The 288,358-nt window shown below is 39.8% G+C and overlaps 2 protein-coding genes across 2 annotated transcripts; one reads left to right on the top strand and one right to left on the bottom strand.

The window, feature by feature from the left end:
* Positions 1-16,164: 16,164 nt before the first annotated feature.
* KCNS2 (potassium voltage-gated channel modifier subfamily S member 2) lies at positions 16,165-21,028 on the top strand. Its single transcript, XM_084865113.1, has one exon. It carries the CDS (start codon positions 16,251-16,253, stop codon positions 17,688-17,690), a length of 1,440 nt encoding a protein of 479 aa, XP_084721239.1. The 5' UTR covers positions 16,165-16,250; the 3' UTR covers positions 17,691-21,028.
* Positions 21,029-36,080: 15,052 nt separating this feature from the next.
* STK3 (serine/threonine kinase 3) lies at positions 36,081-228,891 on the bottom strand. Its single transcript, XM_084864579.1, has 11 exons — positions 228,685-228,891; positions 212,944-213,024; positions 209,653-209,781; positions 204,020-204,134; positions 179,753-179,917; positions 179,099-179,266; positions 126,154-126,291; positions 121,635-121,760; positions 100,610-100,802; positions 87,634-87,809; positions 36,081-37,445 (listed from the first exon to the last, which is right to left on the bottom strand). Exons 1-11 carry the CDS (start codon positions 228,708-228,710, stop codon positions 37,287-37,289), a joined length of 1,476 nt encoding a protein of 491 aa, XP_084720705.1. The 5' UTR covers positions 228,711-228,891; the 3' UTR covers positions 36,081-37,286.
* Between the last annotated feature and the right edge of the window lie 59,467 nt (positions 228,892-288,358).

Raw genomic sequence — 288,358 nt, forward strand, 5'->3', positions numbered from 1 at the left:
CATTCTGCTGAGATGGTAGGCTGGCTTAAAAAGCACACTCCCCCAGAGTTTAGGGATCTAATCAAATGAAGCCTTCACTCAAGTTCATCTGATACTGCTTTGGCAAGTTTTCTGGATAAGTCTATCCTATTATCCTAATAGGATTGTCTATCCTGTTATCCAACTGTGTCTCCCACCATATGACCCAAGTTTGAGTTTGGAAGTAAATGCCCCCTCTTGCTTTGTGCCTTCCCCTTGTTTCTGTAATGCAGCTTGCCTTCTTTAAACCTCAGAAGCATCAATGACCGAGAGTTCCTCTGCCTGCCCCTGTCATCTCACTCAGGACCTCCTATCCCTAAATTGTCTACTAATCCCTGAGCTCCCATCCGTTCAGCTGAAGCTTTGAGGGCTCCATAGCTGATGGTGCCTGCAGGAGAACAGTGACTATTTTGGGTGAGAAGAGGAGCCATCTTTTGAGGCATCTAAAGTTACCGGCCCATGAGATGCTAGAAGCCATCAGAAGTCCCTACAGAGTGTGGAGAATGGCATTTCTCATGTGTTGAACTTGAACCTCAAAGCAGCTCTGCTTGAACCCAGCATGTCCTCCACTTCCCTGTTGGTTTTTGTTCTAAGCCTTCTGCCTGCATGGGCAGCTCATGAGGAACTGAGCTTCTGCCACTCCCTGCACCTTTCAGTCATCCCCTTCCCAAGGCCTCTCTGCTACCGACTCTCCCCAGGCCCTCTAGCCAGCAAAGGCCCCATGCGTGTCACTCTGTAATAGGTGCCTGAGGTTGGACCGATGGACAATCTGTTCCATTAATAGCAATCCTCCGAATTCCATTTTGGACTCAGCTACCACATCCAGCAATGGGAATGTTCTAATTCCAGATTTTTCTGTCCTATTGTAATCCATGTGTCAAACCATGTGTTTCAATTTTAAGGCTTAAAAAAAATATGGTCAGCATGGTTCTGAGGCCTTGTCCTGGCCTTAAGTCCATTCTGACTCATTCACAGCTGTTTTCAAGCTCGGGACAATCTACACCTTCTCTGCCAAATGCCTTTTAGGCCAGACTGGGTAATGGAGGAAAAGCCCATGTTTCTCACACACCCTCAGTGGTCCCCTTCTGGCCCCAAGAAGGCCACGTGTCCAGGGAGAAAGAACTGACCCAAGTCAAAGGCCAACAAATCAGATTCTGTTTAGGATCTAAGGCCATTGAATCAGTCTCATTTCCCCTGCACTTGTGTTTCCTAAATTTTTCCACATCATTTCTAATTTAGGCTGTTAGAAAAGGGAAAAAATTAAAAACCATTGACCTAGAGATAATGGAATATCTTGGTGGTTATTGCATTAAAAACCAACCAGCTAAAATGGGTTTGGAAGATCTTAGAAGGCGACCTCTGACTCAGAGTCAAGGCTGGGAGAGTCCAAAGCCAAGGAGCAGCTGGTGCTGGGGGGTCGGCCTCCCTCCCTCGGGAAAACACATTTGGAGACATGTGAGTGCCGTTCTCTCACGCCCACGTCCTAGAAATAACGGGACAGAGAGATGAGAATTACTTTCTGGATGGGGGACCCCCAGGCATCCCTAACATGTGAACTGTCTCTACAGAGTGACCTGAGGGCCCTTTACTTGTCTTTCTTCCTCACCGCTACATTTTCATAAGCACATGAGCCTCAATGGATACTTGTTGAATAAATGAAGAAAAGAGAAGTGGAGCTGAAACTAGTTTGGCTCAGTGGATAGAGCGTCAGCCTGCGGACTGAAAGGTCTCAGGTCCGATTCCTGTCAAGGGCATGTACCTTGGTTGCGGGCACATCCCCAGTAGGGGGTGTGCAAGAGGCAGCTGATCAATGATTCTCTCTCATTGATGTTTCTAACTCTCTATCCCTCTCTCTTCCTCTCTGTAAAAAAATCAATAAAATATATTTTAAGTTAAAAAAAAAGAAAAGAAAAGTGGAATAGGAGATATAGGAGATATTTTGGCTGTCTCAAATGCTTTTTCGGGGAGAATTAGGTATGCATGTATGAACAGGTGGATATATGGGAAAATAAATAAATGAACAATCATTGTCACTCATTGGGAGATATGGTTGATGGGAACAGCCACACTGCCTCTCTCTCTCTCTCTCTCTCTCTCTCTCTCTCTCTCTCTCTCTCTCGCTCTCTCTCTCTCTCTCCTGATAATCTATAACTTAATTAACGGTATTAAAGGTGTCTCCATATGATTCTTACATCTTGCTTTACCTCCTCCACATATGCACACATTCTCACATGGACTATAACAGAACCATTCACAAATGGTACAGTTTCTAGGAGGAGGAAGAAAGGTAGGGAGCAAATTCTAAGTGTGCCTTTTCAGTTCATAATTTGCACTCAGGTTAATACAAGCTTCGGTCATCTAGAGGTCCTATGGCTGGGAACATTGTTTCCAGCAGCACAGTCTTCACAATGACGTTTCATTATGACACCGGTTTCCAAATAGCCATATCCATTGTTATGCTCCTTTTCAGTGTAACCCACATACATTTGAAGTCCTCATGGCCCTTTTAGTTCTACCACAATCAAAAGAAGTAAGCATTCAACCCTTAAAGCCTGAGGAAGGCCGGAGATTTGAGGAAAGGTTTTCTGGGAGAAGGTGGCACAAGGATTTTGCATTGTTCTAGCTGCTCTTGCCATGAGAAGCCACCAACCTAGCTCCCCCGGCAGTTGAAGGTAGTGCAACAACATCCTTCATCTTGTTACAACTTTCCCAGAACCAACAAATAAATTGCATAACTCCCTTTCAGCAGTACATGGTCACGGTCAGAATATAATATTGACTTGTGGCCAACGAGTCCCCTCCCACACTCAGCACATGCTCCCATTCAGCCCAGATTCTCCTTTCTTCTCCTTTTCCTACGCAGCTTGGGGACACGAGGCAGGGGTTTGAGGTAGTGGGCATGCCTCCTCGCCAGGCTGCCCCTGACCCCATTTATTGCACCGTTAATATCTGAGCCCACCCACCAGCCCCTCCGCCAGAGAGCTCTGCCCCTTGGCGGTCTCCACCGACCACATTTCCTCACAGTCGCAAGCTCAAATGTTGTTTCTTGCCACAAATAAAACACATATGTCACTTACGCCTACATTCAGGGCAGTCTGAGGGTGACAGTGTCTCACTCATGCTGGGGTCTGAGAAGTGCCTTTTACGTCACCAGCCTTCCACCTGTGGGAGCAAACTTAGTGGTACTCTCTGCAACCTAAGTCCTGCGCTACACCTCGGGTGCCTCCTGGACGGGATCAAGGAAGCTGCTCTCCCATCCATCTTGCTTCTCCGATGGGTCCACACTGGCCCCTACACCACCCCGGCTGCTTCGTTCATTTCCATTATTCCAGCTTTCTCCCGGGAGCTGCCACCTTACCTCCCTTTATTCCTCAGGCTTGATGATCTATTCCAACTCAGGAAGTTCAGGAAGGCCTCCCGAGTTTAAGACCCAATCTCAGATTGCTCGGCCGGTCTATGTTAAAAGTTGCTGATCTTTTCCCCACAAGGGTTGATCTAAGTGCTTCTCATTATCCAAGCCAGCTTCTACGGCTCCCCGGGGCAGCCCTGCTCTAGCAGCTCCTTCTGCTGCGGCAGCACAGGGAGACATTTGTGCTGGTGGTGAGGTCCTAACGATGAACTCAACATATAAATCTGAGCTTCCTCCACCCTGCCCTCTACTCCCATGAGGGCAATGAGGTGGTCAGCCACAAAAGCAGACAGACGCCTCGTGGCTGGAGAGCTGCAAATAATCTCTGCTGTTCGCTAGTTCATCGAAAAATGCCTCTTCTTCCTTCGGAGCGTGCCATCCCTGAGACCTTCCAGAAGCGCACCCACAGCTCAAAGTCCCTTCTTCTGGGTCCTCGCATGGAACTCCCTGTGACTTTCTGCCAGTAATCAGCTCGTATGAGTAGTTCAAAGCCAACTTGACCGCCAGCCCCGCGGTAGCAGTGGTGCTCCAGTAGAGTAGTCCCAGCGAGGGCAAGGCAACAACTTTGAACTTGTCCAAGTGTGCTCGTCGTTGGCCTCCTCACTCTTGCATAAAGAGCTCTTATGTCTTAAAAACAGAGTTGAGTGTCTATAAGGATTGGATTGAATGCTAGTGTCCAATTTGTGATTCCAAGAGAGAATTCTTGTAAACACCCTCCAATTAACCAATTCACAAGGGCCTGCATTCATTTAATTTCCTGGGTGGCACAACCTGTCCTTCTCCAAAATCGTAAATTTTTTTTATTGCACATGTCCCCCATTTTTCTCCACTGTGCCTACCTCTACCCAGCTCCTGGTCCCTTCCCCTTGACCCTCACTACACTATCGTCTGTGTCCATAGGATATGCATAGACACTGAATGGCCAGACTATTATTATCTCTGAACGCATACTAATCTGGCCACTCGGTGTGTGTGTGTGTATCTATTAATTTAGAGGCCGGTTGCATGAATTCGTGCATGGGTGGGGTCCAGCCAGCCTGGCCAGGGGGAGGGGACATGGGCGATTGGCTGGCCTGCCTGCTGGTCGAACTCCTGGTCGAGGGGACAATTTTCATATTAGCCTTTTATTATATAGCATATACACTGAGTGGCCAGATTATTGTGCATTCAGAGATCATAATAATCTGGCCACTCAGTGTATGCTCTTTAGCTAATTCCTTTACCTTCCTTTATCCAGTTCCTTCCTCTAACCTTTCCTCTGAAATTTATCAATCTTTCCCATGTACCCATGCCTCTGGTTCGAATTTGTCAGTTTAATTTGTTGACTAGATTCCACAGATTAGTGATATCATATGATATTTGTCTTTCTCAACTGGCTTATTTCACTTCACATAATAATCTCCAGATCCATCCATGTAGTCCTGAAGGGTAAAATTTGCTTCTTTGTCACAGATTAGTATTCCACTGTGTAAACATACCACAGCTAAATATTTTAATCCACTCATCTCCTGAGGGTCTGCTTCCAGATCTTGGCTATGGTAAACAATGCTGCTATGAACATAGGGGCGCATATATTCTTTCTGACTGGTGTTTCAGGATTCTTAGGATATATACCTAAGGTTGGATCACTGGGTCAAAAGGCAGTTCCATTTCTAATGTTTTTGAAAAAACTCCATACTGTTTTTCACAGTGGCTGCACCAGTCTGCATTCCCACCAGCAGTGCATCAGGGTTCCCTTTTCTCCACATCCTCACCAGCACTTATTGATTTATTGGTAGTAGCCATTCTGACAGGTGTGAGGTGATACCTCATTGTAGTTTTAAATTGTATCTCCCTGAAGACTAGTGATCTTGAGAATCTTTTCACATATCTATTGGCCTTCTGTATGTCCTTTTTGGAGAAGTGTCTATTCAGGTTCTTTGCCCATTGTTTAATTTGATTGTTTGTCTTCCCTGTGTTGAGTTGTATCAGTTCTTTATATATATTTTTTAGATTAATCCCTTATTAGATGAATCATTGGGGAATATGTTCTTCCATAAGGTGGATTCCCTTTTTGTTTTGTTGGTGGTTTATTTTGCTGTGCAGAAGCTTTTCATTGTGATGTAGTCCCATTTGTTCATTTTCTCCTTTGTTCACTGATTGATTCTTGAATGTGCTCCCCTGAGGACTGAACCTGAAACCTTGGCATATGAAGATGAGCTGAAGAGGAGACTTTTAAATAAGAAAGGGCAGGAACCACCTCAAGGCTGGTGGGAAGGGTGGGACCATGAGAGAGGTTGGCTCAGCTCCCAGAGGCAGGAGGCTGAGGGTGCTGCAGGGTGGGGTGGTGGTGGTGATCCCTGAGAGGAATCATCTCACTGTGAGTTTCCATGACAGGGCAGAAAACACTGCAGCCTCTTGCACTGGCAGTTAAATCCTTGACCCACATGTGACACATGTCCCCCAGACACAACTCACAGGCTGGTACAAGTCACATGGTTTCTCCAAACTTGGAAAGAGTTGTAAAATGTCACCCTTTTATGTGCCCAGAGGGAGAGGAGAACTGACAAGGGTGAGCAGTATGTACTAGGAGACTCTACCTTTGAAACTTTTGATTATGGCTCCTTAATAATGACACCAGGATCTCTGGCAAGTCCAATTTTTTTTCTAAAAAATAATCCTGCAATTGAAAACCCTCTCCCTACCCTCTCTTGAGAACTCTACTGCTTTCAACCTAGCAGAAAACTGTTAGGGAAAGATTCCACCCCCCCCCCCCCCTTTTTTTTTTTTTTTTTTTTTTTTTTAAAGAGAGAGAGAGTAACATTGATGTGAGAGTCACATTGCTTGGTTGCCTCCTGCAGGTATGTCTTGGCCTAACACCCACGTGTTAATCACTTTGAGGTTCAGCCACGCCTTGCAGCTTTAAGCCCATGCAGTCCCTTTCTTTCTTTCTTTCTTTTTTTTTTAAATATATTTTATTGATTTTATACAGAGAGGAAGGGAGAGAGATAGAGAGTTAGAAACATCGATGAGAGAGTCATCGATCAGCTGCCTCTTGCACACCCCCTACCGGGGATATGCCCGCAACAAAGGTACATGCCCTTGACCGGAATCGAACCCGGGACCCTTCAGTCCCCAAGCCGACGCTCTATCCATTGAGCCAAACCGGTCCCGGCTCCCTCCCTTTTTTTATTTTTGCTAAGTAATTTGGATTTTCCAACTCTGGTTAGTTAGTATGAGTACAATGTAAGGAAATTGGTTTTCTTTAATAAAAACAAGAGCAAAGGAAACAAGAATCCCAGGAGGATTGTATCTTTTCTTAGGAGACACACTTAACGGGGAAGGCCATGGGGGCCAGGCCAGGGTGAGAGGTAGCCAGGAGCAGAATCGCCGTGTTCCCCACCTTTCCTATTCCCAAATCACATAGCTTTCCACTGGGATAAAAATATCCAGAGCCTTCATCATTTTAGCAAGATTTCATTAGAACAGCCCTAAATTAAGAAGACCTAGTCATTGTTTGCATTCCTAGATGCCTATGTTTAGTTGGGTTGCACGTAAGCAGAGAAATGAAAAATTAGCTTAATTTCTTGGCTGCAGGGAAGAGTGTGAATTGGTTTTCTGTCACTTGTGGAGAACATCTTGTGTCTCCCCTCAGCTGGGTTTCTCTGATGAGATTGCTTCTGCCTACTCCCCACCTCTCGAAGGCCTCTGAGGACAAGTTGCAGCTTGGCTGAGACCCAAGGAAACCTCCAGAGCCCGCAGATAGACCAGCTCAGGGCGGGTAGGGTCGGGCCTCCTGAGAACAACAATGGCTGGCCTGGCTTCTGAGCAACTTTAAGCGTCTGGCTAGAATAGAAAAGGGATTCTCCCCTGTGGGCACTTGTTGCCCCCAAAGAGGAGCTGAGTGCTGCAGAGGGGTTCAGAAACCTACCTCCTGTCTTAAAAAAAAAAATGATCAGGGGATTTTCCAGGATCCTGAGGTGGGGAGGAAGGGCTGTAGCGAGGCCAGGAATGCAGGCAGAACAAATCTCAGGGTCTGCCTGACTGACTGATTCCAGCTCTGTCCTTAGTTAGCTCTGTAACCTTGAACATGTTACTCAACCATTCTCTGCCTATTTCTTCTCAGATAATGGTAATAACCCACAGAGTTATTGCGATGATTAACCCGGTCCACAGTCATGAAATCCCTAGAACAGTGCCAAGTAAGTGGCTGTATTGCTATTATTAAAAAGGGCACCACCTACCTCTGGGAACTCCCACCTGGTCCCTGGGGCAGATTCCCAGACATTCTGCTTCCAGGAGCATCTCTCTGTTCCAGGACTGAAGAGCTTGTTTTTTATTTTAAATTTCAAATCCAGGAAGCTGATCACCTGAATGGACCAAAGCACAAGCAGTACATGACCTTTGAGATGGGATTGCTGTGAGAAGGCTGGGACCCCAGGAATCGAGTCCGGCAGTAAGGCTGCTGTGGAAAGAGCCTACAGTGGAGACTCTCTCTGCAAACCCGGAGCAGACTCAGGCCCTGGAGTAACCATGGAAACAGGAGCCCACAGAGCTATCCAGGGTGTGGGATGGGTAAGTGGGTGGAAGGACCAATCGATGGGAGATGGATGGGTAATTGGGTGGGTGGGTGTCACTTTCACAGAAGAGTGCTGGCCTGGGGCCAGAATCTATGAGCGCCTCTGAGCTGGGGGAGGCCCGGAGGGCTGGGAATGTGTCTGAGGGTAGACAGTTGGGCATAATAAAGAACAAGCAGGCCACGTCTGAAAGGAAATCTTTCCCTAAGAGTTTTCTGCTACCCTGTTTCCCCGAAAATAAGACAGTGTCTTATATTAATTTTAGGGTTAGGTCTTATTTTCAGGGGATGTCTTATTTTTCCATGAAGAAGAATACGGTACACATTTATTGTTAAATGAAAATAAAGGAAATTTATTATCTGTATATGGTACAGTAGTACGGTAGTTGTCAACACAAACCAGACAAACTGAATCCTACAGTATCAAGAATTTACTCATTTATTCAATGACAATCATGTCATCATCTTCTGGAACATCATCATAACAATCCAATTCCTGAATTTCCTGGTGAATTTCTTGTGAATCCATTTCTTTCAGAATCAGTGGACCAAATCTCTCATGTTTAGCCTGGGTGGGGCCTTATTTTCGGGGGATGCCTTATATTTCACTCAGAAGGAAACCTGTAAGTAGGTCTTATTTTCGGAGGATGTCTTATTTTCGGGGAAACACTGTAGGTTAGAAGCAATAGAGTTCTCAGGAGAGGGTGTGGGGAGAGAGTTTTCAATTTCTGTAGCATCAAGTCTGATTTCAGGCTAAAGAGTCTGACCTACCTAATAGCCTTTATTCCAAGTTTGTGACCAAGAACCCAGACTGACACCGTTCTTCAGATATGTGTGGCGTGGCTAAGCTCAGGGTGGAAACATCATTCTGAGAAAAGGGAAACAAGCCTTGTGTCAGCTCAGGACGCCCGGGGCCTGCATCCCACACAAAGTCCTTCTGATGGGAGAAGCCTTCAGCCGCCGGAGAGCAGTGACTGGGGACCGTTCTGTGCTTCCTCTTCCCACCTCGGGGGAGATGGACACAGGATGTCTACCAGCTTCTACTTGTCCGTCAATAACAGAAAATGCTGGTGCCCCAATTTCTCTTCTTCCTACATCCTCCTCCGTTTCTCCCAGTTACAGGGGGCCTTATGGTTGAGTTCTGGCCGAAGGACGTAAAGCCTGCCACTTCCAGACATGGCCTTGGGAACCTCTGGTGCCATCCTCCACGCTGCCTTCCCTCACCTCCCATCTCAATGCAGAGGATGCCGGGGAGGGATTTCAAGGCCTAGGAGGCTGGAAGGAGCTTGGGTTCTGGAAATACCAGGGGAAGCTGCTCACAAGCATCCCGTTAGACTGTAACGTGAGCGAGAAACGATCCTTTTATGATGTTAGGCCATCGGGCCGGAGCATTTTACAACAATTAGTCTGTACTAATTAATCCTGCACCTACTTGAGATCATTACGAGGGGCAGATTTTGGGATCAGAGAGCCATGTTTGAGTCTATAAACACCCCACTTAATGGTCATCAGAGGTTAATTATCAGAGATTAATAATAGTACCCAAGAGAGAGCTGGGGGTGAGCAGAGCATAGCACAGGGCTGATCACATCATAAGCATTCAATAATTGGTACTAGTCATGAGTAACATTTGAAGGACTTGCTACATACCGGGCCTTGCTATAGCTCTGTAATGCTTCCTTTAATTCTGATAAGAACCTCACACGTTAGGGACTATCTTAGACTTTAAAGATAGGGGCCACAAGGCGTGAAGGGGGTAAATATTTTCTCTAAGGATACGTGGGTAGGGCACATACCTCACTCAGCCAGTGGCTTCCTTCTGTTCCCACTCTCATCCTTCATCACTCTCAGCTTCGTCTTCTCCACTCTCTTCATCTTCATCAGCTGACTGCTGTACTCCTGAGCTCAGGTGAAGGCCTCAGAGGGAGCTGCTCTGATCTGGCTTCCCACTGGGCCCCCAGAGTAGGGCCAGAGGGAGGCTGGGGGCTTCAGTCCACTGTCAGTCACACAGAGGAGGGCCAGGAGTTGAGGGCCAGCAGACGTCAGCAGACCTGCCTCAGGAGGATGGAGAGAGAGCCTCGGAGTCTCTGGGGCTCAGTCCCCCCACTATGGGCTCTCAGGAAAGCCTGGGATGGAAGGGAAAGATGGTCAGACCCTAGAAGAAGGTGAGACCGACACTGAGAGGGTGTCCTCTTGTTAATTTCCCTTCCGATGACTTTAAGTCTAAATTTAATCAAGTTTATCTTAATTATCCCAGCCCTGTTCCAGGATGTTCTGGGGGATGGAGTGAAAAGCCCCAATGGGGCGGTACTCAGGGGGCTTATAGAAAAAAGGGACTTGGAGCAGGAGGTGCAAGAGGCAGGACCTCAGGCCCTGCCCCTGAGGAGCAGGACTGTGCATGCCAGCACGATGGGCACCTGGTCCCCTTTTCATAAAAGACTCAGAAAGGCCACCTGCAGAAACAGCTTCCTCTCCTTTGTCCACTGACCTGCAGGGGCGCCTAGGGAGGGGGCTGCAGGAGGAGAGGAGGGTGGCCTCTGGGGATGAATCCAAGTGGCCTAGGCACAGACTCGCACGTAATAAATTCAGCCTGGCATCCAGAAAGAATGCACAGCTATGTAACATTCCCTGTTGCCTCTTGAGAAAACACTTAATGAGGAATTGTATTCATAATGCAGCAAAACTTCTTAAAACCCTTTGCTCCCCAACATTCCTCTCATCTACTGCACCAGTCTGTTCCTCCCTTCCCACACACCTCCTCCCTAAGGCTGAAAACCGTCTCTTCCCATTCCCCCCCTGCTTTCCCCACACGGCTCAGGGTCCCCCTGCCTGCTTCTCTCTTCTCTTCTGGTCTGCCTCTGCCACTGGCAGAGTCTCTGTGCCTGTCCACCCAGACAGGCCTGCCAGCAACCTTGTTGCTGGTCCCCATTACCAGGGGCAGCAAAACACAGGCCCAGGAACAGGTACCTCCCCAGGAGGGGGAGAAACTGGGGCTCTTCCTAATCCCAAGCTGCCTCCAAGGAAAATGGCTCTGAGTGAGAGGCCCAGGCTCGGGCAGAGCTGCAGGAATTGGGGACTGAGGGGAAGCAGTGACAAGGGCACCCGGCCTTTACAGTGTTCCCTCCAGGCAGGCACCGACCCAGGGTGGGGGTGGGGTGGGTGTGCACTGAGCTAAGACACAGCCCCTGCCCTTGGTGCTGACTCAGGCACACAGCTCAGGCTCTCAGCCTCCACTACATGTTACCATAACTGTGGGGGTCTTAGAAAACACAGGTTCCCAGCAGCACAGGATTACGCATGTACACACACACACACACACACACACACACACACACCAGGGATCTGATCTGATTGGTTTGGGGCAAGCCCAAGACATCCAGGGGCAGTGGCCAGTGTAAAAGCTCCCCAAGTGATTCAAATGTGCAGCCAGGGGTGAGATCCATTAGGCTAATTAATTGTTCTGGCGAACACCCTGGGGGCTGGGGCTCCAAGCCACAGCCCGGGGCACAGTCCCCCTCCCCCCTCTAGCTGCCAGGAGGAAGAGGAGGCAGGCCTGGGCTGGCTGGCACAGACGGACGGACTAAGGTAAGAGTCGGAGCCTCCTTCACGCATCACCGAGTCCCATACCCAATAACTTGAATAGAAGTGTTTGTGGGAAACGTGATGGCAACTCACGGAGGGACCCGGTTCCTGGGCAGCCAGGCCTTTCTGAGGAGGGGACATGTATGTCATTTAAATCAAGCCCCAGGTGTGAAGCTGCCATGACAGGCGGAGATAGCAGCAGGTGCACGGGCTGGGGGTGAGGGAGGGGGGAGCAGGCGGCGGGCGGCTGGAGAGAACGGAGAGGAAGACACCCCGGGGGGAAGTCTTCGAGCTGGGCAGGGGCGCACAGGAGGGGTCCTGGGACTGGGGTAAGGGCCGTCCTCAGTTTGACAGGAAGCCCCCCCGAAGCTTTCCAAGAGGGAATGACATGACTGGCTGGTGTTTTTAGGAGACACTCTGGCTGCGATGGGGAGCCTGGCTTGTAGGGAGCAGGATGGACACCGGTGACGGTGCCCCCGGCAGGGCGGTGGGTGCCCCGAGCTCACCCTCCAGGGAGAGGCTGAGTGCTCGGCGCCTCGGGGCAGGAATGTAGGTCAGGCAGCCTGGCTCCCTCTGCCGCCGTCGCCAGCGCAGCCCCCTCGCCTGTCAGAGAGACAGCCGGCTCTGCCATGTGTGGGCTCCACTGAGAGATCCGTGTTGGCGGGGAAGGCAGAGATGATCGTCTTCCAGGTGCCAGGATGTGGGCCATTGCCTGGGGATCTCCGTGTCTCCCTTCCCAGGATGCCTCTCCTCCGGCCCCTCCTACCCTATCAGGACCCCCCCTGGTAGCCCAGCCCGGGCCCAGGCAGCTGTCGCCGGGAGCAGGCAGCTGCATTTTAAGACCGGGGCTCAGACCTCTAAATAAACCATACACACGGCCAGCTTCCCTGGTTCAGAAGGAGGGAGGCAGCTCCATTTCTCTTCAGCGCGGTGGCTGGGAAATACATGAGTGGCTCTGCCTGTCACATGCACTTAACCCTCTGCAGAGGCATCTATCAGGCCCATGGAGCGCCTGCCTCCGCCTTCCCAAGACACAACGGCTGGGCTCCAAGCCCAGGCCTCTCCTTTGGCCGCCAAGTTCACCAACCTGTTCAAGGAAAGGTAGGCATGGGGGCTTGTCCTTGACCTCCAGAACGCAAGCGAACAGCAGGCATGAACACGGGGCCCTGCGTGGCTGGGGCATGTTGGCACAGCTCTGTTGGCTGTGGAAGGGGAGGAGGGAGGGAGGAGATGAGAGGGGGCAGAGTGACCCCATTAGAAGGGGGAGACAGCCCTGGTGTCTGCTGATAGATGGCCATGAGGGTGGGAGGGACAAGGGGAATCAGAGGGCAGAGGGCTTCCCGCACGCCAAACCTCCCACAGCCACAGAGGAAGGAAGGAGGAGCAAGAACAAATCCAGACAGGAACAGAAGGGGCAGGCAGAGAAATAAAGCAGGAGAGGGAAGGCAACCACAGAGTCATCAAACACAAGACTTTGGGGGGTAGGGACCCTCCAAATGCAGCAGGAAAGGTGGCTTATGCACTGCGCCAGGGCAGGTGAAGCCTAAGTGAGGCCAGGGCTGGGAGAGGCTGGGAATGGTGGCCCTGCAGCAGAAGCCCTGACAGGTGGCGGTGAAGCAGGGGGCGGGGGTGAGCCTTGGGGTGGCAGGAGCCAGGCAGTGAGAGGGTGGCGAAGGGCTGGAGCAAGTCGCTGGGCCTAGGGAGCCTGCCTGCCTGCCCCACAGATGCTCTGCAAAGGGAGACCTCAGCCAACACCGCCCTGAGGTGTATGTAGTTGGGATTGAAAAGTAGGGAGAGAGGCAGCAGCACAGGATTACACATGTATTCACACACAAGCGTGCGTGCACACACACACACACACACACACACAGCAGCAGCAGCAGCAGCAAGCGTGGCACACTCTCAGCTGCACTCCCATGGGGATAAAAGAGACCCAGGGGCCGCCTGACTCTAGGAAAAACAAGCAGAGGGCAGGCACAGACACTGGGCCCCAAGCAGGTATGGGAGAGCCACAGACTTAAAACGATAGGGCCAGCAGACCTTGGTATGGAATGAGACAAACATACTTCAAACACAGACCTTGAAAAAAATAGAGAAGACAATGACAACAAATACTGGCGCCACCCCCCTCCCCCTCACATACACAAAACACACACACATACACACACTTCTCTAAAAGCACTAGACACAAAAGGAAACATGTATGGCCCTCCCCACCTTATCCTCCCCTCCCACATGCACTTGCAGGGATGTGGGTGTGGAGCCCTGTCCCTGGCTTTATTTAAAGCAAACCTGTCCCTGCCCAGCCACACAGTCCCCCACACAGCAGAGGCAGGTGGCTGGGCAGTGACAGGTTTGCTCTAAATGAAGTCAGGCTTCCCAGGAAGTCCCACATGAAGCCAGAACAGCGGCCCCGGGCCCCCCGAGGATTCCCTCAGCACCCAAGCTGCACAGAGCATCGGACTAGTTACGACGGCATTGGCCGGGCCACCTCAGAAGAGATGTGCTTTCCATGGCGGCTCTGATGGCTGCCTGTGAGTCCAGAGCCATGCTACATCTGACCAAGACCTGGGGCCCACCAGCTCTCTGCCAGGCTCACAGGATGTGCTTAGTCCTTGCAAGTCAAGATCATGCAGAAGGACGGAGAAACCAAGGGGAGGAGACTGTGGGTCCATTTCTGAGCGTGGGCCCACCTTTGGGAGCACACTACGGAGGTCAGAGCTCAGATCTGGGCCATAATCTCCCGGAGAATGGGGGACACAGTACTGAGGACCCTGAACTGGACTCACACCCCTCAGTCTCCACTGTGTCAGCACGCACACCCTGTCATTGTCCGCTGAATGCTGCACCGCATGCAGCACCCTGTACACACAGCTAGCTCTCAGCCTCCCATGTGTACATGCACTGCACACATCTCCCCAACCCTCAGAGGTCCCATTCTTATCGAGGCTGCACACAGACCCTGAAAAGTCCTACTATCCTCAGACCACACACACACACACACACACACACAGCTCTGTGCATTCCTTGAAAGCCCACACAGCACACATGCCTATGCACACACACAGTGCCCACACAGAGCTCCCCAACAGAACTCGGTGACTCCTGCCCACGCAGAAGGGGCCTGTGCAAGCTCAGCTGGGCTCGCCCTCAAGCTTCCCTGCCCCCTCTTCTGCCCTTCCGCTGCCTGCCCCAACACCCCTCCGCCCCTCAGCTTCAGGAAACTTTCATCAGGTCGCTAAAGGGGGAACCCCACTTTCATCAGGTCCCTAAAGGGGGAACCCCACAGTTCCTCCGGTTTCTGCCCTCCCGGCTCCCGCCTGAGACCCAGTGGGGAAAGGTCAACGCAGGCGATCCCCTGCTTGAGCTCCGGGAGGAGGGAGGGTGGCTGTAACAGCTGTCACCAGGAGGTGTGTGTGTGTGTGGGGGGGGCATGGGGAAGGTGTCGGCCCTGAGTGGAGCCGGGGGCGCTAAGGGGTGGCCATGACATGCTGGTGGAGAGCAGAGAAGCTGTGGCTGCGGGGGCATCTTTGGCGGCCGCGCCTGGGACCGGGCGCGCGGAGCTGTCCGTTCAGCACCACCGCGAGGGCGCCCGCTCGGCTCCCGCTCCGGCTCCCGCTGGCGCCTGCGGCTCGGCTGTTGTTGCTGTTGGGGATGAAGGGCGCTCCGATCCAGAGAGGTGGCTCTGCGAGCATCGGGGCCAGCAGCCACCTGTGAGCCTTCTGCAACTGCAGGCGGCGGTGGCATCTCCGGCTGGAGACAGGAGGAGCCGCTCGGCGGACCCCGCCCGCCTGCCCGCCGGGCGCACACACAGGCGCGCACACACTCGCATCCGCGCTGCGCACACGCACAGCCACTCGCAGCGGCAGCCGCAGCGATGCCCGCCAGCAGGTTGGGGAAGTTTCCCGCCGCCGGCCCTGGCCACGGGCCCCGGTGCTCGCAGGTAAGCGCTTCCAGAAGGCTCAGGGCGAGCCCTGGAGCCCTGGCCGCTCTGCTGGGTGAGGCTCAGCGCGCGCAGCGCACGCGGCTCGGGGGGCACCGCGACCGGCGGGCAGGGAGGCCCGGGGCGGGGGGCGAGGGGCCTCCAGTCGTGGGGGCTGGACACAGGGGATGCCAGGCCGGCCCCTTACCCCCCAGTCCCCGTTCACAGACTCGCGCAGTGCATTCCCCAGCCTCCCTCCTGAAGCTACGCGCCCCCATCTCGGCCCAGCCCTGCCAGTGCGCATCCCAGCTCCGGTCCCGCCTGTCTGCGGCGAGCGGGCGGGGACGTCTCCTCGGCCCGCCCACGGGCAAGGTCAGCTCGCAGCCCCCTTTGCTCGCAGAGCGGTGGGGGCGCGACTCATGCAGGCGTAAAGGGACCCACAGGACCCCCTGGATGGGGGGCCAGGGAGGGGGGAAGGCCCAGCCATGCTAGTGGAAACATACCCCGCCTCCAGCCTTTCCATGGGAGGGGGCAAAGCCACCCAGAACCACTCCTCCCATCCCATCCCAGTGCCCTTCAGCACCCAGACACCCACCTGGAGGGGACCCTGGAAACTGACGCCAGGGATGGGTGGGGAAGAAGAGAGGGGCACCCAGATTCTGAGCACCCCAAGCTCATCCGATGCGGTTCCCTCCGCTTCCAGGTGTAGCACTCGGGTTCGGGTTCGTGTTCGGGTTCGGTGCCCGAGGCCGGGCGTCTCCAACATGACCCGCCGGAGCCTGTGGGATGTGTCAGAGGAGGCCAACGTGGAGGACGGAGACGTCCGCATCAACGTCGGGGGCTTCAAGAGGCGGCTGCGCTCGCACACGCTGCTGCGCTTCCCGGAGACGCGCCTGGGCCGCCTGCTGCTCTGCCACTCCCGGGAGGCCATCCTGGAGCTCTGCGACGACTACGACGACGCCCAGCGCGAGTTCTACTTCGACCGCAACCCCGAGCTCTTCCCCTACGTGCTGCACTTCTACCGCACCGGCCGGCTGCACGTCATGGCCGAGCTGTGCGTCTTCTCCTTCAGCCAGGAGATCGAGTACTGGGGCATCAACGAGTTCTTCATCGACGCCTGCTGCAGCTACAGCTACCACGGCCGCAAAGTGGAGCCGGCGCAGGACAAGTGGGAGGAGGAGCAGAGCGACCAGGAGAGCACCTCGTCCTCCTTCGACGAGATCCTGGCCTTCTACAACGACGCCGCCAAGTTCGAGGGGCAGCGCCTGGGCCGCGTCCGGCGGCGGCTGTGGCTGGCGCTGGACAACCCCGGCTACTCGGTGCTGAGCCGGGTCTTCAGCATCCTGTCCATCCTGGTGGTGCTGGGCTCCATCATCACCATGTGCCTCAACAGCCTGCCCGACTTCCAGATCCCCGACGGCCAGGGCAACCCGGGCGAGGACCCCCGCTTCGAAATCGTGGAGCACTTCGGCATCGCCTGGTTCACCCTGGAGCTGCTGGCCAGGTTCGCCGTGGCCCCCGACTTCCTCAAGTTCTTCAGGAACGCCCTCAACCTCATCGACCTCATGTCCATCGTCCCCTTCTACGTCACGCTGGTGGTGAACCTGGTGGTGGAGAGCACGCCCACCTTGGCCAACCTGGGCCGGGTGGCCCAGGTGCTGAGGCTGATGCGGATTTTCCGCATCTTAAAGCTGGCCAGGCACTCCACCGGCCTCCGCTCGCTGGGGGCCACCCTCAAATACAGCTACAAGGAAGTAGGGCTGCTTCTGCTCTACCTCTCGGTGGGGATTTCCATCTTCTCCGTGGTGGCCTACACCATCGAGAAGGAGGAGAACGAGGGCCTGGCCACCATCCCCGCCTGCTGGTGGTGGGCCACCGTCAGCATGACCACGGTGGGGTATGGGGACGTGGTCCCCGGGACCATGGCGGGGAAACTGACCGCCTCCGCCTGCATCCTGGCGGGGATCCTCGTGGTGGTCCTGCCCATCACCCTGATCTTCAACAAGTTCTCCCACTTCTACCGGCGCCAGAAGCAGCTGGAGAGCGCGATGCGCAGCTGTGACTTCGGAGACGGGATGAAGGAGGTCCCGTCCGTCAACTTGAGGGACTACTACGCCCATAAGGTTAAGTCCCTCATGGCGAGCCTGACAAACATGAGCAGGAGCTCGCCGAGCGAATTAAGTTTAAATGATTCCCTACAGTAGCAAGGGAGGAGGATGTGTCCTCAAACCCACAATGTTGAGCTGCCCCCCGTGCCTCTGACACAGTCCAGGCACCTTAGGGTGATGGCAGAAGGAGGCGGCCAGCCCCGAAGGGGAGAGATGCATGGGCTACGCAGCCAGGTTGCTTCCACAGTAGTTAGAGTCCTTTCCAGAGGGCGGTGTGTCTGGCACCGTGCCTTCGCGCCTTTCGACGAAATGACACCTCACGGGTGTTTTGCATCACGGGCAATAGAACGTTTTTGCCTTTCTGCTGGATGAATACCCCCCACACAAGAATGCTAACTTTTCTGTTCTCCGTGTTCTCTAGTGCTCGTGGCCCCCAGTACTGTCTGTGAGGTTTCCGTGCTCTTTTTCTAAGGTTGTCGTTGTGAGATCTGTACACAAAGCCCCTTACCTGTCTGTCCAGTGGAAACACGTCTGTGGGGTCAGCAAGGATATGCTGGGATTTTGCTCACGTCACGTGAGAACAGAATCTCAGTGGGGTTTTTTGTTGTTGTTTTTTTGTTCTGTTTTTTAATTCATGGCCTTCATTCGTTTTAATACCAAAACAAGAGAATGTGAAGTTAAGCACACGCCCAACACAAGTCTGTGAGTTGGGTTAGGAATGATAGTAGCTCTGTGATTTGCATGGTCACCTATAGAACACTGTGTGTTGACGTTTATCTCGTAAATGTTGCTCTGTTAACCACGTAGCGAAGATCGAAATTTTTCCCCTAGAACAGCTGCTTTAGGGACAGGGGCTTCCATTAAACATAGGCCAATCAGACTTTTCAAAGGTGGGCCTCTGTCTTTCCTGGGCTGACCGTGCAGGCGTCTGTTTCTGGCTGAGGTTCCCGGTCTAGCTCATTTGACCAAACTTTGCTGTGTCTTAGGGATTAGCATGTTTTTGAAATGTTTGTTCTTTAAAAATGTTTAGAAATAAGGTCGTATCGTCTTTTTCAACTAAAAAGAGGTTTACTGCTGTGTTTTTTCCCTGAGGAACACTGTTGGGTTGCCGGCAAGGCCAGTAATTTAGAAATCTTGTTGCCTATTCTGCAAGCTTGTAAAACGAGAGCCCTTTTATTTCCAAGCAGAAGTTCCTCAGGTAGCTTTGCGTCTAGGATAGAGTATGCTACCTGCAATGCTATGATTCCCTTGGTGTGACGTGGGGATCTGGTGGTGTGGAAGTGTGCACTCAAAATACAGACATGCATGAAAGCTGTGCTGCTTACCCAGGATGGAAACACCACAATTCCCATTTCCATTTCAACTGCCATTTGTTGGAGGAGGGTGGGTAGAGGACGGAAAAAAGGAAAGAGCTGTAAAACAAAGCATCGCTAGTCTCATAAACAATTGTAAACTTCCAGAAAAGCTCAACGCTATTTAAACGGCCTTTAAACTTCTAAATTTGTGTTGAAGGTTGAGAGCTCTCTTCTTCTCCAAAATGCCTCCCCCTCCCCCCTCCTCCTCCTCCTCCTTCTATTGGCACATAACATTGTGAAGGGGAACCTGGGCCCCTTTGTAAGATAGTTCTCCATTATCTTCTAGGTAACCAGATAGCTTTACAGTTGGCTTTCATTATGGTTCGGTCTCTGGAAAGGCTGCAAAATCCAGGAGCCTAAGCATGGAGCTAGGCAGGTGTTTTATCCACAGCTTGGGCCTTCCCTAAACAGGTCCATTTTGTGTCTTGGTTGAGAGTAATGAATACCTCATGGGAGTGTGGTGAGGATCTTGTCAGAAGACTTTGTGTACTTGTAGTTGCCATGGATACCACGGCCCAGGTAATTTGCTGGATGAATGCACTAGTTACATGTGCCCTTGAGTTCCCAGTTCAAATCCTTCCACCAGATGAGCCTGGTGGAGGGTAGGGAGGTGACCTGTCCTGGTGCCTGATGGTCTAACATCTCCATCTGTTTCTCAGAAGCAGGAAAGGGTGAGATGACTTAGGGGCAACGGGCCACCCCGTTCGAAGAGCAGGGTTATTTTTTCAGAATCGACACACGGAGTACTTGGCTTTGGCTGGTGTTTTGGCACTGGAAGGCAGAGAATTTGCAACATCAGCCTTAGCTGCACTGAAGGAAATGATGCCACAAACTTGTGAGGACTCTTCCGTTTGCCCAAACGCGTGGTATCAGGTCACTGAGTGTGGCCACTAGGTCGCTGACCATAGAGTCTGTGAAAAGTGGGGGTAGGGGAGCTCAGTCACTCTCATGAGTATTTTTCTAAATAGGCGGGTTTTACCACCAAAAAAAGGAGACAGCCGTCGTGGTCACTCTTAGCAAACGTGAATGCTGGAATACTTGACTTTTCAATTTGGTAATGACTTGCATTTATCTGGTGCCTTTCACTAGGGTAATCCCAAAGTGCTTTAGAGACTGTCTTTTCACCTCTTGTACATAGACATACTTGTAGGACATTTACTTTGCCCTTCCTGGAAACTTGTCACTTCTGAGCGGGAGGAGACTGTCCTGATTGCATTGAGTTCTCCAGGGGATGGTTTCAGATAAGAGGGAGAGGGAACAGCTCAGCTGGCTTGGACAAGAATCGATTCCCACTAAGGAAGGAGACGGAACAGTGACCCTGGAATGAGTAACCTTCCTCTCGCCTACGGTCCCACCACAGTGTGAAGGTCCCAGGTGCTCCCCACTGGACTTTAATGGGTCTTGCTAGATAACATCTTACATTCTCGTCCCCGGAGCTGATCTGGGAGGGTCAGCGTGACTCTCTGTTCCTGGAGTTAAGGATATGGCTATGAAATGACGTCATTGGCCACCAGGCTGTCAGACTGACCCACACACCTCCTTCGGGGTCACAGCAGAAGCTTCCGACCACTTATCCCAGCTGCTGGCTTGAGAGCAGCTTCCCTCCCAACATCTGGAGGTTGTTTTTCTCAATGCTGTGGGGGCGAATGCACGCACAGGGCTTTTCTCACAGTGGATGGGATGAGCCTTTGGAAAGCGCCGTTTGGGAAGAGATAACTGTGTCTTTGTTGTATAGACACGTATTCCTTATAGGTTTGTGTTTCTGCCAACTTCTCACATTTCCTGGGTTTGCTACCGAAGAGGGGCATGTTGTAATGCCAAGCCGATTTGTAGCTCCCGGGTAGTGATTGGTGTTTAATATTTGGATTTGTTATTTTTACTTATCTTTGTTTCCCAAATAATTGAATGACCTGCTAATTCTTGCCTCATTTCAGAGAAAACGATCTGTTCTGCACTTGGGATAGCAGTGATCTGTACAGGCTGTGTGTTATATCTCCGTGAAGGCTAACTGGTATTTCTTGTGTGTGTTAACAGCATGACTTGTCACAGAATTGTCATTTAAAAACTGAGAGCACTGCCTTTGCCATGTCAGTGTGAACGCTCATTAACGTACCACCGTGCGCACCCTGACACGGCCGCCGCTCCGTCTATCTGATGACTCACTTTAGGCCCCGTGCCTCAACTCCGTGAGGAGGGACACACACTCAGGACTCCGCCTCTGAGCATGTAGATTAAATAGAAAAAGTGATGTATGCTTCCTTAGGCACTTCACTGACACATGGGATGGCAAACACAAGAACGTCCAACGCAGGAGCCTGGCTCCCTGAGAAAGCCTGGGCCTTGTGAGCACAGGGTGGGGAGGAGCAGCTGTTCTTTGTTCTTTGCAGGCACAGGGGAGCGGGGACCCCATTTTTGCCAGGATCTAGAGCCACCATCCCACTTTGTAGAAGGAACAGTCACTTATTCTTAGAGCCGTGCTCAGCACTGGTGAGGGGCCTGCCAGGGACAGCCCTGCCCATCTTAGTGCCATTCCCCCTGCTGGCCTGGTAACCTTCCTGACAGTAATGTGGGTACTGGGTGACTTCAGTGTCCTGGCTGGTTGGTGTGGGTAATGTTGGGGGACACTCAGAACCAGCCCTCAGCACCTACTTAACCCACTAGCGACTTGGGCTCTGAGCCATTCCAAAGGCCACAGTGAATCTGTGAAAAGGTCGCTGGCTAACTGGCTCTGCTCCCATGTAGGCCTTCAATTCTGTGACCTTAGGGTATCACTTGGCCTCTCCAGCAATATGCCATTGCTGCCAAGTGAGAAGCTCAGATGAGCTCATCCTTAAAGGGGCTTAAGCTCCTCCAGGTCATATCTCTGTGTAAAACAGAGTTTCTGCATGCCTCTACATCCTCATTACAGACAGCACACAGATCCGCAATCCACAGTGTGTCTGTAAGCAGAGCAGAGGCTCACACACAGCCTGCGGCTTCCATTTCTCCCTTCAATAGCCAACCACACAGACACCAGTTTCAGGGACAACGACACCAGAGAAAGGCCAGTGTCTGCAGGTGACAAGCTGATGCTCTTAGAAAAAAGCCGTAAACCCTCAAAGACAGGGTCAAGGGGAAAGAGGTACAACAAGGAGGAAAGAGGGAAGCTGTGCCCAGAGCTGGTGCGAGTTCCTCCAGAAGTTAAAGAGAGAAGGAAGAAGCCAGGAAAAACAAAAGAGAAAAGAGGGTGCAGAAGGAGAGCATGAATAAAAGAAAAGGCAGAGAGCAATGAAGGGAGATGAGACAGTAACGTCGGGAGAATAAGAGAGAGTATGCTTAGCCACGTTATTTTAGGCCTTTTGTTGGATTCATTTTATTTTCAGTAACACCCACCAGAGGCCTCCTGAGAGGTAGCTACTGCTACAGTCAACTTCCACCCTCTCTACCTGCCACCTCAACTCCCTCCCCAGAGAAGGACGCACAGTCTGGTAGAACAGGCATATGGGCACCACTAAAAGCCTTTTGGGGGAAGAGGGCAGAGAAAGACATACGAAAAGGAAGGGAAAAATTCTTCCTCAAGAAGATGAGACTTCTGGGTTATACACAGAAAGAGGACCAGGTGTTGGCCAGGCATGGGGGGTGTTACTTAGGGCTGGGAACAGAGAGATGGAGGGAAGTGAAAGGGAAGACTCCTTCACAAACAGGGACCTACACAGGCCAAGACCAGGAGGCCCAGGCCGGCCCGCATGTGTGAGGCACATGTGAGGCAGCGTGGCTGAAAAGAAGCAGGGCCCACACCGTCCAGAGAACAGCCAGGGGCAGGGCTTGGCTTCTTTCTTTGTCACTGGGTGCTAATGCCTGTGGAACGTGACTCTGGCAGCAGCCTGGAGGCGAAGGAGAGGCCAGCAGACCTATCTGAGATCATTGCCGTAGTGCAGGTTGCACAGAAGGGAGTGGGCTGAGGAGGAAGGGGCAGAGCCAGTTGCCAAGGAGATAGACTCTACAGGCTCCATCACCAACCAACCAGATGTGGGGATGAGGAAGAGGGAGTCCTGGGATGCCCTCTGGGTTTCTGACTTAACTGGTGACTGGGTGGAGGGGTGGAGGGTGGTGCTGCGAAGAGAGACGGGGAACACGTGGTTGGTTCCCCTTCCAGAGACTGAGCAGTGCTGCCTACGTGCCTGGGGGACACAGATAGAGGTGTGTGGAGGGCAGAGGGAAGTGTGAGACCAGATCATCAACTGAGCAATGAAGATGAGACCATGAGCGAGGTGGCCCAGCACGGTACAGAGAGAGAAACAGAAGAGACATGGGCCCCAGCAGAGCACTGGTGGGAGAGGGGCAGCTGGAGAAAGCAGTGAGGTCCAAGGCTGGGCTTTTCTCTGTTGGCCCAATATCTTATTTCTCACTTTCCCCAAGAAATGAGTGATCTCTGCTGGTAACCTCAGCTTTCCTCTTTCCTCATTTCCTTATTTTACCCATGTGGCCACTGCTCCCACCACGCTTTCCACACTACTCTCTTGAAGGTCACCGGTGCTTACCTAACTCCTAAAAGCAAATCCAGTGGCCCTTTCCCAGTTCTCAGGTTCCCCCAAACTCTTTGACCCGACAGACCAATCTCTAAACTCTTTGTATTCCCTCCTCTCTGATCTCGGGACACTGCACAGTGCTGGTTCTCCAATGGGCTCTGCTTCCCTTCTCCCATCCCCACTGGGTCTTCATCCTCCCAACCCTCTTCATCATACCTTTTCCCTAAACTTCTGTCCTTAGCAGCCTGCGGCACCCTTCACCCGAGTCATGGCCTCAACTGGTCTGCAAATGACGCATGTGTCTCCTTGTCTGACCCCACGTCCCTCCCGAGCCCCACACACATTACCCACGTGCGTTTGGAAGTCGCCATGTCTAAGAACAGACTCACCTTCACTCCAGACTTGCTCTTCTCCAGCCTTCTCCATCGCCTCTGAGAACGGGACCGCAGTGCTCCAGCCACTCAGGCTGAAATGCCAGTCATCGTTGAATCCTCTCCTTTTACTTGCCATAGCAATCATTTCTTGACAGCTGACTAATTGCCAAGAACCATGTCAGACATAGGGAAAATAAGGGAAAATAAATTAAAAGGTGTTGCTTAGAGCCCTTACGCAGTATAGGCTTCGCAGCCACTTTACTGTGCATTGGAATCATCTGGGGAGATTAAAGTGTAGATTTCTGGGCACCAGTCCATTAACAAAGCCGGACTCTCGGGGTGGCCCCAGGAATCCGCCCTCGGGAAGCTCCCCGGTGATTCGGATGCAAGAGGTTTTCAGGGCCTCACCAAGAAACCGTATCAAGGACATCCGGACAGTCCTCCCCCTCTCCTCATTCCCGCACCCAGTAGGACAGCAGGTTTTATCAATGCTTCCTTCCCAAGATGCACACATCGGTCCCTTTGTGTGGATTCTCAAGGCTCCCAGTGCACTTCAGTCCTTGTTAACTCACTTGTTGTTCATTTCCCACAGAGTCATGCCCAGGCTCCCCATCCAACCCATCCTCTCAGCCCCTTCCAGGCTGTTCTCTCCCCTTCCTGTGCCCCAGGCTTCCTTCGCTCCTGTGGGGCTATGGTGACTACACTGCAGGCAGGACGGTCACAGCTGAGGAGGCGAGAAGTCTGCATGGGCCCATGGAGGCTGAGGACAGAGAACAGGGCTCCTTTAGGAAGGAGTTGCCTGTCCATGGGGTTTCCAGGGACAGGCCTGAGGGACCTCAGAGAATTCTAAGCAGGGACACACAGAGTTGACAGCACCAAGGGCCGGAAATGCGGGGTGACCAGGGACACTATCTGTCTCCTAAAGAGACCCGTGGCCTGCCCAGCACTTTGTTACCTCTGGGCACGGGGGCTGTGCTGTGAGGCTGGCACTTGGGGGAATATGGTAGCAACAGAATTGGGGGACCTCAGGGAGGTTTTTTTCCACTCAAAACGCCGCCTACATCTCCAGACATTTAAAGAACTCCGAGCTATTTTCAGACCTCCTAGGAAAAGAACCGAGGTGTTAGCAGTCAGACACCCATCCAACCGTTTCCTACGGGGAGAGCTGCCACGACTCACTTTTGATCTGAGGGCTTTGTAGGGATTTTCCTGACAGACGCTGCAGGCCAGCGGGGGCTGACTGCCGGAGGGCTGCCCCCTGGTCCCGGGCTCAGGGTCAGCGATGACAAAGGCCGCCAGCGCCACGGGGTCGCAGCCTGTATTCCTTTTTGTGGAACACGAGGGGGCCAGGAGGGTGCCCGCAGTGCACAGACCCCAGGGGCACCTGGGGCTTTCTTCCTGCCGCTCAGGTCTGAGAGGTGAGGGCTGCCTCTGCAGGGAGAGATGTGGGGAACGGATGCAGCCCCAGAAGTGTCCTGGGCTCCTCCTCATGGCGCCGACGTGCCTTCACTCTGCCTGGAACCTGGGGACAAACGATTTAAGACATTTCAATGTGTTGCTATGTAATCTGGCCAATTTTAAAACATGAGATCACGGATTGTCCAGTAACCTTCTCATTTTCAAAAAAATCCTTCCCATGCTAAAAAGTAAAATAAACATCCCAGCCAGACCGAGGTGTCCTCCTGACCTTGGCATTTATCTGACCTTTTCACCCCTTCCCCCGGAATATGCAAATGTAGTGAAGCTCTCCTCCAGCAGGGCCCTCTGAGCCTGAGCTCTGAGCCTGCGCCCAAGGACTGGCTTGTGTTGATCTTTCAGGGATGAGCTTGATGCCTGGAAAGTGGGATGTGCAGATGTCACGCATTTGGAGAGACTAGAGAGCCAGCCTCTGCAAACAGGGCAGGAAAGGAACCAAGAGGCAGACATCAACAGAGAGTCACTGTTAGGCAGGGCTCTGTGCTGAGTGGAAGGACCTCCCTGTGTGCCCTAAGCCCCCAGGTCTTCCACATGTGTCACTGGGTGGCCCTTCAGGGAGCAGGTGTGTGTCTGGGTGTGTATATATGTGTGTGTGTGTGTGTGCGCGCGCGCGCGCGCCTGTGCATGTGTCTATCTTGTTCTTTTATAACCACCTCAATATATAAGGAAATGAATCTGCTTTACATTGTACAGAGTAAGAGTAGCCTTTTTCTCTCCCAGAAGAAGCTGTTGTTGCCTTTCAGCCAAATTGGCAATAGCTACTCTAGCCAAATATTGTATACATGGAGTGGCCAGATTATGATGATCTCTGGACGCATAATCATCTGGCCACTCAGTGTATTTGTATCTCAGATGGTTACCAAAAGTATTCTAGACTTTTGCTGGAGATGAACCACCTATTTGCCCTGAGCTTTCTATCAGCCAGGGCAAAGGGGAAAACTGAGCAGGTGCATGATTTACAGTATCTTTGACATCAAATAAATGAGGTACTCAAGAGAAGTAACACTGAATGGCCAATTATGCGTTCAGGGATCATAATAATCTGCCACTCAGTGTATATTTGTATATACTGTGTATACTTGTATATATTTGTATGTATTATATATATTTGCTGTCATTGCTTTGGATAAATGTCAAGGAACCCAGCAAGACTTCAGGATTCATTGAACAAGAATAAGAACTATCAACTCATTGGATTTATGTGAAATTGAAATAAATTTGTATTAAGTACTTGAAAAGCATTGTTTGGACTTAAGTGACTGCCTGTCAGGTACAAAATCTGAACCAGCCCAACTGGTGTGACTCAGTGGTTGAGCATTGACCCAGGAACCAAAAGGTTGCTGGTTTGACTCCTGGTCAGGGCTGCGGACTCCATCACCAGTAGGGGACATGCAGGAGACAGCTGATCAATGATATTTCTCCCTGTCCCTCTCTCTTCCCCTCCTTCCCTCCCACCTTTCTCTCTCTCTCTCAAAAAAAAAATTTTTTTTTTAAAAAAACCCAAATGTGAATCATATCCCAAGTTACTCCTGAACTTGTTAATGCAATTAATTTAACCTGAAAATCAAAAAGCCTTGCTGAAACTTGTCAAGGCCCAGGCTCACTAGTCCATTGATATCAGGTATTCATTTTCAAAGACCACATTCTAAGCGTGTCAACAGATTTACAGTCATCAGCTGGTGTGCCTTTAAAACAAACTTCCCTCCCCATTACCAAAGGTCAGCAGAGAACGAACCCATGACTTTGCACAGACTCATGAATAATGAACAGTTCTCCACTTCAGAGTCCTCGGTGCAGCTTGCTTCTTAACATCAAAGGCTTGGGTGGCAAGTGCTGTTCTGTCTTCTCATTTGCATGTTTTTGCTTAGAATCGTCCCTCCTTAAGCAGGAACGAAAGCTGTCATGGGAAAGACGGGAAGGAACACAGCTGCGGCGCTGCCCCCACCAGCACACTCGCCTTCATGGGAACATTCGAGGGAGAGTGTTTGGAAGCGGAGCGCTTTAGCATCAGGTTTTATTTAGCTTCCACTCACATTAATTAGTTCACCTTGGAAAATTCTCTAAAAATCTAAAACACAACTGGTTGCAGGCACTGCATTCTCTACCAGAAAACATTTAAAACTCATTAGCGCTTAGTGCTTTCTCATCCAACGGAAGGAAATTGTTTTTCTATCGAGGAAATGTCGGGTATGGCACTGTTTTGTAACTTTTGGTTACAATCGTGACGGCTATCATGCCAAGAAAGCCCATTTCTCTTTGCTGCCCTCCACTTATTCCCTTCATATCCCTTCCTTTGCGTTCAGACTCCGAAGTGCTCATGAATAGAACAATGAAAGTGGGGGGGGGGAAACGAGAGGTCAACAGGCTCGTTGAGGGATTCTGACCTGTTGGCTGACCTGGGGCTGGAGGAGGCCTGGCCAGCCTGAATCAGTGTCCGTGTAGCTGTGATTGGAACCGGTGGCTGAGGGCCAGGGGCATCCTGGTGTTCCCTGCCTTAGCTCGTTCCCAGCAGGAAGGACAGGGGTGACCTCAGTCTCAGGAGCCTCCTACCCCGGAGCCCCCTCTCCTCCTGGTGGTGACACTCACATGGGGAAGATTCCAGCAGGGTTCTAGGTTCGGGACCAGAACAACAAATCCCCTTGACACATACATACCCGTGTTTCCCCGAAAATAAGACCTAGCGCATGGAAAGATAATACAATACATCCCCTGAAAATAAGACCTAGCACAATTTTGGGAGAAAAAAAATAATATAAGACACTGTCTTATTTTCGGGGAAACAGGGTATTAGCTCATGTGACAGACATAAGAGCCCTAGTCTTCTAGGGCTATGTATGATGGGAGAATCATACATGACAAGGGGCCAGATCCTTTAAACCAGGGTGGGGAGCACCGGGCCCGCAGGCCATGGAAGACTCACAAAACCATTTGGAATGGCCCTGCCAAGGCAACTGCAGGTGGGACTCAGAATTCAATGAATCCAGGAGCTTTTCTCACAGCCACGTAGTTTGTTAAGTGAACTAGATGAAGCGAATGATGTTATAAATACCCAAATGGCCCTTGGCAGGAGGAAGGCACCCCACCCCTGCAGTGCAAGGACTTACGCCTCCAGATATTTACCTTCTATTTGAAAATCTTTTCAGATTTTATACAGGATCAGGGGAATGTACACATGCGGACATGGAGAAAAGGTACAGATCTGCTAATGGTCCTCTCCTAAATTTAAAATACCAGCAGGTGGGCTTAGCAACACTAACATCCTAAAGCCAGACCTCCTGTGTTTACCAGGCCTTTGGTCCAGCGGAAAAGGCAACAGTTTTGGAAACATTCAAACTGGGAGCTGAGAGTTCACGCTGGTATTGATTAGTTTTGTAACCTCATTTAATCTCTCTGATCCTTTCTTCTCTGAGGAAAAAGACTGCATCTTGTTGTGAAGATCTGAGATACTCTATCAAAAGCGCATGGCTTAGATGACAGCATCCTAGTTGATATTATTACTGTTGCTATTGTGATTATCTGGATGTAAGGAGACAGATTAGCTTGGATGACTAACGATGACAATTTTGCTGTTTGAGCTAATCTCATTCAATGAAACTTTATTTACTACCAATTAAATTTAATATCCTGGTCGGCACTGTGGAGAAACAAGATGGATAAACACCAAGGCTCTGCTTTGCAAAAGTCTTATAACCCAGAAATCAGATACATAATGGTAAGAGTTTGGAAGCAGTTAAGCTGGCGGAAGAAGGGACAATAATAAGGCAATAATGTGAGATTAGTTATGTCAGTTGGGTCTGGAATGCCAGGAGGCAGAGTTCAGGCTGAACGTGGTGGGTGAAGTTCAGTGAGTAGAAGAGTGACCCCAAAGTCAGAATTTTAATTTAAGGAGCTTCATTGAGAGGGAAGAATGGAGGCAGGGGGCCTGGACAATGATGGTCCAGTGTGAGAACAGGTGGCACTGCTCTTCCAGGCTGGTGGGAGACTGAGTTGGTCATTAGCTTTCTCCCGTGGGGTCTGTGACTCAGGGGAGTGGTGGCCTGAGGCTGAAGGTGTTTTCTGTGGGTGTGACATAGCGAGAAGGGGACAGACTCCCTGGAGGACAGGCCACCAGTCATTGGCATCGACTATCCAACTAAAGTACACAAGCACCCTGCATCCAGATCTGATCACATTGCCAAACAGGGGGGGAAAAAAAATGGTTCTCTAATTAGACCCCAGATTTCTGCGGTTTGGGGTCAAAAAAAGAGAGCATCTAGTACTCCAAAACAGCATTTCAATGAAATGCCTCATTAACACCTGTGCCTAACAACAGCTTTGTAATACAATATAACTCCAATTTTTTTAAATTGATGTTCTATTTAGAATGTAGTAGCATTAGTGTTATCAGGATTTATTTTAGTCATCCATCTTTAACATACAGGCTAGGAAAGTAATGTAGCATTCTTATTGAATGCTAAGGTGTCAGTAATTGGGAAAGATTTCCTCTAAGTCAAAAACATCTTATTAATATATTATACTAGAGGCCCGAAGCACAAAGATTTGTGCAAGAATGGGCCTTCCTTCCCCTGGCTGCGGGCACCACCTTCACTGCAGCTGGAGCTGCCTTTTCGCTCTGGCCTGCAGATGCTTTTCTGCCTTCCCACGCTGCCCAGGGGCTCAGAGCAGCTGGGGTGGTGCAAAACGCCTATTGCCATGGCAATGACACAAGCATCCTGCCCTGCCTCGGCCACTCAGCGATTGCATATGCAAATTAACCCAACACCTTTGTTGGGTTAATTTGCATACTCACTCCTGATTGGCTGCTGGGTGTCACGAAGGTATAGTCAGTTTGCATCTTACTCTTTTCTTAGTGAGGTAATTTCCATTAGAGAACCTACATATCCTTCAGGGAGTAGAGAGTAATTTTAAACCTTGGGCATGTGATTCCATAAATAAGCAGAGGAAAGAAATACAAAAACATGTAAATAATATATGCGTCTGACACATAGTAAGTGTCCCAAATAACACATATTATTCTCTGGTATATATGGCAAAATTAGCTCATTTTTTGAACACACAACTATTTAAGCCAAAATAAGCTAAGTATATTGTAAGTCTGTAGAAACATGTAATCAAAATTCATTAAATCAAAGGAAAAAAAACTTTCTCATTTACAGAACAACATATTCAACCACGCTGGTTTTTCAGCAAGACGAAACCCCCACTCATTAGCTCCAGTCACAGTTACAACACTATATTTATTAAAGAATGAGGGTGTGCAGAAAGTACATGCCTATTTTTGGAACATTCTCAGCAACCAAGGTTAAAATAATGAGGCTTCTTCATCTTCAATTTAGCTTGAATTTATTTATTTTATTAAACTTATTCGAGTGTCATTGGTTCATGAGATCATACAGGATTCAAGTGTACATTTCGATGACACATGATCTGTATATTGCATTGTGTGCCCATCACTCACAGTCAAATCATCTTCTGTCACATATATTTGGCCCCCTCTGCCCTTTAGTCCCCTCCATCCTGCTTCCCTCTGGTGACAACCATATTGTTGTCTGTGTCCAGAAGTTTAGGTTTTATAGCCCACGAATGAGTGAGATCAGATGGTTCTTAGCTTTTTCTGACCAACTGATTTCGCTTAGCTTAATAGTCTCAAGGTCCATCCATATTGTCACAAATAGCAGTACTTCATCTTTTTTTTATGGCTGAGTAGTATTTCATAATATATATGTATCACCTCTTCTTTATCCAATGGAAACACTGGCTGTTTCCATATCTTGGCTATGGTGAATAATGCTGCAAAGAACATAGTGTGTATATATCTTTGCAAATAAATGTTTTCAATTTTTTGGGGGGGTAGATACCCAAAGAGGGGTTGCTGGATCCTATAGTAACTGTACTCTTAATTTTTTGAGGGACCTCCATACTGTTTGCCGTAGAAGCTGTAACAGTTTACATTCTCACCAATAGTGAGTGAGCATTCCTTTTTCTCCACAACCTCCCCAACTCTTATTGTCTTGTTGATTATAGCCATCCTAACAGGCGTGAGGTGGTATCTCATTGTAATTTTGACTTGCAACCACTAGTGAGGTTGAACACCTTTTCATGTACCTGTCACCTATTTGTATGTTTTCTTAGGAGAGCATCTACTCCGGTCTTCTGTCCATTTTTAAAGTTGGGTGGTTTGGTGTTGAGTTGTATGAGTTTTTTATATATTTTGGATATTAACCCCCTACTGGAGCTGTTGTTTACGAATATCTTCTCCCATCCAGTTGGTTGCCTTTGTTGTTGTTAATTCTCACCTGAGGATATTTTCCCATTGATATTTAGAGAGAGAGAGAAAAGGAGAGAGAGAAAGAAACACTGATGTGAGAAACGTTCCTCTGCTGCCTTCCATATGCTTCCCGACTGGGATCAAACCTACAACCCAGGTATGTATCCTGACCAGGAATCAAACTAGCAATCTCTCAGTGCATGAAGCAACACTCAACCAACTGAGCCATTCTGGTCAGGCACATTGATTTATTTTTGGCTTTACTTCCCTTGCTTTTGGGGTCAAATTTACAAAATCTTCTCTAAGACCAAGGTCCATAACTTTAGTAACTATGTTTTCTTCTATGTAACTTATTGTTTTAGATATTATAGTTAGGTCTTTGATCCATTTTGAATTAATTTTTGTACATGGGTACAAACTGTAATCTGGATTCACTTTTTTTTTTTTTGCATGCAGCTTTACAATTTCCCAGCACCTTTTATCGAATAGGTTTTTCCCCATTGTATGTTTTTGGCTCCTTTGTCAAAAATTAGTTTCCCATACACATATGGTTTTATTTCTGGGCTCTCAATTCTGTTCCATTGGTCTGTGTATCTGTTCTTCTGTCTACACCCATGCTGTTTTGATTATTGTAGCTCTGTAGTATAATTTGAAGTCAATGAGTGTGACTCGTCTGGCTTCATTCTTTTTCCTCAGGTTTGTTTTGGCTATTCTAGTCTTTTGTGGTCCCATACAAATCTGATGGTTTTTTATTCTATTTCTTAAAAAAAAAGTCATTGGGATTTTGATGGGGATTGCATTAAATCCCCATATTTCTTTGGGTAATATGGACATTATAACTATGTTGATTCTTCCAACCCATCAACATGGAATATCTTTCCATTTCAATGTGATTTTTCACTCTCTTTTAATAAAGCTTTGTAGTTTCCAGTACTGTATATAGGTTCTTCACATCCTTTGTTAACTTTATTCCTAGGTATTTTATTTTGTTTTTTCGGTTGCAATTGCAAAAGGATATTTTTTTCATTTCCTTTTCTGAAATTTTTTTTGATAGTATAGAAATGCAGTGAATTTTTGTATATTGATTTTGTATCCTGAACTTTATTATATTTGTTTATTGTTTCTAATAGTTTTTTTGGTGGAGTCTTTAGGGTTTTCTATATACAGAATCATGTCATCTGCAAAAAGTGAGTTTTACTTCTTTCTTCCCAGTTTGGATGCCTTTATTTCTTTATCTTGCTTGATTGTTCTGGCCAGGACTTCCAAGCACTATGCTGAATTAGAGTGGTGAGAGGAAGAGCTTTCAGTTTTTCAGTGTAGAGCATGATATTAGCTGAGGGTTTGTTAAATATGGTTTTTATTATGTTGAGGAACTTTCCTTCCATACCGATTTGAATGTTTTAATCATAAATGGATGTTGTATTATGAAATGCTTTTTCTGCATTTAATGTTAAGATCATATGACTTTTGTCCTTTCTTTTGTTAATGTGGTGTATTACATTGATTGATTTGCAGGTGTTGCCCCTGAATAAACTCCACTTAATTGTGACGTTTTGTTTTGTTTTTTAAATGTCTTGTGTATTCGATTTCCTAGTATTTTGTTTAGGATTTCTGCATCTGTATTCCTCAGAAATACTGGTCTACAGTTTGCTTTTTTGTGTGTGTAATCCTTGCCTGGTTTTAGTATCAGGGTTATGTTAGCTATATAAAATTTGTTAGGAACTATCACCTCTTCTTCAATTTTTTGGAAGAGTTTGAGAAGCATAGGTATCCAGTTTTTGAATGTTTAGTATAATTTCCTAATGATGCCATCTTGTCTTGGACTTCTATTTTGATGGTTGTTTCAATTTTTCCACTGTTGATCAGTCTATTTAGATTTTCTAATTCTTTATGATTCAGTCAAGGAAGGTTATATATTTCTAGGAACTAATCCATTTCTTCTAGGTTATTGAATTTGGTGGCATATAATCTTTCATAGTATTTTAGTATGATCCTTTCTATTTGTGATGTCTATGGTACCTTCTCTTTCATTTCTAATTTTGTTTATATGAGTCTTTTGTCTTTTTTCCTTAGTGAGTCTAGCCAGGACTTTGTCAATATTAATATTTTCCAAGAACCAGCTCTTTGTTCTATTCATTTTTTGAATTAATTTTTTGTTTTGTTTTCTATTTCATTTAGTTTTGCTCTAAATTTTATGATTTCCTTTCTTTTTCTGACTTGGGGCTGCTTTGCTCTTCTTTTTCTAGTTCGATAAGATGTAATGTTAGACTGTTCGGATTTTTCTTGGTTCTTGAGACAGATTTGTAATGATATAGACTTCCCTTTTATTACTGCTTTCACTGCATCCCAAAGGTTTTGGTATGTCGTACTGTCATTCTTATTTGTCTCTATATATTTTAATCTCACCTTTTCTTTCTTCTTTGATGCAGTCTTTTTTTAGTAGTAGGTTGTTTAATCTCTACATATTTGTGAGTATTTTAAAAGCTTATTTTTTGCAGTTGATTTCTAATTCCAAAGCATTGTGGTCAAAGAATAGGCTTGATATGATTTCAACCTCCTTGAATTTGTTGAGGCTACTTTTGTGACCAACATATGGTCTATCCTTGAGAATGTTCTATGTGCGCTGGAGAAATATGTAACATCTGACGCTCTGGGATGAAAGGCTCTGTGTCAATTATATCCATTTGGTCAAACGTGTCATTGAAGTCTATTTCTTTATTGATTTTCTGTTTGGGTGAGCTATCTTGAGCCGACAGTGGAATATGTAGGTGCCTTTGTTGCTTTGCCTTCCCAGCAATGGCGACCAGCAGACCTCCATGGTCCTGGGATTAGTTGAAGAGTGAGCCCTTCGCTCTGGGAAAGTGTTTCTTTAGGACCAGTTCTCAGGTTTGCAGACGATGTGCTCTGCAACCCGACACAAAGGGAGGAGCGCTCTGGGAGATGAAGGAAGGCACCAGGCAGGCTCCCTGGCTTGGTTTCTGTCTGGAATGTTGATTTCCAGGCACCGTGGCTGTGCTCACTGGGCTCAGCAGCAGCTTGTTCCTGCCCACTCCTGCAGGAATGCTCACTAACTCCCATGGCTCTTCCCAGCTGCCACAACCCGATTCCTCCCCTCTCCCTGCTGAGCCCCACAGTAAGCTCTGGGCTGCATCTGTGGCTCCTCTGAATTCTCCCTCCTTGAAGAGGCTGCTTCTCAAACTCATTAAAATTAATTGAAAACTCTCTTTCCTAAACATCACAATTAATCAAGGCTTACCTACACTCGAGGGTTTCTTTCATGGTTTTTGGCTCCTCAAAACTTAATGTTAAGTTCCATTTTTTTTCCTGATTGGTGGGGACAGAGGGTGAGAAGATAGGAAAAAAATTTAAAACAGATTATCTATCCTAAACTGTTCTACAGCTTCCTAAGGCTCTAAAATTAAACAATGCCCATTGTGCTTAATTCTCTAAAATGTGTATTTTAAAGAAGAACATAAATATAACGTCTATTTACGTAAAAATCTTAATGTGATTGTAACATTTGATATTTACTATTAACAGGAGGATTTTTATTGAGACTGAATTAGTAAGAGCGGTTAACAGGCCTTATTGAGTGAATTTGCATAAATTTTCTTTTTTTATTGGGGTTACACTGATGAACAAAATCGTTGGGGTTTAAGGTGCACAATTCCACATCCTCTGTGCACTGTATTGTGTGTTTACTACCCCAAGTCAAGTCTCCTTGCATACATTTTCTAATTTAGTAAAATTTAGTAAAATTTTCATTTCAGAAGGTGATTTTACTTTGGTGATAGCCAATTAGTTATTTGATTCCATCAAATTAGGCAAGGTATTATCAATTAAAAAAGGGGGGGGGGGGAATCCTGAACAGATTCCAATAAAGATGTAGCTGAAGCTACATGTAGTTCCATTCTTACAAACCTTTATAAAATTTTCAATACTTAGCCACTATTTTAAAATCTTGTAATTTATACCCAATTATACATATAATTTTAAGAGCTCAAAAGAGCAATATACTCCAAGGCATTCCCTAGGGTGCAAATGCCACTTTTAAAAGGAGTAGATGCTTTTCAGAGGTGAAATACCTTCTGTGGCTGTCACTAGTGAACTCGCCAGCATTTCCCGTCTCTCGCCCGCAAAGCACAAGGTAAGGCTGCATTTCCTTGCTCCTAGGGAATTAGGAGTGGCCATGAGTCACTGCTGGGGGGAGCTAGTGTGAGACTTGTCAGTGCTTCCCTTGCTGCGGTTGTAGAGGAGGGTGCTCCATCAGCAGCTCCTGGGGCGTGACAGGAGAGGGCGCCTGGCCAACCTGGGATGGGCAGGGAGCACAAAAGAGAAATGACCTGTGTTATATTAAATGACTGAAGTCTCAGGGTTATTATCACTGAGCAATCTTGCCTATCCTGACTAATAATATATCTTCCTTCTCTGGAAAAGAGAATCCCAGTGATGACTTAAAAAACAAAACAAAACAAAACAACAAAAAAACATACAGAGATGAAATGTGCTGGGTGTCACAGTAAAATTTATTTGTCTTCATGACTTACACATAGTAGTTAAAAACACACACACACAAAAGCTGTCAAGATGGCCAGATGTAGCTTTGGAAATGACTGGTCCCAGTTCAATCACGAAAATGTTCATTGAGCTTAGAATGAGTTTCTTTTTCATGGTTTTATTCTTTTTTCACTCCCCAAGGCTTGCACAGTTCAGTGCAAATGTTTTTGCTATTTTGTTATCGTCAGGCACATGATGTTTATCAATTCCCAGGAAATAAATGAAATCAACAAAAAGGTCCTGTGACAATTGAGTGTATTTTCACAGAAATAAATTTGATGAGCTTATTACAGTTTGACACAGTTCAGCTATCAGACCTACACATGACACGTAAAACAATATTAAGAAATTACATTTGACTTAAGGATTTCTTTTAAAATATTTACCACACTTTTTCTGTGCATTGATTTCTTTGGTTTTAAACATTATAACTCTGTCTGACCTAAATATATATAGTTCTATTTGTACCAAATATTAAGAATTAAAAAGTTAAAAATTTCAGGAGGTAAAAATGGAATTATTGCTTCAGTATAAAAAATGCCTGGCCCATTTAGGTACTATTGCTATTATTGCTTTGCTTCTATTGAAAAACTATCCTGGAAATCAAGAAATGTACCCCATAGCTCCCTGCTTAGAGTATAATTTGGTTGAATATTATTATCTATTAATACTTTCCTACCTTCACCAAAGCTATCCTGATCGTGTCTTTAGAAAAACAAAACAAAGTGAAATGGCATAAATAAATAAGTTTACCTAAAAGGATATAATAAATAGGCTACTAAATAAGAATAAAGACTGTTGTAACATAAAGCCCTTCAGTGCTGTATAATTAAACAATAGCTTTGGATTTTCAAGGTCTCTAAACCCAGCCTTCATTTTCATAACAGTTTTAGTGCTGGTATGCAGCTGACGGATACAGAGAAGACTACATGTCTGCTGTTTTCATTGTTTACAAATGAAAACAGAACGGGTACAGTTGTAGACTGTACCTTTTGGAACTTTACCTGGGTAATAGGTACTAATCAGTTTTTGACCATTGCCTAGCTGTAGAGCACAGATCTTAGGAATTAAAAAGAAATCATACTATTCCTTCAATTCTTAGTGGTTTCTTGGTCTCCAGAATAGTTATAGAAACAAAGAGAGAGGAAACGAGATCAGAAGTTTTGCTGCCTTCTTTTCTTTGCATCCATGGCGTCCAGGATGGGCTGCCGTTTCGCTGTGTACCTCTGGCGGAGCTCTTCGATTTCCCGCTCCATCATGGGGTCTAGGGCTTTCAACCGCGTCTGCAGTTCTTCCAAACTCAGGTTTTTTAACTGGACAAAGGAGACAATGAAGAGATGAATATAGTAAGACTGTCTACAATATATTAAAACCTAATGAGTCTCAGCATAACTATTTCAGCAAACTCTTTACATTATCTTTGAAATATGGCTCAATAATCACAATAGGAATGTCTTCCATGAAGAATCAAGGAGCCACATCTTGTAGGAATCTCAAGGAAGTTGCAACAGAATAATAAAAAACAAAAACAAAAAAACCACTGTTTTTAAAAAAGAGCAAGTGAGAAAAATAAGCTGGGGAATATATCTGTTTTAAAAAAGGCAGAAAGAAAAATTCACTATTGCCAACAAATAGACCTTCAGGTCATGCTCCATAGAAATGCACTCTAATGGCTCACACCCCGGCCAGTATGGAGTGCCAAGACGATCATGAACACGTGTAGACACCACCCAAGATTGTGACCAAACTGAATACAAGTTAAATTAACTGTCTATCCTCCATTTTACCAAATGCTTAACATTTATACACTCTGAAAGTTAATTTTAAAAAATTAAATTACTGATAATTTTATCCTGAGCATTTTCATAAAATAGGATTTTTAATTTATGATTCAAAATATCCCAAATCTGCCCTTGCCGGATAACTCAGTTGGTTAGAGTGTCATCCTGATAAGCCAAGATTGCGGGTTTGATCCCTGATCAGGGCACATACAAGAATCAACCAATGAACATGAATAAGTGGAACAACAAAACAAATTGATGTTTCTCTTTCTCTTTCCCCCCTCCCCTCTAAAATGAAAATTAAAAAAAATATATTCCAAACCTGCTAAGTGTCATGTAAGATCTGACATGGGCATGGCCAATTTGACAATGAAGTGCCTGTAAGGTTTTCACTGTATATTTTATAGTTTGACAATAATAATATTTGATTAAATTAGTGATTTTCAACCTTTTTCATCTCATGGCACATATAAACTCATTACTAAAATTCAGCACACCAAAAAATATACTTTTTGCTAAACTGATAAAAAAAAAAATAGGTATTGCCAAAACTGGTTTAGCTCAGTGGATAGAGCGTCGGTCTGCGGCCTGAAAGGTCCCAGGTTCGATTCCGGTCAAGGGCATGTACATTGGTTGTAGGCACATCCCCAGTAGGGGGTGTGCAAGAGGCAGCTGGTCGATGTTTCTCTCTCATCGATGTTTTTAGCTCTCTGTCCCTCTCCCTTCCTCTCTGTAAAAAATCAATAAAATATATATTTTTAAAAATAGGTATAATTTTGATTCATTCACACTGAACAGCTATTGTTGTATTGGCTGTTGTCTTTTTTTAAATTTGAAAATCTAACGAAAAAGAGGTCAGTGGCACTGACTAAATAGTCAGGTATTGCATGTTTTAAAAATTCCTGGGGCACACAGGCTGAAAAGGTGCTGGACTAAATGATGTAGTTTGATTGCCTCTGGGGACAACACTCACACATGCTCTCCTGGTTTTCTGCGGCGCAGGAGGTCTTACGTCACATGTGTATTTGTGTATTGTGTATTGTGGATAAAGTGTGTTCTGTATCAGGGTCTGTGGCACCCTGAACTTTATACGTCAAAACAGTAAAAGATTATCTCCTGAGCACAACTTTTGGGGATGTCAGCTCAGGGTTTATGGCATGACCTGAGATAAATAACTGAACACTTATGCTTTTATTTTATTAACATTTAAAAAAATCTAAAACTTTGTGATTTTCTTCTTTTAAGAAACTGACTCTGAAAGCAATGGTGGCAAACAGGTGGTTTAAAAAAATCTGTTCAACCATAATGATTTACAGAATGCTATTACATACTCAACATCCTGGTAGGTAGTGTAGGGAAAGCAAATGAGTTCCAAACTATTTCCTTGCCTTAGGAAACTTACAAATTAAAGTTGGAAGGGAAGGGCAAGATTAGCAACTATAAACATTTAGGGATTGATGCAAGATCCTATAAAATTAAACCCTATTGTGTGTGGTACAAATTAGAGTGAAAGGTTCTTAACTCACGTCCAGGAATCAACTTCTCATGTGTAAAATTCTGCATGTTCACGTGTGCGTTTTCCTGGGGAGAGCAACTGTTATTTCTATTTAATGTATATTTTTAAGAGGACACTTGGGTAGTATCTACTAGGAAAACTCCTTTTTTTTTTTTTTTAATATTTCAAAATTGATTTTTAGAGGAAGAGGAAGGAAGAGGGGGAGAAGCATTGGTGTGAGAGCAAAGAGCAATCTGCTGCCTCTTGCATGCCCTGACTGGGGACAGCCTGGGCATGTGCCCTGGCCAGGAATGGAACCAACAGCCTTTCAGTGCATGGATAGGCACCCAACCAACTCAGCCACAGCAGCCAGGACCACTGGATTCTTAGACAGATTCCCAAAAAGAGACAAGAGCCTCGCTATAAATTCAATGGAGAGAAGGTACTCTTTAGGGAGCAGGGGCTGCGCTGGTCCCTGAACAAGAGACAGGTGAGCAGGGCCCTGCGGAGGCCCCTGCCATGTTGAGAAGGACCACGGGCATCAGGGAACTTGGGCGGGCGGGGCCCTGAGAGCCAGGCACAGCAGGGACTGCACTCCAGGGAGCCTGGGCCAACTCTGGAGCAGGAAAATGAGGAGAGTGACCCAGACTTGGCCTTAAAATGATGAAACTTGCAGATTATTTTTTGTTTTAAGATCACTATCTTTGGTTATGTTATGAGCCAAGCCAGAAAACACGCTCATGACTTTACAGTCACATGTCAATTTTAACCCCAAACAGCCTTCCTGCTTGACCCCCCAGCTTTCGTCACTATGTCTGGCCCTAGGGTCTTTTGGCTCCAAAAATAAAATCCATTCTCCGGTGAAAAAGATTCGTCACCACTGGAGATGCTGAAAAGAATGTGTTACGATTCTAAAGTAAATTCAAAGAGGAGCTCCAAAAATGCAGGAGTGGCCGCCAATCGCTCTCTCGCTCTCATACCAATGCTTCTTCCCCTCTCCCTTCTTCTTCCTCTAAAAATCAGTTTTGAAATATGCAGAAGGAAAATCCAGGATGAAGACGGAGTGGCCTCCAGGCTCTGGTGTGTGCGAAGTTCTGGTATGTGTAAAAGTGGTCGTTACCTTTTAGTCTATCATCCAAACAATAGAGCTTATTGTTATACTATTATATACTGAGTGACCAGATTATTATGATCTCTGAACGCATAATAATCTGGCCAGTCAGTGTATATCCTATATAATAAAAGGCTAATATGAAATTGTCCCCTCGACCAGGAGTTCCACCAGCAATCAGGCCGGCCAACCGCCCATGTCCCCTTCCCTGGCTAGGTTGGCTGGACCCCATCCATGCACTGCCCCCCCCGCCCCCCACACACACACTGAGTAGCCAGATGATTATGCGTTCAGAGATCATAGTAATCTGGCCACTCAGTGTATATGTTTACATATAATGCATGGTATTACATGCTTTCATTGATTTTAATATAAGTATTGATCATGCACCTGTTATGCCAGTACTTATACTTTATCCTGTGGGGATAAAGAATAAGCCAACAGGATCTCGAAACTTGCACACACAGGTGAGGTGAAGGGTTAGTAACGACTACACACAGCCACGTTCCCCTGAGAGAGACACGTGCTGTCTACATAGATCCCATTTCGCTTCGCCTCTCTTTCCATTTCAGCCCATCGTTGAATTTCTGTATAACAGCACAACCACATTATACAATTCAGTATTTGATTCTAAAGTCATGTATTATTTTATTATTGATTTTTATATCTGAGTCTCATGTCTCTAATACAGATATTCCACAAAATATTTAAACTTTAGAGATTGTACACACACAACTAGAAACTACTCAACTATATTGCTAGGCATCATGACAAGAAGGTGGGTAGATAAGTAAGAATACAGAATAAATGACTCAAAGGAATGGGTCACTCTAAGATTAGGAGAAATGATATCAAAGTAAACAATTATCATTACTTAACATTATTTTTTTGCATTAAGATACTCTTGTAAATATACTACCTTTAGAGAGGCAAATTGCCAATAAGTTTATAAAAATATTACAATAATAAACCAAATCCAGGGAAAAAAGCTACTTATAAGAAAAAACTTCTTCCTCTGACATATTTTCATATGTAAACTTTGCAAAAAAACACACACAGATCTTGATGTTGGAGACATTATCTGGCACCATTAGGGAATTGGATGTTCCACATATATAAATTCATGAAGTACCCAGATAAGTAAATTCATGAAATACCTAAGTCTTAGTTCTTTAAGTGATAAAACTTTTGAACGGAAAATCTTTATAAAGCATTTAATGAAATATGCTGCCTCCTAAGGCAGAGGACACAGGACCTAAGAGACTTTCCTTGAGGATGATTATTACTATTGATTACTAATCTGTGCCAGGTAATCATTCTGTCTTTCCTTTTTGGCTTTTTATCTTCATTTGGGGAGAACCTATCAGCTCCCTTTCATGGCCATCAGTGGGCTTGTACCCTCTCTCTACTTCAAATTTGTTAATCTCCTGGGACCCAGAAAACTGATTAAATAATCGTTTTTTATTCTTATATTAAATATATTGGGTCGGCAACTAAGTAATTGCGGGTTTCACACATATATGGCTTCAGTTGAATTTTTAGGTTTGCAGACGTAGTACAAATGTAAAACACATTTTGTATTTGATAGTTGGCTATTCAGCTGTTAATCAGTAAAAAAAGTTTTTTGATCTGTTTTGTAGTTTTTGTTTGGCGTTCGTTGAAAAATGGAAAATCAAAAGGAACATTTTCGTCATATTTTGCTTTTTTATTTCCGCAAGGGAAAAACGCATCACAAGCTCATAAAAAGTTATGTGCTGTTTATGGTGACGAAGCCTTAAAAGAACGGCAGTGTCAAAATTGGTTTGCCAAATTTCGTTCTGGTGATTTTTCACTCAAAGATGAAAGACGCTCTGGTCGTCCAGTTGAAGTTGATGACGCCCTAATCAAAGCAATAATCAATTCGGACTGTCACAGTACAACACGTGAGATTGCAGAGAAGCTTCATGTATCACATACATGCATTGAAAATCACTTAAAACAACTTGGCTATGTTCAAAAACTCGATACATGGGTTCCTCACGAACTGAAAGAATCACAGTTAATGCAACGCATTAGCAGCTGCGATTTGCTAAAGAAACGTAATGAAAATGATCCATTTTTAAAACGACTGATAACTGGCGATGAAAAATGGGTTGTTTACAACAATATCAAGCAGAAAAGATCGTGGAGCAGGCCAGGTGAACCAACTCAAACAACATCAAAAGCTGATATTCATCAAAAGAAGGTTTTGTTATCAGTTTGGTGGGATTACAAAGGAATTGTCTACTTTGAACTCTTACCACCCAACCGAACGATCAATTCTGATGTCTACATTGAACAACTAACGAAATTAAACAATGCAGTTGAAGAAAAGTGGCCCGAATTGACAAATCGAAAAGGTGTTGTATTCCATCATGACAATGCAAGGCCACACACATCTTTGGTCACTCGGCAAAAATTAATGGAGCTTGGTTGGGATGTTTTGCCACATCCACCATATAGTCCTGACCTTGCACCATCTGATTACTTTTTGTTTCGATCTTTACAAAACTCCTTGAATGGTAAAAATTTCAATAATGATGATGATGTCAAATCGTACCTGATTCAGTTTTTTGCTAATAAAAAACAGAAGTTTTTTGAACGTGGGATTATGATGCTGCCTGAAAGATGGCAAAAGGTCATTGATCAAAATGGGCAATACATTAAATAATAAAGTTATTTAGTTCCATGAAAAAATTGTCTTTGATTTTCTTTAAAAAATCCGCAATTACTTAGCTGCCGACCCAATAAGTTCAGAGTGAAAGCCAGACCTGTTTAGGAAAGTTAGAGCATGGCTTTAGTGCTAAAGCTAGTGTTTTTGGTGATGTTGTTTTCATAATCTGATTTCAAATCCATGGCTGTGTAAGGTTGAGGTGACAGGAAATCCAACTTCCACATAAGCTTCATTTAGAGCTATGTTTTCAGCGGGACTGCCAGAGAACTTCAGATGACTCATTTATCAAGTATTTATTGGTATTTTCTATGGACCAAGCACCACCAATTCAGAGAAGAATAAATCACTCTGCCTCCCACAGAGAGCTTGCAATCTAACTGGCAAGACGGGTCCAGAACAGCTCGTTCACTGAAGGGTGAGTAAGCTGAGAAGATGAGAAACAGGACAGGCAGGAGGAAATAGCAGAAGGCACACAAATGCCTGACATCTTGGAGACATCGGCCAGCTGATGTGTGAGGGACCCCAGGGCCAGAGGATGAGGCAGGAAGGGAGGAGGCAGATTGCTGGGGGCCTTAGGCATGTTGCTGCAAACTTTCTGTTATCAGAAAAGAAATACTTGATAATTCTGAGCACCAATGGTGACATGATCATACATGAGTGAGCTTTAGAAAAATATCTCCAATGGCGGGTGTAGAAAATAGATTGCCCTGGGGAAATGGAGGAAGGAAGACCCGTCAGCAGGCTACTGAAACAGTCTAGTGAGAGCTGAGGCTGAATCCGGAGAGCAGAAGTAGAAGAAGGAGAAGAGAGACATTAGAGAGCCTGAATGCAGAACTGATTGGGCTCGGGTTGGCTGATCATGAGGGTTCGGAAAGAAAAGAGGGCTAAAAATGACTCCTGCTTTAAGGTTGGGTGGTGGGTAGATAGGGCAGTTAATGAAACTGAGCTTAGTCCTGTTGCTTTTGAGAGAGAAGCAAGGCATCAAGGTGGATATGTTAGTTATGGATTATAATTTGGAGGTTTGGAGCTCAGGGGAGAGATTCAAGCTAAAGACATCATCAGCATTTAGGATAAAACAGAAGCCCAGGATGAGGCTAAGATTTCCTGGAAAAGGTTTTGTCCCTGATCATATGGTCTGTATATGGTATTCAACAGAAAATAATCCCCAAACCTTAGCATTTGTGGTCAGAGGTTCTTCTCATTTTGTTAATAATATTACAGAAATATTAAGATTTCTAAATAAATCTAAATTGTGGTAACTAGATTAAAAACAAAAAAAGGAAAAAGTGAGGTTAGCTGGCAGCATTTTTCACTTTTTATAAGGTGGGTCTGGGTGTTGGCTCCTAGTTAAACCCTAATAACATATATTCACCACTCTGTTTCTATAGCCATTAAGCCTCCCACAGCCTGGAAATGGTTTGATGGTGGGAAACGTGGCAGAAGCAGCTTTCCGATCTCTTGAAAAACAGCCCTGCACAATATGCTTGATTAGTAAAAGGACTCACAGATCAGATAAAATTTTATGGAGACTCATAATGATAAACTGGCCCTATAATATCACACAATCCACTACCGCCCTTTTAAAATGCTAACTCAAATTAAAATCATTTCGAGGGCAAATAAGGATAATGTCAGAAGGAAAAGTTGAGCTTCCTGACAATATTACTAGACAAAGTTTCCTTGACTAACACCAGGTTTTCTGAGCACCTTTATCAAAGGGAAGAGAGGCTGCTTCCAGTTGCTATGTGCATGGAGCAACTTGACTTACATTTTTTATTGCTACTTAGCAGCATCTTTCTCCAATATATGGAACACACGCAGCTGTGTTACCACAGCTCTAAGCCAGTGAAAAGAAGGTGTTAGAACATGCACACCTTGTGGTTTTTATTGTAAATGAACAAATGCACAAAAATGAATAACTCATCTGGAAAAGGATTTTATGTTTTAGGCTAATTTTATTTAATATAATTTTGTACTAAATTTAACGATAAAATAGAACTTGCACAATGAACAATGGCCTAATATTGTGGAAAAATATTGTGAAGCAAACTTTACAAACACTAGGGACACGAAACTTGATTAATAAATGAGCTGACATGCAGTGACAGGAAGAACTTGAACACAAAGACAGAAGCAGGACCCACACCTTCTTTAAAAACACTCAAAGAAATTAAGTTTCAATCACCAACAAATCAACAAATGACAAGTGCTGGCGAGGATGCGGAGAAAAAGGAACCCTCCTGCACTGCTGGTGGGAATGCAGTGCGGTCACTGTGGAGAACAGTATGGAGTTTCCTAAAAAACTTACAAATGGAACTCCCATTTGATCCAGTAATCCCACTCTAGGAACATATCCCAAGAAACCAGAAACACCAATCGGAAAGGGTATATTCACCCCTATGTTCATAGCAGCACAATTCACCATAGCTAAGATTTGGAAACAGCCTAAGTGCCCATCAGCAGATGAGTGGATTAAAAAACTGTGGTACATCTATAATACACAATGGAATACTATGCTGCGGTAAAAAAGAAGGAACTCTTACCATTTGCAACAGCATGGATGGACCTGGAGAGCATTATGCTAAGTGAAATAAGCCAGTCGGAGAAAGATAAATATCACATGATCTCACTCATTTATGGAATGTAATGAACAACATAAACTGATGAACAAAATAGAGAGCCAGAGACATAGAAGCATTGAACAGACTGTCAAATCTATGAGGAAAGGCAGGGGGGTGAGAGGTTAAGGGATCAACCAAAGAACTTGTATGCATGTGTATGAGCATAACCAATGGACACAGTGTGTGTGTGTGTGTGTGTGTGTGTGTGTGTGGTGAGGGCATGTGCTGGGTGTGGGGGCAGCCAGGGAGAGGACAATGGGGAGAAAAGGAAACTTATATAATACTTTAAACAATAAAGAATTTAAATTTAAAAAAAGAAGTTTCAGAATGATGATGTTCTATTACCTGAGGGATTTTTTTTTTCTATTCACAAGATTTTTTGCCTTTCTTAGATATTTGAAATGTAAATATCAGGGGTCGATACATATTTATAAAGGCAGAGAATAAAATTAACTCCATAAAAAGAGTTTAAACTGACTTCAGGTAATCTGAATCAGATGGACTTGAGAGAAATACCTTTTGAGATCTTCGATTATTAAAATGATCTGGGATTATCCAGGATTACCCAAAGCATTTACTTAAAAGAAAACAAAAACATTTATAAAAACTATAAAGTTGGTATATGAGTTAAACCTTTAGAATATTATTATAAAAGAGAACATTCTATGTTATTTCCCGGAATTTTAGGTGAGGAGTTAAGAGGTGGCTTGCTCAAAGCTACGTTCCTGGTTAATACAAAGCTGTAACCTGCCCTCTAGGTCAATGCTTTTTTTTTTTCTCGTTATACCAAGTTTGACATTCTTTTTTTAAAAAAATATTTTTTTTAAATTGACTTTTAGGAAAAGGGAGGAGGGAGAGAAACACCAATGTGAGAGAGAAACATCAGTCAGCTGCCTCCTGCACGGCCCCTACCAGGGATGGAGCCGGAAATCTGGGCACGCGCCCTGATTGGGAATCAAACCAGCAACTGCTCAGTGCACAGGATGATGACAACCCACTGAGCACACAGCTAGGGCCCAAATTGACATTCTGAATCCAGCACCGCCATTGTTTAAAGTGTTAAGTCACCACAAGGAACGGGTGTGCTGCTGAGATGTGCCTGGGGTCTTCAACCAGTATGAGCTATAATGGACACAGGGAATGAAAAACCCCACATCTCGATATTTTTTAGAGAGCAGTCTTCTAAAAAGGAATAAACTGCAGAAGCTCAACAAAAGGTAGAACTGCCATCTCCGCTAAGCTTAGGTCAGCTGGTAGACTAAGATCTCCGAGTTCTCATAAAAAGTTTGTTTAAAACAAATGAAAGACTTTATATAAACCCCTAAATTTCTTAACAACAATAATTAGATGGCATAATAATTAGGTGTTCATAAGTTAAATGAAAGAGTTAGAAATACTTTTAATACAAGTCAATTTTCACTTGAAAATTGGCTTTGGATCATTACTGACAGTTTGAATAAACAGCTCATTTTGTTAACAATAGCCCTGGATTATCACATTTCATCCAGAAAGTAAAATCACAAATCAATACCTAAAATATTATATTTCTCAATATCCCTCAAAAATCCACGTAAAAGATATGCACAGTAATAACTTACCGGCTCTTGCATAAAAAAACCAACACAACTAATTCAATGACATAAAAAGTTAAGATGGGAAATAAGATTAAATCAAGCCACGGATAATTCTGACAGTTCAAACTTCTAATAAGTAGAATTATTCCTGAACTTTATGAGTACTGGAAGGCTGCTTATTTCTGATCAGGAAGAGCTTTCAGTAAAACCAGAGCTTTCAGTATCCTACCCATAATAAAACCTAAACCATCATAGCTAAATGATAAGAAGGAACCACTTTCTCAAATCATTTCATTTTAAGAGTTGTAGGGTAAAGCATTTAGATTTTTATATTATTTTCTTTTGTCAAAAATAGTCCTAATTATATGAGTGATTTTTTTTTAAAAGTTGCAATCTCAAAAAATAGTCATTAAATGCATAAATGTGACAACATTTCAAGACCTAGTATAATCAGTCTGTCAAAATAAATGAGGCACCACCACAACATAGCAAATGGTCTTAGATGTTAATGTTAACACAGTTAGTCAAATAGTCAATCAAGGAAATCCCGTACAAGATTAGCTGTGTTTACTGGGAAAACAAACTCTTCTTAGCAACTATTTAAATAAACCTCACAGATGCTACAGACCTTATTAGTGGCCTATGATTTAAAAAATGTGGATTGCTAATACTGTACCCTGACTCATCTCTTTTCCCATCTGCTAGCAATTCCAACAATATGAAGTCTCAATAGAATGGCTAAAAACAATAATTTTCTATGGCAATTCTGATGCTGAACTGCTTATAGCACTTTGTAAGATTTACCAGTACATGCCTCAGACTGTTTCGAGTTGTATGTGGCCTGGAGGGACATACTTCTTTTCCCCCCGAATATTCCGATTTAGCTTTGTCACTGTGCTGAACAGAATCTGGTTTGGTTTTACAAAGTACTGTTCATGGAGGCCGCCACGCTCGTTTTACTAACAATGAGAGTGGGAAATGCAACAAAGTACTAGCAAAATTCCATCCAGGTCCACTGATTAGTTTAGATGTATATAAACAGGTAAGGGGCCTTTTGCCAAAAAGACTGAGCAGCAGGAATAGTAGGCAGTAAAGTAAGAAAGTAAATAAATAAAACATCAATACGTGAAGGCATTTCCTGATTTTACTTCTGCACTGAGGCGCTCTCAAGTCAGTGAGCCTTCCATGAAGACTGCTTAAGAGAACCTGACACATATACTTCCAGCATGTACTTACAAAACAGTGGTAATTAATGATACTTACATCCTAATATATTAGAACCCTGGTTGTAATGACCAGTAATGACTGAGGCTCAACAACCGGAAGTCAGTCTTGCCATGGCAACCCAGTGCTGACTGCTTCTACTGCAGGTGCGGTGCCCCGACACTGACTGCTGAGGGGGCTGCAAATCAGAGCCAGAGAGAGGCCTGAAGAGAGAAGCAGGGACTGATCCGTTGCCTCTGAGGCAGTTTTTGATCAGCACTTGCCTCTCTCTTTTTCTCCCAGTCTGACCAGCAGCAGCATCTCCATTTCTCTCCAGGCCTCCACCAGGGCTGATCAGCAGCCTTTCTGATCAGGCCCCATTGACTGGCATAAGGAACTGACCAATCAGAACCAAATGTGGGTGCTGTTAAGAACCAATGGCTGCCTAGAGCTTCTGACACTGACTGGCATAGAAACCGACCAATCAGAACCAAATCTGGGTGCTGTGGGGAGCCAATGGCTGCCTAGGAGACAGAGCTTTTGACGCTGAGTGGCATAGAAACCAACCAGTCAGAACCAAATCATGAGCAGAGGAGGACAGTTGGGGGCGAGACCAGGTCTGCAGGGGAGGGCAGTTAGGGGTGATCAGGCAGGCAGGCAGAGGCAGTTAGGGGAAAAAGGGCAGGCAGGTAGGTGAGCAGTTAAGAGCCAGTGGTCCTAGACTGCGAGAGGGATGTCCCTGTGGAATTGGGCCTAAACCAACAGTCGGACATCCCCCAAGGGGTCCCCAATTGGAGAGGGTGCAGGCTGGGCTGAGAGATCCCCCCTCTGTGCACTAATTTCGTGCACTAGGCCTCTAGTTATATTACAAAGGCTGAACTCTTCACACTAAATTTCTTATAAAATGTGCTCTTAAAAGTGGTGTTAATGTTGTCTACTGGCACAGCCTTCCTCCCAAAATAGACACTATTTCCCTATCTGGAAGGAGGATTCCGTGTATATCTGTTCTGAGCTGAGTAGCCCTGTCTCCTGACTGAATTACTGTAACTATTTTGAGATTATAACTGGAAACTGCCACGAAGCATCTATTTTGGTTGTTTAACCTCTAAACATCTACAGTAAATTTAAGATATTTAGATTCTACTTTCATTCCCACAGAAAAGGGAGAAAAACATTTCTTGTAGCCATCAATGGAAGAGAAAGGGAAAGTACCAACAATGAATCATTTACACTGTGTTACACACTGTCCTAGGTCCTGTGCTTTCTCACAGGATCCTAGCATCATGAAACTTTATGGGGCAGACGTTACCAACCCCACTTTAAAGGTGAGGACACCCAGAAGAAACCAAGTGACCTAGTGTTGGCCACACAGCTGGAGGTGTCTGGGCAGACACTCACAGACAACCTCAATTCCAGTAACATGAGTTTGGATTGCAGCCCACTGGAAGCTATTTCTTAGGTCTCCCAAGAAGTACAAAAGCACTTCAAAATCTAATTATCACATAAAAGTTTTTCACATTCTCTTTTAAAAGGTTAAAAACAGGGGAACACGGCTTTAAACACTCCCACCATGGTGGAGTCGCACAGGGACCTTCAATTCTAGAGCAATGATGTGTGATTGATGACACATGAGAAGCACTGACAAGCAGTGCCGCTGACCCAGCCTCGGTGTCTAGGGGTTCTGCTGTGGGTTAGCCACACAGGCATGCAACACGCGTGTGCCTTCCCTCAGCTACTCGGACACCAGCCCTCTTTCCAATAGCAAAAGCAGGTGTTTGCATAAATCAGGATAAACATATCTTCTCAAACTGGGGCAGCATAGCCGCAGGTCCTCAGGTATACAAAAACCACCTCAGAGGTTCTCTTCTTTCCAGGAGCTGGCCAAGGCCAGTGCCGAAAAAGGCCTTCAATTTGAACAACCCAGGGGCTTGCGAAGTTATCCTTTCTTTTCACTCTCCCTTCTCTCATTTCAACTCCTCAGTTGTCACTTCCCTGCTCAAGTAAAATATTTCTTTCTTTCCCTTGAAATCCTACTTCTTCATATCTATTCACGTACTTCGTTCCATCATTCTTTCCTCTCTTCTCTCAAGCTCTCCATCAAATCTAAATATGCTTAATCTCTCCTATAAAAGAAGGAAGAAAAAAAAAAAAAGGCAAAGAAAAAGAATCCCACATTTCCTCCCAGGTTGTACCTACTGAAGTATTTTACTTACAAAGATATTAATGTTTTAGCTATAGCTGGCCTGATGAAATAAGTATCTATATGTTTATTAAGTATTTTTCTATTTAATCAGCTCTCGAGCAAAATAAACACATTCCTACAGAGTGCTTTGGATTAGATGCCAATAAAGAGAGACATGCCGTGACAAAACCAAGACATGTCTGTCCCCTAGGCACACAGGCGAGACTGCTGTGTCCGGCGGATTGCCCCATACTGGCTTGCTTGGGCCTCGGCCAGCAGATGGGCTACAGCCGATGCGTTACCACAGTTATCTTGTGCTGGAGACTCTGAGCCACCACATAAAAAAGAAATGGGGACATTTTAGTTGCATTCCTCAATGGCAGTTAAACACTTATCCCCCTTTTATGCTTTTCAGTTTCTAGGAAGCAGTTTCGCCTGCTAAAACTATCAGGAAAACGCCAATTCATGCATAGCTCTACTGCATTATAAATAGCTCTAAAATGCTAAGCCCAGGACATCAAAATCTGAGTAACCTGAAACCAACTAGTAATTAAATCTTTCCAGCTGAATTAAGGGGCGATGGAGAAGTTCTATTAGTTTTGACTGATGTCTTATCTCAATGACTCTGATGAACACTTTGAATAATCTAAAACATTGATAAGGCCTAAGTGAGAGATGAACAAATTCAATGATTAGCTTTACAGACTTCATTTCTTTAAAATTAACTCTAGCAGGTCCTTGAATAACATTTCATTCAATGTCATTTGTTATAATATAGATGAGGAGAAAAAAAACGGATTTCTGGCCACGGCCATTATCTGTGTGGAGTCTGCATGTTCTCCCCATGTCTGTGGTTTTCTACGGGGAAAAACCCAGTTTCCCCCCACATCCCAAAGATGTGCACGTGTGCCCACGCAGTTGCGGTCCGAGTGAGAGTGGGTTTGGGTGTGTCTGAGTGGCCCTGGGCTGGAAGGGCATCCTGTCCCAGGTTGTTCCCCTGTGCCCTGAGCTACAGGAATAGATTCTGGCCACCCACAACCCTGAAGTGGAATGAGCAAGTTGGAAAAGAATTCTCTTACTTGTTTTTATTAATCAATTTATTAATCTTTCTTCTTTTTTGTTAATCCTCGCTTGAGGATGTCACACTGATGTGAGAGAAACACATTCATTGATTGCCTTCTCCATGAGCCCTCACCAGGCTGGGGAGGTGCCTACAACCAAAGTACTTGCCCTCGAGGGGAACAGAACCCGGGACCTTTTGGTCCACAGACTGACGCTCTATCCACTGATCCAAACCGGCTAGGGCTTATTAATCTTTCTTAAATGTACGTAGCAACATTAATTCCAATGTTTAATATTAGCAGTGTTTTGGGTCTTTTTTAGAAGTTTGGTGATGTTTTATGACAAGAATTATGCTGCAGGAACTTAACTCTTGCTATGTAGCTTCGTTATCGATGAAGTAAAGTGAAGACTTACTGTATATGGTTAGTTATGAAAGATCATAAACATTAAAAATAAATCCTCTAAATAATCTATAACTAGCTTATTGGGCAGTCAATTCTCTGTGCAACTATTAATGAACTTAAAATAGTTTCATTTTTTTTCAATCACACTTTTTTAGCTGCGCTATGCCAAATTTCCATGACATATCCCTTAAGGAATCTGGGGCCAATCTCACTGATGTCTCATCACTTTTAGTTATTAGAAGTCCAGACCAATGAAAAACTTCAACCTCATATTAAATACAGCTCTCGTCCCACACAGACACCGGGAGACCTACAGTGGGAAGGGATGGTGATGTATCTAGCACCTTCTCCCCTCTCTTCTCAAGGCCCACTCCTCTGTGCTGGGAGCTGGGAGGAGACAGGGGTCTTCTGCTGTAAAGGGCTACCTGCCTCGGGGGGATATTGCCCTGGTCTGGCTCTGGGTTGGCTGATACGGGCGGTTGTGCACAGAAGGGATGTGTGTGGGGGTTTTCTGAAATGGTGGCTGGTACTGTCCGGGTGCCCGCCCTCCTGGAGAGCGGCAGAGTGTGGGTGGAAGCCCTGATGCAGTCTAATGATGTCTGACCTCCCCTGTTAGCGCCTCAGAGATGGCAGAAGTGGCTCTCCACGCTCTCCAGGGCCGCCAGGACCAGGAAGGGGAGAAGGGCCCTCGTCTCCTCTCGCCTCGCTTGCTGGGCCTACACCAGGTCCTTCTTTCCCCCCAGGCCTCAGCTCTGTCTACAGAGGTCTCCTGTCTGCAGAGCTCTTTGGGGAGAAGCCGAAATCTCCCCCGTCACACTTAGGTGACTATGGTAAATGAATGTTCCCAAAAGACTTTTTTTAAAGTCCATAAATGGCAGTAAATTAGATTTTTTAAAAATTGGTTTTGGTGTCAACTAATGTAATAGAGAACAAGACACCAACAATCTTTATCTGTAATTCCACCTTGTAAAATGAGCAGATTCCCAAATGTTCTCAGAATTCTTTAGTGCTGAGCTGGGCTAAACTGCTACCTCTCTCAGGGGCATGAAGGCTTTTGGCTTGACCTTCCCCTGAGCCCAACACCTGCTTCCTGAGTGGGTGCGCTGCAGTGTGGGATGGGAAAGAGGCAGAGAGCTGGGCCTGGGGCCCGTGACCGAGGGGCTTATCTCACTCTGCATCTACTGGGAAGCCAGGAGACTGTGGTCACTGGTGGAAACTTAGGGATCGGAATTTGAGCTCTGGTTTGAATAATATACATTAATATGAAGTAGTCTGTTAGTAAACCTTTACATTTTATTTTTCAGGATGAAATTTCAGCTAAGCCTTAAAAAAAAAAAAAAAAAAAAAAAGCCCAATTTTAATAAGATTAGAAAGAAAAAAATGCATCTTTAATCCCGACTAAATGAAAGACATACTGTTGGTTTACCTCCTGTGGAAAAGTAACAAAAAAGTGATGTGGCTGTTCAATTCAGTGTGTTGGTGAGAAACTTTTCATAAGATGGCGTTAGCAAGTAAGAGGCATAGGCTGCTGCTGTTCAGAGTAGCTATCCACTGGGAAATTACCCTAAAATTATTCTGTAATAACATATAATATCATGTGACTCCCAAATCCTGAGAAATGACCTAATAGACATTTGGCCAGTATCTAGTACCAATAGATGCTAGAATTCTCCAAAGCATTCTTAAACAAGAATATTGTGAGTGAAATTTCCTTTGCCTTGTTAGATTCAGAGTAAAGGTGCAATACCGCAAAGGGTAAAGTGATTTTGAAAAATACTGCATGCAAAGGAATTAGCTTCAAACAGACTCATAGTGCAAGTGGGTCCATATAGCACTGCCCACTTGTGGGTTCCCATGACATCCAGCCCACCTTCTGTCAGGACCACCCACTGTCGTTCTTTCGACCAAAGTGCACGATCTTGTAACTGTCGGGTCCACCCCCCGCTCTGCGGCCACCAACCCTCGCTCTCTTCTGATCGCCCAGGCCTGAGCCCTGCTTCCTGCTCCCAGGTGTGCTCTCTGCCTGTCTCATTCATGCACACGATAAGGCCTTCCCTTTCACAGGCCACGGGACAGTCGGACAGCCAGGTGTGCTGGGCCATGCTATCGGAAGAAGGGAGAGAAGACAAATACAGAAATGTGTCTTCCGCTGGCTTCTCGTGAGGGCCGATCTCTAGGCGGTTTTTGTGAGGCTGCCAGCGGTGGGCGTTTCCCCATCCTCTGCCAAATCTCTGCTCTGAGTGCTATTAAAAAAACATACTACTTACTGAATTTTAAGAAATGGTGGGTTTTTAACTTTGTAGAGTGACCAACCATTGAATAATTGGTAACTATTTTATGAAGTTTCTTAAATCACATTAAGAAATTAACTTATGGAAAACTTGAGGGACAGGAACAAAAGTGAAAGCAGTAGGATGAAATAAAGTTAATCCTCCTAAGTACACTGAGCTTTAACCAAAGTGACTCTGGAATGGACAGATTTCTGAAAAGCGCAGGGGGTAAAGGGAAAAGCTTATTGGCCTCAGGAGTCTAAGGCCTATAAAGGAGGGGAACTGCCTCCGCCTGATGACTGGTCCCCAGAAGGAAGAAGATGGGCCACCATTAGACCAAGGGTATCTGGAACTGACAAAACATGAGGCCACTGAGCTCCACAGACGGAATCAGTGGCTCCTCACCTTCTCTCTGAAGGGCAAGAGATCACTACCTCCAAGAGAGGGCTGGGTCACTGGCTCTCCAGCACCCTCTGGTGGTCAATTTGACATCACAGATTTCCTGCCTTTTAAGAGCAGATACCTGCTTTCCTTAAAAATAAATATAAATAAATAAATAAATTAGCAAAGGATATTTAAAACCTTTTTTAGTCAAGGAAGGAATCACCACTAGCAGTGTTGGGCTAAGTAGGTATAAATTTGACACCCCAAAAAGTAAGCCATAATAATGATTCAGAGAAAGGTACCTCTGAATGTATTTATAATGCATGGGTGAAATTACTTAACTGAAAAGATTAGTCAGTACTTAACTATTTAAAATTTAATTCTTTGAAGCACTTTCTTTCCATGAGCCTGATGTCTGATATTTTTCAAATCACAATATATTATAAAATACTATTTACAAAGCATGATTATATACATTGTATCAGATGGGCCTCACAATAATTCTGTGAAATGAGACAGATAATTCTATAAATAGGTATTATTCTGACTTCACAGATAAGATTAGTGAGATTTAGAATGATTCGGTAACTTCCTTAAGTAGCACAATTTCCTCAAAATCTAAAATGTCCCAAATGATTGTATGTACACTACATTAGCCTGTCTATAACCTTTATCCTCCATTATACAAAAATAAAAATCAGAATTTTCATGATAAAGCAAAAGAAAATATTACTTATTTTAGATCATTCGTTTTCACGTTATTTCTGCATTATCTACAATAAATAATTCAAGTAATTACTATCTCTGGATAGGCAAACATCACAAAAGAAGGAAATAAAAACAAGAAAGCAAAAAGCCATAGAAAACAAGAAAAACAGGTGTGGCTCATAAGATCCACATTGATTTGGGAGCAAAATGGACCAAAAATTAAGAGGGTAAGATGATTACACAAAGTACTTGGCATTTTATAATTCTTTCATTTTGTTAAGTGCCTTCAAAATTTGTTACTTTTTATAACCCCTAAGAGATAATTGAGAGGCATAATAACCTTAAGTGGCAAATCAAGAAGATTGCAAAAGTATTTAGAAAGTAAGCCATCACTTTTGTTTAAAAAAAAAAATAGCTTGCGATTTTAATTACAAGGCAAATTCCCAAGTTTTTTTTTTTCCTGAATATAAAGCAATGCAGCTTAGAAACATCCCTGCTGCACCGTCTTCCACACCCCGTTAGTTAATGGGGACTCATGCCTCCCTCCTCCAAGGTCAGATTGCCCTCGGGTGGGCGCGGAAACCTAACTCTCACACACTTTCAAACTCTCTTCCTTAGTTTTTAGCATTAACACTGAAATACTTCTAAATATCTTCTATCTTAAGCCAACCAAAATAACCCTGCCTTCACTTCCATCTACCCCTCTAGTTGTCACATTTGCATTGTCTTCTCTCGAAGGTCAGACTTGTTAGAAGTGTGGGGAAAACAGTCTCTCTGTTCTAACCTGGTCATACTTCAACTCACTCATAATCACTCCATACTGCTTCTGCGCCCCTCCCTGCCCTTCAACTGCTCTTGTCAAGTCACAAAGTCAAATTCCTTAGTTTATCTTATTTGACCCTTCAAGCTGCACTTTATCCTTTGTCCATTCTTTGCTTCTTATTCTTCAGCTCTTAGCATTTCATAAGTGCCTACCAATGCTTGTTGAAGAAAGACAGAAATAAGCATACCCTCATAGTCTAAAAGCTGCTTCTAACCGTGTAAATCTCTAAAAATGCTTTGTTAGGGTCTACAGTTCATCTTGGTTCTGTTTAATTTTGAGGTGGAATTTTGTCTTGGCCAGACACTGAAAAGCTTGAATTCTGAAAAGTCAGCATTTTTGTTTTATAAAGAGCAGGCTATCAATAGTAGATATTAACCAAAGATGATTGATCATCACCTAGTCTGTGAAACATCAATAATCTCTCTATATATAAAGAGCCAGGGTCATAACATCCAAAGACTGAAGGCTTGATCAGATGCCAGGCTGTGTGCGCAGCAGGCAAGCAGGCTGAAGTGCTGACCTCTCGGAGAGAGAGAAAGGCGAGGCTGATCAGGGGCTGCTGGCGAGGCCCAGAGAGAGAAGCAGAGTGATCAGACCCTGCTTCTCTCTCCGGGCCTTGCCAGTAGCCACGCCTCTCTCCCTCTCTCCCAGAAGTCAGCAGTTCAGCCTGCTCACCAGCAGCCTGGGGCAGCTCCTGATTAGTTCTGCCTCTATGATTCCAGGAAAGAGCAGTGTTGCCTGCCCCGTCACCCTCAAGCCGAGAACTGAAAATCACATGACCGGCAAGTAAAAAAAGGCAAATGCATGAACAGATTTTAGTGTTGCAATAAAACAAAACTTACTACCTCCTACCCCCATCAATGTGGCATTTTTAATGACATGGATAATAAATACTGAGACAAGTGATAATTATTCAAAACCGATTTCATTTCAAAAATAATCATAGCCAAGATTATTTTTATACAGTCATCACCCAAAATTTCCAAGTTGCCTAAACATCTTTAAACTTTATCACTGTTGATGACTTCCCCTCTCACCACACATGTATCCTTTAAAAGACTCCTCTTAACTCCAGTCCCTAGCAGCTCAGGTGCACCCTCAGTGCGCAGGACTGAGGGCTGCGGGTTCCTGTACCCTCCCCTCTACAGATCCCTCGGCTACTTCCCATCCCTGTTCTCCACCAGGAGAACTACCCCTGGAGCTCTGACTGCTGGACAGGCTTGAGAGAGCAGACATTCTGAGTATAAAGGTGCAATGGCTGCACTAGCAAAATCATTACACCCGGGAGCGGCCCTAACTAAGGAAGGGAAGGGACAGAGAAGGGAAAAGATACAGAGAAAAGGCTTAACGATAATGACATTGGGGGCCAGAAGTCCTTGGTGATGGATGTCTGTCCTGTGCATTGTAGAAGATTTAACAGCAACCCTGACTCCTACTCGCTAGATACAGGGAGCTGTGCCCCCGTTGTGAGAACCAAAAATGTGCCCCGGCATTACCAAATGGTCCCTGGAGGGCAGAATCACTCCTAGCTGAGAACCCATGGTCTACTCGGAGGGTACAGAGAGATGTAAGGAGAAAATTAAGGAGAGAAAAGGCCTGAATTAGACCCTTGAGCTATGTATGAAAGAAGCTAGTGGCTTTTGGTAAGTACAAGCTTACTCTCTCTGAACATTACTCAATGTAATAGAACGTCAAGAGTGAGCACAAGGACAAGGGCACTAGAGGTCAGAGGAAGTGAGAGAAACTCATAAGGAAGAATTCCAACCTCTGCCTCCCACTGACAAGGTGGCTCCTGTGTCTTCTGAAGAGCACTCAGACTTCTCCTTGAGGCTCTTATACAGCCAGCAGGCAGCACGGGGGTATGGGGTGGGGAAGGGGTGTGGGGATGAGAGGTGGAGAAGGCCTCCCATAACTACCCTAAGCTCAAGGCAGACCAAGCTTGCTTCTGAGCAAAGTCAAGGACTGACTCTTTCCCAGGCCAGATGCCTGGGGTTTTCACTGCAGAACCGAGAAAGACTCTAGGTGCTCCCCAATGTCCCCCGGGGGCCTTCGCTCACTAACACAAACCTTAGGAAAGCAAAGGAACACTTTGCCTTTTGCCTGGTCATTCAGTGTGTGACTTGGAAAAACGCTATCTCAGTTCTTTCAGCTTCTGAGCTTCTCAAGTAAAGTGGAAACATTATAGCCCATTTCCCAGGGTCGCATTTCCCAGGGTCGTTCTGAAAGTGACACGAGATGCTGAAGGCCAAGCACGAAGGTCAGCACAGCTGCTCCTGCCTCCTGTCCCCCCTTTTCTTGAAACTCGTTCCCTTTCCGCTCACACACATGCCCACATCTGTGCCGCCTCCGCAGCAGCGCTTTCCGCACTCTGCTCTTATCTGTTACATGTCCTAGCTTCTGTCATCATCTGGTGCTGGGATTTTCCTCTCCCTGTGCTCTTGATGAGGTGGCAATGGTACTGGCTGCTAAATGCATCTAACTCCTTTCATCTCTGGTGACAAAAGAGAGCATGTCAGGATAGCAAAGGGGAGAACGCAGAAAAGGGGTTGGAGTTACGAGGATGACAAATTTCATCTTCATCAGTCACTGTTTCACTCCTGGCGGCTCTGATGGAATCCACTTGGGTGAAGAGTTGAAAGAATTGCTTTCTGTGTGATAGTGTAGGCATGGAGTTGAGCAGAGGAAGCAAGAGGATTAAAAGGCATACATATCAGGAGTTCAGCTTTTAGTATGTCAGAGTAAGCTCCTAACAGACTAACTTCACAGATAACAGCCTTAAACTGTGGACAAAAATACAAAGAACAATGACTAAAGTCTCTGAAGGGTAAACAAAAATACATTTCCCTCCTCCACAATAAACATTTACAATATCTGGGATGTAATCCAAGATTGCTTGACATATCGAGAATCAGGAAAATGTGATCCCCTCTCAAAGGAAAACACAATCAACACAGACCAACTTTAACATGGCCCACACATAGAAATGAACGGGACTTTAAAGCCGCTATAATTATGCTCACTAAGGTGAGGGAAAATAAACTCATAATGAATGAAAACATGGGAAATCTCAGCAGAGAAATAGGGAATATAACAAAAACCAAATGAAAAAAATTTTTTTTATTTTATTTTATAGAGGAAGGGGGAAAGAGGGAGAGGAAGAAGAAGAAACATCAATTTGTCCTTCCACTTATTTATGCATATTATACCTTTATTATTATAGATACTGTCCCCTCTTTTTCCTCCATATTTTGCTATAATCTGGTTGGGGGAGGGAGATATCAGGGTACCATCTATATATTTTAAAAATGAACTTCACATGATTTTGATATACATCAGCCACTGCTAGAATATCTGCCTGGATAAAAAAAAAAAAAGTCAGAATTTATGTTAAAAATGTCTATCTCAAGATTATAAATGTGGGAGTCTTATCAAGTCCTAGGATAGCTGCTATTCGTTCATCCAGTTATCTTCCTCGAAAACCTGTATGACAGATGCAGCAGTGGACACACTGAGAGAGAAGTCCTCGCCCCCATTCTAGTGAAGAGACAATAAATAAAAAAATGTATGTTGGTGGGTGATGGTAAGTGCTAATCACCCAAAGTCGGGGAAGGAACAGAGTGGTTGGAAAGCAAGAATGAAGAAGAGCATTCCCGACAGTGTCAGCCAAGCACAGTCCACAGGGAAGCGGTCGATTGGACTGCACTTGAAGGTGAACGAGGAGGACGCAGCTCTGAAGCTCGGTGAGAAGAGGAGTGGCAGGAGGCGAGGTCAGAGGTGGCTGGATGAGACCGGCAGCCCCAGTGAGACCTCGGGCTTTCTTCTGTGCTGGAAAGGCCCCAGTGTGTTTTAAGCAGGAGAGAGACAGAGTCCGAGCTATACCTAAAGCGAGCCAGCCTGGCTCAGTCAGAACAGAATACAGGGGTAGTACGAATGGCAGCAGAGAGAACAATCAGGAGATCCACTGGTTGCTGCCCAATATAACCCACTTTGAGTGGAAAATACATAAAGAACTCCCCTGTCCCCTTTTCAAAGGCAGGGAAATTCATAAGGTATAGGGAATACATGTTGTACAATCATCAGTTACTGAGTCTCGTTCCCAGTCTCTGCCGGCTTGAGTAAGGAAGGAAATATCATCTGGAAGGACTATTGGCCCGAATACATTTGGTATTTTTTAAATAATGGAATAAAATTTTGATAGTCATGTTTTTCCTGTGCTTGTCACCCAGTCCTTCCACATTAAAACAAAGTCAAAGTCACTGAAGTGTAATATTTATTCAACTGAAGCTAGTTCCACACATTCCTCACACTTCCCTTGAACTAGCATCAAAGATTTACTTAAAAGGTCACGAGGAATTCAAAGTCAAGGTTTTTCCTGCCGGTCCCATCTCAACACTTCAAAATGAACGTAAACATATAGTACTAGTGTCACTTCATCTATACCATTCAACTTTCCAAAGAGCTTGAAAAGAAAACACCTTGCAGGCAGATTTCTGACATGCTAATCCTGAAGATAAAATGGCATAGGATTCTTATAGATCAGTTATATACTTTTTAAAAAAAATATATGGTTTTTTTAAAATTGATTTTTAGATAGAGCGGAAGGGAGATAGAAACATAGTTGAGAGACAAAAATCAATTGGCTACCTCCTGCGTGCCCCCTACTGGGGATCGAGTCCATAAGCTGGGCATGTACCCTGACTGGGAATCAAACCAGTGACCTCTTGGTTCATGGTTTGACGCCCAACCACTGCACCACACTGGCCAGGCAAGTTACATACTTTTAAAATATTACTGGTCCTTCAATAGAAATAAATCAGAGGATTTGAATCTTAAGATCAATTAAAGTCAAAACTAAATGTTCTCAAAACAATTTTACACAGTTCTTTTAAAATGTTCTTCATTAAATTTAAAATAAGAGCTGCTTTTATGAATCCTGTGAAGAAATTATATCAAGATAGAAATGATATATACATACACACACACACACACACACACACACACACACACACACACACACAGATATAAAGGCACTGCCAACCCTGCCCTTTCATTTAGAAATTGATACACACATATATCAATTTCTAAATGAGAGGGCAGGGTTGGCAATGCCTTGAATGGTTTGTGAAGACACTTTTCTGGCATTTAGGTCACTGCATCCCCCTTTGAGATGGTCCTCAGGAGCTAAGTCTCAACATTGCTCAGCAGGGACTCAATGACCAATATGCAAACAGCACCCCCATCCTTAGAGATTCTGTGCATGACCTTTAACTGCTTGGTGCCTAACTCTCCACAGATGTCAGAGAGAATAACTGCTAGCCACCTCTCAGAAATTCTAGAAGGTTTAATGAGACAAGGAGCCAGACCTGACCTCCATGATGAGTCCATTATTCCCAGGGTGGAATTTATGTTATTTGTGAGGTGCTGTAACTAAGGATAACAGAGTATTGTATAGCATTACAAATGCCTAGTTATTGATTCCCCAATGTATTTACATGAAAGCTTTCAGAATAATGTATTCACCAAGTAACAAATGGTCCAATGTTTTATTAAAAAGTTTGAATTGGATGGAATGCATCATACAGATCTTATAATGTTATTTCTCTTCTGACGATTAATAAGAGACAGAACACAAATCTTTTAGGACAAATGTTTTAAAGGAATAGACAGATAAGGAGGAAGCGTTCTAACTGAATCCAGGCCTATTAAAACGGCCTGGTACCATGCACTGTGTATTCACTGAGCCAAGTCCAGAGTCTACTAACTTCAGCTTGCCCAAGGCAACATTGGGGTAGTGCCGTGGAATGAAAAAATATAAATCTGCTGATGAAATATAATTCAATCCTTAAAAAGAAGTGTGACCCAATAGTAATTGACATGATTAATATAACACATATAGTAATAAACACTTAAACTTGGATTATTGAAGTCACAGGCTCTTTAAATAGTTCACACAGGATGGTCATGCTCTCATAAGTTAAAATGGATAAAATTGATTTTTTACAGCAGATTAGCCACACAATATTAATCATATAAAATATTTCCCTGAAAGTCTTGGCACAGAAATAGGCCAATGTGTTTTATTGTGGAGATTTTTTTTTTCCAAAGTAAATTTAGAAGAAAACTTTAGAAAGCAAGCACAAATTTCAAAATCAATAAATTCTAATTGTTTTTAAGGCGGTGCATACATAGGCCTGCCAAATGCTGCAGGAAACTGATGTGCAATCTGTCTGGCAGCTAGACCATGTGAAAAAATTTCAGGAACAACCTTAAAATAACCAAAACTCTGAAGCCTCAACAAACCTTGTTTTAGAAAGACCATGTTCCAGGTTCATGGAAAAGATAAGTAGGTAAGGGTGGATAACCAATTTAATTAAGGGTGTGGCTAATTATCTTAGGTATTTTTAATTGGTACTTTCATTTGGGCCTGTGCTTAGAAGAAATAGTGTACCATCATCAAGACCAGAAGCTCAGTGGCATGGGATTAAGCCATCCAAGAGGAACCAGGGATGTGTTTGAAATCAGGGGGTAAGATGGCTCCAGAGAAATGAAGATTCTGCAAGTGAAAATTAGTTTCTTACTACCTTTTTCCCCCCTTACTACCTTTTAAAAGCTGAGTCTACTGACCTGACTTTTAACATTAAGAGACTGAATGAGATTTAGTTTCCCAATACGTGTGCCATCATGGCTTAAAGACTTATTATAGTCCGCTTTATTTCAAGTCTTACACTTTTTCAAAAGGATCAAGAAACATTTAAACAAAGAAAATAATTTCTTTTCTACAAAAATTGGGGGTGAATGCAAAACTTTGTCTTTAAAAATAGTTTTAGTTTGACACTTAAGTATCAGCACTTTGAACAGAAGCAATAGCCGAAACCGGTTTGGCTCAGTGGATAGAGCGTCAGCTTGGGGACTGAAGGGTCCCGGGTTCGATTCTGGTCAGGGGCATGTACCTTGGTTGCGGGCATATCCCCAGTAGGGGGTCTGCAGGAGGCAACTGATCGATGACTCTCTCTCATCGATGTTTCTAACTCTCTATCTCTCTCCCTTCCTCTCTGTAAAAAATCAATAAAATATATTTTTTTAAAAAAAAGAAGCAATAAAGTATTTTAATTGTTCACTTGAAAATTACAAAAATAGTGCACACATATTTAAAAAAATACAAAGATGTACTAGTGAAAGTCTACTTCTGCCAGGGCCAGTGTGGTTCAGGTGGATGGGTGTTGTCCCATGCAGGGAAAATTACTGGTTTGATGCCAGGTCAGGGCAGATGCCTGGGTTGTGGGATCCATCCCGAATAGGGGGTGTGCAGGAGGCACCAGATTGATTTAACACCAATGTTTCTCTCTCTCTCTCTCCCTCTCTCTCTCTCTCTTGCTCCCCCTTTCTCCCTTCCTCTAAAAATCAAATTTAAAAATTCATATATATATATATATATATATATATATATATATATATATCCACATACATATATTTTTTAATTTTTTTAAAAGTCCACTTCTGACTTTCCATTCCATTCCAACCATATAATTCACCACCATGGAAAACTAATTTGTTGCACACCTTCTTCCAACACGCACTCCCACACAAACATTTTTACAAAAATAGAAGCATTTTTCTGTCCTATAACTCGCTTTTAATTCTCTAGACAATGTACCATAAACAGCCTTATTGGATCTATACATACAAACTTGTCACTTTGCTTTTAATCAAGGCAGATACATACACACACACATATTTAATTGCTAAGTTCTTTCATTTGTTTGTTCATTCTACAAACCTTTACTGAATATTGACTATATTTTAGGTATGGTGCTAGGCTGGGCATGATAATTGCTAGAGGGGAACAAAAAAGCAACTGCAAATGCTGCTGATATAGCTTGGGGGAGGGGGGACGTTTTATATTGTTTGCTTTTTAAAAAAGTAAATACAAAGAAAATGACACTGGAACTAGATTTTCACTAGTCCTAACATATAAAGAGCCAGACTTCACAATGTCCAAAACAACCGAACGGATGACCGAATGTCAGGCTGCACATGCAGCAGGATCGGGTGGGCGGGGACTGGCAAGCGAGCTGAACTGCTCACCTCTCAGTCCCTCCTGGGTCTCAGGCGCTGTGGCGATCCAGCACTGACTTGCATATGCTAGTGAAGTGGCAGGAATGAGGCTAGTGTTTAGGGGGCACAGGGAAAGCAGGAGTGTAAAATAAGGCAGATCATGAGGCAAGGAATCACACATCAAAATGTTCAGTGTTTATCCCACAGGAAGTGAGAAACTATCAAAGATTTCTCAAAGGAAATGATATGATCAGATAATGATGCATGAGTTGGATTGAAAAGAAGAGATGAGTAGACAGAAGAAGGTAATATAAGAAAGCTGTAAGAGAGAGGAAATAAAAAATTGATTAGAATTGATGGAAGGCACATTTTGGAGGCAGAATGAAATAGGTGAAGAGCTTTGGAGACAAAAGGCCTGGGATTTGAATTCTGGCTCCTCTACCTGCTTGTCTTCTGGGACCAGAAGTTTTAACTCCTGTAAGCTACAGGCTCTTCAACTAGAAAACAGGAATAATGCATCTGCCTGTGTGAAAAAAACTACACGAGAAACATAGGAAGTTGAGTAGCTAAATCATATCCATACACTTATTTATTCAACAATATATAACAGTATAAAGAATAAAATGTAGCCCTATCTGGCTAGGGAAACAGATTAATAAACAACCAAAGGTACAATAATATAATGTAGAACTATACTAGGAGATCAAACACAGGAATATAAAGACAGACAGTGTACTAGTAAAGGCATTAAAGATTGTGTCAAAATGGTGAAGGGATTCCAGGAAGTTGTCATAGAGGTGATATCTGAATTGGGCTACTTACAACTTTGGGGAGTTTTATTTTCACTTTGAATTACCAGGTTCTCCACTTTATCATGTCTATTGCATTATAAATAAACTCCCAGGACATGGTGCATCATGGGAATTTTAGAGGGTGAAAGGAGAGTCAAGAGAAAGTGGTAGAAAAAAAGTGAGGTCAAGGGAAGAAGGAGAAAGGAAGAAAGATTAGAGGAATATGAATGACTTTTAGGCAAATACCTTTTCAGGAAACAATATCTGAAAGAAAGCCAGATACTATTTAGATTCCCAGTGTGATATGATGTCAAGGCAGCAACATGCAAATGAAAGAATCTAACCAGTTCCAGGTGGCAGTTCAGATTTTTTCCAGGTGAAGCTGAGTGGAGGTGGCTACTGTCAGTGCCATGCCCTGTCTAAACAAGTTTTAATTTAACTTCAAGCAACACATATAATACACTGTTGTTTAGACTGTTTGCAGGGATTTGTCTGCTGCTAAGAGTCAAAATAACCTTTCTAAAGAAAGAAAACACGTGCTTGCAAAGATGTTGTCCTCAATTCTTTCATATATCAGGTAATGTTTTCTAACTGATTTATTCAACAAATGTTTATTGAATACTCTGTGTAAAGTACAGTGGGGGATACAGGAGTGAATTTGATACCGACCATGCCACCAAAAGCCTGATAAGTAAGTTCACTATAAAGTAGAAAGTGTTAAATACAACAAGAGATACAGATAAAACTCTATACAGCATAAAGCAGGGGAAGATTACTTTGAGCTGGGAAGATTAAGGATGTGGCATTGGCATTAGCACAGGAGGAATGTGTTATGTATGATATTCATTTGACAAACACTTAATGAGCACAGACAACACGTCACCTAAAAGGCAAGAGACCTTGAGGTGGCTTATTCAACACCTTCACTTAATGCTTCAGGCGAGGAAAGACCAGAGACCTGAACAGTGAAATCAAGCACACGCCCAGAGGAAAAATTAGAACTGATATCTCCAACCTGCAAGTCCAGCACTTTCTACTATTTTACTCCGTCTCTGTCAAAACCCTTGATCTGAATACTTTGTGATGGACAATCACTATTCCAAAATGCATCCCATTCCATTTATGACTAGTCTTATTTGCTGTAAAATGCCTCCTCTAACATTTAGTTAAAATTTGCCTTCATTTCTAACCAGTGGCCCCCTCTGGAGCTCCAAAGAACATATGTAATCCTGTGGCCATATGACCATTATTCCCATATCTGAAGACAGGCCTCAGGTAATTCGTGACTCAGTACATCACCTTGCGTGGGGAACAGGCATTGGAATGAGGTGATCAGCAGACATTTGGTCCTGTCCACAATGTCCAGAGACACTGGTCCACACCAAAAGGTCCTTAATACCTGGTCCTGTCCAAAACGACCATGCTTAGAAAACATCTCTGGGGTCAAATAGCCCATAAGTTTATTTATAGTTACACTAGAGACCCAGTGCCGCGCACTGGTCGGGTCTCTAGCCGCTGTTGGCCGGGCACATCCTCTCCCCGCCCCCCATCCCTGGCTACCTGGCGCCACCACCAGCAGGGACCTCCCTCCCTTCCCTCGGCCGACCCCATACCCTGTTCGAACTCCCGAAGGAACTCCCAGTCAAGGGGACAATTTGCATGCTATGCTTTGATTATATAGGATTTACAAGATTAATACATAAAAATACTATTACATTTCACTAGTCCAATAATTGTGTTCTGGCTGTACTGGCAATAATAACACTTCTTACCGTGGTAGCCTAGCGGGAATGGGGTGAGATCCGTGCATCAGGGCTTGAATTTTGCAGAAGAGCATGATTTAAAGGACCTTTGGGCGTGGACTAAATGTCTCAGTGGATGTTGGACAGGACCACATGTCCTGCAAGGGAATTAGGGAGACCTGGGTTTGAAGCCCAGCTTCAGCATGCACTAGGCGTGTGCTCTTGAGCAAAGTTACTTAATTTACATAGTGTGTGTGTTCATTTGGAAAATGGGATATCTATGTCCTTCATCTCTCCCAGGAATAAAATAGCTAATAACCATGTTGGGGAATTGGTACAACTTTTGGTATAGCGGAAACCGGTTTGGCTCAGTGGATAGAGTGTCAACCTGCGGACTGAAAGGTCCTGGGTTTGATTCCAGTCAAGGGCATGTACCTTGGTTGCGGGCACATCCCCAGTAGGGGGTGTGCAAGAGGCAGCTGATAGATGATTCTCTCTCATCGATGTTTCTAACTCCCTATCTCTCTCTCTTCCTCTCTGTAAAAAAAATCAATAAAATATATTTTTTAAAAAACTTTTGGTGTAACTGTTGAAACACTAGAGGCTCTGTGTACAGATAAGCTAGCACTGAATCATTTGAGGAAAATGTTACAAAACTGAAAAAGATGAATGTCCCCTCACCCCCCTTTCTCTCCTCTGGCCCAGACCAGTTAATGGGTGACTGTTGTGAAATATTAAAGACAAGCTAGACAAAATTGTCATGGCTTCACCAGATGACCTATGTGTAGCAGTTTTATGGAGATAAAATATTGAAAAAATGTTTGCCTATCATATATGGCACAACATGCTTCTTTAAATAAAAAACAACTAGAAAGATTCCTGACAGTGGGATTCAGATACAATTTACAACTTGTACCATGTCTTAAATGCATTAAAAGACAGAAAATGGTACAAGGATGTCCCCTCCACGTTCTGAAGTTTTCCTAAACAACTCAGCATAAAGTTTCCTAGTTACTTGGTTCGGGTGGGAGGGAGCGGAAAGGAAGACAGAAAATTAGAGTTGATTCTTTTCCTATTCCCAAATGTTACAACCCAGCTGGTAATGTTTAGTAGCAATAACCTCATCTGCTAGGCACTGCAACTAATTTCCCATATTTGGGTAGGAAAAACGCATCATGTCTCAAAGAATAACAATCTGACAGAGAATTTAATGACTGACACTAAAGGTAGATATGCAGCTCCCGGGTATGAGAAGAGAGTCAGAACTCACCTACGTGATGTGCAGATTGGATACGCAGAGGGTGGAAGTGGAGACAGAATGTGTCGGTGCCCTCCAAATAAGGGCTAAACTAAGAAATGGCAGATGCAAATGCAAAAGAGAGGTAGGCAGTGGCCATTCAGAATAAAGACATTTTCAGTCTCTCTTGCAGCTAGGGATAGCCATGACACTAAGTACTGGGCAGTAGCATATGGCAACTTCCCAGCACCTTCCTAAAAAGATGGCTGGGCCATTCCCTTTCCATTCCTGTCTCCATCCTGTTCCTGGAATGGAGATGCCTCCACCTTCAAGTAGGAACATGAGAGCAGCACCCTGGGAAAGGGGAGTGGGAGATTCAAGGAGTGGGTCTCCAGACATATAAATGGTTTGCAATTTTATTTAAACAATGCTCTAAAAATACCCTTAAAATGATCTTTTTCACATATCTACTTTCTTAGATTACATTCCTAGAAGTGGGTAAAGGAGTTAAAAACGTTCTACAGTTTTTGATACATTTAGCCAAGTTGCTCTTCTGAAAGTTTAAATTTACATGTGCTCCTCCCCCTTTTCAGCCCAATAATAGGAAATGATTTTTTAGCATTAATTTGGAAGAGCTCTTTTTATATTAAGGGTGTGGAAACCATATTACAAATATTTCTTCCCAATGCATTTGCCTTTCAATTTAGTTGATTCTGTTGTTGGGCAAAAACTTGAAATCTTTATGTAGTAAAATCAAAACCTTTTAAAAAGTAGTTCCTGCCTTTACTATCATACATTTAAAAAGCCTTCCCCCACATCAAGATTGTATACATATTCACTTAAGTTTTCCCATTACTTTTTTACTTCAGTTAATCTTTAATCCATATGGAATTTCTCCCATACATTTAGCTGTGTACCTAGACCACTCAGCTAACACATTTAATAACAGATATCATTAAATATTTCTTTTCCTAATAATTAAAAAGTCCTTTATTTTTTTTTTTAAATAAGTATTACTGTTTGATTATTGTAGTTGTGGAAATGTTTTAATACCCACTCATATAAGTAATTCACATTACATTGTTTTTCCCCCTCCAAATGTCTGGTTTATTCCTCTAAGAAAACTTCAGATATACAGTGACAGGTTTAGCAAAAAGAATAAAAAAAAAAAAATGAAATATTAAGTGGAATTTTATTAAATGATAGAGAGCAATGGGGGGGGGCAATGTAAAACTTAAAAACATTAATTCTTTTCATCCACAAATCTGCATTGTTCTCCATTTGTTAAATTGGTTGTGTTTTGTTTGGTCTTTAGTTGGGTTCTGTAGTTTACTTTGTATAGTTAGTTCTATAATTCACATTAAGTTCTGTGATTTCATTAGGCAAATTTCTTAAGTATAGTTGTAATTTTTTTCTGTATTTGTGTTATTATAAGTAGGATCTTAAAAAAATGTATTTCTCTGTGCTGATATAGAGGAAACACGGATTTTAAGTTTATTTTGTAACTGACCATGCTACTCATGTGATTTTAATAATGTTCATAAATGTTAGTTGATTATCTGGGATTTTCTAGTTAGGAATAATATTTTCAATTTCAAATAATGATAGTATTTCTCACTTTCTTTGCAACATTTATACTTGTGCTTTGTTGTTGTTGTTTTTTTGTCTTACTGCATTAGATAAAACTTTCAAAACAATATTAAATTTTTTTAATAGTGCTACTAGCTGACACTTCTACCTTTTACTTCCTAACTTTACATTTTAGGGCATTTTTCTCTTTTGGCCTGTGTAACAGCTGCTATATATCAGTTTTCCACCCCTACTTACACTTCCTTTACCCCCAACTATATTATAAATTCCTTGAGTGCAAATGCTGTGTTTTAATCATCTTTAAAATAACTATAACACCCAGCACAGTGTCTTGCCCAGAGAAAAGGAATCATTAAACAGTTGGGTCTCAAACCTGGTAGATCATTGGAATCAAGGGGAACTTTTTAAAAAATGGACTGCAAGTTCCATAAACCATTTACAAACTGCAGATCCTCTCTTTATGAAGGAGGGCGTCTAGATATCTTAAAAGCTTCTGAGGTGATTTTGATGATGCACCAGGTTTGAGAACCACTAATATTTTCAACTCTCCTAGAGGTTCTGTTTCAGAGTCAAGGATCTGATTTTTAACAAATCTTCCCAAATAACTCATAGATGCAGGTTTGGAAATTACTGATATATGCAGTAACTCAGAGTTTTATTTTATTTTTTCCCTTTATATATAAATAGAAAAAAATAGCAAGATATAGAAATAAAAAACTCATCTTTCATCTCTACCTCCTTAAAATAACCACTAATAACTGCCTAGTGATACATAAAGCAAACAAAAGTGTGTGTGTAATTTTCTTTTTTGTTTGTTTTTAGCAAATACATTGTTTTGTAATTTGGTGGTTTATTTATTTTCTCTAATTTTTACTTTATTTATTAAATTTATTGGGGTGACATTGGTGGTAGTATATTTAAAATGTTATTGCAAAAATAATAATAAACATTCTCAGTGCCATTTTATCATACTTATTAAAAAATGAAAACCAATTATCTGTCTTCTCATCTATTAAAGACTTAAAAACAGCAATAAGTATAAAAACATCTTCATTTCATTTTTTGTTTTTTAGCAAGTATAGAAACAATTTTGGAAAACTCATTTAGGAACTTCAAAAACTAGAAGTAAAGTTAACTATACTAAACTTGAGTATAGGTTCATGATCAAAATAGCACCTTAAAAAACCATGAGGATAGTATTAATGTAGGAAGGCTAAAAATGGCACATAAAGCTGTCTTTTCTGCACAGATAATAAAGTAGTTAATAAATACAAAAATAAATCCTATTATAGATGTTAAATTACTCATCTTTTAGATAAAAGTTATTTTTAATATCAAGCAAAATTAAGGCTCAGCTGACCTCCACTTAATAAGCTTTAACAAAACAAAAAAGATAGCACTCAAGTACATTCCTGAAACAAAAAGTTTTTTAATAGAACTGATAATGAAAAGGGTGGGAGAGTAAATTACTGGCTAAGACAAAAAGATTATATTCTAAAAGGCTAAGTCATGACTTTGGTGAAATCACAATAATCATTTATTATTCTAAATTTTTATAAAGCTCCTTCTCCAGAAGGCTTGTTAAATGGTGCAAATGAATAATTCTAAATTCTCCAGCACTGAAAATTAGAGGACCGTGTGGGAGAGGCTGAGCAGAATGAGGAAGGAAAATAAAAATGAAAACAACAAGCAAAATAAAAGATCTTCCTCTATCAAAACCGAATTAAACTGCAATTTCTGACTCATTCCCCACGGATCTTTTTTATAAAAGCAAGATTTATAGAGTTTTAAGTAAATTATGTCTTTCTGGCTGTCATGAGACTGTTAGCACTGTACTGAATTCTGGTGAGTTGGAAGGGGTGAGAGAACACAGTGAACTAAATTAATCAAAAGAGGTGTGAAATTGGAGTGTCAAGAGACTGAAAATAATAATAATTTACAGAGGAAATAGTTTTGAGAAAGAGAACAATATTCAGTGTGGTGATTAAATAAATGGATCCTAAAAATAGTGTTGTTGTTTTTTGGTGGGTAAGGAAATCAGGGAGACCTACAATGGTAGGTCTTAGGTTTGAAATTGCTAGATATTTGGCAGAAGGGTTAATAAATGAAAAAGGGAGTCGTTATTAGGTGGCATCTCACTGCTACTTCTCTCCCCATCCCTAAGCCAGCACCCACCCCCACTCCCTAATTGTTCTGACCCAGAATAACACTTCTTCCTGTCCAGACTTGGCTTTTCTATCCACGCTCTCTGTCTCTTTCCTTAGAGACTTCATCCCACTGATTATCTTTACTCAGTCTTCAAGTTCCCACCATTAGTGCTTTCTTTTCAGCATGAAAATATATATATATATCCTCAAGATTTTCATATCTAACACTAAACCATAATAAAAAGTTTCCTTAATTTTATATTCCTCCTTATCATCATACATCTAGTATTTTCACAAGCCACTCCTAGAGGAAGTCCACTTCTTTCCCTGCACTCAATCCTCACCCTGAAGCATCAGGCTTTGGGGCCTCACCATCTCACTAAGGCTGCTTCACTTAAAGGCACCATTGACCTCCTTCTTCTTTTTAATATGGTTCTATCGATTTAGAGAGAGGGAAGGGAGAGGAATAGAGATAGAAACACCTTTGATAGGCTGCCTCCTACTGGTGATCAAGCCCACAATCTGGGCATGCGCCCTGGCTAAGAATCAACTGAGATCTCTTGGTTTCTGGGTTAGCATTCAACCACTGAGTATACCAGCTGGGCTACACTGACCTTCTAAATGTCAAACCCAATCTCCAGTTTTCAGCTCTCAGAATTTAATCTTGCTGAAGCTTTTTATATATTCACCTCTTTCTTGAAAAGCTTTCCATCCTCCATATCTAAGACATTACATTCCTCCTTCTGTTGAAGCTCCACAGGGATGGATCTCAGTCTCTCTATTTTTACTTTCCCTCTATATTCACGACTTCAATTACACTAGTTCAAAAATGACCCACAATTCCAAATCTCTAATCCCAAAAGATATTTCTGTGGAACTCCATTCTGGCAGTGTCTAAAAAAGCAGGTCTTTCGGAATGGTAGTATGTCCAGTGCTATGTCCCCCTTAAAAGGTCACTATTCCTTAGTGAATGTAAGCATCACTCAGCTAGGTGCTCAAGTTAAACATCTGGGAATCATGTGAGATCCCAGATCTAATTATGAAGGACTAGAGATTCTCTCAAACTGCCCCTTCCCATTTATTCCAGTGCCTTCGTTCAATTTTCATTTGGATTATGCCATACTTCAACAGTCCCTTAGTGATTTTTCTACCTCTAATATCAATCCCTTGCAGCCTAGTTTCCATAGGTCAGTTAATTGTAACTTCAATGGCTCTCACTTATCAAGCTAAACTCTCACATTCTTTGTGTGCACAAGTGTACCTGCCCACTCTCCTTTCTATTCCCAACACTTCCTACTCAACTTTTACGCTCCAACAATATGTAATCCTGTGCCCAATTCTTCTGCCTGTGCTATAACACTATTTTCTCAGTTGTCTGCTTGCTATATTCTTACCCATTTTTTGGTACCTGTTTAAATGCTAACTTTTAAACAGCATTCCCTTTTAATGGATAGACTTTGGTGTTCTTTGCACGTTCTCAATTGCAGTTCTTCCATTACACAATAGCTTACTGCATCATAATTGTTCACATGGGCTTACCAACTACCTAACTGGCTTAGATTATGAAATTAAAAATAGGTCTTGTAGCCCAGATCAATAGGTTATTATTGAACTATTCTGTAACTTAAACATTTTATAATAACATATGCCCAGAAAGAAAGGTCTTTTAATTAACTTTAAACTCTTTGAGATTAAAGAATGAGACCACTTATTATTTTTGTTTTACCACTGCCCAGTAAAGTGTCTAGCACTGATTAGATTTTTAATACATGCATTGCTTTCAACTTAACTCTAATTTAAATTTCAGATCTGTAGCATTTACCCAGCAAATATTTCACTAACAATAGTTGAGCAGCGATTATTAGCCTAAAACCACCCTTGCTGCCAGGATTCAGTGTTGAACACGACAGGCACAACAGGAGTGGCGATGCTAGAGGAGAGAGGACTGTGAGAAGCAAGCTGGAGAGGCACCAGGAGCCAAACTGTAAAAGGATTTTCAAGAGACGCTTACGCTCAGGGCTTCCAGTAACCAATTCTAATTTTCTCCATAAATCAAACCACTAAATGAAACACCTGTTTTGTAAAAACATCACATTCCTGAACCATAAAAAGGAACAACTATTCTAACTAAAACTCTTCCCAGATTTCCCATCCCATGGCCCCCACTGTGACTAAGCACTGAGGAAACATTAAACCAGCGATGACTTACGTGCACATCTCTAGGGTGTGCAAAAATGAAAACAACTGAGACCCAGAGCTCTCAAAAGTTACCAGTTTTCATCATGAACTCATACGCCAAGCATCATATTCAATGTTCACTTGTGAAGCAGGAGGAGTAAAGTTCACCTTTTTATTTGGGATCGAAGAAGAGATTCTAATCTTTTCCAGTTTTCCATTTAGATGAGCACAGGTATTTTTTTCTGAGTCTGTGAATACTTTAATTTAAAAGCCATGGACAGCAACCTAGAGGAGCTCTGACCATGCAAAATGTTTTATAAATAGTTCCATGTGCACTGTTCATCTGGAGTCTCACTGGAGATGGATAATGACCTTGTATTTTGTACTCATTTACTCTGAATTAGCCAAACCTTCTGTTTTTAATTACATACTTAATTCACCTAGCATGGTCTAATTACAGAAAACAAAACATCATTTAAACAAAAGGTGGCCTTGAACTTAATCTATCAAAACACCAGTTAGTTTTAAAAGTTTTCAGTTCTCAACAAACTGCCAAGACATGCAATAGCAATTTTCCAAATGTGGTCATATGCTTTTATAGCAACAGATTTACTACAAAATCAAACATCTGTATATACTTTGAAACCTCGATGTGTTGTCTCGCTATTAATGCAAATCTGCTTAAATTTTGATAGACCTAAAAATCTTAAAGCTAAAGTACTACACAATAATTTTTAAATGTCCAAGACCACTGTGGCCTTGAAATGACAAGTTATCATAACCGTGGCTACTTATTTAGAAAGCAGTCCAGAACTCTGCACAAACTCATGTGTGTAATGTTTCCCAGCTTCCCCAGCGTAGCAGCCCTTCTCCTCTGTGCTACCACAGCCCCTGTGTATCTCTCAGTCAGTGTTCATGATGCTGAATTGTGATTATTGGTTTAAAGATCTGTCTCCTAACTAGACTACAAAACTTCCTGAGAGTAGACTTCATGCCTTTTCTCTCTACCCCCCTAACATGGAGCGCAGCTCCCGACACAGAGCCAAGTCCTCAATACATGCCTGCTGAGTTAATGTACTTAAATGCAATACTGTAAAACTGTCTCAGTTTGTGGACAACATGATCTTGTATGTAGAAAATCCTAAGGAATCCAGCAGAAAACAACTGGAACTAATGAATGAGTTCCAAAGGTTGCAGGATACAAGATCAATATACAAAAATCAATTGTCTTTCTATATTGTAGCAATAAGCAAACCAAAAAGGAAATTAAGAAAAAACAATTCCATTAACAATAGCATCAAAAAAGAATAATGTATAACAAAAGTTGTGAAAAACTTATACTGGGAAACTACAAAACACTCCTTGGGTAAACGCACTGAGTTGATTACCTCTGTCAAGTTTAACTAGGCCAAGATGGGTGGAGCCAAATTTTCCAACAACATATACGGTTAATCAAAAATTTTAAATAAAAAAATCATAACATGATTTGACACTAGACTGGAATATGTGACATTAGAACTGTCCAGGAATGCCAACGTGGTGTGGTCACTCAAACAGGCTATAAAGGTAGGCTGAAAGGGACTATTTTGAGGGAGTTATCATCCTGAGCCAGACCCAGGAAAAACAACAGTGTGAAAGTCAGGGCTCCTATGTGGAATGGACTAGGTTCTTGGGGCATAACCATCTATGTAGTACAAATGATTTCCAATATATAGAAAATTGATTTCACTGCCACAGTATGTAAGTTCCTGAAAAGCCCACTTAAAAACATTTTATTTCAGAATTCAAGTTGTATCTATGCTGCTTTAAGAAATACTTTAAGAACAATTTAGAAATTTAAGTATTGAAAAATGCTTAAATAATTATTACATTTATAGTTCACAAATTACTAAGTCAGAGAGATACTCTAGGCATCCTGCTACTGTAACCACCTATCCTTTTTAAAAATATATATATTTTATTGACTTTTTACAGAGAAGAAGGGAGAGGGATAGAGAGTTAGAAACATCAGCCAGCTGCCTCCTGCACACCCCCCACTGGGGATGTGCCCGCAGCCAAGGTACATGCCCTTGACCGAATCAAACCGGGAACCTTTCAGTCCGAAAGCCAACGTTCTATCCACTGAGCCAAACCGGTTATGGCATAACCACCTATCTAGCGGAAAGGTGGAAGAAATAGTTGTGGCTCATATTTGTGTGATTCCATTAACATGAAATGTCAAGATACACAAATCCACAGAGACAGGAAGCAGATCAATGGTCACCTAGGTCTGGAGGGAGAGCATGCTGGGGGGAAATAAGGAGTGACTGCTAATGGGTTCAGATTTCTTTTGGGGGTGATGAAAATATCATAAAATAGACTGTGGTGATAGCTACATAACTGTATACACTATAAAAACCACTTAATTGTACATGTTAAGTGGATGAATTGTACATACGTGAAATAAAGCTTAAAAAAAGTTGTTAAAAATTTAAAAATAGTTGTGGTTGATTATGTATTAGATTAATTAAAAATAAGACCATTTAGGAAAAATATAATGAGAAAATGAATTTAAAATAAATTCTTAACGTAAAACTAAGAATTACTATCACAATTTGACAGCAATTAAAGTAAGGAACATTATTGGTACACATATTCTAAAAAGCATTTCAACAAATATTTTAACCATATGGTCTTGATCTCTTCTAAAATGCAAAAGAGTTAGGAAAGTTCAAGTAAAAAACTAATGATGTATTCTTACATGCTTTATAAAATGAGTAAACAAAAGCTCAGGAAAATTGATCTTAAAAAAATAAAAAGCTTTCCAAAACCCATCCCAAATTTGCCCAATCAAGTCTTCTCCTAATCATCTACCTTCAACTTTAAGTTTATTTAATGATCTAACTGTTAGAGATTCAACATATGATGAAAGGGAAGTTGGAGAAAAATAAAATAATTATAAGAAGAAAATACCTTTCCTTCTCTTCAGTTGGGTAAACTGTTTAGACAGGATTCAATAACAATTTCTCAGGCTATTTTCTAAGGTTTTCCTAAGCACTCTTAAGGTTGGCACATCAACATAAATTTTATTCTACTTTTAAATCTTTTGTAATAACATGCATTTTAGGCTTATAATTTCAAATCAAGGTTAGGGGTGTGTGTATATAAAGTATATTCATTCAAAAATCAAATTAAAATATGTAGGCTGTTTTAGCTAAGCTGCTCTGTGAACCTTTTGTTCACTTAGATGACTACCATGCAGATTATTAGTAAGCTGGTAAATGTAATGAAAAAATTATCAATGGAATTATTAAGGCAAATTACTTTGACATATTTTAAATTCTGATTTGAAAGAGTTTCACCTATAATTAAACAGCTCATTTAGCAACAAGGGCATAAAATAAACGATCTCATAAACCTAAGTCTAGAGTTTATCATAGACTAAGATTTTCAAACTTTAAATTGATCATAAATTTAAGTATATACTGAGGAATAAAACAAAGAGTGAGAATTACTGTGATTAGCAAATAGCCTTTTAACAAGACTGTAGTAAACCTAAAGTTTATTATCATTAAATAATATAGCTACCTATTAAAATTAACGTTGCATATTCTATCAAAATTTCTATTTTTCTACTCAGAAGTTACTCAATAATAAAAATGTATTTGGAAATTTATCCAATATTTTTCTAACACTTGTTAAGATTTTATTTGAAATATATCTTTTGCTCATTGACCTTTATTTAAATCACTTTTTATTTAATAAAAATGTTCTCTACTTTGAAATTTTAAAGGGTCCAGTATCAAGGTATTTTGTTAAATGGTAACCTAGAATAAACTAAAAGAAAGGTTTAAAAAGAGAAAAGTGGTAGGCTTTAAAATAAATCCAGTATATATTTGTGACCAGGTTACAAATAAATATAACATAATCAGAGGAGCAACTGGCAAAATGAGAGAAATATCTTGATAACTCATTATTCTAATGCAGAATGAACTCCTATAATGAAGAAGGATTACTAGGGACAATAGAAGCCATTTTCTTTTGCTGCTATTCACTATTATTTAACAGTCAAATTTGATTTGAGGCCTGGTGAAAATGTTCTTGTAAGACTTGATATACTTCCCTGGATGTATGTAGGAGGTGACGAAAACATATTTCTGCAAATGGGAGGCTTGATGGAGCAGCCTGCAGCTGTTATCTTCCTGATAAGAATTCTGCACTAGCTACCCCTGCCCACAGGATTAAATCTAAATACACGCTAGAGGCCTCAGCCAGGGAACTAAGGCCTGCCCAACAGGGCCAGCCCTGCATCAGAACCAGTGTTACTCTGCTCAGCAGGCATCATCTTCTCCTTTAGGACCAGCTCTCTGGCCCAGAAAAGCCTTCTGTGTCTCTGGCTAAGCCAACTCATACAGACCCTGCATCTTGGCCTGACCCATGTCTGAACCCCTACTTTATTCTAATGGTCTCCAGATTGGGTTCCGTGCCATGATTTACCTATCGTCTCTTTTTCTTGGTTAATAGCTTTGTTTTATGACTCAAGTTAACCTCCTCACTAAAGGCTTAATAATAGTTAGATAACTGTTGAATTGCAGGGCCAACTCTAAAGTCATATTGCCTAGGTTCAAATTTTGGCTCCACCACCTAAAGCTATGTGACTTTAACCACCAAACTTAGTCTCCCTGTACCTTAGTTTCCTGAGTTGTAGAAAAAGGCGGGGAGGGGGTCACGCGCGTTGGCCGAGGTGGAGGTACAATATGATCATCAAAAGATCATTGTCAGAAGAGTGCTCTGAGACATACTGAGCACACAGTAAGCTATCAATATGCATTAACTACTATTTTTACTAATATTCAGTTTATTAGCCAGAAGCAAAATGACAGAAAAATTCTGAACAGTAAAATTTTACCTGCAGACAAAACTGCACATACTGTACCTTAAAGAACTGGTTAGTTGGAAAAACAATTTCAGATGAAGTTTTAAAAATGCAGTTTTTTATTACAAATCACAGCAAAATGTGGAATACCCAAATGAATGAAGCTTGATAGTCTTAATGTGGAGTCAAGAAAAAAAATATGAATGACTACAGATCAAGAAAAAATTCTTACAGGTGAAGGCAACCGATATAAAATACAAAAAGGAGCTCACAGGTTGACCAAGTTCTGAAAATGTTTTAAAAATAACAACCAAAATGCGTAGGTTTCCAGGATATCTGACGAGCTGCTATGAAATGATGACTACTAGACTGCTAAGGGCTGCATAATAATTCCCTTAACTGAGTTATTTAAAGGATATTTTTCTAGAAGATTACACCTATAATTCTATAACAAAGGAAAATGGGGGGAAACTTTGTTTGCAGACATTATCTGTAATTCACTGTTTCTGCAAATCATGGGGGAATTTATCTGCATCTTATTTCTATTGTGCCTTATACAGATCTGCTAAGGAAAGTCTTTCAATGTTCACAGTCAAGGTAAGAATAATGCAATGTTTAAAACAAAAAAGTAAGACAACTTCAGGAATTTTGTACCATCACTGAAGTTCTGATGGGTTAAAGACAGAAAGTTTCTTTTCATCAAAGAATCCAATCACTAAAACAACTATCCGTTTAGATCTTCCAGTAGCAATGATAATCCACAACTGACTCCTCATTTCATTTGCCTAGTTAGTAAAAGGGTATGGCTGGGTATTAGCCTTTACATACACATATATTTGTATCCTAGGCTTTTATGTAGCTTCATTTGCATTCTCACATTGAGACAGAAAGTTAAAAACTAAATTGAAGGAATGTAGATTACAACTAACCCAGGTTACCGAGACTTAATTATTCTCAACAGCTTTAATCACAAAAATAAACTACATATAAAATTAAGCATGCATCATCATTTCATTCATAAAGAACAAATAGTTTCTTTGTTAAGAATTATAAAAACATATATTCAAAATAAATCAATGAAATTAAGATATTTGTTTTCCAAAATTCCTTTACCTGTTACCACATATTAGTTTGATATGGTCTTTCACATTTTCCCTTAAGATTTGTCTATATTGCCAAAACCGGTTTGGCTCAGTCGATAGAGCATAGGCCTGCGGACTGAAAGGTTCCGGGTTCGATTCCAGTAAAGGGCATGTACCTTGGTTGCAGGCACATCCCCAGTAAGGGGTGTGCAAGAGGCAGCTGATCGATGTTTCTCTCTTATTGATGTTTCTAACTCTCTATCCCTCTCCCTCTCTGTGAAATATATATATATATAAATTTTTATAAATATATATATATATATAAATTTTTTTAAAAGAAAGATATTAAAAAAAAGATTTGTCTATATTTCTGGAAAAAAAGTTGTTTCTATTATTGATGGGCACAATTACAAAACAAAACTAGTTTGGTTTTTTTAAAAACACCTGTTATTTACTGAAAAGTCTCCCACCTTGAAGAATCCAGCCTAATGGAAGTTTTATTTCAATGAGTGAGAGATACTAGAGAAAAGGTTGCCAAACCAGTATCAGGACAGGAGAGAAAGGTGTCAGTATTAGTTTAGCCAGTCTAATAGGCCCCAAGAAACTATTGTGTGTACTTCTAACTGTGAGAGATATATGTCAGGCAGGATGATGAAAGTTAGTTATGAAAAGGGTTCTGACACTAACCTACTCTGTATATTCTGAAAACCTGACTTACCGGTAAGTAAGAAAGTACAAAAATAATTTTAGATTAGAACATTTCATTTACGGCAGTTAAAGTAAAAATAACTATTACTAAGACAACCTGAAATAAACATCACTAGTAACCTCAACCAAGGCTAACAACGCACTTGAAATTGAATGGTTTATTTAAGAAGTAAACACCATGGGGCATCAGCCTGAAATTAAAAGGCAATAAATTATATTGGCCACTCTTTGATCCTAAAGTCCACTAGTGGTTCTTAATATCACTTTTGATGCTTATTGACTAAACATCCAAAATGAGGTTATGAACAGAGAGTCAAAATAACATCCTCACACATCAACTAGCCATAACATATGCTTGGAGTACAATATCTTTGTTTTAAAGTAGCCAATTTTTCAAAACAATCTTCTAAATAAATGGCAGTTAAAAAATTACTATAAGAAGATTTTATGTTTTATGTTTTTTAGAACTCTTTTTGGTAAGCCAATTTTCTTTTTGCCATGCGCTTTAAATATCTTAGCACATTCCAACGCAGTGACAAGAAACCACATACTGCACCTGTGCTTTCTATCTTAATTAATCCAATAAGGACAGGCCAGCTCACTTTAATTTGTAAAGGAAATGATGATGTAGTGCATTTTAACTTAAGGTATTAATTATCTAAATTATCTAAATGTTTCAGTAGACATCGCAAGTAAAAATTTCTGCAAGTATGGAAGACTTAAACAGCATATTTAGGAATAAGAAAGTAAAATGCTCATTCTACCTCAGGTGGCCAAATGCACTAAATTATACCAAAGGGGGAAAACAGCAGTGTGGCCGTTCAGACTCTTTCCTATAGAATATATTAAATTCAGCTTAGTTGTCCAGTGATTGATTAACTCAACATTTCTTTTCCTACTTGTAGATAAGCAAGTTTGGGGAAGCCACCCTCCTTTCAAAATAAAGGTCATGACTGTCTTAAATGCCTCAGTAAAATGATGGTCAAAATCTGATAAAAATTCTGCAGGGGCCTAGACAATCACATGATGGCGTACACACGCCACACCATCTGTGGGATACGACTGCCAGTACAGACTTCGTGAGCTGGCAGAGGACTAAAATAGTCCCGAATTCTGCAAGTGTTTCAAAGTGTGGGCTTCTCATTAATTTTAATTTCCCGTTGGCTCCACAAGGAAAGCGTGAGCAGTGAAGGCGCCCTGTGCCACATACACTCAAGTTCACGCCACACGTACACCTGTAATCATAAACTCTTAGCCAGGGCTGTCCACTACATCACTGGAGGGTTTGTGTTTATTTCTCCTTTACCCTAGAAGAAACAAACCCTAAATATCGAGTTATCTTTTCATACTTTGTTGACTCAAACATCTGGAAATACTTGACAATAATCATTTAATTAATGCAGAGCTAATTGATGACAATGTGCTTAAACACTTCACTCAACTGAAGTGGTTTCCTCAGTTCACACAACGAGGGGCTGGAGGGAACAAGATGTTCTTTGAATAAGGTAACTTCTAACCAACATCTCCAAAAACATTACTTAAACATTGTGTTTAAGTAAAGCCAGTGATAGCATGGAGCTACAGGGGTCAGAACTGGGAGAGGCCGCTGGCCTAGGTTCCCTCAAGGCTTTCAAAGCGCGGACGGGTGTGGCTGCGAGTGTTTTTGTGGGCTCTGTGCTCCCCCGCTGCCCCCACTTAACTGCCCTCTGTAGCCTAGGCTGCTCTAGGAGGGGCAGAGGAAATGCTCCTCCAGAACAGGGAACTACTCCTAATGCCGGGCTCCAGCAGCAGGGCTGCTCCTTCCTCTGGGTTCGCTGCTTTCTGTTTTAGAGCAGTGAGAATTTCTGTTGATGTTTGTTTCGTTTTTGTTTCCTTATAACCACACTGACTTGGCAATCCAGGAATCAGAGGAAGACTGTAAAAACTTAGAAGAGCCTGAGACAAATTTACAGCCTTTTCCTTCTGCCACAATGACTGAAACTTTTTATCACTTCTCCTGTCCTTTAGCTCAAAAGAGCATCACCAATGGAATATTTAAGAATCACAGTAATTAAGAAATGTTAATTTACAGTTTAGTTTGAGTCAAAAAACGAACAATGGTTAATTTACCTAATTCCTCTTACACTTGTAATTATTGTCAATCCAATTTCTTTCCTTTAAAAAAAATTTTGGAATGAATATAGTGGGTTAACAGATGGCTTTTAAAGTTTTGTTCTTATTCCAAAATCTTTATGTTACTCAAAATATATCTACTTATGAATGATGCTGTAACTTCTACAAACATGATCGACACACTCTCTTTCTATTTAACACTAAACAATCTGGATGCTAAGGCTGTTTGGAAATAATTCTAACAAAACCTGAAACATTAGACTAGTGCTATAATAAACAGATTTGCCTTTTACGTTTGTTTTATAAATCTTCACAGGCACACCCAAAACAGTTTTTAGTAAAGTTCAAATAATAAAATATTTTATCCTATCTTTATAATTCCTCCACATTGGTGAACATAAATTAGTTCTCCTGTCATCCCATTACATCCAGGAATGTAATATGAAACAACAGTTCACAGAAAATCCAAAAGACAATGCTAAAGAAAAGACACAGCCCTTGATGGTTTTGCTCATTGGCTAGAGCGTTGGCCTGGGAATAGAAGGGTCTGGGTTCGATTCACAGGCCTGGGTTGCAGGCTCTATCCCCAGCAGGGAGCTTGCAGGAGGCAGCCGAACCAGGGTTCTCTCTCATCTCTGATGTTTTCATCTCTCTCCATTCTTCTCTCTCTAAAGTCAATAAAAATATATTAAAAAAAGGAAAGACACACATGATGTTGCAGACAGGCTGTAAGATAAAGAATGCTTCCTGCTCCACACATCTGTCCAGCAGGTGCCTCTGAATAAGTTCTGTCTCTTAGGAACCTGCTCTGAATTCTACAAAAGGTAATGAAGTGTTCTCTTCATTTTTTCTTTCTGGAAACCTATTTTCCTCAATGCAGACGGATAAGATTTCTACATCCTGGAAATAGTCAAAACAACTTAGGGCTCTTTTAAGCAGCTTCTATTTAATAGACACAGGAATCACATGAAGCCAGTTCTTTTGGAAGGTAGCCCTGACATACATCATAAAGAGGGCAGATAAACACACAAATCTTAGCACACTGTTTACTTTGATGAGTCAATTTTTCTTACATCCTATGTCTAATGTATGATGGAATGAATAAGACCAGACTTCTCTTATCATTACCAGCTGGTGTCATAAGTGGAAATCTGTCTTTGCTTTCAGAGCATTCCCTTACTTAGTAAGCAAAATATTCCACTGGCCCCTTTACACTTGGCCCTCGTCTCTTTTAGCCCCTCTTCCACACCTTCCTTTGTCCTTTACCACACTCACTGCTACTTCTAGTCCTTCTTTATGCATCTGGCAATGCTGCCTTATTCATCTCTTATTTATCCCTATTTACATGAGCCTCAGGAGCTATTCACAAACATCTTCCATTTGCCGCGAAGTGATGAGGGTGGGTGCTTCCAGTTGACAGGTGCAGTGAATGCTGAAGGGGGAAGAACTGCCCTAGCCGTTCCGCCCCTCCTCCGCTCCCTTTTAAGGCTCCATGCCCTGTGTAAGTCAGAAAAAAATAATCCCACAAAAGTGGGAGCCAGTCGCAGGATCTTTTCAAGCCTCTTTCCTACTGGGAGGGCATTTTTTTTTTTTCTTTCACCTTCTGTTATTTAGTTCTTCACCTCACTCTAGTAAGTTGGCTGTTTCTATTGATTAACCTTTTCTAATGCATCCTACATCTACTCCTGTTTTTCTTTCTTTTTCTCCCCCATTTTATTATTATAGATACTCCTTAACTTATAGTGGAGTAACCTCCCAATAAACCCGTCGTAATTTGAAAATATCAAGTCAAGCCGAAACCGGTTTGGCTCAGTGGTAGAGTGTTGTTCTGCAGACTGAAAGGTCCCAGGTTCAATTCCGGTCAAGGGCATGTACATTGGTTGCAGGCACATCCCCAGTAGGAGGTGTGCAAGAGGCAGCTGGTCGATGTTTCTCTCTCATTGATGTTTCTAGCTCTCTATCCCTCTCTCTCCTCCTCTCTGTAAAAAATCAATAAGATATATTAAAAAATAAATAAATAAATAAATAAATAGTAGCTTTGGGCAATGGTTTAGGAAATCTAAAATGACAGATAATAAATAAATAAATAAATAAATAAATAAATAAAGTCAAAATACATTTAACCGCCTTACCTACCGAACACCATAACTGAGCCTAGCCTATTTTAAACACGCTCAGAGCACAATATCCAACTCACTCGGTAACACACATAGTACAGGGCAACATATCGGCTGTCTCCGGTGGTCCTGTGTCTGACCGGGAGCTGTTGCTTGCTGCTGCTGCCCTGCATCATGAGGCAGTGCTGTACTGCCTAGCACTAGTCCAGGGAAAAGAGTAAATTCACAAGTTTAAGTATGATTCCTACTGAACGTGAAACACAAAGAAAAAGAGGAATCATTTTCATATCACCTAAAGCAGAAATTGCAAGTCAAATCATTGTTAAGTCACAGACCATCTGTATATTATTGTAAGCCTATGTCACATAACTGGTTTTTCCTACCTTAGTCTTTTCCTAGCAATCAAATCCTCCTGCCATTAAGATTAAGATCTTAAAACGGTTCATCATGTCACTCTCCAACTTGAAAACCTTCCGTGGCTTTCTATTATGAAATAAAAATTCAGACACTGCAATCTTGTGCTCACGGACATCTGACCCTTTCCATTGTATTTCCTTCATTGTGTCCTTGTCACCCAATACAACTTGTGGCTTCCTATCTCTAAGCTTTTTATTGTACGCATCATTCTCGGTAGTGCCGGCATTCCCTCCTCCTGCTATCCATCTTTCAATGCTTAGACAAAGCCCTCACAATGATATTGTACAATTTCATAACCCACTCGAGCCTTATGCAAAACCATATGACATTAGAATTATTGCTCTGTAATACAACTTAATAGTTAATACCTTGCTTTTTAATTTAATAAATATTATGTATGTGTGTTTATATCCTATAGTGCCTAGCACAATTTAAAGTAGAAAGCAGAACATTTATTAAATTTGTTTTCTAACAAGTTTGGAATTTTCAGATAGAAGGACTCCAAAATCTCAAGAGGCCTTACAATTTCTGCTATTACCTTCTTAGCAGGCTACTACCGCCACCTAAAAACTCCAGACTTGCCTGCTAGGGTCATGTGGCCTTGCTAACTGTCAGCGTAACTGGCAGACACAGGAGTGAGGTAATTTTCGATCATTCACTCTAGTCAAGCTGTTGGATGACAGCAGCCACTCGTGACCCAGGTGAATCCAGCACAAGGACCACTCATCTAAACCTAGTCAAACTGCTTACCCACAAAAGTGTGAGCAAGTAAAAAGTTGCAGTTTTAAGCCAATAAGTAGAAAAACTAATTGAAATAAATTAAATAATTTTATTTAATATTTCTTACTATGATAATTTATTCATTACTTTGTAGCTCATTTCATACTCTTTCCCGGAGGCTATTAAGATTTATTCTAGCTGAGACAAGACAGAGTTCTTTGATGCTAAATATTCTACATAATTCATTATGTCCATGAATGATTTAAAAAGCTTGAATATCAGCATTCTAAATAATTTATAATTTTTAAAAAAGTAACTTAAAATGAAATCTTACAAAAACTACAGAAATACAGATTTTATTTTTCTAATTTACAACTTCAAAATTGAAAAGACAGTAAGTAAATATCACAATGTTTTCAGGATAACCTGTGCTATTGCTAATATTTGCTAGCAATTAGTACTAAACTTATTAAGGACAGATTTTGAAACTATTATCTGATTATTTAAAAAATGTAAATAATCACAATATTTAGAAGTAAAGTACTCAACATTAAAAATATTTAGAGGCATGCTGACTAAGCAAAATGGCTTAAATTTACGTAAAAAATTAAAGACATACATACATCTAAAATTTTATTTACTTATGAATAAATGTATTTATTATAAATATAGCTGTGAAGGATTGTAGTTATTTCATGTGAGGAAAAAAAAATCTTTCAGAATAATACCTAAAAGTAACATACTATTTAAAACATGCTAAAGCAAAAATCTCCATAAAGATGGCTTCTCCATTAAAAAACTCATTATGAGAAATTACTCTCTCAAGATGTGGAAATAGTTGCTTTTGAATTGTCTGTATTATTTGCATTCTTTAAAAGAAATAAAAAGGAAAATGGCAGAAGGAAAAAGAGAAAATATAATAAAAGAGGTGTTAAAGCACAGTTTAGTACTGAAGTTTATATACTAACTAGAAAAAAAAAATAGGGCTATTATGTCTGACAAACCAACTGGATTTAACACTTACTCAAGTAGAAACGAATTCAGTTAACTTTCAAAGTTGAGGCAAATTTCTCCAAGTCTACGTCATAAATGTTGTATCACTTGTTTTGGAAACGGAATTTACTGACTGTCAGAAGTATCTCATATTTGCACTATTAGAAACATCTTTTGAAATAGTTGTCATTTTAATTTTAAAGTTGTCCGAAATATTTCTATAAATGTGGGCTATGAGTTATTTAACTGTAATCAATTATTTACATTTCTATGCAAGTACATTTCTACAAGAAAACAACAACTATACCTTTCCCCTAGTCACATTTATGACTATATGTTGAATATCAATCTATAGTATATATAATTTTATACATATACTACTATGATTCGCAATCCGTCAATAAAATAACAGAGAAAATAAAAATAAGAGAATTCAAATGTACTTACAAAGTCGAAGTCTCCGTCTTGAGGAACTTTCCAGTTATCAGGAAAAACATTTTTGGACATAGGAAAGGGTTCGTGCATGTTCTGATTACAGTTCTCATGACTCTTATTCTTGAATTCCTGCTTATCAAAGTAGTCCATAAAAGACGGTCTTTGCACTTGTGGTGAAGTTGCATTTCCTTAGGTAAACAAATAACGTGAGAGAGTATAAGTGCTCATAGTTAAAGAAGAATGATTTCTATTGAAGTATAAGTTTTTATTGAGCAATATAATGGATTTTCACTGGTCATATTTAAGACCAACATAGTCAATTTAATGAAGAACAAAGTAAAATAAAATAAAAGAAAATGAGAATGAAAACAAACAAACATATCCATTGGTTGAAATAAAAGTTCAACCAATGATTAGGCAGAGATCCACGATATTCTTAGATTGTGGAAACATATCAGAATTTTGGCAGATCTTTACCATAATTTTATTTAAAATCATTGCAGATGTATTTGAAATGTGTCAGAGAAGGAACATTGCAAAAACCTGCTTTATTTTAAATAGCTAAGCCTGAATTATTGTCATTGCAGACCACTAGCTATTAGAAGTTATAAGGACTCACCCAGGCTCCATTTTTATCTCTTCACTTCATGGTCCTTCTGGCTAAACCCACCTCCTCCTGGCCTCCCATGGCCTCACCAGTCATCTGATACCTGAGAATCCCAACTCTATTTCTCCAGCACAGGTCTGGCTCTAAGTTCTACACCCAACTTGCCCACTACTTACTCTTACTAACAGATTGGATCTGAGGTAGTTACCACACACTTACCAAGTTCTAAAGCTACAGTCAAGGTCTTTCACTCCCATCTCGCTGCTCACCTGATCAAGTCAACATTATTTGCTCAATGCCCAAAAGATAAAGCTGAGCAATAACCCAGATTCCTCTCTTCCCATCATACCACACTGATCGTTGGGTCTTTTTAATTCTACTTCTCAATACAACAGTTTAAACGTAACTCTTTTTTCTCTGGCCAATATTGCTACCTTCCTGGTTGAGTTTCCAATTTCTTGCCTTTGCCATTGTGGCAACCTCCACGCTGGTCTTGCTGATTCACGCAGTTTCGATTTTAGTTTCATACTGATAATACAGTGACCTTTCTTTTTTTTTTTTTTAATATATTTTATTGATTTTTTACAGAGAGGAAGGGAGAGAGATAGAGAGCTATTGTAGAAACGTCAATGAGAGAGAAACATCGACCAGCTGCCTTTTGCACAACCCCTACTGGGGATGTGCCCGCAACCAACATACATGCCCTTGACCGGAATCGAACCTGGGACCTTTCAGTCCGCAGACCGATGTTCTACCGCTGAGCCAAACCGGTTTCGGCTACAGTGACCTTTCTAAATGCAAATCAAACCATGTCATTTTTCTGCTTAGAACCTTTCAATGGCTCATTTTCTACACTGAATGGTTAGAGTGAAAAAGAAACATTTGAAATAACTAGATTGTCTTCCTTTTGTTAAGTTGTATGAGTTTCTTATATATTTTGGAAATTAACCCCTTATCACATGTATCATTGACAAATGTGTTTTCCTTTACAGTGGGCTCTCTTTTCATTTGGTTGGTGGTTTCTTTTGCTATGCAGAACTTTTTATTTTGTTTATTTTCTCCTTTGTTTCCCTTGCCCTAGGAGATGTAATGGCAAACATATTACTATGAGAGATGTTTGAGATTTTTGCTGCCTGTGGTTTCTTCTAGGATTTTTGTGTTTTTTAAGTCTTTTATTCATTTTGAGTTTATTCATTTAAGTCATTTATTCATTTTGAGTTTATTCTTGTGTATGGTATAGGTTGGTGGTCTAGTTTTTTGTTTTTGTTTTGTTTTGCATGTATCTGATTTCCCAACACCATTTATTGAAGCAACTACCTTTACTCCATTGAATGTTCTTGCCTCCTTTGTCAAATATTGAGTGTAATGGCCTAGGTTGATATCTGGATTCTCTGTCCTGATCCATTGATCTATATACCTATCCTTGTGCCACTACCAAGCTGTTTTGATTACAATAGCTTTGTAGTATAATTTGGTATCTGGAATTGTGATCCCTCCTTTGTTATTCTTTCTCAAGATTGCTACACAATCCCTATTAAAATAGCAATGGTATATTTCACAGACAGAAAAAATACTCCAAAAATTTATATGGATCTAAAAAAAAGACCTTGAATAGCCTCACATCCTTACTTTTCAATTAGTGGAGGCTACTAGTATTTCATTATTAGCAACTGTGTATTGGCGTAATACATTATAAAAATCATATGACTACCAAAAATTTTAGAATGCTCTGTCTCAGTAGAGTCAGAAGAAATCTGACATTTAGAATATGCATATATTAGTGGAAAAAAAAAAAAAAAACCAGCAAAAAACCCAAATACTACAACTATTCATCTGAAAACTCATTCTTCAATTAGAGCTGGTCAGGCTTCAGAAGATTTAAAAATAAGTATGACAGAACCTCTGGGACCCAAAGGATAACCTCTGAAAAGATACACTCCATCAAAATTAGTATCGAATGAAACACCAGTATTTATAGTAAACCTTCAGAACTCAGAACACTTTCATATCCCACTCATATAAAACTCATGAAAAAAGAACTCCTTAGGCAGTTTAACAAGATATCAGCCAATGCTGCTTTTAAATTCTCTGTCCGTACAGACTCTACTAGTAATGTTACAACTGAGTACAATATATAGGAGAGAAAGTATAATATATTAATGATCAATAAATATTACATAAAGATTTTGTGTTTCTAGTCTTTTATCTTTAACTTTCTTCCCTAAAATCTCCGATTGCTAAAAAAAAAAAAAAAAAAAAAAAAGGGAACTGATTAATTTGACAAGGTTACATTACTGACATTTGGACTAAACACATATGATACATTCCATTAACATTTTCAACAGATTTTAAGAACCCTTGATATGTCTCTGGGCTTCATCATTACAAGAGATTTTTATCTTCAGAATTTAAATTTAGTTCCTATAGCAACCTTTTATTCCATAACAGAGTCCAGGAATTTAACCTCTGTTAGTCTCACCTCTGACCTTTTTATGAGAATAAATAATAAAATACTTTAAGTATAGCTCAATAAATTTTCTATAAAATAATTGAGCAAATCAAATCATGGAGAGAGAAGAGGGAGATAATCCCTAAAGGAAGCCTTTGTTCATTATTCTTTTTTTTTTAAGAGATGAGTAATTTTGTAATAGAATTGCATATTTATTTGGGTTGTAAGTTCTTATTTTAATAAGCTAGTCTTAAGATGGGTCACATGTATAAAGAAATCTAAAAATGTTAACATTGCCCTAGCTGGTTTGGCTCAGTAGATAGTGTCAGCCTGCAGACTGAAGGATCCTGGGTTTGATTCTGGTTAAGGGCATATGCCCAGGTTGTGGGCTCGCTCCCCAGTAGGGGGCATGCAGGAAGCAGCTGATCAATGATTCTGATTATTGATGTTTCTATCTCTCTCTCCCTCTCCCTCTCTCTTCCTCTCTGAAATCAATAAAAATCTATTTTTTAAAAAATTTAAATTTTTTACATTTAGGACAACAAGGGTTATCAATGTTTATATAGTAAACTCAAAACAAGAGAGTAAAAAAGGTTTCTTTCGGAAATAACTCTTGTGAAAGAAAGCCATGAATTTCACCATTATCAACTGCATTTGATAAAAGTATAGAAAATGTTTCATTGAAGCAAAGATCTACATAGTATTCTTTAAAAAATAAATTTAGCTTATGTAGGTGCTTTGGTACAAACAAAATAACCAAAAGCACATTTTGGCACTACTACTCCATTGAAGAAAACAGCAGTCCCTGACCACTGCCCCTTCCCAAATCTTCCTCCGCCACCCCCTTACCCGGCTAGGCCTGCACTACTCTTATTACCTCTCCCTCCACTCAGCACTGCAGACTCCATTTACAGTCTTCTCTGTTTTTCCTCAACTAGGGGGTAGGGAACGCTTCACCCCAAATCTTTACTTATACCCTGGTGCTATAATGAAACGGTGGCCTTTCGATTTACCAATGACTTAAATCAGACCCTGTATCTGAGAAAATGGAAAACTAATGTTTTCCTACTGGAAACTAACACTTAGAGAGCAGCAACTCAATATGGCCTATCTTTCAAGAGCAGCAGCATGCACAGAAAAGGAGAAGGAAAGAAAGAAAATCTCAAAAGTTACTTTCCACTACAGAGAATAAAAATGGGGAAAGCTTTAATATTTTATAAAAATCCTTACAACAAAAAGTAAGACGGGGTGAGTAGGTACTGCCTTGAGAGACTGGGAGAATAAGGAAAAGGCTGAAAATAGAAAGTATTCTTCTCTGCAATGAGTCAGACATATAAAAGTCCAAGCAGAAGTAAGTAGTGGCAATAGAAAGGGAAGAGGCAAACCAATCCCCGGACTGACTAAAGCGAAAAGGAAATTGCTAAGGAATTTTATCCCAGGAATCTTTCTTGCACCCCCAACAGTCCTATGCTGTTCCCAACCCTACCCCATCAGGAGCTGCCAGGGTATGCGAGCTGCCATTAGTGTCCTAGTGTCTCAAAGTAAAAAGCCTATGGGTCCTCTACCTTGATATCTACATAGTATTCTTTAAAAAATAAATAGCAAATATCTACATAGTATTCTTGTAGGGAGGAGTGGCCCTGTATCAGGATTGGGCCTATGAGATGAGGGTTTCCAGGGAAACTGTTTTCTTGACATAGGCACCAGCCATTCCTTCCTGCTCTTTCCTCTTGCCTGGGATGCAGATTTAATGGCTGAACATCTGGCAGTTATTCTGCAATCAGGACGACAATGAGAATAATGCCCTAAAGATGATGGGGGGAAAGGATCTCTGACATTATGAAATCATTCTACCAATGCAGGACACTGCTGCTGGATTTGTTAAATGGGACATTTGTTTAACTACTGTTATTTGGATTTTTTGGTACAGATGGCTAAATTCAGTCCCCAATTAAAAAATGTTTACTCCCAAATGGAGGATGCAGGAATGGGTAGGAGCAGCAATCTTCAGTTTGGCTACAGGAATACCCCAATCTGAAAATTGAACTCCACTGTTATATAATAGTTTAATTATTATTACATTTCAGATTTATTATGGTTTTAAGGGTCTTTTATAGGCTGACCTAAAAACCTATGGTAAATGCCTGTTGGGTTCTCTACTAAAAAACATGGAAACTAAGCCATTCCTAGGTGAGAAATAAACATTTTATTATTTAAAAATAATGAAAGTGTGAAAATCAACTTAAATCAAAGGTAGTAGCATATTACATTAGATCTTTCTTTTCAGATGACTTTAGAACCAGAAATGCTGACACCTAATTTTGTATTCAAATGTATGGGCTTGTATCTCCAAATATTTTTCATTATTTAATTTAAAACTGAGTATTAAACTTTAGAGTATATCTTTGCTATACACAAAGAATATTTTTTTTTTTCCACGAAAGAGAAAAGGAGGTAACATTTGTTTGGAAAGTTATGGGAGGAGGCAGCTATAATTGTGCAGAAATATTTAACCACACAATATTCAGCATATGCCCACAGTGTGCAGTCAAATCTTCAGGGAGATGGATGCATGTTCACAGGAGTAGACAGAGAGGATGTTTCTGACTTAAAATTTACTTTTTAAAAAAGAAAAAAAAAAAGAAGAAGAAATAGTAGGCCTTTCAACAGGAAAGTGAAGCAGGAAATCTCAAGATAGCAACCACTGTCATATGTGATTGTGGTTGCTCTGGCAAATACCCTTTTTTAAACAGAGAAAGGATAATCACAAAAATGGACATCAATTTCTCCAGCTGCAGCTAAATTCTGACCCTACTTATAAAAAATATTTTTATTTTAATAATAAATATAATGTTCAAATTACCTTGTTTCTCAATTTTGTCCCTAATTCTCTCTATCACTTGTTGTGAAACTAAAAATCCATTAGCAAAAATAAAAATAAAATAAAATAATCACCATGCAAAAAAAGTGTTTTCCCTTCCTTCACACATTCTCAAAACATACAAGGAAGACTAAATTGTGTGAATATAATGCCTTTGCCAGTCCACTTAAAATTATTCATTAACTTTCTTAATCTGAACGTCTTCTAAACAGGTGAAAAGTCTTTATGGAAATTCAAATATATAAAGAAATTTTTAAAATACTTTTAACAAAATATAATTTGTTTAATTTTTAATTTCTTATCATGCTTATGACAAAGTCAGTCAACTGTAGGGAATGAAATAATCATAACTTTAGCATAATGTATTTAGACATCAAAGGGATTTATGAATATTATTTAATTTGTTCTACTAAAAGTATTTTAAGATGTGTGTGGCGCCGAAACCGGTTTGGCTCAGTGGTAGAGCGTCGGTCTGCGGACTGAAAGGTCCCAGGTTCGATTCTGGTCAAGGGCATGTACCTTGGTTGCGGGCACATCCCTGGTAGGGGGTGTGCAAGAGGCAGCTGGTCGATGTTACTCTCTCATCGACGTTTCTAGCTATCTCTCTCTCCCTTCCTCCTCTCTATAAAATATCAATAAAATATATTTTTAAAAAAAAGATGCGTGACCCACCTGATCAATGATGTTGGAAATTTGTCTTTCAATTTGTTGCCAAGAGAATAACGAATACACATATACATATATACATATATACATGTATACATATACACACATACACATATACACATATGTATATATACATACATACATATATATACACACATACATACGGTATATATATTAGAATGTTAATACAGAAGCTACTGACATCAGCTTTTTCTTAACTTCTTAGATTGTACTTTAAAACAAAGGAGGACACAGACAACATGAGAAGGTCCAGAGGCTATTCGTAAAAAAGATTAAAAGCTTAGAAAATAATACCTGTCCAAAGGTTAAAGGGACTGAAATTGTTCAGCCGGGAAAAGTCTCAGTATATCATTTAACAAGTATCCAAGTACATCCGAACGATTCTTGAACAGAAAATAGTGACCAGCTGTTTTCTATTTCCAATGAGAGTAGAATAAAGGGAAGCAGACAAATTTAAGCCCAAGGATTTTAGTTAAATAAAGGGAATGGTTTCCTGTACGAGTAATGAGCGTTATAACAGCAAGTGTGTGTGTCTTTGGAAACCCTTACTTCGGTGGCCTTTATAAGAAAGACAACTTTTCACTTGTCCAAGGAAGATTAAAATTTACAGACTTTCCATGCTCAGTGCTGGGTATCCTCAGACCAAAACATGTACACTTATAGGCTCGAGCTGGGTCAAAACATCATTCCACATTCCACAGACAAGAGAGCATAGAGGAGCAAACCATATTCAGTACCTCCAGCCTCTCCACTGATTTACTAATGTCCACACTTCTGACTTAATCTGTATGTTTAAAATACCTAGAGTAGTTTCTGTTTCCTCCAATAGTCCCTGACTGATACAAGCCCATTTGGGTATAACCGTTCAACCCTCAGAACTGCCAACTAGGTCCTATTACAGAGTGTCCTCAAGGATATCATCAAAGACCTTGTCAGATACTTTTCCTAAATCCTAAAACACCACATCCAAACCCTACATTTTCTCTAATCTACAAGTTTAGTGATGCTGTCAAAAAAAGGCAATTATAGTACACTGACCTGATTTGTTTCCAGGAAACTAAGTTAGCTCATAATGATCCAGGTCTCTTTTCCTAAAGAACTCACAGATGTTCTGGTTCCACCACGGACTTGCTATGAAATCCTGAACAAGTCATTTATCATTCCCAAGTCTCAATTTCCTCAGTGGTGAATGGTAGTGACAATCCTACTTTACAGGGTCCTTGTGAGGAGTCAATAAAACAATGTATGGAAAGTCCTGAAAATACTGTTTGGCCCACACTAGATGCTCATTTACAGATAGCTATAGTTTGAGAAATTCACCTTTTTCTCTTTTCTAAAAAAAAAAAAAAAAAAAAAAAAGTAAAATAAAATTTGAATTACTCTTTCATGCTTCCATGACACTTCACCCATTTTCTCAGAGTTCACAAACAGTGAAATATAATAGTTCTGCCACCTGCAACTTATCATAATACACACGACTAAGCATACTGCTAGTTGGGAGATGTCAGATCAGCTGAGTGTCTTTACCATGCCATTCAAATCATGCATGTTACACTCGTGCTAATCTGTTCATTCTAGAGATCACTACTGTCTCTAGAATCCCCTCTGGCTATCTGACTGAATACAGAGCAAGGCGCTGCAGAAGGCAGGGAAAGGCTGGAGTAAGTTTGGTTGGGAAGAAAAAGAACAGAGCAGGTCTCCAGCCCCAGGAAGAGCAGGCCTCCCTGGCTGTGTGGGAAGCAGGGCTGACTCTGGATGCTCTAGCTTTCCAAGTTGTTGGAAGGACGAACTGACAGAGTATCAGGTAAAGATTAATCTTTACTAACCTGCTGTATTTAAAGCACTCTGCTGGGTGCTAAACGTATTTACCTAAATTAATCCACACATACGCAGACAAATATACATCACTGAAGCTCAGAAACGATTAAGTCACACAATTTAAAGTGGTCTGATTTTAAATCCCTGGCTCTTTTCTCTACATCACATCATTTGTTCAGAAAATATTTAATGAACTCTTACTACTGTGCTAGGTATTGTATTAAGCACTGGGAATACAGTGGGGAATAAACAGATAATCATACAGAAATAGGCAATTATAATAGAGTGTGACAATTGCTATTTAGAGTAAAAGCATAAAGTGAGATGGTTGCCTATGGGAGGAGCACCCATCCCTAACCCTAACCTGGGACAGTAGAGGAAGCAAACCTCTTAACTGAGCCTGAGAATTAGCCAAGGAAGCAGGAATCTAAACAAAGGGAGGTACTGGGCAATGCAAAATAGAAGGTTTGGGCACATAAAATCCCAAAGGTGAGGATGCGTATTTTTAAGAGCTGAGGAGCTAGAAGACTAGCAAGACCTGAGAACAGAAAGGTAAACAGAGAGCAGAGAATATACTGCCTTCTAACCCAGGTTGGGCTCTACACTAAGAGCAATGGGGAGTCACCGGAGGGCCAAAAGCAAAACTGAATGATGAGATCTGGAAAGGGTAGGGGACTAAGACTGGCGGCAGGGGATCAATCGGGAAGCATGATGCTTGATGTTGATTCAATGATGTGGTGAAGGAAAAGAGAGGTTAAGAACAACTAATTTTCCTATCTTACTCCAAAGCCCACGTTTAAAACATCTGCACAGCTTCTCTAATTCTCACGTGACAACATTTCAGTTTTATCTGTAGAAAGGAAGCAAGGTAATCTACTGAAACTGAGAGGAGAGGTGGCAGGAAGAGATTTAGTGAGGTCTAAAGCAGCCACTACGTAGCATGGGAAAGAGATGAGCAGAGAGACATAGGCTACAGGAACAATCTGCGGGCCCACATGGGGGTGAAGGCCAAGAGCTGGTGGTCGCCATCTGTACATACGTGAGACTGTCTCCATCGGCACTCAGCAGCCACAGTGAGGATGCAGAGAAGATGGACAAATAGACTGGTCCATAGTCATGTTTGCCAGAAGTGGGAGAAAAGAAGATCAATAAGGTAGAGGTGTTAATGAGAGAAGGAAGAGAGTAGCTAAAGCCAAGAAACTGGCTTGTAACCTGACTTTTGGAGAGTGTGGCACTTCATCTGAAACCAACAAAAGATAGTCCTCTCAGCGCAACTGCAGCTCCCAATCCAGCCCCTGTTCCGTAAGGTCAGAAACTATTCCACAAGACAGAGCCGAGTAGATCTGAGCTGAACAGGCTAAAAGGCCTAGTCTTCTCTTTGCTGAAATAACTGTTTTTTCAGAATCACCCACAAAGAAATAACCTCTACATCTCATCAATTTCATGACAATGGATTCCTTGACCTGAGCCTAATCTACTCTCTTTCAGGACAAAAACTCTTAAATGTTGTTTTACTTAATGACAATCAATCTACTTATACCCACTGTTAACCATTCATAATTCTCCCTGACATTCATCAATGCAGATAATGTAGAGACCTCTGTTGCCAGACTGTGAAAGATCTTGGTTACCCAGCTGGATCCTGCCCACAGATGGATGAAGAGGAGGCCTGAGAGAGATGTGAACGGGAAGAATGGGAGGGGAGGGCAGAAGTAATGCTGTCACTGCTGGAAATATATTTGGAGAGTTCTTCTTGGGACATGCCCTCAGGTCCATGCCATTTGTTTTAGGAAGAGAAAGAAAGATATTAATATTTTATTAAGTGTTAGCTATTGGTTTTTTAAAATACATTTTTTAGATCTATCAACCAATGGTTATTGGCACCAATTCAACGCCAACAAGAATTTGGGTGTGGTGACAGAAACTTTATGCAGTGATACAGCAAAGCGGTGAAAACAGCATGACCACAGAGCAGCCCTGGGGCCAGGAGGCCTTGGGGGCAGGACCCTCTCCAGCGAGACAGCTCTCCGCTAAGGTCTGCTCTGCACTGGTCTGCTAGCGCTGTGCGTCCGCTCCACTCTGCTCTGCTCTGGGAGACACCTTTGGTGTTTCAGCTCAGTCAGGGAGACTCCTCAGTGGAAAGGGAAGATGCACCTCCATGCCATTTAAAAAAAACAAAAACAGATTGGCCGAAACCATTTTGGCTCAGTGGTAAAGAGTCGGTCTGTGGACTGAAAGGTCCCAGGTTCGATTCCGGTCAAGGGCATGTACCTTGGTTGTGGGCACATCCCTGGTGGGGGGTGTGCAGGAGGCAGCGGGACGATGTTTCTCTCTCATCGACGTTTCAAGCTCTCTGTCTCTCTCCCTTCCTCTCTGTAAAAAATCAATGAAACATATTTAAAAAAAAAAAAAAAAAAAAAAAAAGCAGATCAAATTCGTCACTTTGCCCACTTTCCTTCAAAATATCTTTTAATAATTTTGCCTCCTAGAGTCAAATCAACATACTCTTCCAGAAGTAAGGAAAACAGGTTTGTAATTCCACATGTGCCCCTACTGGGAATTGAGCCTTTTTTTTTTTTTTGCATACAAGACTATGCTCCAACCAGCTCAGCCACCCTGCCAGGGCACTGCTATGATCTTTTAAGGGAACAAAACACTAAGGACACATTAGCAAATGAGGCTTTGACTGCTGACATAACCTGAGAGCTCATACCAATGAATCTAAGAAGTTTTAAAAAAGATTGAGATCCTAAGGAAAAACACAAAGTAATTATGTGGTTTCAGGAAAAGTTCAGCTTCAGTAACTTCTTCACCTTTTCTACTGTTGCTATACTACTGTATGACAACCCCTGGGGGTCACATTACTGGATTTTGGGGAACATTACAGAATGATGTCTAAATTGCAGAAACTTAAAATACACTCAAAGCTAACTCATGGGATTTAAAACTTGCAGAAGCACATAAAACAACTGAAACTATATAAACCACTATCTGATCAACTTAAATATGGGCTTTTAATAAGATCTCAAGAATATAATCATATAAACATGAACTTACTGAAATTTCATTTCAATATGATTTTCAAAAAATCATACTTAGGACATAAAATTATAACATCTAGTAAATGATTTCTGTTGCTGTCAAAGCTAAAAGTCATTACACAAAATATATGGAAATCTGTGATGTAATTTAATGTCTGATAAATTGTCATCACATATCTCTTCCTTGAAACATAACATTCTAACATGAATTAGATTCCATAAAGGCTTAGGTTTTTAAATAATTTTTATATGCTGATGACCAGCTCTTGATAATCTGACCTAATAGCAATCTGTTAATAAAGCAACGGGGTTCCTAGTTAAGAGAATGGGATTCTTGCATCTGCTTGTGTAAATACTTCATAAAGTTTTTGTTTTTTTTCTTTTTGCAGGAACATCAAAGCTATATGACTGCATGGAAAAGTTGTTTATGCAGTTTCAAAGGGAGTTCAGTAGCTCACTAGAAATGCAAGAAAGCACTCAATGATAATCTAAATGTCTGCTAAAAGTCAGAAAGTCTAACTAAAAACCTATATCAGCATGTAGAAAAATGACATAAAATGCCTCATAAGGTCTTCTTGATCTACAGGGCACAGGACTTGTACCACAACACTAGCTGCTTTGGAGGCCACACGACCATCCAGTGCAGCTGGGTAAGCAGTTAGGGGTGCAGAAAGCCTCTCCTAGTCAGAAGCCTGGCCAGGAATTTCAGGAAACCCAAGTCTTAGGCTGCTTTCCAGAGAAAAGTCTCAGAAGACCCACTAGTTGTGGGATATAGAAAATTCAATACCCACCTCCTACCATGGTTAACTATATGGCAAGTATATACACACATACACATATATACTACATATATGCACATATACACATATATACATAAAAGGAGTGCTAGTCTGTGACACTTCATCTTCACCACTCTGGAAGTGACAGACATCAGAGAGAATGTCGTAATTCTCATTTTAGCCCCCGCAGCACCCCTGGCACTGGGCCTCACACATGACAAGCAGTAGTAAATACGCACTAAACTAAATTTTATGCATGAATACCCCTGTCTCTTGAGTCTTATTTCTAATGTTTCTTTTTGTCCCACATCGGCCCTATTTCCTCTAACTTGCACCCCTGCATCACTGTGCTGTTGAACTGATAATTTAGACAACACAAAATAATAGTATGCTGTATTGACTGGAACAGAATTTTTGATTCACTTTTTTTTTGTATTGGAAAAGTAAATAAAAACACTATCTTTTATCTGTAAAACACTATACAAATTAAATTATGTTATGGGTAAGTATTCTTCAACAAAAAAGTTCCACAACCCTACACTAGAAATGTGCTTTCTGCTATCTTGAAAAAAAGTTACTTTTAACATTTATTAGTGTTAAATAAAGCAAAGAAACAAAAATTTCCTCGCTGGCTATAAAAAGTAATATATAGCTACTCTGGTTTCTATGGAAGTATACTTTCGAAATAGAAAATTAATATTCAATGGAAAAAAGAAAGCCACCTACTTTTCATAGTCCCATCTTCTTCCTCTTCATCCTCACTGTTTATGACCATGGTCCCCAAGTCAGACTCCAGCATGGTGCTGCTATGCTCAATCATGGTCTGAGCGCCCTCGCTCATGGTGCTCGTGGCCCTCATGGTGCCCGCGCTCTCCGAGCTGGTCTTCACCATGGTGTGGGAGTCCAGCTCGTCTTCATCCTGCGAGAAGAACACTGCAGTGAAGGCAGGCTTTCATAAAACAGCTAGATTCTTACCTCTCAGCATACTTTTAATCGTGAAAAATACTACTATTACTGCTGATTTTCATGTAAGGATACACATACCAATGTTATCGTAAGAGCCAGTTATACATAAGAACCTAAAACTTTAGGTAATTAAAGCTAACTCAATAGAAACTGATGAAATACAAGGCTGCTCTAGCTATTTTTAAAATAAGGGCCAAAATATGTAAATTATCAACAAATGCAATAACAAAGAATACAGTGACAAAATAAATAAAAGAGAGCACATTAAAGACAGAACATGTTGACACTATAACAGCTATAAAATTTATAGCCTTATACAAAGGCAATTAGCTTTTTAAAAATTGTGCTAAGTATGCATAACGTAAAATTTAACATTTTAATCATTTTTCAGTATATAGTTCTGTAACAATGAGGACATTCATACTGTTGTGCAATCATCACCTACACCAATTTCACTACACCCAGAACTTTTTCATCATACCAAACAGAAACTGTACCCCAGGCTGCCCTTCCCCGAATAACGGTAACTTCTATTCCACTCCCTCTCACTGTGAATCCAAAGTTCAACCTGAGTCACTAGCTGCCAAAAACTCCTATCATGCTATGCTCATTCAGTCCCTCTCTCTGCTCATGCCTTCTTCTGCACCCAGAGTTCTCTTTCTTCTCTATTCATTTTAACTAAACATAGTTAGTCCCAGATCAAGTATGTATTACGTTCATGGTTAACTCAGTCTTTTCTAATTACTCTCTTTTCCAATCTTTTATAGGATTTATAATCTGCATTACACACTTTTACATTTAAATTTGTGAACTCATAACTGTCAGCCAAGTCCTTTATAAACGTAAGAATCATATAGATAGGAATGCTTTATGGTACTTTTGACTTTACTAAATAAAGTGTTTCATTCAGTATCCCGTTATGCAGTAAACATTAATTACCTATATGTTTACTTTTTCAAAGAATTATAAAATCAGGGACCTTTAATAATTCATACCTTCATTTTGTATCTGAAAAAAAAACTGAGGCCCACAGAAAGTAAGAGATTTTCCCAAGGCCACACACCTATTTAGTAGAAGTGAAAATAAAACAAAACAAAACCATAGAACTTGAACTAAAAAACTAGTTCCTTCATTTCTTCACTAAATACTTGTACTTAGTTACATTTAAATTTTTACCTACTTGAATGCTTAAGTTAGAGGCCCAGGCTTAAAATTTTAACAACTATGTCACCAGCTTCTATTCCGAGTCCCATGCAAATTATTTGGTCATGCCTAGTCAAAGCCATGATCTTCTCCCATTTGGCTTATGAAACAGCCTCCTAACAGTTTTCACTGCTTCCAACTCTTGCCCTCTTTAGTCTCTCACACAAAAGGCAGATTGATCCTTTCAAAAGACAAATCACATCGTGTTACTCTCCTGCCCAAAACACTGCATTTGGCTTCCCATCACACTTAGAATAATATCCAAAATCTGTCATAGCCAAATGTGATCTGGCCCAGTAACATTTGCCAATCCCATCTCCTATCACATTCCTTCTCACTCATCAAGTCCCAGCCATGCTGGCTTGTGTGCTGTTTCTTGAGCATTCTAAGCAGAGTCCTCCTCCAGCCTTTAAGTTGGCTTGTCTCTCAGCCTGGAAAACCCTTCCACACCAGCTCGATCCTTTACTTAAATCAAGTCTCTCCTTAGATGTTACTGCCGTAGTATAGCTTTTCTGACCCCCAATCTAAAATTGAAGTCTCCACCATTCTTTTATCTTTCTCTATTCTTTATAACCTGAACCTGGCTTCTCCACCACTAGAATGTAAGGTTAATAAAGGCAGAATGCCTCTTTTTCACTTATGAATCCACAATGCTTAGAACAGCTGGCACACAGTAGGTATTTGACCAAAAAAAAAAAATATATTTAATGAACGGATCAATTTATATTTGCACTCGTTAATTTATTCAATGAACATTTATTGCATATTTACATGTTAAGTCATGAACCCGGCTTTGAGATCAATGAATTACAGGGTATTTTAAGTGCTGTAAGAAAAGTGCTGGCAAGTACAATGGAGTATCAAGAACAGAGCCTCTGGCTCTGCCTTTAATAAGTGAAGAAAGCCTCACAGAGGAGTCTGCCTCTAAATCAGGTTTTGAAGGATAAGCAGACTAGGTATGTAACATATATAAATACCTTTGAGTGGCTACAACTTCTCTCTTACACTAGAACTACTCAGCTCAAAAACGAGATACTGAATTAGTGTCATGCTTTTATATTGCCATAGCACCTTGTACTTTTGCTGATCATACACTTATAACACAATACTGTAGTTGTCTGTACATCTGACTTGTCCAAATCTCCCATTAGTTTCTAAAATCTATAAAGGCAGTAACCAAATCTAGTTAACAGTTACATTCCTGGTAACCAGAACAAAGCCTTAGTCTAATTATGTAATCTATTAAATGAATAGTAAAGCCCACTCTTTGAGGTGGTGCTAAAACACAGAACTAAGGAAAATACCATGTAAGGTTCTAGTGTAGAGCTTTATTTAAATCTACTTATTATTTTAAAACATAGAATGACTACTGAAGAAACTTTGGGAAGAAAATAATGCTATTAACTAGAATTACATTTAATCATTAATCTAATGATTAAAAGTCATCATCAATGAGTTCTTAACACTATGCTAAGGATTTATTGTAGGCTACTCTCATTTTACCTCTTATTAATCCTGTGAGATATTATTATCCTCATTGTATACATCTGACATTTAAATGGGTCTAATAATTTGTCCAAGGTCATAATACAATAAATAAGTGGAGGAGCAGGATTCTAACTAGGTCATTCTAATTTGAAAGCCCAAGATCTAATTTCCAATTGAATAAGGCTTTTAAGTTATCAACAGAATTTCTCAAGTCTAATTTAATTTATATTACAGGTTAGCTAGAGCAGCGTTTTTCAACCGCTGTTCCGCGGCACGATGTTGCCTGGTGTGCCGTAGGTGCCGACAAGACAAGAATTTTATAATTTTTCACTATTTTGTTTACTTAATATTTCATAATAAAGTAATTATAAAATACTTTCTTTGTGTTTATTTGATTCCTATTCAAGAGAATTACTTTATATATAGTCAATGTAGGCACAGAGTTAAATTTTTTAACATTTTCTAATGGTGGTGTGCCTCGTGATTTTTTTCATGAAACAAGTGTGCCTTTGCCCAAAAAAGGTTGAAAAACACTGAGCTAGAGCACTTTTCATTTTGCTAAGTTAAGAGATGAAGAAACACCCGGCCAGCGTGGCTAAGTGGTTGAGCGTTGACCTATGAGCCAGGAAGTCACAATTCCATTCCGTCAGGACACATGCCAGGGTTGCGGGTTCAATACCCAGTGTATAGTATGTAGGAGGTGCTGATTCATGATTCTCTCTCATCACTAATGTTTCTATCTCTCTCTCCCTCTCTGAAATCAATAAAAATATTTAATAAAAAAAGAGATGAAGAAACTGACATACATGAACAAACTGATTTGTACTTGTTCAAAAAGGAAATTTTACAAAAAGTTAGGATTTACTCTTCCCAGTAGATCCCACAGAAGAGGGAGTGAGGAAGGAAGGGAGGGAGGGAGGGAAAAGTTGGATATTCTATCAGTTCTTTTTAAAAATCTACTGCTGGATTAATATTTTATCGTGGTTACAACCAGTTTATTCCCAAAACACTACATCTATTTTTATATGTGTGAGTCATTGTCTTTTATCCTTATAAGATTCAGTGCTGTGACCATTAAAGTTAACAAGAAACATAACATCTGGTTGGTGTGAAATAATACTTTGAGTCTTCCTATGCTCTATATTAGAGATGAATATGCAAAGGGATAATGAAGCCTGCACCTCTGGATTCAAACAATTGGCTTAGATAATCTGTAAAATTATAAAAACATTGAATCAAGTTTGGAATGATTGCTTTATTGTTTATTATTATTTTGTTAATCCTCACTTTAAGGATGTATTTTTTCCATTGAATTTTTGAGAGAGAGGGCGTGAGGAGGAAAGGGGGAGGGGGGAAGTGACATAAAGAGAGAGAGAGAGAGAGAGAGAGAGAGAGAGAGAGAGAGAGAGAGAGAGAGAGAGACAGAGAGAGGTATGAAATACATTGATTGGTTAACTCCCACTCACCTGATCTGGGACTAGGGATCAGGCTGTAACCCAGGTACATGCCCTTGACCAGGAATTGAACCTGAGACCCTTCGGTATGTAAGCCGATGCTCTAATCTGAGCCACACTGGCCAGCGCTTATTTTTACTTGCATAGTCACTTTGCTAAAGGATGCTAATCTAATTTACAAATTGTCAGTAAAAAAAAAAAAAAAATGGCAATGAAAAAAAGTGAGCACTCAATTCACTAATGAGACAATGGCACTCAAACAGTAATTAATGAAGTCCAGATGAAATGAGAACTGGTTTGTATGAAATTAGAAAACTCATTTGGTGATGGTCTTAAAAACTCTTCAGCAACACTTTCTACTTTTTGAAAATCATTAATTCTGAAAAACTTGATATTATACATTATTGTTAAAATTTCATTTGATACAAAAAAAAAAAATTTCATTTGATACTTTTTACTTATGATAAGATAGATATTTACAAAGTTTTTCTAAAGCTATACTTCATTTATATGTACTCTGTTATTCCTCACAGAAGAAAAACATGTTGATACTTTATAGAAAAAGGTCTGCAGAGCAGATGCTTCCCACTGAAGAAAGCAGCCAATTCCAGTAAGGAATACAATAGCATTTTCAATCAGTGGTCATCATGTGCCAGGAATGCAAAACAGAGTACTGATGGTAATCCAGGTTATGAATCATAAAATCCACATGGAATACAAATATTTGAAAACATTATTAGGAAATCCTACTCCATTGCTAAGACAGATTTATGCTACAACAGTCTGAGAAATAATCAGAGGCTACATTAGGTATCTTTACATTTGCAATACCTACTACTTTAAAGATTGGCAACTACAACTTGTCTGATTTTAAGGATATTAACACAAATGTTTTAGAAAGCGTTTGTCATTTGCAACACTGAGATTGTTCAACTATTCTGGTGCCAAGAATTAACCATTAATCAGACACAACCTTATTATGTGACATGACCAAAAAGATACAACTCTATTATATGACCTATATACTTATGGTTCAAGATAGGGCATTTAACCCAGCTGTCATGTCTCAATGGTTGAGCATTGACCTATGAACCAGGAGGTCACAGTTCGATTCCCAGTCAGGGCACATGCCTGGCTTGTGGGCTTGATCCCCATTGGGAAGGTATGTAGGAGACAACGGAACAATGATTCTCTCTCATCGTCAGTGTTTCTCTTTCTCTCTATATATATTTCACACCAGATGGCTATTGTTGTGTTGGCTGTTGTCATTTTTTTAATTTAACAGTCAAAGGGAAAAGAGGTCAGAGTCCTTGACTAAATTCCTAGGTATTGCATGTTTTAAAATTCTGGGGGGACATTGGTTGAAAATTGCTCTCTATACTGATAATGTCCTGTTATGTATTGCATTGGCAATACAGATGTATTTAATATTATTTTAGGAAGATAAATAAAATAATAAGAAGATATCTTTCTAAGATAAAGATTTCTAGGAGAAAGAGAGGAAAGAATAGATTTTTTTAAAAATAACATTCTAGAGCAAATATATTTGCCTTGCTAAAAAAATAAATAAAATTCTAGGTTTTAAAAAGATAACAAACACAAAGGTAGAAATACTCCAGCTAGCATGGAAAACAGTGAGTTTGGTTGCATTAAGGGATGGCCAACAGTTTATAGCATGCTTTACGCAGTGGGAAATGGCATAAATTGCTTGGCAGAGGAGTGATGGGAACTGGGAAACTAAAGGATGAATTGGAGAAGAAGACTGGAGACAGAAAGCCTGGAATCAGAAGGTTATTACTGAAATCCAGATTTGTGGTAAGGAGAGTCTATCCTAAGAAGAGCCTATTCTGTGTCACAAAGAAACAGAAATGACAAGTCAAATCTGAAAGAAATCACGCAAGAATCAAAATATTCTAGAAACCTGCTGGACAGTCAAATATAATGGCTCAAAGATAACTTCAATATTATGAACCTAAAGAGACCAAACTGACTCTAAAGAGAAAATTGTAAAAGATTCTAATTTGAAATGATGAAGACAGAAAACAAAATAGATAATGCCAATTATTTGTAATGAAAAAATGAAAAAACAACTTAATGAAATTTGGTACTTCAGCATACTAATATATTAAAGGAACTGAAAAATGATTATTAATTTGTGATGAAAGAGTCAAATAGATCTGCACAGCATGTGCAATGCAACTTTAAGGAAGTGAGCATAAAATTGGGGAAAACTGTGCCAGGAATCTTTTACTTCTCTCCTTGTGCATTACTAAATCAGGGGTTGCTGATTATGTTACATGCTAGCCTGTGTCAATAAATGAATTTCAATTATTGAGGTAAAAAAGGCAAAAATCAAAGGGTCCTATTGCACATTTGCTTATATTTTCACAACATGGATGAGCCCTATGTACCATTAAACTAAAAACACTCTCTTGAAAAGCAAAATAAAACTATTGGCCTGACCCAAATTCTATTTCCACATATGGTGATGGATAGCATTTACCCCATTGCCCTGTTATCAATACTCCCTGTAGTAGTTATTGTTTCTATGTTACAAGTGAAAGGCCCACAGTAGGGTCAACTGGTTAACTCTGGTCTCAGTATCATCTTCAAGCCAAACTGAGCTCAGAAGTACTGAGAAAATATCAAAAGTATTCTCCTTCAAACTTGCTCTTAACTAATTAGAGCAGATAATTATTAAGTACTTAGTAAGCAGATAATTATTAAGTAATGATAAAATGTTTAACAGGCTGAAAGCAAATAAATTATCTACCAATTAAAATTTACTATGATTTGCAGTATCTGAAATCTGATCAAAGAATGAACTTTCTTTTCATTGTTATAAGTAGGTGGTCCTTCAATTTCACTGCAAAAGCAGCATAAGAACTTACTCAGCTGCTGTCTTTGACATACCTGTCCCCATCAAACAGAAATTTCAGCTTTCAAAAAATAACGCCTTTGCATGTTCACAGGCATGTTTTAAAGTTACATCAAAGCTTTCGGGATCTCCAAGAATCATAAAAGACTTGTTCATCAGTACAGCAAGCTAAATGGTGAGAAGGTGTGTGGGCAGGACTTCAGAGGCTCAATGGAGCAAGACTGCACAAGTTCTTGGCATTATATTAAAAGTTTCCGAACAAAAGATTATTCTACATCTCATGTGCACAATACTGATATACAAGAGAGTAAATTGAAAGTAAAAGCAATCTTAAACGTGACTTTTCTCTCTCACAGCCAAAGGCTTGTCAAAAGATTAACAAAATATAAATAAAATTATAAAAATCAAGTATTTTAAAATAAAAGTAACACCTTTAAAAACAGTTGTTACAAGAAGTTTATAAAAACAATCCACAAGAGGGCACCAAAGACAAAAGACTAGGACAAATCAATTGGAGACCTACATAGATAAAACAGGTTCATGAAACAGATTATTACATTTACTAACATATTATCAGTTCCTTTAAGAAATCAACTAGTGGACAATAACTTTTTAAAAAAACCTGACATATTTTAGCTTTGGCCAGGTGGCTCAGCTGGTTGGAGCATTCCCCTGAACACCAAAAGGTTGTGGGTTCGATTCCTGATTAGTTACAAGCCTAGGTTGGGGTGCATTTGGGAGCCAAGTGATCACATTGAACCACACTAACCGGGCAAATTAAATTATATTTTTAAATAAGCAATATCTATTTAGGGGCATGCTGCCTATAGTCAGTAATAGGAAATATCAAATATTCATATTACTTTATCACTGCATTCTAAACTGCGTTTACACAAAAAGATTTATAATTATAACCTTATGTTCCTAGAACAAATATAACTAAGAGCTAATTTATCTTTGAAAACAGTTTCTTTTTCTCATTCTTTCTTTCTTTCTCTTACTCCTTTTCTGTTCCATTATGATAATTATTAATAGCAGAAACTTAAATACATACTTAGCAGAAGAAATATCACTTGCAAAAACTTAGAAATTATAATATAAAATGACTTTAAGAAGTCAGTCAGTTTCCTAAACATAAAATTGAAGCACAATAAAGTAACAATATTAATTTTAATATTCAGTTTACACTTCTGAAGTTCATGGCACTAATGAAATTCTGGGGCAGAGGAGTGTCAAGGCGGCAACAACAACAAATTTCCCCAAAACCAAGTACAAGGTGTCCCTCCAAAAACATATATACATACTTTGAATAATTATTCATTCCAATGGATTAAGTCTGAAAAGAAGGAAACATCAATTGAGCTATCAACTATTAAAGGTGCATACACTTTTTGATACACCCTTTACTTATCACATGTTTGACTTAAGCATTGCTAATCAAATATTTCACATATTATTCATTACGCACCTTATTATTTTAAAATGCAAATACATCCTACGTTGATGATACTCTTATGGCACTATCTTCCTATATAATAATAAGCAAATCAACCAAACAGTGGAATGACACGTCACTATGACGCGCACTGACCACCAGGGGGCAGATGCTCAATGCAGAAGTTGCCCCCTGCTGGTCAGTGCGTTCCCATAGCCATCCTTCCACAGTTCCTCTCAGCTGCCAGCCGGATGGTCATTGGTGTTCCCCCAGCCGGCCAATTTCCCACTGTCCCTCCCCCAGGCCAGCCGGCACTTATCGGCCCGGATCAGCACTAATCGCTGGCCAGGCCAAGGGACCCCACGCATGCACGAATTTGTGCTCGGGGCCTCTAGTACTAAATAACAAGGGGTAAAGTAGAACCTATTATAAAGCAATTTTATACGTACATTTATTGATTCAGTAAGTATCAATTAAGTAATCATTAGTAAACACTTATTGTATGCCAGGCAATGTATAAAGATATAATATTTGTCCTTACATGTACAGTTTGGTGGAGTTAGAAAGAAGAAAATTAAATACAGTGAGATAAGTACTTTCTCAAGAGAGTAGGGTGGGCACTGGCCTAGCTGGATGTGGAGAGCACTAGGGAAGGTCTCCATTTCCAGAGGAGTCAATGACCAGGATGGCTCCTGAAGGATGAGTTAAGCAGGAAAATGAGGGTGAAGCTAACAGGCTAGGAAAATGCAAAACCTATGTTTTTCTTTAAAAACCTTTTGAGAATCCCATCTTTGCTGACAGTTTCTCTACCAGCTGCAGAAATCCTGCTGTTTCCCTAATTGCCTGAGTTCTCCCTTGGAATTCAAACTTGCATAGCCAACTGCCTGCTACACAAAATGACGTGGATGACCCAGGGGCACCTCAAATTAAACCAATACTGAAGTGATCTCATCTCACTCAGAAAGCTTCCCTAGAAAGAGAACTGTTGAAAGTGTTTCAGGCACAGTACAGTATGTGGAGAGAGTGTGGTGAAGTGAAGAAACAAAAGCTCTGACTATTCTATCAAGAAATTTGGTGGAGAACATACTGTTGCTGATTTGTTCCCCTTTTTTAATGGTAAAAATATAATTACATTTTTAGGCTAAGGAGTAAGGTCCTGGGAGGAAGGGATAACATGACTGACTGAAAAGGCAATCAGAGAGGGCCTTTTAAGGGAGTATGAAGTTGGAAAATCAAGAGGCAATAAAAGAAGTCCTGTTCTTTATGCATATCTCTGTCACAGTACCATCATGCTGCACTTTGATCAGGTATCAGTTCATTTGCTGCCTTCCCCACTAGACTGCCATCTTTTTGCAAGCAAATACCATGTCTTCTTTTTCTTCTGTAAAAATTTTTGTGAATGGAAAAAATATATATCCTCTGAAACAGGGAGAATGAAAAACCTAGTTAAGATACAGAAACTTATAAAAGTTAGGAGGAAATTGAAGTCTAGAATGCAGTAAATCAAGAAAAAAAAAGTTATAAAAATTGAAAAGAAATAAAACTATTTTTATTCATAGGTAACATGAAAGTAGAAAATTTCAAATAATGTACCAAAAACTCCTGGAAATAATGAGTATAGCAAGGTCATAGGATATAAGGCAACGTAAAAAAAAAAAAAAAAAAAAAAAAAATCATTTGCTTTCTAAATACCAGCAATAAATAATTAGAATGTGTAATAAAAAAACACTTTTAATAGCACTAAAACACATTTAGGTCTAACAAAATGTGTACAGAATCTATGTGCACTGAAGAAAGAAATCAAAGCCCTAAATAAACAGAGACATTCCATGTTCATGGATTGGAAGACTCAATTTCTTCCTAACTTAATGTATAGATTCAATTCAATCCCAATAAAAATTCCAACAAGGTAATTTTTAAATGTGGACAAATTTATTCTAAAGATTATACAGAAAAGCAAAATACCTAGAACAGTTAACACAATACTGAATAAGAAAAATAAAGTTTAAAGACTCACAGAATCCAATTTTAAGACTGCTACAGTCCCATACTTCTTAATGGGCCAGCATACAAACTTACCCAGTCCCGAATCCTCGGAGCTCCGCTGCCAGGCAGTGGCTTTGGAGTAAGCCAGGGACATATTGTCTGGCATTGGGGCAGTAACTTGGAGGCAGCTTTCTCCCAGACAGGGGAGCTCACAGGGGTGATTGTTCCTGAGGCAGAATCTCCCCCACCACAGAGCTGACTGGCAGCCATATCTGAGTTTCCATCAGTGTGGTCCATATTGTTTGCTCGACCCTGATGATTTCCTGAGACCCTGCCCCATCCAATTTGCTGCCCCACCCAAGCTGTTTGCAGCTGCTTTTCCATATAATTGGCCTATCCTGGCTTTGCTAAAATCTCTTAAATAAGCAGCACCTGGAATCAATGTGCCCTAAACCTATCAATAAAAGGCCCAAGACTCAGCACAAAAACCAGCCTGACTTGCTTCACAGCTGGGCTTCTCCTGGGCACATCCTAGTCCAATACAAATAGCAGCCAAATGCAGATATCTCTCTGTAGCTCCTGTTAGGTGGCCCCAGGCAGTGGCTGACTTTGCAGCTTTCCCAGAGGCCCGAGAGCCAGTCACTTGGTGGACAGCTTCTACTATATCAGATTACAACTCTACACATCTACAAGCAACACACTCAAGGAACAGACTCAGTGAGCACCAAAGCCCCACTGAAGCAAGTCCTGCTCCATAGGGGTGTCTCCTGCATATAAGCTATTCCACTGTAAACACAGCTGGTCCTCACAGCCAATTGGCCTGGAGGCCAACTCCTCCCAGTGACATCAACTCCTCCCAGTGACGCCAATCAAGGCTCAACTACAACAAAACTGTACACAGCCTATACAGGGAAACACCTAGAGTCCCCAGCTCAGGTGACTGGGGAGGCTAAGCCACAAAACACTTATCTACCAATTCCAGGAAACATAACAGCTCTACCTAATACATAGAAACAAACAGGGAAGCAGCCAAAATGCAGAGACAAAGAAACATGCTGTAAATGCAAGAAATGGAAGAAAGCAAGCTACTACACAGAGAGTTCAAAACAATGGTTATAATATTACTCAATAATCTTAATGAGAGCTTCAAGGGACTAAGTGAGACTTTCAAGGATCTTAATGAAAATGTCAAAGACATAAAAAGGCCAGTCAGAAATTAAGCATAACTAATTGAAAGAAAGAATAATTTACAGATATTCAACAGTGGAGTAGAGGACTCTGAGAATTAAATCAGGGATATGGAATATAAGGAAGCAAAAACCAAACAAAAACAAACACTCAATCAGAGGAGCAAAAATATGAAGATAGTGAAAGAAACTTCTGAGACAATTTCAAGTGTACCAACATTCACATTATGGAGGTGCAAAAAGGAAAATAGTGAGAGCAACATACTGAAAACCTATTTGAAGAAATAATTACAGAAAACTTCCCCTACCTGGTGAAAGAAATAGACTTACAAGTCCAGGAAGCACAGAAAACCCCAAACAAAAGGAACCCAAAGAGGCTCACATGAAGACACATCATAATTAAAATGCCAAGTGTTAAAGAAAAAGAGAGAACTTTAAAAGCAGCAAGAGGAAGTCCGTTATTTACCTACAGAGAGCACCCATACCAATGTCAGCTGATATCTCAACAGAAATTTTGCAGACCAGAAGGGAGTGGGAAGAAATATTCAAAGTGATAAATAGCAAGGATCTACAACCAAGATTACTCTACCCAACAAAGCTCTCATTTAGAATTGAAGGTCAGATAAAGAGCTTCAAAAAAAAAAAAAAAAAAAAAAAAAAGGAGTTCATCACCACCAAAACAGTACTACATGAAATGCTGAAGGATATTTTTTTAAGAAGAGGAAGATGAATAAAAAGAAGAAAAAAAGATAAAAAATATGAATAAAATGGCAATAAATACATATCTGTCAACAATTGAATCTAAAAGTAAACAAGAAACCCAATGAATAAAATAAAGTGATGAATAAAATAGAAATCAGAAGCATGCAACATGGAATACACTGACTAATCTCAGAAGGAAGCAGGATGGGAGGATGGGAAGAGATTAACCAAAAACCTTATATGCATACTAGAGGCCTGGTGCAGGAAATTCATGCACTTAGGGGAGGGAGGTTCCTTGGCCCAGCCTGCACACTCTCGCAGTCTGGGAGCCCTCGGGAGATGTCCAATTAAACTGTAGTCGGACATCCTTAGTGCTGCCATGGAAGCAAGAGAGGCTCCTACCACCGTCCCTACGCTCACCAGCTGTGAGCTGGCTTTTGGCTGAGCAATGCTCCCCCTATGAAAGTGTACTGATCATCAGTGGGCAGCTCCTGCATTGAGCATCCGCCCCCTGGTGGTCAGTGTGTGTCATAGTGACAAGCCATTCTGTCATTTGGTCGATTTGCATATTACCCTTTTATTATATAGGATATGTATTACCTATGGACACAGATAATAGGGTGGTGATAGCCTGGGGCAAGACAGGAACTGGGTGGAAGGGGAAAAAGGGGGGAACAAAAGAGGGACATTTATTACTCTCAACAATAAAGACTTTAAAAAATAATAAAAATAATAATAAAAAGTATCAATATCGTTTCATTAATTGTGACACGTGTACCATAATAATATGTAACTAATAGGGGAAAATGAATATGGAGTATATGGAATCTATTATTTTTGTAATTCTGTAAATCTAAAACTATTTAAAAATTATAAGTTAATTTAAAAAAATATAAATGAAGAAAAAACATTTTAATTCAAATAAATACTTATTGAGTAAATTTTTATTTCAGAATAAATGCTTATGTCATGAAGCCCAATGCTAGAACTCTTTAGAATCAGCTAGAGAGATTTAAAAAAAATTCTGATGCCTGGGCCTCAGCCTGTATTAATTAAATCAGAAATTTCTCACAGTAAAAACCAAACACTGTTGGATTTTCCCCCTCTAGAAATACCCACATAGTTCAAATGCAGAAAGGGAAAGATCAAATGATCTAGCCATTTGCTGAATGTTCTATATATTATATTAAATATCGCATATCCCAAGGAATAATTTTCCCATTACTGGTAACTAAAGTATACAAACTTTAAGTGATTCAACTTATTGTATTGAAAGGACAGAACTCTGGAATCCATTATTTAACCAGAAAATCTGTTAGAATCTCTTTTTAGAATAAAGTTTACTTTTAAAAAGGCATTCTTTATTAGATGCAAATTCGAACAGCAATGAGGTATCATCTCACAACTGTCAAGAATGGCTACCATCAACAAATCAACAAATGGCAAGTGCCTGTGAGGATGTGGAGAAAGGGGAACCCTAGTACACTGCTGGTGGGAATGCAGACTGGTGCAGCCATTATGGAAAACAGTATGGAGTTTCTTCAAAAAATTAAAAATGGAACTGCTATTTGACCTAGTGATCCCACTTTTAGGATTATATCTTAAGAAAACCAAAACACTAATCAGAAAGAATATCTGTCTCCCTACGTTTATAGCAGCACAATTTACAATAGCTAGGATCTGGAAACAGCCCAAGTGCCCATAAGTAGATGAGTGGATAAAGAAGCTGTGGTACCATTACACAATGGAATACTATGCAGCTATAAAAAAGGAGGATCTCTTATCCTTTGAGACAGCATGGAGGGACATGGAGAGTATTATGCTACGTGAAATAAGCCAGTCAGAGAAAGACAAGTATCTCATAATCTCACTCATATGTGAAAATCTAATGAACAAAATAAACCATTGAACAAAATAGATCCAGAGATTTAGAAGCATGGACTAGACAGTGGTATCTCAGAAGGAAGGCGGGGGCAGGTAGATGAGAAGCGATCAGTCAAAGAACTTGTATGCATATATGCATAACCCATAGACACAGATAATAGGGGGGTGTGGGTCTAGGGAAGGGGATGGGGACAGGCTAGAAGGGGTCAATGGGGGGTGGGGGGGGGAGGAAGAGGACATATATAATAATACTTTCAACAATAAATATTTAATTTTGTAAAAAAAAAAAGTTCTATATTGCAGAAAGAATTCACACAGATTTGCTTTATACCCTGCTATGAATGCTCCTTGGCAACAACAAAATTGTACTTACTTTAAAAGTTGTATTCAGTAGAAAGACCAATTCTGTTAGTAGACACTCTTTAAAAAATGGACTTTCTATAAGCAACTTGGGCATTTACAGTAAATATGAACAAATATAGTTGTGTTACTTCATCAACTCACACTAAAAAGTAGTAATTTCTTACACTAATACCCAGGAAACAAATTATTTCTTACTAGGTAATACAGTTGACCCATTTCAGCACGAAATTTATATCACATGCTCAGAAATGCCAAAAGAAAGACGACCTTTGTCATGTTTAGCAATGCTTAAACTAACACAAAAACCTTGATACTAAGATTAACCTGCTGCAGAAATCTCTGTTTGCAATTTGTTTAATTTTAAAAGTCTATACAATTACCTCAGCACCTATCAAAACATGTTAGTTTGTCAAGATGTATTCTCACCAGTCTATCTTTTTCTGTAATAAGTATAAAAATCAAATTCATAAGGCACTATTTCCAATCATGTGCTGAACTTTTCTTGAATAAAAAAAATATTTAAGAGGTTTGTTTATAATAGTTACCCAGGACACAGGTGTATAGCATACACTTTTTCAAAACAATATAACTTGAAATGGTTATCGTAAAGTATTTCCTTTTCAAAAGTCACATTGAGAGTTGATGGAAATGTCAATTTAATTTTAGGCCACACATTTTTCTCCAACTTTAATAAGCTGAACTATGTGAAATTAAATTCAATTTGGAAAATCTATAAGTGGATATTGGTGTAACCCACAAATTCTCTTAAAATTACACTCACTCAAAATGGAAAAGGCAGTACTACAATGGGCTCAAGAGTTAATACTGAATATCAAATATAAATCTCTGATAATGCAGCAACTCAATATGGTGAATTTTACAGATCTACATTATTTCAAATTTTTCAGTAGTCCAGTGACAAACTGGCTCCATAAGTGGCAAGCAAATTCAGGCTGCAAAGCAGTGAATCCTAACATCTTTTACAGTGAGGTTCACAAGTCAGTTAGCCCAGTCAATGGACAAAGACCAACCCAGGGGTCAAGACTAACAATAGTTGCTATAGGCTATCAAAGAATACAGATTCTCTGGACTAAAAAAAATAAAAATAAAAAAATAAAAATGTGGAAGTAAAACTTGGTACCACAGATCTTGCACGATGCTGAAAAGATCATTCATCTTCAAAATAATCAAAAAGGAAGAAAAGCATGGCTCAGAGGTTGAGCTTCGACCTATGAATTGGAGGGTTGTGGTTCAATTCTCAGTCAGGGCTCAATCTCCAGTGTGGAGTATGCAAAAGGCAGACAATCAATGATTCTCTCTCATCATTGATGCTTCTAGCTCTCTCTGTCTCTCCCTCTTCTTTCCTCTCTGAAATCAATAAACATACATTAAAAAAAAAAAAAAAAAGGAGGAAGGAAGAAAAGAATGGGAATAAATCTCAGTGAAAACAAGTAGGATATCAAAATATCCACTCAAATTTTGTCAGAGCCTAAAGGATAGCAAGTCTCCAGTACCATATCTACCAGATTTGGCCAAATGAAACCCAAATTGGAGCAAATTCCCCTCCAAAAAACCAAGTTTTATGGGCCAAACATAACCAAGATGAATTATAAATGAAAATAAGGCAAGATTGCAAAGCAACAACCCTGACTTCAAAGATACAGATGTCAAGGCAAGCAGAGAATCCATCAGATAATGGCTCATAATTCCACACCTGTTCTCATATGGTACAGGGTCTAAGACTGGACCTTTGTTCCACCCTAAAGAAAATTATTTTATAAAAGACACAGTGGATCACAAAAAGAGAAATACCCATTTACTTCTATTCTTATACTACTAATTTGGTCTGACTTGCCTTAAATTGCCTTGATTTTTTGTAATGTTATCTTTTTTAAGTTTTCCCTTCCCTTCTTAGATCACTTTGATTTATAAATTATCCAGAATTAAAGACTATAGTTTTTTGTGAATTATGCTAATTTATGAGTACTCAAGAATTTCATAATCATTATAAATATATGATGAGTTTTATAAATTTATTTATAAATATATATTAAGTATCATCGCATTAAAAATTCAATATTTAAAATTATAATTTAGAATACCCAAGAAATGACAAATAACATACAGTCATCACAATATTGCTGACTATATTCCCTTCGCTGTACTATACATCCCATGACTATTTTGTAACTACCAATTATTATTTCTTAACCTCTTCATATTTTTTACCCAGTCCTCCAACCCTCCTCTACTCTGGCAACCAGAATTTTATAGTCAATCAACAGTAAAGGTAGAACTGAGACACAGTCAGAAATATAAGGCCTGAAAAAACACACAAAAAAAACTGCTCATGTTGGGAAGCCCCTGGGAGAAATAGTTCATCAAAATAAGGAAGTAAAATGAGAAAGACATGGTCCAGGAAACAGGGGATCCATTACACAAGAGAGAAAAAGGAATATCTAGGATAATGCTGAAAGAAAGTATTGGGATGACAGCTGTTCAAGACTAGAAAGCAATCAGTTCAGATTAGAGGAGGATAGAGACTAAAGAACGAGTCAAGGAAGAAGTACAACATTAACAAATGTTCCGTGTTTGAAAGAGGAGTTTACAGCTCCTGCAGAGAATGTGGGAATGTAGCCTTTGAGAACAAATTAGTAATAGGTACATAGAAAAATTTACAAATAACAATAAAAAAGCTGAGAAAATTATTAGCTCTAGAAATCACAAAAAGAATATACAATCACAATATATTGTGTGTTTACATGGTTGTGACTATGTAAATACTGAGTAGGGATTTATTTTCTTTTTTTAGAATTATGATTTAATGATAAGGGGGAAATTAGAGAAAACAAGTAATCTCTTTTTAAAGAATTTCAATTTGCAGTCAATACTTCTATCTCAAATATAAATATTCCTTACTAATCTAATTTCAAGAAGTAAAGGAATGAGAATAAAAGAAATTTTCTTTCTTCTAATACACTTTTAGTAAGCTTAAAGTAGTTTTATAAAAATCTCTACCTATTTTTCTAAATACATTTGGCCATTTGAAATTTGTTTTAAAAACGTAAAAAGGAATTTTGAATATAAATTAGTTCAGGTCTGATCACCATTGTGTGTTGTGTGTGTGTGTGTGTGTGTGTGTGTATTTCATATTCAAGGCAACAACTGACAAAATGATCTCAAGATGGAAGTTACTGCTTGAGAAAATAATCTAAAGTGAAGTATATAAATATTGCTAAAGAGTGACTCTAACAAGACTTTTATTTTTTCTTCTTACTATTTCAATTGAAAACAACATAATAGTTCTACCAAGAAACACTAGCTTGGTTTCTGAGAATAAATGCTTATTTAAAATAAAATAAAAATTATAAAAACCTAATAGGACTTTTAAATTTGCCCACAGTATTTTGAAGTCCTCCCCTCAAAAGAAGAAACCTAACTCCCCTAACCTTAAATATGCACAGGTCCAAGTAACACAGACCTAAAACAATGGGATGACTTTGGAATATGGCAGTTGGCAGAAGCTGGATGCACTTTGAAATAGCCCAAGTGCCCATCAGTAGATGAATGGCTAAAAAAAGCTGTGATACGTTTTCACCATGGAATGTAGAAGAGAGAGGAAAAACGTAAGACAGAAAATTTCAACAACAAAAAAATGAATCAGGACTTGCTGATTTTGAAAATTTCTGTGAGCCCTGCATATTTGTTTTTGTTTCAGCTAATTGGGGCCCCTTGTTTCATATGAATTAGAAGATTGACTTTCCATTTTGAAAAAAAAAGACTACTGGAATTTGATAGGCATTGTATGATTCTATGAGTTGCTCTGGGAATACTGCCATTTTAAAAATATTAAGTCTTCCAATCCATGAACATGGGATATCCTTCACTGATTTAGGTATTCTTTAATTTCTTTCAGCAATGTTTTGTACTTTTCACTGTACAAGTCTTTCATATCCTTAGCTAAATTTACTCTTAGATATTTCATTCTTTTGGATGCTATTGTAAATAAAATTGTTTTCTTAATTTCCTTTATGCATTGCTCACTACTGGTATATAAAAACATAAGTGTGTGTGTTGATCTTGTATCCTGCAACTCTGTCAAACTTGTTTATCAGTGCTCGAAGATTTAGATGTTTTGATAGACTCCTTCCAGGAAGCTGCTCCAACTCAAAGGGACAATAACAAGGGCAAGCTTTTGTAGATCTGAGAGAGCTTCTAGATCATCCAGTGAGCACAAAGTATTATTTTATTTTTAGAACAAAGTTCTTACTCTTCTCCCTGCCACTAACCTCCACTACTGTTCCCATCGCTGCTGCTGAGCTAGTAAACAGGGGATGGCAGGCACATAAGCAAAAATGCCATGGCACTTTCTTACCAAAATTTAGCAGCCTCTTTCTTCATTAAGTTACTGTAAGCTTTGTTTTTTTTTTTATTAGAGTGCAGTGTTTAAAAAAAAAAAATTCATTTGTCAGTTTCTGCCAAGTTAATGGTTACTTCTACTAAGGCATCAATTCTTAGTGCTCTCTACACCACTGTTTTCCATGACTAATAATTTATTTTAACAAACAGAATGTGGTAGAAGTGTCAGTGTGCAACTCCTGAGTCTATGTCATAAAAGGCACTGAGATTTCGTCCTTGTTCTCTCTCTTGATCACTCACTCTGAGAAAAGCCAGTTGCCATGCTAAAGACTCTCAAGTAGCCTATGGAGATTCCCACATGGCAAGGAACTGAGGCAGCCCGCCAACAGCCATATGTGTGAGCTAACTTGGAACTCCAGTCCTTGTCAAGCCTTAAGATGTCTGCAACTCCAACACCATTTAGACCAGTGTTTTTCAACCTTTTTTGGGCAAAGGCACACTTGTTTCATGAAAAAAATCACGAGGCACACCACCATTAGAAAATGTTAAAAAATTTAACTCTGTGCCTACATTGACTATATATAAAGTAATTCTCTTGAATAGGAATCAAATAAACACAAAGAAAGTATTTTATAATTACTTTATTATGAAATATTAAGTAAACAAAATAGTGAAAAATTATAAAATTCTTGTCTTGTCTGCACCTATGGCACACCAGGCAACATCTCGCGGCACACTAGTGTGCCGCGGAACAGCGGTTGAAAAACGCTGATTTAGACTACAATCTCATGAGAAACCGAGCCAAAAAAATACACACCTGAAGCCACACCTGAAATAACTCACAAATACAATGAAATAATAAATGTGTGTTATATTAAGCTGCTAAATTTGGAATATATGATATTAAAGCTGGGGCCTAAAATATGGGAAGAACCTAGTCACTCAATGAGTTCTTGGGAAGAAGTGTTTTAAGCACAGGACATGTAAAGGCCCTAAGTAAGGAAAGGTCCTTGGCATGTTTAAAAAAAAAAGGAAGAAAGAAATCTGAAATAAGATTAACATAGCTGGAGCTCAGTGATGGAGAAGAAAAGAGTGAAAAAATATATCACCAAAGTAGCAGAAAGTAAAGTGGCTACAGCAAGGTCTTAAAAACTAGTAAAAACTGATGAATTCTGGCACAGCCAATGATTCCCTATTCATCAAAAATAGGAACCAACCTATAATTAAGTATTGAAAGATAAGAGCAAAGCAAAAAATAATCACCTGCCCACTGACAGCTAGTTAAAAGCTGTTCACCAGCCCGGCACTCATATGGAGCTCGAAGAGGTAAGAAAAGACAGTTGAGTACAACCACAGCGGGATGATGACTAGACTTTACTGAGGACATAACCTTATCAGATATTGTGCAACTGCTAGGACAACATTGTTTACTTTGAAAAGTACTAATAAATACCTGACTGAAAAGTGAGCATAAAGTATTAAAAAGAAATATTAAAACAAAAGTAAAAATCCTAATTATAATTGTGCTTCCTCTCCAGTTTTGTTTTTAAAATGCAGTGTTAATGGAAGAAACTAGATCCTTAAATGTTCCTCCTGCTATCTCTAGTGACCCATCTTCTAGTGCGGCACTCCTAGCTACTGTGCACACCTTACATGCCACTAATCACTAATTCTTAAGATATAAGAAAAAGATGATAAATATTTAATGCAAACTAAATATATTTTGAGATTTAATGAAGAGTACCTCATTTGTATAATGAAATAGTAATTGCTATTGATATAAAGAAAAAATTATAGAAAATGACTGAGAAGAAAAGAAATCAATTTTTTTAGGGTAATTACGAACCGAATTTTCTTCCTCCTCTTCCAATTCTCGCTGCTGCTCTTCATGTCTTTTAGCTTTGATCTCCATAGCTTCTGCAATCAGGTCTCTTAAAATTGATACAGGCTTTGCATTCTTGATAAATGGATGCTAGAGAAGATTCAAAGATATAACTTTAAAAGATTTATCTGAATTATATCTAAAAAATGTTAAAACACGTAAATAAACACAAACCAGGATCTTCAATGATTGTTCTTTCATATAGAATTAAATGTATAGGTCAAGAATACAGAATGTTGCTCTAGCTGGTTTTGCTCAGTGGGAAGGGTCCCAGGTACGATTCCAGTCAAGGGTGCATGCCTGGGTTGCAGGCCTGATTGCCTAGGGGCATGCAGGAGGCAACCAATCAATGATCCTCTCTCATCATTGATGTTTCTACCTCTCTTCCCTTTCCCTTCCTCTCCAAAATCAATAAAAATACATATATTTTAAAGAGTAGAGAATATTGCCCTGACCGGTGTAGTACAATGGTTATAGCACCAGCCTGCATGCCGAAGGGCTGCCGTTTCAATTTCCAGTCAAGGGCTTTTCCTGGGTTTCAGGTTTGATCCCACACCCCGGTTGGGGTGCATGTGGGAGGCAACTGATCGATGTGTCTCTCTCTTCTCACCACACCCCTTCCACCCCCTTCCTCCCAACTCTCTCTCTCAAAATGAATGGAAAAAATATTCTTGGGTCAGGATTAACCAAAAAAATTTTTAAAAATAGATAACATGTGAGCTGCTTTAGAAATAAAGATTTTGCTTTTCAGTTTACTTGTTTTTAAAAACCATTAAAGTGCAAACACAAATATGCAATTCTGTTAATAAAAAACTACACTAATGAAAGCTACCTTATAGATATAATTATCCAAAGGCAGTTTAGAGTAGGTTGGAAAAAAGATAAATTTTTTAAAAAGGATTGGTGATTACATTACATATAAAAATAAAATTATGTATTAGTTACAGATTTTAATTAACCTTAACAAGCTGATAGCCAGAATCAGTAGTCAAAAGAAGATAACTATTTTCTTACTTCTTTTACATATAACCTACTTTATTAGGTCTTGAAAATGTAATCATTTCCAATGGAGAAAAAAAAATGGCAATAAATTTTTTTCAGAAAATGAATATTGCTTCATATCTATAATATATAAAAAACAACTTTTCACTTTTTAAAAATTATATCCTAATTTAACAAAAATATCTGAGTCTGTTACAAATCTGGTAAACAGAACACAGACCACCAGAACAGACCTGGATTTTTGATGATTTTTTATTGAGAAGGAAGACTGTGAGAGAAGTACATGGTAAGATTAAAAGTATCATTGGGAAAGATGACCTTATTTGGAGGCAATACAGCTTCAAAACATAATTTTCATTCTGTCAGTAAATAGACCCAGGTAAGAGCTGAGTTATTTTAATAAAGAACACAAACAATTTTAGTGCTAAAGACAAAACAATTTTAGTGCTAAACAAGAAATTACAGATATTTGGAAGAGGCTTTAAAATGGTGAACATATATCATTTGAGGAAAGTATGAGTAAGAATTGACCAGATTACAGAAATAATAGAGTCAATAGCAAAGAACCAATAAATTATTTTATAACAGTTATAGATTTATCACCAGGTAACTTAAGTTCCATTAACATAGCTGTGGTAGACTCTTGGTTCCACCAAAATAGAGTTGTGGCTAGGTGTCTGGTAGCCCAGCTAGATCCTACCTTTCTTAGTCCCCCACTCAGCTGGCTGTGGCTAGGAGACTGAGTTCTGTCGACAGGACGGGACGGGACGGGACGGGACGGGACGGGACGGGACGGGATGGGATGGGATGGAATGGAACAAATGGAACAAAACGGAATGGAAGTCTGTGTGTTGTGCACCACTTCCTGACCTGGGCCCATCCCATCCCATCCATGCCCCCAATGGTGGGGCAACAAGGAAGGAACTCCAGCCATACACTGAAAATGTTTGCGAAACACTGATGGAAGGTCACACACACACACACACACACACACACACCTGAAGATATGTTCTTGGCCCTTAAGAAACTTATCTAGAATAAGGAATAAAACACAAACACATTCAAAAATATTAAAATATGACAAAAAGTTACCTTTATGATGGTTTAACACAGCTTATACAATTAAGAGATGAGTAGGTAGGCAATCTCAGATGCCTCAAAAGAAACAGATCCTTTTAGGGAGGAGGAGGAGAATATGAACAACATGCACAAACACACACAGGGAGTGTATGTTAGAACACAGTAGGAAGATCTGCCTTGTCAAGACAGAAACACTATTTAGAGAAATGGTGTTATGTGAATTTAGATACAAGCAACAGTGGGGCAGGAAGCATACATGCTTGGGATGAGATGATTAAATTATGTCTGAGAGCCATTTTCATTATATAAAGAAGAGAATAATATAAGGAAAAGGATGTCTTTGATAGCATAATCCTGTAGTAAAATATAGAAACAAAATAGAGTGAGGAGAGCCCTGGCTGGTGTGGCTCAGTTGGTTGTAGTGTCGAGAGGGAGAAGGAGAGGGAGAAGGAGAAGGAGAAGGGAAGGAAGAGAAAGAGAGGGGGAGGGGGAACTGTAATAATAAAAGGGTGAATTATTAAGAACTTGGATTAAAAAAATAGACGTTACAATGGAGAAAAGTGAACCTGATGAAAGTACTCTTAAGAAGGATTATACACTAAGTTAAAAACTCTAAGTTAAAAACAACAGAATTTATTTTCTTAGAAATATTAGAAAAGGTTATGGGAGAAAGACTAGAAAGAAATACTGGTTAAACTATCCAAAAATCAGCTATCAGATACATTTAAATTTACCTCCGCCTTCATACTTTATGCTATCTGACTCACTTTCCTGTGTGTGTTTTTCTCCTTTCTTGTTTTCCTCGGAATTTAATAATTTAGATACTCAACATGAAAATAATACTAATAGGTCTTTGATTTATGGGCACAAAAAATCCTTGGATATATGACAATATTTCAAAATAAATGTTTCAGTTAATTAATTTTTGAAAGTTACTATTTGCACATAACAAAAAATTCAAAAGGTTCAAAATAGCACTCAACAAAAAAGTTAAGTTTCTATTCCACTCCTGCTTCTCAGCCACAGTTACCTTCTCTGGAGGCCAGTTTCTTGGCCATTCCACCATAACCACTGGCATATGCACATATACATACATGTAAACATGCCTGTTTACATGTATGTATATGTGCATATGAGTGATTTTGCCAATATATGTGCATATGAGTGATTTTGCCATATGTGTATATGAGTGATTTTGCCAATCACTCATCTCAATGGAGCTTAAATTGTTTCCAATTTGTTGAAAGTTTTTTTGTTTCCAATCTTTTGCCATTATAATGTTCTATGAATATTTTTACACATGTTATTTCACACATGGTTAAATTTTTCTATAAAGTAAATTTCTATAAGTGTAATTACTGGGTCAAAGAATATTTAACATTTTACTTTAGGTAGATAATGCTAAATTGCCTTAAATGAAGAATGAATACTAAGTTTAATTTTCATAGCAATAAACATACTGTACTTGTAGCCTGTTTCTTATACTCTTCCAACAAATACTTTTGTTTAAACAGTACTTTAGAAATATTAGAAATATAATAAATAATTGTATTTATTGAATCACAAAAGGATTCAAAGTATGGTTTTTATAAGAACCAATACTTTGAATCCTTTTGTGATTCAATAAATACAATTATTTTCCAAATACCAAGTTTTATTAATGTGAGACACATTTATTAATAGCTTAGTGGTCTGAGCCAATTCTGTTGGGGAAAATGAAGACTCACAAATACTTATTGAAAGTGTTACATTATTTCTATTTGCACTGAATTTTAAGGCAAATTTTTTTTAAAAAATTATGACCTGACACTCTAAATAAAGTCTATTTGTAGCAGAGATACTGAAACTCTTCATTTAGGTAATCTTGTAACCAATATTTACAAGTGATCTTTTCAAAGAGTTCAGGGATCTCTGCACATAACAAAAAACTCAAAAGGCTCAAAAACAACACTCAACAAAAAAGTTAAGTTTCGATTCCACTCCTGCTTAAAGTAGAGCAGTTCAAAGAAGAATGCTGGGTCAAAGAAAACATCAGGGAAAAATATAATAAACTAATGATGGAGGAGATATGGTTCTGAAAGGAGAATCTGGGAAGTTTTGTTTTAAAGCAACTTTAGGGGAAAATCGTTGACAGTATTAACAACAACAAAAAGGGAAAGAAAAAAAAAGGGAAAAGAGAACACTAACTTGAAAAAGAAAAGAAGAAAATGAGACACCGAGAACATAGAGAAGAATGGAGATGGTGGATGGAGGTGTAAGGATGGATGTGTATCAATCCACATTTCCTGGGAGGTTTATGTCTTTAGAAATCAGTTAAGGAAACTCAAGGCATTCTTACTTAACGTCAGAAAGATAAAAGATATAAAGAAAACATTCCTCCCTTGGTGGCATAAGCACTGACCTGTAAAAGCTGTGTTGCAGTAGCTCTCTGCTCAGGATTCTTCACTAGGCACTTTTTAACAAAATCGGTGAAATCATCAGACCAGAGTTCTGGCTTCCTGAATGTTGGTGGTGGATTTGTGGGAATCATAAAAATAGCCTAGTAAAAAATGAAATATCCAAAAGACACAGTAAGAATCACAATAACACACGAAATAAATCTCTTCATCTATCTTTCTATCACACTCTAAATCTGAAAAACACAGTTAAGTGGTTCTAGGATTTCCAGTAAGATTACAATTCAGGAAGCAAGTCCATCTGCTACTAATGTAATCATTTCCCATTAAATTTCCTCTATTTGAGTTGCAGCTTATTGAGCACATCATTCTTTATTTTATCTATTATTTTTAATCAGTCTCCAAAGAAGATTGCATTTCTAACCCTTTTACCAAACTAAGGACATTCTCTAGTTAAATAGATATATCCCCCAATTTTGCTATTGCATGCCAGATTTAGTTCCCATTTCAGTTTTATATAAATATCACTGCAGTCCAATTTGCTTCTGCAATCCAGAATATTTATTGCTGTTATTTGAAATCATACTTAGTAGAGGCAATACTTTCCTCTTTCTAAGTATATATATCAGGATTCCAAATGAAAAGTTTTAAAGCTAGTATACCACTTTGATTTATTACTAATGATTTAACTTAGTATTAGTAACTTAGTACTAATGATAATACATGCAGAACGTTCACAGTTCAAAAGCTCTAAAAATCCTCCCTGTCATCGCTGTCCTCTCCGATATCCAGTCACCCTTTTTCAACCCGGAGAATTAATCCCTAATGTTCTTAGCAAATCACTGTATGCAATGAATTAACTTTTCTGGGCACCTAGAATTGTTCCTGATAAAATACCATTACTAAAATATCATTTCCTTTGAAAAGTTATTAAAGATATGAAAACAGTAATAAATTTAAACCAAATGTATCAAGCACTCAATAAGTACTAGCTATCATCGTCATTTCCACATTATACAAAAAAAAGACAAGCAAACATGGTAATGACAAACTTTTTACAAAGCAACATTAATTTAGCCAAATTATAACTAATTGTCATTTAATAGGTAAGCTTATATAATTACACAATCAAAACATGTGAGATGAGGAAAAATGACTTTTTGGCGATCTTAATATACACACGCGCAGCCTCCAAACTTGGGCCTCACAAAGATGTGTTCGGGTGAAGCATGTAAAAACTCCCTTTACAACTACAGAATTCTCTAACTCTGCAGAGGACAGATATGTTTCTGTTCTATACTCATTTTTTCACCTGGCTTTCAGTGGTCTTCTCTCTTCATGTGCAAACAAATTTCATGTACATGAACTTATCTCCCTTCTCATTAATGCATAAAGAAAATTAAAATGGTGATACTACAAACCACAGGAATACTTAGAAACAAGGTTTTTACCACTGAAAGAAACTAACCATACCTATGTTTACTTCTGTTTATATATGGAGAAGACATAAAAACTATCAACAAAAATAAACTATTTGGGGAAATACTAATTTTAATATATTCCTTTGATATAATAAAATTGTTCTACTTTCCACTGGATTTTTATTAATTGTTCAAAAGTCGCCATAAGTTGTTAGAATCATAGAATTTGCACCGTAAAAGATATATGACAGCCCTAGTTGATTTGGCTCAGTAGATAGAGCATTGGCCTGCAGACTGAAGGGTCCCAAGTTCAATTCCAGTCAAAGGCACAAGCCCAGGGGTTGCAGGCTCGATCTCCAGTGGGGGCCATGCAGGACACAGCCAGCCAATCAATTATTCTCTCTAATCATGGATGTTTCTATCTCTATCTCCCTCTCCCTTCCTCTCTGAAATCAATAAAAATATATTAAAAAGAAAAAAATATATGACAGATCATTTAGCTCAATTTTGTCATTTAACAGAAAAGAAACCAAAAGCCCAAAGGGGGACTAAGTGACTTAAAAACAATCTTTGACCTACAAAAGAGCCTTCATTAAAAAAATTAGCAAAGCATCCTAACACATCTACTGGGCTTCAAGAAGAAGGAAAAGCACAAAATCAGGTTACTAAAACTAAACAAACAGCTACCAAGAGGATAAAGAGATGATAAATGATGATTCTGTTTTCAACTTATAGGTTTTCCAGGTCCTTATCTTATTCCCAAGGGGGAAAGAAAGCACAAGCAAATTTTAAGCCTTTAGACAAGACAGTGAGAAGGAACATCTTAAAGCTTGCTAGAATCACACCTGTGTCAGTCAATAAAGTTGAAGATTATTCAACCAAATATGAATTTGAAAAAAGCTATTCAGTAGAGAAAACACAGTCTTTTCAATAAGTGGTGCTAGAAAGACTACAATAAAAATGGATTTGAACAATTACATTGTACCATCCATATAAAAAATTCAACATATGTCAATGATCTAACTATAAGAGCTAAAACCATAAAACTCTTAGCAGAAAATGTAGGGGGAAAGTATCATGACACTGAATTTCACAATGATATCTTGGATATGACACCAAAATTCCAGGCAACAACAATACAAATAGATAAATTGGACTGCGTCAAACCCAGCAATCCCACTTCTGGAAATATATTTTAAGACTCCTGAAATAACAATCAAAAAGAAAACTAGTATATGCACCCCATTATTTACAATAGCTAAGATCTGGCAACAGCTCATACCCATCGGTAGATGAGTGGATAAAGAAGTTATGGTACATTTACACCGCAGAATACTACACTGCTGGAAAGAAGGAATTCTTACCCCTTTGCAACAGCATAGATGGACCTGGAGATAAGCCAGTCAGAGAAAGACAAACATCACATGATCTCACTTATGTATGGAGTCTAACGAACAAAATAAACTAGTAAACAAAATAGGGCCAGAGGCATGGATACATGAAACAGACTGATAGATTCCAGAGGGGAGGGAGCTGTGTGAGACAGGATAGAGATTAGCCAAAGACATACATACACAGCCCATGGACTCAGACAACAGTGTGGTGAAGGCCAGAGGGCAGAGAGGCAGGGGCTGGGTAGAGGTGGGTATAATGGGGAACATCAACAATTTTTTAAAAATTTAAAACATTTGTGTATCAAAGCACTATGAGCAGAGAAAAAAGGTAATTCACAGTGGAAGGAAATATTTGCAAATGGGTTAATACTCAGCGTATATAGAGAACTCTTAAAGTTCAACAACAACAAAAATAAACAATTCAATTAAAAAATGAGCATGGAACTCAGATATTTCTCCAAAGATATACAAGTGGCCAATAAACAAATAAAAAGACACTCAGCATTTAATCATTAGGGAAATGCTATGACCTGGAGAGCATTATGCTAAGTGAAATAAGCCAGTCAGAGAAAGATAAATATCTCATGATTTCATTCATTTGTGGAATATAATGAACAACATAAACTGATGAACAAAAACAGACCCAGAGACAGAGAATCATCGATTAGACCGTCAAACCTCAGAGGGAAGGCAGGGGAGGATGGGGGAAAAGGGAAGAGATCAACTAAAGGACTTGTATGCAAGCATAACCAATGGACAAGACACTCAATGAGTGAGGGCAGGAGCTGGGGGTGAAGAGGGCTGGGAGGACAAACGGGGGACAAGGACACATATGTAATACCTTAATCAATAAAGAAAATTAAAAAAGTAAAAAGAACATAAATAAATAAGACACACACAAAAAAAACTATGAGATACCACTCACATCCATTAGCATGGTTATTGTTAAAAAACAAATTTTTTTTTTAAAAAAGCAAGTGGTGGAAAGATGTAGGACAATTGGAATCCTCACACGTTGCTGGTGAAGATGTAAAATGGTGCAGTTGCTATGAAAAACAGTATGGTAATTCTTTAGAAAATTAAACACAGAATTACCATATGATCCAGCAATCCTACTTCTGGGTATATACCCAAAAAAGTGAAAGCAGGAACTAGAATACATATTTGTACACTCATGTTTATAGCAGCATTATTCACAATCATGCAACAACTCAGATAAACCTTGTACCTCAAGAGGTTCGTAAAACAGTAAAATGCAAAGAGACAGAGAGTACAGTGGTGGTTTCCAGGGGTGGAGGGAATGAGGGGTCAGTGCTTAATGTGCAGAGTTTCAGTCGGAGAAAATGAAAGCATCCTGGAGATGGACAGTGTGACTGTTGTACAGCAATGTAAATGAACTTCTTTACACAACTGTACGTTAAAAATGATTAAAATGGTTAATTTTATGGTATATACTTTACCATACACACAGGAAGGAAGGAAGGAAGGAAGGAAGGAAGGAAGGAAGGAAGGAAGGAAGGAAGGAAGGAAGGAAGGAAGGAAAAGAAAGAGGGAAAATGTAATGCAATAATCGAACTCAGAAATGTTTTTGAATACCTGTTGCACACAAAGCATGGTGTTAGGCACTACATGGAGTTTAAAGATGATATGAAATATGGTCACTACCTAACCTAGTCTGTGATGAAAGGACAAGCAGTAAAATAATCAAAGAGTACTACAATAACAGAAGAAATGATATAAGGCATAAAGAGGAGAGTCCTTCCCTTAGAAGAAATAACATAAGGGAAAGCAGGAGCATGGAATAAGGCTGTTGGAAGGAGCAGAGAGCAAGCTGATACCCTGTAGGGGGCTAGGAAATGAGAAGATTAGAAGGGGAATGAGGATATGGAATTTGGTCAGCAAGAAAGTATACAACTGAAAGGTTTCTTTCCTCCCCCCCCCCCCCCCCAAATATATTAAAGAGCCAGGGTTGTCACAACCTTTATGACCAAAGGCTCAACCAGACCAGAAGACAATGCTGGGTTGCTGTGGCAACCCAGCACTGACAGGGGCCACTGCCGGTGCCTCGACACAGCACCTACTGCCTAGGAGGCTGCAGATCAGGCCTGGAGAGAGGCAGGGTCTGATCCATAGCCTCTGTGGCAGCTGATCAGAACTTGCCTCTCTTTCTCTCCTGGCCTGGCCAACAGCGCCCCCATTTCTCTCCAGGCCTCCACCAGGACTGCTGATCAGCCCCGCCTTTCTGATGAGGCCTCGTTGATAGGCCCAGACATGCTGACTGGCATAGAAACTGACCAATCAGAACCAAATCTGGCTCAATGTAAGGAGCCAATGGCTGCCTACAAGGCGGAGCTTTTGATGCTGACTGGCAAAGAAATTGACCAATCAGAACCAAATTGGCTGGCAGAGCAGGGCAGTTGGGGGCAAGATCAGATGGCAGGAAAGGTTAGAGGCAATTAGACAGGCATAGGATGTATAGGATATAGGAGGATATTTCTATATCTATCTATCTATCTATCTATCTATCTATCTATATATATATATTTGTTTTTGCTGTTAATCAGTTTCTTTATACCCAAGAAGTAGATATTTTTTAAAAGAAACAAAAGCCTAGGCATACTCTAAATATGGAATAAAAAAGGTATTTAGGCTAGTGTAGATGTCTCAAGATGAATAATAAGGAGTTCGACTAAGACAGGACCTACAGGAATGGAATGGAAGAAATTGGGTATGAGAACCAAGAGTACATTCTAACAAGATTGTTTGGGAGAGGTGGGGGAAAAAAAAGAACAAAAGATTATTCCAGAACTCAAGAAATAAAAAACAGATACCTTCATTACAAAAGTCACTCAGGTATTCTAACAATTCACACTATCATTCTTTTGAAAACCCTCTCAATATTCAGTAATTTACTATAATATGCTATTACTGGTTTCCAACTTGAAAAGGGACCCAAAGGATTTTCTGTGGACAAAGTAGTGTAGATTCAATATTCAAGTCTACTGACCCCAGGATAGGAGTTAATCTCTGTAATACTGTATGTATCTTCTTTCAAAAAGGGAAAATCCTTTCATAGGAAAAAACATTCATACACACCTTACAGCTGATGTTATATCTAAGATAGCCAATTTTATGACACAATAACATCTATCAAATGAAAAATATATATCAAGTACTTTCTGTGAGTTTAGAACTATGTTCTAATAAAGAAGCAGCAAAGCAATAAACAACAGGCCTATACTTTGGGCAACGTCAAGCTCATAATCCCATAAGGTAAGAATCTGCTGGAATTAGACTGATTTTTCCCAGGATGCACATTCCCTCTTGTACATGGGCCTCACCTAGTTCGGTTCAATTATCTACTTACTAGATAATTGAATGGATATTTACTAGATAATTGAATGGACCCCGTAAGTATCTATGTAAGCCTTACTATGACAGATTTTAAAAAATAAGATACATATCTCAGACCCACAGAGCTAACAGTCAACTTGGGGGCGGGGGGGGGGGGGGGGGGGCAGACTAACACATTTGGAACAAACAGCAAGCAATGAAATGCTAGAAAACAAAACTCTTCTGTAAATAACCTAATTAATCTCAGACAACTCCATAGTTAAAGCCAAACCTAATCTGGTTTTTAGGATGGGGGAAATGGGGTTAATATTGGCTACGGGAAAAAGGCACACAAAACCACCTGCTATTCCAAATTAAAGAAGAAAATAAATTTGAACTCTCATTTCTGCAAGGACAGTTCAAAGCACCTACATAAGCCCCTATATAGACTGACCTCAAACTGCAGGTGGATGATATTAGATTGTGTGGGTAAATGTTGTTCATGTGCACTTGTTACAAACTGATGGATAACAACTCAGCGATTTATGTTCTGAAGCTAATGCTCTCCTTTGAACTTTGAGACAATGAGCTGCAGCCTTATCTCCTGATAATCTTAACATATAAGGCTCACCTCAGCAGTAGCTATTAGAAACCCAAGGATAAAAAGCTTAACTCTAACTCTTATTTACCCAGTGCTATCATAAAGTGATCCTAACATGGATCACATCCTATTCTCAAACAAGCACTGAACTGCATACAGTTCAAACAAGTAAGTCTTAAAATATGATCTACAAAAATGCAGAGACTTTAAAGTCTCCAGGAAAACCACTCTAACTTTAATTTCCATTTTTTATGTTAGATAATCAATAACAAACTGACAGCTTTTATCAGACTTGACTCTGTTCAACTCATTTACTGGATCACAGAGGATCCTCTCAAGAACCTCCAGGTTTCTGTCTGAGCTGATTGGGAAACAGGCCTGCACTGTAGAAAGTTTTGGCAATCAGTGGCTAGCCTTAGACTAACAATTCACTCCCTTCCTTGCCACCAGCCAAATCACGTGGGCACACATTGCAGCCATATAATTTATCTTATCTCTAACACCATTTTGATTGAAGAATGTTAGTACAATAAATGATGGGATTATCCCTGTGTTTGTTTCTACCCAATGGGTTGCTTAACTACATATTGAGCCTCAGATTACATTTTAAAAAGAACTTCCCTGATCACAAGTCCTCTTAAGAAGCCAAGAAATGTGTCTCAAAACAAGTCATTATCTTCATGCCTGGAACTTCAGGCCTTACCCTCCAGGAGCATCCAGAAGACGTGGTGAGAGCCAGAGCTGGGAAACTACGTGCCTGAACTGTGTTCTCATCTTAAGGGCTGCGGTCAGCACTATGTCTGAAGCTAAGGTGGCTGGATATGTGAATGTACAGAAGCAATGAACCTGCTGGAATAACAAAGAAATCTGTGCCACTACCCACGAACCTCAGGCATATGAGCAAAAGGTTATCTTCGTAATAAATTAAATGAGATAAAGGATGAGAAGGCATTTTTAAAATCTGCAAAGAACTAAACAAACATAGCTGTTTCCTCATAGGAAACATAATAGGTAGCAAGCTACTAAGTCAAAAATATATAATTTCTGCAAAGAATATACAGTAATAATATATTTTAAATAACAGCCAACAGTACAATGGATGAACCCAACACTGGACCCAGGTCAGAATAACCCTCGAACTGGTTGTGCAGCCTCGGTTTTTCATGTAAGTGAGGAAGTTGGACCTGATATTTGTCAGATTCCTTTTTGGGCCTAAAAGACTCTGGCACTCTGACTTCCCAGCAGTCTAGGAGGTAAGTACTAGCTAGACAAGTACTATGTTATTAGTTAGAAAGGGGGTGGCATGGAGAAGGAGAGGGAAGCATGTTAAAAGACCCAATACTTGCTTCTGGGCCCTTTGGCTAAGATGAACTGTAAACGGCCTCCTAGATGTCAATATAAATACAAATCCAAATTTGTATCACCACTCCCTCAAAGGCAAATCTGAAATACATGGAGCTTCTGGAGAGAATACTAAAATCTAACATGAATGCTGCTCTTACTCTGAAGTTTCACATATGCACAGGGGTCGGTGGCGCAAGCATGACCTCACACTCCACTCCAGCTCCAGAACAGGGACGTAGATAATCATTAATCTGGCCAATAAGGGCCAGCTTTCCTGCCTATCAACCAAATTAAGGGAGAGGGTGCAGTTGGTGCCCAGCAGTACACAGTGAATAAGAAAACCAGCTGCAGAGGTCTGAGCCAGCTATGGATGGTGCTGGGTACAATATAATAGTGCCACCGTTATGAGTAGCTATCTAACCCATTTTAATTCTCTTGCCCTGTTTACACATTTGAAAAGAGGGAATAATAATAGTACCTACCTCATAAGGCTGTCCTGAACTTTAAATGGGTTAATATATGTAAAATACTTCGTGAAAATGAGAAAATAAAGCAACAATGCAGAATGGTTACCTCCCATAAAAATGACAAATATGTGGCAATAAAGATAGAAAGATAGTACAAAACCTCAAAAATTCAAAATATCTGTTCACAACAGCATCTACAAGACTGCATATTCTTTTTAAATTTTTATTATAAAAGTCAGCATATATTCAACTTTTAAAAATCATATTTGTAATTGAACAAATGCTTCTTTTAAAAGCATTTCTTAAGTTGCTTCCTATACAGCCACCTCTCACATAAGCACAATGTAATAAGCACCCAATACCTTTAATTGCATCCAGTTAAATCTTAGCCATCCTTCAAAACTGAAATTTAATGTCCCTTTGAGACAATTCAGAAATATTCATAAACATGGCTACAAAAGAAATCAAAAGTGAACATGAGCCAACACTTAATGAACTTTATCTATCCACTCTTTCTCAGATCTCCCAAATTAGAATTGCAATGTGTGCTCAGTTCAACTAACTTTTCTGAGCACGTATAATGTATCCATACCTGCAAAAAGAATTTCTTCGAGAAGCTTAGAATCTAATGAGATAGGACAATGCGTACCAGATTATTTCAATAAAATAGTGTAAGTACTGAAACCGGCAACAATGGGCATTAAGCTCAAAATGATGTCCAGAGAAGAACTAGATGTGAGCTTAGTCCTAAAGAATGATTGAGTTGATGTGGCATAGAAAACAGAAAAACAAGTTCAAAGGTGTGAGGTCTGAAATACCACGGGGTCTCTGTGGGAACTTGACTTATTTCAGATATGGGGCAGGGAAATTACAAGATAAGCCTGGAGCATCTTAATTGGCCCTTAATGAAAGGTACCACTCAAAGAAAGGAAACACTTCCAGTCATGTCAAAGGAAGTTCTGAACCTGTAAACCTTAGCCCACCCACACAAAAGATTATGATTTGATATTTCTCTCTCTCTCCCTCTCTCTCTCTCTCTCTCTCTCTCTCTCTCTCTCTCTCTCTCTCTCTCCCTTCCTCTCTGAAATCAATAAAAAATATTTTTAAAAAGAAAAAAGTATATAAGCTTTGAAAGACAAAGTAATTACCTAGAATGTACTAAAATGTTTCAATAAAGAAATAAACAATATTGATTTCAAAATGGGACAAAAAGAAAACTGTACAAAAGATTCATGAAATGTCACTTCCTATAATTTGACTAAAGTTAGAGAAATAAATTTATTCTAGTCATTATCAGCTTTCACTTATCTGGGACAAGTTTCTAGGACAAGTTTACAAAAATATGAAATGCTATTAAAAGATCAAAATACTATATGGAACAGTAATACCTTTACCAAAAGGCAAAATAATTCAAATCAATCCGAAGTACATCAATACCACCCAACCCTATCATATCAGGTTTATTGCTACTATGGGTGCTCAGGGCAAGAAAACAAACAAGAGACCCATGGTCAATGGCTTACCTATAATTTATTCCCACCTCTGACTCCTGAACACCCCTGCACATACATCTTGGCTGCACTCTAATGCTCCACTACCACCCCTAGCCAGCCCTGCAATACTGGTGGTAGTTGTCTCTTGTCTATCTCTAGCCTGGCACAGTCTGCTCTCACAAGGATGATCCCAGGGAAGATGCTTACATAGGCTCAGGGCCACTTGAACAGGGAATTCTGGGATCCCGGGTACTCAGCATAATGTAGGAAGGGAAGACACAGGCTCAGAGCATAACCTAGGAAGGGAAGGCACAGGGCCAGAGCAAGGCCAGAGTGGAAACATAAAGCACAGTTCTGGGCAAAAAGACTCCACTACAGTTGGCATAACCTTAAAATTACCATTTGGCATAAAATCCCCTAACTAGTGTGAAAAAATAATGTCCCCATTTACCACCAAAGTGCAAAGACTGCGTTATCATAGAATCTAGATAGTTAATCAAATGATCAAAGCACACATAGCAAAATGTAAAAAGGTAACAGCGATTATAAACAAGTCACTCAATCCTTAGTCATATCTAATGGTGATTGCAAAACTTAGACAGATGCTTACACGAAGGCCTATGAACCCAAATTGATACTAAGAACTAGGTTAAAGCTAAGCAGGCAAAGGTCAACATGGAGCTCATGAAATTGACTTAGAATAAAATAATAAGCTAGTCCCAAGGTAACAAGAATGGCATGCTATAAACGAGGCTCTGGCTTAAGAACAGTACAATGTCCAATACAAATCAACTTAACAAAAAGAAAGTATACATAATGAAATCAATATAAATTATAGGCTTAAAAAACTAAAATTAACAACAAAGGATATATAAAGAACAAGAAACAAGTGAAAATGATAGATCTCGGGAATTCAGTTGGACAATTTAAGAATTAAATGGTAAGTTTTTTAGAAGAAAAAAAAAATCTGTCAACCTTGCCTGGAGAAAAGAACGTGTTCATCTACTGCCTGGGTCACCGTGAGAGCTAACTAAATAAATAACCAGACTAAATAGTTCTGGTTTTGTCACCAGCTAATGGTGTATCATTAGAGAAGTCACTTAAACTGCCTGGGCCTTACTGCTAATTTGAGGGTTACTGACAAACTACCTCTGATTTTCCTTTATTCCCTTCCCTTGTCTCTCCCCCAACCCTCAAACACACATGCCTTCATCATTATAGGTAAAGATAAAGAAAGGTAGCAAAAAAGGGCAAAGATCTGAAAAACAGGCAGATTTTCAAACTGACATTAGTCTTGACCATCTTCCCAGGTCCCTTTTCTCTGTCCCAAACCCACCTCTGCAAGCTCTAAATCCCCAGCCAGGCCTGCTGGCAATCCTCCCAGAAAAAAGCCCCAAATTCCATGTTATTCTCTCCTTTCTAACCTTTCTTTTCTCTCTCCTCCCCATCAAAACTTTGGTTGTTGAATATATCTCAGTTTCATCACACAAGGGCAACCTGATTAAGCTACTCCATCTTAAGGCAAGGATAAATAATAACCTCCCAAGTTGTTTTGCTTATAAACCCGAATGAATCTATTCAGCAAAACTTCAGGTAAAGTGGAAAGGGATAATTTAGGGCAAGGAAATTAGCTTTTACCCCAATTTTAAGGTTATGGGGAAGAAAAGGGAGTGTTGGTAGTCATTTTCCCACAAAGGCCTCCTTTTAAGTACCTCTCGTAAGGGAGAAGCTCATCATTCATCTAACTTTCCTTAGTCAGACAATAAACCACAGGAAAGAGACCCAAGGCAGCTAGGAATGCCACCTTTTGGGAGGGTAAGCCTGATGGCATGTTAAAGTGGGAGACTTAAGACAGAAGAAGGGTGACTTGAGGAACTATCCTAAAAACATCAGCACATTCTCACCTACTAGGTGAAGGGCATTCTATCAATAGAATCCTTCAGCTTTAGTATTTCCTGTGAGACTTGGAGAAAAAGGGCCTACAATCTCAAAGCCTTAAGAGAAGCCGTAATATAAGGCAAGAAAATAATCATAAAGCCACATGAAGAAGTGACTACAAGAAGAGGTGCCATTGAATAAGAGAAAAAGTGAAAAAGTATCATTGAAGAAGAGAAACTCCCCACCAAAAGAGGTAAAAGTACAACTAAACGACTAAATGCTTTAGCACAGGAATCAGCAAAGACCTAAATATAAGACCTGAAACAATAAATTAAGTAGAAGAAAACATAGATAATAAGTAAACACTTAAGGACCTTGGCTTAAGAAAGGATTTTATCCATATGACCTCAAAGGCAAGGGAAGCAAAAGCAGAAATAAATGAGTGGCACTATATCAAACTAAAAAGCTTCTGCACAGCAAAAGGCAGCCAACCGAATGGAAGGAGACATCTGCAAACACCGCTGGTAAGAGGTTAATATCCTGCCTTTTTTTTTTTTTTTTCCTTGCATACCAGTTATCAGCAACTGATACGTTATAGCTTCTTGTGTGTAATTTATTCTCCCCCTCACTGTCATATAAGTACCTAAAAGATTGAAACTTTAATTCATTCATTTTTGTATCCCAATGTCTAAAATGGTATCAGAGCAGTCACTCAATAAATATGGCATGAATTAATATATAGCAAACTCAGTCTCTCTCAGTCTCACTAAGATTTTTAATTTCTAAAAGGACAGATTTATATGTAATGACCCCCAAGATGCCTATACAGCTTTAAAATTTATAAATCTAGCAAAGAGGCAGACCTAGATAATGGCAAGGTAGAACAATATAAGCTGGTCTTCTCAGAAAAGGAAGACTTGACAGAAAATGATTAACTACCAGAAGAATAAAGTCTATAAGAGAGGTTCCTCCAAATAAATATGTGAAAAACTTTATAATAAAACCGTACAATTAAGCACAGAAAACAAGACTATCTTGCCAAGATTTGCTATCATTGGCAAAAATCCATATTAAACTCAGCTTCCCCAATTCCAGATACAAATGGAACTGTGAATTTGGCAACTCACGGGAGAGAAAGACTGAAGTTTTCAATGTGAATCTGGGTTCACATTAAAGTTACCTCATTCTTCTCAACTTAGATCTGACCCAGAGGAAAATTTTTAACAGATTACGTTGGACTAGTGCCATACTATACTCAGAAAGTTCAAAATTAGCATTTTAGATGCTAACCTAAAGGATTTCTATTTTGTTTCCCTAAAACTAAAGAGGACTAAAAATAAAACATGATAAATTATGAGTATAAAATGGATTAAAGAAACATTTTGTCAAGAAAAAAAGAATTATGACACAAATCCTCCCCTCTTATTTCATTCATGCAGTATCTCACCCAGGCTAAGCACATGGTAGCACTCACGTTGGAAAGAGATAAAAGAGTGCTAATGCTCTTCTTTCCTTTCATGGTTTTTCCAAATTTAGTGATCCACAATATAGACCTGTCCACCTCAACCTTCCTACTTATTAAAAAATGCAAATAAAATTTATGTATTCACAATATTTACATATATGCATTAACCATTTACTTTATTCCTACTATGTCACAAAGCACTGTATTAGACACCGAAGACAAAATAGAAGTTAAACATGCTGGTCTCAGTAAATTCATAATCTGGTTAAAAAAAAAAAAAAAAAATCAGGCAAGCTATAATAGAGTATGACCAATTTTATGAACTTGGGGTGCACAGGGTGCTAAGGGAGCCCAGAGGAAAAGCTCCCAGGCTAGACTGTATAGAAGAGAGAAGGGAGGAAATGCAGGGAGAGATGTAACACTGAGCAGAGGGCAGCAGTAAGAACCTAAATGATCCACAAGTGCTAGTATGGCTAAAGGAAGGAGGATATTACACCACTAAAGAGGGAGGCAGAGGCCATGGCTGTGTATAACATCCTTATAAGTCTGGGTCTTAACCAAGAGGCAAAGTTTTAAAATTGCTTTTTAATTGGATGACTTTAAGTAAGAAAGTAATATGATGTTGTTTCATTTTTAGAATGATCAATCTAGCAATATTATGAAGGATATTTTGAAAAGGGAGCAGATGAAGCTGGGCATATTACAATAGTTACGATACTGTAAAAATCCACACAAAAAAAGTATGAGGTCTCAAGGAGATAAAACTGTAATGGGAAGAAGGGGATACATTTTAGAGATATTAAGGAAGTAGCATGGATGGGAGCTGGTGAACGAGAACTTGAATTAGCTCAGGGGCAGATGAGCTGGACGGGAAGGAAAATAATTACAAGAAATTTAGGAGGCAGTACCAAGAGGACTTGATAATTGGACCAAGGGAGGATACACTCCACATTTTCCATGTGGCAACTGGTTGTACAGGAGTGCCATTAACCAAGGCAGGAAACACAGGGTAACACAAGTCTGATGAGGAGAAAAAAACATAAAACAACACAGTGAAAACAAATTGGAAGATACTGGATTTGAGGTATCTAACAACAATTACAGAAAAGATATAATTATCTAAGTAGATAACTAGAAATGAGTCTAGAGCTCAAAACGGATGAAAGGAAAGCAGGGAGATAAGCATATCCTAAAAATCAAATGAGGAAAGAGACTTGAGGAGAATAAAATGGTTAACAATGCCACGTAGAAGTAAACTGTGAGCCATTTTGGAAGCGTGGTGGGGAAGAAACAGCCAGGGTCTGTTCAGGGAGGGAAGTGAGGAAACTGAGGCAGCAAGTATCCTTTAGTCTTTTCACACAAAGTTCTGAAAGGAAGGTGTGAGGCAGTGCAGCCAGAGTAGTGTGCGCCCAAAGGAAAGTTGTTATTTTATTTCTTACAATGAGATGAACCTGAGCCTATTAAGTCCCATAACAGAGAGGAAATAGGGATGGGTAGAAGATGGAAGAAAAGCACGGAAGAGCATGCCCTTCTACTAAAACTAGAACAGAGAAGTAAGCTCTTAAAGTTTACTAGCAGGCACACAGCTCAGCTGGAGAGGCTCAGGGGTTGAGCATAAACCTATGAACCGGGAAGTCACAGTTCAATTCCTGGTCAGGGCACATGCCTGGTTTCAGTCTCAATCAATCAGTGATTCCTTCCCATCATTGATGTTTTCATCTCTCCCTCTCCCTTCCTCTCTGAAATCAATAAAAATATATTTTTTTTTAAAAAAGAGAAAGTTTAGGCACATCACTTAACAAAATAAAGTACAGCCCTAGCTGGTTTTGCTCAGTGGATAGAGCCTCAGCCTGCAGACAAAAGGGTCCCTGGTTCTATTCCTGTCAAGGGCACGTACGTTGGTTGCAGGCTCCTCCCCAGCCAGAGCCTTTTTTGGGGCATGTGAAGAAGACAATCAATCGATGTGTTTCTCTCACATCAATGTTTCTCTCTGTCTTTTCCTCTCTCTTTCACTCTCTCTAAAAGATCAAGGGGTGCCCTAACCGGTTTGGCTCAGTGGATAGAGCATCAGCCTGCAGACTCAAGGGTCCCAGGTTTAATTCCGATCAAGGGCATATACCTTGGTTGTGGGCACATACCCTGTAGGGAGTGTGCAGGAAGCAGCTGATCCATGTTTCTTTCTCATCGATGTTTCTAACTCTCTACCCCTCTCCCTTCCTCTCTATAAAAAAATGAGTAACATATATTTTTTTAAATAACAATAAATAAATAAAAGATCAAGGGGAAAATATCATCAGGTGATGATTAATAAAAATAAAAAAAAAGTACAAATTCCGTGGTGTTGCTTACAGATAGATCCCCGGCCTAGGAGTCAGTCTAATTACTCATCTTTCAATATTTTTTTTAGAATATTACCTATTCTTTACAGGTTTGTCTAATATAACTCCCTCTAATAAATACACACATTCCATCCACGATTCTAAAGTACTTCTAAAATAAAAAACAATAATGATAAGACATCAAACAACATTTGTGGGACATTTCCCAAGGATTTACATTATTTCAACTAATCCTCAAAACAACTCAGGATAAAGACTATAATTATTTTCATTTTACCTGTGGAAAAGAATTAGATAGAAAGAGGATAAGTTTGCCATCAGTAATAAAATCAGCAAATACAAGAGCCAGGATTCTACCAAGAGCCAGACAATTGCATTATACTAACACTTATTAGATAGCTTAGTATTTGAGGGTTGTTTAGAAAATAGACTTTTGAATTAAATGCTAATATAAGTAATTGCCTTATTCACTTTTACATTATTTAAAAACATGTATTGCCTGCTACATGCCAGGCATTGTGTTAGGCACTGAAGAATATCAGATAAGAAAGAGAAGACCCAGTGCCTACTTTGACACATTTAATCTAGTAGGGAAGACAGACATTAAACAAACAACATCAAAAAATTATAAGTATTTCAATAAATAAACAGTAAGACAAAAAGTACCAGGTTCTCTGAAATTATAAGAGACCTAACTGTTCTACAGCTATTTTTCTTTACGTTCAGTCTCCAATACAATGGTGTGAGTTATGCAGAATATGAATTTCAGAATGCCAAATAACTCCATTTTATGATACTTTCAAAATCAAATTAAGTGACTAAATTATAAGATCAAAGTCACGTAGTTAAGATTTTAATTATACTATTTAAAATGACATTAAAATTCTTCAGTTCTTCATTCCCTTGATAAATGTAGCTACTGCCTCTCTGAAACAGAATGTAATAAATTATAACCTATAAAAAAATAAAATGGCATTTGAAGGGGCCTTGCAATATTAGTCATGATAAAGGTAAAATAATATGCCAAGTTCCTGACAATCATAGTAGTGCAGAAAAGTACTTTTGTTTTGGACAATGCTAACTTTCTAAGATTAAAGAGAAATTAGATCCATGACTTAATATACTTCATTTGTAACATTAAACACACACACACACACACACACACACACACACACACACACACCCTACTTCTTTCATAGTAAATTTCAAAGGGAAACCAATATTTTTTATAGGGAAAAAAATACCTAAAAGTCCAAATACCGATCATACAAAAAGACATGAGAGGTAAAATTAAGTATGAACCAGGTCTGGATCCTCATATCTTCAGTTTCTATTTATCAAACAGAAAAATCTTTCCAACTTTCTCCTTTCCTGTATAAGACCAAAACTATGCGATATTCTGTTTGTATTACAATTATACTAATTCAATGCAGGTCACTTGCTTTTTACTGAGTCCAGATGACGTTCAGTAAACTCAACATGGGCCAATTAGTTAAAGAGAGAGAGAGGGAAGGAGGAAGGAGAGAGAAAGAGGAGAAGGAGGATGATGGGGAGGAGAGAGGAGAGAGAAAGGTGTAGGAGAGGAGGAGAAAGAGAAGAGGAAGAAGAAAGAAGGAAGAAGAAAGAGTGCATTCTGATTGCCTTTGGGCAGGTCATACAGTGGCTACAGAGCATCACGGCCTTGCTAACACCAACCATATGCTAACATTAAAGACTAGCATTTTTCATTCCTTTCAGACTTCTCACATTTGGAAATTCTAATTTAAGTATTTTCTGGTGAAAGTGAGGACAGCATTCCTGCACAATAATGGTTTCCCCTTCAATTCAAATGTTTTATTATGGAGTTACCAACATGGAACATGCATATTGTCTAATCTAAAAATGTATGACTCTTTAAATTAATTATTTTTTACTTATTACGGTTAATAAAGAGTAAATAAAACATGATTTAGTTGACACACACAAAAGATACTCTAAGACTATGAACTTTCAACATCAATCAACCTAAACGACCATGTAATTAGACACATGACAAAGTAGGTAATAGAAAGAAATATTTATAACTAAAGAGGCAATATTTTTTTTATAATCCTCACCTGAGGGTATATTGTTATTGATTTTTAAGACAGAGATAAGGGGAGAGAAACATTGACGTGAGAGAAACATCAATCAGTTGTCTCCTATATGCACCTGGACCAGGAATCGAATCCAGAAACTAAGTATGTGCTCTGACCAGGAATCGAACCCACAACCTTTTGGTGTATGGGATGATGCTTCAACCAACTGAGCCACCTGACCAAGGCATGAAGCAATACATTTTTAATACCTTTTCTCAGGAGTTGGCACTCAATATTTTCTTATAATCTATTATGTAAAGAGAATAAAACTTTAAAAAGTTATAACTGTAAGTTAAATTTTACATAAAACCATAATTTCAAATCAGATTGTACTCCTACAAAAACTACATTAATTCCTTACTACACTTACACTTTATCAATAGCTGGTATTTTAAATAAAAAACTATTCATTCATTCATTCATTATAAAAATATAAGTCTCTAAATGTTTAAAATTAACCTGCTTTTTACCATTTTATTTACTTTTAGCCAATTTATTAAACTTGTATAAATTTAACTGAAGAATATTATGTTCCTGTTAGTGTTCATGAATATGGAGATATAGCAATGGAGCTGGAAATTATTTACTCTGAAAATCCTGACTGCATGACTGTTAAATCACTTACATACGGCCAAATGATCTATAAGGAAGCAGGGAGGTCCTGAAATTGTGTACTCATTTCTGTTTTCAACTACTGCACAGGTGACACAATCAATCAAGACCTTACAGAAACCGAATGGGAATAGAAGGCACTTAGTGAGTAAAGGTGACTTCTTTTGACAAAATGAAAAAACAGACTATCAACATCATATTAAAAAGTAGCAACAGCTCTAAATTAAAGAGTATTTTTTTTACTCTCTATGGTATTCAGTAATGTGGGTCCAAATTTGGACTCTTATCTACATTATACTAAATATACAGAATAACATTTAAAAACAAGTCTATCTATCTATCTATCTATCTATCTATCTATCTATATATATATATATATATGGCTAACATGAAAGATATGTTCCAAGACCCTCAGTGGACGCCCACAACCTCATACAGTACCGAACCCTACACAGCTGACTCTTGAAATACATGGATTTGAACTGCACCAGTTTACCTATACATGATTTTTCCCAATAAATACCTGTTCAGTTTTCAATTCACAGTTGGGAGTTCAACTCATATATAACATTTTATATAGAGGACTTGACCAACCATGGATTTTTTTATATCTGGTGGGGTCCTGGAACCAATCCCAAGGGATAACGAGGAACAACTGTAGTGGGTGTCAGCACCCCTAACCTCCATGTTGTTCAGAGTCAACTATATAAACTATGTTTTCCCATACATACGTATATGCATACATACATACATACACACACACATCTAGAATAAAGTTTAATTTTTAAATTAGGCTCAGTAAGAGTTTAAAACAGTAACAAACTAGAATAGTATACTATAATACAAATTATGTGAAGGTGGTGTATCTGTCTGTGTGTCTATTTTTCCCTCTCTCTACCCTTCATACAGTGGGTAAAGGAATTCACAGCCCCAGTGGGGCAAGGTTTCAAGAAAGGTATTCCTTTGTAGTTCTCTAATATAGTGAAAAAAGTGATAATAAAAAATGTAATATTTGCCCAGAGTAGCGCCATTGGTTAGAGCATTGTCCCAATACACCAAAGTTGCAGATTCAATCACCAGTTAGGACACATACAAGAAACAACCAAAGAATGCATAAATAAGTGCAACAACAAAGTGATGTCTGTCTGTCTTTCTTTCTTACACACACACACACACACACACACACACACACACATTTCCCTCTTTCTAAAATCAAACAATTAAATTTTAATGTAATATTTAATGATGCACTAATGAAGCATTCCTAGTATTCATTTCTATAAATTTAGATTTATTCTCAATCTATTTTATAATACCACTAGAGGCCCAGTGCATGAAATTTGTGCACTGGGGGAGGGTGTGTCCCTCAGCCCAGCCTGCACCATCTCCAATCTGGGACCCCTCAGGGGATGTCCGACTGCCAGTTTACAGGGGTTGAGCCTAAACCAGCAGTTGGACATCGCTATCAATCCAGGACTGCTGATTCCCAACTGCTTACCTGCCTGCCAGCCTAATCACCCACTAACCATTCCCCTGCCAGCCTAACTGAGGCCTAATTGCTCCCCTGCTGGCCTGGTGGCCCCTAACTGCCCTCCCCTGCAGGCCCAGTACATCCCAACTTCCCTCCCATGTAGGCTTGGTCTCCCCCCCACCCTGAACAACCCTCCCTTGCAGGCCATCTTGAGGCAGCCATCTTTGACAACATGGGGGCGACCATCTTGTGTAAGGTTGTAAGAGTGAATTTGCATATTACCTCCTTATTATATAGGACTCTTCCTATGAAATACTATCTTTAATATTTCATTATTGCCAATACATAATATCATAATTTACAAACTGCACTTATTATTAATTAAAAAAACCAAAGTACCTCCTTTAGAGATTGAGATTTTTCTTGATTTCCGAGGTAGGTATGTAATGTTATAAATTTCCCTTTTAGGAATGCTTTTACTGTCTCCCAAGGATTTTGTTTCTGTGTTTTTATTTTCTTTTGTCTCAAAATATTTTTTGATTTCTTCTTTGATCTCATTGTTAACCCATTCATTGTTTAGTAATGTTATGTAGCCCCCATTTGTTTGTATATTTTTTAATTTTTTCTTTTATTGATTTCTAGTTTCATACCATTGTGATCAGAGAAGATGCCTACATATCAATCCTCATATATTTACTAAGACTTGTATTGTGTCCCAACAGGCGGTCTATCCTAGAAAATGTTCCATGGGCTCTTGGATAAAAATGTATATTTGGTGCCAATGCTGGGTCTACAGCCACTCAGCACAAGTCTCAGGAGTACACGAAGGTCATCCGCCACTAGCATGGGACCTGCAGAACTTTGTGGTAGAGCAGGGGGTCATCAGGGGAGGCCAGTAGAGTTCATCAAGCTAAAACAGATTAAGATTTGACCATGTGGATTCCCCCAAAGTATTTAAATCTATTCCACAATATTCTTATATGTCTACAGTGGCAAGTACATGGCTATTTGACTTACATTATTTTACAAAGCACAATTAAATAAGAAATAAGCATATCTGACATTTTTATTTTCTTAATAACCTCATCTCCTATTCCTGCCCCTTTGGTTCACTCCAGCTACACCGGACTGCATTAAAATTCAAAGAGCCAGGTATCCCATTTCTTAGACTATCCCCTCACCTCAGATATGCACATGGCTTGCTGCTTTGTGTTCTTTAATGTCTCCTTCTTACAAGACTTCCCCTATCATATTTAAAAGTGTAACCAAGCCTTCATTCCCCATTAGCATTTTCCAAAGTGTTGATCACTATCTAATACTATATATGTACCTATTTCATTTGTGATGTGTCTAATCCAACTGGAATGTAAATACTGTAAAAGCAGGAAATCTTGTTTTTTTCAGTGCTAGATCATATATGCCCATAGAAAAGTGCCTGGCACTCAATAAATATTTACTGACTGAATAAATGAACTTTATTATTTAGAATTTGAAGAGCAACTAAGTTAAATTATATCACTGCTGTAGAATTTAATTATGGCTACTTTAAAAGTATAGTTCTGCATTTATTTTTCATTGCTTTTTAGATGTTTGACACAAAGCAGAATCTAAAACTCTGATTGTAAAAGTCAAAGTTTGAATGAAACTCAACTTGTTCAATTGCTCTAGTTTCCAGAAACAGTTATTAATAAACAAAATATTTTAAAGGGAATATTCATAATATAAGAACTAAAGTTAAGATTTTGATGGCATCCTTTATATTAAATGGACACCAATACAAGTTGCATTAAATATGTTTGCTTAATATTGCTAAATCGTTAGAAAAGCTTCTGAGAAATGGAGCTCCTTGTGTTGTAGCGAGACCTTCTGTGACCAAATCTTTTATTATAAGATATTCACATGAATAGAGCATTCTAAGTGCAATAGAAATTACAATGCAACATCATACTTAAGCATTAAACTGTCCATGTCATTTATATTTAACAAAGAATCTCTGATCCAAACTATTATTTAAAAATATTTTTTTCTCAACAATAACTTTTCTCTCCTAAGGAACTTGAAGGCATGGGACACCTTCTCACCCAGCTACTATGTAACTTTTCATTATGTCAATAAAATAATTAACTGATACCAGCAATTTTTAATATCATCTCTACACATTTAGAAAAAGTAAATAACCTAGAGATCAAAATACATAGTAAAACCATAGGAACAGCAGTTTTTCATTGCCAGCTCTCTCTATATAAACACTGAATGCAATTCTATGGAAGTATGGCTCCACATACTAAGATGGGGAGTATGTCTGTTTACATGTGTCTCTTTCCTGCTCTATATACTGAAACCTATGTGTGCCTCTGTGGTTAAAATTTACTGCATGTTCATATTAAAGTCCCATTTCAAAAATTTAAACATACAGCCACAAAGACCAATTACAATAGTTAGTATGACCTTGGTGTACCAGATTTGGAAGTTCATAAAATTAGAATTGATTGTTTATGGACAATTACAGGTACTGAGATTATTTCAAACATTTCAATTTTTGTTTTGCTCTGTTGAACCAGACAGTCTCATTTAAACAACAGAACCAGATGCAGAGATTTAAATATCAACTTCTAATAAAAAATCACCACTAATTTCTTAGCAGGGTAGCCATTCTCTTGCTCATTACAGAGTCCTTTAAAGGTACAGTGACTCTGGAAACATGGTGGCATTAGTTTCAAAACATTTTTAAACTAGTATACAAAAATATGTCAAAACAAAAAATATTTTGCCTAGCAAACCTGGACTTTCAGCTTAAAGCAATATGTAATGTCTGAGAAATAACTGAATATTTCAAATACTATGGAGAAAATAAGTACATTATTAAGAGCATCAAGCTGCTCTTAGGCTAAATCACACACACACAGTACATTAGAAGCATTTTCTTGCTAAACACTAAATGACAAAACACTCACTTTTTGTTGAGTGAGTGAATGAAGTTCTTGCTTCCTAAAATTTAGAATCCTATTTCAAAGTCCTTTACCAGGTGGAACAAGAAACACTCTCGCCTACTTCATTCTTAGTGTTAACTCCTCTCCTTCATCTTACCCTTCCTAGACAAGAATTCCTGTTATTAACTCATCCTCTTTCTGACTTCACTTTCTCTATGGGTTTTAATTAGTACTTGACCTAATTCCCACAAACAACCATTTTTCCTTGGGAGTTCAACAGACCTGGAGTTGGATCACTCGCTATGACATGCGCTGACCACCAGGGGGTGGCGCAGAATGAAGGAAGGTCCTGGCCAGCAGCCCACAGCTAAAGAAGGGAGGCAGCCACTAGGAACTCTACCCATACGTGATTTTTGTGTACTAGACCTCTAGTAAAATTATAGTCAGGAAAATCTCTCTGGTGATGATGTGGGTGATTTATATGAAGATGATAAATAGTAGTTGACCCACATATCATGTTTCCTAAGTGCCAGGTACTGTGCTATGTACTGAAAACACATTATCTTATCTAATCCTAAACAACACTATGAGGAAGCTAGTATAAAAATAAATATTGTATTATAAATTTAAATTCAACCTTAGAATATGTGGCTGAAACAGCAATTCCTCACATCTCTGCGAAAATGTTATTTTATCATTCTATTGGTCAAGAATTGATCAAAGTATTCAGAATTAAAATGCTAAAAAAAAAATGGTACTTAAGAGTAGGTTAATATGACTAAAAAGAAGACATTTTTCTAAAGATAAATGCTAGAATTATACAAAATGAAGAAAGAGACCATTCTCAATAAAAATGTAAATAAGTCTAGGATGTTTGCATACCAACCCTCTACTAATACCTTACTAAATCCTTTTTACATAAGCTCTCATTTAATTTTTCCAATAAACCTGAGTGTCCAATAAGTCTATTATGTCCATTTCATATATGAGGGAAGTGAAGTTTAAGAGAAGTACTATCTTCTCTTAAACTTCCTAAAGTTACATTATAGGAAAAACATGGGGAGAAATAAAAATAGGAATTTGTACAGGCAGCAGGATCATAGACTATTCTATCCAAGGACATCAACTTACTGCAGGTAATAAATGAACTCAGAAAGGCTGTAGGATACAGGGTAAATGCAGAAAAGTGCTTCCCGCCGAAACCGGTTTGGCTCAGTGGATAGAGCGTCAGTCTGCGGAACAAAAGGTCCCAGGTTCGATTCTAGTCAAGGGCATGTACACTGGTTACGGGCACATCCCTGGTAGGGGGTGTGCAGGAGGCAGCTGGTCGATGATTCTCTCTCATCGATTTTTCTAGCTATCTATCCCTCTCCCTTCCTCTCTGTGAAAAATCAATAAAATATATTTAAAAGAGCTAAATTAAAAGAAAAAAAAAGAAAAAGAAAAGTGCTTCCCTATTGAAGACGGATTGTGCAGTGGAAAGAAAATGGGCTTTGAAGCCACATATGTTTGCGACCAGTCAGGCAGCTAGCCTAGGGAGTTAACAGAAAAGTGTGTGTTGCTCAGATTAGCATCTGCAGGGTTACTTTTGCGATAACCCTGGGGACAAAGTTGCTCAGCAACAATAGCAATCCTTAAATACCTGGTCAAACACGGCTGTTCCTGGCTTGGAGAGATCAAGGGCAACCAGCCTATCTATGTAAGAAGTTAAGAACGCTAATTCCCTCTAAGCTCCCATTCTCTCCTCTTCTCGATAAAACTACCTTCACCCTCTGTGAACTGATCACTCTTCTTTCTTCCCTACTTGACTCTTTCTTTCTGATTCTTCCCTACTACCTTTCTTCTTTTTTTCCATTATCTTAATCAGGCACTCCCCTTTGAACTTTCTTCTCTCCCACCACTAGAGTTTGGTTTCAAGAGCATTCATATAAACCGTCATTACTTCCAAATGAATTTTGATCTCAATGGCCAGATCTCTTTTTCCAATACTAGTAATCTAGGAAAACTTCAGACAACTCAGCCTATCGTATATAATGACAAATGGACGGAAAACACTGACCCGTGTATGTTAAAATATTATGTGGCTTAAGAAAAAACAATTATGCCCTGAATATATTAAAAATTATTTTGTACATTTAAAAATTCCTTTTCAAAATTCAAGGAGTAAAATGTAACTTATTTAAGAAAATTTAATAAATAATCTAAGAATATTAGTGTAAAAAAAGAAACTCAGAGAGAATTAAGATGACGGCATAGATAAACGCCTGTACTTGCTGTCTCCCACAACCACATCAAAATTACAACTAAAATACAGAACTATCATCCAGAACTGCGGGAAAGCTGGCTGAGTGGAAGTACTACAACTAGAGAGGTAAAGAAGAAAGCACACTGAGACTGGTAGAAGGTGGAACAGGCTGGTCTGGCACCTGGGTATGAGCAGAGGCTGTCTGGAGGAGTGAGGGATCCTAGCCCCACACCAGACCCCCCAGCCCAGGGTTCCAGAGCTGGGGAAAGAAGTCCCTATGGGCTGTAAGAACTACAGACTGTAAAAACCAATGCGGATTGGGGCTGAGTGACACACAGGCTGCTAAAGACCCAGCTGCTCATCTTAAAAGGCCGGCACCATGAACTGAATTTATAAGCTCCCACTTCCTCTGAGCTGCAGTGCCGGGTGAGGCTCTGGGGGACCCAGACATATATGGGGAGAAATCAGACTGTCTGGCATCGAGGCAGGAACTTGGGGATGGCTTTCTTCCAGACTGAGGTGCTCGCAGATCACTGTTCCCAGTGCTGGGACCTCCCCGGTGCAGGGCTGACAGGCAGTCATTTCTGTTAGCTCCACCCTGGTGATTCCCTGAGACCCCACCTCATCCAATGTACAACCCTATCCAAGCTGTGAGCAGTGGCTTTTGCATTTGAATAGTCTGTCCTTGCTTAGGCTAAAACTCTGTAAACAAGTTGCAGCTGGGTCAGGAAGCCCCAAACCTATCAATAAAAGGTCCAAGACCACCCTGCCTGGCTTCACAGCTGGGCCTTGTCTGGGCACTTCCAAACCCAATACAAAGAGGAAGAATCTTCAGATCTCTCTGGAGCTCCTGCTGGGTGGCCCCAGGAAGTGGCTGACTTTGCACCTCCCTGGAGACCCAAGAGCCAGTGTATCCAGTGGTCAGTGTCAGAACACACCAGATTACATCTACACATCCATAAGCAACACACTCAAAGGGCATTCTCAGTGAGCACCAAAGCCCCACTGAAGCAAGTCCTGCTCCATAGGGGTGTCTCCTGCTCAACAGCTCTCCCACTGTAGTCACAGCTGGCCTTCACAGCCAATTGGCCTGGAGGTCAATTCCTACCAGCGACACCAACAGCAATCAAGGCTCAACTACAACAAAACTGTGCACACAGCCCACAAAGGGGTGCACCAAGAGTGTCCACCTCAGGTGATTGGGGAAGCTGAGCCAATGGGCTCTAGGACACCTAATACACAAAGCCACTTTATCAATTCAAGGACACTTAGTAGCTACCTAATACATAGAAACAAACACAGGGAAGCAGCCAAGATCCAGAGACAAAAAAAAAAAAAAAAAAAAAAAAGTCACAAATGAAAGAAATAGAAGAAAGCAAACTACTGGATATTGAGTTCAAAATCACCGTTAATCAAGAATCTTCTAGAAACCTTTGAGGAACTTAGTGAGACTTTCAATGATCTTAATGAAAATTTTAAAAAATTAAATTAAATTTTTTTAAAAAGGAAAAGGACCAGTGAGAAATTAAGCATACTCTGACTGAAATAAAGAATAATATATAGGGATTCAACAGTAGAATAGAGGATCCCAAGAATCAAATGGATGATTTTAAATACGAGGAAGCAAAAAACACTCAACCAGAAGAGAAAAAAAAAAAGAAAGAAAGAAAGAAAAGAATCAAAAAATATGTAGACAATGTAAGGAGCCTCTGAGACAACTTCAATCATACCAAGAGAGCAAGATACTGAAAACCTATTTGAAGAAATAATGTCAGAAAACTTCCCCTATCTGGTGAAAGAAATAGAATTATAGGTCTAGGGAGCACAGAAAACCCCTAACAAAAGGAATCTAAAGAGGACCACACCAAGACACATCATAATTAAAATGCCAAGGGCAAAAGACAAAGGAAATATTAAAAGCAGCAAGAGAAAAACAGTTAGTTACCTACAAGGGAGTTCCCATAAGACTGTCAGCTGATTTCTCAACAGAAACTATGCAGGCCAGAAGGAAGTGGCAAGAAATATTCAAAGTGATGAATAGCAAGAACCTACAACCAAGATTACTCTACCCAGCAAAGCTATCATTTAGAATTGAAGGTCAAATAAAGAGCTTCACAGACAAGAAAAAGCTAAAGGAGTTTATCTCCACCCAACCAGTATTATATGAAATGCTGAAGGGTATTCTTTAAAAAGGGAAGAAGAAGAAAAAGGTAAAGATAAAAAATATGAACAAAGTGACAACAAATACATACCTATCAACAAGTGAATCTAAAAATCAAATGAATAAAAAATCTGATTAACAGAATAAAGTGGTGAATGGAATAGAATCAGGGGCATGGAAATGGAATAGACTGACAATTCTCAGAGGGAAGGAGTTGTGTGGGAGTGCGGGAAGAGATTAGACAAAGATCTTATATGCATGTATGCAGTACCTATGGACACAGCCAATAGGGTGGTGAGGGCCTGTGGTAGGGTGGGAATCAGGCGGAGGGGAGCTATAGAAAGAAAAAGGAGGGACATCTGTAATAATCTCAACAATAAAGATTAAAAAACAAAAAGAAACTCTGTTATTGCTTTAGTGTCCCCTCAGCACTACATTTTTTCCCCATTTGGACTTAATAACACCTCACATATAATAAAGTGATTCACAAAGGAAATATAAGTCATTGACAGTTTACTATCATGGGAATCGGAAACCAGTGATCACACAATGCTTTTAATTCTTATCATATTACTAATATTTTATTAGAAACAGATGGTAGCAGCACAATTTTAATGGAATTAGTTAACTTTTCTTTTACTTTCATAACAAATTAAGCACTGCTCCGTTGAAAAGTTATGTCATAAGCCTTGAGGCAGTGTTAGGTGCTATAATTTAAACCGGTACAGTGCAGAGTTTGCATGCTGTTGGAAAAAGAATTTATTAGCCTCATTGTTGATAATTACTTAACTGATAAAGTCCCAGTTTCTTTTCAAACTTCCAATCAGCTAAATGGCTAAGAAAACTAATAAAATACTCAAAGATCTCTAAATCTATAATTAATATAGCAACATATAAATTAGCAGGATAGCAGCAAAACGAGTGGAAAATATAACCATTAATATGACTTCCAAAGAACAAATCAGGCAAATGGTCTATGTCCCTAAATAAGCTAAACCTAGAGATAAAGAAACTTAGTGGATGGAGAGGAAACATAATCTATACTTAAATGAAGTAGATAACTGAATTTAAAAATGTGATATAAACCCACTATAGAATATTATTCAGCCTAAAAAGAAAAAAATCCTGTTATATGTTACAAAGTGGATGAACCTTTTAAGATATTGTGCTAAGTAAAATAAGCCAGTCATAGACAGACAAATACTGCCTGATTACATGTATCTGAAATATCTAAAGTAGCCAATTCATAGAGACAGACTGAAGAATTGTGGTTACTAAGAACGGGGTGTGTGGGACAAGTGGGGAGTTGTTTAATAGGTACAGAATTCCAGGTCTGTCAGATAAAGTTCTGAAGATCCATTGCACAAAGTGCATATTCGTAACACTAAAAATGATTAAGGTTGTATTTAGTATGTGTTTTTTATTTACCACAATTTAAAATTTTTAAATAATTTTTTAAATAATGGAGAGTGAAAAGTAAAAGATTTGTAGCAAAATTTTTCTTACAGGCAAAGAAATCTTATAGGTAAAGCACATTTGTTGTGTTACTACTTTTAGTATCTGGTGGTCAGTGTGTGTGATGTAATGACTTTCCTCATATCAATCCTGACAAGAACCACCAATTTACTTCTTAGAATAGCACCTCAGCCACTCACCTACCCCTCCTCTCTCCAAGGTTCTAGGCTTCCAAAGGAGGAACCTTTCCTGAAAGCCTCTCACCAAAAATATCATCAGTCCCCAACAAACAACTTGCCAAGGACCAGCTTGGGTTTTTTCCTTCTCTCCTCTCTTGCCTGTTGTCACAAAGAAGCCCCTGCTGCTTAGGACTTCTTCCTCCTCTAAAATGAAGAATAAATTAAAATGAAGAGAATTCACTGCTAGCAGTCCTGCCCTGTAATTCACACTAAAGGGAGCCCTTCAGGATGAAATGAAAGGACAGTAAACAAGAAAGAACCCCGCAATGAAATAAAGAGCAAAGCAAAGGTAACTACATAGGTAAATCCAAAAGACAAAATTATTTTTTGTTTGTAACTCTATACAACAATTCTACCATGAATTTAAATTACAACCTCTCCCTCAGTACTCACCACCACCACACCCCCATACACACACTCACAAAAGATTACAATAGGCAAATATTGGACCTGCTGTAAGATGTGGGTTTTCTATTTCACTTCTGGTATAAGAACAGTGAAGAGATAAAGAAAAGAAAACAGAGTCACCTTTTGAAAAAAGGAAAATGCTGTAAAACAAACGTGTGGTGGATAACTACCGTATTTTTCAGACCATAAGACGCACCAGACCATAAGATGCACCAGTTTTTAGAGAAGGGAAATGAAGAAAAAAAGATTCTGAAACAAATAGTGTCCTAAAATATTTTATGTGCATTAAAAACCAACATCACAGTCATAAACACATGTAATCAACCCTGTAAAGTAAACAGCAGCATTTAGAACCATTTTAGAGCCAGGCAAGCACACAGAGACCACACAGAGACGGGCAAGTAAAAAAACTTTTTTTTTACAGTATATGTGTAGGCTATATTTGGACCATAAGACGCAGGGACTTTTCCCCCCCACTTCTGGGGGGAAAAAGTGCGTCTTATGGTCCGAAAAATACGGTATATACTTCTTCATGTCATAGACATACCATTATAACTTGACAATTTGGGTCAATGTGGTTTTATAAGGCATCAAGATGTATAGGGAATGTCAACAAAAGTTTTACCAGTCCCTTCAAATTGAGTGAACAAAGTAAAGAAGTAAATTTTTCCAAATAACTGGTTTAAACGTGATAAAATGTATCCCTCATTTAAATAACATTATATTACACCAGAATAATCTCCTAACCCTGACACAATGCTTTTTGGTAAATGTCAAAAATCATACTGAGAAATTGATTCATCCAAGGTCATTTTCTATATTGACCTGGGGGGGGGGGGGGGAAGGGGGGAGTATAAAAGAAAACTTGGGGGAGAGGGATAATTACTCAACCACATGCTCCTCATTACAAAAAATAGAAAAATTATTTATACACTGTAAGGAAAAGTAATCTTATAGTAAAAATGGAACAGAGGAATATAACTTTAATAGATGTCAACTCTTTAGCATCTTTGCTGGTTCTATATAAAGCTTTACATAATCAAGTCAGGTTCAGGGATTCAGCCTCCTATAAATATCTTCACGGCAGGAGACAGACTCTCTGTGAAAAAGGACTGTCAAATATAAATAAAACAAAGGTTCGCTGGTTTATACACCCAATTCTTTCAAAGTAAACCAAAATTTTCCCATGTGAATTTTCCTTTGGAAAACACAGAAATAAATCTAACTTGATCAAGGAAGTTGTCAAAAGAATACATGTTAACCTAACATGGCTGGCTTAGTTTGCCTATTGCAAGATACTCAATTCTGATCTCTGGAAATGGAAAATTAATTATTTTCAGGTACTTGTTTTATTGCATGTAAATCTAAATTACCCACAACTAAAAGAGATAGAATAATGAAATTTCATGATGTCCCAAACACATGAATCAAAGCTAGAGCAGAAGGGAAAATGCAGACACTATGAGAAAAGATAATATTTGTCTCCCACAGGAGTTTCAGGAATGTAACTTAATTCACAAACCTTGACTCCTCAGACCCTTCTAGAAAAAAAGACCATGCTGCCTTAAAAAAAAATCTCCACTGTCAGTAAATGAATGAAAGCATAGCTTTCCAAGATGACTTTCTAAATCCAGTTACTCTTTTCTTATTGCTGTCAGTTATTTTTCTAATTTCTAATTCTAATAAAAAATTTAGCAAAACTAAGAAAGACAAACTGAAATTACTTGGGGATTTTTATGCAAAACGTCCAATTGTGTGTCTTAAACTCTTTTACTCCAAAAGGAGTTCACAAACTCTGACAGATGTTTTATAACTCTGTTTAAATATTTAGTCAGTAAAAGGATGAAATTTTAAAAAAAAAAAAAACTCAGAATGATTTCATTCTTCTCAAAAACCAGGGTGGTCTATGGGCAATTTTGGTACCAGTAGTGTTGCCGGGGGAACAAAATGAAAACAGGTGCCATCAAATTCAAATTAAAGATTTAGTTCTATTTTAAACCACCTTAAACAATGTTTCCATAAACTTTCTAACTGATACTACTATAAATTTGACAATATTTTATAACAAGAAAAGGATTATAAATTGTCTGTAGACCATCAAATTTTAACTGTAACAAATTTAGACTGATTGGCAACACTTCCTTTTAAAAAAAAACAAAAAACTTTTTTTCATTAAATATGCAGTATCATTTAAAAAATGGAAAGAATATAATAAAAAAGGCAGGTCAGAAGAGGGAAACAGCAAGTATAAACTTTGACCGTCTTTTCTGAAAGGTTTTACTTTGTTTTGAATCCATGCAGTTTAAAAAAAAATCAAGCACAAAATAGTTTAAACTCACAACATATAATTAGCAACATTATAAAAAGTTCAACCATTCCTCATAAATCTAGTAGCATTATAAGACGTACTGTTAAAAACTGGATGAAGTTTCCACTACAAAATATTCAATAAACTTTATTCTAGTAATATTAATATTTAGTATTGAGAAGAATATAAGTCCTTGACTTCTACCATTAAAAGGCACTTTTTTTCTTACTCCTATAGAGATGAATCAAGTGCCTCTTAAGAAACACAATTCAATATCAAACATTTTCTAACTTGTTTTATACATCATCAGTGACAATAAACTAATGATAAATGTTTAGATAGGTGATATTGCAGATAGGTTAATGTTCTTTATAAGACTATAAAAGTCTTTTAAAAGAGTTTGTTACCAATAAAGATTCTAGATATATAAGTAAAATGAGATGCATATTCTGCAGTATTAATTTAGGTAGACAATAATTTTTCTGTATCAGTTTTTAAACTTGACAATTTTTTTAACTTGTAGGGGCATTTCATTTTATATGGATGAAAGTTCTCTTATTCTGTTCATAAATAATAAAATTCTGTTATCATTTCAGATGTTTTGGACAGTTCAAAGTTTTATTTTTAGCGGTTCTCTGGAGAAACACAAGTTGGTTCATTAGTGTGGAATCATAACTTATAGTTAACTCCATTTGTTGGATTCTTTCCAATACTTAACCACACTGAGGAGTTCATCAGCTAGCTTCCCAAAAACCTGAACGTTTTCAGTATTGACATATAAATGTCTTTGAAACTAATATTTCTACTTTAAGTTTCCCCCATTAAGTTATATTTGCAAAAATAATAGAAACAGAATATTTTTTTCAGGTTAGTACTTGTATTTGAATTATAAAAGAAACATACACACTATTATATGAAGTTGACCAATGTAAAACTTCCTTTACGGTTATATTAGTTAACGTTTCAAATAATCTCACTTGTATATAATTATAAAATTACTGTACTGGTCTACTGCTTACTTTGAAAGTGATTAATCAAAGTCAGAGAAAGCCAACCATCAACTGAAGTGTGTTTTGAATTTCCTTCTCAGAAAATTGTCAAAAAAGATGAGCCAATTTTACTTTAATTAAAACCTCATTTACAAATCTGAAATAAATGTTTTCTATTTAATTCCAATTATATTCCAATTGTGTCCAGCTTTCAAACTGCTTCTGCTACTCGGTTACACATGCCAAATTAATCTTTTTCTTATGATTCATATAAACATAATTAAAATAAAAAGACTTAAATAATTGATTATCTAATAGGTATCTAGTATTTTGCATCTTATTTTAAACCAAAGAGCTCATTAACAAACAAGTTAGTTATAAACAAATTATCTTCAATTCATTAATAGCTAATTTATCCCTTAAGCAATGTATTACCTAAGAATAAATACTTAAATTTCATTCTTCAAATTTTAGCAATTCTATTTTTCCTACATTCTCCACTATCTCATAAAAGTACAATAAGCTTACTGATCTACATTTCTAATTTTGAATTTCCTTCCCAGAAGTAACTCTTACTGCTAGAACCAGGATATGTTATAGCAGCAACACAATCATAAAGGTCCTGTGATCCAGAAAGGCTACTCCTCTGACACCAGATGACCATGAAGTCGAACCCACCAAATAGCCTTAGCTAAGTTTCAGAAGTGTATATGTAGGTTCAAATGTAGGAAAACTTGTTCTTTGTACATCCTAACACTCTTTGTACAGCCTTTCAAAGAATAAAAGAGTAGGGGAAATAGATTCATCTAAAATATTTGTTTTATGCCCTAGCTGATTTTACTCAGTGGATAGAGCATTGGCCTGCGAACTGAAGGGTCCCAGGTTTGATTCTGGTCAAGGGCACATACCAGGGTTGTGGGCTCAATCCTCAATAGGGGGAGTGCAGGAGGCAGCCGATCAATGATTCTCTCTCATCATTGATATTTCTATCTCTCCCTCTCCCTTCCTCTCTGAAATCAATATATATTTAGGGAAAAAATAATAAAATATTCATTTTATTAATAAGCAGTAATCTTCCAAAAATTAAAAGTGAAAATTTTAGAACAATAGGTATTTTCTACCATCTCTTCTTGGATGCTTCACAGAGAGAGTCAAAGAACCCAAAAATCAATGAATAAGTGAAGGCATATAGAGCCTTCAACAGAATCAAGTAGTTGAAGGTGCACCAGTGGGGTCCCTCAGCTTGGCCTGATGGATTGGGCCAAAACCGGCTCTCCGACATCCCCCGAGAGGTCCCAGATTGCGAGAGGTCGCAGGCCAGGCCAAGGGACTCCACTGGTGCACCATCAGGGCCTGGGAGGGAGGTGAGAGGCTGGCCAGCCAAGGAGGGACTGTGGGAGGGTTCCAGGGCATGTCTGGCCCATCTTGCTCAGTCCCAATTAGCCCGACCCCAGTAGCAAACTAACGTAATGGTCAGAGCATCTGCCCCCTGGTGGTCAGTGCATGTCATAGTGACTGGTCAACTGTCTGCCCCCTGGTGGTCAGTGCATGTCATAGCAAGTGGTTGAGCAGCCTTAGCATATAATTATATAATTAGCATAATTAGCATACTAATGACCTGATGCACAAAATTGTGCGGGGGGGCGGGGGGGTGGGGGGTGTCCCTCAGCCCAGCCTGCACCGTCTCCAATCTGGGACCCTCTGGGGGATGTCTGACTGCTGGTTTAGGCCCAATCCCTGAGGGGCATCCCTCTTACAATCCGGGACCATTGGCTCCTAATGGCTCACCTGCCTGCCTGCCTGCCTGCTCACCCCCAACTCGCACACCCTGCTAGCCTGCTCACCCCCAACTACCACTCCTGCTGGCCTGATCCTCTTGGCCTGGCCACCCGTAACTGCCTCTGCCTCAGCCCTGCTACCATGGCTTTGTCCAGAAGGACATCCAAAGGTCTCCTGGTCTAATTAGCATATTACCCTGTTATTAATATAGATTATGCTTTGATTGGTTGAACAACCAACAAGACAACCGGGTACTTAGCATATTAGGATTTTATTATATAGGATATGAAAAAAGTATTCCATATTCTAAATTTGTAGCATTTATCCTATAGTTAGGGGAAATGTCAATCAATGAGATCACAGTCAGCTCCCAAACTATCCATTATAGCAGTCAAAAGATCAAATAGTTCACCTCAAATAAGAAGCTACTAGAAGAAACTGTGGTACTTTCCACTAATACCTCAAAAGAAAAACCATGACACATTTCAAAAGCAAGAGAATAGTTAATATTTTCCATTTCTTTGCCTTATATACTTGTTTTACTATTTGAAGGCTGTGTTTTTGCTTCCTTTGAAATGCCTAATGTTTAGCTTACAAATTACCATTAAATGTGCTATAAAAGGTTCCTGTTGGGAATGATTACTATATTTTAAGTACACATTTATAAACAACAACGAACTGCCATTAGTAATTTTAATATGAGCCCTGGCCTGTGTGGCTTGGTTGGAGCACCATACCTTTTCCCAAAAGGTCACAGATTCAATTCTTGGTCAGAGCACACCCCCAGTTGCGGGTGCAAACCACAGTCAGGGTGAATATGGGAGGCAACCAACCAATGTTTCTTTCTCACACCGATATTTCTCTCCCTCTTGACCACTCCCTTCCTCTCTCTCTAAAATTAATTTTAAAACACACATCCTTGGGTGAGGATTGAATAATAATAATAATTTTAATATGAAATTAAATTACTGAAATAAACTTTCAAATATTTTGTTGACAACAGTCAAGAATTGGAGCATGCTGCATGCAACCTTTACTGGTTCAAAAACACAGTTTAGGTCAAGCTTTAAAAACAGCCAATTGTTTAACAATTAAAGAAAAATGCACATTAAGTGCTTTATAAATAAAAATAGTTCAAATGAACAAGGTTTGTGGGAAATAAAACATTCATTACATGTCAACATTCTTCATGTGCTATAAGAAAGAACTTTACAACTATAAAGTTGTAAAAACATTTAAAAACAAATATTAAAATATTATCTTCTTCCCTGAAGATCTTTAAGAAGTCAGCTAACTTCCTAGAATTATTTTAATGTGATTCACCCTAAAACAGAGAGAGACAATTTTCTTGCATCTCTTAAGTTCCATAAATATTTATATATAAACATTATTCATTCTCTATTCCTTCTGATCTGTATGTCTAATACCAAAAGAGTTGGGTGAGTTGTGAAAAACAGTATGGTGGTTTCTCAAAAAAATTAAACAGAGAAATAATTACCATATGATCTACAATAGAAATTACATTTCTAGGTAAATATCCAAAAGATTTAAAAGCAGAAAATCAATATTTGTACACCAATGTTCATATTTACCATAGTTCATATTTACAATAGCCAAAAGGACAGAACCAACCCAATGCCTATCATCAGATATTGAAAAAACAAAATGAGGAAAACACATACCATGGAATACTATTCAGCATTAAAAAGAAATGAAATTTTGACACATGCTACAACATGTAAATGAAATAAATCAGACACAAAAGGAAAATATATGATTCTACTTACATGGGGTGCAGAGTAATCAAATTAATAGAAGCAGAAAGTAAAATGGTGATTACTTGGGGCTGGGGAGAGGGAGTAATAGGAGTTACCTATACATATAAAAGCCCAGAGACCAGAACGGCAGAACAACCAGTGGCTATGATGTGCATTGGGGCAGCCAACCAGCCTAATCTGAGCCCTGATCAGCCCCCAACATCCAAATCAGGGGCAGGGCCAGCAACCAACTGCCTTCAGCCCCTCCCCCTGGTCAGCCTAGCCCCCGATTGGCCCTCAACACCCCAACTGGGGGCGGGGCTGGTCGCCCAACCGCCTGTGGTCCTTCTGACAATGGGACCCAATTGAAGCAGGCCAGCCAGCCTCCACCCATGCACAAATTCGTGCACCAGGCCTTTAGTTGTTTAATAAGTACAGAGTTTTAGTTTGAAATTATAAAAAAGAAAAAAATTCTAGAGCTGAATAGTGATTATGGCTGAAGAATAATGTAAATGTATTTATAGTCACTTAAAAATAGTTGAACTGGTAAATTTTATGTTATGTATACTTTACCACAATAAAACAGGGGAAAACACATTAAAATGCTGGAAATGGATGGTGGTGATGGCTGTACAAAAATGTGAATGAATATGCTATTGAACTGTATACTTAAAAGTAGTTAAAACGTTACATTTCATCTTATGTTATTTTCCAAAAATTTTTTTTTAAAAGTTGGGTGAAGTATTTCAGTAATTAGTTTCACTCTGAATTAGTTACTTTTAGAGATCAGACAATAGTTGCTGAGAGGTTCAGATTATTTTATAAACAACTGAGCCACCTCTACAACTAAACAGCACTTCAAAACCAAGCATTATTGCCCTTCAGTGGTCCTGTTGAAATCTGGCAACCATATAAAATCCTATATGCAAATTGACTGAACGGAGGGACTACCGGTCGCTATGACACGCACTGACCACCAGGGAGTAGATGCTCAATGCAGGAGCTGCCCCCTAGTGGTCAGTGTTCTCCCACAGGGGGAGCACAGCTCAGCCAGAAGCCAGCTCATGGCTGGCAAACATAGCAGCACTCCCACCTCAGAAGCAGCGCTAAGGATCCCTCAGGAGATATCTGCCTACCGGTGTAGGCCCGTAACCCGCAGGCCAGGCTGAGGGACCCTCTCTTCCCTCTCCCCCCAGTGCACAAGTGTCATGCACCGGGTCTCTACTAATAGTACTTTATATTGATTCTGTGGCAGTAAGTGATGTTCAAGGCCTTAAAACTATTTTCTTTCTTGCCTGAAATACCCCATTCTCCTAATTTTTCTCTTACTCTCTGACCTCTCTTTCCTCCTTCCTCTAAACCCCAAATATGGGTACTTGTAATTCTACCCTTCATTATTTTGCCCCTCTCTGTAGGAACTTTTCAGAACTTTTCTTCTTACAACTTTGTAAAAAATTTTATAAATACAGAATACCAACAGCACAAAAGATACTAGAAGGGGTCAGGGAGCTGGAGAACAATTCCACCTACCCCAATAACTAATTAGCTGGCTATTGGAGGAATGCTTCCCTACTACACATGTATATATCAGTGTTCAAGGTTAAGAAAACCACATTTGTATTTTTTGGCAGATGAAATACATTTTAAGTGGGGGAAAAAACATTTACAATGTTTTCTTTTTTTAAATGATTGTACTGCTAGAAGGAAGTATCTAACAATCTGTTCATTATTAATTGCATGTTTTCTGATATGGTAATTATTTAGGCTTGATGCAATCATTCAGCTGGTTAAGACTGCTTACTGATACAAAGCAAAAAATAGTTTGTATAAATTGCAATGTAAATATCAGTTTCTTAAGGCTCAAAAACAATTTCCTCTAGAAGAGCAGTTAAAATTTTTATATAAAAACAATATATGCAGGGAAAAAAACAACAGAAAAGTATCATAAAATCCAACGAAAATGGATATAATAAATCTTAATTTAAAAGTTGTCAGAATACTTATAGTTTTTAAAAGTAAAATTTGTGATAATTAATGGATAGTAATTTTTGGTATGAAAAATTAAGACCAAAGATATTTTTGTGCATTTCAGGATTGTTGACTAGCAATGATTTCTATACCTAGGTTGTCCCCTTTTATCTTGGGGAAAAAAAACAAAAAACACGCACACTACTCATTTTAAACCTTTAACATAAAAGCAGAATGCCTATGAAATCATTTCATTTAACAAATTTCAAAAATATTTTATGGCTCTTAAAAACTTAAGAATATGGAAAAATTTCAGGATAAAGCATGAAATGAAAATTAGGAAAAAGTATGATCTCATGATTTTCCAATTTTGATTAAAAAAGAGTAAGTCCTTATGGACACACACACACACACACACACATATATATACACATACACACATATATATACACACACACACATATATATGTATATACACACACACACACACACACACATATATATACACACACACACACACACATACACACACACACACACACACACACACACACACACTAGAAGCCTAATGCACAAAATTCGTGCAAGAGTAGGCCATCTTTCCCCTGGCTTGCCAGCACCGGCTTCCCTCTGGCACCTGGGACCCAGGTCTCCCTCTGGCCGCCAGCAGGCACCTGGGACCTGGGCTTCCCTTGCAGTCCCAGCTTCATCCGGAAGGAAAGAAGGACGTCCAATCTAATTAGCATATTACATTTTTATTATTATATTGATAGATGTAGAAATATATATATATATGTGTGTGTGTGTGTGTGTGTGTGTGTGTGTGTGTGTGTAAAGTAAACAAGAGTATCATATATAAAATGTTAACTGTAAATCTCTAGGTAGAACAGTACAAGTGATTTTTATTTTCTTCTTTTTTGCTTTCTTTTTTTACACATTCATTCCTTTCTACAACAAACAATACATTTGTGGTTGGGCTTCCTGGGAGAATAAACTCTATTCCATTCAATTTTCTGCCTCAAATTTTGACAGGGGGGAAAACCCATCTTCCACAGCTACATAAATAGGTTTTGATGATTGATAATATTCTCATCTCATCCATCAATAAATCCTGTTAATTCACTTTCAAAATACACCAGAAACCAACTACTTTTCACTATCTTCACTGCTTCCAACATCCTTACCCAAACCACTATAATTTCTGGCTTGTTTTATACAAGTCTCCTACATTATTTTATTTAATCAGACCCTTATAACTCTTCAGGCTATTCTCATTTCACTTCTCCACTCAGAAATCCTCAGCAGCTTCTCATTCCACCCTTATAACTCTTCAGGCTATTCTCATTTCACTTCTCCACTCAGAAATCCTCAGCAGCTTCTCATCTCATCCTATATAATAAAAGGCTAATATGCAAATAGACCAAACAGCAGAACAACTGGAACAACCAAACAATGACATGTGCTCACCACCAGGGGGCATGTGTGGAAAATGGTGGGCGTCAGCCACAGTGGGATGGTGGAGCAGGTGAGCAGTGGCACCAGATCAAGGCAGGGCACCAGTTGCTGTCATCAGAGTTAGCCTCTGGTGGTTACTGAAAATTCTTTGCTCCTGCATGCTGCAGTCCCATCTGGCACTCGCACCTGCTGCTGGCACTGGCCCCACTCACACCCGCAGCCAGTGCCCAGTGCCAGTCCTGATCACTCGGCACCATTAACACATGAAAGCAGTGGCTGCCAGCCTTGATTGCCCTGAGGGCTTCTCTACCTCCCCTGCTCCTGAAGGGCGATCTGGGCAGCAGCTGCCGCTTGCACCTGCTCTGGTGTCGGCCCCAATAACTCCGCACCCGCGACCCAGCCAGCAGACAGGCGACCAGAAACTGTGGCAGGAGGGGCCAGTCAGGCTCCTGGAGGATGGGCCGAGACCCGCCCCTGTGCCTATCGCAGCCTCGCAGCCCACAGTTCCTTTCAAGGTGCATGAATTCATGCACTGGGCCCCTAGTTGAAAATAAAAGTCTAAGCATTGACTGTAACCTTCAAGCCTCCATGATTTGCACACTTCAACTTCAAGCCCATCAAATTGCAATCAGATGCCACTACCTAGTATATTCTGCATCCAGATAGCCCCATTTCCTGCAAGTTTTGATGGAAGTGTCATCTTCTCAGTGAGGCCTTCACTGGCAATCCGAGAACAATACACCTCAACCACTCCATCCCACCTTTGAGATTTCCTAACATGTTTCCTTCCTTTTTTTTTTTCTTCTATATATAGGACCTATTACTATCTAACATGATATTATCTCTCTCTTTATCCTATATAATAAAAGGTTAATATGCAAATTTTCCCCTCAACCAGGAGTTCAATTGGGAGTGGCCCCTCCCCCTGGTCAACTCCACCCCCAATTGCCACCCTCACCCCAAATGGGGGCTGGGCAGGTTGGCTAATGATCAGGGTGGGCCAGCTGGAGTCCACCCGTGCATGAATTTGTGCACTAGGCCTCTAGTTAGACTGTAATTTAAAAAAAAACTTTTTATTTCTGCATCCTCAACACCTGGAATAGTCCTAACACATAATAGGTGCTCAGTGATATCTGCTGAAAGAATGAATAAATGCATTGCTGTGTACAGCCCAATATTCCCAGTCATAGTAATAATTGGCTCACTGAAAGTCATAAAATTATTACTATTCTAAAAATCAGTACCTAAAATGACTTTACAGAGGGCTAGAATGGCTGAGGCTAATAATGTAGTCATATTTTTTCAAGCCTAAAGAGGACCATCTAGGATCTTCCCTCCAAAATTTAGGAATAAAATTGTGACTTGATTTGATATATGAAAGGAACTCTGGAATATAGATCACACTGCCATTATTGCTGATAATAAAAAGTAAGCAATAATGTCTAAAACCATACTGCTACTCTTCTAAGTTTTCCACTAAAATATTCAATTCCAGTCTATGAAGCTGGATATAAAACTTTCCTTATGTATAAACAAAAAACAAGCTGAATCTCATACTACTATGCACCTGAGTATCTGTTATCTAAGAGATCTTGGGATACTTTATAAACATCAATCAATGCTGTGCAATGAAAGCTCAGAAGGACTCGGCAATTAGATACTGTGAAAAAATGAAGGCAATCAGAAGAAATACAGTCCATGGTGGCAGTGACACAAGCTAAGCAGGAGGTATGGATAATCTGGGTAAGTGCCATGGAAAAATAAATATCATGATTGGACTTGAGGCAAATGGAAACAGTTCAAATTGGCTTCATACAGTACTCTGTGGAACATATGATGTCCATATGTCCATTACCAACAAACTAAAACATGGAAAATAACAAAAGCCAATGCTGTGATGGCTATAAGAACACACCCAATGCCAGTCTCTACCACACCACAGCAGCCTAGCTTACTGCAGCTGCCAGGTAAGTTGGCTAAGAAGTCAGAAGCAATAAGAAAAGAAGAGGGGAAAGGCCTAACTAGAAACGGTTCTCTTTCCCTACACAGAAAAAAGCTGGGATCTATACTAGAAAGTAGAATGTGACCACAATAAAGGCTGAAACGTAAAGCACTTTTTTTTTTTTTTTAAGTTTCCAAAACTATAAAGTACTTCAGCATTAAGGAGGCCAGCATTTTATCTAAAAGTACGAATGATTTAATATCCAAAGAACTAAGTTCCGTAAGAATAGAATGGACTAACATCCAAGTTTTAGAAACTGCCAACGTGACCTTTCATGTTGGAAATATATAATAGAGAACAAAAACAAACTGACCATCTTTTGGGAAACCTGGGAACCCATTATACTTTACGTCAAGTCTACAAACTTTCTTTCCATATTCTCTGGTTCCCAAAATGATTTCATCGTTGATAGAAAAGCAGCGCTTAGGCAAAGGTCATGAAGGACCAATTTACACAGCAAAGTCAAAACTATAAAAAAACCTACAAAAACCAATACTGTCATTTTAGAATCTATCTGGTGGCCCTGATCTTTTCAAGCAATCAAAACCAGATATCCCCAGTCAGGTGAAGTGCATAGTAAATATAACTTCAGCTCTAATCCAGAAATATATTGGTTGTCACTCACTGAAACTATATAATAATAAAACCCAGCAGTTAAAAATACGTAACTATTTTATAGTAAATATCAATGTCATTCCTGTTTCAACCTGACTTCCCATTCAACCCCTAAACCCCCAAACTTGAAACTAAGTACAATTTCTTGAGTAGCTGGAGTGTGGTTAAGGAAAGGAAGCTACGCTTGTTTGTATGGAATCTGCCATTTCCTCCCTGCCAAAACACTTGTTTAAAAAGTCATGTAATATTTCTATTAAATTGTAAATGCAGCCGACAAGGAAATGGCCTACTGGCAGTGTATTACCTTTGTGGCAGTGCCAACAGGCCTACAGCAAAATAGTGCACATGATAATTTCAACATGCATTCCCAAATAACAAAATTGTGCTCTACATAAATACCACAGAACCTGAGCGAGATCCAGAAAAAGCAATGGGAAAATTTGACCAAGCTTTCATGCTTGCCTATATCAATTGTATGTCATAACTAAAGCAAAATAGAAAAGCATCTACATATGTCCAAGAAGCTTGTGAAGTTAGATCATATAACCCTGGGAAAACTATTGCAACTTAAATCTGTGTATTTCTTGTTAACCACTGTAACAACTCACTAATAAAAATTAAGAAAAACTGTGGGTATCAAATGAACCAAAATGTACTAACTATGTACAATTCCTTAAAGACCATAATGCAACTTATTAACAGGAACATATGTTCAGTATAAGCCACAATTGTTATGTTAAATTACTTCTCCCTTTGATATCATTCATTTGATTACAGAATTTAAAAGATTCTCAAACCTTCCAATTACAATGGTGACCTTCAGTATGTAAGTCACTTACTGCAATGCTTACAGTCACCTCTGATCATTTATCCCTTACCTTTCATTACATAGCACAACTACATGTAATTAGGCTATTTAAATGATCACAGATGTAATAAAGATGATTGTATTTATGTAAAAGTTTATTGAAAACTAAATTAACATAATCAAATCATTAATCTGTGATTAATATAGTCCTCTATAGACAGCTACAGAATTCTATTCTGCAAGAATGTAACTAATATTCATATATTTTAAAGTCAGCCTTATTGATCTTCATTTTTTTAAATGTCTCTCCAGCCATAATTTCAAAAGTCAAATTTGCTGTAGATAGCATTTCCTCCAAATATTTTAAATTTTTAAATGTTATACTAGTACACTTGAAATTTCAGTCAATAACTGCTTTCCAACCTCCCAACACATACACTGTAGATATTTGTCTTCTAAAATAAATGCCAGCTAAGGTCTAAACAGTTTCTATGGCTGGTTTAAAAACAAAACAAAATTTAAGTAAGATCAATATAGTAAGCCTATACACATGCTGTTAAAATGTAAGTCTTCAACAAGCCTTAACAATTATATCCCACTGGTGTCTGGATGCACATCTGTGGAGTGAGAGGGGGTCCCTCCGACAGGTGGGGTACCTCAACCTGGCCTGTGGGATAGGGCCGAAACCGGCTCTCTGACATCCCCTGAGGGGTCCTGGAGTGAGAGAGGGCGGTTCTCGGGTGACACACCCCAGAATTGGCCTCCCTCCTCTCTGGTACTGGGGTGTATCACACAAAAACCGCCATTGCCAAGTCTCTGCAGTTCAGCAGCTCCTGCGTTGAGCGTCTGCTCCCTGGTGGTCAGTGCATGTCATAGCTACTGGTCAGATGGTTGGATGGTTGCTTAGCCTTTTATATATATAGATTAGCAAACCAAAGCTACTGTCCAGAAGCCAACACTTTACAGTGCTCACACTAGTCTTTCTGATCTCCTTCAACAAGGGAATAGGATCTAAAGTACAAAAGAAAAGGTACATGGATTATATCAATTTAAAATTTAAGACAGGCCTTTCAAGTTGTATTTGGTTACTATTTACTTACTTTCATTTCTTAGTTTATTTCACTAACTCTTAAACTATTATAAATACAAAATTTATTATTGTAAGAAAGAAGAATGTAAGCTTGCCAGATTTCACTATTAACACCTGAGAAGTATCTTTGAGCTGGGAAAGGGAACTGAGCATATAGTGAACAGAAATATTTATTGGATGCTCTTATGTATAAGTCAATCTGTTAGGTTCAATTAGACACACAAAGCTGAAATGAAACACACCTAGATTTAGTAAGGGAAATAAGACTACATAATAACTAAGATAATACACAGTAAGTTTAAAAGTGCCATAAGAAAGTAAAAAAAAAAAAAGGTGATGTGAGAATTCAGATTTTTTTAAATCAGTAGAATGAGGAACTTTGGACAGTAGCTAGCAGATCTAAAACGATCCTTTCCAGAAGTAAAAGAATATTTGGGGGGAGGGGAATCATAGATGCCATATACATACATATTTAATCTGTCCCCAGAATAAAACACAGAACAGTGATGTGCTGTGATCAAGTACACGGTAAACAAAACCTAAATATGCAACATAATAAGAAACTTCCTTGAGGGTCATTGATTTTGAGAGTCACAGTTTTCAATCTTTTGAGTCAAAAAACCCTTGTTTTAAGGAGTCCCTATTTTTTATTTAATAAAAATTCTGACCTCTAGTACCAGAAAAATCCACAACTGCACAAACACTAATATTTAAATGCAAATTCTGGGGGTCCACTAACTCTGAATTGTTTGCCACAGAGAAAGCTCATTCTACTCTCCTTTGAATCACAGTTTCCATCACGGGGCCGATCTATAGTGAAAATGAAGCAGAAAACATCGTATATCAGTCTGATCTGAGGTTAGAAAAGAGTCAGTCCACTTGTATCTCTGTCCTCATGGGTTCACTGTTTCCATATTTTTTTTTTTTTTTTTTTTTTTTTTTTTTTTTTTTTTTTTTTTTTTTTTTTAATTTATTTATTTATTTATTTATTTATTTTTTTTTAATAAAGGCTGAAGAAGTCATCTCAGCAGCCACAAGAAGGGCTTAAAAGCTGTCAGCAACCTCGCTTGGCTGGCAACAGACTCCTCTGGGTACTGTGTAAAGTCCCAATATCTCCAACTCTACTGGGTCCCCTAAAACAACATCAGATGATGTTAAAGCAACTGATCCTTTTCATACCCAAAAGCTCCTTAAGTGGCGATGGCAAATATTATTAACTAGGAACTCCCTGCAAGAACTTGAACTAAATTATTGTCACTATGTGAGATTTGAACAGTAACTTCATAAGGCTACTTAATGTATCTATATAGCTACCATTTTATATTTACTGCTCATTTATGGAACTCGCAGAAATCGACATATGAAAATGCTTTAAAACTAATTCATAGATAACAAAATTGTTTCAGGACTTGAAGTAAGAACTTCTAAAGCCTGATTTAGTGATTTTTTTTCTCTATAATGCAAGTTACAAACTAATACTGATCATGGAATCAACTGAACAGATTTGAACCACCTATATTTTTAATGAAACAGAATAAAAAGAGAGACAATGAAACATGACTCTGATAGAACAGAAATCAAGGCAGATTACATAGTAAAGATAATACTGTTTTATGTATTATGTAGCAGTTGTGTGTGCACACAAAAAAATGGGTCAAGTGTGAAATCTATTCAATACTGTGAACACAGTCAAAAGAGCCTGAAATGAAATGCCACCTTATAATAATTAATAAATCAACTTAAATGGTCTCCTTTTAAATGCTCCCACGCAAATACAGAGAAATATTGTCTCTGTCAGCATCCCACATTAAAATCTTACAAAGATGTATTTTAGTGTAATTCTTTCTCAATGATTCTTACTGTAGGCAATACAGTACTTAATAAAAATGTCTCCAAAACTATCATTTATATTCATGTAATTTGTATGTCAGTAGGAAAATGATGATTGTTTCCTCAATGGTAACCAAACAAAGCACTTGGCAACATCAATAGTAGTAAGGTTTGAATATAAATTAGCAGTGGGAATTTATCTTCCCTGTAAAACCCTCCGGGGTCACCTCAGCATGCTCAACCAAGAGAAGCTGAGATCTGTTCATACTGTTCTCCTCCTTGTTCATCTCTTCAAAAATAATAATTCCAACTGGACAGAAATATGTTGAAACTGTCTCTGTAATAAACCTTAATCCCCAATTTAGGGGTTGGAATGCTTAGTGCTCCCACATGTATTAGGACCGCAAGGCAGAAAAACCTAACTTTCAAATAGAGTGAAAAACCATATGTTCTGAAAGTAGTACTGAAATGATCCAATTTGCCTACTCCTTTAGATCCTTGGCTATTTCTGATCTGAAAGTGTGGTTAGTAGAATCAGGTTATCACCTAAAAGAATCCAGCAGAAAAATGTAGGAAATATACAGGAAAGCATAAAGGCAATATGAAAATAAAGGAAAGCTAAGGTGGGAAGAGGGGTATGTAAGCATTCATGTCCAGTGGGGGGAACAAAGGAAGTAAATGCAGGAACGAGAAGAGGAGAAAAAAAGAAAGATGAGGATACATTCAAGAAAAAAACACAAGTGATATATGAAATGACAAGGTAATAAAATTCTCACCTATAGCCACAGGATCCCATGTAATCTGTATCATATGTACATATAATTGAATAAAGTTATAACGGTGTATGTATGGTCTTATATTCCAAATTTTATATATATATATATATATATATATATATATATATATATATATATATATATATATATATATCTACCCCTATAGAGCCACAGAATTCTAACATAAGAATTCTAGTTTGCACTGGACTCAAAAGTTCCAAGAGAACAGGAAACATGTCTCTTCTGCTTACCACTACATCCTCAAAGTCCAACTGGTGCATGACAAATGTGCACTAAATATTTATAGAAAGAAACAAAGGAGAGAGGAACAGGAGTAAAAGAATACAGAAAGAAAATGTCAGGGTACTTGTCTTCAAAAACCAAAAATCCATAGTTAAATGACATTTACTTTCTCTGATGTGAATAAACCAGTGCAGAACAGCAGAAACAACCCAACTGACCCAGAGTTTGACTTCCCTGCCTCCACATTAAAATATGCATTTCTTCCATTTTTAACATTAATACTAGATCAATAATATTTTAATATTAATGACTAAATTTTGTGTGAGTGGTAATCGTTATATCCTACCATAAAAATGTACACAATTACATGGCACATAAGGTTCAAGAGTGTTAGTCTCATTACGAAGGTGTCATTAAAATTATTTTTTAAAATACTATCAAAGAATTTAAAATGCTGATTTACAACTATTATACAAGTTCAGAACACATTTATTGCATAAAACAAAGTAATATATGGGTGGGCAAGAAGGTTTATAGTTGTATGGAATAACATATAATACAAGAATAGGTTTACTCACAACTGTAAACCTGCTTTTGCCCACCCCTTAGGATATAATTAACTACAAATAAGTAATCCTCTACTTGTAGACCTAAAAGTTATAAACAGAGAGTGAAAACTATCTGACCCAAAGGCCTCCCAAAGGACTACCAATTGGGGTGCTTAGGTTTGATGGAGGGATACAGTGATGGATATTTAGAAAAAGGATGCTAGTCACTCATTTCCTGATTTTTTAAATAATTATATTTCCTAAGGGGGTGAGGAACCTGCTCTCCACAGAAGTCTGTGGTTAACTGAATTCAAAATTAAATTTTGTTTAATATTTTATTTATTTAACTTACTAAAATTAATTTGGTGACTTCATATTTAATTTGTAAAAATAAACTGGGTTTTAATAAAATTTGTTTCAGTTAACATTTTGAGCAGATATATTTACTTCCATTTGCCATTACTCATTAATCTTAATCTAACAGCTGGAAAAAAATTTATAAGCACATTTTCAGTCCTCTGTTTAGAAAGTTTTACATATTTTAGTGTGTACTTCATCGGTGTCCTTCACTACACAGATACTATGACTATCTACTGCAATAAAGACTTGATTTGCATAAACTACAAATGTTTCTTTTAAAGAGAAAGTTCTATCAAAACCAAAAAATTTAGTTCATCCCTTGCCATCAAACAAATCCAGTATTTTTAATAGCTCTTTTTATTAGGAAATTCCTCTTTGAATATTGATACTCTAAATATCTCTTATTCTCTCTCAGGAATGATTAAAGTATCAATATTTGATAAAATGACATACTAAAGGCACGTAAAACAAATTACCTCAGCCTTAACACCTTCAAAAGACCCATTCTCAATTAACCGCCAAGTTCCAACTTAATATAATTACTTTCCTTTTCTAATTTAGAATCTACTTTGAGTTTTCACATCCCTTTGGCTCTGATACTCGAAATATATGTCTTTCAAAAGCTTAATCAGTAAAAAGCACAATGTTAACTAGTGACTATTCAGGCAGTAGCAATTCCCTGTAAATTCTTGCTGGCCTAAGCAAGCAAGGTTCTCAAGCAGGCCTGGAGAATGGACATACTCAAAGGGTGGTATGTCTGAAAAAATACTAGGAAACCAACTCCTAGTTCATTCAGTCTTGGGAGTCAGCATCACTGTTCTGGAGTTGTTCCTATTTATATAGATCTAGAGGGCAGGCATAGCAGAAAGAGGTACATCCTAGAGAGAATGGCCAAGGGTAATTTCAGATAGACTAGTTAGGATCCTTACTCCAATTAGGCAATATCAACAGTGGCTGGACACGCCACCCCACCTCAGGATGTGGAGGTGAGGGAAGCTGGCCCCCAACATCCTAACTTAGCCTCCTGTTCTAGATAGCCATCTCTATGCAGTAAATTGTATTATATCCTTTAGTTATATTAAAAGAACTAGCTTTCTTTAACTCCATCAGTTGTAGTAGTCTTTCCGTCAATCACTTCTTCATTCTATTGTGACAACTTTGTCAACTACTGGTTATCTCATAAGCCTATATTGCTACCAAAAAGTAAATGGGGAACAAAACACACAAAAATTAAATCTGTCTATATTTCCTTCCCCTCTTGAACAAACTCAGAAGGCTTATATTTTAAATTAATAATTATAATGATGATATAATATGATTGATAGAGTTCTTATTTTTGCTGGCCACTCCTCCATTTGCATACAGATGTGATATACCTTGAACAGCACAGGTTTCAACTGCATGTGGATTTTCCTCAATATGTGAAATTATTTCCTCTTCCTTATGATTTTTTCATAACATTTTCTTTTCTCTAGCTTACTTTTTTGTTAAGATACAGTATAAAAAAAGATACAGTATAAACACTATAACATACAAAATATGTTAATCAACTATTTATTTATATGTGTTAATCAACAATAACCTATTAGTAGTTAAGTTTAGAAAGAATCACAAATTTTCAACTACATCTAAGCCCCACATTGTTTCAGGGTCACCTGAAAACACGGAAGATATTTTTTTGGTACCTTGGCAAGAACATGGACTAGCTTGAGCTCATATCTCAGTGCTGCCACTTAGACGTTGTGTCATCTCAACAAATAACATAATCTTTTAAATATCCACTTGATCCAACCCACTCATTAAAATTATTAAAATATTTATTTTACTGACCTGTTTAAGAATAAATTTTAATTTAAAAAGAAAACTTCAATATTTCACTCACTGATCAGAGTTTGATATCCTACCAGCTTTCTTATACCTTAACTACAACTTTATCCGCTCTCTAACCTCACTGAAAAGACTGATATTCTGAATTAATTGGTGTGGGGTAGGACTCAGGCACCAGAAACTTTCCAAAGCTCCCCAGGGAACTGCTATGCAGCAAAAGTGAAGAACACTGTCTAGCTCCTTGATCCCTGCATTTCCTTATACTCTCCTCTCTAGACTATACCCCATTGGTAACCCTCAACTATCCTCTGAACAGTATTCTTAAATGCACTGTAGCCCCATCCTTCTAAGACACTCATTCATTACAACCCAAACCTGGGGTCAAGACCATAATGCACTCCATTCCATGGCTGAGCATTCCTAGAGGCAAGCCAAGAATGATAACACTACAACCTCCACTTTCCATCTTTAGCTGGGACTTCACCATCTTGTTTCTCTCTTCCTCAGCTTTCTTTTATGTTCCCATCCACTACCACCCTGACCCTCACCAAACTGTTCAAACTTTGATGAAGCAGTAAATATTGTTAAATTTACTGATATCTTTTTAATATTCTTTGTGACAAAATGGGAAATACACATAATGCACATGTGCTCCATGCAGAACAATACTTATTTCAAAGAAAAACATTTGTGTGACTGAACGGCAAGCCATAGAAGCTGTAACTATTTTTTCAAGGAACACCAATTTCACTTGAAAAAATAACTGACAAAAAAACCACAGCTATTCAAACTTGGTTATCTGACAAGACATTTTCTCAAAAATGAACCAAGTCAATTTATCATTTCAAGAAAAACCGTAGTATTTGTTTACAATGATAAAAATCTGAGCTTTCAAGTGAAGATTCAACTTTTGGAAAACTTCTATCTGCAAAGTGATCTGGATAGTTTCCCAAGACTTGCAGTTCACAGTATAATTTGTAAGGTAGTTCACAAACATAACGTAAGTTAAATAATAACAATTTACATAGCAACTTAAAACCATATGGTGCTTAGAAACGCATAAGGCAACACTTGATAAAATAGCCAAAGAACTGTAGAGTCAAGAGTTATTTATACACAAACTATAAAGGACAAAAGAAATCAACTTCGTAACTATCAAGGAAGAGTATACTAGAAAATAAAAACTGAGGTGGGACTTAAAAAATGGGCATAACTTCAATTGGTAGAAAAAAAGTGAGGAAGGCATCCTAGAAAGTCTGATTAAAAGATAGATTAGATAGATAGAATACGAAGAGATATAATACCTTCAAATATATTCTTACTATTTCATATTGTTAAATCAAACTGTCAAGTGACATTTTACGATCTTGGAAAGTAGGGCCATATATTACAATGCTTTGCTATCCACTAGAGCACATGTGTCAAACACATTGCCCGCGGGCCAAATCCACCCCGCCAGGCCTTGCAATGTGGCCCGCACCGCGCTGTCATCACTGCACTCTGCTGTCAGTTTACAGTTTATGACATTGTCAGTTTATGACTGTTCAGTAAACCATTCGGCCCGCGATTTAGGCTGGATTTTAGATTTTGGCCCCTTCTCTGACTGAGTTCGACACCCCTACACTAGAGAGACTATTTGAATGGGAAAATAAAATTTATACAAGGAGGAAGCAGAACAGTAACAGTCTAAGTCCTGGGATAAGTCCCAGCTCTGGCACTTAGCTAGGTTGCCTTGGGTAATTTCGTTTACCTCACAAAGTCAAACTCAAATACACCTAGTTGGAGGATCACCCTAAAATCATTCTAACTAAAAGTACCAAAGATAACTAATATAAGAGAATCAGATAAGGAATGAGAATCAATATTATGCTGACCTTGTACATATTTTTCAAGTTATTCAACAAGTTCATGTTGTTTTTATTTTTCATCTTAGCAAAGGAAGTAGAAGAGGATAATACATATTTTACACCACTGTATTACTCAAAAAACTCTCTGTAAAGTGGGAGGAAATTTATTAGTATTTTAGGCATAGTGCACTGTACCTTTATTATTGAAATTCAATCCGTAATGACATTGCAAATCAGAAATAATTACAATTTATTCATTGCAAATCAGAAATAATTACAAAATATCCAATTTATTACAGTATATCTTCTCAAGATATACTAAGATACTGCATTATTTTTCCTCCCAACTACTTACTTCACACGTTTCTCCAGTCACCCGGACACCATCTTCTCTCTTTACACACATACACACACACACACACACACACACTCCTCTCTCCCTTTCTTTCTTTGCCCTTCATTCTAATATCCCTTCTTCTTGAGGTGACTACAGCCACTAGGGGGCAATAAGTTTACAAAGATAAATAAACTAATCTATAATAAACTGAGATTCACAAACTAATAAATGTAAAAACTGTATTATCACAAACCCTAAAGCATAGGCAATTAGGCTTGAATATGCAAGGTATGTACTTCAAATTCAAAAATTATCCTGGAAAATGTGTTCATAGAGCATATAACATTCAATAAAAGAGACATTACGTTTTCTCACTAAACACTAACTAAAGAAATAAGATTAATTTACTAACAAGTACACAGCGATATCAGAAATCAAAATTTTAAAAATGCTGCATTAGCCTCAGACAAGAGAAGAAAAGGGGGAGAAACAAAAACACAAGACAGGCACCCTGGCCGGGAGGGAGGCTCAGCTGTTTGGAGCGGCATCCCATGATTCCGGTTGGGCACATATGGGAGGAAATGTTTATCCTACCCTCTCCCCCTTCTGAATAAATAAACATATTCTACGGTGAGGATTTAAAAACAACAACAGCAGAATTTGTAAGGTGAGTAGAAAAGATAAAACTGATTTCTTCCAATACCTCCACTTCTCCATTGGAGAAGACAATGAATTAAAGAATGTAGTGAACTTACCAACTCTTTCTTCTATTGAAAAAGTCAGGGAAATTTTACAGGTATATCTTGTGGGGAGGGAAACAGTATTGTAGAGAGCATATATAGTTTTCACTTCTTTTCTCACAATTAAGGATGTAGAAGAAAGTTAACTGTCACTATTCTTTGACAGCTAATTTTACCATTTTTGCACAGAACATAAATTCAGATGAACATATTTAACTTACTTTATATTTTTACACTGACATCACAACACTGCAATGCTACAGCATTGACATTTTTAGAAAAACCATCATTTTCTTACCCTCATTGGATGAATATCAGCATAAGGCGGTTTTCCTTCAGCCATCTCTATCGAAGTAATGCCAAGAGACCAGATGTCAGCCACACAGTTGTAGCCTATTTCTTGAATTACCTCAGGAGCCATCCAAAATGGAGTTCCTATCACAGTATTGCGTTTTGCCATTGTGTCCTGCAAAAACATTACGTAGTCATAAATACTAGTACAAAAATACTGAGGAATCTGTTCGCCAGCATACTCTTAAAACTATATATATGAAAGCCTCAATACTGTAGATTACAGATGAAATGGACTATTTTTCCTAAAATTTCAGCTAGTTATAACATGACAGATTTAAGAATTTTATATTAACTAAAATAACTGAGTCCACAAGTAATTTACCTCCACTATCGTCATTAAAGACAGAACTATAACAAGGGAAGTTACATAAATTAACCCATGTGGCTTTCCTTTTTGAACACTTAATCATTTCAATGATTACATATATTTTCCTATTTGTTCAACATTTCTTAAGTTGTAAATAAAACTAATAAAAAATACTCTAATTATAACAATGAACTTACACATTTCTTTCCATACCCCCAAAAAGTTATTAAAGTTTAGACATTATCAAACCGACATATAAGCCAAAAGTATTTCCAAAATTATTACACTTACTGTTAACTGACCAGCCACTCCAAAATCAGCCAATTTTGCATGTCCTTCTGTATTGAGAAGAATATTTCCAGCTTTTATATCTCGGTGTATTTTTCTCATAAAGTGTAAATATTCTAGTCCTTTCAAAGTGGATTTAAGAATAGTTGCAATTTCATCTTCTGTTAACTGGAAAGAAATATTTAAAAACCCTGATTGAAATACCGCTTACAAGAGAGCAGGGTAATAAGCACTCCTTTCTGATGACCATCGAACCTCCAGGAAAAGGCTCCAAGTAAAAGTCTGAGAACCTCTTCTGTTTCTTTGATAATCTTTGTCATTCTAATTACACACTTTACTAATGAAAGAAAATTTCATCATTAAATTTCTCCTTTCTTCAATATTATAAATGTCATTCCTAAAGCACATAACATCCCCCAAATCAACAGGACCCTAAGATACCAGTGTCTTCCACATCTTCTAACGATGAGGTAGCAATACTGCAGCTATCTGTCCTGAAAAAGTGAATTCAGACTCTCTTCCCTCTGATGCTTCCTATTCTTTCTTCTTTAAAATAGGGCACTTTTTAATAAATCAATGTTAATCTTTAGAGAGACAGAAAGGGAACGTGCCCTGACCAGGAATTGAACAGCAAGGAAAGATCACAGCCAACCCACTGAGCCATACCCACCAGGGCACAAACCCATTCCTGATGAAAATAAAAACCAACAGCTTTACATAAAGCAGATGAAAGGTGAAGGGTGGATTGCCAAGAGACTCCTTCATGAAGTACTAAAAACACTCCTCCTACTTCTAGCCAGGGCATTCCTCACCCACCCACACCATGGATTTCTGACCCTAATAATGAGAACTGAAAAAATGAACACGTCAGAGACAGACTAGGAAAATGGAGACACAAGCTTGAACAGACATTTCTCCAAAAATATACCAATGGCCACACATAAAAGATAGATGTTAAACATCATCATCATTTGCCATTAAGAGATGCATATCAAAACTCCAACAAGGTACCACTTCATGCCCACAAGGATGGCTATAATAAAAATAAAAACAAATAGAAAGCTGTGTTAGCAAGCATGTGAAGAAATTAGAACTCTCATACATTGCTGGTGGGAATGCAATATGGTACAGCACTATGGAAAACAGTATTTAGTTAGTCAAAACACTGAAAAGAAAAGTTAAACATAGAATTACCATATGACCCAGCAATTCTATTTCTAGTTATACACTCAAAAAAATGGAAAACTGGTACTCAAACATAAATGTTCATAGCAGTACTCTTCACAATGGCCAAAAGGTTAGTAACAACTGAAATGACTATCAACAAATGAATGATTAAACAAATTACAATATATACATACAGTGAACTATTCAGCCATAAAAAATGAAGGAAGTACTGACATGTGTTATCCTGTGAACTGACCTCAAAAACATTATGCTAAGTGAAAGAAGCCAGATCTAAAAGGGCATGTATTTATGATTCCATTTACATGAAATATGCAGAATAGGCAAGTCCACAGGAAAAAGAGCAGAGTGGTGGTTGCCAGAGGCTGGGGAAATGGTTTGAACAGCTTAAAGGATGAAAATATTTTATATAGAACTAAATAGAGGTGATGATTATACAACATTGTCAATGCGCTAATACACCTGAATTGTTCACTTTTAAAAGGTTAATTTTATGTTGTGTTAATTTCACCTCGATTTTTTAAAGCCCTGACCATATTAAAATCCCTAAGCAAACTGGAACATGGCTTATATTTGCATATGACATCAACATATAATATCATAACTATAGTATACATGACTATGTGTATGCAGTACTTTTGAATAATGTGTTAGCTTTGGATAAATGTGCTTTCTTCATTAAAAAAAAAGAAAGAAAAAACCTGGACCTCCTTCTGTTAACTCCTAAAGTGTCAACTCTGCCTCACCCTTTTCAAATTAAAACACCTTATGGTAATTCCAAGCCATCTCTTAATCATACACTCCTCAGTGATAATCTAAAAATCTTACTTGATAGATAATGATCCAGAATGCCAGTTACTCATTCAATAAATATTTACCAAGCAACATCTACATGCCAGAAATTACAGCAGTTGCTGGGGATAAGGTAGTGAACAAAACATGAATTGTCCTTGCTCTCACAGAGCTTACTAGGGGAAGGAATAATTTGATGATAATTTGATTTAAAAAAAAAAAAAAAAAAAAAGAGTGTAATACAAGCTTCCATTCAAGATGCCCGAAACCACATCAAAATTACAAAAACTAAGAAGTATCTTTCAGAAGTGCCTGAAGTCTAGCTAAACAGAAATCCTACAACTGAGGACAAAAAGAGCCAAATCAAGTAGGATAGGAGGGGCACAGGCGCGGGCTGGGCTGGTCCTACATTCACGTGTGGCAGTTAAAAGTCAGGAGAGGTATCTCAGCTGCGGAGGTTGTAAGGAGAGAAGATTCCCATCCACACCAGGCCCCCCATTCCAGGGTTCCAGTGGCAGGAAGAGAAGGTCCCACAACGTCTGGCTGTGGAAACCAGCAGAGATTGTGGCTGAGTGAGACAGAGGGTGCTGGAGTTACAGGAGTGCCTCTTACAGGGGTCACTTAATATTCTGCCCTCATCAAAAAGTGATGCACCATCCAGTCATTCATACTAATACATGGATACGTCTTGATTGAAAATTATTTGTGCGATGGTAGTATTTTAACAATCCACTTGAATATAAAGGCTCAACTCTGGTATCTGTACTTTAAGACTTTTAACTTCAATTATTAAGTGAAAGGTTTCTATCCCTCAATAAATAATTTAAACAATAACCAAATGAAGAAATATTTTCTACAACAGATATCTTAAATTTTTATATTACTTTACAAATATAAAGGGTATTTTATGTGACTCACAACTCAATTAAGTAAACAGAAACATTTTATAGATGAGGAAACAATTTAGAGAAATTAAGTGGTCTATCAGATGTCACACTACTGTAAAATGACAAAGCCCACGTTTTCTGGCTCTACGATCTGTACGTCTATTTGCCAGATGTCACAGACATAAATGTATGAACTGGTCTCAATATAAGAAAATAGGGAGTGGTCCAAGAGTGATATTCAAAATATTTGGCAATCAGTAAAGGCAATGTCTAATGAGAACAGTAGCCAGCCATAATACTAATCAACCAGAACAGCTACCATTGGTCAAGAACAGTAATAATGGATAGCAGCCATAACAAGTAGTAAAATAATACCACGTAGGGTGCTTATTTCATCTCAGCATTCAAATTTACATCATTTTAAACTGTGTACCAGTCAAACAAAACAAGTATACCGATTAATGAACTCTGCAAGTAAGAAGACTCACCTGGCCCGAAAAATAACCTTAACTGAGGACATGATAGGTGGCTTTCTGAGTATTTTATTGAAAACACATATTTAATCCCACTAACACAAACACAAACACTGATCAATGATTTAAATATTGTAAAAATATTTAAATAAAAATATAAGAAAATCAAAGTACCAAATCAGTAGGTAGGAAGAATAGTTTATAACAAAAAGCAAACAAAGAATTATGAGGATTTATAAGTTTTGTCTATATAAAATCTGTAAACTTAGATCTCAGAAAAGTATTCAGAGCAAATATAGTAAAATATTTTAATGTATAGAATTAGTTAAGACTATATAGAGTTCACATAAATCTTCAGAAAAATAATCAAATCCCAATAAGCAAACAGGCAAAAAATGAACACACAATTTACCAAACTAAAAATAGAACTGGGTAATATACATGGAAAACATTAAACTGCACTAATTATCAAAGAAAAGCAAATTAAAACAATGAGGGATCAATTATAAAATTATCCCATATGGGTCACAATGTTGCTGAGTACTAACAGCACATGTGGCAGACAGGAAGAGTATAAGCCATGTGTAAAAATGACCTAAGAATGCACAATTATTTTCCAAAGGCTCTAGATAACATTCATTCACTGAAAGAAGCATTTATTGAGCACCTAATCTACGTTCAATTAAAAAAATATCTAGTAAACTAGTATGAACCACAGGTGACAGCAATTAATTTGGAAAGGAAAAAGGAGTGGCATTTAAATTGGGCTTTGAATTAAAAAAAAAAAAAAAATTCACTGTCCAGAAAAAGGAAAAACTACCAATATAATAGTGAGGAATTGTACTCAGAAATCAAGTAAGGCCCATTTTCTTTAAAGTATGAAAAATGATAAAAAATGATAGGCCAAATTTCAGCCTTCTAAGTGCCAAAATGCAGGTAAATCTTATCAGATTTTGAGAAATAAATGTTTACCTGGTCTCTCTGAAATATCAATAGTTGTAAATGAACTTCGTATAAAAGCAATATATATATATATATATATATATATATATAGACATTTAAGCCACCCTACAAGCATTTTGTATGACAAATGGAGAAGACTGAGAAAGGAAGGAGACAGGAATTTGAATTGGACAGGACTCAGAAGGCCTTGATCTAGATGTTTATTTCATATATTTTAGACTCTTTTTTGTTTTAAAGAAAGGAGGGGAGGGAGAAAGGGAGCAAAGTTTATGTCGTCAGCTGACCATCATTTTCCTAAATACAGTTTTATTTCTCAAACAACCTTTAAGTGTTTTTAAAAATTCATTTACATATAAACACAGCCAGTTACCAAGAATGGCTTGATTTCTATTTCACAACAGAAAGAACTGCTTATACCCAATAGTATATAAAATTTAAAGGAGTATCTTTTTCATTTCTATAATTAAGACTTTTCATCACTTCAGATAGACCCATATCCAACCATATCAAAATGGTCAAGTTTATACTGAAAACATCTAGGGGAAAAAGAAAAAAAGAAAAAGAAAAAAAAAAAAAACACAGGAAAGAGGTTCTGCTTTTATAGAAGGAGGCAATGTAAGTTTTCAGTCCTAAGATGAAAAATTAGACCCATTCTCAACCCTCAGCTAACACTTCTTTTAATGATATCTATCAAGAATCCTTTCCAATGAAAACTTTTAACAACGAAGAATTTCATTTGTGTATTTAATTAGGTTGTTTTCAATACATTACAGGTTTCACTTCTTCCACTGTGCAAATAGGGTAATGTCATTTTAAAATCATTTGAATCACATTTTATAGTCTTAACAAAATAAATAAATAAGTAAAAGAGGGTGGGAAAGAGATAATAAACCAAGAGTGAAGCACTCAGTAATCAGGGATAAAAATGAGACTTTATAGCTGAGCTAATATATTAAAAGACGGAAGTCTACATCTGGTTCCAATACTGGTATGAATTCACTGGCAAATTTAAAAAGAATCTCATTGTACAAAAACAAAAAGATGGTTTTGATAGGCTTCAGTCCTCTGGTTACTTTTGTCTCTAGAGTCATATGATTAGTATAATAATATGATACATTTAATATGTCTCTGTGTATATGGTTTTGATAAAAATGGACCCACCAACTTGTCTCAAGGGCACATGCACAAGCTATTTTAAAATACACATACTGCCCTAATGTTCTTATGTCAGTAAAAACAAATTGATGTTTTTTAAGTTCATACAAAATTTAAAACTTTCACTTTCTAAAAATGAATATTTGACAATCTTAGCTACACTTAGCTTTTGACATTATTTCTGCATATAAAGTAATGCATTGATTTTATGCATAGTGTCTATTATATATTAAAAAACAAAAAAACAGAGGCATATTTCATCTTTTCAAGTGCCTGAGACAGAGAACTATGGATATTTCATTATAAAATTTTAAGTTTCAACTTTCACAATGACTTTTCATAAAGTCTTGAAAACCATTTGATCAAAATTCACTAATACAGTCCTTACACAGTCTTTTAAGGCCTAGATAAGATCTTGCCTCTTTCAAGAATCAACCTGTATATTCCCCGAGTCAGGATTTACCTATCAGTGATGCTAATGTTAACATCAACAACAGCTTAGATTTACTGAGTTTTTGCTATATCAGCCACATTACAGATATCATTTCATTAACACCTGAACACGACCGTGGGAAGTAGGCAGTAACAAGAATTTACAAAGAGCTTGTACACTGCCCTGGCCTTCGTGGTGCTCAGAATTTAGCAGCACAGGAACAAAACATTACAATACTAAGTGATACCTGCAACAACAGCACTAGCTATAGGACACTCCAGGACAGCAGTTCCTAAAGCTGATTGTGCACCAGAACTAGTATTCTTTAAATGAAGTTCAAGCCAGGCCTGGAATGATGCAGTTCCTGCCAGCCTGGATGATCTCACCACCCAGTTCTCCCCCACTCTAAGAAGCCTTCACAGAGCAGGTGACTTTTGAGCTGACTCTTGAAGAATGAACAAAGTTCATCAGGTGACTAAAAAGGAAAGAAAATACTAGGAATGTGTAAAGGCAAAGGGCATTAAAATGTATGAAATCCAGTACTACTGAATAGTTCTTTGAATATGGGGAAATAGTGCAAAATGTGAAGGTAGATTAGGGCCAAATTCTGCTGCCTATACCTACAAAATCTTAAGTGGAAAGATCTGATCATATCTGAACAACTCTGACAGTAGACTCTCAGCCAGAGACTAAAATTAGGAAGTTCAGTATGGAGGATATAATAATGAAATCATTATAGTAGTAACAGTAATAGTAATTGTAGTAGCAGAAGCAGCAGCTAGTCGTCATAGTAGCTAACATTTTGTAACTATGCCCAAAATCCCAATGGAGATTTCTGTGGTGGAATTAATAATAAACATCTTAGGCAAAATTAGACAAAATTAGAGAAGATGAAGTAGGCAGAGCATGTAATAAAGAAGAAAGATACCAAAGGAAATTCCATACTTCTTTCATAATTCAAACTCAAGTTGCCCCAGCATTAAAAAAACAAAACAAAAAACATACAGCTTAGGTCCTCTAACCCAATAATTTTTCACAATCTATGCAATGACCATAACAACACAAGTATGCCAATACATATGCACAAATATTTTCTGCATTGGTTATAAAAACAAAAACTGAAAAGTTGGAATTTATTTTTTCCAAAGTTCTTAAAAAACATACACACATTATGTACACACACAGAGAAAGACCTGTAAATATTGAATGGGAAGAGAGCTAAGATATAGCAGACGTTTTTTTAAAAGGCAAAGAATAGAACCCCACATATAGTATAAATCCCTTGTATAAAACAACATATGCAGACAGGTGTGCTGAAAGAAGCCACAGGAAACTGTTAACTAACATTACCCAAAGGAAGTAAAATTTAGAAATGAGTGGAGACACTAAGTTCCTCTTTTGTACCATTTGGAATTTTTACAATGTGCTCTTATTACTTTTATTTTTTCCTTACTTTATATAAATATAAGGGGATGGGTTTATATATTCTGGTTAAAATGTATAGAGAATTGTGTGAAATAATTTTCAAAGACTTCCATCTAAAATTGCTAAAATTGAAGAACTGAAATAAAATTATTTCTAGATAATTTTCCATTACTAGAAAATTAACTTACACATATTTCTTAATTTTCTAAAGTTAAACTGGACTATACTGGATAAAGCACAATGAATTTTAGTATGTGTTTCTAATACTAGAGAAGATGCACTATTTCAACAAATATAAAATTCTTAGATCACTACTAAATAAAAACTACCATTTCTTAAAGTTTTAGCTGTAATAGTAATAAAATCACAATTTACATTTGTACAGGTTACAAACTGCTCAGACGCTCATCTTTGTTCCTCCCAAGAAAACACTGAGGTGGGTAAGGAAAGTAACACGATATCAGGTCCATTTTAGGATTAGGTATCTGAAATTTAGAGGAGTTACACAATGCACCCAGGGTCACAAAGCTACTAAGTAACAACCCAGGGGCTGACGCTCTCTTCTGGTTCCACATTCAGGAACCATTCTTTCCACTGCCCCTCATTGCTCCCAACGACCACCGCCATGGTGCGCTAAGGATCAGGCAATGACAGGCAGTCTGCCAGGAGAAGAACGTACAATTTAGAAATAAAGTGCATGAAAGTAGGCTTGACTTGACGAAAAAGAAACAGGACTGGGAGAGATGCCAAGAAGAATAGCAACTAAGGTGAAGACTGGGCAGCGTACCAATAAGGGAAGCCAACGAAATGCCTTTGTAAGCCTAATTTACTTAGTTAAGGTAGAAGAAGAGAAAGGCTATTGGGAGGACTGTGTTGTAATGTGAAAAAATCATAAAGAAAAGTGTGTATAATCCAATCAAAGGATTTAGAAAAGATGTGATGGAGCGTGATGTATTAAGATGTATTTAATCGAAGATTAAGACATGGCACATGATTGCTATGAGAAACTAAGGGTCTAATCCCACAGTGCATGGTCACGTTAGTGATATTGCTTGGAATGTGAAGGGGCATGTGAGAAATATACTTAGAACTCGATCTCACTCTATGGAAAACACACTAAATAAGGAGCAATAATTACTTTCCACACAAAAGGACTCATTCTCTTAAGATTCTAGTGTAGCCCCGAAAAGCAGTACCTACTTAGGTTGAGAAAATCTTTGTAAGAGGAAGGACCAGGGACACCAGAGTCAGGCCACCCTGATTTAAAGGGAATCTGAGTCTTTAATTTTTTTTATTTATATTTTTTTTAGAGAGTGGAAGGAAGAGAGGGAAGAAGAGAGAAAGAGAAAGGGAGAGAGAGAGAAAGATTGCTATGAGAGAAACACATTGAATAGATGCCTCCTGCACTCACCCCAAATGAGGCCAGGGAATGACTCTGAAACCCAGGTACATGCCCTTGCCCAATCGAATTCATGACCCTTCAATACACAGGGCAATGCTCTAACCACTAAGAAACACCAGCCAGGGCGAGATTTTTTTTTAATGTGATTAATTCCTGACATATTTTATTTTGATGGTTGGTAAACATGTAGAAATACCTGTGTTTTTGTGTGTGTGTTTTTCCATTTTAACATCCATTTGCCTATCTCCTGCTAACATATTTTTTTGCTTTTAAATTGATTTCAGAGAGGAAAGAAGAGGGAGAGATAGAAACATCAATGATGAGAAGGAATTATCGATTGGCTGCCTCCTGCAACCTGGGCATGTGCCCTTGACAGGAATTGAACCCGGGACCTTTCAGTCCACGGACACGCTATCCACTAAGCCAAACTGGCTAGGGCCTGCTAACATATTATCACTACTTCCCCATCCTCAGACCACATACTTCTATTAGTCAGCTCCATCTTAGCTTTAGGACACATGACCTATGTCAAAGCCAATTACCACATCACATTCCAATGGCCACACCAATTTGCTCAGAGAAAGGCACAGGACCTCTTCAGAAGCAGTGAGGTACAAGACTGCTGGATTTCAACTCGAAAGGTATGACCCAGATAGCTGCTAGCAGACATGTGTACCCATGAAGCAAGAGTCTGTATCTGAGTGGAGTCAATACAGAGGTATCAGAAGGACAAGAGGAATTCAAATAATTTGTTTCAACCTGAATCCGTGAAACAAGCCCTGCAAAGACTCTTGGTATATGAGCAAATCAATTCCCTTTTTGGCTTAAGTTAGTTTAGGCTGGGTTATCTGGAATATAACCAAGAGGAGAAACTAATGCAAAAAAACTTGTTAATACCAAAAGGTGGGAAAGTTCCTGGAAATGAGGTTTGTACCAAGCACAACCCACTGAGCAGACCAACTCTAAAAATGCTAGTAGGCCGAAACCGGTTTGGCTCAGTGGATAGAGCGTTGGTCTGCAGACAGAAAGGTCCCAGGTTCAATTTCGATCAAGGGCATGTACATTGGTTGTGGGCACATCCCCGGTGGGGGGTGTGCAGGAGGCAGCTGGTCGATGTTTCTCTCTCATCCATGTTTCTGGCTTTTCTATCCCTCTCCCTTCCTCTCTGTAAAAAAAAAATCAATAAAATATATATATATTTTTAAATGCTAGTAGTTATTCCAGATATTCAACAGCATGAGATCGCTGTAGCTTATTCCTATTCCCTGCCCACAAACAAAAGGGCAACAGTAACTGGAGGCAAGGAAAGCCTTTTAGAAGCATGCCGACTTTTCTTAAAAGTCTTCTTTTTTCCTGCATTTTCCTAGTACTGCCTCCCCCAGCTAATAAATATTTACTCCAAATTGTATTTAATATTTCGTTTAGGTATCTCAATCTATAAAACTCCTCCAATGCTTCAGTTTCCATTAGTTTTTATGACACACAATATAATCACATAAACCAACCGTTGGTAAAAATCAGTAGTTTAGAGAAACTTGAGGAGTTAAGTAGCAATCTCTGAAATACCTAAATCTCAAAAGTAACATGTAAGCTTCTATGTAAAACTTTATCTGCACATCCATCAAGCCTCACATTCCAACTTCTTTACAACCAAAATTTCTCCCCTTCTTCTTGGGAAGAAGAATTTAATGGAGCTCTCAGGTATTTACTATGAGAAAAACACTGGGAAAAACAGCAGAGCAACTCAGTAACTCCCTTCCACCCCTCAGCATTCTAATTCATCCCTCCCAAAAGAATATGAAATAGTCAAGGTTTTAAACAATAAAAAAATGTATGGGATTCTTCCAGAGAAACTCAAATCTACTCAACACAAAGTACATACATTAGGAAACATAACTAGAATATTTTAACCATTATTATATACAAAAGGGCAGAGAGAGGTTGTCTTTCATGAAATCTGGATTGCAGATGTCTAGCAGAAAGAAAAAAAAAGATTAATAATCTATCAAAAAGTCCCAGAACTACTGATTCAAAATGAAAGCTTTCACTACGTACACCATATGTAAATATACACATATACACGCTGTTTATAATCCCTTGATCTGAAGAGAAAGAGAACTGATACTCTACTGTGAAAATGGTCAGTGGGCAGACATTTTAAAATCCTTTCCCACATGAAAAAATTACTGAAAAAGAGATCAGAAGACAACAAAAAAAGCACTTAATATATATTGAGTTGTAAATCCTGTATGAACTAGGATCTGTTACACAAAGGGGGAACATGCAACAAAGTGAATGGCAAAGTCAAACATGAATTAGTCCAATATCACAGACGCAAGTATAAGCCCCAGAAAGCACTTTATGGGATAGAAATAGACACATATGAAAAAGTCTACTATTAATAATGAAGTAATATCAAACTTTGAAGTTCCAAGAAAACCTTAAATTAATAAAAAAAAAAAAAAAAATCTGTGTCTTCACAAAAAAAAATCATCTGCTTGAAGTAGTACATAATTAAGAGAAAGGCAAAACACATTATTTTTAAAATACAACAAATCAACCATTTACTAAAACGGCTATTATGTACAAGGCATTAATTCTAAGGGCACTAAGATAACCTATTCTAGTATATTTTGAATAATTGCTGCCTGATTCTATTGAAGAAATTTTCACTGTACCTATGAATAAATGCAAGCTCTAGCTTATGCAGTGTTACCTTTCATTAACAAAGATAATCCAAAGTACAAACAGTGAAAGCTAGGCTTCTGTCCTTGGTTCCACAGTCCTTTGTATTATTCTCAAAGGTATCTCATAGGTAATGTTCATGATGCAAAGACACTCTCATCTACAAAACTGGGATGATAGGCTGATGATGACAATACCAAAAGCAAATACATCTAGGGCTTTTTATGTGCCAGGTGCTGTTCCTAGCAATTTACATATATGTAATCTTTAGAAAACTCAATGAAGTAGAGTTGTCTTCTTATCCCAGTTAGCAGATGAAAAAAAAAAAAAAAATGAGTCCCAGAGAGGTTAAGAAGCTTGCCCAAGATCACACAGTTCATGTCAGAACCAGGATTCAAACCCAGTTAGTATGGCTCCAGAGTCTGTACTCTGAGTTCAATTGTAGCAATTAGCTATAATTTTAACCCCTTCTTTCCTTCTAATCAACTTTACTAGTCCATGACTCAGTTTCGTATCTAAAAAATGGGTCAATAACAGTTCTTCACTCATATGGTCATGCAATGCTCAAATGATTAAATGCAGTAATATACACTGAGTGGCCAGATTATTATAATCTCTGAATGCATAATAATCAATGTATTATCAGGCCACTCAGTGTATATCCTTTTTAATAAAAGGCCAATATGCAAATTGTCCCCTCCACCAGGAGTTTGACCAGCAGGCAGGCTGGCCAACCACCCATGTCTCCTCCCCCTAGCCAGGCTGGATGGACCCCACCCATGCACAAATTCATGCATCGGGCCTCTAACACACACACACACACACACACACACACACACACTGAGTGACCAGATTATTATGCATTCAGAGATCATAATAATCTGGCCACTCAGTGTATGTAATGTGCTTAGAACAATAGTACCTGGCACATACCAATACTGTATGAGTAACTGTTCTTACAAAATCTAACAAATGTCTGTTGCTGGAGTTGAGAATCAGTGTCAGTGAGAATTCACCAAGCAGAATGGCCTTAAAGTGTCATTCACAATTCTAAAAAAGTGATGACTAACTAAAAATTGACTCATCCTGGCTGGTGTGGCTCAGTTCGGTCCCCAGTCGGGACACACACAGGAGGTAACCCACCAATGTTTCTCTCTCACATTAATGTTTCTTTCTCTTTCTTTCTCTCCCTCTCTCTTTCTCTCTGTCTTTTTTTCTCCCTCCCTTTTTCCCTCTCTCCCTTCCTCTCTTTAAAAAAACAAAATCAATAAAAAACATGTCCTCAGGTGAGGATTAAAAATTTTTTTTTATTTTACCAGCCTTCAGGAACATACATACACAAGGTAGAGCAAAAGTAGGTTTATAGTTGTGAGTATGTGAAACTGAGTTCTTTCTTGTATTAACTATTGTATTATTTTCCAAACGAACAACTACAAACCTAATTTGGGCCCCCTTGGTATGTAACTCAGGAGCTGCTCTCTTCAGTCTGGAATTTCCTCTGCATTATCTTGTGTTCCCTCACCCCGTTCCCAGCCAATATTACAGAAATCTACTTCCTCTTGAGAGAAGTAGATACTAAAAATTTCTCCTCTGTACAAAGCTGAAGGTTTATATATGTTTTAAGACACAAAATCTATTTGGTATTTTCATGTCAGTCTCATCAACACAGCTAGGGTACTGGGTACTCTAAAAGGTTTCAGCCAGAATACTACTCTCGGAGTTTGTATTCACCAGAGAGCTACAAAATTATGGAGCCTGAAAGAACAATAGCAACCCTCTAGTTCAGGCTCTCGTGCTGATTAACATTTAAATTTGCATCTAATTTCCTCTGTGACAACATCCTTGTATAACTGTCACGGTATAACTGTGCTCGGATTTCTCTCAGGTACAGACAGAGAACTGCTGGATGGATCCTAGGGTACATACACCCTTCACTCTACAAGAGATTATCAAATTACTCCTGAAAGTAATTTATACTTTCTAATCATTAATTTATATTCCTAAGAGTATGAAAGTATATATAATATACATAAGGCAAGTGGAGGGGAGGGGGAGAAAATATCACTGATTCGGGCTCAAAAGCCAACCTGAGTTTGTAGTTAATTTGCTTAGTTATTTGTCTTTCCTCCCCCTGAAACTTCATTAAACTGATAAGAGAATTTTTTAAACAAAATCAACTAGTAACAAAGGAATCAAGACCAGAGAGTATAATAAACTTGGGAGCATTTTCATGGAGAGAATCACTGCCAAGAGCAGACAAAGAGGGGTCAGCAACAACAGGAGTGGTTACCAAGTGAACCCCAGAGGGGCTCCAAGTGAGAACTCCGGTGGACAGGGCAGGGGTGAGAAGGGGGTGGAAAAGGTGGCTAGCTTTTTCGGAAGAGGCTGAAAAGAAGCAAAGGGAACAGGAATTGGCTCCTCATTCCTACTCTGCCCCTATCCCCATCTCTGTATACGCTGTTTACATGCACTCTGGCATTTATCCCAAGGCCAAAAAAAAAAAAAAGGAGAAAGGGCATGGCTCCTCTCTCTCAAGAAAGCCTGTCCCTAAAAGCAAGCTCCTAGCCCATCATACCTGCCAGTCAAAAGCATGTCCCAATGTTTCCAGTGAGATCCAGCGGGTGGGCTCTGACATGGGCAAGACCAGGGAAAATAGAAAAAGTGAAAAATAACCCCAGAAGAAATAAAAGATGATTCAGGAAACAGAATAATTTTGTCAAAATCTCATCATTCTTACAGTGATCAGAAAAGCTTTCGCATCCATGCCTCTGCATCAAGATGTCATGAGAAAGGAATAATCGAAAACAAAGAGTTCTTGTAAATTAAATTATAACTGGAAATTAAAAGTCCAGTTAAGAGTCAGAAGGGGGAAAAAACGATGAAACCACCCTCACCATATCCCTCAAAAGAAGAAGGGAAAAAAAGACAGAAAATCTAGGAGAAATAAAAAACAAATGAAATTGAAGATATTCACCAGCCAATGAAGAAAATGGAGAAATTACTAAAGAAATGATTCCCAAGCTGAAGAAAAACACAAATGTTTATTTGAAAGAAACTACTAAGTACTGATCATAACTAGTCAAATAGGATGTACACCTAGGCATATCTTGTTTCTTCAGCAACGTCAGAAAAAATAAAGAGAAAAGTCTAAAAAGTCCCAGAGTCGGCGAAGGAAACCTACAAACAAACAAACAAGACTCTTGAGAGGCATTACTGTAACGTGAGCGACACCGGATGGAAGAAATGATGCAGGAAAATTCTCAAAGCTCTGAAAGAAACTTTTTTTCTGTAAAAGTCTACATAAGCTAACTATCAAACCAAGTATGAAAGCAAAATAAAGACATTTTCAGATGTGCCAGGACTTAAACAGTTGACCTCTTATTCTTATATCATGAAGTCAGTTTAGAAGAATACAGAAAAGGGGTGAAAAACCAAGGAAATAGGAAATACACAAGAAAACAGTGGCACTAACCCAAGAGTCCAGGGAAAAGAAATTCCAAGGATGCAGCTGTACAGCAGACCTAAAAAGCAATGAGTCCACATTAGCCAGGAAGCATCAAAGAATGTCCTCTCAAAGAAGAATCACAAAAATTCCAGGAAACGGACAAGATTAGTAAGAAGCTAGAAGACATTATTAGCAAAATGATAAAGATGGCATGTGCTGCTTCTCTCAACATGAAAAAAATAAGAAAAACTCCAGGGGGAAAAAAAGTTATGTAACATCATAATCCCAACAAAGATCCAGCAAACTAAAATGTGGCAACAATTCTGAGCAATTGATTAAAGCATAAGAAAAGTAAATCCATTTAAAACAGATGCTGGAACATTCTCTTTTAGGTGGCCTAAGAGTACGTATGACATTGGACTTTTAGAGATGGAACTTTAAGAGATCATTATTCCCCTTTCAAGATGTCCTTTGCCCTCTCTCTAACTCACTCATTCACTCATTCATTCATTCATGTAACAAGTATGTACTGAGAATGCCTTTTGCCAGGCACTGTCCTAGGAACAGAGATAAAACAGTGAACGAAGAAGACAAAAACCCTGCCATCCTGGAGCTTGCAGTCTAAAGGGAGATGATACCTCTACTTCCAAGACGTGCTAAAGGGTTCTCTTGAATGGAGCTCTCTCTGAACTTCCTAGCTAAGTGCTTCCCCTATGCTATTCCTAAAGAACTCAATTCACAGAAGGGAATTTAGCTTTTTACATGCATATCACCATTGCTCAGCTAATATGCAAACTATGCAACAACAGCTACATTTGTTAAGAGTTATTTGTACTTCTAGTGCACAGCTCTGAGCCTAGATAAATAATTGTGTTTTGAACCTTTCCATTCAAACAAAATGTAAATAAAATTGCCAAGTAAAATGTAAAGCTCTATATAAATGCTACTTATTATTTAACAGATGAAGCTGAATTCCCTGTCCAAATCACAAAACTAGTTTGTGGGAAGAGTCAAAACTAAAATTCATTGTACCAGCTTGAATTAAAATAAGTACTCCAATCAATAAATAGGCCCAAAAGGGAAGAGAATAACCTTAGGCATTTTCTTAGAACATTTCCAAGTATATGATAAACGCCTAAGACAGACTCTATTTCTTCCACATGTCAAGGCGTAGCATTACAATTATGCAAAGATCATTGTGAGAGCCTTTAGAAAGCCTCTCATCAGAAGTATACTCTATCTTCTAAAGCCTCCCATTCACAGAGTTGTGTATTTCTACTCTGCAACATATAACATTTGAAATGCATAAGTGTTTAGATATGTTAATGTCATTCATTTTAAAATATATTGGCTTTTTAACTATTTATTCACAGGGTGTGGTTGGCAGTTAGCTAGACAGGGGCTGAGCAAAGACAATGGCCAGATATACAAGGTCACCAGGGCAGAAAGCCCCAGGTGCTTTCTGCCCTGGTGACCTTCAAGGGGCAAAACTGGGAAAACAAGGACCTCACCCCCAAGGTGATCTTCCTCGCCTAATATATCACTGGTCATCCGGTTTAGACCCCTTTGTTACCTGGCCCTTAGGGGGTCTGCTGTGGGTTTGCCTAGAGCCAGCCAGTAGTGTGTGGGTTCTTGACTTCCTGCCGAAAAATTTCACAACATGAATCCAGATGACTATGAGGAAACATTTATTAAAGCTGGGGACAGTAAAACAAGGACTTTTATTTGCTAGGAGTTTTTTGCTTACTGCTTCGATTTCATTAGTTGTAATTATCTATTCAAATTTTCTGATGATTCCTGATTCAGTTTTGGAAGATTGTATGTTTCTAGGAATTTATCCATTTCACTCTGGTTGCCAATTTGTTGGAATATGGTTGATTATAGTATTCTCCTACAATTATTGATATTTGCATTTCTGTGGTATCAGTTGTTACTTTACCTCTTTCATATCTGATTTTATTTTTATAGGTACTCTCTCCTTTTTTCTTGAGGAGTCTAGTTAAAGGTTCGTCAATGTTTATCTTTTCAAAGAAACAGCTCTTGGTTTCATTGGTCTTTTGTATTTTTTTTTTAGACTCTAAGTCATTTATTTCCAATCTAATCTTTATTATTTCCTTCCTTTTACTTACTCTATGCTTTGTTTGTTGTTCTTTTTCTAGTTATTTTAGGTGTAGGGTTAGACTGTTTATTTAAGACTTTTCTTGCTTCTTGGAGTACGCTTATAATGCTACGCGCTTCCCTCTCAGGTCTGTTTTCACTGTGTCCTATAGATTTTGGGTTGTTAGGTGTTCATTTTCATTTGTTTCCAGGTAACTTGTGATTTCTTCCTTTTATCTCATTGTTAACCCATTTACTGATTAGTAACATGTTATTTAGCCTCCAAGTCTTTTTGTGTTTTTTAATTTTTTGTGATTTCTAGTTTCATATGATTATGGTCAGAGAAGATCTTGATATGAATTTAATCTTCTTGAATTGATTAAGACTTTTGTATCAGAGCATGTGGTCTAACCTAGAAAATATTCCATATGCACTTGAAAAAATGTATACCTGCTGCTTTGAGGTGAAATGATCTGAAGATATCAATTAAATCTATATGATCCAGTGTGTCATTTAAGGTCGCTATTGCCTTGTTTATTTTTTGTCTGAAAGATCTACCCACTGATGTTAGAGGTGTGTTAAAATCCCCTACTATGACTGTATTGCTGTTGATTTTTCCCATAATGTCCATCAAGATTTTCTTTAAATATTTAGGTGCTCATATGTTGATTCCATATAGGTTTATAAGAGTTATAGCCTCTTGTTGGATCAAACCCTTTAGTATTATGTAGTGACCTTCCTTATCTCTTGGTATGGCCTTTGCTTTGAAGTCTATTTTGTCAGATATAAGTATTGCTACCCCAACTTTTTGTTTTCGTTTTCATTTTGCATGGAAATTGTTTTTCCATTCCTTCACTTTCATCCTATGTGAGTCTTTTGTTCTGAGGTGGGTTCTCATGTTTTCTCATCCATTTAGCTATCCAATTTATACTTAAGGTTATTTTTCATAGGTACTTACTTATTGCCATTTTATTTTTTATACCTTTGTTCCTCTATTTCTTCTCCTTAAAGCAGGCCCTTTAGCATTTCTTGGAATACTGGTTTGGTCATAATAAACTCCTTTAGCTTCTTTTTGTCTGGGACGCTCTTTATTTTGGCTTCAATTTTAAGTGATAGCCTTGCTGTAGTAATCTTGGTTCTAGGACCTGGCTTTTTATCACTTTTAATATTTCATGCCAATTCTTTCTGGACTGAAGTGTTTCAGTTGAGAAATCAGCTGTCAGCCTATGGGAGCTCCCTTGCAGGCAAGGAACTGTCTTTCTTTTGTTGCTTTTAAGATTCTCTCTGTGTCTTTAACCTATGCCATTTTAATTATGATGTGTCTTGGTTTAGGTCTTGCAATTCATCTTGATTGGGACTCTCTGCACTTCCTGAATTTGTGTGACATTTTCCTTCACCAAGTTAAAAAAGTTTTCAGCCATTATTTCCTCAAACAGGTTATCTATCCCTTGATCACTCTCTTCTTTCTGGTACCCCTATGATGTGGATATTGTTATACTTGATATTGTCCCAGAGGCCCCTTAAACTTTCCTCATTTTTTGAATTCTCTGTTCTTTTTGATGCTCTGCTTGGGTGATTACTGTTATCTTGTCCTCTAAATAGTTTACCCCATCCACTGTTTCATCTAACCTGCTATTGATTCCTCAGTGTATTTTTCATTTCAGATATTATATTCTTCACTTCTGACTGGTTCATTTTTTATGATTTACATGTCCTTTTTAATGCTTACTACCTCTTTGCTGAAGTTCTGACAAAGATAATCCATTCTTCCCCTAAGAACCTTGAGTATCTTTATAACCATTGTTTTAAATTCTGCATCTGGTATTTGGTTGCTTCCATTTCATTTAATTACATTTCTGGGATTTCTCTTGTTCTTTCATTTGGGGCATATTTCTTTTTCTCCCCATTTTGCATGCATATTAAGTAGATCTGTTACGACTCCCAAAATTTTGTTTTCGTGTCTTTTATATTGTTTTCTATTCTTTTTATTGATTAAGGTATTACGTGTGTCCATATTCCCCCATTGCCCCCCCAACCCACCCCCCAAAATTATTATTATGGCTTTATGATGTATGTGTCTTGTTGAGCCCAGTGGCACAATCTTCCAAATCACCTAAGCTCGGCCGGAAATATTTCCTGTGGATTATATGCACCCTCCTGTTGTAGTTGTGTCTTAAATGCTCTTGGCCCTTTCATAGGTGGAGTTAACCTTTCAGGCTGGCTGACTATAAGATAAACCTCAATCACCTAGTTTGAGTCACTCTGCTCAGACTGACCCCCAAGGCAAAGTTGTTCACAGAAGTGTCTAGTGACTTCAGGAATCCCCCTTTGGGTGTCCTGCTTGTGTGGCTAGTTGGGTCAACTTCTGGTGTTGTCTAAGGCCCACCACTGGTTCTGGGTCCATTTGCATGAGGTTCAGGTACAGGATTATGTCAGACGTTGTGTGTAACCAACAACCTGTCTGGAAGTATCACGCCATTCACTATTTGTGGCTACATCTACTGGGACTGAGCGTGTACGGGAGGGGCCAATCTGTGTACAATGGTCAGCTTCCTGCAGCTTTGAGCTGGAGGCAGATCTATAAAAGGACTAAGGTTCCTGAAGGTTTACCTCCACATGTCAGCTACTCCACCTCCCCTAGAGGCCTGGTCTTCCTCTAGAGCCTTCCAAAGAAAGACTGTAGAGTGGGCACAGGCTGGCTGTAATGCACAGACCCTTCCTTAAATCCTGAGCTGCAGGACAGGGTGGCCACGGTCAGGACAGGGCTAGTGGGATGTTGGAGCTGCAGTCAGGCATTTAATGAGGGGAAAGTGACCCCAACTTCAGAGCCAACCCACTCATCTCTGCTACTGTCTCCAACTCTAGCTCCCCTAGGAGGATACTCTGAAAATCCCAGCACTGCATGGTACTCTAATCCCCCTGCCCAGCTGAACTCAACAGGGTGGGGCAACAGAGTGGTAGGGCAGGCCCAGTGATTCAACAGGTAGGTGTGGCCACACCACCTGTGCACTCAAGGTGGGGAAGAATGGATCCATTTCCAGAGCTACACAATCAATCACTATCTGAGTTTCCACCAAGAGCTTCTCCAGAAAAAGAATACCCAAAAGGTCCCTGGTGGGTGCAGCCAAAAGACCCCTCTGCAGGACATGAGCACAGCAGAGTGGTGTTGCCAATAGCTGGAGGATGGGGCAATGCACTCTCCAGGCTGGTGCTGTAACGATAGATGCTATGAAGGCTCATCTTTCCATCTCCACTGCTCTGGGTTGGGGATCCCCGCATGGAGTTGAGACCCCACACTCCTGAGGGAAGGGAATTTTGCAGCGGAAATATACCTCCAGCTTCTCTGCTGCCACACATGGGTGCAGTGACCAGCCCTTTTCACATCTTAGTCCTTCTTACCAGGCTTCTTCTATAAATCCTTGGTTATAATATTTCAGTTCAGATAGCCTTCAGCTGGTATTTCGGGTTGACTGCTCTATAATTTAGCTATAAATCTGGTTTGGTACCAGGAGCAGGTGAGTGTAGCTTTCACCACTCTGCAGCAACCTTAAAATTCCTCAAACTTCAATGGTTTTTAAAAAGTATGCAACTTAATCAAATTTGGCTTGTTTTCTTTGCCTTTCGTCTTCAAGGAAACGTTTGATTAAAAATAGATAGTAATCTGCACAACAAAAGTTGAAACCATCCACAAAACAAGAAAGGCCACTGCATGGGAGAACATATTTGCCAATGTCATATCCGATAAGGGCCTAATCTCTAAAATTTATAGGGAACTCATACACCTCAACAAAAGGAAGATAAACAATCCAATCAAAAAATGGGCAAAAGACTTAAACAGACAATCTCCGAAAGTGGACATATAGAAGGCCATGAGACATGAAAACATGCTCAAAGTCACTAATCATCTGAGAGATGCAAATCAGAATAACAATGAGATACCATCTCACACCTGTCAAAATGGCTGCCATCAACAAATCGACAAACAACAAGTGCTGGCGAGGATGTGGAGAAAAAGGTACCGTCGTGCACTGCTGGTGGGAATGCAGACTGTGGAGAACAGTTTCCTCAAAAACTGAAAATGGAGCTTCGTTTGACCCAGTAATCCCACTTTCTAGGAATATATCCAAGAAATCAGAAACTCCAATTAAAAAGGACATATGCATCCCTATGTTCATAGCAGCACACTTTACAAAAGCTAAGATTTGGAAACAGCCTAAGTGCCCATCAGTAGATGAGTAGATTAAAAAACTGGTACATCTACACAATGGAATAGTATGTGGCTGCAAAAAAGAAAGAACTCTTCCCATTCGCAACAGCATGGATGGACATGAAGAGCTAAGCGAAAGAAGCCAGTTGGAGAAAGGTAAGTATCACATGACCTCACTCATTTGTGGAATATAATGAACAAACATAAACCTATGAACAAAAATAGAGCCAGAGTCAGAGTAACACTGAAATAGACCATCAAACTTCAGAAGGAAGACAGGGGAGGGTGTGGGGGGTAAGAGATCAACCAAAGGACTTGCATGCATGCATATAAGCATAACCAATGGACACAGACACTTGGGGAGTGAGAATGGCTAGGGAGAGGTCAACAGGGGGAAAAGGAGACATTTGTAATACTATATGTAATTCTTTAAGCAATAAATAATTTTTTTTAAAAAAATAGCAATTAGTAATTGATCGAGAATACTTCATCCCTAATGAGATTTCTTTCAAAGAGAAGTATAATTCTGCAAAAAGTAGGTTACTTAGGTGGTTTTCCTAAAGTCATTCCTCTTAAAACAAATAAACCTAAAAGAAAGTGCCAACCTAGAATTCTTCACTCAACAAATATATTGTTCAAAAATGAAGTGATATAACATTTCTATATTTAAAAACTCTGAGATCTTATCACCATCACCTCCACACATAAGGAAACACTAAAGGACATTGTTCTTCAAGGAACTGAGAAATGCGGAAAGGAGTAAAAAGCAATAAGAAGCATAAATACTTTAGATATAAGTAAATACAAACACTGCCAATATAAAACAATGAGAATGCCTTATGCTATTTAAAATGTATATAGGGCCCGGCCAGTGTTTCCTTGTAGTTAAGCATGGACCTATAAACCAGTAGGTCACAGTTTCATTCCTGGTCAGGGCACAGGACCCAGTTGCTGGCTCGATAAACAAAAGGGGGTGGTGTGGGCTTCCAGGAGACAGCTTATAGAGGATTCTCTCTCATCACTGATGTTTCCATCTCTCTCTCCTTCTCCTACCCTCTCTCTGAAATCAATAAAAACATATATATATTTTAAAAAGGAATTTTTAAAAATGTATACAGAATTAACAGAAACAACAAAACATACAATAAAAACAAGACCATAGAAACCTTAAAAAAAAAAAAATTTTTTTTTAAATTCCCATACTTTTAGGAAATGTTTGATTGTTCTGTGACCATGAAAACAATAATTCTCAGAGTGAGTTTTAAATAGACCAAGGACAACTACTTCACTGGTCACATTTCTGAAAACCAGCCCATCAGTAACAACCATGACTCTGAAGTCAGACAATCAAGGTTATCACTCCAGCGAACATTCCTGTGAAACGGTCAAATGTTTACAAATGCCAAGGCATTTTTTTTTAAACGAGATGATACATATCCACATATTGCTCACCTTCATAACAATGGTACTCCTTTTAGTTAATACATGCATGAAGAAAAAGTAGGATACAAATAATCTTGAGATTTAACAGGAATCATTACTAAGGCAACACCCCATGACAATATGCCTCCAGCTCCTGATCCATATCATGCAGCTCTGGGTGCTTTTTCACATCCGGCAGTCAGATTCCTCCATACCACCCCAGGCCCAAGGATCACTTTCTATGGGAACAGCAATTAGACTATTCCCAATATATGACTCTGCAACATGTTCAGTAGCTTCTGTCTTCTAAAAAATAATGCCTATAAACTAACATCCTTCCTTTCCTAACTGATGAAGGAGATTCGCAAGGATAAGGATCCCATCCATATTCATCTCATACAACTACAATATACCTTTATAGTGTGTAAATATTGATAAGAAATTAAGTGCTTGGATCAAATACTTTCTAGTTATTCAAAATGATAACATTAATATTTACAATCAAAACAATAGGTTTTTCCATTTCACACTTCATATTTCTACCTGGTAATTTTAAACAGCAAATCATGTAGTTTATCCCTAAAATGATTTTAAGCCACATGTCTAACTGAAGTATAATTATTTTCCTTTAAAGCATTGTTTTGCCACTCAAGAGTTATCTGATTTCCATAAATGCTAGTTAAGCACAACAGAAATTCTCAAATATATAACTAGAATGTCACAAACCACTTAATACATTCTGTCAAAACAGAGATTATTTAAATTTATGTCACTTCCTTCAAAAGAAATCCTATTTATTTTCTCTAACAGAAAAAAATATTAGTAGGATAAACTTACAATTTCCATCCCCAATCGAACTTTAAAATGATTCTGGTTAACCACAAATTGACTCAAGTAGTTAAATATTTTTCTGAATGTATTCTACTAAACATGTCTGGTAACATATAATAATGTCATATAGTAATTGGATTACTGTTCTACAAAATTACAAATTATTTTACTGATGATTATTCTGAATTGTTCACAGATTAAAAGGGCACTCTTGTCCTTACAAATTATCTAAGAAAACTAGATGTATAGCTGGCTGAAAGTAAACAATTTTGTAAATAGATAACTTTTACTTAGGGTTAAAATATAACCATCAAAAGCTATATTAACAACATCTTTCACTAAGCTAAATTCACAAAATTACAACGCTATAATCTAACTCTATCACTTTCAAATATCCTGGCAGTATTATTTGGAAAAATAAAGACAAGAATTATTTTTCAATTATTTTTAAAAATTCAGAAATATAAAACTTCTACTGTTTACCAGTCATAGATTATAATATAGAAAACTGAAGTAAAGAAATGCCATAAATACTATGAACTTCAAATAAAATTCTAGCCATAATTTATTGAACTCAAGTTAATAAAGATTGTGCATAATGATACAAAATGAAAAAAGAGAAGCACCATAGTAAGTTATTGGTGACTTACCAAAAATTAATCCCAATAAATAAATTACACAATCATATGACTTCTAAGTTTGCCAAAAAGATATGTGGCTGGTTCTCATGCCTTAAACTAGATCCTTTTACACTCTAAAACTTTCTTTTTTCCACACTAATATTTTCTTTTAACAAAATATTACCTAGTCAGATTCTAAATATGAATCTTTAGAAACAAGATTAACAAAACAATTTAAAAATACTTACTGTCTTGTTTCGTAATCTAATTATATCCGAGACAGAGCCAGCACCACAGTACTCCATAACAATCCAGAGGTCTGTGTTCTTAAAGTAACTGCCATAGTACTTTACAACATAGGGGCTACAAAAAAATATATCGACAATTAAGCTTAGTTAATTCCCAAAGAAAATGATTTCTTATTCCCAAAGCAAAGTATTTCAACATTTCATAATATTCCCATAAGTAAACTTAATTGCAAAAGTTCTATTATACACTGATTTGTCTATATGTAGAGTTCACCAACTGTCTTAATTAGTTTTTCATTGATGGATGAAATTTAAGAGGATTGCAAACCAGAGGAGGCCCAAATGTTTTCAGTGATTCCCAAGAAACTAAGGCTTGTTTTGGTAAAAAATTACTATTAAACATAAGAAACAAATGAAAATATTTTTCATTAACTAAAGCATTTTAAATACAAATCTCCTAAAGGATTTTTCAAATAAAATATTAACACTCAATTTTAAAAGGCTTTATATTTCAATGAGACAAAAAAAATTTTTAATTCTCTTTCATTTTGGCCTTTGAAAATTCGGGAGGGGGGGAAATATTTCTGGTTTAAATTCAGATAATTAAAATTTTTAACAAGTTAAAGTATTTCTGAACTAAGATTTTATGTCTTTCAGAGCAGAATAAACTGTGTTTATAGCCAAGTTGTTTTAGGAAGACTTAACAAAAAGAAAAATGACCACCATGAAATTTATTAAGGGTATGCTATTTACAGTGATGTGTAAAACACTTTGCAGAACTCAAAGAGGCATACAATCCATATTCACATAAAAAGATGAAAATTACGAGGTGACATAAACTAACAGTAGAGAGCTAAAATGCTATAAGAGCTCTAAGAGGATGTGGCCATGCAGGAGCCATCAGAGAAAACTCTGTAGAAAAGAAGGGAGCTGACTTATGAAAAAAAGGTTATACTTCAAAATGTGGGTAGAAATGAAACATATTAACATTCGAGAAAAGGGAAAGGCCCTCAGCAAAGGCACATAAATAGAAAGGAAAGAATTAAGAATGGTATGTTTAGGGGACAACTTGTTCAATAGATTTTTTTGGGAGTAGCAGCTATCATGAAAAGTGTCATCAGTGTAAGATAAATAAGACACAGGAATTAAATAAGCAAAACAACAATAAAAATGGAAATTAGTAGAAAAGACTACATAAAGAGACCACCAAAAGAAGTCTGGGACGACTTCTCAGCAGAGTCTTTATAACTTCAACTGTCCTGAAGTCAAGGGTAGAGCAGATTGGTTAGCGCTTAAAAGGCTTAAAACCAATACTGGTAGCTGCAGGGCTAAAATTTAATTCTGATTCATCCCCATTGCTCCTCTTTATCTCTTGCACAGAATTACTTCCTAACAGATCTCCTTGTCATAGTTTTCTGCCCCCATAGAGTTGACAAGGTAACCTCCCTTTAAATCAAAAGTAAAATAAGCTGATCATATTGCTCTCTCAATTAAGAAAGAAAAAGCTCTGAAAGGAAAAAGTCTTAACTGCTTTGTAACACAGAAAAACCTTTCAAAGTCTACCTTTCTACCTACATCTCTCATTACTAACCATCCCACATCTTAAATTTACAGACATACTCAACTTTGCTAGATCTTGGGACTAGAAAGTACATATTAGGAGTTCATAAGTATTCACTGAAGGAACAGCTTCCTTACATACTTTTCCATGGAGTGTGAGTGGCTGTGTGTTAGCCTTTACAGGGAGTATTGCTCTAATACCTGGCTATGCATCAGAACCATCTTGACCCAGACCTTACACGTTCTAATTCAGTAGGTCTTTTAAAAGCTCTATAGGTGCCTTTGAATAGACCCACAAATTTCACAACACATATTGCACATCCTTCAAAAAACTCTTTAAATATTCATTTTCTCATTCAAACTTTTGAAAGATATTAAGTACCAGTCAGTTCAAGATTATATTCACTGAAAAAGCATATAGAAAATGTATATGGCCCATAGCCACTTTGGCTCAGTGGATGGAGCATTGGCCTGCAGACAGAAGGGTCCCAGGTTTGATTCCAGTCAAGGGCATGTACCTCGGTTATAGATTCCTCCCTGGACAAAGGCAACAAATCGATGTGTTTCTCTCACATTGATATTTCTCTCTGTCTTTCCCTCCCTCTTACACTCTCTCTAAAAATCAATGGAAAAATATCCTTGGTGACGATTTAAAATTTTATTTAAATTACAGAAAATATATATATATTTTATTTTGCAGTATACACTAAGTAATTGGAAATTCTATGGGTATAAGTGGCAGCTTTTAGGAAAATTAGTGATTCTAATGTGGGCAGCTACCTGAAAAGGCAACTCTCTCTCCCTTTAGGTGTGAGCCTAAAAAAACCCCTTTGGGGCAAGGTAAAATTATTTTCAAAAAATAATGTGTGACCCATTCTCATACACAATCATAAATGGATCAAAGCTCAACATGATTGTAACACAATATCATAAAACATGGTCTCATTATTTTAACCTAGAAAATTATTTAAGCAGATAGAATTCAATAGCCACATTAAAGACTCACATCCAAATGTAATTCCTATCATTTACTCAACATTCATTCATTCATTCATTCTACTTAAGCCAGAAATTAGACCAGATGTTCAATTTGCAGTGGTGAACCAAACAGATACAATCCTGACTCTCATATAGCACACATCTACATGAAATACACAGATATTAGAGAAGCAAACCCACAAATAAATACAATTACTGTGGTAAGAAAAGGTGTTATGAGAAAAACTAGCTAATAATTTATTTTGCATTCAACACTTTGGTAAACGAAAGTAATCCTAGCTCATATGAAAAAATGAAGTACATCCATATTTCATGGTAGCCTCTGGCTTGGAATATATAAAGAAACTTGATTTCAAAGAGGAAGGGAGAGGGAGAGAGAGACAGAAACATCAATGAGTATGCCTTCTACTGGGGATGGAGACTGCAACCTGGGCATGTGCCCTTGATCAGAATTGAACCCGGGACCCTTCAGTCCGCAGGCTGAGGCTCTATCCACTGAGCCAAACCAACTAGGGCATAAAACTTCCAAAGTAGATATGGGTTTGCTATAAACAATAAAATATCCTCCCTCATTGAGTGTGTGGATTACAAATTAGGTTTGGAAAAGAGAGAAATGCTTAAGGTTTTATGTCTATAGTGGCCTACTCCTGGCCATCCTCTGATAACCTTCATATCAGTACTCTTTTTTCCTTTAAAGCACTTACAACATCTTGTAATTACTGTCATTGATTTTATCTGCCTCCCCCAGAAGAAAAGAAGCTCTATGAAGATAGGTGCCAATCATCTGTCTCACTCTACATTCTTCCTCAGAGCCTCCCTTCTTACATGTACAAATGTAAGTGAACAAATGAACAATCACAGAAAAATTAATAGAAGGGATCTAATTTAGGCCCCCCCAATGGAATAACAATGAAGCTAAGATTCAAAGGTTGACAAGAAGTTAGCCAGATGAAAAGCATTCAGGAGCCAAAACTGTCTGTGTAAAAGCCCTGAGGAGAGAAAGAGCAAGTCATTTTCAGGAATCAAAAACCAGTTTGCCTAGAATAAGGTGAGTGAAGAGTCAGGTAGAACACAATGGAGCTGCAGGGAGAAGCAGGAGTAGAACAACAAAGAATTCAAAACGAAGAAAAGAAGATTGGGCTTTATTAGTCATGCAAGATAAGATCAAAGAAGTTTAAAGATTTCTCTGCTGTTTCAAAGCTAGAATGTAGGAAAGCAAACATGAACACAGGTAGACCACTTAGAAGGTTATGGTAGTCAATGCATGCAAGAGACTGTAGTAAGCATATTTTTTTATTTTCTGTATCTAGTACCAAATAGAAATTCTGGGGAAATTTTGTAATTATATTTTTTTATCTGGGGACTGAAGACTGGGGAATATAATATTTTTCTATAACCACTTGAATTTCCTGTTACACATCCTTAATGGGAAATATGTAACATAATCTAAATATATAACACACAATAAAGAAAAGCAAAATTAAACACACCCGAGAACAACGTTCCTCTAAAATTATTCAGTCACTTCATGAGCCAACAAACTTATAAGGATCTTATATACTGTTGGAAGAGATAGTTTTCCATAGATCTCTTACTAATAAGCGCCCTGTTTTGACCAGGGGTAATAATGTGTCCAGACTCCCCTAAGTCACTGGTTCTAAGTCACTGTGTGCCAATTCTAATAAATAAAACATTAGCTAGGGGGTTCTGGGAAAGCCCTTTCCTGCTTCTTCCCTTCTCCCTCCTGCTATACAGACATAAGGCTGGAGCTGGAGCAGCCCTCTTACTACCATGAGACAACAAACATGAAAGCAAAGGCCACATGCTGAGAATGGCACAACATAAGAAAAGAAGCCTAAGACAGTCATTACACTGGTGCTGCTATACCAGCCCTAACTCTAGACCTTTTGTAAAGGGAGAATAATAAATTTTATTACTTTAAGTAATTATAGGCTAAGTACAGTCATCATTTATACACTCTGCATCCTCACGTCATTTAATAGGCGTACTAAGCCCCTTCATGATCAGCTCCGTTTACTTACAACTCAGGTCACACAAATCTCAGTCTCATACTTTCCATTCCGGTCATTTAAACCTTGTCAGAATAGCATACACCAGTGAGCACTTACTTATCCTCTATACTCTCTCACATCCCTCCATTTCTTCACCAGTTTAACTCTTCCTCAGCTTTCCAGACTTCCGACTCCTGGCTAAGATAAGTGCCCTGCCTCCTTGTTCTCACATCACCTCCCACACCAGTCGGTATAGTGACTCAGCTTTATTATAGCTATTTATTTTTAGCTCTCTTGTATTCCTAGATTCTGCAACAATTCCTGGCCCATTAGGGATGCTCAGCAAATGTTCTTTTAATGAATTAGTTACATAAGACTGTTTTTAAAAGAGTAATATAAAAAAGACTATTAAATGACAACCCCCCCCCTTAACATAAAAAAATAATTTTCACCTATAAATTCGCCCTGAAAATGGGAAAATTGAGTATTTTCTACCACCACCTGCTGCTTTATATCATCAATTCTGCTTAAGAGCTGTAAGTCCTAAAGACAAGGATTTTAGTCTCACTTCCAACGGGAAGTCAGAAAACTAAACAAATGACCAAATAACACATTCTATATAATAAAAGGCTAATATGCAAATCAACCAAACAGCGGAATGACCGGTCGCTATGACATGCACTGACCACCAGGGGGCAGGCGCTCAACACAAGAGCTGGGCCTGGTGGTCAGTGTGCTCCCATAGGGGGAGCAACGCTCGGCTAAAAGCTGGGCTCACAGCTGGCGAGTGCAGTGGCGGTGGCGGGAGCCTCTTCTGCCTCCATGGCAGCAGTACGGATGTCTGACTAATGGCTTAGGCTCTTTCCCAGTGGGGAGCAGGCCTAAGCTGTTCGTTGGACATTTCCCAAGGGCTCCTGGACTATGAGAGGGCACAGGCCGGGCTGAGGGACACACCCACCCAAGTGCACAATTGTCATGCACCTGGCCTCTAGTTTTATTATACATTGTTAGCAAAGCTCATCAAAATGAAGGAAAACAAAAAGAAATTAAAGCTCTTCATACCTGTCACATTGCTGCATTATGGAAATTTCTTTGATTATTTCCTGAAGATCTGACTCAACAGGTACTTGTTTAATTGCCACAACCTGACCAGATTCCTTGTGTATTGCTTTAAATACACTTCCATAAGACCTAAAAGAAATCAAGACATTTATTTTTTCCTTTCAAACATCATAACTATTAGAGAGTCTACAGTTTGTGAACACAGTCTTTCCTAGTTTAAAGCATGATTTAATGATGACAAATCAAACAAATAACAAAAGTTAATTATACTTTAGCTTTAATGCTTCAATTGTTGACTTAAAAATCTCTTAAAATCGTTAATATATAAAGATTTATTGTTTTTCTTACAAATGAAAGAGACTTACAGCTTATCAACTCGAACAAATGTAGCATTAAGAAGATAAAAATGGAAATTAAAATAATAAATAGCACTGGCCTGTGTGGCTAAGTAGTTAGAGTGTTAGCCCATGCACCAAAGGGTCATGGGTTTGATTCCCAGCCAAGGGCACATAAGTGGGTTGCAGGTTTGCTCCCTGCCCCTCATCAGGGTGGATGTGGGAGGCAACTAGTCTATGTATCTTGCATCAATGTTTCTCTCTTTCTCACTCTCTCCCTCTCCTTCCCTTCCTCTCACTCTCTCAGAAAAGCAATGGAAAAAATATCCTCAGGTGAAAATTAACAAAACAAAACAAAACAAAAAAATGAAATAAAGCCCTGGCCAGTGTGGCTCAGTTGGTTGGGTGTTGTCCCGTGAGCCAAAAGGTTGCTGGTTTGATTCCCAGGCAAGGGCACATGCCAGGGTTTCGGGCTTTATTTTTAAGGAAGGAGGAGTGCAGAAAACAGCCAGTCAATACTGCATTTTCACATCGATGTTTATCTCTATCCCCCCTCTCTCTCTAAAAATCAGTAAACTATTTTTAAAAAGAAAAAGAATGAAATACAGAATAAAAACCAATCAAGTCTCAAGTTAGGAACAAAGACTAATCTCACCTAAAGCAAAATTATCCCCAAAATAATAAAGTTCCATGCCTGTTCAGACTGCTTAAGGGCAACTGAACCCCTCAGTTGGGGACTACATGATTCCGAAGTTAGGGAAGCAGGGAATATGTTCCCTCCTAAGTCATAGATCCAAAGCATCCTCAAATGCTCCTTTCACTGTCATCTCCTCAAGAGGAAGACCACACCCTCACAGCTGTCAGTCTGTATCTATGAGTCTGTTTCTGTTTATTTTGTTCGTCAGTTTATTTTGTTCATTAAATTCCACGTATAAGTGAAATCATATGGTATTTGTCTTTCTCTGACTGGCTTATTTCACTTAGCATAATTTCCAGATCCCTCCATGCTGTAGCAAAAGGCAAGAATTCCCTTTTATTGTGGCCAGTAGTATTCCATTGTATAAATGGATCACAGCTTTTTTATCCACTCATCTACTAATGGGCACTTGAGCTGCTTCCAAATCTTGGCTACAGTAAATAATACTGCAATGATCATAGGGGTATATGTATTCTTTTGAATTAGTGTTTTGGGTTTCTTCATATAAATCCCTGATAGTGGAATCAATGGGTAGTAAGGCAGGCCCATTTTTAATCTTTTGAGGAAACTCCATTCTGTTTTCCATAGTGGCTGCACCAATCTGCATTCCACCAACAGTGCACAAGGGTTCCCTTTTCTCCATCCTGGCCATCACTGGTCATTTATGGATTTATTGATGGTAGCCATTCTGACATATGTGAGGTGATACCTCATTATGGTTTTCATTTGCATTTTCTGACAATTAGTGATGCTGAGCATCTTTTCTTATATCGATTGGCCTTCCATATGTCCTTTTTGAGAAGTGTCTGTTCAGATTCTCTGCCCATTTTTTAACTGCAATGTTTGGTTTTTTGTATTGAGTTGCAAGTGTTCTTTATGTCCTTTGGATATTAACCCCTTCTCAGATATATGACTTACAAATATTTTCTCCCATCCCACAAGTTGACTTTTTATTTTATTGATCGTTTCCTTTGCTATGTAGAGCTGCTTAGAATATTGTCCCACTCCTTTATTTTTCCTCTTGTTATCTTTGTATTTTGGTAGCAAATTCAAAAGTTTATTGCCAAGACAGATGTCAAGAAGCTAATTTATCTCCTCTTTTCTTCTAGGAGTTTTATGGTTTCAGATCTTACATTCAAGTCTTTAATCCATTTTAATTTTATTTTTGTGTATGGTACAAAATAGGGGTCCAATATCAGTCTTTTCCATGTAGCTGTTTGGTTTTCTAAACATCATTTATTAAAGAGACTATCCTTTCCTGGTTGTATATTCTTGGCTCCTCTGTCATAAATTGACTATACATCCATGGGCTTATTTCTGGGCTATTATATGTATCTGTTCTTATACTAATGTCATACTGTTTTGATTACTATAGCTTTATAATATAATTTAAAATCAAAGCACATAATGCCTCCAAATCTGGCTGTTGTTTTTTTCCCCAAGATTGCTTCAACTTTTAGTTATCTTTTATAATTCCATCTAAATTTTAGAATTCTTTGTTCTATTTCTGTGAAAAATGCTATTGAAATATTGATAGATTGTACTGAATCTGTAGATTGCTTTGCATAGAATGGACATTTTAACATATTAATTCTCTCAATCAATGAGCACAGAATATTTTTCCATTTATTAATGTCTTCTTAAATTTTTTCATCGTTTCCAGTGTGCAGATTTTTCACCATCTTGATTAAATTAATTTCTAGGTATTTTATTCTTTTTGATGTAATTATAAATTGTATTGTTTTCATAATTTCTCTTTCTTATAGTTATAAAAATCCAACTTTTTGTATATTAATTTATATTCTGCAACTTTACTAAATTCATTTATTAATTCTAACAGTTTTGTGGAATCTCTATTTAGTATTATGTCATCTGTGAACAGAGACAATTTTACTTCTTCCTTTCTGATCTGGATGCTCTGTATTTCTTTTTTCTTGCCTTAACTGCTCTGGCTAGACTTCCAATACTATGTTGAATGAAAGTAGCCAGAGTGGCCATATGTGTCTTATTCTGGATCTTAGAAGAAATCTTTCAGCTTTTCACCGATATGATGTTAAATGTGGACTTGTCATATATGGCCTTTATTATGTTGAGGTATGTTCCTTCCATACTGTTACTATTCTACTCAAGCAAATAGAAAAATTTATATTATATAGAATCTTTATAATTGTTTATAAATGAAACTGTGAGGTCAAGAGACTATGCAAAAACACACACATATACAAAAGTAAATGGTATTTTCATATATTTTATACTTACCCTTCCCCAAGTTTCTCTAATACATCAAAAACTTCTTCAGGCTGCTTAGTCAAACTGTCTTCACTCAGCTTTTTCAGCTTACTAGTGACAAAAAGACAAGAAGAAAATATTTAAGACCTTTAATAAAATTTTTAATTTTATTTTAAAGAGGTAATACATTCAAATGGTTCAAAACTCAAATATAAAAATGTATACAGTAAGTAGTCTCCTTCCAACCCACTTTTACTTAGCTTCTTGTGAAACTTTTATACAAAATGAATATGTTTTTACTTCTCCCCATTTTCAACCCAGCATTTTTACACACGTTCTTTTTTATTCATGCTGTTGTGCACCTGGCTGTTTTCACTTAAATGTAACTCATGTTGGAGATCTCTAAAAAGTACAGAGAAAGCATCCTTATTCTTTTTTCCTGTACATCTACATTCTACTTTATTGCAAAGATATAGCATCTCTTACTCACCAATTTCTTATTTATGAACACACAGGTTCCCTTTTGCTATTATAAACAACACTTTGATAAATAAGCTTATGCATAAGACAACTCACATATGTATTAGTATTCTATAGGATAAAGTCCCACATATACACACACAAATACGGAAGTATATGTATTAGTAAATAAGTATATATAAGCATAATCATGTCATAATATATATGTAATAATATGTATGAAATTAATAAAGTCACTGCAATACCTACTACATGTAATGCAGAGGAAGGACATGCAATGAGCAACAATAGAAAAGGGAAACTATTTAGAAGCTTAATCCATATATGGATGCACAGAATATAATCCTAATAGTAAGAATGGATAGAAGATAAACTATTCAAGAGGCATAATCAACAGGTAGTGGTTTGGATTAAATATAGGATGATGAGGGAAAGAGAGGAGTTGAGATATCTCATAAGCCTTTGATTTAATGTCATTTAAACTAAGAACACCAGTAGAAAACAATTTGGAGGGGGAATATTAAGTGTTTAAGTCAACTCTTCCAAATGTAGATTTCCAGCAAGCAAGAGTATATTTGAATCCCAAAAGAGATGAGTTGAAAATATTATTTTTTGTACCACCAGAACATAGATGAAGCCTGTAGACATGAGAAGGGATAAAATCATCAAGAAAATTTCTAAAAAGAAATCAGGGTCAGGGAGAAAACAGCTCCTAGAAAAACATCAATGTTTAAGAAATGAGGTCATGTAGGACAAGAAGTTAGTGCTTGACCATGTCCAAAGCTTTTGAAAGTTCAAACAAAACAAAAAAATTCAGAAGTATCAATTACAGAATTTCCACTTCTGAACACAAAAAAAGTTACCGGATCCAGAATTATCTGTCTGTTGTAAACAACCAGAAAACTCAACAAATACAGGAAACAACTATTTTCAGACATTAGATATAAGGCATTTCAGAACTGAGATTCCTGAGAAAAGGGGACGAGATCAGCCGCATTATCATCAAGACTTTAGGACAAAGAGGTTTGGGCAGACTGAAGCACAGGGAAAAAGGAATCCAAGTGGAGCCCAGCATTTTTGCTAAGTTGAAGAAACAAGAGATGGGTTGTGGAGTGGCAAGGAAAATGAAATTTTATTACTGAATACCTTCAAGAAGAGAGGTAGGTATGCAGAGAAAGAGGTCCAGCAACCCAGGAGTTTTCTTGACTAACGCCAATCTGCACATGCTTACAAAAAAAACACTACAAAGCTCAGCAAAATCAATTTTCTAAGGGAAAACCATGACCAGGGAACTCTAAAACAACTCCTCCCAGAGATCACACAAGGCTGAGAATCCTTTCCATCAACAAAAGCTGAGAGAACTCTTGCAAATACAAAGGACACTCAGAAACAATACCTGAATAGCCATATTTTAGAAAGGAGACAGCATTACCAAAATATAGAGGCTACTCTTGATTCTCCCAAAAGGAGATTAAAAACAAGCCTCAAGCCGAAACCGGTTTGGCTCAGTGGATAGAGCGTTGGTCTGCAGACTGAAGGGTCCTAGATTCAATTCCGGTCAAGGTCATGTACATTGGCTGAGGGCACATCCCCATTAGGGGTTGTGCAGGAGGCAGCTGGTCAATGTCTCTCTCTCATCGATGTTTCTAGCTCTCTATCCCTCTCCTTTCCTCTCTGTAAAAAATCAGTAAAATATATTTAACAAAAAAACAAGCCTCAAAACACTGAGCCTATTCAAAGATAACTGCCTACCAGAAAAAGTCTGTAACTTCTTAAACTAAAACAAAATCCAGACTTCAACAGTGTAAAACTTACAATTTCAAGAATTCAATCAAAAATTACTAAACATTTTTGAAATCGGGAACTATCCTATATAATAAAAGCCTAATATGCAAATCAACCAAATGGTGGAACAACCGGTCTCTATGACACGCACTGACCATTAGGGGGCAAACACTCAATGCAGGAGCTTCCCCCAGCCTGCAGGCCCCAGGTAAGTTTAGAGCAGTAAACCCTTACATTTAAACATCACACCTCAAGAGACAAGAAAAACAAACTAAACCCAAAGTTAACAGAGGAAAGAAATAATAAAGATTAGGCACAAATACATAAAGTAGACTAGAAAGACAATAGAAAAAAGTCAACAAACCTGCTATGGTATAAATATCTGTATCCTCCCAAAAATGTAACTGTTGAAATCCAAACCCCAAAGATTATGGTATTAGGGGTATGGGGGTGATTAAGTCATGGGGTAGAGCCCTCATAAAATTGACCCAGAGAAACACTTAGAATTGTCAGCTATGAACCAGGAGAAGGGTTTCCATCTGAATGTGACCATCCTGACACCTTAATCTTGGACTTCCAAGATTCCAGAACTGTGAAAAATAAACTTCTATTGTTTACACCCAATCTGTGGTATTTTGTTATAGCAGCCCAAACAGATTAAAACAGAAAACGAGTTGGTTTTCTTTGAAGACCAACCAAATTGACAAATCCTTAGCTAGACTATGAAAAAAAGAATAGTCAACTAACTAAAATTACAAATGAAAGAGGAGATATTAAAACTGATGTCACAGAAATAAAAATGATTATGAGAGTACTATGAACAATTATACACAACAAATCAGGTAACCTAGAAGAAATGGACAAATTCTTAGAAATATATAGACTGCTAAGACTGAATAGTGAAGAAATAAAAAATCTAAACAGACCCATAACCAGTGAAGAGAATTAAAAAGTAATAAAGAATCTCTCAACAAAGAAAAGCCTAATATTAAATGGCATTAATGGAGAATTCTACTCAACATTTAAAGGAAGAATTAACAACAATATCCCTCAAACTCTCCCAAAGAATTGAAGAGGAGGAAACATCTCTAAACTCAGCATTACTTTGCTATCAAAACTACAACATGAAAAATATAGACCAATATGCCTAATAAATATTGATATAAAAATATAATACTAGCAAACAAAATTCAACAGCACATTAAAAGGATTATAACTGTGACCAAATGAAATGTATACCTGGAATGTAAGACTGGTTCAACACATGAAAATCAATCATTAACAAATAAAGGACAAAAACCACATAGTTATCTTAAGTGATGCAGAAAAAGCATATGACAAAGGCCAACACCCTTCCATGATAAAAACACTCAACAAACTAGAAATAAAAGGAAATTCCCTCAATATAATGAAAAGCTCACAACATACTCAGTGGTAAAAGACTGAAAGCTTTTCCTCTAAGATCAAAAACAAGAAAGGATACCCACTACTATTCAACATAGTACATACCCTAAAGCAGTAAGACAAGTAACAATAAAACACAAAGAAAAAATGGGAAAAAAATAAAATTACCTCTGTTCACAGATAACATGATTTCATCTGTAGAAAACAATAAAGATCCTCCCCACCCGGAAAAAAAAAAAAAAAAAAAAAACTGTTGTAACTAATAAATTTCAGCAAAGTTGCAGGACACAAAATCAATATACAAAAATCAGCTGCACTTGTATTCATTTGCAATGACCCATACTAAAATGAAATTTTAAAAAACAATCCCATACGTTATAGTATAAAGAAAGGATAAAGTACTTAGGAATAAAATTTAACCATGGAGATGAAAGACACACAAACTATAAAACACTGCTTAAAAAGAAACCAAAGAAGATAAAAATAAGTGGAAAGATATCCTATCTTATGGATTGGTTGGAAGACTTAATGTTGTTTAAATGTCCATACTACTCAAAGCAGCATACAGATTCAATGCAATCTCTATCAACATCCCAATGGCATTTATTTTCATTTTTTGAAGAATAGGGGGGGAAATCCTGAAATTGATGTGGAATCTCAAGAGTCAAAAAAATCTTGGGGGTAGGCGTTGGAGGGAATAAATTTAGAGGTCTCACAATTCCTTTGTGCTGTTTTGTCCTATGTTTTACTTTTATATATGCTATTAACCCCACATTATGTCATTATTTTTGGCCTTGGCATGCCCCATACCTCTATGTGGCCCCAGGCCCAGCACTAGTGGCAGCCAGTCTTGGTTCATAGCTTGGTCTCTCCTGGGCACCTCCAAGCCTAGTACAAGTAACAGCCACCTGCAGATTGCTTTGTAGCTCATGCTGAATGGCCCTGGGAAGGGCAGAAAGTAGAGAGTTTCAGACCATGTCAAAGAACACCCAATATCCCCCCCACCAGGAATGCACTCAAGGGGCGGACTCAGAGGCACCAGAGCCCCGCTGAAGTACATCCTGCTCTGTGGGGTTGACCCCTGCACAGCTGTTTCTCCATGGTAGGAGAGCAACAGCCCACACAGGGTTTGGGGGGAGGGAGCAGAGCCACACCTGGAGGGCCCAGCTCAGGTGATTGGGGAGGCTGTGCCACTGGACCCTACTGGACACCTACTTCAAAAGGCCGTTCCACCAAGTGCAGGAGACACAGTAGTTCTACCTAACACACAGAATCAAACACAGGGGGGCTGGGCTGCCAAAATGAGAAGACAAAGAAACATGTCCCAAATGGAGGGGGGGGGGGGGGGGGGGGGCCAGAGCAAAACTCCAGGAATAGAATTAAACAAAATGGAGACAAGCAATCTCCTAGATGCACTTCAAGGTGTAGTTTTACAAGGTGAAGGCAAGATCCTTGACCAGCAAAAAGGATACAAATCGCTGCATTGTACAATAATACCCACTCTGTTGCTGTGGTCTGGAACGGCACCTGCAATCTCTCTGAGGGAGGCCTATATAAGAGACACTGAAGCTCAGAGGACACTAGCAGCTGACTAAGGCATTTCCCATGCCACCCCAGGCACATTTCCTGAGCACTCCACAATAAAATGCTATTACTGAAGGTAATCTGTGTACCTCTCTTCTTTGTGGCCTCAAAGGACCTGAGTAACAGAATAACTAATACAGGAAACAAAGCAGAAGGAAGACACCAAATGCAAATGGAAAAAACAGTGGCACCACTAATTAGTAGAAGGTAGATGGAAGGTCAAGATTCCATTTTTAACACACTGCCTTTAATGAGATTACTGAAAAAGACTGAGTACAAAGATTCCAAAAGTGTGTATTTGTGGGTCATTTCAATCAAAGTTGAAGCCGTGGATAAACTCACCAAAGAAATAACCACATTTAAAAAAAAAAGGAGAAAGAGAAAACATAATGTCTTGTCAATTATGAATTGGGAAGAAGAGCACCTAAGATAGGAAAACAGAAGCAACAGAAAAATGAGAAAGAGAAAGCTTCGAGAAACAGAGATATGAGGGAGCTAAGTTCAGAGAAAAGGTTTCTGATCTTTCGAAGCAATGACTGATAACCTGCAACCTTAAGTCAGTTTCATTATATAGACAAGGCCTGATTTGGAAGGCTGAGACCAAATGAACACTTGAAAACAGATTTTAAAGATCTAGAATTGGGTAACAAAAATGTAATTATAGGAGTAAAGTCGTAAAAAGTATGAAAGGGACATGTTCAAAGATCAAATGGAAGGAAAGAGAAGAAATTCCCCTTCTGTGATAGAAGCAAAATTATGTAGGAACAATAATCAAAGAAAATCAAGATGAAAGTACATAAGATAGTTTTTCTTCCTACTGATCACAGGATTTCAACCTTCTCTACAAAGTAGATGAAATCATTTGTGTAAAATTATATATATATATATGACAGGAAAAGAAAGTGCAAATTTAGGGGACTCAGCCATGACTATCTGAAACTAGTCAAGAGTGACAGCTCTTTCTTGTCAAGTCTGCAACACCAAAATGCAAATTAGCCCTAGATTAAGAAACAGTCCAGTTATAAAAGAGGTAACACTTGATATTTTAACTATTTTCAATTGTATAATTAAATGGCATTAAGTATATTCACACTATTCTGTAAGCATCACCACTATCCATCTCCAGAACTTTTCATCATGCCAAACTAAAACTGGACCCATTTGAAACTTCCCACTTCCTCCTCCTCCCAGGCCTGGTAAACACCATTCTATTTTCTGTCTCTATGAATTTGAGTATTGTAAGTGCCGCATATAAATGGAATCATACAATATGGGTCCTTTTGGGTCTGGCTTCTTTCACTCTAGCATGTTTTCAAGATTCATCCATGTTGTAGCACGTATCACAATTTTATTCCTTGTCCAGGTTGTAAATGTGGTATATACAATATCACATTTCCCTTAGCCATTCATCCATCAGTGAACACTAAGGTTATTTCCATCTTTTAGCTATTGTGAATAACGTTGAAAATAAAATCTGCTGTCCAAATATCTATTTGAGTCCCTGATATCAATTCTTTTCTGTATATTTCTAGAAGTGAAATTGTTGGATCATATAGCAATTGTATGCTTAATTTTTTAAGGAACCACCACACTGTTTTCAACAATGACTGCACTATTTACCATCCCGTCAACAATGCTCAAGGGTTCCAATTGTAGCTATTTAATTTCATAAAGTGTTATAAAAATCATGCTGTTATTATTGCTATGTGCTAATTAAGCTCTATGCTTCATTTTACACATAATATCTCATTTATAACTAAGTTCTGGTCTCTAACCCTAGCAGTTTCATCTTGAACCCTGTTAGAGACATATGAAAAAAGTTTTCATCCTTTAGTCCTTCAACAGTTCATTATCAAACAATGTCAAAAAGTCTTAAAGCTAGCCTTTAATAATGAATATTTTCTAAATTATACAATGCCGAAATTGATTTTGAATCCACAAAATCAAACATCTTTTCTTTCAGCAACAGGAAGTACATTTTATCCCATACTAACAAAATTCCAAGATCATTTTTCTTCTGCTCCCTTTTGCTTTTTAAAGGACAAACATTTTGTAAATATTTAGTAGATAGTTAGCTCTACAGTAGTAATACTGATTTTCTTTTATTTATTTTTTTTCTTAACATATGCATCCAAGTGAAAGCTTTTATCCTTTTGGAAAATTACATGTTTCTTCAAAATGTGTTGACAATGCCAAACACATCTTTAAAACACTTTGGAAACTGTCTTCAGAGACTAATGATTTACAATCACTATTTCACTTAATCTTCACAAGACCCAGAAAAGGGGTACTATTAGCACCTCCATTTTACAAGTGAGCATACTGAGACTCGGAAAAGTTAACTGGCCCACTGCTGCACACAGTAAATGGCAGAAGCTTAGAACCTAGGTCTACCTAACTCTAAAGCTCTGGTTCCTAATTGTTTAGCTAATAAGTATCACTTTTAATAACAAAATAAATATACTTTGATGATCTCATAATTTTAGTTTTATAAAACTATATCAAAATGGGGGGGGTAATTGATTACTGGTACTACATCTAGCTGAAAAAGATACTCTACAATGGATAGAAGACTTTTTAAATTCAATGAAAGTCTTGTTTTCAACTCTGTCACACCATTTCCTCTCAGGCTGGGCTCTTTGCCCAAAAGTACTCTAAAATTATAATTTCCTCGCAAAGAGCTTTAAAGCAAAAGAAGCTGAGATTTTTCTCCATCCTTCACCCCTGAAGCTTTTATTAAGGTCAATCATTACAAGAAAAATAGCCTAAATACTTCATCCCCATAATTTTTTAAAAACCTACTATAAAAGTAAACTACTATAGAAGTAATGCTACTGTATTTGTACAGGTATAAATACTCTTTGAAGCTCTAATTTTGCTCCTCAAAATGATCAGGCTCAGACCACTGCTTACGTGTTTTTTCATTTTGGAATGATTTCTATCAAAACTAGTTGGGGTTTTTTGTCCTTTGTTTTTTTTAATAAATTTTTATTGATTTCATAGAGGAAAGGAAAGGGAATTTTTTTTTCAAACCATATTTTTTATTTTTTTATTTTTTTTTATTTTTTCAATAAATCTTTATTGTTCATATTATTACAAATGTTCCTCATTTATAAGTGCAACTTAATGTCTTAATATAGTAGGTAATTACTTCAAAACTAATTCTAGAAATAAAAGTTTATGTGACACACTGAGAAATGTAAATTACCAATTGATATCACTGAGACAAATACCTCATTTTATTTAAAGCACAATAAAACTTAACAGGAGGGGTTGATATAAACACTAAAAAGGTTTAGCACATGGCATTTAATATCTGGATGTGCTTCATTTTGCAATTCATCACACTGAGTTAAGGTTAAGTTTATAAAGCAGCCTCAAAATGCCCCCTGAATTTTGTTTGTTTGTCTGCAGATACATTTTTATGTGCACAAGACTAGGCAGGTTAAGTGTTCTACCTTAAAAAAATAAGGCCTGAAATCTGATCTTATCATTAGTGGTGTCATTTGCCTTGGATTCTTTTGTTTTCCACATCTTTTTCATTTAAGAAAAGAAGAAACTGGGTCACCTGAAACATTTAGCGGTGAGAAAGTGTGGCTGGACGTTAGGATAACAGTCAGGGTAACCAGAGTAAGCGAGGGAGAACACGAGGGTAACAGTCCACTCTAAATAGTCTCTGCCGCAGAATTTGCCCATACTTGCCCAATTTCTGAGTCAAACTTAAAATCAAATATTTATGTGAATATATTACCCAGGGAAAGAAACTCAAAACTGCCAGTGCCACCGTTTGGAAAAGAGTCAGTTGTCCTGCTACTGAAATACCATTTCTTACGAAAAGAAAGCAGGGCTTCTTAGAGAAATGGCTGGACCGGATCTGGGACAGAAAATGACAAGATGAGCCCTGCCTGTGTTATCACCACAGAGAGCAGGAAGCTGCCACTAGAGTCACACCGTCTCCTCAAGAGACTCCCACTGACCAAAGATGGGACACTTTGAACTCCAATTATAGTACCTGCAATGGTTTAAAAACCCATCAAATGTGTCTAAATCCAACAGCTCATGATGGCATTTTTGAAAAATAAAGAATTGGTCCCCTTTGGAGAAAAATAGGGAACTAACTCGTCTTTTAAAAAGCATAATCTGCTTAAAATTCTGCTTAAAACTCTTTAATGACAGCACACTGCACTCTGACTTAAAATCATTGGCCTGCACCACTGAATCCCTGCCCAGCTCTCTGACCTCATCCCCAACACTTGCTCCCATTCCATAACCCACCCACAGTGGCCTCATTTAGATTCCTTCCACACACTAACCTTCTCTCCACCTCTCGGTCTTCTTACAGCTTTTACCTTTACCTGGAATACACTTTCTGGCAGCTCTCACGGATAACCTCTCAATGTCAGGTCACAGCTTAAATATTACCTTTTCAGAGAAGCTTCTGTCAACTGTCCTATTGAGCAGGTTTCACTATTTTTCTCTGTCAATACAGGCTACTTCTAGCCTTCTTAGCTTAAGCTCCAATTAGACTGTATGTCCTATGAGAACAAAGATCCCATCTATCTCATTCCGCAGTGTTCCCTGCACTGGCATTTGAAAGGCAGTTAATTATTAATTACTGAGTATATGAGTAAATGAGCAAAATGAATGAACTCAAGGCTGACAGTCAATTTCTGCCATGAGCAATGATCGGTGAGTAAAGTCAGTTTTTAGAAAGAAACAGGAGATTTTGGGCAACCTTGTAGAGACAGGAGAAATCCTGTAGGTCCAGTGAGAGGCAAGGAAATAAGCTGCCTACTCTCTTTCATTTATGCTTTCCTCGAATATAAAAAAGTTCACCATACTGGCCAGTGTTGCTAAGTAATTAGAGCATTGGCCCACTCATCAAAGGGTTCACCAGGTTCGATTCACGGTCAAGGATGTGGGTTGAAGATTCGATCCCCAGCCCTGGTCAGGGTGCATGCACAACCAATCAATGCTTCTCTCTCATATTGATGTCTGTCTGTCTCTTCTCTTTCCCTCTTTCTTCCCCCTTCCCCCTCTCCCCGGCCTCTAAAAAAATTCAACAGAAAAAAATATCCTCAGGTGAGGATTAACAACAACAAAAAGTTTACCAAAACTACAAAAAAAATAATTTTAACTTGCATTTCTTTCCAATTATAGGGCTCTAGGTTCCACAACATCAGAAAACCAAACATCCTAAAAATGAAAAGATGACCAGATCTGGACAGAGAATAACATTCTATATTTTTAATATAGAAACTACCTTATTCTTGGAATCACTCAATAATTTCCCCATTTTTACACATGTGTGTTTGTGTGTGTGTGGATCAAGATACTAATAGTTACATCATGATATCTGAAATACCTGAAAAATTTTACTCAATTTCACCTCTTTACCAAGATGTCTGGTATCATATTAATAGCTTTCTGTAGTTCTCACTTTGCTACAGAATCATTTTTCAAGATATATCCTGTGATGTACTTTTAAGACATTTAAGGTCATCTGCAGCTAATAAGCAAACAATAACTTATTTTTAATATTCACATATGTCTGTGTATGTTTGTTACTTTTGTTTAACTTGAGACTCTATATTAAAAGAGCAGTTGCAATAAGATATCTCAAATATAGAATCTTCCTTTTAAGATATAAAAGCTTTTTAAGATTAGAATAATCCTAATATATGAGGCAATCCAAATAAAATCACAACAAAAAAAAGAAGCTTGGGACAAATAAAGAAAGTTTCTATCATATAGTATAAATGTTATCTTTAGAAGAAAAATCAAAAGACCTTTAGTATTATAGAGGGTGGAGCTGTAGGGAGTCAGAAATTGAGGTCATAATTATAGTTGGATGTTTCCAGGCTGCGGGGTCATTCGACACCAGAAAGAAAATGTGCTTTTGCCTCATAACAATCTTTTCTTTTGTAAACTTTGTCAGACATCATAATCATTTTGCATTTTTCCAAACTTTAACTGACATATGTAGCTCAAAATACAGTAGCTTTTAAATAATAGTTTTCCTGGCCCCTTTTCATCTCCTCCCCTTTTAGAACCTTAAAGAATATCTCTAGTGTTTGTAGAAGTAGTTACAATTACACCACTCTGGATTCCTTTGGCAACGCCATCATCAAGCTTTCAATATTAAGTATCAGGATGGAGTTGGAAAGGAAATCGATTTCCTGACTGTCTCTACTACACACAGGAATGTTTTTCTCAGACTGCAATTGCAGCACATTAATAGGTCATGACAATAATTTGGCGGATCATGACCAGCAGTTTCTCAATGAAACAGAACAAAAAGTAGAAAAATATCAGAAACCACGCACACTGTACATTTTATGAAACTTCTAAGTAAAACTATGTATGTTTTTTTTATTATTATTTATATGTGTGTGGATCTGCACTGGGTCTCAAAATTTTAATTTTTTTTTTAATTTTTGAAAGCCATTAATATACGATGGCTGAAGAGACAGTATTTATAGTTCAACAGATATCTTTGAAAAGAGAAATTTAAAATTCTCAGCACTTTTTTCCCTTACAATACAAACAAGAAGCACTAAATTTAAAACCTTTATTATTAAAGCTTTACTGATACATTTCTGGAATGGAGCATTTAGATTACAACAGAAGAGCAAATTTCGACCTAGCTGTCTATAATAATAAAAGCACAATATGCTAATTAGACTGGACGTCCTTCCGGACCACCTTCCGGATGAAGCCGGGCTGTGAGGGAAGCCAGTGCTGGCAGCCGAGGAAAGAAGGCCTCCTCATGCATGAATTTCATGCATCGGGCCTCTAAGTGTTCAATAAATGTTTACCTTTTCTTTATACTCTTCAGTACTAATACATGCCAAATCTCAGCCCCTTAAAGAACAGTGGATAAGTTAATAATCGCCTAGGATTGACTGAAAACTACGTTTATCTACTGTCTTCAAGCAGAAAGATGCTCCTGTTTGTGCAGTTCTCTTCCCTTGGACTACTTAGAATAGGGGTGTCGAACTCAATCAGAGAAGGGGCCAAAATCTAAAATCCAGCCTAAATCGCGGGCCGAATGGTTTACTGAACAGTCATAAACTGACAATGTCATAAACTGACAGCGTAGTGCAGTGATGACAGCGCGGTGCGGGCCACATTGCAAGGCCTGGCGGGCTGGATTTGGCCCGCGGGCCGTGTGTTTGACACATGTGACTTAGAACACCTCTTCCACTTGCCTGCCTCTGAAGTAGGGAGCTGACCCAGGGCCTCCTGCCTTTACCTTTCTAAGAGTTCTCAGAGTTCACCTCTCTTGAGAATCCCTCTGATAATAAGCACACAAGAATTTCACTTTCTAACATTCCAAGAACACCTGACTTAGGAATGTAGACATTAATACTAAGTCCACCCCTCTTCTCACGGCAATGTCTTCATGGTTTTCCTGGTGCCCTGCTTCTCCTTACCTGGTTTATTGCTCTGTTCCACGCAACTTAATTCCCGAGAGGTGGGATTTCTCTGCTGTTTATCTCCACTCCTAACTTCTGACCCAAGATTCTGGCCACTGATTCTACAGGCTGATGGGGGCTCTATAGGCCGAGGAGAATATGAATACTTTCTACTTTATTATTCTATATCTTCATCCCTTTACCGCTGCTTTTTCAGTCCTTAACAGTCTAGCATGTGGCTGATAATCCATTCATTCCTAGCAACACTTTCTCTTATGAAATGATTGATTTCCTAACTTCACTTTTCATTTATGTGAATGTACTTTGTAATCCTAACATTTTGATTTTAACCTTCAATTTTGCTTCCTCCAAACTAACTTCTCACACTTAAAAAAAAAAAATTGCCACAAAATCCAACTGCAGCTTAAATCAAAGAGCTCTCCTCATCTGTCTAGAGAAGCCTAAGGAACTTACTCTCTTGCTGTTTGTTATCCTTCCAGGTTTCTTTCACTGTTCCACACCAACTTTTCCTCCAAATATATCTGAATCAATGAATTTTAAATAACTAGTAACCCTGTAATCTAACTGAGGAACAAATGTATCTTGCTCTGATAAAGTATCTCTCTCCAGCAATGATATTCTGTCCTCTCTCTGACAATACTGTATATAACTAGCAGCCATCCAGCAGCCAGAGTTCTCAGCACTGCCCACCAATCTGTCATAGACATCCATTTCCTTTTCTACGATGTTCTACTCGGTAAAGAGCCCATGTTTTGGCCATTTCCCTTTCTACCTATCAAAACTTACCTATTCTGTGGTCATTTTTTCCTCAACTAGATGTTCCCCTACAAAGGACTGATAAACTCAACTTACATAATGCTAATAATTAATAGCCGTTTCATGGATTTACCTTCCCAAGGGGGCTTCATTTTAATAAGGACTTCTGAAGATATCTGACAGACCTGATAAGGAAATCTGAGAAATCTAAAAGCCATTCTGGTACCCAAAGTCATGAGGGACCACATCGATTGTATGTTTAACACACGCCTTGCTGGGAAAAGTTTCTGGAACCTCCTCCACTGGACCAAGTTTTTAACCTCTCTGAGCTTCATGTAATAGGGAAAACATAAACAGCTAACATCATTGAACACATTATAGAGCACTGTGCTAAGTGCTTCAATATAACCACAAGACACATTTTACAGATGAAGAAATTAAATTTAGAGCTAGCATAGTAAATTGCAGAACCGAGACTCTCATTTCTTAAGACAATAAATAAAGCAATGTATAGAAATTTCCTGGCAAACAGTACGACCTCAAAAAAATGGTAGCTATATTGCATTATTAGAAGGCAAGGATTAATAGGCACAATACAAAAACTCACTATCAAGTTATTCCTATCATAGACTTCCCTGGGGCAAACTCTCTTCGTGTCCCTATCTATAAAATAGAATTAATGCCCGTTATCTAACGTACTCCATAGGGTTGCTATAAGGATTAAATGGTATTATAAAAATAAAAATGCTATGAAAAAAATTTTTAAGAATTATTTAAATATATAAGATTGTCTTTAGAAATGCCTTCTGGATTAACATGTCTCTAGAGCTAAAAATAACTTGTTAAATGGGCAACCACTATATTAGAAAGTGTAAGTCAACATGGAATGGTGATATATGCTACCACACCTAGCTCTGACCCCTCGTTTTCTCTAATATACCTGCAAGGGCATATTAGAGAAAACTGTAATGAAATTCTGATACTAAAGTATAGCTGATTACTTTCACCTGTAATGAAATTCTGATACTAAAGTATAGCTAATCAGTAGAGAGAGCTACCACTTCAATTCAGAGTTGTTCAAGTTGGTCTTACGGTGCTTGCTGGCTGTCCTTCTACAATAAAAAAAAAATACTAGTTTTCTCTTACAGTATTAAAACTAGGTGCCCAATCAATACTAGAATTTAGACACTTTACAAAACGTCAGAAAAGAATTTATCAAGGGCTCTGTCTGATAGGAGGTCCCTTTTGCAAACCTGTCCACAACCCCCTTTTACACCTGAACAGATGGTCTCCAGGCCTCGAGGCTCAGATGTCCATGCACCCTGTTCACAATAGCTCACAAAGTTCCAACCTCTTAATTATTTCATGTTCCCGAATACACCATCTTCCATCTAAAGATCTCTAGGTATCAAAACACTCAAACTCTTTCATCTTCATCACACTATCTAAGAGAGAAATTAGTAGCCTTGTTTTATAAACTAAAAGACGGAAGTTAACTATTTTATTCAACAGCAGTTAGTTGACTGATTCATTCTTGGGGGCGGGAAAGAAATACACATTAAGGATTTAAATCAATGGATAACCCTGATTTAGCTTCCTAAGGTCATTTCACATATTAGTTCAAACTACGGTGTCCTCTTACACTTCCAACGAATCAAAGATTTAATGTGAATTAACAGTAAATACCCAAGCATCACTATTTTTACATGCTAAAAAAAAAAAACACTATATGGGGGAGGGGTCCTAACTTAAGATTAGTCTTGCATCCATAAATACTTTTGAACTTGAGGGGTAGGGGAGGGACACCTGTCAGCGCAGCGTATCCACGGTAAGTCTGGCAAACTGTGTAGCTATTAATATTTAACTCCTTGAACTGTACGTAAACCACCCGCTTCTCAAAAAAAAAAAAAAAAAAAAAAAAAGGCAACATACTATGGGAAACATTTGACAAGGAAACCTACATGGCTGTGAGAAGCCCAGGAATGTCCCGGTGTGACGTCTCCCTGGCTTCGTGAATCTGCCACGAGGAAAACTCTGCGCGTCCCGGGAGCCCGGCCGCCGCGGGGCGCCCGGCGCTGCCCACCTCCCGCCCACGAGCCAGGCCCGGCGGCCCGGGGCCCGGGCCCCGCCTCCCCCCGAGCCCCGAGCCCCGCGGACAGACCAGGCCCGGCACTCGGGGGGGCCCCCCTCTCCGCCGCCAGCGCGCCCGGATCCCCGCCCCGCGGGCTGGGAGGGTGTCCCGGAGCCGCCGGGCCTAGCGGCCCCCGCCCCGCGCCGCCGGCGGTGCCGCCTCCCTCCTCTCCCCGCCGCCCGCACTCCTTACCTCTTGGGCGCGGGCGGCTGCTCCATGGCGGCCCGGGACACAGGAGGGGCCTGGCGGGCGGCGAAGGCCAGAGGGAAGGAAAGGAGCCGGGGCACCCGCTGGCCGAGCCCGGGGATCCGCAGAGGGAAACTCCAGGAACTCGGAACAACTTTCCCGTAACTCCACGGCGGATCCCCCTCCCGCCCCGGAGGTGGCTCCTCCCGCCCCGCCCCGCCCCGCGGCCGCCGCGGTCCAGGGAGGGTGGGCGGGGCCTGCCGCGGTCCAGGATTGGTGGGCGGAGCCTGCCGCGGTCCAGGGAGGGTGGGCGGGGCCTGCCGCGGTCCAGGATTGGTGGGCGGAGCCTGCCGCGGTCCAGGGAGGGTGGGCGGAGCCTGTCGCGGTCCAGGATTGGTGGGCGGAGCCTGCCGCGGTCCAGGGAGGGTGGGCGGGGCCTGCCGCGGTCCAGGGAGGGTGGGCGGAGCCTGCCGCGGTCCAGGGAGGGTGGGCGGAGCCTGCCGCGGTCCAGGATTGGTGGGCGGAGCCTGCCGCGGTCCAGGGAGGGTGGGCGGAGCCTGCCGCGGTCCAGGATTGGTGGGCGGAGCCTGCCGCGGTCCAGGGAGGATGGGCGGAGCCTGCCGCGGTCCAGGGAGGGTGGGCGGAGCCTGCCGCGGTCCAGGATTGGTGGGCGGGGCCTACCGGGTTGATGGGCGGAGCCTGCCGCAGTCAAGCCAAGCTGAGCAAAGCCAGGCATTGGGTAGGGTGGGCGGAGTCGGGGGTCGAGGGCGGGGCCGGCCTGGCTGCAGCGAGTGGGAAGCGGGGGGAATAGGAATGGGCACTGGAAGAGCGAGAGGGCAAGGCCTAGGCAGGACCTAAAGCCTCTCTATGCCAAGGGTACTTTCCTTTGAGCTGGCGCTCCTCATTTGCCTTCCTTTTTTTTTTCTTTTTTTCTTTTTTTTTGCCCCAATATAGTTTGAGTCATTTCTCTAGATTTCCCAAGGTTACATCCCAAGCATCTTGTACATGCTTTTGAAGTACTACGCACTGCCCACGCTTCCCTCTCTAGTTCTGTTTATAATTATTGGTTATGTTTTCTCCCAGCCATTTGACATTTGTAGCTACACTACTAGGGCGTTTCTGGAAATTCTTGTTTGATTTGATTGTGGACAAGCTCCTCATTACATTTCACGATAATTATGTCTAATTACAAAGAAAATAGCGACTGCAGTGACATCGTGCAGTGCACAGGATTCAGTGCGCTGGGGTCTTGTTCAACAGGGTAACCTGGCAAACTGGACAACTGTGGTGCATAAAAAAGTATTATATTCAAGAAACCTTTGTTTCCTTCTCTCTTGCCACCCCCTCTCTCCAACCTGTTCCATTGTCATTTGACCCCTTCATCCATCTCCTTTGTGTGTATTCCATTACCTTAAATTCTATCTACAGATATCTTTCTTTTTTTAAAAAAAATATGTTTTATTTATTTTTTCACAGAGAGGAAGAGAGAGGGATAGAGAGTTAGAAACATCGATGAGAGAGAGTCATCGATCAGCTGCCTCTTGCACACCCCCCACTGGGGACATGCTCGCAACCAAGGTACATGCCCTTGACTGGAATCGAACTGGGGACCTTTCAGTCCGCAGACCGACGCTACACCACTCAGCCAAACCGGTTTCTGCCAGATATCTTTCTTATAACCATATATAGCTATGTAACAACTTTAAGTTTTGACAAATTGTCAAGCTGTAGTGTCGTGTAGTTTTTGGAGACTAGAACAGCCTCCTACAGTAAAGCAACAAGTAGACTGTAAAATTACAGCGGGGAGAGTAGGGAGATCTGCGGGAGATAAGAGATCAACCAAAGGACTTGTATACATGCATATAAGTACAACCAATGGACACAAAACTCTGGGGAGGGAGGGTATGTATGGGGGGGGGCAATGTTAAAATATGTACACAGATAATAACTTAATAAAAAAAAAAAAGTAAGTGAAAAAAAAATAGAACAGCCTCCTTTGCGATTGGAATTGGCCATGTGACTGAATTCTGATTAATAATGTGTAGGCATAAATGTTTGGGGCGTTTCTTGAGAATCTTAAGAAACAACTGATAAGTTTTATTAGCTAGTTCTCAATAGCGTAAAGCAGCAATTATTTTATCCTCATGTGTCTCTGGGAGGCTGCTGTGTTCCACAGTCGTTCACCTGGGGCCAGGATGAAGCAAATGTGGGACTCAATTCGATATGCGTGGCTTAAAAAGTCCTTAAACAATTTTTGGGTCCCCTGTCTCATTGCCTCGGCTTTCTCCATTGTATTTCCCTGGCCAATTCCCCCTCTACTAGATAAAACAAACTCTCCCACTTTCCTGTACAAAGAAATTTATTTGTCTCTAATTCAAACTGCTAAACTCAAGCTTTGGTGTCACTTTAACCAAACTGACCAAAAAAAAATCTCCCCCCCCCCCCCAAAAAAAAAAATCATTTTATGTACTTTAGACATTTGCTGCAATAACAACTCAAAGTCTCCAAAGCTTCCAAACACAAGCATTCATTTGTTCATGGTATGTGTGAGTGGTTGCAACTGTGCTCTCTGAGTCTCTCTCTGGGGCCCAGACTGAAGGAGTAGAAGCCGATAGGAACATGTGTTTCTCCTGGTAGAGGAAAAAGCAAGCAAGTTAGCAGAAATCCGCACTTCCTCTTAGAGCTTCTGCCTAGAGCTAACACATTGTCACTTCTCATCTTCCATTGACCCAAATGTCAGGGCTGACTCAGAAAATGGGATGGGAAAGTGTCTTCATCGACTCTTTATAGAGAAGAGAAGAGCTGGAAACATTAACACAATCCATGACAATGTAAGAAGAGTCACTTTTCTTGTAACTAATTATGAACAGCAACTTTATTCCTTCCCTTACCCTATATCATGATCAAGATGGGTGGATAGCAATGTTTCTGGGGGTAATGAGTTGGAGTGTGGGAGGGTGTGTATTTTAAAATCTGGAACCCTGGCTAAGTGGCTCAGTTGGTTGGGGCATCATGCTATACACCAAAAAGTTGCAGGTTCAATTCCTGGTCAGGGCACATTCTAGGTTGAGGGTTTGATCCCTGGTTGGGGTACATTCAGGAGGAAACCAATCGCTGTTTCTCTCTCCCCTTGATATTTCTCTTCTCCCTTCCTTTTTCTAAAAGCAATAAATACATGCTTGGATGAATTTTTTTTTTAATCAAGAATGTTGTGTTTTTTTAAAATATGTATGACCTCTCTACCCTAACCTCCACCATCTTCTGACTTGTCTCTGGGTGCAGGGGCAGCTGTGTACATTTTGCAAAGGATCGTTGAGTAATTTCAATACTTCCCACCCTTGACCCTTTTGAGACCATTATAAAATGGGTTGGGGGGAATGCTCTTATCATATTTTGTCCCTACCATTCCTGGCATTTTAAGTACAGTGAGTCCTCCAATTCTTCACGTTGCAACGAGCACATAAAAGACATGAACAGGCAATAACATTGGCCTCAGATATTTGGCCAGGACTCTTTTTTTTTTTTTTTTTTTTTTTTTTTTTGCCAACAGAAGGTTATTACATTGCAATGGTTGCAGGACTTGTTACTTTAAATAAAGAAGAAACTATTGCTGAAATTTTTTGTGGGACTATATTTTGAAAGCACTCAACCAAGAAGAGCAGACATAATTTTAGATTGGGCTGTATTTGTCCATGTGAATGAGTGGATGCACTTACCAGAAGTGCTGCATTCAAAAGTGCTGGCTGAAGAAGCAGTTGGGTGTGTAAACTGGGCTGGATAAGGCAAATCAGGCCCCCAACACTGGCCCTCATTAAAGAAAGTGAAGATGCCAAAAATCCCTTGGCATACACACAGGGAGGAAAGAAAGACTCCTTGAGATAGGAATGCTGGACGAGATCCATTGTGAGTATCCTGCTTGTATACCCATAACTTGCCCCAAGAAGGACTGGAATGACTATCCCTTCTTCAAGGCCTTTAGACCCGAACTGCTGAGGGAAATTCCAGCATCTTAAGAAAAAAAAAGAAAAAAGCTTTCACTATTTTCTGAATGTTGGAAATTGTTGGTGGGAAATGTTGCAATTAAAATGTGTTCCCTAGTTTAAATTAGGAAAGGAGAATCTTGGGATCATCGGGTGAGAAAGCCTCCCTGGACAAAGGCAAATTGTGCATAATAATAGGCAAGAACACCAGTGTGATAATAAGATGATCTCACTCTAAGACATTTCTGGCTATGTCTATCTGAACATAGGGTTCCCACTAAAGTCTTACTTGATTTGTATGACTAACATGCCCTAAGTGTGATGAGTTGCCTGACCTGAGCCAAGACAATAGAGAGTCATGACGCCTCATCCTATTTCCACTGTTGAACCTATAGATCCACAGCATCCTGCTTAAAGGGAAGACTGGGTACCATGTACAACAGTAAATGTTCATTTTTTTTTTTTTTTACTATTATGCCTCGATATTCCTAAAGATCATTTAATAGGATAACTGTGCCCTGGAATGAGATAAATAATAAAGGCTTTTTGGAAACCTTTGGGTACTAGCTCTGAGCTAGTAGTAATTTCTGGCATAAAGAAATCCACTGAGACCTGCCTATCAGAGTAAGGGCTTAGTTCAGTCAGGTAAAATAAAGGGTGACCCAGTCCACCTGTAAATCCATTCTTCGTGTGTGTGTGTGTGTGTGTGTGTGTGTGTTTTGTGGGTTTTGTTGTTGTTTTTTGTGAGTGTGTGTGTGTGTGTGTGTGTGTGTTTTCCCTCCAGTTCCTTTACTGAATAGAATAGTCTCAACAACTGGGGGAATTCACAGTTTTTTCCCTTACTAGTATAGTAGGAATACACTGTCGTTCCCTCTCCCTATTAAAGTAGTAAGTCAAAGGCAATGCTACATCCCTAGGGGAATTTCAGATATTAAGGCCACTGTTTGGGGCCTCCCTGAAAGCTGTTTTTATTTGTTCAACACAACACTTTTTTTTTTTTATTTACTTACTTTAAAGTTGTAAGACAACCACGTGCCTCAAAGAAACTAAAGTATTCCCTGGTACCCAAGGGTGGATGCTAAGCCCAAATCTAAAGAATTTCGTTCTCCTTGCATTAATTGGTTTAGAAAGGGAAATATGATGCCACTGTGGGTGATGATATGTGAGAGAAAGTTGCGGGGGGGGGGGGGGTGAAAGTATTCCACCCAGTTTTGAAGAATGACAATGCACTGCTGCTTACAAGATCACATTGTGATTCGAGTTGCAACGCTGTTCAGCATCTGCATGGGACATCATCCCGCTGCCTCGGGTACCAGTCTGCAGCTGTGGAGCCAGGAGATGCTCCTGGCTGCCTTCCAGTAAGCAGAGCACATCAGAGGCACTGTGCTTTCCTTCGCCTGACAAAAACAGAGCGTCCAGTGACTTGAGATTGTTGATTAATTCCTTCTGGATTTCTGGACTTGCCCTGGTTCCTGTCCTTTCTTAGACTTGATTCTTTAGTTTTTATTTTTATTGTGTGGCTACCCCACAGCCCTCAGATACATCCCTTGCTTTGCTTAAATTGGACTTCATTTCTGTTGCTGACGAAGAACCCTAATAGATATCCCTTCCTACAAAAACACACACACACAACACACACACACACAACACACACACACACACAAACTCATATTTCTTTCACAATTGCTTTTGCTTTTTCTTGTTTTAAATACAGTTTTACGTATTTTATGTATAAATATTTATACTTTTATTTTTATATGTGTACCTGGTTTTGTTTTATGTCAGCAGTTGTTTTTTTCTGTACAAATTTCCAATTTTTAAATTCTTTCCCTTGGACAGATTCCTCAATGCAATAGAGCCCCTCTTTGAGAAAATTTTCCGACAGGACATAAAGATGGTCTGATTCTGAAGTTTTTTTTATAGCTGAGAATGCCATTCTTTTGATATTACGCATAAGTGGCAGCATCCCCACCCTCAAGTTGTATAGCTATTGTTATATTATCTTACGTATTTGGTATTGCACGGTGGTCTGAACCCAGTCTGATATTTTCCACTAAAAATACCATTTTTCTACATGCATATACTGAGAAATTTCCTCCTGGTTTAATGATTTCTGCTCCTTTGTTGTTTTTACCATCAGAATTCCTACACAGTTTGTCTGGACTCCTGCAGGTGTTACAGAAAATCAATTTAAATTGGTTACAATGGCCAGAGTTCACTTTCCAACAACAGAATTCACTCTAGCCAGTTTAAGCAGAGAACTACTAGAGAGTATTACCTTACTACAGAATGATTGAAAAGCTTGTAGCTGGCTGGACTTCCAGAACCACTCCTGAAGCCACAACTAAAATCTGCCTAAAGGGAAACAGCTGATTTCAATGAAGGCCATGTTGCCTCTGCCATGGTCAAGCTGCTGGGCCAGGAAGTTGCTGCCATCATTGCTGGTCACATGGAGCTAGGGGCTGACGAGCCCTCAGGGCTCCTGCCGTGGCTGCTGCAGAAGGACCACAATGCCCCTGCCACTGTGCTGCCAGGTTAGCCCCTCCATAGTGGCCACGACCCCTTCCAAGCCTTATTCAGACACATCTATTTGGTGGACGCCGTACCACATGCAGAAATCCTCCCCGCAAAGGCACCTGGGTAATGGGGACTTCCGTTTTCCAGCTTCTGGTGTACACTGGAGTCTTACTGAATGAGTTGATTTGCAATATCTGCTATTCTAGCTATAATAGAGGGAATTCATTGATTATTGTACTTGGGTCATTCAAGGGGGCAGGGCTGGCTCTAGACATGACTAGCACCCAAGTTCAAACCAGGTCACCAGCATTCTCTGTCTTTCTGTTTCACAGTTTTGATTTTATTCATTTGTCACACATTTATTGAGCGCCTACGATGTGCCAAGAACTGTTCTTAGTGCCGGGGATGCCATCGTGAACACAATACACATAGATCTTTTCCTTCGTGGTGCTTGCTCACTTCTGTGTTAACTTTGATCTCTAGCACTTTTCTGAAAGTAGCAGGAAAAATAGCTCCCCGTAGCTGCAAGCTTGTAGGTTACTTCAGATATCACAAGAAGAAAGGACTTTTCTCCCCAGAACCCATATAAATTTACCCCAAAAAAAATGATTCTAATATGATCAATCAGAGACTGGAGAAGCATTTGCCAGATGCTAGTCAGGCTGTTCCCAAATAGAAAAGGTCCATTCCATTCCTAAACTATTCAGCAGCCTACACACACACACACACACACACACACACACACACACTTCCATACATTCATTTTATAAAATGTTCCCCCTTATGACAATACAAATTTCTCTTGAAGAAATTCCAAAACTCATCCACTTACTGCTTTGCACGCTAAAGTTCAGGAGTTCAGGCCCAGATATGAGTCATCATCTAGCAATGTATTGATAAATGAAAAATATAGCTAACTCTAACATATTCAATATTTCAATACAGGAAGTAAAACTCTCATTTGGAAATGGGAAACCAGCTTCCAGGGACCAATACTCCATGGTACATACCAACCTGCTGGGGAGAAAAGAGAAAACAGCTGCTGTGGCCACAGAGCTGCCAACTCCATGGGCTGGTAACCGAAGCCAAAGACTGGCAGGTTGTGATTCTTGAATGGAAATCCCAGCCCAGTGGCTTTTTCTCTTTGCCACGGACTTGGATATTCTGTCTGTCACCCCAGTCCTCGGGTTAACTGTATTCCTCCCAGTCCCTGTCCCTAAACGTGACCCAGCACCATAATCATTTTCTGGACTGCAGAGAAATAGAAGCAACTACCATCCAGTGGGTGTCTCTTACTAGTAGGATTACTCCTACCTTTGTTAGGCCAAGGCGTAACAACAGGTGTCTGGGTGAGACTGAGGGGTCAGGCTTCTACCTTTGTCAGCCTTAGCTTCCACTGTACATCATTAGCTAACTCTTGAGTATCTTAGATTGTTAGTTATAGGCAGAAAGGGCCCCTCAGCAAAGCCATATGCTAGTCCCTTTCTGCTTTCTGTTTAAGCTAGAGTCTGCATTTTTTAAAGATCTGTTTTATTGAGATATAATTTTCATACCATATAATTCATCGTTATAAAGTGTACAAATCAGTGGCTCTCGGTGCATCCATCGCCTTAATCAACTTTAGAACATTTTTATTACTCTGAAAAGAAACTCCAGTGCCCTTAGACCTCATGTCCCAGTCCTCCCATTTCTTCCAGCCGTTAGCAACTACTTGTCTACTTTTTGTCTCTGCAGATTTGCCTGTTCTGGTCATTTCATATAAATGGAATCAAATATTACATGACCCTTTGTGGTTGGCTTCTTTCACTTAGTATAATGTTTTCAAGGTACATCATGCTGTAGCATGTATTAGTACCTTCATTTCATTTTATTGCCTAATAACATACCACATTTTTAATAAGACCGCAGCTGTGCACCTGGTAGGATGGATTTTATCCTGAGAGCAATAGAAGGATTAAAACAGGAGAGTGTCATGATCAGAGTTGCACTTTATATAGGGAATTCTAATAGGAATGTGTAATGGGCCCTCAGAATACAAGAAGATTTTTCAAGAGGCTACTGCAGCCACAGTGGCAAGAGATGGTGAGGGCCTCAATTAGGAACCTGTGGCAAGTGTATGACCTTGACATGTTCAGTTCTTTCTTTGATTAAGGCAGAAGCTCATCTGGCACTTCCTCAAAAATTTTCTGAGCTCTACTAGGAAGGGATCATCATATGTCTAAATCCTCTCATCTTTAAAGTAGTGGCTCTGATGTCACCTTCTCAGAGAGAACGACATCATAGAAGCAACACCCCCAACACACATACCTACTCAAAAGTAATTTCCATGAGAGCAAGAACCACAGCTGTCTTATTGACCTTTGTACTCCCGAGGCTGCACATAGTAGGAGCTTGAGAACATGTGTTAAATGAATGAACTAAAGCCATTTGTATACTCAAGCAACGTGTAGAACACCCTCAGACCGAGGCCAGTGGGGAGAAAAGCTCTTATATGCTGAGATCATGATTGAAAAGACAGAAGTCACAGTTAGAGGAGTCTTCATGGGTGGCTTCTCTGTGGGGCCTTACCTTGACTTCCATATTACTACAGTGCTACTGCCTAAAGTGTGTTCATTAGCTCTTTAATGTAATCCACGAACAATTAACACGAAGGAGCATGAAAACCCATTTTTGTCAGAGGCTACCTTCCTTACCTCCATGGAAGAATTCATCTACAGAATGAAGCATCTTGGGGGAAAAGAAGAAGAGGAGGGGAGATAACCAAGAAGGATAGGAAAGGGAGGAGAAAGGAAGGAAAAGAAAGAAGAAAAAGGCAGGGCCAAGAGGTAGAAAGAGGAAGAGTGAGATGGATGACATACAACTATATTTCATCCCTTAGACCAGTGTTTCCCAAAGTGTGGTACATGTACCCCCAGGGGTATGGGAAGAGTTTGGTGGGGGTACGCATTGCACCGGAGTTTTGTGGGGATTTGCACTGCACCGTGCTTAGCTGAGCCTAATTCTGCATTCTCATGAGTACGAGGGGTACTCAGCGTTACGAAAATTATAGAAGTAGTACACATATGTCAAAAGTTTGGGAAACACTGCTAGACTTTGCATCTATGTGAACTACGAACTTACTATTAAAGTTAAGCTCATTGAGTTGTGTATTTTTTTTTACTTCCTAATGGAAGAGTCCTTGCCCTAGCTGGTTTGGCTCAGTGGATAGGGCATTGTCCTGCAGACTAAAGGGTCCCAAGTTTGATTCCAGTCAAGGGCACATGCCCAGGTTGTAGGCTCGATCCCTGGTGTGGGGCATGCAGGAGGTGGCCAATCAATGATTCTATCTTATCAGTGATGTTTCTATCTCTCTCTTCCCTCTCCCTTTCTCTCTGAAATCAATAAAAATATATTTTTAAAAAAGAGTACTGCCTCAGTTAATACACATTTTATCATCACTCTATCTCTATATCTCTCTAGTATATTATTTACTTCTAGGAAATAGTTCACAAATTCACTCGTTCAATTCTGTTCTTTATCTTTGCCTACTCTTCTAGAAGTTCTCATCCTTTCCTTCAAATTTTAAAAGAGCCAGAGGATGGAAAAAAAACTTTGTAGGGGTGATTCTCACAGTTTATTTTTGTTGTGTTTCTCTCAAATCTCCTTACATGTTTATGTTAGATATTACTGTGGGTCTCATGTTATCCACAGAATCTTAAAAGGGATTATTAGCATAGCTGTGGCTTGCTCCCTTTAAAATAAACCCCATCTTACTTGGAATTTGTATTCCTCAAGGGATCATCTTTTTCCAGATACACAATACTAAATATTTTAATCAAATATGTGATCAAAAATATTTTCCATTTTACTTCTTTTATTTATTTAATGGAATCATATTACCCAAGCTTTTTGGATGAGAATTAATTTGGAATAAAGAAAGGCTCAGCTTTTATATTCCAAAATATGAGAAAATCATTTCTTGTTTCTGGGACATATAAAATGTTCATCTAATTGTGTATTATTTGATATAGTCATGAATAGCTCCAGAATGGATTTTAAATTACTTATACTAATGTTAAATTACATTAATTGTTCTCTTTAGGAAATCTCTGTCATGGTTAAGGGTTGGGTTTAGGGTATGCTTTGAGCAGGTTGTATAGATCCTTTTAGGATTCTCCCACTATTTTAATTCTCCGCTCTGCTCATTCCTCTGTGTGGTCAGAGAGTCCCACATGTCTGAGTCTTTAAATCCCAGGACACAAAGCAAAGGTTACTGCTTTCACCACAAGTTCATGAAAGCTTCTGGGTTGAAACAAAGGTTGATTCAATACCACACATTGAATACCCCAGCTCTGTTCTCATGCTGGTCTCTGACATTTATTTCTGCCTAAACCTTAGTCTGCTTTCTTCTTTTTCTCTTCTTCCTCCTCCTCTTCCTCCTCCTCTTCCTCCTCCTCTGCCCTTCTCTTCTTCTTTGTCTTTCTTCCTGTTTTCCCTTCCCAGATTTGCATACCTCCTGGTTCTTACTCTCCCTGGGGTCCAGTCTCCCACCAGCTCTGTTTCATGGCTGGTCCTGACTTCCCTGCTAATAATGCACATTCTGGCTTCCACTGATTCACAGACTGCGAACCCCTGACTGATATTTATTTCTTCCAAGTCTTGCAGCCAGACACAATCATGTGTGGCCCACAGTCCTAGTTCAGATTCATCACAGCTGCCACCAACACTTACAGACAATCAAGTGGGGAAGCTCGGACAGAGAATCGGGAACCCAGAGAAAAACACACACTACCGAAACTACCTCAAGAAGAAACAGGAAATTAGAAAAGGACCATAACAAATAAGGAGATTGAATCAGTAATTTAAAAAAGAAATGGCCAAAAGAAGGACCCAGTCCCAAAGCTTCACTATTGAATGCTAATAAACATTCAATGAAGAATGAATGCCAATTATTCACAGACTCATCCAAAATCAAACAAAAACAGACAAGGAGCGAACACTTACCAAATCATTCTATGAAAACAGTTTTACCCCGATACCAAAAGCAGACAAACATATCACAAGAAAACTGTAGAATAATACCTCTTATTAATATGGATGAGTCTAGACAAGAAAAAAAAATAAAAATCATTCAGTTTGGAAAGGAAGGACTAAAACTATATTTACAGATAACATAATCTTGTATATAGAAAATCCTAAGGAATCCACTAAAAAACAATTAGGGCCCTGGCCAGGTAGCTCAGTCAGTTAGAGAATCATTTGGATACACCAAAAATAAAATTAAGAAAGCAAGTTATGATAGCATCAAGAATAACATACTTATGGCCCAACTGGCATGGCTCCGTGGTTGAGCATCAACTTATGAACCAGGAGTTCAAAGTTCGATTCCTGGTGGGGGCACATGCCCAGGTTGTGGCTCAATCCCCAGTGTGGGGTGTGCAGGAGGTAGCCAATCAATGATTTTCTCTCATTATTGATGTTTCTAACTCTCTCTCCCTCTTTCATCCTCTCTGAAATCAATAAAATATATTTTTAAAAAGAATAACATACTTAGAAATAATTTAACAAAGCAGGACAATATTAATGCTCCAAAAACTAAAAATATTTTTGAAAGAAATTAAAGGTCTAAATAAATAGAAAAATATTCCTATATTCAGAGATCAGAAAACAATATTGTTAAGATGACAATAATTTCCAAATTGATCTATAGATTCAATGTAATTGGTGTCAGAATTCCAGGTGACTAATTTGCACAAATCAATAAGCTGATTCTAAAAATCTTATGGAATCACAAGGAAACCTGAATAGTCAAAACAATTCTGAAGAGAAAAAATAAGTAGGTGAACTCACATTGTCAATTTCAAAATGTACTACAAATCAACAGTAGTCCATATATTGTGGTATGGGCATAAGGATAGACATAGATCAATGGAATGGAATTGAGGGTCTAGAAAGAAAGGCACCCATCTGTGGTCAACTGATTTTCAACAAGGGTGCCAGGACATTCAGTGGGGAAAGAACAGTCGTTCCAACAAATGATGGTGAGACAATTGGATAGCGACATGCAAAAGAAAAATTTGGACCCTTACTTTACGCCATACACAAGAATTAACTCAAGATGGATTAAAAATATAAATGTAAAAGCAAAACTTAAAAAGTCTTAGAAGAAAACATATGGGCCTATATTCATAACCTTAGATTTGGCCAAGGTTTCTTAGATATGACACCAAAAGCAAGAGCAACCAAAAAAAAATCTGTAAGTTGCACATCATCAAAATTAAACTTTTATACAGATACAGATGGATCATACAACTTAATAGTTTAAAAAACATACATCAGTTAAAATTGGGCAAAGAACCTGCATAGGCATTTATGCAATATTGGTCAATAATAGAGTCCAAACGAAAGAAATCTTATAGAAACAAATTAGATCAGTTGTTGCTTACAGTAGGAGGTGGTAGTGGTGAGAGGGTGGAGTGGGATGGAGAGTGAGGGGGTGATGGCTCAAGAATAGGGAGTTTCTTCTTGATGTGATGAAAATGTTCTAAAATTGACTGTGGTGATGGTTGTACACGTCTGTGAGTATACTACAATTGAGTTGTATATTGAGTTGCATGCTTTAAAGAGAAAATTGAATGGTATTTAAATAATATCTCAATAAACTCTTTAAGAAAAACAATAATCAGATCCACTTAAGGGTTATATTTAATGACTTTTCAAAACATTAAAAGCTTTGAACATCTATTGTAATACAGATCCTTGAAGGTTTAGCTCCATGGATCTGTTTATTTTGCAATTACTGAAGGTTAAAGGAGCTTCTCAAAAATTGTTACTTGAGATCTTAGAATTTCTAGATGTGACTTAAGCATAAGTTCAGCACCCATCATGTTTTCAAAGGAAGATTTATTTGCCTTATTAACAAATCAAGAGTACTGAGTTTCTGTCTAAGAGAGCAGAATAATGGGAAAAGACTAAATGTTTTATTTGCTCAGATTATTGAGAGAAGTATGCTAGAGAATAATAGAGGGGCTTCTACTTCTTTAAGAGTTACTAGCATTTCAAGTTCTTTTAAAAAGGGAATAATGCATTAAAGACCATTTAAAACTTACGAGAGTGACATCAATGACCATAAAGTAGAGACTGAAGGAGGATTTCAAGTTAAAATTCATTACTAGACCAACTATTGGGTATCAGCAATGAAACTAAATACAGAGTTATTGAGTTATGGATAAAAGGGGGAAATATATAAAGTCTGAGGAAGGAGCTGTAGCAATAACTGGGCTGGAGATGACAACAGAATTAATTAGCAGACAAAACTAGAGAAAACAGAAAAGGGAAAAAGAAAATGTAAAATATTTAATTGGGTGCTGGAAAATACAATTTTGATCAGATCATTTCTACTAATTTTTCCCACCTGCTTACCAAAGGCTGAATAAGACAATTTTTATTATATAATAAAATATTTATAAAATAAGGTAGATCTGGTCATTTTCTTGAAAATGCTTTCTTGTGCCTGCTTTCTATATTAGCAAAGAAAGGCTGAAATTGAGGTCCTAGTCTTAATCATTATGTGCCTCATCTGAAGGGATAGTGGGAGGATCAGGCCTTTAAAAGGGAGATATCTGCACATTAATGAAAATGTGAATGAAAATTAGAATTATTGAATATTTTTCAATTAGAGAAAAAAGCAAATACGTTTCTGTAAGAGGAAATCATGCTCAACTGACCTATGAAATTCTTTCAGAAGAAAAATAAGATTTATGGAGAAAGGAGAAATTATAAATGTATTTTATTTTGGGGGAAAAAATCTTAAAAAATTTTTATGCCAATTGCTCTGTCTGAACTGAGTTAGCTTAGGATTAGGCAATAGGTTTTTTTTTTATCATGTATAAAGAATTAATATCAAGGTAATAGGGGAAAAAACATTAGTAAGGGGAGAAATGTAAATTGTGGTATTTCCCAACGAATCTATTATAGGCCAATCTGATTTAATGGCTTATTATATTTTGGACACGAGAGGGCTCAGTAAAATCTCTAAATTGGAAAAACGATATTAAACTTTTATAGGGAGTGATATGCCAAAATGTCAGGGATAAACTATGCAAAGTGAAAGATGAATTTTGGCCTACATGTAAGTCAATAAACACATTAGCAGGCAAATACCAGTAACCTCAGCCCTAGCTAGAGATGGATTTGATTGCTAAGTCACGATGGAGCACAGGGATCCAGGCGTCACTGAGGCTGCTCTTTAAAAGTATCCTGATGTGCTGTTGAGATTCAAAAGGTCAATGTTAGGTTATTGTAAACAAGACCAAGGGCATCGTTGATTATTCCATCCACAAGCAAACTACTATGTGACTGCTCCCGGGAGATCTGGTTCAGAGACAGACCCAGTAGTGGGAATAGAGGGAGCTGGCCATGCAGGACGTGCTTTTCCACCCTGTGCAATAATTACCATGTGGCATTAACATACCCATAAAGGCAGAACACCAGGTTGATGGCAGCATTGGAAAGAACCCAAATGGCATTTCTTGGGCTCTGTTAAATACAAAAAGGAAAAAAATGGAAGGAGACACTCAGACATTTACTACTAAGAAATTATAATGTGAAAGATACTCTCCGGGGTGCTAGGGAAAACACACAAATGAATTCCACAGGGTCCCTGCCCATTTGAGCTCCAAGTCTTCCCAGAGAAATAAGACAACTGCAACAAGAAGGAGATAGCAATTCTGCTATATAAAGACTATGGGTGTGGGTGTTCAGAGGAAGGGGAAATCAAACATAGGCATTTATTCATCCCATTCAGCTAACGTTGATTGAGTACTATTCTTCATTCATGTATAACATCCATACTTATTTACTGTTTACTCTGCATTAGCCACCATCCTAGGTGTGAGGGACATAGCAGTGAACAAGACTAGGCTCCTATTCTCATGAAATTAAGTGAATTTGTTGTTGTTGTTGTTGTTGTTGTTAAGAGATGAACATAGACCTAATAACATCAGATAGACAAGTGCTATGATTAAAACAAAGCAAATGAATGTGATGCAGTGGCTGGAGGTTAGTGGCTGTCAAAAAAAAGTCTCTCGAGAAGTGGCCTCTGACGTGAGACCTGCTGGTGAGAAGGAGCCTGGCACCCGAAGATGGAAAGGAAGAACATTCTAGGTAGAGGGAACGGCAAGGGCAAATGTCCTGAGGTGAGAAGGAACTCGATGTGTTTGAGAAACAGAACAGAAGGACTGTTACAGCTCAGTGATCCTGACAAAGTCAGCAGACTGGCTGGAGAAAGACCTGGTTCTTGCCTTGGAGGATCTCTCACAGTCCCCTGGGAAAAAGAGAACAGTACGTAAGCATGATAACCAGAGGAGTGCACCAATGGATGAGAAGCACTGAGTTTATTTTACTTTTGAAACAGGAATTAAAAATGACAGGTTATCAACCCTGCTGACCCCTTGACCTTGGATTTCCAGCCTCTAGAACTGTGGGAAAACACATTTCTGTTTCTTAAGGTACAGCAGCCCTAGAAAACTGAGGAGGAGAAAGTTGGGATATTTGTGAATAGCATGAGGACCATCATGCTGTCTTTATTTCTGCCTAAACCTTAGTCTGTCTTCTCCTCCTCCTCCTCCTCCTCCTCCTCCTCCTCCTCCTCCTCCTCCTTCTCTTCCTCCTCCTCCTTCTCCTCCTCCTCAAGTCCTTTAGGTATATAAAACATACATAATTTTACCTGTTGTTAATCCAAGTTTATAGAAAAATTCCTTCACTTAACATTATGTAACATGTCTTTGTGGGTTTTTTTTTATGCTGACATCTCATTTTCATTATTAAATTACTGCATTGTATAGTCTAAAGTCTGTGACAATTTTTGTGCTAAAAATATTAAAGTATTAATTGCAAAATCAAACATTTAAAAAAAACTATGAAATTTTCAGTTAACATCAATTTCCAATAAATCAATAACTATGAGGTACCTAAGGGGGACACACACAAAAATAAAAACAAAAATAAAGATGATAGGTTATGAATTATATTTTCGTAAAGAGCTAGGAACATAAAGCCAAGGAAGAGGGACTATGGGCAAGGACACTATAAACCAAAGTCCAGACCTGAGGCCGAGATCAGGCTAAACTGCAGGGGCAGAAGCAGCAGCAACTGTCCATGCCTGGGAGACTATGAGTTTTATACAATAGCATCTGAATGAACCATGAAAGCTCAATCAAGGTCACCCCTCTTTTCCACTGGACACCTCTCAAGACTCACCGAGATCTCCGTTTCATTTATTTGACTTAAGCTTTTGCCCAATTAAAATGCAAAGAACCCTAGGAAAAGAGATACTATACTTAATGACTGGGCAGTGTATTATTAGTGCTCCATTTTTTAAGATATTTAATCTTCAAGAGGTCTCTGTTAAAAGGGAATGGCAGCACCTTGGTGTGAATTTGTGTGGGAGATCATACTTCTTCCGTCTTTAGAATGAGGCAGGGGATAGGAATAAATTGATATTTTAGGGAGACATTAAAGAGGCCTTATGAACTCAGGTTCACAGTCTAAAGGACTGGCTTCCCTGTGGGACCTGGAGAAAATGACTTAATTATTTGGGGTCCTAATTGCCTTATCTGGAAGAATGCCATCCCAAGAGATTTGCTGTAGAGATTGCATTGGATAATTAAAGTGAAAAGTGCCTGCCAAATTTATAAACGTCTAATGGTTCTTCATTTCTACGAAAGCCTTTTGCCCCAACTCAGGGGCACGGTTGCGTATTTGGGATAAACAGTCTGGATGGGGCAAAGGATATCCATAGGCTCTGAGGCAAAAGGGAGAACAAGGCAGGGTCACTAGGAGAATCTAGAACTTCTTACTAGGCAACAGAGAGAAGATACATAAAAATAAAATCCAGCTGAAACCGGTTTGGCTCAGTGGTAGAGCGTCGGTCTGCGGACTGAAGGGTCCCGGGTTCGATTCCGATAAAGGGCATGTATTGATAAATTGTTTGTGGGCACATCCCCAGTAAGGGGCGTGCAAGAGGCAGCTGGTCAATGTTTCTCTCATCGACGTTTCTAGCTCTCTATCTCTTTCCCTTCCTCCTCTCTGTAAAATATGTGATACCTTAATTAATAAAGACATTTTAAAAAAATAAGTAAATAAAATAAAAAAATAAAATTTTTTATTATATGCCCATAGGGATTCTGAGTAGGAAAGCTATGGAGCCCCTGGAGAAATGGATTTTCTCCCTTCTTCATGCAGGAAGCCAACACAGACATTGGTTTCAAGGGTGTTAAAATCTAACAGAGCTGAAATAATTTATTGCCCGGATTTTTATTAGAAAATCCAAACCCAAGAACCACCAACCCCACTTGCCAGAATTTAAACCAAGTAACCTCAAATCAATCCACAGAACATCCAATGAGGGATTTACAGAAACATTTACACTGCCTGGCCTGGGAGCACAGCAAACAAGCTTAAGTGATGTAAATTCCTCGGCCTCTTTAATACCACATTAGTCTAGGTTCACATCCATTGTTTCCTGCCAGGAAAATGGGTTTTTAAATGGGTTTCCATTTGGAGATGGCTCAATGCCAGGCTGAGTAGGGCTCTTTGGAGGCACTGAAACACTCAAATGTCACTGGTTGGAGTCAAAGCGACTTCAGTTCATGCAGTTCTCCTTAACGCAATTATTTAAAGAAACAAGAAGGCAGAAATAAGGATACTGGTATCAGAGGGACCGCGAAATCCATTGAAATGGCATCTACTGAAGGAGTCAGGTGACCTATGTTAGGCTCTTAGTTCTATTAATAAACTAAATGTAGGACTTAATTGGATGAAGTGACAGATGTCTAATATTTTTCATTCTTATGTACACGGAACAGGTTCAAACCAGCCTCGCATAGATTCAGGCACTCACCCTCTAGATTGGCCAATTTATTTTGAGGCAAGGAGGCACTCCCAAACATACCAGACTCCTTGGAACTATGTTAAGTGGTATTGATGATGGCCATGCTGCCAAGGGTGTCAAATGCATTTAAAAGTGAGCAGAGCCCAGGCCTGATGCCCCTTGGGTGGGGACACAGATGATTTCGGGAGAGCATGGCCCCCAGCCAAGGATCTCATCCAGCACAATGTGCAGGAGGATGATAAGAAGGATTTTGGAGTTGTAGCTCTTGTCTCTGTAAAGTTAGTGAGAATGTTGCTGTTGTTGTTATTAGCAGCATTTGACTTCTCTTTAAAAAATTTTTTTTTTCATTGATTTCAGAGAGAAAGAAAGAGGGAGAGAGATACATCAATGATGAGGAAGAATCATTGATCGGCTGCCTCCTGCATGCCCCACACCAGGGATCGAGCCAGAAACCCAGGCATGTGCTCTGACTGGGATTTGAACCGTGACCTCCTAGTTCATAGGTTGATGCTCAACCCCTGAGCCATGCCAACCAGACTTGATTTCTCCTTTTATTCTCTTTGTTTAATTCCCTTTTAGAAGGAACAATGCAGCATTGAGATGAGGGCCAGACTCTCAGCTAGCTTCTCTGGGTTTGAACACTGGCTCTACCACTTACCAAATGGGTAACTCTAGGCAAGTCACTTCCCCTCCCCATGCCTTAGTTTCTCCATCTATACAATGGAGATAACAGTAACACCTACCTCAAAGATTTGCTTTGAGGAATAAATAAAATATGGACTATGTAGAACAGGTCTAGCATGTAATAGATAATCAATAAAGTCAACTATTATTATTTTTCTGTCTGGGTGATTAGAAAAATAACACGTTTACTATAAAGTAATTAGTACACAAAAAAATTTTTAATGAAAATTATCCATTAGTATCCATGTTCCCACTATCCATAATAGTCTGAACTTTTTGGAAAGGAAGTATGGGGTAATAGTGGTAAAGACAAGTATTTGCCTATACCATTGGTCAGCAAACCACGGCTCACGAGCCTCGGTGTTGACTAATGAGTTTGCCGACCACTGTCCTAGTTCATAGGTCGAAGTTCAACTATACTAAGCCACGGCCTATACAATATTTATTCTTTCCTTCTTAATAACTACACCCTGGTTTTGTTGTGGGTTTTTTAATAAAACTGTATTTCCTAGCCTTCTTTGCCAATAAGAGTCATCATGTGATTAATTTATGACCAATGAGATGTAAACGCCCATTAATAGTAGAATGGATAAATAAGTCATGGAATGGAGTGATGAGAAAGGAAAAACTCTAACTCATCAACATGAATGAATCCTACAAATAAAATGTTGAACAAAAGAAGACAGACACTACTGAGTACACCTTGTATAATTCCATTTATATAAAAAACAAAAAACAGGCAAATAGTTTTTAGAAACCATGATAGTGATTACTTTTGGAGGGATAGTAACTTTGGGCAGGAGTTATGGGGGAGGCTCTTGGTATATGGTAATTTTGCCTCTTTTTAAATTAAATTTATTGGAGTAACTGGTTAATAACATAAATTCAGGTGTACAACTTCATAATATGACATTGTGTCCTCAATTCTCTGCTTCTTAATTTGAGTAATGACTATATGAGCGTGTTCAGTTTATGGAAATTCATGGGCCCACATACTCATTATATACATTTCTGCATATATACTACATTTCAATAAATTAAAAAGCAATACATGAAACTCTGTTGGCAAAATTCCAAGCATTAGCCATTAAATGGTGGAATGCCAACTGCGTAAGTGTTTAGGGAGCTGCTGCCTCACCTATGGATGCATTTAGCCCTGTACATAACACAGCCGAAGCTCATTCATTCAGCAGTCCTGAGAAACAACTCTGCTCAGCAAATTTGCTCCAGAGCGTAGCCAGGATTCAAGATGACAACAGTCATCTTTCCCAAAGTGGGAAACACCTACATGACTTCAAGTAGCCACGTCCCATTGCAAGTCACCACGCCCAATGCAGCAGAACTAACATTTCATGAACTCTGAAAAAGGAACTGCACCTATGTTATCTCACTGACTACAAGAGCTTTGGGAACTAGCTATTCTTCCCTTCACTTTACAGGTGGGAAAACAAAGATTCCAACACATACTGGACTCCTTGGGAAATGATGGCTATCATGGATGCCTGTTATTATTAAGTTTTTATTAAGTCCTGTGTTATTCAGGACTCTATTGCAAGTAAGAATCACCCAATTTACACTAACTTAAGAGAAAGGGGGAATTTTTTGGCTCCTCATCCCTATGTCTGGAAAGTATAGGGGTATAGCTAGTTTCTAGCATGGCTGGGTCAAGGGTCTCATGTTTTTTCACGTGTTGATCTCATCATCTCTTGAATAGGCCTGTCCCATGTATCCCCAGCTTTACTCTCTACCAAGCTCACAATGTAGCAAAAAAACAACCATCTCTCCCAATAGCTCTGACAGAAAAATCTGGAGAAGGTTCTGATTGATCCAAGTAGGGTCCTGTGGTCATCCCTGTACCAACTGATGTGGCCGGGGAGAAGGACAATTATGATCTCACTCTTGGGCTGGATGAGATCAGGGCATTGCCATGCAACTCACATGAAATGAATCTCCCACAGGGAAGAGGAGCTCCATCACCGAGGACGGAGCAAATGCAACAGACTTCCCCCAAAATGCCTGAGGAAGGTTTTTTTCCTGGGAATCCAAACGTTGTTGACCAGGGAATGTTTCAATATCACTGTTTCCATGCAATGCCCAATGCCTTTCGTTTGGTATCGTTACCAAAGAGCACAACAAAGAGCTTTGAAAGGAAGGTTCTCATTTAAGTCTTACATTAAACACTAGGAAGAAAAATTATTTTCATTTTCTAGATGAAGTTAACGACTTATAAGGTTATACAGCTGGTCAGTGGACCCCAATTTGAAATCAGGTCAATTTTACACCAAAGCTTCTATTCTTTTCCCCATACCTCTCAGCACCCCCACCTCCACCCCATCTATGCCACATCAGGTTTTTTAGTGATGATTATTAGTTATTTTTAAAGCTTAGGTCATTGCTCAGGTATACACCTTAATAAAGGCATATCACAATGCCTTTAAAATACCCGCAGGCCAGCACCATTGCTTTTCTAGAAATCAAAAGACACCTTCACATTCCCTTGCAATGCAGTGGCATACGGAGGCCCATGATGGTCCTGCAGTGACCATCCTGAGGGACTGCCCAATTGCTTTTCTCTTCAAGGTCCGAAACCCGCCCACAGGGTGGCCTCAAACTGTGTCTCCCTCCTGGCCACATAGTCCCCCAGCCTGGGGTAGAGCCAACTTGTCCCAGGGGGCAGGCTGGTGTGCCCACCAGCTGTGTGAGGCTGCTGCTCCCTGCTCTATTCATACCCTGTAGGATTTAGCCTATGATCCTCAGATCTGTCAGGTATGTTGCTGACAGTGCAGAAATTCCAAAAGAGGTGAAGTTCTCCACGTGCTTACTGTTGAGACAGTGGCTGTGTCTAGTGTTTTTTTAATTCCATGTATTGTATTTGGAATTGTGAAAACTGAGAGTTCATTCTTCAGCATCCATAGCAACCTTATACCATCAACAACAAGCTCTCACTGAATGCCTTTTGTGTGTGGGGTTGTGAGCAGCTACTTAGGTGGGTCTCCTCTAGAATCAGGCTCACCGGTGATGATTCAATGGCATCTAGGAGGTTATATGCCCCCATCCAGGTGAAAAGAGACACTGACCCACCACAGCTTTTGACACGGTGATCCTCCGTGTCCATGAGATTTTGGATTGCTAAATGTTGAGGTCGTCAGAGGCACAACAAGCTCTCAGGTGGCGAGGCATTGCTGTCGGGGCGTACATGAAGTGAGGAGAAACCCTGGAAAGAACTTACTGAGTGTGCATCGTGTGCCAGACATGGTACCCACACTGCCTGCTGTAGTCAGGTTCCCCAGGAACTCCGGGATGTAAGTTCCCTGGGGCGTGATCTCTGAGCGGGAAGAGGAAGCAGGGTCAGCGGAGGGAGGAGTGGAGTGATGATGTCACCGAAGCCTCAGCCAGTCGTCCCACAGGCGGCCTCTGGAGCTGGACGGTCTCTCTTGTCCTAAATTGCGGTGAGGAGGGCCTCTGTGCCCTCCCCATAGGCCATGGGTGAGTCAGTGGGGGCCAGCTGACCCTGGGGAAGGGGGATGATTTGAGCTGACTGACTCCTTTCAGCTGAAGGCAGTTTCTGGAAGAGGCTCGGCAGTCAACAGGCCATGTCTGGGCAGCAGAGGAGGAAGTGCCTTCCTCCTGAAGGGTGAAGGGGCAGCATATCATGACAGCTTCTATTGTTATTATTATTAATCCTCACCTGAGGATAATTTCCCCATTGATCTTCAGAGAGAGAATAAAAAGGAGGAAAGAGAGTGAGAGATGTGAGAGAGACTCATCAACTGGTTGGCTCCTGCATATGCCCTCACCTGGGCCAGAGATCGAACCTGCAATGGAGACACGTACCCTTGACCGGGAATCAAACCTGAGACCCTTTGGTGCTTGGGCCGACATCCTAACCACTGAGAAACTCAGACTAGGGTGCATCTTATATTATTTAATCCACTGACAATTCTATGAAGTAGTTATTGTAATCACCATTTTCAAGTGAGGAAACCTGAGGCTCAGAGAGGTCATCTAGCCTATCCAAGTCCACAGAGCCAGGATGTGAGCCCAGGCCAGATGCCTCCTAATACACCCCTTGCCCCTGAAAGGAGCAGAGCGAAGATGGAGGAACGCTGGAGATAATAACCTCACCCATTCATGATTTTGTCAGAAGTAGATTAGGAGAGGCAGGTAAAGTGGTTAGGGCCATCTGATACCTTTACCATCTGATAATGGTATCAGATGGCCCTAACTGGTTTGGCTCAGTGGATAAAGCATCAGCCTGTGGACTCAGGGGTTCCAGGTTCAATTCCGGTCAAGGGCATATACCTTGATTGCGGGCACATCCCCAGTAGGAAGTGTGCAAGAGGCAGCTGATCGATGTTTCTCTCTCATCGATGTTTCTAACTTTCTATCCCTCTCTCTTCCTCTCTGTAAAAAATCAATAATATATATATATATATATATATATATATATATATATATATTTAAAAATAAATAAAGGTATCAGATGGCTGGCTTTCAATGTCAGCTGCGCTGCTTAGCACTTACCTTCTCTGTACCTCAGTTTCCTCCTTTGTGAAATGAAGAAAAATAATAGTTTATGCCTCAAGGATTATTACCAAGTTTAAGTGAAATAGTAAGTGTAATACATACCACGGGCCTGGCACTGGGCTGGGCCTACACTGAGTACCTGCTAAACACTCACTGTTGTTATGACATTCCCATGAAGGTAACTCTTTGAAAGTGCAGGTACTCTTCGCTGTAGGGCTCTGCTGAGTCTTGCTTGCGGTGTGCAAAGAATGACGCTCTCCCTGAGCACCATACCCACGGCCTCATCGCCGATAAAGACTGTCCGTGGCTCCAGGGACCTGCATCGTTTAAGAATCCAGTTTTTAGACGGTCAGGGGAACTCCAGAAATCTGAAAAGGAACCACGTGCCAACCACACCTCACTCTTCAATGCATAATCCTGGAGGTAGAATGAATAAAAGAGAACTGTTAAAATAGCTCTTTCTCGCCTGCCAAACGCAATGCCTTTTATGGAAGTCAGTCTTGTAGAAATCTTGGACAGTGCATGCGCGGAGGCTGTCCGCCTCTCACAGGAGCCTCCTCTGAGTCTGTAATCCTTATTCCACAGGCTCGGGCAAGGAGGCGTGAGCTTTGTTGTTGCAGTTTTCCCACTGCTTCCTCTGGAAAGCAGAGGATAAGGAGCTAAACCCTCAGGGCGTGTTTCTGAGGTGTGTGGCCAGTGCTTTATTACCACATACCCCCTGGAGCCACTCAGTACCTCAAAGTGATTTCTGCCTTCAACTCAGTCCAGCCCACCACATAGACAAATTAAAAAAACAAAACAAAACAAAACAAAACAAAAACACCCAGGAAGTTGTCAACCACTCTTTTTTTTTTTTTTTTTTTTTTTTTTTTTTTTTTTTTTAATGTATTTTATTCATTTTTACAGAGAGGAAGAGAGAGAGATAGTCAGAAACACTGAGGAGAGAGAGTCATCGATCAGCTGCCTCTTGCACGTCCTCTACTGGGGATGTGCCTGCATCCAAGGTACATGCCCCTGACTGGAATAGAACCCGGGACCCTTCAGTCCACAGGCTAACGCTTTATCCACTGAGCCAAACCGGTTTAGGCAACCACTCTTAAAAAAAAAAAAAAAAAAAAAAATCATTACTTTTAGGGAGAATATGATTTATTCAAGTGTAGTGGGCTAAATGGTAGCCCCCAGAATATGTCCACCTGGACCCCGTAAATGGGACTTTCCATAGAAAGTGAGTCTTTGCCGATGTAATTAAGTTAGGGATCTCAAAATGAGATCATCCTGAATTACCTGCGTGGGCCATACATCCAAAGGCAGGGATTCTCATAAGAGAATGGCAGGGGGGAGCTCTGAGACACACAGAGATGGCCAGTGAAGGTGGTAGAGATTGGAGTTAATGCATCCACGGACAGGACACACCTGGAGCCGGAAGCTGGAAGAGGCAGGGAGGATGATCGCCTAGGGCCTCCAGAGGGAGTGCAGCCCTGCCAATACCTTCATGTTGAACTTTGGGCCTCCAGAACTATAAAAGAATGAAATTCTGTTGTGTTAAGCCTCCAAATCCGTGGCGATTTATTACAGAAGTCAGAGGAACCTAATCTCAATTGTTTCCTGTATAACTAATGAGTATATCTGTACTATCCATCAAGATGTTTATAATTCTTTTATATATTCAGTAAATAAAAAGTACCTGTTTTAAACAATACGATCCAACTTTAACTTAAAACAATGCATGGCAATTATCTGTTGCCCTAATGAGTGTTGGCTCAACATATTTTTTCAAAATGAGAACTTAGCCAAAACCGGTTTGGCTCAATAGATAGAGCGTCGGCTTGGGGACTGAAGGGTCCCGGGTTCAATTCCAGTCAAGGGCATGTACCTTGGTTGTGGGCATATCCCCAGTAGAGGTTGTGCAAGAGGCAGCTGGTCGGTGTTTCTCTCTCATTGACGTTTCTAGCTCTCTATCTCTCTCCCTTCCTCTCTGTACAAAATCAATAAAATATATTTTAAAAATAATAATAATTAAAAAAATGAGAACTTAGAAGGCCTTATACCCAAACATGCATTTATGAAAAGATCCTGTCCTCTTGTCTAGATTTGAGGAAGTCACTGCTGGGATAGGGCCAGTCTCCCTCAATGGTCTGGTTTTTCCCCCTCTCAATAGACCTAGGCCAGAGATTAAAAAATTCAAAAGTCCTCAGGAACCAGGCAAGTATATTCTTCAATGACATTGGCCCATAGAGGACATGCAGGCATATTGGTTACTATGGCAACATAGGCAGAGCAGCGTTGTCTTAAGTCGTCTCCTTGTTGCCACAAAGGAGTTAGACTGAATGTTACCAAATCCCTTGATTCTTTTAAGAGACACTGGAAATTTGGATTTTTTACATAAAATCTTGTGTTGTTTTTAAATATGGGCATCTAATTCAAATTCTCTTAAAACATTTTTTCAAGCCAAATAAAATATGGAAGCTCAGATCTCTAGGTTTCCACTTATGGTTTAAGAAAAGCTTTATAAATAAGAGCCATTCGTCACCAGAGAGTAAAAGAAACCCAGGCCTCAGAACACAAGGCCTGGGCTCCTTGGGGGGAGGAGATATGAAACAATCCTTCTCATTCGTTGCTGTTGAACCTACAGCCTTGCACACAGATATAGTTAACTTTGCATTATTCTGCCACATGAAATTTTCATAAATTGCCCTGCTAGGTAAGCACTGTGCCAGGCCTATAGTAAATGTTCAATGAATGGCAGCTATCGTCTTTGGTATAATAGGCATCTATTTTCTCCTCCTCTTTTGGAGAGTACCAGAGTTGGGATGGGGTTGAATAAGTAGGTCCCAGAAAAGGGTGGAAGAGCTTCTACTCTTCAGCCATCTTTGTGGTAAATATTCATTGCCCAAGTCGACAGGATGTGTTCCAAGACAGTGGCCCTATTACCCTCATTACTCTCAGTGCCAAGCAGAGCATCAGGAAACTTCTACGGCAGCACCAAAGGCAACAGTGCTTAGTGTTCGCTTTAGTCCCCAGCACTACTGCTCCCCAACCTCATCAAAAGCCCAGTCCTGCCTCAGCTGGTTTGGCTCAGTGGTTTGATTCTGGTCAAAGGCATGTACCTCGGTTGCAGGCTCCTTTCCGCCTGGGCCCTGGTCGGGGCTCATGCAGGAGGCAATGCTTCTCTCACATTGATATTTCTCTCTGTCTTTCCCTCTCTCTTCCACTCTTTCTAAAAAATCAGTGGAAAAAATTGCCTCAGGTAAGGATTAAAAAAAAAGTCCAGTCCTCCTGGGGTATAACATGGAAGATCTGGTCCACGTTGACCTTTCTGTCCTTGGGGCCCCTCTGCCTATTGGACAATCCAACTCCAACATCTCTAGGAGCCTAGGGGTTAGGGTTAGGTGAGGAAAAGGCTTTTAAATCCCCCCAGGGAACTAAGGCAGGACCACTACCCAGGCTGCTTGAAGGAGTGGGTCCAGAATTATGAGAAACAAATTCCTTTCTCCTCCCCCCTCCCCCTGCTTTCTTTCCCCTTACTGCAGGAAACAACAAATTAATGTCAATGGATCAAATTACTCCGTTATTCTTAGGGAGGAAAACTCCTTAAATCCAGATTTTGGAGTCTGTGCAGGAATCAGGAATCACCGATCTCTGGCTTCCATTAGAAAAGCTAACAATCCAAGCCTTGCCCAGGAAGGTCAACAGTAGACCAAAGACACAGGCGAGGACAGCAGGGAGGCGTTTATTCTGGGAAGGACTATGAAAACAGTGGCATTGGGCTCTTCACAATTCTGGTCTCGTGGGGGGGGGGGGGGGGGGGGGACACACAATAGGATATATAGCTTCCAGGCCTAGACAAGGACTTGCTCTCAGTAGGGCTCAGTCAAGTTCATTGCTCAAACACCTCCAAGAAGTTGTGTGAATGAGAGAAAGCCCTGCTCTCTCTGTGTCCCAGCATCTTCTCTAAAATACAGCTAACACCAGCACGCGGTCTGTTGCAGAGAACTAGCGTTCAGATCAAAAGAGAAAAAAGACTTGTATTTTTTAATGTAGGCAATATCCTTTTACATTTGCATTTTGAAAAGTTAGAAATGCCCTTGAGTAAACTGCCACAGCACAGATTAACTTTTATTCTCCTCAGAACAATAAGCTCCCAGCCATTCCGTTAAAACTCTCACACAGCCTTGAGTGTTATCTAAGAATTTGTTACACATTTCGTAAACATTGCTAACTAGGATGACTGGTTTGATAGGTTACTGTGATTTAGGATTATGGTATTTATCCCAAAAAGTTTCTGAAACAACATGAATTACCATATATCATACTAGAGAGAGGGTTAAAGTGAACAGTTCTTTTAAAATTTACAAAGGCTCTATGCAATGATCATGCGTTTTGATAGCAAAGCAGTATTAGGTCAGCACTTAACAGTGCAATTGTAATTCTTTCAACTGTGAGTCTGAAATTTAAAGTAATACCCGGGCTGATATCCTCCATACCGACTCAGTTTTGGCTCAGGAGACAGTACAGTCTACTTCTCAAACTTCAGAGCTTAAGACATTAGAACAGTGTATTGAAGTAATTTTTTAAGACTTTTGATTCTTAGGCTCACTTTTTAAAATTAACAATAATACTATGTTAATAAATTCACTTATTCCATGTTTTACAGAGAAAAGTAACTTGAAAAGATATTAGAATAATTATTATCTACTACTTGTGTTTTCCAGACACAATAATAAAACAAAAGAATTCTAGAATTTGAGGGGACTTAAGAGAACTAGTGGATTCTTTAATTTTACAGATAAAGAAACGGGGCGCAGAGGTCTGGGTGAATTGACCTGCCCAAATTGATGTTACCAAATTACGCAGTCATGCTTATTACCTATTAATAATTATTTTAGAAAGATAGACTTTATAAATTAGTTTATTTGTGCAAGTAGACTCCTTCCCTTATTGTGGATGGGTTATTGTCAGAGGATCTGCATAATATAATTTATGAATTGATACATTTTGAACTTACAGTAATTTGAACTTGAAGGTCTGCTCTCTGAGTGTATAAAGTGAAACAAAGGGAACTTAATTAGAATGGGTCAATGTGGAATATTCCAGATGTGGGTAGAGCTGACCTAAGACTCAGTGTGTGGTCACCCATATCAGAATCACCAAGAACAGTGGTATTCAAGGTTATTTTGTTTTGGTTTTTGCTCAAAACACCCTAAAATAATTTTTATCATAAGTTTATAACATAACAGATATCATTTCTGACAGGATATAAATATAGACATTCTAAAATAAAATTGTCACATAAAATTCAAATGTACCTAAAATGATATCAATATCACAATGATTATAATTATACATTAAAAACAAAACAAAAAGCACTGATACCATCCCTTTTTTAACATTTGGAATTTTACATCGTTTCTTTCCTCCTAATTCTTCCATAAAATGGGACAGCCACAGACTCGTTCCAAGGACCCAGGGGCTCAGTTCTGGCAGAAGGTTGACAACTGGCCTCTGAAAACGTGGTGGTGGAGATGAGTCCAGGGCAAGGAGCTGTCAGCAGGGGCAACTCCATTCTGCACAAGGGCGCTAAGAAGAGCATCAAAATAGGTGGGCTTGGAAAAAGCACCACGAAGCAAGGCAGCCACGGAGAACTTAAGAGGCCTTTGAGGGAGTCTTTGAGGGAGGCAATCTGATTAGATGCCAACCAAAACAAAAACGTGCAAGGCAGTGTGGATTCAGGTCCTGCCTGGCTGACCCTGCTTCCCCCTTCCCAGGCCTCCTGATGCTCCCACACCCAGATGGTGCAGCAAAGAGGTTCACAAATGCAGTCATCCTTTCCTCCAGTGACAAGTTAGATTTGAATCTCAATTTTAAGTATGCAAATTAACTAGAATGTCTCAGACCTCCGTTGCATGAAATCCAAAAAAGGGAAACTTTGCATTTGCACTCCAATAGTCCTTTTAGTCTGCTCTCTAGCAAGTCCCCTGTGGTCCCTGTAATTAGCTGGTTAACCTTCTCCTCAGGTCAGACAGCTAAACTTGAGCCAGGGGGGGGGGGGGGGGGGGGGCTTAAACACCTGAACCAATCAATTCAGAGTTTACTGTCCAAAGAGAAAAGAGAGAAAATCTGCCAGCATCTTCTACTCATCTACATAAGGTTCCCAAGAGCAGAACTCAGCCCTCATCTCCTCTCACTTAGAAATACTCCGAGGAGAGAGGCCCACCTAATACAACTTCAAATAGAGCCACCATGCAGCCCTCTCAGACAAATTACACCAAAACAAGTCAAAGCAAAACACAACTGTCTTTACTAGTTTTGTAAGGAATTGCCTGGGAACCATTCCTTTTCAGACCTAATTATAGAGTCAGTTTTGAATTACAGAACAAGATGGCATGAAAGTCAGTGTCAACAAGCAGAACAAACAAACACGCAAAGATAAAATGCAGCGGGCTTTCCCCGAGGGCAGCAGGAATGGTTCTCTTTCACCACGTCTGAGGCGCCCTGCAACACCTCATCCCTCTCCCGGGAGACAGTTCCCCAAACCCCCCCCCCCCACTTTGCTAAGCACTCCTGTCATAAATAAACAAACTACATTACCCAGAATTCTCTTTGTTCTGACCTAGGGCTACATTTTCAACCACTCTGTAATTGTAAAAAAAAGAAAAAAAGAAAAAGAAAGAAAGAAAGAAAGAAAGAAAGAAAGAAAAGAAAAAAGAAATGTTTAAATGTGACAACCTTTTGAAATACAGAGTTGACTCAGCTCACTTCAAAATTCAGCTTATCGCCAGTGCCCATGGGCATGTTTTTAAAGATAAAAAATACTAAACTATTAAGCTATGCCAGGATCAGCAAAGCATAACAGAGCAACAACCCAATGCTTTTTACATTCAATGTATACGTTATACTTCACTCAAACACTAGCATACTTCAGAAGGCTTGCTAAACCACAGATTGCTGGACCCCAAACCCACAATCTCTGATTCTGCGTGTCTGATTCTCAGGCCTAGAATGAGCCTTTCTAACAGGTTCCTGGGTAACGCCCATGCTGCTGGTTCCGGATCACATTTGAAGACAATCCACATGGCCTCTTCCAAATCTGCAGGCAAAGCAGGCCCACAGTTACTGGTTTCTACAAGCTTTGATCCAGCAGGATCTGAGGAAACGAAGACCCCAGCCTTTCATAGCAGTGTTGGGAAGGCTGAAAGGCAAAGCAACGAGGTCAGGAAGATCCAAAACCAGACACGATATGGCTCAACCTCATTTTCCCAGTGAGGAAATGTATGCTCAGAGAGAGTCCATCTGTGCAGTCTCCCGGCGAATCCGTGACTGTGCCGGGGCAAGAAACCAGATGTCGTGGCTCTTGCCAACACTGGAATGAAACAGGACCAGCAGACCTGGCAAGAAATGGGGAAGCCAACACGATTCTGAGTCATACGGATTTCTCTGTTGGCTCCTACCTTGGCATTTTCCCTGCACTGGCAGAGGTATGATTCTTCTGCTCAAGTCACCAGGAATTCCTTCCCTCCCTTCCTTTTTTTATTTAGCTTCTTTATAGCCTAAGACAGGCAGTCAAAGTTGGGCAGCCAACTAGCCACAGCATCCTTTAGTAACAGTGTGGGGAGGGTGACTTATGGATGTATTTTTAAAAATATATATATTTTATTGATTTTTTTTTTTTTTTTTTTTTTTTTTTACAGAGAGGAAGGGAGAGTGATAGAAAGTTAGAAATATCGAAAAGAGAGAAACATTGACCAGCTGCCTCCTGCACACCCCCTACCAAGGATGTGCCCGCAACCAAGGTACATGCCCTTGACCGGAATCGAATCCGGGACCTTTCAGTCCACAGGTCGACCCTCTATCCACTGAGCCAAACTGGTTTTGGCTGACTTATTGGATGTAGAGCCATCTGTTTTACTTTTTGATCTGCTTCATCTATGTGATAGCAAGCAACAAGAGAATCTTTGGAAACACCCACCAGACCCTAGGCATCACACTACTACTCTGTTATTTATAAAGCAATTTATAAGAGAAAAAAAAAATAGTTTAGGCACACCAGTCACTCCCCTCAGCCACCAGGGGTCACATAAGTAGAAGGTTTCACTAGACCTTGCTAATTCATAAACTTACCCTCTTCCTCCACAGGCCTTGGTTACAACACATAAATTCAGCAACTAGAATCACTTGAAGGAGAAAAGAAAACACCTATAAAACGAGTCTTTTGCTAATTCCAGAGACATGAGCCCCGTTAGGAGTTCAGGTCAGGGCTCACAACAATCCGTTATCTGAAAACATAGATCTGCAGATAAACCCTTGCTTTGGTGGAGATACATCTTCTAAACACCACTCCGCTGGGCACCGTGCTTGTCCTTGAATTGAAGAATGGCCACGTTTCGTTGTTTTAGCCTTGAGCACGGTTTTCGTTGCCAGTAACTGAAAAGCTTCATTTGAAAGACGGCCATGTTGCCTAACCGGCAAATGCCTTTCATTCAGTTCGCCGCTGGGGCTGCTGAAAGCACTGTTACGAGCGGAAAAAAAAAAAATCTGCCTTCCCAAACGGCTCTGCAAGGTGCCAGCTCACCGCCTGTGCAGGTCCGCCTGCCAGGGCCGGGGCTGAAACCGCAGCTCCGTGCTGGGCTTTTTGCAGCTCAGCACGGCCTGGTGCAGCTGCTGCACCGGCCAAAGAAAGTGCTGGCAGCCCCGGGAGAAACATAGGCTTAATCCACTTACACGAACTTTCCAGAAAAGGGTGTTTTAAAAAGCATTTAAGGCAGACCAGGTGCACTTATTTTCTTTTTAAATCGCATTGCTCTGTCAGGTATTCCCGGTTATGGTTTTAATTCTCTTCATGGGCAGCATTCGCCATCCCTTGTTGCATTGTGCATTATAATGTATTAGAGGCCCGGTGCACGAATCCGTGCACGGATGGGGTCTGACCAGCTGGGGAAGGGGGGTGAATGGGACACGGGAGGTTTGCCGGCTGGACTCACCTCCAATGGGGGGGGGGGGGTCTATCAGGGGTGGGGCCGGCTGGGAGGAGGGGCCCCAGGGAGTTGGCCAGACAGCCCCACCCCCTGGTCAAATTCCTGGTGGAGGGGACAATTTTCATATTAGCCTTTTATTATATAGAATAAGTATGCTTTAAAACATACTTAATGTGTATTATTTTTATAACTTGTTTATCATTTCTATAAACCCTCGCTTATCATCCACTCGTTAAGAAAGTAACCTTTTCTTCTGAAAAAAATAAAATAAATAAAACATACTTAATGATAATGATTTCTTGATAGATTTCTTTAGATATATAACATCTAAATATCTATGCTGCAATCTATGCTACATATAGTACTCTTGATATATATATATATATATATATATATATATATATATATATATATATATATCATGAATTGCTATTTAGGTTGCATGGAATTTTATTAGATGTTTTTAAGCCATGCATACTTCCTTTAAATAAAACCATTTACTTTTCTGTCTGTGTGCACATGTGTGTGTGTGTGTGTGTGAGGAGAGAGAGAGAGAGAGAGAGAGAGAGAGAGAGAGAGAGAGAGAGACTGCTCATATATAAACAAAAAAAGAAAGCTGATTCAATTCAGTATGCCATGCTGTTAAAAGACTTGTGCATATATACACACATTTATAATGCATAGACACAGACAATGGTGTAGTGATGGCCAGAGGGAAAGGGAGGGTGCCAGGTGGAGGTGGGTAAAGAAGGGGGAAATGGGGACCAAAAGAGACTTTTCTTGGGGCGACTGGCACATGCTGCAGTGTGCAGATGATGTTTTCTTGAGCTGTACACTTGAAGCCTGTATGGTTTGTGAACCAATGCAACCCCCCAAAATTCAATTAAAAATAAATAAAAATGTTTAAAAAAACTTCTAGCAGTCAACTATTACCACCATAAGCAGGAGGTGCCATGAAACGTGATAATGGGAGGGGGGTGCTGGACTCGAGTTATCACGTAGGTGAAAATTGCCAACAGCCTGAATAATTGTGAGAAATATTCTCTGTGGTCCTTCACGACACTTTGAAAGCACTCAGGCCGCAAGTACTCCAGCCCGAGCCCAACAAAAGACCTCCCTATGCCAGCAAGTAAGAACGAGTGCCAGCGCCATCCTTGAAGGTAAATATTTGGGGAGGCAGCTGTTTGCATAATGTGATTTTAAGTGTGACAAGCACCCCACCCACAACACAGCTATGCTGCAGGCCGGGTCACGGATGCCTGCAATTCTGCCATTAAGGAGTGTTTCCATCCCAGTCAGAAACGTAGGAATCATCCTTGACTCCCCTCCCTCCTTCTCTGACCCCATTGAATCAATCACAAATTCCTCTTGCAGGGCTCTTGACTCTGTCCCTTTATCTTCATTCCTCTGACAGTACGCTAGCACAGGTCACCAGCCAACTACTGCCAGGGTGACTGCCTTGGCTCTTGACCTGTCTCCCTGTGCCTTCAGCCTGTTCCCCACACTGCAACTAATGTGATCTTTTAAGATGCAAATCTGATTAGGACAATCCCAGCTTAAAACCATTAGCTGGCTCCACGTAGCAGTCAGGATGAAGTCCAGATTCCTTAATGGGCTTTACAAGGTCCTCACAGTCTGGCCACTGTTGACTGCTCCAACCGCATTTCTTGCTGAGTGTGCTGACCGCCTCTGTCAGCACACTCACCTCTTCTTGATCTCTCATTCTTGCTTCCAGGCTTTTGTACACATCATTCTTTTGCTTAGAACACTCCCTCCCACTTTCTACTCTTCTCCCCAAAGTCTACATAACCCTAAATTTATCCCTACTTAGCACTTTTTTACTACATAAGCTTTACCCATACAACTGTCTAATTTCCCCCCAATTAGATTATATCTTTCATGAACAACAGACTGTCACTAATTCACAACTGTATGTTCAGGACCTAGTACAATGCTTGTCACCGAATGGTCACTCAATAAATATTGATTGACTAGATAGGCAAATGGATTTTAATAAAAATATTCTGCCCTAGTAACATAGTGATGCTGAGGATTCACACTTCAGTGTGAATTAGTTCTGAAGAACCAGTGGGCAGCATAAAGGCAGTGATTAGCCAAGAGAGAAGAGCACTGGGAAGGAATGGAAAAGCAGATACTATTGGAGAGGTCAGGATGGCCCTTCCTGGGTATAAAGAAAATAGCAACCAAAACTCTAGTTTCATCTCTGACCTCATCCCTGAGGTCACCACTAATGAAAGGTCCATTCCGTGGCATGGTTTGAAATCAAGGTCCCCAAACTGGGACCAGTGACTTCACCCAAGACTGGCCAGGTGGCTGTGCCCTAACCCCAGGCCCGTAGCACACAGAAGTTGCAAGGGCAAGACGAAGACAGAGAGATTGTTCCATCCTGGCCAGTCTGACTGAACTCGTCTCAACACAGATGGCTGTGACTAGCGTTTTGCTTATCACAACCTTTCAGAAAAGTATTAAAATTTCACCAGCCCGTCTATTTCCCTCCCCGACTAAGCTCTTTTATCTCTGATCAGTGTAGAAGAAGGGTAATACTGCATGCCAAAGTACCTCTTTGTGAAAGTGATCCACCTTCACAAGACACCCACCACCAACACAGCACACGTGCTCCCTGCACCCCAGAGCAGGGATTACCCAGCCATCCCAGTCCATTGGGCATTGTTTCCTCTGATCCTAGTAGCCTCACAAGTTTCCTTGATGCATCGAATCAGCCAACCACTATCAACCCACAAAAGCAAAAAAAATAAAGTTTTCATTAAAAGAATTTTTAATTAAAAATTATTTTTAAAAAGAAATTTAGTAAATATAGCTCTCATTCTGTCATTCAACAAACTCTTATTATCACTTAACTAGAGGCCCGGTGCACAAAAATCATGCACTCAGGGATATCCCTCAGCCCAGCCTGCGCCCTCTTGCAGTCGAGGAGCCCTCAGGGGATATCCAACTGATGGCTTAGGCCCACTCCCCATGCCAGCAGTCAGTATCCCTAGAGCTCCTGTGGAGGTGGAAAAGGCTCCTGCCACTGCTTCTGTGCTTGCCAGCTGTGAGCCCGGCTTCTGGCTGAGCAGTGCTGCTCTTGTGGGAGCGCACTGACCACCAGGAGCAACTCCTGCATTAAGCGTCATAGCAACCGGTTGTTTCACTGTTTGGTCAATTTGCATATTAGCCTTTTATTATATAGGTCTATAAAAATGTTTTATGTGTGGGCCCCCAGTTAGACTATAAAAAGCTGGAGAGTAGGGCCTATATTTTCTCTTTCTTTTCCTTGAATTTCTAGCTCAGTTCTAGCCACCTAGTAGTTACTAAGTAAATACACATTAGAGGAATGAATAAAGTAAATATTAATTGTGCTTCTAAAGCATGCTTAGATGACCGCCTGAGACGGTCAAGGCATGAGGCAGCCCAGCAGCAGGAAGAGGTACACTCGGCATCGAGAACATGAGCTTTTCTCCCATGAGCACCTGTGGCCATTTTGTCTTCTCGCCTCAGTTTTCCTCATCTGCAAGAAGGGACTTGATTAGATTGTTTCTGAGGGATGACGTTAGGGATGGTCTTCGAGTTTGCTGGGAGAAGCACTCAGATGACCAGGTGAACTGTGGAACAGGGGCCCATCGGAAGGATGTAGGACATACTCCACATATCTGCTGTCTTCTGGGTCCCTGAAATTCCAAGCCTCAGCCATGTGCCAGGCCTCATGGAGAACCCAAACAACAGCTACTGGCAGGGAGCCTGACAGACTGGACTGCCCTTCATCAGTCTATCCCTATCGCGAGCTGCCAAGTTTCCAGCAAACGCTGTCAAAGACAGTTATCTGCCCCCTACTCAGCCTACACGTGAATGGATTGGACACCAGTCCCTGGATTAACCAGCTGGGCCAAGCTCTCAGGGTTGCTCTCACTCAGGGAATATTCTAGCAATTTTATATAGGAAGGAACTGGTTTGGGCCACTGTTTCCAGAAAAGGGGGCTGCAGGTATGGCACAAACCTAGTGCTCCATAAACTCTTCTCCTCTTCCAGGATGTTTTATGTGATTTCACCAAATAATGCCCATCCTCATAAAAAGAGCATTTAGAAATGTGCATTACGAATGAAAGATTACATTATTCACTTAGTAACTTACTTTTTCTGCACAGTAGAACGTATACAGAGAGTAGAACTAGGGAGGAGGACACTGCACAGATGCATAAAAACCAACTCCCTAAGGCTTTCTGGGACCCAAAACCCTTAAACATAATACAGTATTGCTTCAGTATTTAAAAAAATACATTTTAAAAAGACATAGAGCATGAAAGTGTTTATGACCTTCCAATGTGCCACTCATTCAAATGCAGCCTGCAATGTGTGCTGATACAGAGAGATGAGACATTTTTCTCTCCATCTCCTTGTGAGGGTGGGTAGGTAACATGGTGATGAAAGTTTGGACTCCATGTGAGATAAACCAGGCATCAAACCCTCAGTTTCACCTTTTTTTTTTTTTTTTAAGTATCACGTGACTGTAAGAAACGTCCTTAACTCCATAAGCCTCCACTTATTTATTTGAAAAAATCGGGGATCATGAGCCCCACGTCACAGAATTATTGGGAGGATTAAGTGAGATGATACATTAGCAAAGCCGCTATGCTTTTCGTAGTCACCCTAAGCTTTTCTTATGAACTATAGCTATTCTTAATTCTAAGCTTCCTCTCCTCCCCTATCCGAACAGCACTACCTCACAGTCTCAGTTCATCAACGGCTTTGCAGAAATATGCTTAGAGATTACGCAGGTTTAAGAGAGAAAGAGGAGAAATGGGAAAGAAAGAGAGAGGAGAGAGCGTGGTTGCTGGGAGGCGCTGTCAGGCCTCTGAGGACAAGTCAAGCCAGCCTCAGCCTCTCAGGCCCGCTGGGCCGGAGCAGCAGGGGTCCCCAGGCTGAAATTCCATTCCCAGGTAGCTCACAGGGCAGAGCTGGTCACCGAGGGGATGTGTAGACTGTACCCACCTGCTGCCTCGCACGGCCTCATTCCAGGCTGGCTCCCTCGGGATGCCCAAGCCCCTGCGGCTGGGATGGAGGCAGCTGGGGAGGGCAGAGCAGCTTTATGTGTTCTGTAAGAGCTTCTCAATTTCCGAAATCCTCAGCTTTTCAAAGCAGGGCTGATCTCCACACAGAAATGTGACACTGCTGTGAGTCAAATAAATCATTAATGGGCGAGCTGGGAAAGAGGGGGTAGGAAAGAGGACAAAGGGTCATCCCAAGGCTTTCTCAAAAGGATTGACTTCACATGTGCTCTCCCCGTCTCTATTGCATTCACCCTTCAGCTCACAGGATTCCTGCTCTTCCAGGGAAGCGCCTGGGGCTGTGCCAGGAAGGCTGCAGGAGCATTCCACCCAGTTGAGCTATTGGAGTTTCCCTGGTTCTTGAAACTCTATTCTCTTGCCGTCTATGAGATCATCCTCTCCTGGGCTTTCTCCTCCTTCTCCGTCTCACTCTCCTCTGTCAGCCATTTCGCTTCTACTTGACCTTTACACGTCACAGCCGCTTGGGGCCTGGCTCTAGGCCCTGTCCTCTTTTTGAGCTTGCCTTCGCCCTAGGTCACCTCGTCCATTTTCATGATTTGAAATATCACCTACTGGTGGTGCTGAAGTTTCTATCTCCAGCTCAGATTGCTCTTCTGAGCTCTGCACCTATGTACCTACTACCCTGGACATCAACAGGGGCACTCTGTGTCCCAGTCACGGAGAACCACATATTAAATGATTCCAGCCCTAACCGGTTTGGCTCAGTGGATAGAGTGTCGGCCTGCGGACTGAAAGGTCCCAGGTTCGATTGTGGTTAAGGGCATGTACGTTGGTTTTGGGCACACCCCCATTATGGGGTGTCCAAGAGGCAGCTGATCGCTGTTTCTCTCTCATTGATGTTTCTAACTCTCTATCCCTCTCTCTTTCTCTCTGTGAAAAATAAAAAATATATATATTTAAAAAAATAAAAATAAATGATTCCATTTGTGTGAAAGTCCAGAACAGAGAAGTCTATGGAACTGAAAATAAATTAGCGGTTGCTCAGGGTTGGGGGAGGAGGTGGTGGCATAGAAGGGTGATAGATAAAGGTTATGGATTTCTTTTTGAGGTGTTAAAAATGTTATAAATTAGTGAAGATACTAAAAACCATTGGGTGGCACACTTTTTTGAAAATCCTCATCCAAAGATATGGTTTTATTGATTTTTTTTTTTTAAGAGAGAGGGAGAGAAAGAAAAAAAATTGATATGAGAGAGAAACATCAATGGGTTGCCTCTTGGACATGCCCTGACCAGGGATTGAACCCAAAACCTAGGTATGGGCCCTGGCCAGAAACCGAACCCCAACATTTTAGTGTATGGGATGACACGACAACCAACGGAGCTGGGTGGCACACTTGTTGGTGCTGAGTTGCATATGAAAACTCAAGCTCAAAAAGCAAGTGAACAAAAGGATTCAACATCTCCTATTAATAAGACATATCTACTGAAAGAAGTCAATTTTCCTAATAATTTATTATTGGCTATTTGTAACTTGTGATAAATGTTCAGGGCCAGGGGCAAATATGGAATAAAAAAATATATATCACAAAGAAGATAAAATGAAACTAAGTAACACACACAAACCTCACAGGTTAAATGGATGTTAGGGAACCAACTCTTTATTCTGAAAACAAATATAGAAAAAAGAATCAAGCATTTATCCTGTCTTTTCTATATATTGTGCCTTGGGATATTCAAAAGTTGATGATAATGGGCCCTGGCCAGGTAGCTCAGTTGGTTCGAGTGTCCTACTGATATGCCAAGATTTTGGGTTCAATCTCTAGTCAGAGCACATACAAGAAGCAAACAATGAATGCATGAATGAGTGGAACAACAAACCAATTCTCTCTCTCTCTAAATAAATAAATAATTTTTTTTTAAGTTGAGGAGAGTAAGTTCCTCCTTATAGAAGTATTCCACTTAATAAATAAGGAAGGAATGGAAGAATATCACCATTTGTACCCCTAATGAAATAGCAGATCCTGGCAATGACCACCAAAGGCTATCATAGCACAAAAAGGAAGACAACTAAGCATTAAAAGCCTCCTGGGGAAAGTACTCAACGCCATCTATGAAATATTCCTGCCACTGGACAAACAGCATGAAGGTGGTGAAGCCCCTGGAGCTCACGACTGGTCTCCGAGATAAGGGGAACCAGAGGAACACGCAATGTGATACAGCAGGGATGGAATGAGCAAACCCCAGTTGTGGGAAACTCTAACGGACCCATCAATAAACACACGCTAAGAAAAGGAAACAAACAAACAACAAAAACAAACAAACAAAAAAAAAAAAAACAAGAGGAAGAAAGACGCCTATGGGTCAACAGAAAAATAAAAACTTCTCGGAAATAGGTCGGAGAAATCACTGTTCTGTTTTTATAAAGTGAATCCGCTGTTTAACTCTGGTGAGGAAAGCACATCCCCTCCGCCGGAGTTGCATCGTCTGCGAAGAAGAGAGACTCGTCACCTGGCATGCTGACTCAACATGGCCTTGGTCCAGGCTGCTTGGGACAAGAATGTCCACAGGCATCTGAGGGCGCCAAGGAGATGGCAGGGAGGGAGCTTCTCACCGAGGTATTTCAGGGTTCCCGGCTCTTGCACCACATGTGCCCACTCAGGCATTAGGTTCAATCCCTTCCCACACTGCACTGTGGCCAAGCCTGAGGAGGAGGAGGAGGATCTTCCACATCAGGCGCAAATCAATCAGGAGCAAACAGAAGTCCGGGAAGGGGGGCGCAGTCCCCATGGCAATCACCGCTGGCGGCACCGCTCTACCCAGAGACCTCAGCCTCTTTCAGCCTCTATTTCCTTATCTCAGAACTACTGAGGTTTGAGGCTGCATTGAGATTCTATGGTTCTTCCGTTTCTTTGCATCTAAATATTCATATGGCGATGCAGTAAATCAAGGTGAAAGTGATTACTCAGTTAGTGCCAATTAAAAATATCTGTAAGGTAGATTTATGTGCATACACACACACACACACACACACACACACACTCCACTCAAAAGAGTAAGGAGCTTGACTGATTTCAATTGTTCCCACAGGCCCACATTACTCAACTTTGCACGTCAAGGCTGCAACTGACATGTTAATTGGGCCAGGTTGTTTTCAGTCCTTTCCAACTGTCCTCGTGTCTCTTTAAACGGGATGGATTTCTAAATATGGGTCCTCCGACAGGAGGGCTGAGCCAGCGCCGTATGCTCTGGGGCATGTGAGAGCTGAATGCACTGATATGCTGGATGTGTGCTTGAGTGACGGCTATATGACACAAGGACAGAAACTGGTGGTTGACGGAAGGAAAACGCGCTGAGAAATCGACGATGAGTAGATCTTTCATTAAGTGAAATCGTGTTTTATGTGATGTAGGGCAATTCCCCGTGTGGAACTACATGTTAGAAAGAACACTGGGTTTACGACTGCGTGTATTTCTGCGCTTACTGTACAGCGTTACGGAAGGTCCTTAACCACTTTCTCTGAGCGTTAGCTTCCCCCGTGAATAGTATAGATGAAACACCGCCTCAGAGGGTGGCTGTGAGGACTGAGTTAGAAACTGCATGTGAAAGTGCCTGGCAGAGTACCGAATGTACACAAAAGTTATTTAGATATTAAAAGAATTATTTTATCAGTTGAGGAGTCCTTTTGAAATGCAAATAATAATCAACACTGGGGGCATAGAGTGGGTGAGAGATCAACCAGAGGACTTGTTTGCATGCACATAAGCATAAGCCATGGACACAGTCAGTAAGAGGGTGAGGACATGTGCTGGGGGGTGAGGGGGGGTGGGGTGGGAATGAGTAGGGAGAGGTCAATGGGGGAAAAAGTATTCATATGTAATACTTTAAACAATAAAGAATTAATAATAATAATAATAATAATAATGATAATCAACCCTGATTGTGTGTGTGTGATTTTAAAAACTGGGTTTGTTAAAAAAAAAAAAAATCATCAGGTGAGACATTCATTATTCCGCCACGCAGAGCACCAACCACTCTGAGAGAAAATACCACCCACCCCTAAGGCTCCTACTGCCTTTACTAGGCATAGAAATCAGGGATTGAATCGCGGATTCTTCCTGCTTCAAAGACCTACCAAGGAGCGGTGGATTCAGCACCTCTTCCTGGAAGCTCTCAGAGTCTTCTTTTACTATTTCAAGTGCCCATTCCCCCCCTCCCCCCCGCCCTGTTGTGGCACAGCCCGCACAAGCACCAGAGGTCAAGTCCTCCAGGTAAGAGGAGCTCAGCCCCCGCTTCCAGCCCAGTGCCGGGCATGCAGGGAAGGGTGCAAAAGGATTGAAAAGGCAAGTGGAAAACAAGCACCAGGTCCAGCATCAGCCTCCACAACCGCGCCCCCGTGTCTCTCTCTCTGCGTGTGACCTGAGCATCACTGCCCTCCCTGTCCCCCCTGGTTGCCGGGAGGACCCCGTGGCCATGTGTGACAGCGAAGCACTGTCCACATGGAATGCGTTATTGTTCACCATCCTGCTTGCAACAGATATTAACTGAGCGCACCATCCTAGGGGTGGAGGCTAGTGCATTCTATCTGCCCCCTGTGCAGCCTCCTACCAATTGGAAAACACTTCCAGTCTGAGATTAGGACTAAGTGGGAAATAAACAGGGGGCAGATATAAAAACAGGTGGGCAATTAGGAAAAAAAAAATAGATGAGGGATGGGAGTGGTTCTAAGCTACACAGGCCTCTTGGAGGGCGGGGATCTGAGGGATGAGAAGGAGTCAGCCACGAGCAGATCTAGGGGAGAAACATTCCCGTCTGGAAAGAGCGTCTGCACAGGTCTTATCTGAAGATGGACATGCACTTGGTGTGTCAGCGCAATAGGAAGCCAGCCAATGCGGCTGGGGCATGGTGAGTAAATGGGAGAGGCACAGGGATGAAGTCAGGAAATAGGTGGACGCCAAGGCGTCTAGTCACAGTAAAAATTATTCCAGACAACCTGTTTACGTGCACATTTCTGACAATCCGTGTAATTGCCTCAAAGCTTAACAGGCACCCAATTTTAGATAGATACTCTTTTATTTATTATAAGTAACTACAAATGCTTAGATTAACTGACTTTCTATGCATCATGTCTTGGAAAGGTCGGTGATTAACAGCCATCTGACTGAGCAGCACTCTCAGCAACTGGCTGCTGTACGAGCACAGCCTGTCTAAGGAGGCCAGCATCGCCGATTGCATTCCGGGGCGCAGAATCCGGAGGCGGGCTCCTCGCCATTCTTGATAGGAACCTCTTCTATCCCCATGTAGGTTGCAAATGCCAACCCCTGGCCAGGTACCTGGAACTGAGCCCAAGTTAAGGTCTATCTATGTATTTTGGGTCTGAGGGCTCAGAAACCAGCCCTGGTTGGGGAAAGATCACCAGTCAAAGCCCCTTCTATGTTCCTTACTAGCTATGCATCCCTGAGTAAGTTAGTTACCTAATAATAATAAAAGTAAAAGTTTATGAGTGCTTTCTGTGGGCCAAGTGCTGTTCTAAGGACCTTCCTCGTATTAATTCAGTTAATCCTCAGTTTCATCATCTGTAAAGAGGGGATAGTAACAGTATTTACTTCATAGGCTGGGATGGCAAGTGTGAAACAGATAATAAATGTTTGTTCTCTTCCCTTTTTCCTCTAGAGACTAAAATGGCTGCTTTAAAAAACACTAGTAGAGGGATGATAAGAGATAAACCAAAGAACTTATATACTTACTGGAGGCCCGGTGCACAAAATTCATGCACTCAGGGGGTTCCCTCAGCCTGGCCTGTGCCCTCTTGCAGTCTGGGACCCCTCGGGGAGTGGGCCTAAGCCTGCAGTCAGACATTACCCTAAGGGTCCCGACACTGTCGCTTCGCTCGCCAGCTATGAACCCCCCTTCTGGCTGAGTGGCCCTCCCCCTGTGGGAGCACACTGACCACCAGGGGGCAGCTCCTGCATTGAGCATCTGCCCCCCTGGTGGTTAGTGAGTGTCATGGTGACCAGTCATTCTGCAGTTCAGTCAATTTGCATATTAGCCTTTTATTATATAGGATATTGCATAGCCCGTGGACACAGGCAAGAGGATAGTGAAGACCTGGGGGGAAGAGGGAAGGGGAGATATCTGTAATACCATAATCAATAAAAAATATATTTTAAAAATTAAGTCTGAAAAAGAACAACAACATTAGTAGAGATAATGTATATAAATTGCCTGGTCCATGGTGGGTGCCCAATGTTAAAGCTATAACCATACCAACGTTATCAAGTCCTCCCAGTGAAGCCAAGCCCCAGTTCACCTGGGTCAAAGCCCTGCTGAGTGGCTTCTAGAAACCAGCTCTTCGGGGCTCTTCCTGCTGCTGACCTATCCTAGAAAGGGACCAAGAGCCCGGCACATAATAGATGCCTGACAAACATCCTTTCCTCTCTGCTGCGGCCCGGTTTTACTGTCAGGTGAGGAACTACATTAAAAGGTCTTATCTCGCCGAGACTGGTTTGGCTCAGTGGATAGAGCATCAGCCTGTGGACTGAAAGGTCCCAGATTCGATTCCAGTCAAGGGCATGTACCTTGGTTGCGGGCACATCACCAGTAGAAGGTGTGCAAGAGGCAACTGATCGATGACTCTCTCTCATTGATATTTCTAACTCCTCTCTCTTCCTCTCTGTAAAAAAATCAATAAAATTAAAAAACAAGGGGTCTTATCTCAGAAAAGACAATATCATCTGTAGGAAAACATCTCTTTGCTTTGGGTGGCATTCTCCTCTGTTTAAATCCATGCCTCTGCAGAGAGGCTGGCAATTGGAACATCAGAAGGGGGGCCTGGTGCCGCTGGAAGTTATACCAGGACAGGCCTCCCAGTAAATGGAATAGCAGTGTCACCGCCAAGAGAAGAACGGGTCAGAGGAACTTGGCTCAGGCAGATGGGCCCAACACCAAGAAGATCAACCCTGCTAATGACAGAAGGATTTCTCAAGCAAGATGTACCTGTGTACCGGTGTACAAAGACTACGTTCTTTCCAGCTAGCACCTTATACAATAGGCCCTATGGAGATAAGAATTGAGGGACCCTTCATTTGTCTCCCCCACCCCAGCGGGCCACAGGACGCATATTGAAGAGAGACCTTTTGATTCTAATATCTACATCTCCAGAGGCCTCTGGGAAATGACAAGGTTTGGCTCGACAGAGGTAACACGTCCATCTATCAGCATGGACCTGTAGATGTGTGTATTGTCTCCACAGATAAGCTGACTCTTGTCTTAGAAAACCGAGGGGAGAGTTCAGAGATAGGACGCCAATCAGAACAATCTCTGTCAGTTCTCAGACAGGCCAAAAAACACGTGAGATTAAAAAAAACAACCACATGCAAAACAGAACAAAGATTGCCTGGGGGTTCTGACTGAGACGGTACATAAGAGAACTTTCTGGGGACATGAAAAGTCTATAGAGCGATGGGGTACAAGTTATATGGATGGTGTATCCATTTGTCAAAACTATACAGCCAAGAGCTGTGCATTTCAATGTATGTAAATGTTACCTTAAAAAGCTGTGGGAGCCGAAACCAGTTTGGCTCAGTGGATGGAGTGTTGGCCTGTGGACAGAAGGGTCCCAGGTTCTATTCCGGACAAGGGCATATACCTTGGTTGCGGGCACATCCCCAGTATGGGGTGTGCAGGAGGCAGCTGATCGATGATTCTCTCTCATCGATGTTTCTAACTCTCTATCCCTCTCTCTTCCTCTCTGTAAAAAATCAATAATAATAATAATAATAATAATAATAATAATAATAAAGCTGTGGGAAAAAAATAAGAATGGAGTGCAGAGGGGGATTCGGGGTGCAGATGACATAGAAATGGCAGGTATGATGGGTACATAGGGTTTATTAGACTATTCGTTTTCCTTTGAACATGTTTAGAATTTACCATGATAAAAAAAAACAACAAAAACCTAATTATGTTTTTGTCAGGAGCAGAGGAAGATACAACCAGCGCCAAGGAAGGGGCTACATGGGTTGAGGGCCCCCGGGGTCAAAGGGCAGCAGTAGGGGAATGGACTGAACGTGCTCAGGCGGAGGGACCCCCTGTCTCCTGCACATTTCTTCTCCAGTGTAATCCTACCTGTTACATATTTTGTGTCTTACGAAGCTGGTCCTTTCCCACCTACATTTTCTAACTATATAAGCGTAAGCTAATACTTCTCTGTATTTGCACAGGCCACTGTCTCAACAGTTCCAAGCTCTCTGGGGGGGAGGAGGGGAAGTAGAAGGTAAACGACGCTGTGTGAACGTGTGCCAGGCCAACCCTGCTCACACCCAGGGAGAGACCTCAGAGGAGCGGGACCCGCAAGCCCACACTCCAGCGGCACAAGGAGCTTTCCCAGGAGGACCGCTGTGTTCCCAGAAATGATTCTCGTCAAACGAAACTCGGAGGTGGGGCTGGGTGAGCGAACAGCCTTCATGTGTGGATAGATGACTCCGCCAGAGATGGGGCTGACAGAGCGAAGCCTGCAGACTCATGGAAATCAGCAGTAATGAGACATAAACAGTCAAAACCTCAAAATAACATCTCTGGCCTCTAGAATCAACACAGCTCTCCTGTCAGCCTGCACCTGGCCTGTCCGGCTGGGCCTGGGAGCCAGTGGGGTTTTAGGCCCCTTTTAACAGCTGCCAAGAGCACATTACTCATGGCCAGGATGCCGGCCTTTTATGTTGCCACAAGTGGCCCAGCCGTTGTTTGGGCCTGGCGAAGGCCATTGATGGTTTTTCCCAGGGCTGGGGCTCCGCTCCCGGGTTTTTCCAGGAGCTCCAGTGTGTCCAAATGTTCCCAGTGTACACGGAGCAAGCCCCCCAGGCTCCTGTGCTGGCCCGTAGCCCTGCTCGCTGCCCGGCCACATCCGCTGGTCCCTGGAGAGACAGGGCCAGAGGCTTACATTAGAGCAGCAAAAGGCTGTCTTATTTTGTCTTGTCGGTGCCTGTTAGGAGCCTGGGTTCCTAACACAATGCAAATTGCTGAGGGGTGTCCGTTGAACACAAAACACCCAACCAGAACATTCCTATAAGATTGCAAAAAAAAAAAAAAAAAAAAAAAAAAAGCCCGAGTATAATACTTGTGTTTGAAATACACCATTGCAATGGGTTGGTCCGTTGAGTTGAGAGAGTCCGACCTATGCACGTCACTAAGGTCCTTCCTGGATCAGTGGGGCCTGCTGGCATTGGATTTGGGGTTAAATCCTAATGGGGTCATGATAGTATAGGATAATGACACACTCATCATATTCACTGCAGTTATTTGTTTACCATCTATTTGTTCTTCTTCAAGGGCAGTGGCGACTGTCTTAGCCACTGCTTTATCTTCAAGGTCTGGCTGAGAGAAAACCGTCCAAGAGATCTTTATAGAACAAGGGAATATGTTGAATCCTGAATCTTCACGTGGCCAGAGCCTATTTCATCCCGCCCTGCATTCCTTGTGACAGACCTTGTTAGCTGGGTATCTGGAAGCCTTTCCCAAACCCTCTCTTTCTTTCTTCTTTCTTTCCTTCTTTCTTTCCTTCTTTCTTTCCTTCTTTCTTTCTTTCTTCTTTCTTTCTTTCTTTCTTTCTTTCTTTCTTTCTTTCTTTCTTTCTTTCTTTCTTTCTTTCTTTCTTTCTTTCTTTCTTTCTTTCTTTCTCTTTCTCACTTTAGCGTTTGGAAACTCTCCCCTGTATCTAGAGGTCTGGTCAATGAGGCATAATGGGGAGTCAGCTGGGGTGCTACTGGGACACATTTTACTTCCTAATTTAAAAAAATAAAAGACAAGACAAAACTGGTTTGGCTCAGTGGATAGAGTGTCGGTCTGCGGACTGAAAGGTCCCAGGTTCAATTCCTGTCAAGGGCATGTACCTTGGTTGCAAGCACATCCCCAGTAGGAGGTGTATAGGAGGCAGCTGATCAATTTTTCTCTCTCACTGATATTTTTAACTCTCCATCTCTCTTCCTTCCTCTCTGTAAAAAACCAATAAAATATATATATTTTTTTTTAAAAAAATAAAAGACAAAAAAAGAGAACGTGCTGGTGTTGCCCTGTCTCCATTCTTTTTTGCACTGCATGTGGCAGTCACCTTCCAACCAATAAGCCTGGTGAGGAAAACGTGACCTCTGAGGGTTATAGAGCAGAAACTTAAATGTGACCTGGATGCTTGGACTTGGCTGAGTCAACGAAACATTCCCGGTACCACCCTTTCTAGCCTTCTTGTTAAGTGAGATAATGTAAACATTTGTCATATTTAAGCTACTAATAGTCTCCTTCTATTCCCTATTACCTACATTCAAATAATCCATATCTGGTGTTTTCCTAACTTCCACATTAGGTAGATAGAACAAACACTGTGCTTTGTTCAGTTTATATTCCCAAGCATGTAGCTCATAATATGTAACTAGTTACATTCAGCAATTACTTAATGAGTGAGTGAACACATTTACTGTAAATGAATGAGGAATTCATTTACTGAACGTCTGCTATATCCAAGGCATTGCTGGTTGCTGAGTAAGTGCTGTTAATATTTATTATTTGGTTGAATATTTTAGAACTACAAGTATTTATAAGGTATCCTATATAATAAAAGCCTAATATGCAAATTGTCCCCTCAACTGGGAGTTCAACCAGGGGGCGGGGCCTGTCAGCCAACCACCCAAAGGCCCCTCCCTCTGGCCAGCTCCACCCTGGTGGTGGCAGGCAGCCAAGGAAGGGAGGCCCTGGCCAGCAGCTGCTAGGGACTCTACTGTGCACGAATTTTGTGCACTGGGCCTCTAGTTGATTATAAACTATTATGACTTTTGGTTCTTGCTCTGTGATTTATATAAATTGTGGTTTATCAAAGTGCATGCTGTTTGCTTATTTTCTCAATGTACACATATTTATTACTGAAGTTTGAAGAAAAGTAAATCTTCTATTATTAATTATGGAATCCTTTTTATGAAATGTGAAAACTATTTTTCTTCCTTGAAATTAGCTAAAATTGGTTCCACTGAGGTTTGACAAACTCTGGCTGTTTGCTGACATTATTTCATTTGGAGCACTAGGATATGTACTACCCCTGGGCTTTCAAAATATTTGATGTTTAGAACATTAAAATTTTTTTTAGATATGGAGGCTTGATCAAATGGAAAGGCTTTAAATATATCAAGTGCAAATCGTAATGAAGTGAAATTTACATAGCTTACAATCAATGGCCCATGATAGAAGAAAGTCAAAAGAACAAAAAGAACAGAAAAAATGCAAATATTATGTTAATAAATCTAAGGATTGAGGGATTATAATAAAATTTCTCTTTGACGCTGTTCTTCAGCAGGACACAAGGGAAACAAGTGCAATAAGTTTTTGTGTTTTTTAAATATATTTTATTGATTTTTTACAGAGAGTAAGGGAGAGAGACAGAGAGCTAGAAACGTCAATGAGAGAGAAACATCGACCTGCTGCCTCTTGCACACCCCCCACCGGGGATGTGCCCGCAACCAATATACATGCCCTTGACCATCGAACCCAGGACCTTTCAGTCCGCAGACCAACGCTCTACCACTGAGCCAAACCGGTTTCAGCCAAGTGCAATAAGTTTTTCATCAACGGGTGGCAACACTGGAATTCTTAGGTTTGCAGAGTGGGCCTTGATTGCATTTCTGAACCAATGCACTGATCGCTGGTGACGATGAACAGGATACTTTTTTTAAAGCGACCATATCCAGAAATAACATCCCATGCAAAAATAAATGAGAACTCTAGCAGAAGAAATCATAAACACAAGCAAACAAACAAGCCTAAAACCTAGCACTACTTGCAAAAAATGGCCCAAAAAACTCCGGAACATCCCCTCAGCTAAAGATAGATTCTCGCTGGGCTGAAACTACCTCGAGCCCACGCTAGGAGGATGAATGGTTCTGCGGCCTGAGGAACCCTCCATAGCCATTACAATTTTTAAGCCCGGAGTAGCAACCATGTCATGGAAGTGTATACACGGAATACAATTAGGCGAAAACAGAAAGCAGAACACGAAACTGTGTGAACACACAAATTACTGCTTTGCAGAAACACGTGTATCTGTTGACAGTGATGGGAGAGAATTTGGAGACATGTCAATGGTTTTATGTTGAGCCAGCCTAGTGTTTTATTTTCTTTCTTCCTCCTTTGGAAGTTGTTTAGATTCCTGATATCAGAAGAAGGGAAAACCCTCCCACTGAAGCATCCTGAAAGAGTTGCCAGGCCTCCTTAAGAGGCTCATGGAGTCTCTTAAGAAGTGTTTGTAAGAAGGTCCAGAGAGCTCGTGTCAAGAAAGCAGGGACGCTGGAGACAAGGACGCCGTTGTTACCCCGAAAACCTCGAGGAAGACCGGCCCCCTCCCCTGGCAGGCCTCCCGCCTCTGGTTTCCTCGGGCTGCAGCTTGGACAGCAGGGAGAAGCCTTGTCTGTTTAATACGTTTGTGAACAAAGGCTGATTGCTCCCCTTGTCAATAAACAAACATTATCTGCTTCTGTTTCTCTGCTAAATTGAATTTCTGCGTACCCTCCCTGGTTATATAAAGACTTTATGTACACAGGAAAGAGAAATGTCAAGGTTGTGTAAGCAAGCGGCTCTGGGTAGAGTTGTGAAGTCGTTAGTTTATTTCTTGGGATTCCTTGCTGCCCTTTTATGCAAACGTTTCCCTCTTTCAAAGGCCCAGATGGCTCACGAAACCACTGTTTTCCTCTTGCATTATCCTATTAAGGGACCTATGGATTTTTATTTTTTTTTTTCTCTCCTCAGGATTCTTTAAATTAAAAAAAGCAAAAAACACGAGAAAGGGCACAAAGGAATGAATCACTATACACTGGTTTTGGGCATAGAGGTAGGGTTTATGGTTGGAAATGAGAACCTTGAATCACACCATGTAGGCAATAGTCCTTGTAAAAGTCAGAGCGGAGAAACAAAATATTTCATTTCCTGGCTCAAGGTTAAATAGCTAAAAAGAAGGAAAGTCAGGATTAGAAGTCAGGGCCACCGGAAGCAGTAGGTGCAATGAGACCCTGTGAGAGCTCAGGAAAATGGGAATGAACTCAGCTTTTTCTTCCCATCAGGGGAGTGGAGTCTGGGACAGTTTCCTCCAAAGGATGGGCCCTATGTCCATCAAGTGCCTCAGGATTGTTGCTGGCATGAAATAGGGTATGATGCCCATCAGGAGGAAGAGGAGGAAATCCCCTAGATTTGATGAGGCAGGGAGACCAGTAGAGAAAACACTCACCACTGAGTATTCAAAGCTTTAGGGTAGCCCCAAGAAGGTCAGACTGGCTGAACAGAGTGGGTGCTAGCCAAAGTCATCCATCCAATTCTGATTGCTGACTTTGTGCACCGGGCTTCCATAGCTCTCCTGACAATTCCTTAAGGCAAATGTTGAATCTATCTTTTTGCTCAATCATTCTCATTTGTCTGACAGGCTTAGTAATAGTGGTTATTTACTTTTTTAGTTTAAAAAAAATACAAAATAAAGCATCCAGACTTGAAAATATAAAGAGAGATACATGAATATCCTGCGGAAAAAAAATTATTAGCTTTCTCATAGAGCAGATGAGCAGATTGGCAGCAGAAATGGAGAGAAAACTGTTTTCTGTATTATATGCTTCACTCACTCATTTATTTAAGTGGCCAAAGTTTTGAGGTAATAGTAATTTGAAACCCTTAGCATCTTACAGTATAGAAGGCAGCCCCTTAGCATCTTACAGTATAGAAGGCAGCTTCAATTTCAAAAATCTAAATTCATTTAAGCACCTTTAATTGTAAGGATTTTTCAAGCACCTCTTTCCATCTGAAATTTGTATTGTTGTTGGCTCAAACGCCACTTTTTTGATTGCCCTCACTGCTTGCTGAGAATGCAGTCTCTAAAGCATGCTGTTTAATCTTTGAATCAGCTCAGGAAGATGGAATTACCATCCCTGGAAAACTGCAGCTTCGTTTGAAGGAACTCGGTGCAGCTGCGGCAATAGATGGAAATGTGATGGGTTTGGAGGAGGCAAGGATTAAAGGTATGGGATTAAGAAAGCCTTGCTTGCCCCCATGGGTAGGATGATCACATAAATCACAGGCTAACCTTGGCTCCACTCAGCTCCTACGAAAGTATGCAGTGTCATAGCCTCCCCACAATTAGGATTTGTCATCTTGAGCATCAGGATGGAAGACACAGCTGCCAAAGAGAGGCCGGGGTGGGAGAACAGAGGTTGAGGAGGAAATGAATAATTCTGGTGACAGGGACTACTATTTTGATAGGAACCAGGATGTCTGCAATATTTCAAGAACCATGTATAAGGGCAAGAGCTGTTGGAAACGTGCCTCCCAACTTCAAATGCGCCTGCCCATAAGGACGCTGATAAGCGCTGGGGGAAGAGCAGCTGGAACTCCGAGGCTGCCTGTGTTTCCTTTCCTGATATTCATTCTGAGATGACATTTGCAGCTGCTTTATCTACTCCTTAGAAGTTCTTGCATTTGGGGAATCATTAATTGTAAAATAAATACCTACTTGCTGACATGGAAATGAAACGTATTAGTCAATTACAGAACCGGTTGTCTGTTCGTGCCTATAGAGGATAATCTGGAACTTTCCATGCTACCCAACATGTCCTTTATGGGAACTCAAGTTTATTGCACCTCGTGCTGCCTGGGCTAAGACATAACAAGTAATGTTCTCTTCAAGAGAAAATGTTTAAAATGATGTTACCCAGTAATATAGGTGGGGACCTGAGAAGAGTTTTTTTTGAATAAGAGCCAGAGCTCTGAAGAAAAAAAAAAAAAAGAAAAAAAAAAAAATGACCAGAAGAGACCACATGCAAATACAGTTGTGAGAGCAAGGCCACTGAGAAATGAGGCCTAGCCCGGGCTTGTTAAAATGGGGCCAACACGCGCTGGAGTTTGGAGCAACTCAGGAAGAAGTGCAGGGTAGAGGTGAAACTGTGAGGAAACGGACTCCCGGCGATCTAAGGCACGCTATCTTAGGATACAGTAAGCTTAGGTGTGGTCAGTACCAGCTGGACCACACCAGCAGGTAAGGCAGGTGCCGAGAGGTCCCAGGCAGCGGTGGTGGGTAGTAGTGTGGGCGTCGGTTAGAACTGCAGGAGTCATGGGACCAGAATCCAGACCAGGTTTGTAAGAGCCACCGCCAAGCAAAGTGAAGTTCACAGTGTGTCCCAGTTATCCACGGGGCCAGAGGTTCAAGGCTGGGTAACTCAGTAGCTGTCATGCTGGAATTGCGACATCTAGAGGGGCCCAGTTCTGAGGTGGTAAGTACAGGGGATGATGCTTCCAGGTCAGAGCTACATAAGGCTCAGCCTCTGAATGTGAGATCATACCGGCTATCCAAATTCATTCCAAGTCACACCGAAGGGTAGGGCTGAGGCTGTTTCTCTCCTGACCTGGTCAGGATTGGACCAGGTGTTGGCCCTGTAGTGAACATTGTATAGTCTGTCCAACATATGCCTTCTCTATGATGCTATGTGACTTAGGTATTAACCTCCCAGTGCACAAGAGGGGGAATGTGACTCAGATCTGGCCAGTCAGGTTACTTCATTCCCCCTTCCCACAGAGATTTATCCAGAGGTGGGCATATGGCATAAGCTGAGCCAACTCCTCTATGGAAGGTCTTCTCCTGCTACTAGCATTTATAGAGTGCTTACCATGTGCCAGGAATTGTTCTAAAAGCTTTAGATGCATTATCTCATCTAATTCTCATATTAATTGGATAAGGCAACGCTATTATTATATCCCTTTTACAGATAAGTGTTTCCCAAAGTGTGGTACGCGTACCCCCAGGGGCACGGGAAGAGTTTGGTGGGGGTACGCATTGCACCGGAGTTTGGTGGGGATATGCACTGCACCGTGCTTCGCTGCACCTAATTCTACGTTCTTCTGAGTACGAAGGGTACCCAGCGTTACGAAAATTATAGAAGGGGTGCACATATGTCAAAAGTTTGGGAAACACTGAACCGAGACAAAGATAAAGTGATTTTTCTAAGATCACACAGCTAGGTAGTAAAGGCAGACTGTTATTAGCATGGAAAGTTCCAGATTATCCTCTAGGGGTGTCGAACTCAACCAGAGAAGGGGCCAAAATCTAAAATCCAGCCTAAATCGCGGGCCGAATGGTTTACTGAACAGTCATAAACTGACAATGTCATAAACTGACAGCGGAGTGCAGTGATGACAGCGCGGTGAGGGCCACATTGCAAGGCCTGGCGGGCTGGATTTGGCCCGCGGGCCTTGTGTTTGACACATGTGCTCTATAGGCAAGAACAGACAACCGGTTCTGTAGTTGACTAATATTAAGTAGGAAGTTTTGTAGCATAGCCTAGGTTATGGATGTGCAAGGAGACAGAGACATCCTTACTTCCTCTGGGATAGTACCTATAAGGATTATATACCCTGGAAATGTAAATGACTACCTTCCAAGGCCTGAGTGTGGGAGTTGTCTGAGGTGGAGGAGAATGAGGAGGTCATCTATTCCGAAAAGGAGAGAGGGAGAGATTCTCATCCTAGGACTTGAGTTTCTGGGTCTAGGTGTGCCTGACACTGTTCAACTCATGGATTTTTCAATGACATGGACCAGAAACATTTTCTTGATTGCTTAAGCTATTGATAGTTATGGCTGTGTCTTTTTGTTGTTGTGTATTTGCAAATATGAGTCCTGATTAATACAGGCTTGTCTGTAGGATATGTATGTCGGTATGTACTGTCAGACCTTGGAGTAATGAGAGCAGAAGAAATGAGTCTGGATGTTAAAAGCAACTGACATCCTATGACATGCAGACGGTTGTTGTGGCGTTCCACGGCTTCAGCTCTCCTCACATTACCAGTGCACCCTACCTCCGTGATGGTCTGCAACCTCACTGACTGTGCCTTCACAGATGTGATCCCAGGGCTCCTGGAGAGAAGTCTAAAGTTAAAGCAATATGGGGCTATGACCTCACTGGGAGAAAATGCTTCATCTGCCTTTCCAATGCCTGGGCTTACAGCACACTGCACAGAACCCAAGGAGTGCTGGCTGGACACAGAAAGGCCACACCTGTGAAACTGTGAAAAACAAGATAATCGTAATGCTTATGCTGTGAAATATACCTATATGTCCCTTTAAAAGGCTAGGGCCATGGTTGGCAAACTGTGGCTCTTTGGCTCCTTGAGTGTGACTCTTCCACAAAATACCACGGCCTGGGCGAGTCTATTTTGAAGAAGTGGTGTTAGAAGAAGTTTAAGTTTAAAAAATGTGCTCTCCAAAGAAATTTCAATTGTTGTATTGTTGGTATTTGGCTCTGTTGATTAATGAGTTTGCCTACCACTGGGTTAGGGGATTGAGTGATTGGTTGGTTGGTCAGTCCCTCAGGAATAGTTAAATAGAATTAACCTTTGACTAATCAAGTGTCTTTTCTAGATTCCTAGGCTTTGGCATGTTCGGCTTTGGTGTTCATACAAGTGAAACACTTAGAACAATGAGTGGGAGTAGTAAGTACTTATTAACCAAACACCACTCCCCTCTTCTCCTCTTGATTTTCCAAAGATGGGATGAGCGGTGAAGGGTTTAACCACTGGATGAACTATTTATTATAAGAAGACTCTCTAATCAATACTCCTGCACATGGACAAGTGTTAGACACAGAATGGATTTTTAATTCAAAGGTCAAAACTGGAAAAACCAAGGCTAAGTGAATGCCCAGGGTCACACAGCTGAGGAGTATACACAATGGATTGAAAGATCAGGTTACCATTAAATAGGACCTGCCTCTTGGTGTGCATTGACAATGAGAATAATTAAATCCCTATACTTTTTGACCGTGTTACAACCCGATGCTTTAAAATGTGAATTAATGATCACCATTTTCATCGAATGAATTAGCTTGAAAAGCAGAAAGTGCTTGGTCAGCACAAACCTATAGACCTTTGTAGCTGAAAGGAACATTACGAATCAAATAGGGGTGGGGAAGACTGGATTAAACAAATGTCTTTTTTTGTAGGACTTCTCGGAGCTTTGATCCTCCAACAGGGAAATCGGGTAGTTTACAACCTTTCCCAAACATAATTTGCCAGTGGAATCTTTTTTTCTCAGCAAAATTATGAAAACCATGAGGTGTCCTGAATGCTCTCTAGGAAATGGAATAACGGCTCCCATTTGATCCTATAAACCCTCATTTTCCTGCTAAAGCCCAGAATGACAGATCCTTCCTTCTCCTGCTCAGTGGAACGCAACTCCCCTCAGTACCTGGGTTCCTGCAGAGACCTCTGGATTCCGGTTCTCTCCTCTGCCCTGGCCGACCTGGGAGGAATGGCCAGACCTGCAGCTGCTGTCCCCTCCCCCACTCCCCCGGGGCCCAGGCCCACACACTCCACTCCAGCACTACCCTCACCCCCCATCAATGCCCCCGTGTGTAATTATAAAGTATGGGTTCAGTTATTTACTGTGTTACCTAATCACCCAGCTCACCAGTAAGCCTAGCTTTTCTGCTGTGAGATCTGAATTTTTTAAAAAAATTACAACCCTGTATCATACCAGGTTAAAAAGAAACCACTACTTATGTAGCTTTCCGAAAACACGGAAACAATGATTCTCTGTCCTCAGAGAAACGCAAGCAAAATTGTAGAATCGAGACGCTTGCATGGCTTTGGCTGCTTCTGACCACCCTAAATGGTCTCGTTTTGAAAGGTAAAACATAAAATAACCAAGTTGCTTGCATTTCCAGGAACCGAGTCCAGCAACTGGTTCCCTTGTCTTTCAGAGTTTGAAGCAAGAGGAATGACTTACCAAAGAGGTGTTAATTGGCTCTCTTTATCTTGGGAATTAACTTTAAAGCTTAATTGTCAGAAACAAGTGACCTCCATGCTCAGGGAATGACAAAGGCAGATTCCTTGGGTGGAATGTGAATGTCACTCTGGGGTGAAAGGAGGGTGCAGAGCCTGGAGGAAGCACTAGGCCCAGGAGGGAGGGCGCGGGCCCTACAAGCTTTTGTACTTCTCAACGCCCAGAGGTGGTTCCCAGCCCCTGCTCCCACCTGACCGGGTTCCCACCACAGAGCTGGCAACAGAACTGTGCTTATGGACATGTCTTGTCCCAGAGCCTAGGTATCGGAGTAGCTGAGCTGGAGTCCTATCACTGGCCCCTGGGAAGATCCTGCAGAGCCTGGGGGATGGGCTGAAGAAGTTCTGCTCGCTGAAGGTTCTTGGGCAGGGTTTTGTCTGGAAACTTCCCCCTTTCCTCTGGCAGAATTTGGAACAAATGTTTGGCTGAAACCATATACTATCAAATTAATAGAACGATGTAGAATAGAGAACAATAAGTCAGGAAACAAAAATTCAAACATAGGGCTCACAGAGTCTGCTTTGTGGAAGCAGTACATTGCTGAAAAGGGACACATCATACATGGTGGAATAAGCACTCCACCTCACCCTTTCCCAGCCTGACCCATCTTGCACATATTTAACTAAGAAAGAAAGAAAGAAAGAAAGAAAGAAAGAAAGAAAGAAAGAAAGAAAGAAAGAAAGAGGGAAGAAAAGGAAAAGAGGAGGAGGAGGGTAAAATCATTTGAGCAAAGAATGCCTTGGCTCCTCTCTGCTGTGGTCAGTGTAAGCGCAGATACTCAGCAGATGACATCACGTTGTAATGAGGTAACAGTGAACAGCCCGGAGAGGTACTGGGCTTGGGTAATGGCCTTTAAACAGGCACACAAAGCTTTGTTGATGGGCTCCACCCTGAGTCGTTGCCTTGTAGGAGAGGAGCCCATCAGAACAAAAGCAATGAATACTGAACTGGATTAAACCCCGCTCTACACAACAATCCCCTTTCCCCGGAATGGGTCAGTGCACATGCAGAGCCAGTAACTGTGGGTAAGTGCTTTCCTTTACTAAACTAGTGGAGCTCATTAACGGATTGAGCCTTGATTTACTTTGGGATGTTATTTATTTATTTATTTATTTTACCAAAGTACAACTTCTGGAGGGATTTTCGTTGAATGGTGCGATGGATGGAGACTTGCACTTAGCCAACCAGATTAGCCCATGGTCCATATATCAAATATGGCGCCCAGATCAACCCAACTGACTGGATCTCAGGATTATCTAGCTAGACCTCCAGGATAGCTCGCTCCTGTTACTAGCCATGAGGGATCTGGAAGAGGACATTTGGGAATCAAGCAAAGTTTATCTTCTCAAATGGGGAGCAAGTGAGCAAGTGAGCAATGACGGGGCGGGGGGGGGGGGGGAGAGTAGAGAGAAAATGCAGTTAATAAAAAAAAAAAATAGCCTTTGTGACTTGGTATCTGAGAAAAACTAGGTTGCTAGCTTGCATGGTTTACCTAGTCTAAATTATTAGTCATTCTCAAACAGCCAATTTAAGGAACCGTGGACAGCTACTCACCTGGCAAGAGCTTTAAATGTATAGACTCCCAGGTTCGCCTACAGAGAAAGTCTCATATACAACCAGAGAAGCTGTACTCTCCAGGTTTAGTACAGAGATTTCTCAACCGTTGTGCTGAAGAATTTTTAAAACATGCAATACCTGACTATTTTGTCAGGGGTACTGACTTCTTTTCCCTTGGATTGTCAAATAAAAATAAAAATGACAAGAGCCAATGCAACAATAGTCATCTCGTGTGAATGAATCAAAATTATACCTATTTTCTGACAGATGGGCAAAAAACATATTTTTTTGGTGTGCCAAGGAATTTTAGTAATTAGTTTATGTTTGCCATGAGATGAAAAGGTTGAAGATCGCTGGTTTAGTAGATAGATTGAGACTGGACTTTCACAGCATTTGTATATGAACAGATAAGCCAAAGGAAGCCATTGCAGGTTCTTCATGCACCAGAGGAAAATAAATAGAACAGGTCTTCAAGGAAACGACCTGGCAGGAGAGGCAACCCGCCTATGATCTCGTTCAAATGCAGGTTCTCCTTCAGCAGGTCTGGCTGCATTTCTAACCATTCCCCAGGTGAGACCAAAGCTGCCAGGCCTCCAACTGCGTTTTTTTAAAAGTATATTTTATTGATTTTTTTAAAGAGAGGCAGGGAGAGAGATTGAGAGTTAGAAACATCGATAAGCTGCCTCCTGCACACTCCCCAGTGAGGATGTGCCCACAACCAAGATTCATGCCCTTGACTGGAATCGAACCCAGGACCTTTCGGTCTGCAGGCCGATGCTCTATCCACTGAGCCAAACTGGTCAGGGCTCCAGCTGCATTTTGAAAAGCTGAACCCTAAAGGTTGTCTGAGGCTGGAGTTCTGCTACTTCCCAGGCTCTTGGGATAGCACCATAGGCTACTGGAATCAACTCCCCATATCTTCCTGGAGGGAAATCCCAGCTTCAATCTAGATGATATTGTGAGACAGGACAGAGCCCTCTCTGGAAATCAGAAGTCCCAGCTCTGGGTTGTGGAAAAGTCAGCTCGCTACAGAAAATGACTTGCCTCCTCCGCTTCTGTGGCCACATTAGGTAAGCGGGCAGGACTGCATTATATTGCCTCTAAAACATGTTCTCATTCCACGATCCTAAATTCTACAACCCCAGCACATAGAATAAGGTCGAACCAACTTAGGTGGCCTTTTCTAGCTCTGTAGGTTATTAGTTACCATATTTTAAAGAATCAACATGAATATCTTACATCTTTTTGGCATGTTTGCTATAAAGCATAGAGGTCCTCCCTATACATCAATTGTATACATTATGATTTAGACATGTAATTACACCCTAAAAGGGGGAAATACATTTGTACTGTGGGGGGTTGATAAAAGAAAACGCTATTGTATACAGACTGAAAAACACTATACTTTATTTTTAAAATATTGTAAGGGCTGGTATAAACAAGTCATAGCTTACAGATGTGTGTAAAAGCTGCACGCACCGTGCACATTAACTATTTGGAGGGGGAAAACGCTGCTTTTAAAAACTGTTTGGACTGTATGTTCTTTTCCTTCTTTGCAGGGTGGGGAGACAAAGGAATTGAGTTACAGGGGAAAATATAAAACGCCTCCTTTAAGGAAATAAATGTGTAATAGGAACTATTCAGCCAGTTCTCTCAGGCATGGAGATCCCCCGGGGCTCGTGTAAATGTGTATAAGTATGTCCTCCGTG

Source organism: Pipistrellus hanaki, assembly GCF_964339955.1.
Source record: "Pipistrellus hanaki genome assembly, chromosome: 17".
NCBI lineage: Eukaryota > Metazoa > Chordata > Mammalia > Chiroptera > Vespertilionidae > Pipistrellus > Pipistrellus hanaki.

Excerpts from the sequence above, each read along its gene's own strand:
- STK3 (XM_084864579.1), bottom strand. The coding sequence starts at position 228,710 with ATGGAGCAGCCGCCCGCGCCCAAGAG. Across the intron at positions 204,135-209,652 it reads ATAATGCAGCAATGTGACAG|CCCCTATGTTGTAAAGTACT; the intron begins GTATGAAGAGCT and ends ATTTTTTTGTAG. Across the intron at positions 37,446-87,633 it reads AAGACGGAGACTTCGACTTT|TTAAAAAACCTGAGTTTGGA; the intron begins GTAAGTACATTT and ends TCCTTTGTCCAG.
- KCNS2 (XM_084865113.1), top strand. The coding sequence starts at position 16,251 with ATGACCCGCCGGAGCCTGTGGGATGTGTCAGAGGAGGCCAACGTGGAG.